The 285161-nt window shown below is 35.4% G+C and overlaps 12 protein-coding genes and 1 long non-coding RNA gene across 36 annotated transcripts; 4 read left to right on the top strand and 9 right to left on the bottom strand.

The window, feature by feature from the left end:
* Positions 1-48066: 48066 nt before the first annotated feature.
* LOC120342728 (type-1 angiotensin II receptor B-like) lies at positions 48067-54851 on the top strand. The gene is made up of 9 exons (XM_039411693.2): positions 48067-48283; positions 51099-51205; positions 51724-51858; positions 52352-52458; positions 52720-52798; positions 53388-53499; positions 53803-53911; positions 53996-54120; positions 54542-54851. The coding sequence occupies exons 1-9, from the start codon at positions 48092-48094 to the stop codon at positions 54590-54592; spliced, it is 1017 nt and encodes a 338-aa protein (XP_039267627.2). The 5' UTR covers positions 48067-48091; the 3' UTR covers positions 54593-54851.
* A 2252-nt stretch (positions 54852-57103) lies between these two features.
* LOC120342717 (uncharacterized) lies at positions 57104-69625 on the bottom strand. 2 transcript variants are annotated; one of them, XM_039411676.2, is made up of 21 exons: positions 69365-69625; positions 69041-69161; positions 67833-67909; positions 67664-67741; positions 67384-67509; positions 67201-67285; positions 66824-66925; positions 66676-66747; positions 66443-66466; positions 66219-66245; positions 65911-65925; positions 65721-65771; positions 65543-65599; positions 65292-65345; positions 64992-65036; positions 63507-63557; positions 63136-63247; positions 62665-62858; positions 62309-62416; positions 62014-62079; positions 57104-58423 (listed from the first exon to the last, which is right to left on the bottom strand). In XM_039411676.2, exons 1-20 carry the CDS (start codon positions 69374-69376, stop codon positions 62018-62020), a joined length of 1473 nt encoding a protein of 490 aa, XP_039267610.1. In that variant the 5' UTR covers positions 69377-69625; the 3' UTR covers positions 57104-58423; positions 62014-62017. The 2 variants fall into 2 exon arrangements, with proteins under 2 accessions (XP_039267610.1, XP_039267612.1); XM_039411678.2 differs by having other exon boundaries at positions 62677-62858.
* Positions 69626-73203: 3578 nt separating this feature from the next.
* Positions 73204-128571, bottom strand: LOC120341852 (SCO-spondin-like). Its single transcript, XM_039410411.2, has 78 exons — positions 128438-128571; positions 127460-127595; positions 127041-127200; positions 126561-126794; positions 125971-126079; positions 125246-125421; positions 124850-125074; positions 124577-124746; positions 124208-124376; positions 123642-123751; positions 123017-123252; positions 122485-122706; positions 122085-122214; positions 121882-121993; positions 121457-121629; positions 121122-121317; positions 120663-120872; positions 119811-119928; positions 119113-119335; positions 109300-109394; positions 108003-108114; positions 104920-105037; positions 104327-104533; positions 103776-103987; positions 103190-103360; positions 102821-102962; positions 102203-102405; positions 101905-102119; positions 101357-101546; positions 100700-100898; positions 100121-100354; positions 99648-99775; positions 99365-99498; positions 98675-98900; positions 97967-98069; positions 97617-97757; positions 96996-97187; positions 96302-96537; positions 95902-96152; positions 95541-95729; positions 94966-95119; positions 94667-94794; positions 93769-93996; positions 90947-91146; positions 90535-90718; positions 90184-90339; positions 89548-89786; positions 88996-89264; positions 87927-88177; positions 87548-87754; positions 87240-87333; positions 86987-87089; positions 86653-86836; positions 86121-86318; positions 85603-85827; positions 85054-85235; positions 84535-84701; positions 84284-84421; positions 83751-83884; positions 83279-83599; positions 82781-82950; positions 82212-82352; positions 81341-81475; positions 80547-80624; positions 79718-79827; positions 79194-79357; positions 78544-78654; positions 78006-78337; positions 77385-77570; positions 76589-76769; positions 76370-76512; positions 75677-75834; positions 75409-75529; positions 75211-75324; positions 74730-74834; positions 74457-74596; positions 74008-74158; positions 73204-73516 (listed from the first exon to the last, which is right to left on the bottom strand). The coding sequence occupies exons 1-78, from the start codon at positions 128488-128490 to the stop codon at positions 73488-73490; spliced, it is 13191 nt and encodes a 4396-aa protein (XP_039266345.2). The 5' UTR covers positions 128491-128571; the 3' UTR covers positions 73204-73487.
* Positions 128572-129281: 710 nt separating this feature from the next.
* On the bottom strand, positions 129282-132322 carry LOC120342678 (testis-specific serine/threonine-protein kinase 3-like). Its single transcript, XM_039411613.2, has 5 exons — positions 131735-132322; positions 131495-131652; positions 131115-131293; positions 130511-130608; positions 129282-129633 (listed from the first exon to the last, which is right to left on the bottom strand). Exons 1-5 carry the CDS (start codon positions 132142-132144, stop codon positions 129360-129362), a joined length of 1119 nt encoding a protein of 372 aa, XP_039267547.2. The 5' UTR covers positions 132145-132322; the 3' UTR covers positions 129282-129359.
* A 1237-nt stretch (positions 132323-133559) lies between these two features.
* On the bottom strand, positions 133560-145102 carry LOC120342940 (uncharacterized). 3 transcript variants are annotated; one of them, XM_039411995.2, is made up of 15 exons: positions 144866-145102; positions 143464-143496; positions 143144-143252; positions 142551-142763; positions 141572-141831; positions 141160-141248; positions 140383-140630; positions 139878-140063; positions 139113-139438; positions 138265-138493; positions 136872-137079; positions 136106-136223; positions 135581-135736; positions 134898-135077; positions 133560-134376 (listed from the first exon to the last, which is right to left on the bottom strand). In XM_039411995.2, exons 1-15 carry the CDS (start codon positions 144917-144919, stop codon positions 134254-134256), a joined length of 2532 nt encoding a protein of 843 aa, XP_039267929.2. In that variant the 5' UTR covers positions 144920-145102; the 3' UTR covers positions 133560-134253. The 3 variants fall into 3 exon arrangements, with proteins under 3 accessions (XP_039267929.2, XP_039267930.2, XP_039267931.2); XM_039411996.2 differs by lacking the exon at positions 144866-145102 and adding an exon at positions 144028-144184; XM_039411997.2 differs by lacking the exon at positions 144866-145102 and adding an exon at positions 143763-143871.
* Positions 145103-155328: 10226 nt separating this feature from the next.
* Positions 155329-156522, bottom strand: LOC144420817 (uncharacterized). Its single transcript, XM_078110477.1, has one exon. The coding sequence runs from the start codon at positions 156520-156522 to the stop codon at positions 155329-155331; it is 1194 nt and encodes a 397-aa protein (XP_077966603.1).
* Positions 156523-164232: 7710 nt separating this feature from the next.
* LOC120342572 (uncharacterized) lies at positions 164233-168156 on the bottom strand. 14 transcript variants are annotated; one of them, XM_078111130.1, is made up of 18 exons: positions 168028-168156; positions 167835-167854; positions 167322-167417; positions 167138-167233; positions 166955-167050; positions 166772-166867; positions 166589-166684; positions 166406-166501; positions 166223-166318; positions 166040-166135; positions 165857-165952; positions 165674-165769; positions 165491-165586; positions 165307-165402; positions 165123-165218; positions 164939-165034; positions 164657-164762; positions 164233-164355 (listed from the first exon to the last, which is right to left on the bottom strand). In XM_078111130.1, exons 1-17 carry the CDS (start codon positions 168087-168089, stop codon positions 164713-164715), a joined length of 1476 nt encoding a protein of 491 aa, XP_077967256.1. In that variant the 5' UTR covers positions 168090-168156; the 3' UTR covers positions 164233-164355; positions 164657-164712. The 14 variants fall into 14 exon arrangements, with proteins under 14 accessions (XP_077967256.1, XP_077967257.1, XP_077967258.1 ...); XM_078111131.1 differs by having other exon boundaries at positions 164661-164762; XM_078111132.1 differs by lacking the exon at positions 165123-165218.
* Positions 168157-190815: 22659 nt separating this feature from the next.
* Positions 190816-198808, top strand: LOC120342193 (nuclear pore complex protein Nup50-like). The gene is made up of 8 exons (XM_039410913.2): positions 190816-191088; positions 195665-195893; positions 196227-196351; positions 196570-196682; positions 197009-197336; positions 197419-197498; positions 197590-197824; positions 198387-198808. Exons 1-8 carry the CDS (start codon positions 190918-190920, stop codon positions 198495-198497), a joined length of 1392 nt encoding a protein of 463 aa, XP_039266847.2. The 5' UTR covers positions 190816-190917; the 3' UTR covers positions 198498-198808.
* Positions 192371-195230, bottom strand: LOC144421012 (uncharacterized). Its single transcript, XR_013474872.1, has 2 exons — positions 193622-195230; positions 192371-192830 (listed from the first exon to the last, which is right to left on the bottom strand). It is a non-coding gene; the product is annotated as an uncharacterized LOC144421012 (long non-coding RNA).
* A 4900-nt stretch (positions 198809-203708) lies between the features above and the next one.
* LOC120341745 (protein HIRA-like) lies at positions 203709-225621 on the bottom strand. 2 transcript variants are annotated; one of them, XM_039410304.2, is made up of 25 exons: positions 225098-225621; positions 223844-224023; positions 223273-223362; positions 223009-223110; positions 222229-222365; positions 221787-221906; positions 221167-221336; positions 214550-214729; positions 214198-214303; positions 213425-213589; positions 212758-212837; positions 212486-212597; positions 211535-211753; positions 211127-211206; positions 210856-210893; positions 210669-210779; positions 210359-210489; positions 209959-210057; positions 209335-209504; positions 208336-208500; positions 207465-207707; positions 205216-205326; positions 204634-204780; positions 204274-204409; positions 203709-203909 (listed from the first exon to the last, which is right to left on the bottom strand). In XM_039410304.2, exons 1-25 carry the CDS (start codon positions 225132-225134, stop codon positions 203772-203774), a joined length of 3267 nt encoding a protein of 1088 aa, XP_039266238.2. In that variant the 5' UTR covers positions 225135-225621; the 3' UTR covers positions 203709-203771. The 2 variants fall into 2 exon arrangements, with proteins under 2 accessions (XP_039266238.2, XP_039266239.2); XM_039410305.2 differs by lacking the exons at positions 223844-224023; positions 225098-225621 and having other exon boundaries at positions 222959-223110.
* A 153-nt stretch (positions 225622-225774) lies between these two features.
* LOC120341746 (glycerol-3-phosphate dehydrogenase, mitochondrial-like) lies at positions 225775-242692 on the top strand. Of its 3 annotated transcripts, none has more exons than XM_039410307.2 (14): positions 225775-226041; positions 227268-227430; positions 227606-227690; positions 228090-228227; positions 228563-228726; positions 235353-235659; positions 236676-236869; positions 237172-237306; positions 238057-238221; positions 238701-238846; positions 239279-239488; positions 240111-240269; positions 240921-241022; positions 241516-242692. In XM_039410307.2, exons 1-14 carry the CDS (start codon positions 225958-225960, stop codon positions 241642-241644), a joined length of 2181 nt encoding a protein of 726 aa, XP_039266241.2. In that variant the 5' UTR covers positions 225775-225957; the 3' UTR covers positions 241645-242692. The 3 variants fall into 3 exon arrangements, with proteins under 3 accessions (XP_039266241.2, XP_039266242.2, XP_039266240.2); XM_039410308.2 differs by having other exon boundaries at positions 225775-226053; positions 240126-240269; XM_039410306.2 differs by having other exon boundaries at positions 225775-226053.
* Positions 242693-258689: 15997 nt separating this feature from the next.
* LOC120341980 (uncharacterized) lies at positions 258690-268645 on the top strand. Of its 4 annotated transcripts, none has more exons than XM_039410602.2 (6): positions 258690-260222; positions 260982-261900; positions 262055-262554; positions 265517-265684; positions 265960-266089; positions 267097-268645. In XM_039410602.2, exons 2-6 carry the CDS (start codon positions 260985-260987, stop codon positions 267255-267257), a joined length of 1875 nt encoding a protein of 624 aa, XP_039266536.2. In that variant the 5' UTR covers positions 258690-260222; positions 260982-260984; the 3' UTR covers positions 267258-268645. The 4 variants fall into 4 exon arrangements, with proteins under 4 accessions (XP_039266536.2, XP_039266538.2, XP_039266537.2 ...); XM_039410604.2 differs by having other exon boundaries at positions 259764-260222; positions 261295-261900; XM_039410603.2 differs by having other exon boundaries at positions 259765-260222; positions 261201-261900.
* Positions 268646-271335: 2690 nt separating this feature from the next.
* Positions 271336-279058, bottom strand: LOC120342980 (protein Wnt-3a-like). 2 transcript variants are annotated; one of them, XM_039412040.2, is made up of 9 exons: positions 278941-279058; positions 275433-275570; positions 274204-274242; positions 273926-274090; positions 273304-273383; positions 273105-273221; positions 272202-272374; positions 271929-272125; positions 271336-271835 (listed from the first exon to the last, which is right to left on the bottom strand). In XM_039412040.2, exons 1-9 carry the CDS (start codon positions 278958-278960, stop codon positions 271553-271555), a joined length of 1212 nt encoding a protein of 403 aa, XP_039267974.2. In that variant the 5' UTR covers positions 278961-279058; the 3' UTR covers positions 271336-271552. The 2 variants fall into 2 exon arrangements, with proteins under 2 accessions (XP_039267974.2, XP_077967185.1); XM_078111059.1 differs by lacking the exon at positions 278941-279058 and adding an exon at positions 276148-276256.
* Positions 279059-285161: the final 6103 nt, after the last annotated feature.

Below are 285161 nucleotides of genomic sequence, written 5' to 3'. Positions count from 1 at the left end.
GTAATGGGTTTAAAACGCAAATGATCATTTTGTAAACCGTCTGAAAAGTTGATACCAGATGAGTCTATGACTTCGCTTGGAAAAGCAATGGCAAAATCAAACCCTAGAGTAGATAGAATTTTGAACAGATGGGGATGAACTGATATGCGAAATCACTCGCTAGATAATCTCTCTGAGTGTGATTAGCGTAGGCTACTTAGTTATTGACCTAGTGTAGTGATTTTCAATCTTTGTTCTCGTTGCCCACTTCCGTTGCACGAAATTTCTGTGTGTAATTTTTAATATGTTTGTGACCAACCTGAGAATGTTTCTGGGGCCCAGCAGTGTGCCATGACCCACTGGTTGAGAGCCAGTTGCCTAGTGTCTACAATACAGTATGCGACAAGGTGGATTACTTCGATATTAGTTTTTTGCATCTACCGTATGCTGCCTAGATTACTATAGTCAGACCATACACAAAATCAGGACGTTATTCGAACGATTTTTTAATAAATTCGTGTGCTAGAAAAAAATTGGGCGTTGCATGTTGTGTGTAATATGAGTAAATAAGCACATGTATATGTTTCATACTATTTAAGATACTTTAGACTTATACTTTAAAAGTTAAATGCCTACGTCAGCGGTTCTCAAACTTTTTGTTCGGGCGGCGCCAAATTATCAGAGTATAAAACTCACGGCACGCTTACACGAAAAAAATGCTGCTTTTAAATGAAACTCAATTTTGTGATCGTTAATGTGTACTGTATGCCTTTTACAGTTTGTAAACCCAAGGTAGGAAGACAAAAAGCTAACTTTTCTTCCTTATCTCTGCCTGATTTTTTTCTTTGAAATGCCTAAAAAATCACCCATGATCGCTAAACTCGGTTCAGCAGATAAATAAACTGCAGCCCACGAAATTGCAGCAAGTTATTTCTATCTCTATTGTTACGTAACAATAGAGGCAAGACCCCCCCACGCAACAGAAAGTAAACGACACAGAAAGATAAAATGAATTTATTAATTCATATGCACAGCATTTAAAATAGGAAACATCAAAGCATTCATAATAAATACAATATGTAAAGTATTCAATCATATTTTAGTTATGTTCGACACGATTCTGTTAATTTGCGCCGCTGTTCTACATCATCAGCGTTTAAGGCATCTGTTATAAAAAATTATTCTTCAGTAACGATGAGAAATATGTGTAGACTGGAGGTTCTGTGTTATTTATATACTTCCAATATTTGCAGTATATCATTGAATGCCTGAGTAATATCATAGGAGCTGATATGTTTGGTCAGCATAATTAACGCGAATTACGCTGTAGTCGATAGTACGAATGAGATTCGAACCCGCGCCCGTCGGCTCACACGCGCATGCGTCGGGTTAAATGATGAATATGAAGTTAAAAATCATATGTTATTGGACATGGTTAATGATTCGAAAAAGGATTGGGTCCAACTGTGTTGGCTGGGCTGTGCCGCCTTGCCTATTCACTGGCGCTATCCCACTACTGAGCGACGCGGGAACTTTTGGCTGCTCCCTTTCGGGCCTGGCCCGGTTCGTTCCTCCTTAGACAACCTGGTCATCCCGAGCTTCCAGGGGAGGACCATATTGACGCCGAACTTAGTGCGGACACCCGATCAACATAGGACAAGACAACACAGGGCTCCCAGCCTCAAGCCGTTCGCCAACCCTGGCCTCCAGGTAACTGGATTACAGACGCACGCCACAACGCCCAGCCGTTAGCAGTACGCTTGTCTGGCATATTTATTCATCGACCGATGCTCCGCCCATAACGCTCATGATCAGTCACGCGTAAACACTCTCGTATGAACAACGTCGACGACTCACTACACGAGTGATAGCGATGACGGGTGAATTGTAGAAGTGGTGAAAGCGTCAGTTGTGTTTTATCATTTATATAGAAACCGTGCTTCGATTTTAAAAACCTACCGTGTTTCGCGCTATTCCCTAGGTCTTATTTTATGGGTAGGGCTTATAATAAATGATTTTTTCAAATTCAGACTCATTTTCGAGGAAACCCGGTCTAAACTAAGTCATAAATATGTGCAACTTTTCACTTGCTTACTCGGATTTGAAAATTGAAATATCTAATGCCAATGAAAGTAGAAAATATTTAAACGATACATATCTGCAAGTAACATCAAATACAAAGTAAACCTGTGATATAACGACGACGGAATCTTAATGTAGTTCCCATTAAACTACCATGAAAATTAATTTCAATACAACACACTGCTGTAAGAACAAAATTATTCTCGTGTGGCGATAATGCGCAATGCAATAGGACCAATATAGCAACGCTTGAGTCTGAAGCTGTCATTAGTATTGAAGTTAAGGTGGTAATTACTGCAGTTTGCTCCGTGGCATTATGTAAATACAGTCATTTATCTCTGTAAATTATACTGTAGGTTATAAGCGAATGGTACTTATGATGAGGCTCTACAAGAAGCTTATAACGTGTTGGGCGGTGACACTTCGCGCTATTAACTTTCTTTTATGCATAACCTGAATTGAAGTTCTCAAAATCAGAAATCACTTCGATTTTATGACTAAATATTATGTACTTTTATCGATGAATATTTTGTCCTTTAAATAAGTAACCAGGTGCATTATGAACAAGTTTTTGAAAAATATATACAAAATTATTTACTTTCATCACAACAGTATATACTAAAAGAAGAAATAAGACAAGGTATTTGTTCAGTGAGCACAATGGATAATATCGTTCTGAATCTAACAAAAAGTATAGTGCAAATTTTTCTATGTATATGAATGACACAGATCACTCGTACGCAGAATCATCGGAAGAATTTAATTCCGTTGTGTTGCCAATACTCCATACATTCGTCTGCATTGTTGGGTTGTTGTTATACATATTTTTCTGTCCCATTCCCATCCCATAGCAATTATGCCTGTCCCATCCCATGGGATTCCCATTGGAATAAAATTCAATAAAAATTGTTAAATTTATGTTTAGCAACTACCAAATAAGACTACATGTACGAAGAGGCATGCAAAACAACAAGATTTACGTTGTTAACTTTATATTCATAACTATTACACATGTGTCCATCAGCCCCTTCACGAACTATATCTTTAATGCTGAATATGTTCTTCTCTTTATACCTATTAAAAGTGCTATGCTCAAATATATGAACACGAAGTCCATAACGAAATGTTTTACCAGCTTTTCCCCGAAAATCATACAGTTTTCGTGCCCAACGTGTCCCAAAGAAAATTTAAATGTGTGCTGTCCCGTCCCATGGGATTCCCATGGAAATCCCATTTCTATGGCATGGACAAGCCTGGTTATTGGGCAATGAACTTGTAATATATATAATGTATTTGAAGGTAAGTAAAATACAGGTATACAATATAAAAATGCAATTGTATTCTTTGTGGAATATTTGGGGTGTCTCCAAAATGTCGTGTCCCACTAGTCCTACGTGTCCACTTGCCCTACGTGTCCTACTTGTACTACGTGTCCCACGGGTTCCCCTTGTCCCACTTGTGCCACGTGTCCCGGGGAAGTGGGACACCAAGTGTTAAATACCTCGAAATTTTATTGTTACCACCCAGACGAAAGATCCACGTAGTTACGCAGCTGTTTCTAGGTCTAGTCAAGAAGTCTAGTATTCTTGAAATAAAATTAAATGTAATCGTTTGAATGTACACTTCCGTACAAAAGTATCGTAGTGCATTTTTTGAAATATTTGAGAATATTTAAATGTAGATACATGGTGTAATGGGTTTAAAACGTAAATGATCATTTTGTAAACCGTCTGAAAAGTTGATACCAGATGAGTCTATGACTTCGCTTGGAAAAGCAATGGCAAAATCAAACCCTAGAGTAGATAGAATTTTGAACAGATGGGGATGAACTGATATGCGAAATCACTCGCTAGATAATCTCTCTGAGTGTGATTAGCGTAGGCTACTTAGTTATTGACCTAGTGTAGTGATTTTCAATCTTTGTTCTCTCGTTGCCCACTTCCGTTGCACGAAATTTCTGTGTGTAATTTTTAATATGTTTGTGACCAACCTGAGAATGTTTCTGGGGCCCAGCAGTGTGCCATGACCCACTGGTTGAGAGCCAGTTGCCTAGTGTCTACAATACAGTATGCGACAAGGTGGATTACTTCGATATTAGTTTTTTGCATCTACCGTATGCTGCCTAGATTACTATAGTCAGACCATACACAAAATCAGGACGTTATTCGAACGATTTTTTAATAAATTCGTGTGCTAGAAAAAAATTGGGCGTTGCATGTTGTGTGTAATATGAGTAAATAAGCACATGTATATGTTTCATACTATTTAAGATACTTTAGACTTATACTTTAAAAGTTAAATGCCTACGTCAGCGGTTCTCAAACTTTTTGTTCGGGCGGCGCCAAATTATCAGAGTATAAAACTCACGGCACGCTTACACGAAAAAAATGCTGCTTTTAAATGAAACTCAATTTTGTGATCGTTAATGTGTACTGTATGCCTTTTACAGTTTGTAAACCCAAGGTAGGAAGACAAAAAGCTAACTTTTCTTCCTTATCTCTGCCTGATTTTTTTCTTTGAAATGCCTAAAAAATCACCCATGATCGCTAAACTCGGTTCAGCAGATAAATAAACTGCAGCCCACGAAATTGCAGCAAGTTATTTCTATCTCTATTGTTACGTAACAATAGAGGCAAGACCCCCCCACGCAACAGAAAGTAAACGACACAGAAAGATAAAATGAATTTATTAATTCATATGCACAGCATTTAAAATAGGAAACATCAAAGCATTCATAATAAATACAATATGTAAAGTATTCAATCATATTTTAGTTATGTTCGACACGATTCTGTTAATTTGCGCCGCTGTTCTACATCATCAGCGTTTAAGGCATCTGTTATAAAAAATTATTCTTCAGTAACGATGAGAAATATGTGTAGACTGGAGGTTCTGTGTTATTTATATACTTCCAATATTTGCAGTATATCATTGAATGCCTGAGTAATATCATAGGAGCTGATATGTTTGGTCAGCATAATTAACGCGAATTACGCTGTAGTCGATAGTACGAATGAGATTCGAACCCGCGCCCGTCGGCTCACACGCGCATGCGTCGGGTTAAATGATGAATATGAAGTTAAAAATCATATGTTATTGGACATGGTTAATGATTCGAAAAAGGATTGGGTCCAACTGTGTTGGCTGGGCTGTGCCGCCTTGCCTATTCACTGGCGCTATCCCACTACTGAGCGACGCGGGAACTTTTGGCTGCTCCCTTTCGGGCCTGGCCCGGTTCGTTCCTCCTTAGACAACCTGGTCATCCCGAGCTTCCAGGGGAGGACCATATTGACGCCGAACTTAGTGCGGACACCCGATCAACATAGGACAAGACAACACAGGGCTCCCAGCCTCAAGCCGTTCGCCAACCCTGGCCTCCAGGTAACTGGATTACAGACGCACGCCACAACGCCCAGCCGTTAGCAGTACGCTTGTCTGGCATATTTATTCATCGACCGATGCTCCGCCCATAACGCTCATGATCAGTCACGCGTAAACACTCTCGTATGAACAACGTCGACGACTCACTACACGAGTGATAGCGATGACGGGTGAATTGTAGAAGTGGTGAAAGCGTCAGTTGTGTTTTATCATTTATATAGAAACCGTGCTTCGATTTTAAAAACCTACCGTGTTTCGCGCTATTCCCTAGGTCTTATTTTATGGGTAGGGCTTATAATAAATGATTTTTTCAAATTCAGACTCATTTTCGAGGAAACCCGGTCTAAACTAAGTCATAAATATGTGCAACTTTTCACTTGCTTACTCGGATTTGAAAATTGAAATATCTAATGCCAATGAAAGTAGAAAATATTTAAACGATACATATCTGCAAGTAACATCAAATACAAAGTAAACCTGTGATATAACGACGACGGAATCTTAATGTAGTTCCCATTAAACTACCATGAAAATTAATTTCAATACAACACACTGCTGTAAGAACAAAATTATTCTCGTGTGGCGATAATGCGCAATGCAATAGGACCAATATAGCAACGCTTGAGTCTGAAGCTGTCATTAGTATTGAAGTTAAGGTGGTAATTACTGCAGTTTGCTCCGTGGCATTATGTAAATACAGTCATTTATCTCTGTAAATTATACTGTAGGTTATAAGCGAATGGTACTTATGATGAGGCTCTACAAGAAGCTTATAACGTGTTGGGCGGTGACACTTCGCGCTATTAACTTTCTTTTATGCATAACCTGAATTGAAGTTCTCAAAATCAGAAATCACTTCGATTTTATGACTAAATATTATGTACTTTTATCGATGAATATTTTGTCCTTTAAATAAGTAACCAGGTGCATTATGAACAAGTTTTTGAAAAATATATACAAAATTATTTACTTTCATCACAACAGTATATACTAAAAGAAGAAATAAGACAAGGTATTTGTTCAGTGAGCACAATGGATAATATCGTTCTGAATCTAACAAAAAGTATAGTGCAAATTTTTCTATGTATATGAATGACACAGATCACTCGTACGCAGAATCATCGGAAGAATTTAATTCCGTTGTGTTGCCAATACTCCATACATTCGTCTGCATTGTTGGGTTGTTGTTATACATATTTTTCTGTCCCATTCCCATCCCATAGCAATTATGCCTGTCCCATCCCATGGGATTCCCATTGGAATAAAATTCAATAAAAATTGTTAAATTTATGTTTAGCAACTACCAAATAAGACTACATGTACGAAGAGGCATGCAAAACAACAAGATTTACGTTGTTAACTTTATATTCATAACTATTACACATGTGTCCATCAGCCCCTTCACGAACTATATCTTTAATGCTGAATATGTTCTTCTCTTTATACCTATTAAAAGTGCTATGCTCAAATATATGAACACGAAGTCCATAACGAAATGTTTTACCAGCTTTTCCCCGAAAATCATACAGTTTTCGTGCCCAACGTGTCCCAAAGAAAATTTAAATGTGTGCTGTCCCGTCCCATGGGATTCCCATGGAAATCCCATTTCTATGGCATGGACAAGCCTGGTTATTGGGCAATGAACTTGTAATATATATAATGTATTTGAAGGTAAGTAAAATACAGGTATACAATATAAAAATGCAATTGTATTCTTTGTGGAATATTTGGGGTGTCTCCAAAATGTCGTGTCCCACTAGTCCTACGTGTCCACTTGCCCTACGTGTCCTACTTGTACTACGTGTCCCACGGGTTCCCCTTGTCCCACTTGTGCCACGTGTCCCGGGGAAGTGGGACACCAAGTGTTAAATACCTCGAAATTTTATTGTTACCACCCAGACGAAAGATCCACGTAGTTACGCAGCTGTTTCTAGGTCTAGTCAAGAAGTCTAGTATTCTTGAAATAAAATTAAATGTAATCGTTTGAATGTACACTTCCGTACAAAAGTATCGTAGTGCATTTTTTGAAATATTTGAGAATATTTAAATGTAGATACATGGTGTAATGGGTTTAAAACGCAAATGATCATTTTGTAAACCGTCTGAAAAGTTGATACCAGATGAGTCTATGACTTCGCTTGGAAAAGCAATGGCAAAATCAAACCCTAGAGTAGATAGAATTTTGAACAGATGGGGATGAACTGATATGCGAAATCACTCGCTAGATAATCTCTCTGAGTGTGATTAGCGTAGGCTACTTAGTTATTGACCTAGTGTAGTGATTTTCAATCTTTGTTCTCTCGTTGCCCACTTCCGTTGCACGAAATTTCTGTGTGTAATTTTTAATATGTTTGTGACCCACCTGAGAATGTTTCTGGGGCCCAGCAGTGTGCCATGACCCACTGGTTGAGAGCCAGTTGCCTAGTGTCTACAATACAGTATGCGACAAGGTGGATTACTTCGATATTAGTTTTTTGCATCTACCGTATGCTGCCTAGATTACTATAGTCAGACCATACACAAAATCAGGACGTTATTCGAACGATTTTTTAATAAATTCGTGTGCTAGAAAAAAATTGGGCGTTGCATGTTGTGTGTAATATGAGTAAATAAGCACATGTATATGTTTCATACTATTTAAGATACTTTAGACTTATACTTTAAAAGTTAAATGCCTACGTCAGCGGTTCTCAAACTTTTTGTTCGGGCGGCGCCAAATTATCAGAGTATAAAACTCACGGCACGCTTACACGAAAAAAATGCTGCTTTTAAATGAAACTCAATTTTGTGATCGTTAATGTGTACTGTATGCCTTTTACAGTTTGTAAACCCAAGGTAGGAAGACAAAAAGCTAACTTTTCTTCCTTATCTCTGCCTGATTTTTTTCTTTGAAATGCCTAAAAAATCACCCATGATCGCTAAACTCGGTTCAGCAGATAAATAAACTGCAGCCCACGAAATTGCAGCAAGTTATTTCTATCTCTATTGTTACGTAACAATAGAGGCAAGACCCACCCCCCCACGCAACAGAAAGTAAACGACACAGAAAGATAAAATGAATTTATTAATTCATATGCACAGCATTTAAAATAGGAAACATTAAAGCATTCATAATAAATACAATATGTAAAGTATTCAATCATATTTTAGTTATGTTCGACACGATTCTGTTAATTTGCGCCGCTGTTCTACATCATCAGCGTTTAAGGCATCTGTTATAAAAAATTATTCTTCAGTAACGATGAGAAATATGTGTAGACTGGAGGTTCTGTGTTATTTATATACTTCCAATATTTGCAGTATATCATTGAATGCCTGAGTAATATCATAGGAGCTGATATGTTTGGTCAGCATAATTAACGCGAATTACGCTGTAGTCGATAGTACGAATGAGATTCGAACCCGCGCCCGTCGGCTCACACGCGCATGCGTCGGGTTAAATGATGAATATGAAGTTAAAAATCATATGTTATTGGACATGGTTAATGATTCGAAAAAGGATTGGGTCCAACTGTGTTGGCTGGGCTGTGCCGCCTTGCCTATTCACTGGCGCTATCCCACTACCGAGCGACGCGGGAACTTTTGGCTGCTCCCTTTCGGGCCTGGCCCGGTTCGTTCCTCCTTAGACAACCTGGTCATCCCGAGCTTCCAGGGGAGGACCATATTGACGCCGAACTTAGTGCGGACACCCGATCAACATAGGACAAGACAACACAGGGCTCCCAGCCTCAAGCCGTTCGCCAACCCTGGCCTCCAGGTAACTGGATTACAGACGCACGCCACAACGCCCAGCCGTTAGCAGTACGCTTGTCTGGCATATTTATTCATCGACCGATGCTCCGCCCATAACGCTCATGATCAGTCACGCGTAAACACTCTCGTATGAACAACGTCGACGACTCACTACACGAGTGATAGCGATGACGGGTGAATTGTAGAAGTGGTGAAAGCGTCAGTTGTGTTTTATCATTTATATAGAAACCGTGCTTCGATTTTAAAAACCTACCGTGTTTCGCGCTATTCCCTAGGTCTTATTTTATGGGTAGGGCTTATAATAAATGATTTTTTCAAATTCAGACTCATTTTCGAGGAAACCCGGTCTAAACTAAGTCATAAATATGTGCAACTTTTCACTTGCTTACTCGGATTTGAAAATTGAAATATCTAATGCCAATGAAAGTAGAAAATATTTAAACGATACATATCTGCAAGTAACATCAAATACAAAGTAAACCTGTGATATAACGACGACGGAATCTTAATGTAGTTCCCATTAAACTACCATGGAAATTAATTTCAATACAACACACTGCTGTAAGAACAAAATTATTCTCGTGTGGCGATAATGCGCAATGCAATAGGACCAATATAGCAACGCTTGAGTCTGAAGCTGTCATTAGTATTGAAGTTAAGGTGGTAATTACTGCAGTTTGCTCCGTGGCATTATGTAAATACAGTCATTTATCTCTGTAAATTATACTGTAGGTTATAAGCGAATGGTACTTATGATGAGGCTCTACAAGAAGCTTATAACGTGTTGGGCGGTGACACTTCGCGCTATTAACTTTCTTTTATGCATAACCTGAATTGAAGTTCTCAAAATCAGAAATCACTTCGATTTTATGACTAAATATTATGTACTTTTATCGATGAATATTTTGTCCTTTAAATAAGTAACCAGGTGCATTATGAACAAGTTTTTGAAAAATATATACAAAATTATTTACTTTCATCACAACAGTATATACTAAAAGAAGAAATAAGACAAGGTATTTGTTCAGTGAGCACAATGGATAATATCGTTCTGAATCTAACAAAAAGTATAGTGCAAATTTTTCTATGTATATGAATGACACAGATCACTCGTACGCAGAATCATCGGAAGAATTTAATTCCGTTGTGTTGCCAATACTCCATACATTCGTCTGCATTGTTGGGTTGTTGTTATACATATTTTTCTGTCCCATTCCCATCCCATAGCAATTATGCCTGTCCCATCCCATGGGATTCCCATTGGAATAAAATTCAATAAAAATTGTTAAATTTATGTTTAGCAACTACCAAATAAGACTACATGTACGAAGAGGCATGCAAAACAACAAGATTTACGTTGTTAACTTTATATTCATAACTATTACACATGTGTCCATCAGCCCCTTCACGAACTATATCTTTAATGCTGAATATGTTCTTCTCTTTATACCTATTAAAAGTGCTATGCTCAAATATATGAACACGAAGTCCATAACGAAATGTTTTACCAGCTTTTCCCCGAAAATCATACAGTTTTCGTGCCCAACGTGTCCCAAAGAAAATTTAAATGTGTGCTGTCCCGTCCCATGGGATTCCCATGGAAATCCCATTTCTATGGCATGGACAAGCCTGGTTATTGGGCAATGAACTTGTAATATATATAATGTATTTGAAGGTAAGTAAAATACAGGTATACAATATAAAAATGCAATTGTATTCTTTGTGGAATATTTGGGGTGTCTCCAAAATGTCGTGTCCCACTAGTCCTACGTGTCCACTTGCCCTACGTGTCCTACTTGTACTACGTGTCCCACGGGTTCCCCTTGTCCCACTTGTGCCACGTGTCCCGGGGAAGTGGGACACCAAGTGTTAAATACCTCGAAATTTTATTGTTACCACCCAGACGAAAGATCCACGTAGTTACGCAGCTGTTTCTAGGTCTAGTCAAGAAGTCTAGTATTCTTGAAATAAAATTAAATGTAATCGTTTGAATGTACACTTCCGTACAAAAGTATCGTAGTGCATTTTTTGAAATATTTGAGAATATTTAAATGTAGATACATGGTGTAATGGGTTTAAAACGCAAATGATCATTTTGTAAACCGTCTGAAAAGTTGATACCAGATGAGTCTATGACTTCGCTTGGAAAAGCAATGGCAAAATCAAACCCTAGAGTAGATAGAATTTTGAACAGATGGGGATGAACTGATATGCGAAATCACTCGCTAGATAATCTCTCTGAGTGTGATTAGCGTAGGCTACTTAGTTATTGACCTAGTGTAGTGATTTTCAATCTTTGTTCTCTCGTTGCCCACTTCCGTTGCACGAAATTTCTGTGTGTAATTTTTAATATGTTTGTGACCAACCTGAGAATGTTTCTGGGGCCCAGCAGTGTGCCATGACCCACTGGTTGAGAGCCAGTTGCCTAGTGTCTACAATACAGTATGCGACAAGGTGGATTACTTCGATATTAGTTTTTTGCATCTACCGTATGCTGCCTAGATTACTATAGTCAGACCATACACAAAATCAGGACGTTATTCGAACGATTTTTTAATAAATTCGTGTGCTAGAAAAAAATTGGGCGTTGCATGTTGTGTGTAATATGAGTAAATAAGCACATGTATATGTTTCATACTATTTAAGATACTTTAGACTTATACTTTAAAAGTTAAATGCCTACGTCAGCGGTTCTCAAACTTTTTGTTCGGGCGGCGCCAAATTATCAGAGTATAAAACTCACGGCACGCTTACACGAAAAAAATGCTGCTTTTAAATGAAACTCAATTTTGTGATCGTTAATGTGTACTGTATGCCTTTTACAGTTTGTAAACCCAAGGTAGGAAGACAAAAAGCTAACTTTTCTTCCTTATCTCTGCCTGATTTTTTTCTTTGAAATGCCTAAAAAATCACCCATGATCGCTAAACTCGGTTCAGCAGATAAATAAACTGCAGCCCACGAAATTGCAGCAAGTTATTTCTATCTCTATTGTTACGTAACAATAGAGGCAAGACCCACCCCCCCACGCAACAGAAAGTAAACGACACAGAAAGATAAAATGAATTTATTAATTCATATGCACAGCATTTAAAATAGGAAACATTAAAGCATTCATAATAAATACAATATGTAAAGTATTCAATCATATTTTAGTTATGTTCGACACGATTCTGTTAATTTGCGCCGCTGTTCTACATCATCAGCGTTTAAGGCATCTGTTATAAAAAATTATTCTTCAGTAACGATGAGAAATATGTGTAGACTGGAGGTTCTGTGTTATTTATATACTTCCAATATTTGCAGTATATCATTGAATGCCTGAGTAATATCATAGGAGCTGATATGTTTGGTCAGCATAATTAACGCGAATTACGCTGTAGTCGATAGTACGAATGAGATTCGAACCCGCGCCCGTCGGCTCACACGCGCATGCGTCGGGTTAAATGATGAATATGAAGTTAAAAATCATATGTTATTGGACATGGTTAATGATTCGAAAAAGGATTGGGTCCAACTGTGTTGGCTGGGCTGTGCCGCCTTGCCTATTCACTGGCGCTATCCCACTACCGAGCGACGCGGGAACTTTTGGCTGCTCCCTTTCGGGCCTGGCCCGGTTCGTTCCTCCTTAGACAACCTGGTCATCCCGAGCTTCCAGGGGAGGACCATATTGACGCCGAACTTAGTGCGGACACCCGATCAACATAGGACAAGACAACACAGGGCTCCCAGCCTCAAGCCGTTCGCCAACCCTGGCCTCCAGGTAACTGGATTACAGACGCACGCCACAACGCCCAGCCGTTAGCAGTACGCTTGTCTGGCATATTTATTCATCGACCGATGCTCCGCCCATAACGCTCATGATCAGTCACGCGTAAACACTCTCGTATGAACAACGTCGACGACTCACTACACGAGTGATAGCGATGACGGGTGAATTGTAGAAGTGGTGAAAGCGTCAGTTGTGTTTTATCATTTATATAGAAACCGTGCTTCGATTTTAAAAACCTACCGTGTTTCGCGCTATTCCCTAGGTCTTATTTTATGGGTAGGGCTTATAATAAATGATTTTTTCAAATTCAGACTCATTTTCGAGGAAACCCGGTCTAAACTAAGTCATAAATATGTGCAACTTTTCACTTGCTTACTCGGATTTGAAAATTGAAATATCTAATGCCAATGAAAGTAGAAAATATTTAAACGATACATATCTGCAAGTAACATCAAATACAAAGTAAACCTGTGATATAACGACGACGGAATCTTAATGTAGTTCCCATTAAACTACCATGGAAATTAATTTCAATACAACACACTGCTGTAAGAACAAAATTATTCTCGTGTGGCGATAATGCGCAATGCAATAGGACCAATATAGCAACGCTTGAGTCTGAAGCTGTCATTAGTATTGAAGTTAAGGTGGTAATTACTGCAGTTTGCTCCGTGGCATTATGTAAATACAGTCATTTATCTCTGTAAATTATACTGTAGGTTATAAGCGAATGGTACTTATGATGAGGCTCTACAAGAAGCTTATAACGTGTTGGGCGGTGACACTTCGCGCTATTAACTTTCTTTTATGCATAACCTGAATTGAAGTTCTCAAAATCAGAAATCACTTCGATTTTATGACTAAATATTATGTACTTTTATCGATGAATATTTTGTCCTTTAAATAAGTAACCAGGTGCATTATGAACAAGTTTTTGAAAAATATATACAAAATTATTTACTTTCATCACAACAGTATATACTAAAAGAAGAAATAAGACAAGGTATTTGTTCAGTGAGCACAATGGATAATATCGTTCTGAATCTAACAAAAAGTATAGTGCAAATTTTTCTATGTATATGAATGACACAGATCACTCGTACGCAGAATCATCGGAAGAATTTAATTCCGTTGTGTTGCCAATACTCCATACATTCGTCTGCATTGTTGGGTTGTTGTTATACATATTTTTCTGTCCCATTCCCATCCCATAGCAATTATGCCTGTCCCATCCCATGGGATTCCCATTGGAATAAAATTCAATAAAAATTGTTAAATTTATGTTTAGCAACTACCAAATAAGACTACATGTACGAAGAGGCATGCAAAACAACAAGATTTACGTTGTTAACTTTATATTCATAACTATTACACATGTGTCCATCAGCCCCTTCACGAACTATATCTTTAATGCTGAATATGTTCTTCTCTTTATACCTATTAAAAGTGCTATGCTCAAATATATGAACACGAAGTCCATAACGAAATGTTTTACCAGCTTTTCCCCGAAAATCATACAGTTTTCGTGCCCAACGTGTCCCAAAGAAAATTTAAATGTGTGCTGTCCCGTCCCATGGGATTCCCATGGAAATCCCATTTCTATGGCATGGACAAGCCTGGTTATTGGGCAATGAACTTGTAATATATATAATGTATTTGAAGGTAAGTAAAATACAGGTATACAATATAAAAATGCAATTGTATTCTTTGTGGAATATTTGGGGTGTCTCCAAAATGTCGTGTCCCACTAGTCCTACGTGTCCACTTGCCCTACGTGTCCTACTTGTACTACGTGTCCCACGGGTTCCCCTTGTCCCACTTGTGCCACGTGTCCCGGGGAAGTGGGACACCAAGTGTTAAATACCTCGAAATTTTATTGTTACCACCCAGACGAAAGATCCACGTAGTTACGCAGCTGTTTCTAGGTCTAGTCAAGAAGTCTAGTATTCTTGAAATAAAATTAAATGTAATCGTTTGAATGTACACTTCCGTACAAAAGTATCGTAGTGCATTTTTTGAAATATTTGAGAATATTTAAATGTAGATACATGGTGTAATGGGTTTAAAACGCAAATGATCATTTTGTAAACCGTCTGAAAAGTTGATACCAGATGAGTCTATGACTTCGCTTGGAAAAGCAATGGCAAAATCAAACCCTAGAGTAGATAGAATTTTGAACAGATGGGGATGAACTGATATGCGAAATCACTCGCTAGATAATCTCTCTGAGTGTGATTAGCGTAGGCTACTTAGTTATTGACCTAGTGTAGTGATTTTCAATCTTTGTTCTCTCGTTGCCCACTTCCGTTGCACGAAATTTCTGTGTGTAATTTTTAATATGTTTGTGACCAACCTGAGAATGTTTCTGGGGCCCAGCAGTGTGCCATGACCCACTGGTTGAGAGCCAGTTGCCTAGTGTCTACAATACAGTATGCGACAAGGTGGATTACTTCGATATTAGTTTTTTGCATCTACCGTATGCTGCCTAGATTACTATAGTCAGACCATACACAAAATCAGGACGTTATTCGAACGATTTTTTAATAAATTCGTGTGCTAGAAAAAAATTGGGCGTTGCATGTTGTGTGTAATATGAGTAAATAAGCACATGTATATGTTTCATACTATTTAAGATACTTTAGACTTATACTTTAAAAGTTAAATGCCTACGTCAGCGGTTCTCAAACTTTTTGTTCGGGCGGCGCCAAATTATCAGAGTATAAAACTCACGGCACGCTTACACGAAAAAAATGCTGCTTTTAAATGAAACTCAATTTTGTGATCGTTAATGTGTACTGTATGCCTTTTACAGTTTGTAAACCCAAGGTAGGAAGACAAAAAGCTAACTTTTCTTCCTTATCTCTGCCTGATTTTTTTCTTTGAAATGCCTAAAAAATCACCCATGATCGCTAAACTCGGTTCAGCAGATAAATAAACTGCAGCCCACGAAATTGCAGCAAGTTATTTCTATCTCTATTGTTACGTAACAATAGAGGCAAGACCCCCCCACGCAACAGAAAGTAAACGACACAGAAAGATAAAATGAATTTATTAATTCATATGCACAGCATTTAAAATAGGAAACATCAAAGCATTCATAATAAATACAATATGTAAAGTATTCAATCATATTTTAGTTATGTTCGACACGATTCTGTTAATTTGCGCCGCTGTTCTACATCATCAGCGTTTAAGGCATCTGTTATAAAAAATTATTCTTCAGTAACGATGAGAAATATGTGTAGACTGGAGGTTCTGTGTTATTTATATACTTCCAATATTTGCAGTATATCATTGAATGCCTGAGTAATATCATAGGAGCTGATATGTTTGGTCAGCATAATTAACGCGAATTACGCTGTAGTCGATAGTACGAATGAGATTCGAACCCGCGCCCGTCGGCTCACACGCGCATGCGTCGGGTTAAATGATGAATATGAAGTTAAAAATCATATGTTATTGGACATGGTTAATGATTCGAAAAAGGATTGGGTCCAACTGTGTTGGCTGGGCTGTGCCGCCTTGCCTATTCACTGGCGCTATCCCACTACTGAGCGACGCGGGAACTTTTGGCTGCTCCCTTTCGGGCCTGGCCCGGTTCGTTCCTCCTTAGACAACCTGGTCATCCCGAGCTTCCAGGGGAGGACCATATTGACGCCGAACTTAGTGCGGACACCCGATCAACATAGGACAAGACAACACAGGGCTCCCAGCCTCAAGCCGTTCGCCAACCCTGGCCTCCAGGTAACTGGATTACAGACGCACGCCACAACGCCCAGCCGTTAGCAGTACGCTTGTCTGGCATATTTATTCATCGACCGATGCTCCGCCCATAACGCTCATGATCAGTCACGCGTAAACACTCTCGTATGAACAACGTCGACGACTCACTACACGAGTGATAGCGATGACGGGTGAATTGTAGAAGTGGTGAAAGCGTCAGTTGTGTTTTATCATTTATATAGAAACCGTGCTTCGATTTTAAAAACCTACCGTGTTTCGCGCTATTCCCTAGGTCTTATTTTATGGGTAGGGCTTATAATAAATGATTTTTTCAAATTCAGACTCATTTTCGAGGAAACCCGGTCTAAACTAAGTCATAAATATGTGCAACTTTTCACTTGCTTACTCGGATTTGAAAATTGAAATATCTAATGCCAATGAAAGTAGAAAATATTTAAACGATACATATCTGCAAGTAACATCAAATACAAAGTAAACCTGTGATATAACGACGACGGAATCTTAATGTAGTTCCCATTAAACTACCATGAAAATTAATTTCAATACAACACACTGCTGTAAGAACAAAATTATTCTCGTGTGGCGATAATGCGCAATGCAATAGGACCAATATAGCAACGCTTGAGTCTGAAGCTGTCATTAGTATTGAAGTTAAGGTGGTAATTACTGCAGTTTGCTCCGTGGCATTATGTAAATACAGTCATTTATCTCTGTAAATTATACTGTAGGTTATAAGCGAATGGTACTTATGATGAGGCTCTACAAGAAGCTTATAACGTGTTGGGCGGTGACACTTCGCGCTATTAACTTTCTTTTATGCATAACCTGAATTGAAGTTCTCAAAATCAGAAATCACTTCGATTTTATGACTAAATATTATGTACTTTTATCGATGAATATTTTGTCCTTTAAATAAGTAACCAGGTGCATTATGAACAAGTTTTTGAAAAATATATACAAAATTATTTACTTTCATCACAACAGTATATACTAAAAGAAGAAATAAGACAAGGTATTTGTTCAGTGAGCACAATGGATAATATCGTTCTGAATCTAACAAAAAGTATAGTGCAAATTTTTCTATGTATATGAATGACACAGATCACTCGTACGCAGAATCATCGGAAGAATTTAATTCCGTTGTGTTGCCAATACTCCATACATTCGTCTGCATTGTTGGGTTGTTGTTATACATATTTTTCTGTCCCATTCCCATCCCATAGCAATTATGCCTGTCCCATCCCATGGGATTCCCATTGGAATAAAATTCAATAAAAATTGTTAAATTTATGTTTAGCAACTACCAAATAAGACTACATGTACGAAGAGGCATGCAAAACAACAAGATTTACGTTGTTAACTTTATATTCATAACTATTACACATGTGTCCATCAGCCCCTTCACGAACTATATCTTTAATGCTGAATATGTTCTTCTCTTTATACCTATTAAAAGTGCTATGCTCAAATATATGAACACGAAGTCCATAACGAAATGTTTTACCAGCTTTTCCCCGAAAATCATACAGTTTTCGTGCCCAACGTGTCCCAAAGAAAATTTAAATGTGTGCTGTCCCGTCCCATGGGATTCCCATGGAAATCCCATTTCTATGGCATGGACAAGCCTGGTTATTGGGCAATGAACTTGTAATATATATAATGTATTTGAAGGTAAGTAAAATACAGGTATACAATATAAAAATGCAATTGTATTCTTTGTGGAATATTTGGGGTGTCTCCAAAATGTCGTGTCCCACTAGTCCTACGTGTCCACTTGCCCTACGTGTCCTACTTGTACTACGTGTCCCACGGGTTCCCCTTGTCCCACTTGTGCCACGTGTCCCGGGGAAGTGGGACACCAAGTGTTAAATACCTCGAAATTTTATTGTTACCACCCAGACGAAAGATCCACGTAGTTACGCAGCTGTTTCTAGGTCTAGTCAAGAAGTCTAGTATTCTTGAAATAAAATTAAATGTAATCGTTTGAATGTACACTTCCGTACAAAAGTATCGTAGTGCATTTTTTGAAATATTTGAGAATATTTAAATGTAGATACATGGTGTAATGGGTTTAAAACGCAAATGATCATTTTGTAAACCGTCTGAAAAGTTGATACCAGATGAGTCTATGACTTCGCTTGGAAAAGCAATGGCAAAATCAAACCCTAGAGTAGATAGAATTTTGAACAGATGGGGATGAACTGATATGCGAAATCACTCGCTAGATAATCTCTCTGAGTGTGATTAGCGTAGGCTACTTAGTTATTGACCTAGTGTAGTGATTTTCAATCTTTGTTCTCTCGTTGCCCACTTCCGTTGCACGAAATTTCTGTGTGTAATTTTTAATATGTTTGTGACCAACCTGAGAATGTTTCTGGGGCCCAGCAGTGTGCCATGACCCACTGGTTGAGAGCCAGTTGCCTAGTGTCTACAATACAGTATGCGACAAGGTGGATTACTTCGATATTAGTTTTTTGCATCTACCGTATGCTGCCTAGATTACTATAGTCAGACCATACACAAAATCAGGACGTTATTCGAACGATTTTTTAATAAATTCGTGTGCTAGAAAAAAATTGGGCGTTGCATGTTGTGTGTAATATGAGTAAATAAGCACATGTATATGTTTCATACTATTTAAGATATTTTAGACTTATACTTTAAAAGTTAAATGCCTACGTCAGCGGTTCTCAAACTTTTTGTTCGGGCGGCGCCAAATTATCAGAGTATAAAACTCACGGCACGCTTACACGAAAAAAATGCTGCTTTTAAATGAAACTCAATTTTGTGATCGTTAATGTGTACTGTATGCCTTTTACAGTTTGTAAACCCAAGGTAGGAAGACAAAAAGCTAACTTTTCTTCCTTATCTCTGCCTGATTTTTTTCTTTGAAATGCCTAAAAAATCACCCATGATCGCTAAACTCGGTTCAGCAGATAAATAAACTGCAGCCCACGAAATTGCAGCAAGTTATTTCTATCTCTATTGTTACGTAACAATAGAGGCAAGACCCCCCCACGCAACAGAAAGTAAACGACACAGAAAGATAAAATGAATTTATTAATTCATATGCACAGCATTTAAAATAGGAAACATCAAAGCATTCATAATAAATACAATATGTAAAGTATTCAATCATATTTTAGTTATGTTCGACACGATTCTGTTAATTTGCGCCGCTGTTCTACATCATCAGCGTTTAAGGCATCTGTTATAAAAAATTATTCTTCAGTAACGATGAGAAATATGTGTAGACTGGAGGTTCTGTGTTATTTATATACTTCCAATATTTGCAGTATATCATTGAATGCCTGAGTAATATCATAGGAGCTGATATGTTTGGTCAGCATAATTAACGCGAATTACGCTGTAGTCGATAGTACGAATGAGATTCGAACCCGCGCCCGTCGGCTCACACGCGCATGCGTCGGGTTAAATGATGAATATGAAGTTAAAAATCATATGTTATTGGACATGGTTAATGATTCGAAAAAGGATTGGGTCCAACTGTGTTGGCTGGGCTGTGCCGCCTTGCCTATTCACTGGCGCTATCCCACTACTGAGCGACGCGGGAACTTTTGGCTGCTCCCTTTCGGGCCTGGCCCGGTTCGTTCCTCCTTAGACAACCTGGTCATCCCGAGCTTCCAGGGGAGGACCATATTGACGCCGAACTTAGTGCGGACACCCGATCAACATAGGACAAGACAACACAGGGCTCCCAGCCTCAAGCCGTTCGCCAACCCTGGCCTCCAGGTAACTGGATTACAGACGCACGCCACAACGCCCAGCCGTTAGCAGTACGCTTGTCTGGCATATTTATTCATCGACCGATGCTCCGCCCATAACGCTCATGATCAGTCACGCGTAAACACTCTCGTATGAACAACGTCGACGACTCACTACACGAGTGATAGCGATGACGGGTGAATTGTAGAAGTGGTGAAAGCGTCAGTTGTGTTTTATCATTTATATAGAAACCGTGCTTCGATTTTAAAAACCTACCGTGTTTCGCGCTATTCCCTAGGTCTTATTTTATGGGTAGGGCTTATAATAAATGATTTTTTCAAATTCAGACTCATTTTCGAGGAAACCCGGTCTAAACTAAGTCATAAATATGTGCAACTTTTCACTTGCTTACTCGGATTTGAAAATTGAAATATCTAATGCCAATGAAAGTAGAAAATATTTAAACGATACATATCTGCAAGTAACATCAAATACAAAGTAAACCTGTGATATAACGACGACGGAATCTTAATGTAGTTCCCATTAAACTACCATGAAAATTAATTTCAATACAACACACTGCTGTAAGAACAAAATTATTCTCGTGTGGCGATAATGCGCAATGCAATAGGACCAATATAGCAACGCTTGAGTCTGAAGCTGTCATTAGTATTGAAGTTAAGGTGGTAATTACTGCAGTTTGCTCCGTGGCATTATGTAAATACAGTCATTTATCTCTGTAAATTATACTGTAGGTTATAAGCGAATGGTACTTATGATGAGGCTCTACAAGAAGCTTATAACGTGTTGGGCGGTGACACTTCGCGCTATTAACTTTCTTTTATGCATAACCTGAATTGAAGTTCTCAAAATCAGAAATCACTTCGATTTTATGACTAAATATTATGTACTTTTATCGATGAATATTTTGTCCTTTAAATAAGTAACCAGGTGCATTATGAACAAGTTTTTGAAAAATATATACAAAATTATTTACTTTCATCACAACAGTATATACTAAAAGAAGAAATAAGACAAGGTATTTGTTCAGTGAGCACAATGGATAATATCGTTCTGAATCTAACAAAAAGTATAGTGCAAATTTTTCTATGTATATGAATGACACAGATCACTCGTACGCAGAATCATCGGAAGAATTTAATTCCGTTGTGTTGCCAATACTCCATACATTCGTCTGCATTGTTGGGTTGTTGTTATACATATTTTTCTGTCCCATTCCCATCCCATAGCAATTATGCCTGTCCCATCCCATGGGATTCCCATTGGAATAAAATTCAATAAAAATTGTTAAATTTATGTTTAGCAACTACCAAATAAGACTACATGTACGAAGAGGAATGCAAAACAACAAAATTTACGTTGTTAACTTTATATTCATAACTATTACACATGTGTCCATCAGCCCCTTCACGAACTATATCTTTAATGCTGAATATGTTCTTCTCTTTATACCTATTAAAAGTGCTATGCTCAAATATATGAACACGAAGTCCATAACGAAATGTTTTACCAGCTTTTCCCCGAAAATCATACAGTTTTCGTGCCCAACGTGTCCCAAAGAAAATTTAAATGTGTGCTGTCCCGTCCCATGGGATTCCCATGGAAATCCCATTTCTATGGCATGGACAAGCCTGGTTATTGGGCAATGAACTTGTAATATATATAATGTATTTGAAGGTAAGTAAAATACAGGTATACAATATAAAAATGCAATTGTATTCTTTGTGGAATATTTGGGGTGTCTCCAAAATGTCGTGTCCCACTAGTCCTACGTGTCCACTTGCCCTACGTGTCCTACTTGTACTACGTGTCCCACGGGTTCCCCTTGTCCCACTTGTGCCACGTGTCCCGGGGAAGTGGGACACCAAGTGTTAAATACCTCGAAATTTTATTGTTACCACCCAGACGAAAGATCCACGTAGTTACGCAGCTGTTTCTAGGTCTAGTCAAGAAGTCTAGTATTCTTGAAATAAAATTAAATGTAATCGTTTGAATGTACACTTCCGTACAAAAGTATCGTAGTGCATTTTTTGAAATATTTGAGAATATTTAAATGTAGATACATGGTGTAATGGGTTTAAAACGCAAATGATCATTTTGTAAACCGTCTGAAAAGTTGATACCAGATGAGTCTATGACTTCGCTTGGAAAAGCAATGGCAAAATCAAACCCTAGAGTAGATAGAATTTTGAACAGATGGGGATGAACTGATATGCGAAATCACTCGCTAGATAATCTCTCTGAGTGTGATTAGCGTAGGCTACTTAGTTATTGACCTAGTGTAGTGATTTTCAATCTTTGTTCTCTCGTTGCCCACTTCCGTTGCACGAAATTTCTGTGTGTAATTTTTAATATGTTTGTGACCAACCTGAGAATGTTTCTGGGGCCCAGCAGTGTGCCATGACCCACTGGTTGAGAGCCAGTTGCCTAGTGTCTACAATACAGTATGCGACAAGGTGGATTACTTCGATATTAGTTTTTTGCATCTACCGTATGCTGCCTAGATTACTATAGTCAGACCATACACAAAATCAGGACGTTATTCGAACGATTTTTTAATAAATTCGTGTGCTAGAAAAAAATTGGGCGTTGCATGTTGTGTGTAATATGAGTAAATAAGCACATGTATATGTTTCATACTATTTAAGATACTTTAGACTTATACTTTAAAAGTTAAATGCCTACGTCAGCGGTTCTCAAACTTTTTGTTCGGGCGGCGCCAAATTATCAGAGTATAAAACTCACGGCACGCTTACACGAAAAAAATGCTGCTTTTAAATGAAACTCAATTTTGTGATCGTTAATGTGTACTGTATGCCTTTTACAGTTTGTAAACCCAAGGTAGGAAGACAAAAAGCTAACTTTTCTTCCTTATCTCTGCCTGATTTTTTTCTTTGAAATGCCTAAAAAATCACCCATGATCGCTAAACTCGGTTCAGCAGATAAATAAACTGCAGCCCACGAAATTGCAGCAAGTTATTTCTATCTCTATTGTTACGTAACAATAGAGGCAAGACCCCCCCACGCAACAGAAAGTAAACGACACAGAAAGATAAAATGAATTTATTAATTCATATGCACAGCATTTAAAATAGGAAACATTAAAGCATTCATAATAAATACAATATGTAAAGTATTCAATCATATTTTAGTTATGTTCGACACGATTCTGTTAATTTGCGCCGCTGTTCTACATCATCAGCGTTTAAGGCATCTGTTATAAAAAATTATTCTTCAGTAACGATGAGAAATATGTGTAGACTGGAGGTTCTGTGTTATTTATATACTTCCAATATTTGCAGTATATCATTGAATGCCTGAGTAATATCATAGGAGCTGATATGTTTGGTCAGCATAATTAACGCGAATTACGCTGTAGTCGATAGTACGAATGAGATTCGAACCCGCGCCCGTCGGCTCACACGCGCATGCGTCGGGTTAAATGATGAATATGAAGTTAAAAATCATATGTTATTGGACATGGTTAATGATTCGAAAAAGGATTGGGTCCAACTGTGTTGGCTGGGCTGTGCCGCCTTGCCTATTCACTGGCGCTATCCCACTACTGAGCGACGCGGGAACTTTTGGCTGCTCCCTTTCGGGCCTGGCCCGGCTCGTTCCTCCTTAGACAACCTGGTCATCCCGAGCTTCCAGGGGAGGACCATATTGACGCCGAACTTAGTGCGGACACCCGATCAACATAGGACAAGACAACACAGGGCTCCCAGCCTCTAGCCGTTCGCCAACCCTGGCCTCCAGGTAACTGGATTACAGACGCACGCCACAACGCCCAGCCGTTAGCAGTACGCTTGTCTGGCATATTTATTCATCGACCGATGCTCCGCCCATAACGCTCATGATCAGTCACGCGTAAACACTCTCGTATGAACAACGTCGACGACTCACTACACGAGTGATAGCGATGACGGGTGAATTGTAGAAGTGGTGAAAGCGTCAGTTGTGTTTTATCATTTATATAGAAACCGTGCTTCGATTTTAAAAACCTACCGTGTTTCGCGCTATTCCCTAGGTCTTATTTTATGGGTAGGGCTTATAATAAATGATTTTTTCAAATTCAGACTCATTTTCGAGGAAACCCGGTCTAAACTAAGTCATAAATATGTGCAACTTTTCACTTGCTTACTCGGATTTGAAAATTGAAATATCTAATGCCAATGAAAGTAGAAAATATTTAAACGATACATATCTGCAAGTAACATCAAATACAAAGTAAACCTGTGATATAACGACGACGGAATCTTAATGTAGTTCCCATTAAACTACCATGAAAATTAATTTCAATACAACACACTGCTGTAAGAACAAAATTATTCTCGTGTGGCGATAATGCGCAATGCAATAGGACCAATATAGCAACGCTTGAGTCTGAAGCTGTCATTAGTATTGAAGTTAAGGTGGTAATTACTGCAGTTTGCTCCGTGGCATTATGTAAATACAGTCATTTATCTCTGTAAATTATACTGTAGGTTATAAGCGAATGGTACTTATGATGAGGCTCTACAAGAAGCTTATAACGTGTTGGGCGGTGACACTTCGCGCTATTAACTTTCTTTTATGCATAACCTGAATTGAAGTTCTCAAAATCAGAAATCACTTCGATTTTATGACTAAATATTATGTACTTTTATCGATGAATATTTTGTCCTTTAAATAAGTAACCAGGTGCATTATGAACAAGTTTTTGAAAAATATATACAAAATTATTTACTTTCATCACAACAGTATATACTAAAAGAAGAAATAAGACAAGGTATTTGTTCAGTGAGCACAATGGATAATATCGTTCTGAATCTAACAAAAAGTATAGTGCAAATTTTTCTATGTATATGAATGACACAGATCACTCGTACGCAGAATCATCGGAAGAATTTAATTCCGTTGTGTTGCCAATACTCCATACATTCGTCTGCATTGTTGGGTTGTTGTTATACATATTTTTCTGTCCCATTCCCATCCCATAGCAATTATGCCTGTCCCATCCCATGGGATTCCCATTGGAATAAAATTCAATAAAAATTGTTAAATTTATGTTTAGCAACTACCAAATAAGACTACATGTACGAAGAGGCATGCAAAACAACAAGATTTACGTTGTTAACTTTATATTCATAACTATTACACATGTGTCCATCAGCCCCTTCACGAACTATATCTTTAATGCTGAATATGTTCTTCTCTTTATACCTATTAAAAGTGCTATGCTCAAATATATGAACACGAAGTCCATAACGAAATGTTTTACCAGCTTTTCCCCGAAAATCATACAGTTTTCGTGCCCAACGTGTCCCAAAGAAAATTTAAATGTGTGCTGTCCCGTCCCATGGGATTCCCATGGAAATCCCGTTTCTATGGCATGGACAAGCCTGGTTATTGGGCAATGAACTTGTAATATATATAATGTATTTGAAGGTAAGTAAAATACAGGTATACAATATAAAAATGCAATTGTATTCTTTGTGGAATATTTGGGGTGTCTCCAAAATGTCGTGTCCCACTAGTCCTACGTGTCCACTTGCCCTACGTGTCCTACTTGTACTACGTGTCCCACGGGTTCCCCTTGTCCCACTTGTGCCACGTGTCCCGGGGAAGTGGGACACCAAGTGTTAAATACCTCGAAATTTTATTGTTACCACCCAGACGAAAGATCCACGTAGTTACGCAGCTGTTTCTAGGTCTAGTCAAGAAGTCTAGTATTCTTGAAATAAAATTAAATGTAATCGTTTGAATGTACACTTCCGTACAAAAGTATCGTAGTGCATTTTTTGAAATATTTGAGAATATTTAAATGTAGATACATGGTGTAATGGGTTTAAAACGCAAATGATCATTTTGTAAACCGTCTGAAAAGTTGATACCAGATGAGTCTATGACTTCGCTTGGAAAAGCAATGGCAAAATCAAACCCTAGAGTAGATAGAATTTTGAACAGATGGGGATGAACTGATATGCGAAATCACTCGCTAGATAATCTCTCTGAGTGTGATTAGCGTAGGCTACTTAGTTATTGACCTAGTGTAGTGATTTTCAATCTTTGTTCTCTCGTTGCCCACTTCCGTTGCACGAAATTTCTGTGTGTAATTTTTAATATGTTTGTGACCCACCTGAGAATGTTTCTGGGGCCCAGCAGTGTGCCATGACCCACTGGTTGAGAGCCAGTTGCCTAGTGTCTACAATACAGTATGCGACAAGGTGGATTACTTCGATATTAGTTTTTTGCATCTACCGTATGCTGCCTAGATTACTATAGTCAGACCATACACAAAATCAGGACGTTATTCGAACGATTTTTTAATAAATTCGTGTGCTAGAAAAAAATTGGGCGTTGCATGTTGTGTGTAATATTAGTAAATAAGCACATGTATATGTTTCATACTATTTAAGATACTTTAGACTTATACTTTAAAAGTTAAATGCCTACGTCAGCGGTTCTCAAACTTTTTGTTCGGGCGGCGCCAAATTATCAGAGTATAAAACTCACGGCACGCTTACACGAAAAAAATGCTGCTTTTGAATGAAACTCAATTTTGTGATCGTTAATGTGTATTGTATGCCTTTTACAGTTTGTAAACCCAAGGTAGGAAGACAAAAAGCTAACTTTTCTTCCTTATCTCTGCCTGATTTTTTTCTTTGAAATGCCTAAAAAATCACCCATGATCGCTAAACTCGGTTCAGCAGATAAATAAACTGCAGCCCACGAAATTGCAGCAAGTTATTTCTATCTCTATTGTTACGTAACAATAGAGGCAAGACCCCCCCACGCAACAGAAAGTAAACGACACAGAAAGATAAAATGAATTTATTAATTCATATGCACAGCATTTAAAATAGGAAACATTAAAGCATTCATAATAAATACAATATGTAAAGTATTCAATCATATTTTAGTTATGTTCGACACGATTCTGTTAATTTGCGCCGCTGTTCTACATCATCAGCGTTTAAGGCATCTGTTATAAAAAATTATTCTTCAGTAACGATGAGAAATATGTGTAGACTGGAGGTTCTGTGTTATTTATATACTTCCAATATTTGCAGTATATCATTGAATGCCTGAGTAATATCATAGGAGCTGATATGTTTGGTCAGCATAATTAACGCGAATTACGCTGTAGTCGATAGTACGAATGAGATTCGAACCCGCGCCCGTCGGCTCACACGCGCATGCGTCGGGTTAGATGATGAATATGAAGTTAAAAATCATATGTTATTGGACATGGTTAATGATTCGAAAAAGGATTGGGTCCAACTGTGTTGGCTGGGCTGTGCCGCCTTGCCTATTCACTGGCACTATCAATCAATCAATCAATCAATCAATTTTATTGAATGATTTTTATGATTTACTATCCCACTACTGAGCGACGCGGGAACTTTTGGCTGCTCCCTTTCGGGCCTGGCCCGGTTCGTTCCTCCTTAGACAACCTGGTCATCCCGAGCTTCCAGGGGAGGACCATATTGACGCCGAACTTAGTGCGGACACCCGATCAACATAGGACAAGACAACACAGGGCTCCCAGCCTCAAGCCGTTCGCCAACCCTGGCCTCCAGGTAACTGGATTACAGACGCACGCCACAACGCCCAGCCGTTAGCAGTACGCTTGTCTGGCATATTTATTCATCGACCGATGCTCCGCCCATAACGCTCATGATCAGTCACGCGTAAACACTCTCGTATGAACAACGTCGACGACTCACTACACGAGTGATAGCGATGACGGGTGAATTGTAGAAGTGGTGAAAGCGTCAGTTGTGTTTTATCATTTATATAGAAACCGTGCTTCGATTTTAAAAACCTACCGTGTTTCGCGCTATTCCCTAGGTCTTATTTTATGGGTAGGGCTTATAATAAATGATTTTTTCAAATTCAGACTCATTTTCGAGGAAACCCGGTCTAAACTAAGTCATAAATATGTGCAACTTTTCACTTGCTTACTCGGATTTGAAAATTGAAATATCTAATGCCAATGAAAGTAGAAAATATTTAAACGATACATATCTGCAAGTAACATCAAATACAAAGTAAACCTGTGATATAACGACGACGGAATCTTAATGTAGTTCCCATTAAACTACCATGAAAATTAATTTCAATACAACACACTGCTGTAAGAACAAAATTATTCTCGTGTGGCGATAATGCGCAATGCAATAGGACCAATATAGCAACGCTTGAGTCTGAAGCTGTCATTAGTATTGAAGTTAAGGTGGTAATTACTGCAGTTTGCTCCGTGGCATTATGTAAATACAGTCATTTATCTCTGTAAATTATACTGTAGGTTATAAGCGAATGGTACTTATGATGAGGCTCTACAAGAAGCTTATAACGTGTTGGGCGGTGACACTTCGCGCTATTAACTTTCTTTTATGCATAACCTGCCTGGTTTCTCGATGTTAACAACTCCACAACTTGAATATGATTGAAATCTATTGCAGTCACGTGAAATACGAAATTGTGTGGTGATAAAAAACAAATGATTCCAGTACAGTATTGTAGAATGTAAAAGTCCGAACAAATTGATATAGCAATGTTGAGGTCCAATAATCAATTGATTACAACAATATTGAGGTCAAATGATCATCGTTGAGACGCAACGATTAACTGTTGAGGTCGAAATTACGAATGATCAATTGTTAAGGTGTTGAGGTCGAATGATCAATTGTTGAGGATTGCTAAAGTTTACGACCAACCCAACAGGCAGGTTAACTACATACCCAATTCTAAAATACGAAAACGATAGCAACGTTAAATTAATTATACAATACGAATCAAAACAAGTCATGTGTCCAAAAAACAAGCAAATAAATCCGTAAACTCCTAACGCGAAATAAATTGTAAACAGCCGACTGGCAATGATTCGAAATAATAAACAAACAAAAACGAGAGAAATAGAAAAGGCCGTAACAAACTCTGTTTACGCCGACATGTCTATTCCTGCCCACCAACAGATGGTGAAATCGCCTTGAAGGAAGCAGTTTCGTGAACGGTCATTCGACTAAGTGCAATGACCAATATATCTCGAGATAACCCCGGGTCAAATATATACAAAATAAAACAAAGAAACTTTGTCTGTAACATATACAAAGTAAACTCTTCCACACTCATATAGATCATATTACACCATTAGCAAATTTTCTTAATTACCATATCGTATAATGAAGCAAAGCAATATTGCATGGAGATTGTGGAAGAACACATTGCTTGGTTGACTAAGTTCTAATTGTGTTACAATAGGCCTCCTGTACCAGTAAATCTAGATTTATAAACTTCAGTGTATATTGTCAATGTTAGGTGAGTTTTAAACAATTAAAAAGCAAAAGTTACGGTAAAAATTAGTAGAAAACCTAAATGTTATTTTATATACAAAGTTACATTTTCAGTGCTTTTAGTGAGGTATGAAAATGTAGATATATGTAACCGTAGGGAGCCTTTAATTGCGTTCGCTCTACGTTCAACCATGTCGTTCGGAGGCTTAAACTCTTTTCTGAATAGTGATTATCTTACACAAAGCTGGAATAAAATCATAAATGACTAATCCTTGGAACATATTGTTAACCGGATCTTGCACACGAAAATTTAATTGACTTTTGTAATAAGGTTTTAAACGAGACTCGACGTGAGTGGCTCGGGTCTAAATTCTTAATCCTAATTGGCATTTGAGATTACACAAACCAACATGTCATGCAATTGATGAAAAAATGACATAGCTTTACCCGAAGTTTTTAAACAAACTTAGTGTAAACTAAACAAGTTCATTCATTTTGATTAAATTAGGCTGGTTTAAAATGCAAAATTTCATTTTATAAAGTAAAGTAAAACTAGTAATTCATTACAGATGTCACGAGTCATCTCAAATAAACAAATATTATGCCCTGGCGGCGATGACATGGTACTTACGGACCTCCAGCATTACGGACTACAGATTATCCTACACTAATCACAAGACAATGAATAATATTTCACTTATACCACAAAAACTGCATGATTTGCAATATGTTCGGAACAGTGTGTTCCCCAGCTTTTCATTTTAGGGGGGTGTTTCTAAATTTAGGGGAACCGGTTAGGGGATCTCCCAAAACAGTGGTCTTACTCCATAGTGACACCTCGTGTCCCATCACTAATTAATTAATAACTCGCTAATTTTACGACATAATTCATTCAAAATCAATAGGCTTCTGATCCGAGATATGATAAATGCATATGCAAAATTTGGAGCGGATTCATCCTCGCTTTCGTGAGATATCGCGTGTGTCTAACAGACAGACGACAGACAAACAAACAAACAAACAAACAGACAAATACCTATCAACATACTTACCAATCTTAAGATCGATAAGTAACAAGTAGTGTCCATCTCTATTGTTGCGTAACAATAAAGGCAGACACTACGTAACAGAAAGTAAACGACATAGATAGGTAAATTGAATTTATTGATTCATATACGAGCATAGCAATAAAAATAAGAAACAATAAAACATTTATAATAAATACAATATGTAGAATATTTAATCATATTTTAGTTATGTTTAACACGATTCTGTTAACCGCTGGCCTACGTCATCAGCGTTTAGGACATTTGGTATAAAGAAATTATTCTTCAGTAACAATGAGAAATATGTGTAGACTAGAGCAGTGGTCCTAAACCGCCGGTCCGCGGACCAGTGCCGGTCCGCGGCAAAATATATTATAAGCAAATTGCAAAGTACAAAGTATTGACGGCATGTCCATTAATTTTGTAATTTTTACTTATCGATCTTGATCGGTAAGTATGTTGATAGATATTTGTCTGTGTGTTAGATGCAATCGATATCTCACGAAAGCGAGGTTCAATCTGCTTCAAACTTTGCATGTGCATTCATCTTAGCTCGGATCAGAAGCCTATTGTTTTTGGATGGATTATGTCGTATAATTAGCGAGTTATTAATTAATTAGTGATGGGACACACGGTGTCACTATGGAGTAAGACCACTGTTTTGGGGGATCCCCTAACCTTCGATCGATAAGTCTTCGGTTTCCAACCGAATTCTAGTTTAACTCTTATTGAATCGTAGTACCGGTATTTGTCTAACAACCAAACTTAATTAGAGGTCCACTGTCCATTTAAGCCAGAGAATTCCGTGCGGCCCGCGAAGCATTCAGTGTATAGTTGGCTTGAAGTCATAAATCTTTAGACTGTACAGTGAAAACGGAAGCGTCAGTATTTATTACTGGCAACACTATTTCTAATACATCTATTTTAATGGATCATCATTGACATCTGTTTTTGTCAATACCTTTGACAATGAATCAAAATGACCATTGTCTTGGGCATAGTTACGCTAACGGAGAAGGGGTAACGCTATTTCGTGGAAATGTAATGTTTCGGCGCACAATACACGGGGTATTTGAAAGTAATAAAAAGCTTATACCTCCAGCCCAATGAATAAAACAATGGAAGATCTCGAAAAAATGTCCACGTTTTAAAAATCGGTTAATTGTCACAGAAGGGATTCATTCATATTTCCTGTTTTCGAAGGCTTGCGAAATGCGGATCTTTAGAAAGAGAAAAACACCACGTTCTGGATTGGTAAATTAGTAAATATCCAGTTGCGGATCGGTTTCGTAATGATAAGAAAGCTTTGAATTTCCGGCGCAATCTGCATTCCTAGCCCCCACCCTATGAAACCGTAACTGGATTATTTCTAATTTTCTTTTGAACGGAGGCGGTTGTTTTCTTTATGACGGGGGCTTTGTACAAAAGTTCCCGAAATACTTATCTGAAGCATTATTAACTAAAATTTTGCATATTAACCCCACACAAAATGTCATAAAGGAGAGTTCGATGAGACATAGATTAAATTACGCTTAAGCGCAAAGTCAAAATGAATTTGTGTGTTTAATATAACCTGAGGCTGCGTCGACAAAATAAGAACATTACTATGAAATATCACGACAATCCACATCCATAAAATAGTGTTTCAAACTGCCCGGATTTTATTTAGTTTTGATTCGTTTTTTTGCGTTGTTCCGAATCATACAAATTTGATCTGTTCTTACAGAACTGACTCCGCTCTATCGCAATGCTACCACTAAAGATTATCTCCAAGGTGTCAACGTTAGAGAAATCCCCAGATCTGCGATAAAATATCAAAGACTACAATTATTTTTTTTTGATTGTACAGTGATACCCCGGTAGTGGACTAAAAATGCTGCGGTATTCGAACGGGAATTCTGATCTTGAACACTCGAGCCGGGCGGAGCTCGCAGCCGAGTGAGATGACGCCACAAAAAACGTAATCGATACAGCTCATGACTGACAAACGAAAATCTTAGTATGCAGCTGAGACTTGCCAAATCATCTGTTCGTCCTCACATAAAGCGCTTAGTAAATGAAAAAAATCACAAAATTTGTTACTGAACAAAACATTCATTGAATGTTCCGTTTTATTTTATGCTGCAATATATCCGTATGAATGCAGTTGTTTGTTTTTGTTAATGAAAATTAACAGGTTGTGTGACTAAAAAATTGTGCGGGCCGCTTATTCAGCGGTGACTGATGAAATGTCCCGCGATAGCAAATAGGTTCGTCACCCCTGATTTGAGCCCTGAACGGCTGGATGTTCGTTAAATCTATGACCCCATAACGGCGGCTAACGTCGTAACCGAGGAGTTTGATAGCACATAGTACGGTACCTGATTGAGAACTTCGCAGTTCGCACGTTCCGTAATTTGACAGTAGGCCTATAATTTACCGAGGTTTGATAGTAGATTGGAGGCAAACAAACAACAAAGTAATATCCAGTATTATTAAGCAGTAAAAACCAAGTTGGTGGTGTTGACAGGACAGAGGAAGAGACTGCTACTTCAACTTTTTACAACATGCCCCGAAATGCTCTTGAAAACGAATATCCCGAGCTCAGTGACAGAGCCATTAAATTACTACTATTTTTTTGTACAATTTACCTTTGTGAGAAAAGCTTTTCAACATTAACTCTCGTCAAAACCAAACAGAGAAATCGTGTGTAAGTCAACGCTCCACTTCGCCTTGCAGAAACTTCATTAGAACAGCGTTTAACACGTATAATATCAAAAGACAGCAGCAAATTTCTCATTAAATTGGATTGTCTTCTTTTGCACCGCCTACTTTTGTCGTAATTGCATTCTTTCGATTATGTTTTGTATTCATGACATTTTTGGTTAATTTTGGAAGTCTGCCGGTTCACAAAATTTGTTTTGAAATTTTACCTGTCCGCGAACTGAAAAAGGTTGAGAACCACTGAACTAGAGGTTCTATTTATCAACTAATATTTGTACTAATACATATATCTATCATTGAAAGCTTAAATAATATAATAGAAGCTCATATGTTTAGCCAACATAATTAATACGAGGTACGCTGCAGTGGATATCACGAGTGAGATTCGAACCCGTGCTCGTTGGTTCACACGCGCAATCAGTATTAAATGATGTATATAAAGCTAAAAAAGCACATGTCCATTATCGTACATGGTAGATGCGCAAAAGGATTGGGTCCAACTGTGTTGGCTGGGCTGTGCCGCCTTACCTATTCACTGGCGCCATCCCAATACTGAGCGACGCGGGAACTTTTGGCTGCTCCCTTTCGGGCCTGGCCCGGTTCGTTCCTCCTTAGACAACCTGGTCATCCCGAGCTTCCAGGGGAGGACCATATTGACGCCGAACTTATTGCGGACACCCGATCAACATAGGACAAGACAACACGGGGCTCCCAGTCTCAAGCCGTTCGCCAACCCTGGCCTCCAAGAAAACCGGATTACAGACGCACGCCACAACGCCCAGCCGTTAGCTACACGCTTGTCTGGCATATTCATTCGTCGACCGATGCTCCGCCCATAACGGTCAAGATCACTCACGCGTGAACACTCTTGTATGAACAAACTCAATGTAGTTCCTATTAAACTACTCTACTGTACCATGAAAATTGATTTCAATACAACACACTGCGGTAAAGAACAGAATATTTATTGTGTGGCGATAATGCGGAATGCAATAGGCCCGATATAGCAAGGCTTGAGTCTAAAGCTGTCATTAGTATTGAAGTCAACGTGGTAATTACTGTAGTTTGATCCGTGACATTATGTAAATACAGTCATTTATCTCTGTAAATTATACAAAGCAAACTTTTCCACACTCAGATAGGTCATATTACACAACTAGCAAATCTTCTTAATAACCATATCGTACTGAAGCAAAGCAATAATGCATAGAGATTGTAGAAGAACGCAATGCTTGGTTGACCAAGTTCTATTTGTGTTACAATAGGCCCCCGGTACCAGTAAATCTAGATTTATAAACTTCAGTGTATATTGTCAATGTTAGGTGAATTTTAAACAATTAAAAAGCAAAAGTGACGGTGAAAATTAGTGGAAAACCTCAATGTTATATCATATACAAAGTGGCATTTTCAGTGCTTTCAGTGAGGTATGAAAATGTAGATATATGTAACCGTGGGGAGCCCTTAAAATTGCGTTCGCTCTACGTTCAACCATGTCGTTCGGAGGCTTAAACTCTCTTCCGAATATTGATTATCTTACACAAAGCTGGAATAAAATTATAAATGACTAATACTTGGAACATATTGTTAACCGGACCTTGCACTTGAAAATTTAATTGACTTTTGTAATGAGGTTTTAAACGAGACTCGACGTGAGTGGCTCGGGTCTAAATTCTAAATCTTAATTGGCATTTGAGATTACACAAACGAACATGTCATTGCAATTGATGAGATAAGGACATAGCTCACTCGAAGTTGTTAAACAAACAGAGTGCAAACTAAACGAGTCATTTATTTTGAATAAATTAGGCCTGTTCGAATTTAAAAATTCCATTTTATGAAGTAAAGTAAAACTAGCAATTCATTGCAGATGTCAAAAGTCATCTCTAATGACAAATATTAGGCTTTAACGGCGATGGCATGGCAATTACGGACCTCCAGCATGACGAACTACAGATTATCCTACACTAATCACAAGGCAAATAAATTATTTTTTACTTATAACGCCAAAACTGCATGATTTGCAATATGTTCGGAATGACTATAATGGCAATTTGTCTCAAGAGATTTGCGGATTGTTTCGAGTATCATATTTTGTGTGTTGATTCAGAATAAAATAGTTTTTCCCAGCCATTTTTTCGTGCGATAATAGGATATATATCTGAAAACACTCGAATTAGAATAAATTCGATACCGACTAATCTTTGCGACATTGGAGCGTCATATACCAGCTCGTAACATTATTTTATTCTATCTAATTTCCCAAGGTTTTTGGCTTTTATCGCTTGGATAAAATATACTTTGTTTGTGAGACTCGAATTTTTATGAGTCAACACTGCAGAAATCGAACAAAAATTAGTATGGACAGTTCATGACGTAGTACTGAAAACTTATTGGCGTTATTTTGCATCCATTGCGTTCTGTGTTCTCACTTTGTAAAAAATGTAAGTTCATTTGCCGTGGCATTTAGCAAACGCTGCAGTGGTTCAAACACATACCAATTTCTTCAAATAAAATCGTTGCATTGTAAACAATGACAATTAATTGAGCTAACTGAGAATAAAATGTGGCCTATCACTGCGTTGACCTATTGCTTTGACCAATTGTGAAATAATGCATACTAGGCTATTTCTTTTATCTTAAATCATCTAGCTTTTATACATTTTTGATTCTGTAATCAGTCTATGATTGCAATGCCGGTATATTGACTATATATTAAAATCTGTACTTCCGTAGTATGTGTACCAGGTTAGGGTTAGACAATAATATTATTCGGAATTTTCTTATTATAGTTCTATAACGAGTTCGAGGACTGTTTGTGTGGTGGGATTCAATTTTTTTGTCAGCCGGTTCCATCACAAAAGTCATATTTTTCACCCGGTTCTATTACAAAAAATCATTGACAGTAACCAGTAATGCTAACCGGTTCGCTGATCTCATAAAATTCCGTGAGACGGTTCTATAGAACCGGTGCGATCCGGCTGAATCCCACTTCTAAATATACCCCCTGCAAATGGGTTCAAGTTCTTTACATAACTTGATGTAAAATAGCCAAACAAAAATAGTTACCTCCATATTGATACACAAACTTCTAGAGCGCCATATTCACCAAGCATGTAACGAGTAGAAAACAATGCATCAAACTAACCCGTTCTGATTTCTCGAACTCACATATTTCCTCTAATTTGAAGCGTCTATTTCAGCCTAATAAATCATGTTTGAAGTTCATGCACCCCTGCTCCACAGGCAAACCAACGATATATGATGAATTTCGTTAAATCAAGTTTTTATTTATATTTATCATTTTCTGGTCTATGATATTTCACCAAGGGATCACAAGTTTTCTATCCTATGTAATTCATTTAGGCGGATAAGCGTTTCATCGCAAATTTCCATTGATTGATGCATCGTGCAGGGCGCAATCAATATATATATAGTTGGAGATCAAATTCGAACATGAAATATATCGATACCTCCAAACTTAGAACTACCACATAATATTTTTTTTTTCAGAATCATATCAAGTGAAATAATTTATTTAACTTTTTAACCTCACAAATATTTGTTTTGTTTTGCTAATAATTGTGATCTGAGTTTCGAATTTGGAAAGTAAAATGGATAAATACATATGAAAATTCTTTCAAATACATATTTATTTTTTGATCCCTATGAGTCATCGAATATTTAAATCTTAAAATGCTATTTGCTAAATGCAAAAATGCATTACTGGACTAAATGAAACATAAAAATGGAGATATTGATAATAGCGGCAACATTTATAAATTTGTTTTCAATAATACAACATTTGAATGGATAAAAAAAATTGGTTAATTGAATCGGTCAAGATTATGCAATGTGGATTGTTTTCAAATACTGATTCTTAGTCAAATCAACTTTGATTCAAATAGGGATCATTTCTCGTAGCAAATTTGCCCGTATTAGTAGAAGATTGGGAAGCTAGGTGATGCATAATTTATAAATACTTGTCATATTATCCTTCTCATCAAATAGGACAGAAATGACCCTTATCGTGAGATAAGTTTCACCGCAAATTTGTGAGATTGGTTTTTCTCTCTCTTTCTGCGATGAAATAATACAGTATGTTGGTGATGAGGCTACGTGATGCGAGGATCAGTGATGAATTGGAGTAATCGGACATGCTGGCTATCCGAGTACCTACAGAGTTCGCCCTTTCGTCCACAGTTATTTCCACTTTTGTGTTTCCGTGTTCGTACATTGACACCTCATTATGTATAATGAATTAGAATATTTTTTAGATGAATGCCAATTCAAATCGGAATATTGTTACTACGATAAAACTACGATAAAATTGTTATGTAACGCTGGCTCGAAAAAACTAAAAACAACTGTTTGGATTGCAAACTTCCGTGCCCCTTTTATTTTCATAATGATATTTCAAACAAGAGAACAATGCTCAAATATATGGACACGTACACAGAGCGAAGCAGTCCCTACTTTTGACGTAACCGGAACTCTCAAACTTCCGAGTTTCCAGTAGCAAGGATTTTCAGAATATGCCGTCACGCTTGATTCATGACATGCTCCCAAAACAATGTTACATAATAAAAAATAAAGAGAATTTTTGTTATAAAAATTTATGTTGCGCTCTTGAATCGTCGATAACATCTAGAAAATAGGTTCGGGTATTCGTACAATGCGTGATAATATCAATAAATATGTTTTATTCATGAGGATGCAAACCACACTATGCTTCTCCTTTGTCTATCATTAGCTGATTAGTATAAAAGAACATTAATCTGAAGAAAGCAGAAGAAGAAAGAAATTTGAAAACTACCAATTCGTGTTGTCCTGAAGCAATTTGAATCAATTCACGATATGAGCTAGCGCTTCCAATATAAAAGATTAAGGAATTTCATTTGAAAAATGTTTTCAGTGATTTTGTAGGACAGGTTGGAGTGGCTTTTTAACATAGGTTTCAAATCTTATCAGGAGATAAATTTTAAGTACAGCTGTATGAGCCGTATATTGTTTACAATTTCAAACTCTCTTTCGAACAATCGAGCATGTAACTCTTAACTATATACAGAGTACGTTAATAACACTATATATACTCTAGTTATTTTCATTTTCATTCTAGTTTCATTTTCTAATTCTCAGTTGAATTTATATTAAATCTATATAGTTGGCATTTATCGAGGAAACGAAAAATTTAATTTACCTAGAAAACATTTTATGTTATCAATGCCATTACAATGATTATAAGATTATAAACAAGTGACTTATATTCGACAAACAAAACTTAAGATTGAAAACTATTTAGTGACCTAGAAACTTGTGAACGTTGTCTGTTCTAAAAATATCCAAGCGAAAGGGAACTCAGTGCAGGGTGAAAAGTGTGTGATACTTTATCTGGTGCAAAATTCGAGGAAATACAATGTATTTAAATATTTCGACATGTAGTGTAAAGATCACTATATCGTGTACACTATCCCCCTGACAAGGGCAAACTACGGCCCGCGGGCCAAATACGGCAAAGTTTTGGCTCGAGGCTTATTGTCCTGGTGCAAAAACCTTGCCCACCCCGGCAGTATATACAGATAAGAGTAAGATGATGTTTATTTATTTGATCGTTTTAGATTGACCAAAATTGTGCCATAAATTTCAGCGGTCCTATAATTTGTAAATTTTAACTTCAACTGTATGACCTGTGAGCATATGAAAATTGAATATTTTCTAAAATAAATGCTTTAGGTACTGTCATATTCATAGAATTATATCAAACAGTATCCTGGCATTGAAGTTCTCAAAATCAACAAAATCAGAAATCACTTCGATTTTATGACTAAATATTATGTACTTTTATCGATGAATATTTTGTCCTTTAAATAAGTAACCAGGTGCATTATGAACAAGTTTTTGAAAAATATATACAAAATTATTTACTTTCATCTCAACAGTATATACTAAAAGAAGAAATAAGACAAGGTATTTGTTCAGTGACAATGGATAATATCGTTCTGAATCTAACAAAAAGTATAGTATACAAATATTTCTATGTATATGAATGACACAGATCACGCGTACGCAGAATCATCGGAAGAATTTAATTCCGTTGTGTTGCCAATACTCCATACATTCGTCTGCATTGTTGGGTTGTTGTTATACATATTTTTCTGTCCCATCCCATAGCAATTATGCCTGTCCCATCCCATGGGATTCCTATTGGAATAAAATTCAATAAAAATTGTTAAATTTATGTTTAGCAACTACTAAATAGGACTACGTGTACGGAGAAGCATGCAAAGCAACAAGATTTACGTTGTTAATTCTATATTCATAACTATTACACCTGTGTCCATCAGCCCCTTCGCGAACTATATTTTTAATGCTGAATATGTTCTTCTCTTTATAACTATTAAAAGTGCTATGCTCAAATATATGGACACAAAGTCCATAACGAAATGTTTTACCAGCTTTTCCCCGAAAATCGTACAGTTTTCGTGCCCCACGTGTCCCATGGGAAATTTGAATGTGTGCTGTCCCATCCCATGGGATTCCCATGGTAATCCCATTTCCATGGCATGGACAAGCCTGGTTATTGGGCAATGGACTTGTAATATATATAATGTATTTGAGGTAAGTAAAATACAGGTATACAATATAAAAATGCAATTGTATTCTTTGTGGAATATTTGGGGTGTCTCCAAAATGTCGTGTCCCACTAGTCCCACTTCTCTCACGTGTCCACTTGCCCTACGTGTCCTACTTGTACCACGTGTCCCACCTGTACCACGGGTTCCACTTCTACCACGTGCCCCACTTGTACCGCGTGTCCCAATTGTACCACACGTCCCGGGTAAATGGGACATCAAGTGTTATATACATTGAAATTTTATTGTTACACCACCAAGCTGAAAGATCCACGTAGTTACGCTACTGTTTCTAGGTCTAGTCAGGAAGTCTAGTAGTATTGAAAAAAGTTAAATGTAATCGTTTGAATGTTTACTTCCGTACAAAAGTATCGTAGTGCATTTTTTTTAAATGTTTGAGAAGATTTAAATGTAGATACATGGTGTAATGGGTTCAAAACGCAAATGCTCATTTTGTAAACCGTCTGCAAAGTTGATACCAGATGAGTCCATGACTCCGCTTGGAAAAGCAATGGCGAAATCAAACCCTAGAGTAAATCGAATTTTGAACAGATGGGGATGAACTGATATGCGAAATCACTCGCTAGATAATCTCCTTGCGTGCGATTAGCGTACTTAGCAATTAGCCTAGTGCAGTGGTTCTCAACCTTTATTCTCTCGTTGCCCACTTCCGTTGCACAAAATTTCTGTGTGTCATTTTTAATATGGTTGAGAGCCAGTTGCCTAGTGTCTACAATACAGTATATGACAAGGTGGATTACTTCGATATTAGTTATTTGCATCTACCGTATGCTGCCTAGATTACTATAGTCAGACCATACACAAAATCAATACGTTATTCGAACGATTTTTTAATAAATTCGTGTGCTAAAAAAAATTGGGCGTTGCATGTTGTGTGTAATATGAGTAAACAAGCACGTGTATTTGTTTTATACTATTTAAGATACTTTAGACTTATACTTTAGAGGTCAAATGCCTACGTCAGCGGTTCTCAAACTTTTTGTTCTGGCGGCGCCAATTTATCAGAGTAAAAAACTCACGGCACGCTTACACGAAAAAAATGTTGCTTTTAAATGAAACTCAATTTTGTGATCGTTAATGTGTACTGTATGCCTTTTACAGTTCGTAAACATGTAAACCCAAGGTCAACTTTTCTTCCTCATCTCTGCCTGATTTTTTTCTTTGAAATGCCTAAAAAATCACCCATGTTTGCTAAACTCGGTTCAGCTGATAAATAAACTGCAGCCCACAAAATTGCAGCAAGTTGTTTCTATCTTTATTGTTACGTAACAATGGAGGCAAGGCCCCCACGCAACAGAAAGTAAACGACATAGAAAGATAAAATGAACTTATTGATTCATATCTACAGCATTTAAAATAGGAAACATTAAAGCATTCATAATGAATACAATATGTAAAGTATTCAATCATATTTTAGTCATGTTCGACACGATTCTGTTAATTTGCGCCGCTGTTCTACATCATCAGCGTTTAAGGCATCTGTTATAAAAAATTATTCTTCAGTAACGATGAGAAATATGTGTAGACTGGAGGTTCTGTGTTATTTATATACTAATTCCGGTGCTCCCGAAGTATGCGAACCAAGATGGCGGACATCGGAACGTAACATGGGTAACAGGTTAGGGTTAGGCGGTAATTTTTTTCCTATTTTCCTTATTTTAGTCCTATTATCAGTTCGGAGACTAGCCAAGAGCCTCCCGTAGTATTTATACCTAAAATTATGGCCTAACCCTAACCTGTTACACATATTACATTCCGATGTCCGCCATCTTGGTTCGCATACTTCGGGAGCCCCCTAATTCCAATATTTGCAGTACAGTATATCATTGAATACCTGAGTAATATCATAGGAGCTGATATGTTTGGTCAGCATAATTAACGCGAGTTACGCTGTAGTCGATAGTACGAATGAGATTCGAACCCGCGCCCTTCGGCTCACACGCGCATGCGTCGGTTAATGATGAATATAAAGTTAAAAATCATATGTTATTTGGACATGGTTAATTCGCAAAAGGATTGGGTCCAACTGTGTTGGCTTGGCTGTGCCGCCTTGCCTATTCACTGGCGCTATCCCACTACTGAGCGACGCGGGAACTTTTGGCTGCTCCCTTTCGGGCCTGGCCCGGTTCGTTCCTCCTTAGACAACCTGGTCATCCCGAGCTTCCAGGGGAGGACCATATTGACGCCGAACTTAGTGCGGACACCCGATCAACATAGGACAAGACAACACAGGGCTCCCAGCCTCAAGCCGTTCGCCAACCCTGGCCTCCAAGTAACCGGATTACAGACGCACGCCACAACGCCCAGCCGTTAGCAGTACGCTTGTCTGGCATATTCATTCATCGACCGATGCTCCGCCCATAACGCTCATGATCAGTCACGCGTAAACACTCTCGTATGAACAACGTCGACGACTCACTACACGAGTGGTAGCGAAGACGCGTGAATTGTAGAAGTGGTGAAAGCGTCAGTTGTGTTTTATCATTTATATAGAAACCGTGCTTCGATTTTTAAAACCTACCGTGTTTCGCGCTATTCCCTAGGTCTTATTTTATGGGGAGGGTTTATATTACAATCATTTTTTCAAATTTAGACTCATTTTCGAGGAAACCCGGTAGTAGCATTATGACCTAAGTCATATGTGCAACTTTCTACTTGCTTATTCGAATTTGAATATTGAAATATCCATTACCAATCGTAGTCAAAAAATTGAAACGATACATAACTGCCAGTGACATCAATTACAAAGTGAAGTTGCAATACAACGACGACGGAAACTCAATGTAGTTCCCATTAAACGACTCGTAACAACTATACCATTAAGATTAATTTCAATACAACACACTGCGGTAAAGAACAGAAAATTATTATGTGGAGATAATGCGGCTGCAATATGTCCGATATGGCAACGCTTGAGTCTAAAGCTGTAATTAGTATTAAAGTCAAGGTGGTCCTTACTGTAGTTTGATCCGTGACATTATGTAAATACAGTCATTTATCTCTGTAAATTATACAAAGCAAACTCTTCCACACTCTCAGATAGATCATATTACACCATTAGCAATTTTTTTTAATAACCATATCGTAGCCTACTGCCTGCGTGGTTGACTAAGTTCTATTGGTGTTACAATAGGCCTCCTGTACCAGTAAATCTAGATTTTTAAACTTCAGTGTATATTGTCAACGTTAGGTGACTTTTCAACAATTGAAACGCCAGTGACTGTAAAAATTAGTGGAAAACCTAAATGTTATATTATATACAAAGTGACATTTTCAGTGCTTTCAGTGAGGTATGTGGAACCGTGTGGAGCCCTTAATTGCGTTCGCTCTACGTTCAACCATGTCGTTCGGAGGCTTATACTCTCTTCCGAATATTGATTATCTTACACAAAGCTGGAATAAAATCATAAATGACTAATCCTTGGAACATATTGTCAACCGGACCTTGCACACGAAAATTTAATTGACTTTTGTAATGAGGTTTTGAACGAGACTCGACGTGAGTGGCTCGGGCCTAAATTCTTAATCCTAATTGGCATTTGAGATTACACAAACGAACATGTCATTGCAAGTACTGAGAAAATGACATGGCCTTACTCGAAGTTGTTAAACAAACACAGTCAGTGTAAACTAAACGAGTCATTTATTTTGAATAAATTAGGCCGGTTCGAATTTCAAAATTCCATTTTATGAAGTAAAGTAGAACTAGCAATTCATTGCAGATGTCAAAAGTCATCTCTAATGACAAACATTAGGCTTTAACGGCGATGGCATGGCAATTACGGAACTTCGGCATTACGGGCTACAGATTATCACGATGCAATATAAATATAGTATGTGTCGCCCTACCACATGTAACGCACTGTAACTGCATGAATTGCAATATGTTCGGAATGACTATATTGGCATCTTGTTTCTTTATGCTATTTCAGAAGAAAATAGTTTTCTTTCCAGCCATTTCTTTAGTACGATAATAAAATATATATTTGAAAGCACTCAAATTAGAATAACATCGCTAAGTGGTAAAGCGTCATCTACCAGCTGGTAACACTAAAGGTGGGTTCATCACGAAACACTTTTTCTGGCGAATTTGATTCTATATAAATTTTCAAGATTTTTTGCTCTTATCGCTCACATAAAATGCACTTCGTTTGCGAGACTAGAATTTTTAAGAGTATGACGTAGTACTGAAGTAGTAACTCATCGGCGTGATTTTGCATCCATTGCGTTCTGTGTTCTCACTTTGAATAAAATGTAAGTTCCATTTGCCGTGGCTTTTAGCAAACGCTGCAGGGGTTCAAACACATACCAATTTCTTCGAATAAAATCGTTGCATTGCAAAAAATGACAGTGAATTGAGTTGACCGAGGATAAAGTGTGGCCTACTCGATCTCTGCGCTGACCTATTGCTTTAACCAGTTGTCGAGTGAAATAATGCATACTAGGTTATTTCTTTTATTTCAAATCATCTAGATTTTAATATTTTCTGATCAGTCTATGATTGCATCGCCGGTATATTGACTACTATATATATATTAAAATCTGTACTCCTGTAGTATGTGTACCAGGTTAGGGTTAGGCCATAATATTATTCCAAATTTTCTTATTATAGTTCTTTACCGAGTTCGGGGACTGTTTGTGTGAATATAACCCCTGCAAATGGGTTTCAGTACTCAACTTGATGTAAAATAGGCGAACAAAAATAGTTACCTCCATATTGGTACACACACTTCTGGAGCGCCATATTTACTAAGCATGTAACGAGTATAAAACAATGCATCAAATTTGTTCAACTAACCCGTTCTGATTTCTCGAACTCACATATTGCCTCTAATTTGAAGCGTCCATTTCAGCCTAATAAATCACGTTTGAAGTTCATGCAAACCCCTGCTCCACAGCCCAAACCAACAATATATGATGCAGTTCGTTAAATCAATTTTTTATTTATTTTTATCGTTTTCTGGTCTATGATATTTTACCAAGGGATCACAAGTTTTCTAGCCTATATAATTTATTTATGTGGATATGTGTTTCCTCGCGAATTTCTATTGTTTGACGCGTCGTGAAGGGTGCAATCAATATCTGAACATGGAATATTCCGGTACTCCCAAACCTAAAACTACCACATAATAGTTTTTTCAGAACTATAATAATTGAGATAACTTATTTAACTTTTCAACCTCACAAATGTTTGTGTTGGCTAAAAATTGTAATCTGATATTAGAATTTGGAAAGTAAATCGGGTAAATACATATGAAAAGTTTTATTTTCTGATCACTATGAGTCGTCTAATATTCAAATCTTAAAAACGCTATTTCGACTTTTATGTATTACCGGGCTAAATGAAACATAAATATTAATATATTTATGATAGCGGCAAAATTTATAAATTTGTGTCCAATTATGCAACATTTGAATGGATGAAAAAATTATTTAATTAAATCGGTCGAGATTATGCAACGTGGATTGTTTCCAAATACTTATTCTTGGTTAAATCAACTGTGATTTGAATGGGGATCATTTCTCGTAGCATATTGTCCGTGTTAGTAGAAGATTGGCAGATAAGTAATGCATAATTCATAAATACTTGTCATATCATCCTTCTCATCAAATGACGGAAATGACCCTTATCGTGTGATAAGTTTCAGCGCAAATTTGTGAGATAGGAGTTTTCTTCTATTGTTTTGCGATGAAATACTACAGTATGTTGGTGATGAGGCTAGGCGATGCGAGAATTAGCGATGATTTGGAAAAATTGGACATGCCGGCTGTCCGAGTACCAACTGAGTTCGCTCTTTCGTCCACATTTATTTTCACTTGTGTGTATCCGTGTTGGTACATTGACACCTCTTTATGTATACAGTATTGAAATGGAATATTTTTATATAAATGCCAATGCAAATGGGAATACTGTGCTGAATACGATTGAATTGTAATGTAACACTGGCCCGAAAGAACAAAACACGACTGTTCCGATAGCAAACTTTCGTGCCATTTTTTTTTTCAGAAGGATATTTTATATACCGCGATGTGGTGTTGCTGTTTTTCAGTGTCTTCTTAGGGAACGTGGGGGCTATTGAAATTAAAGTTACATGGAGTTTTTTACTAAAAATTCGTGGTTTAGCGCATCGATTTTGGATAAGTATATTCTAATTTTGACACTTTAAGAAATGTAGAAATTTCATTACTATGCTTGTTAGAATAAATCAATTTCTATGGAATTGGACGCGTATTTTATTGAATAATCGTATGTATGATTTAATTCTTCAATACAATCTGGTACGAATAAAAGAAATATCGATTGAGTTTAACTTAGAAAGACTCTGCTCACGATTGCATCTTCGTCACAAGCTTCAGTAAATACGGTAGAATATACGCCCAGCAGCATGTCAAATTATTAAATTAAAAAAGGTAAAAGAGGCATTTGAATCAATATTCTAAATTGAATATCTGTGATAAACTTTAATCCTCAAAATAAGGGGACTCAATGGTATTCTTCCCAGGAGATAAGAAGCTGTGCGGAGTTCGTCTTCGGTCCTTCCAAATCTAATCGATTCCATTGTATGCTTGTGCAGTTAAAAAAAAGTGAGCAATGTTTCATAATATGTTTCCAAAATAATGTTACATAATAAAAAAATGGAGATAGTTTTTTGTTATAAAAGTTTATGTTGGCGCTATGTAACATACTGTAATCGATAACATCTAGAAAATAGGTTCGGGTATTCGTCTAATGCGTAATGATATCAATAAATATGTTTTATTCATAAGAATGCAAACCACAGTATGCTTCTCATTTGGTTATCATCAGCTGATTATTATGAAAGAACACTAATCTGAAGAAAGCAAGGAAAGAAAAAAATTGAAAACTAGCAATTCGTGTTGCCCTGAAGCAATTTAAATCAATCCACGATATGGGCTAGCACTTCCTATGTAAAAGATTGAGGAACTTTATTTAAAAAATGTTTTCAGTGATTTTGTAGGACAGATTGGAGTCGCTTATCAACATAGGTTTCAAATAATAATACAGTCTTATCAGGAGATAGATTTTAAGTACAGCTGTATGGGCCGTATATTGTTTACAATTTCAAACTCTCTTTCGAACGATCGAGTCTTAACTATATGTAGAGTATCTTAACAACAATATATATACTCTAACTAGTTTAATTTATTGATTCTCAGTTGAATTTATATTGAATCTATATAGTTGGCATTTATCGAGGAAGCGGAAAATATAATTTACTTAGAAAACATTTTATGTCATCAGTGCCATTACAGTGGTTATCAACATCAGCACCAACCAGCGTGTTTTGGTCTGATACGGCCCAGATTCGACAAACAAAACATAAACTGAAAACCATTAGCGACTTGGAAACTTGTGAACGTTGTCTGTTCTAAAAATATTCAAGCCAAATGGAGGTCATTGCAGGGTGAAAAGTGTGTGGTATTTTATCTGGTGCAAATCTCGAGAAAATACAATGTCTTTAAGTGATATTTCGACATGTATTGTAAAGACCACTATACAGCGTACACTATAAACCGATAAGGGTACGATGATGTTTATTTATTAGATCGTTTTAGATTTGTTAAAAGTGTGCCATTATTTTTCAGCGGTCAAATAACTTGTAACTTTCAACTCCAACTGTAGGACCTGTGAATATATGAAAACTTGAATATTTCTAAAAGAAATTTCTAATACTGTCATATTTATAGAATTATTTCAAACAGTCGCATGGCATTGTACTTCATCATACTTTGTACATCAAAATCAACAAAATAACTTCGATTTCTATGACTAATTATTGCATACTTTTATCGATGAATATTTTGTCCTCTATAATATATAATACCAGGTGCATTATGAATGAAGTTTTGAAAAAAAATGTGAAAAATTATTTACTTTTATTTCAACAGTATATACTAAAAGAAATAAGGCATTTATTTGTTCAGTAAGCACAATGAATAATACTGTTCTGAATCTAACAAAAAGTTTTGGTGCGAACTCTTCTACTTCTATGAACGACACAGATCATGCGCACGCTGAATCATCTGAAGAATTCAATTCCGTCGTGTTGCCAATACTCTATACATTCGTCTGCATTGTTGGGTTGTTGGGCAATGGACTTGTAATTTATATAATGTATTTGAAGGTAAGTCAAATTAAGGTATACAATATAAAAATACAATTTTGTTTTTGTGGAATATTTGCATGATAACTGAGGCAATTCAGCTTCACATATTGAATAATAAATAACACACCAGAGAGAGAACTTCAGAAATGCCCTATTTATCTTCACCAGTATACATCAGGAAAATTGAAATCACATTCCAATTCAAGTCTGAAGCGTTGGTACAGAAAATCGATACACATTTACATAACCACATAAAGAGGATTAATTAATTTGATTAAATTTAATAAGATCGACATGCACATGTCCTGAAATTTATTTTAGATTTTTGCTATTTTTTGCTAAAATTTTGTTTGCTGTATTTAATTAGCAAACTCTCAAACCATTCGATAACAATAGTTTATATATACATATGAGTATATATGCAATCCAAAATTAGACAACCTGAACACAAAGGCACATCACCAACTGCAGAAAATAAAACTGGATAAAAAAAAGGCCGAAGACTGATTATTTAATTCAATATTATATATTTATTATATAAAAAGGGTGATAGCAGTAGTTAAATTCTCTGTTAGTTGATAACTCAATTTGGTGGGTGCGAAGACCCAGCGATTAATGCGTTGTTAGACTGTTTGTTTGAAAGGAAATTCTCTGCAGTGAGACTTTAGTTCGTAAACAATACATGAAGGAACAATTGAAATAACATCAATTCTAAGTTTTAAGATTACTGGTTATTGCTTTTGATTATTTTAGTCAGCCAGAATACAGATAAATATTTAAATCATTGTGGCACGGACAATTTCTTACTCGCACTTGACATGAAAAAACACAAGATCAATAATTGATAATTCAATTTTGTTTCAAATCCGGAGTCATACAAGCAATAAATTATAGTACTCGTTCTAGCAAACACATCCAAAATTTTTGTTATAGTGCCAATTTGAACGTGGGCCAGAGGGTTAACTGTCTATCCTTTGTCGCAATAGATGTACTTTGGATTTAGTTACCACATAATTGACTATATTGTTACCTCATGACACTTGACATTGAGAAAAGCAAGATCAATAATTGATAATTCAATTTTGTTTGCAAGCACATCCGAAATTCTTGTTATAGCGCTAATTTGAACGTGGGCTATAGAAGATTGACTATTTATATCCTGTCGCAGTAGATGTACTTTCAGTTTAGTTACCACATAATCGAATATATTAATATCCCATGGCAATCTAAAAATCTCGAATTTTGTAACTCATCAATTGAAATATTCGCGTTAGGATTCCTACTCGCTTATGTGTTGTTTTATTTTTCGGAGAAAACAGTATCGACCGTAGACACTTTCATATGATATAAATTAATGAGTAAATTAGCTCTAATTTTATTTAAATTATATACATATTTGTTCTTTTCGTACACCCTATTTCAGTTATTTAGTGGAGTCAAAGCATGCATGGGTATTGAACACATTGAATGTAAAAAGTCTATTATTCGGAGAATGTTTAGTCTGCGAAATACTGCTTCTCTCTCCTGAACGTTAAATAGCAGTTTAATCAAGAAGCGATGAAGTATTTTTATATTACAAAAAACTGTCAAATTTTGGGATAAAAAATGCGTTAATGGATTTGTTATTTAGAATATATAACGATTTGCTGTTAGTCACACGTACACTCTGACGCGATTACCTGAGGCTGACCCCAACCACAATAACAAGGCAATGAATATCGTTTTAAATATTGCATTTCAAGAAAGTGCTTAATAGCTTTTGTTATTAGAAGTTTGGTTTTTATCCAAGATTTGTTGAATGATATTCTATTTCACCGTTACATGACTCAAATCGATGTTGCCTGAAATATCATACCACCTTCTGATATATTATGTCAAGTGGTCGATGCTGACATCATCATAATTAATAAAAATAACGATCTTTGGCGAATCCAGAAAACAGGCTCCTAAGCTTTATTTCTTCGAAGTTAGCCTGTAACTCGAATAATCCAATTTATTGCACATATCTTCAATCATTAATTAAAAATGTTGAAAAAATTTTATATCTCTATTTCCACAGTCAAAATGAAACGAATGCGACAGTGCTGTAGATATATGGATGTTAGAAGTTAACCTATTACATGACGAACAAGTAGAGATCAGTGAATTAAAAACCACGTATAGTACTAGGGAATAATCAATTATCAATCAATGTCAAGTCAATGTCAATTTTTTAACACAATATAAAGTATTATACGAATGAACATTACAGCTAACAAAAGAAAACTAACTTTAATTGTGTGACAGGAATCGCAAGGGACCTCAAATGGTTTTCATGCTGCGATACTTATCAAAATTACGAAATAGAACAAAATATAATGTATATATATTCATGAATGTTTTATAATATTATTAAATCTCGTGTCCAAATTCCATAACTTGATATTAGGGACCTCTTTTTCTATATTTGATACCGTAAATAAACATAAATATAGTTTGAAGTAAAGTACTCAAACGTATCCTAATTGGCTCGATTAGTAGCAAAATTAGTGAAATTGAAATATAGACCGAATGCATCGCTTTTATCATCGTTTAGAATGGTAAAAATGAGGCATCCCAAATATTACTATTCTGAAGGAGTTTGTTTAAACAGGTAATCGGAGAAGCAAAATTATGCAAAGCCTTCGATGGAGAGCGCTATATTCTACAACATCAGTTACATTAAAATCTGTACATACAGAGAGACATACACAGAAAAACGAAAATAATATTTTGAGAAAAGATATCGATATCAGATTTTTATCAAAATAAAACAGTAGTTTTCAGAAATATTTGGACGCTTTTATTCTTTCAGAAACAGAGTAGAAACATCACGGACATCTATATTCTGAACTTGGCAATCGCAGATTTTATATTTGTTGCGATGATGCCTGTCTGGACTACAAGCGTTGCTTTAAAAAGGTTAGTAGTATATATATTAAAATCAAAACACGATTAGTTCTATCATCATCGTCGCGAAGAAGGATACCATGTACCCATAAAGATTATTTAACTATATAAAATAAACAATCGCTGATTGAACAAAAACATTTTTGAACAGTCTCATTTTCATTATATATATCACAAGATATCGAATTATTATTAAATATTCATGCATTGGTTCCTCGCTAGATTAAATCAATATAATTTGAGAAGGTGAGACCAAAAGATTATAACATCGTTCCCATGTACCTCCTATTCATATTTATGTTGAAAAAATGAAAACAATGTACTACAAATTTCCAGACACAACACATTTGTCTAATTTTTACGTACTGGTAAAACTAGTTATTTTCGCCAAAATGAATCTCAATTTTCCAAATTTTTAATAATGCCTACCCCGAAACAATATTTTATACTTGTTTAATTCGCATAATTACAATGCTATTGGTATGCCCAATACAAAATTCCTTTTGACATGACATCCCCTTTTATCACAGATGGATATTCGGTCAAGCGATATGCAAGTTGGCAAGCGGATGCACTTATTTTCATTTGTATGCGAGTGTATTCTTTCTCACAGCTATGTCAGTCGATCGATTTTTTGCAGTCGTCATGCACAATACTATCAAGAGGTATTCAATCATTAAATTTCATACACATTCGCGGTTTTTATTTCCACCAAGAAGTACTCAAACCTTTCAGAACCTTACAACATTAAAAATATACCATATTTCTTTAAAGCCACGCCTCAATCTGAAAATACACGATCTGGCCCGTCAAATACCGGTATGTTAATTTAAACTCTGATGAAATCCACTCTATGGTCGAATAAATTGGACAGCGGTAATTATCTTTGACAGTATTTTCGACCTATTACGTAAAACTAATGATCCGGAATTAAATTAAATTCAAGCTCCGGCTTGAAAAGATTCCGACAACATATCGATTAGAAAAATCCGACCATGCTACTATACAGCCAACGCTTCGAATATTAATTTGTGTAGACTGAAACCGCCGTGTAAATTACTTTAAGAGCAGAATTGTTATCTTCACAGCTATTATATTTTATAAAATTTATATAATTTCAAATATTTACATGAAAAAATTTTTTTTTTTTCTGTGCAGGACAAAATTCAATGCTACTGTTCTTGTTATTATCATTTGGATGGTATCAACAGGTCTCGGACTCCTACCTTTGTATTTCAGGAACGTTGTGGAGCACGAAACCGAAGGTTATGATTTACTCAACAATTTTCGTTCAATTGGATTGTATTTTTCTTTAAAGTAGAACCTCACTAATTGTACCAAAACTTAGTTACTTTTTAACCCGACCAGCAATTTTTATGCCATCTTCTTTCTATTAATCAAACTTTGACTTTTTTGGAAAAATGGTGGCAGGTCTTCAAATGAAAAAAACAACAACAACATTGTATTGATATATACATGACCTCTACTTGTTAAAATTTCTATCAATTACGATTATATATTTTCAGGCGTTCGGAAATGCGAATGGACTTTTGAATCAGAGAATAAATCTCATCATAACTGGTTCATTGTATATTTTGTGAGTAGGTTAGTTGGATACCTTTTTGCATGTTTTTACTACATATAATTACATATAATTCAAGACATTGAAAAGTGTGTCGAGCATCTTTTCCTTATACAAATCGATGCAATTTTTTGTGCAATATTTCATACTCTGTTTCGTTGCTGTACTATATTCATGCTCCAATATGTAGCTCAATAATTTGGATCACAAACTGCAACCTCTTTATTGCCTTGGCCAATTTGAGTGTCACAATTAAATTAGGCACGGCCTTAGAAGACACCGGTGAATTTTCGAATCAATTTCAAAGTATATATATATATATAAATAAAGTTATTTAACAAAAACTTCAAGGAAAATGTGAATTAGCTGTCATTTTATATAAGTCGTAGGCATTTTTCGTCGCTTCCATCTTGTACTAGAGCTAATTTTAGAAAGTTGAAAAAAATTTGCTTTTTTATAAAACTCCATGACGGTTAATTTGAAGTTGGCATACAAGGTACTACCGAACACCTTCGCATGCAAATGTGGGGCCCTTGGAATCATTGTCAAAATAAATCTGCCACTACAGCAATCAGTTCGTTTATCAAAGATTGGTGGTTTCATTCGTTTTAGATCATTTGTGGGATTTGTTATACCGACAATTATCATCGTCATCAGTTATTCTATGATAGCATTCTTTTTGCAAACAAGAGAAGCGAAGGGTAAACTGACAGCACAATGCCAGGTTGTTTTTTCATATATTCCTAAAGTAGATATTCAACTTACACGGGACTAATATCAAAGCATTGTTAAACACACAAAATGTAACCTGTTAGTAGCCAATCACAGGCCAAAACAAAGTGGAATCTTTTATAATTGAAATTCAAAGGAATAGTAAATAATTCAAATATTACATGAAACTTCGGAATCCGCATATAATTTATCTGTCTGAAAGAGTCGACAATAAAAATTAAAAGTAATAAAATTCAGGGTTTCCTGCACACTATTCCCCCCCATAGCTTTGATTAACGGCAAATTGTATATTTAGGATCGAGCAACACGAATGGTTCTGGTTGTGACTACCGTGTTTCTTGTTTGTTGGTTGCCGAATCAGTTTTCAAATTTCATCTATTTTATACAGAGCCTGAATTTAATACGTAAGTATCTAAATTATACGTATCAATCAATCATGATCACAAAAATACAAACCATGACATGCTGATTTGGCGTGTTTCTTCCAGGTGCACCGAACCCTCCGGATCTGATACATTACTACGTACATATGTTCACAACATGTTTGGCATGGATCCATAGTTGCATGAATCCAATTTTATATGCATTTATGAGAGAAGACATGAGATTAAAGGTATGTAAATCGCCAGGCTACGACGTGAAGTAATTTGATTAAAACCTGAAATCGACCGTTTAGATATTTTGAACAACGTTACCCTTCTAGTCTATTTCAATGTAAAGATGCGGTGCTTTAGAATAAAAACTAATTAATATCATCATTCAAAAAATAAACTAGAATTGAAGAATTAAACATCGATTTGTTCGGAAGAGAACTTGCATACACGATTTCTTAAGGTTTTCGTAATGTTTCCACATATCAAGCCGTGACGTTGGAGTGACCCGTTTCGTGTCGTATTCTGATGGGTTGTTAACAGGCATTTGTGTAAATTAGGGGACCGCGCATGCTAGATATACTTGCCACACTATACTACACAAGGCCCGACTTTGATTTCGTTTATTGTTAACAAAGTAAATATGTATCTGCTCTTTTTCAGTTAACAGAAATTATGAATAAAAGAAGGTGCTGTGGAGACACTCGACGCTGACCGCATTGAGACATAATTCCTGAAGCTCCTCGGATTTATGATCGACTCGGCACAACAGTATGATATTTATAACCTCGTGTGTACAAAGCGAATTCCGAAAATCTGTAGCCAATAGGAGTGGATAAAGTTTGAATTCTTTGTTTATATACGTTTGTGTGGGACTAGCAAGAGTTCTAGTTTGTATTGTCGGTTTGTTTTCAGTTGCATTATGAGACGAAATCTGCGAATATATTCTATTTCTCAGCGAGCAATTATGTATTTTTTTTCTATGATACTAGTTTTACACCCGTAGAATTAATTGGAGAAAGTTTGCCCTGTAGCATATATATATGTTAAAGTTGGAGCCGTTAGCTTGAAAAAGTGCAGGGGATGTAATAGTAACTAAAGAGAAGAGCTATTTTTCATAACATGAAGAAAAACACCAACATGTTACCGAAACGATCCATAGATACATTTTGTGTCTAATAATATAGTCATTTTGTCTTCGTGGAAAGGTCGTTTTAGATTAAATGTGGATAAGCACGCAGCATGCTTGCTGGACTTTGGGACAAGCGACGACTGACTGTGATCAGCTGAATCAAAAACTCGGTTCAGCGGCGATTACGCTTTACAACTCCTGCAATGAAAAGTTGTGGCCACCTAAAACTACGCCAGTCCTAGCAACACAACGGCAAACGATGATTAGGCATGAGCTTTGCCAAAATACCGGTTCCTCTTTCCGTATTGTTGGTAGCAGACCGCATTTGAGTTCAAACTGAGTATGACGTAAGATTTCGGTTTTATTTTAGTCACCAACAAGGTATAAATTGACTTCGACCTACAATTTTCAACAAGTGATCGGTGTCAGTAAGACTATATAGATATATATTAGTGAAAATGTGTTTAAATAATTCTCACAAGCGTGTGTAAATACGTAATGCATGTGCTTCAGTCCATTCAGCTCTAGCGCAATCATTAAACGACTGATTCAAAGGTATTCCCAATCTCCTTTCGTACCCAACCGTCTGCAAACAAGTGTATGACGCAAGCCTCAATTAGCGTCGTAGCTTAAATGCCGTAATAAAAAATTAGTTCAGAAATAGCTGTGATCAACTAGGCTAAACTTCTCTACCGGTACCGTACTGTTGAAAAACAGGTTGTTGAATGTTTTGAATCAAAATGATGACGTGAAACATATACCGCAGTTTATAGGCTTCAACTCGCGAAGCCACCTCTAAAATAAGCACCAAGAATTTGCAATGGTAGGGTATAAGAAATTTTTCTTCGGGGTCAAAGGTCCATCGAATATGATGTCTATAGGCACGGTACTAGTAGGTTACCGTACCGCATATTCCTTTCGGGGGATAGATTATGAAATATTTTGTTTTGCTCTACTTGTCCTGATCATATATTAAATGCATCAATCATTCTTACTGAGCTGAGTGACTTACGGGCCGCAATTGGCCCGCGAGTTTGAGACCCCTGCTGTCAACAAAGATGGAATAAGAATCGATATTCGACTCGGGTGTTAATCACTTGATCCTTACCAGAGAGTTCCCGCTATCACAGATTGAAAAATCTTGTGTCGTCAGAAAGCGGTGGGTATTTGACGAAGACTGCTTTGCGAGGATTTGTGTACATCCCTGTGTTACATACCGACATACAAATGATACCTGCGACCTCATATTAGCCCGGAACGTATTTTAGGAAGACTGCTTTGCGAGGATTTGTGTACATCCTTGTGATAGCCTACATACCGACATACAAATGATACCTGCGACCTCATATTAGTCCGGAACGTGGTAAAAAGACAATTGCTTTGCGAGGATTTGTGTACATCCTTGTGATAGCCTACATACCGACATACAAATGATACCTGCGACCTCATATTAGTCCGGAACGTGGTAAAAAGACAATTCTCTCTAAAATCTTCAGAAATCCAGTTACAAGTTGGAAAAAGAAACATCACAAACACTGAGGATGAACAAAAAGACCGCAACTAGGAGATGAATACTCCATTTCGTCGACTCCGCTGGCCAACTTTTGTGGGATTAAAGCGTTTGACTCTGTAGGTCACGTGTAGTCTACTAGATATCCAGACAGTGAAACGCCATTCGAATATCATTGTTAGCCATAGGGAACTAACAACACTGGACACTGCTACGCCGCAAGTGATATCATACATACGGTACTTACACTTTTCAAATAAACACCCACCGCTTCCACTGGTAACAACCCACAAGCGAGTACTAAATCACTACCTGAAAACCAGTATTAACCAGAGAACACAACTCTACGCTAACATTTAACGAGTGTAGTGTATTGTACCTGATCTGCAAGTTTAAATGAAAGAAATCCTGAACTGAAATCTGACAAAATCATCTAAATCACTTATTTCAAACAGACTGCAATGAACTGAACCTGATGACTACACAAAGCATTCTTCAAGCTACTTCTCTCAAAACTCTGAATGACCTGAAACATACAATAATGATCATGAAACAATCTGTCAAAACATCAAGATTCAGGAAATAAAATAATTCATGGTTTATTACAATCAAATGGCCTGGACACACTTTACTTGATCATGAAAAATTAAGATAAAAACCATTTCATTGAGAAATTTCATCCATTTTGCAAAAGTAATCGTGATCGATTCAAAATGTTGTAAAATAAAAAGAAACTTCATTTGACTTAGAAAATTTTATATGTTAGATAAGAATGCATCGGATCCGGAGACGTTTCTACACCATTTAGACCTGCTGAATACAAGGTTAGATTAAAAACAAAGGTGGCAGGACCAACCTGCCACCAACAAATCTCCCTCATTCTGGAGCCTGGGACTACATCTGTACTTGGCAGTGCGATAAATAAGATCAAGAATCACTTCTAGGCTACACTTTAAAATTAAAGTATTGATCCTAAGTTTCTATTCAATATACACATTGGACACTCCCAATTAATTGCGATAATGACTTTCATCGCGTATAACAGTGACTGTGCACATGGATTTTAAATTCTACCACAAAATAGCTTCAGCAGAAACTTGAATCAATTTCATCAGATTACAAATTAAATCGAAAAAACATTAAAATTTTAAAAAAGGACCAGAAACGCACATATCACCTCTCGGATGGTTACACTTCTACACACAACCAACTCAGAAGCTGCCTGCTATATTTGTGCAGTCGAACTGTAAGGAAGCCTTACAGAGTGAAAATTGAGTCTTGTTGTTAAACACTAAACTGAATTCACAATAAAAATTTTGAGAGGTCATAAACGAAATCACCTTTAGAGTGGCTACACATCTGCATCGACCAAGTCAGAAGCTGCCTGCCATATTTGTGTAGTTCCACTGTCTTACCATGTGATTAATGAAAGACCGGGCAAATTCTCCACTCAATGGGAAATTGAAAAAAAAACTTGTGTCTCCGTTTACTTAAAAATGCTGCCAGAGACAGGGACTACAAGATATCTTTCCTCCAGACTTTAAAAGCACAAAGGTAAACAATAACTTGCTGAGGTACCTTCGTTCGAGAAAACGAGATGCCGCTGCCTTTTGCATTTCTTCAATTTCTTTCGGACATAGTATAGTATAAAGTATTGCATGACATCTCGTCAATGGGTATTATATCCTTTCCAATGTAAAGAGTCTTTGCCTAAGGCATTTGGGAATGTTCTCAATAATCCATCTTTTTCTAAACTGTAGTTTGTTGCATTCAGGAAATTGGGTAAGTTCATGATTCTCACTGACACCTTCAATATTTACAACGGGGAAGAAGACCATAAAAAAATATTTACAAGTTGATTTGGAAATTCTCGCTGCTCTCACTCAAGTCTGCCTTCCTTTTTCTGTTAAATAAAATTTTAACAATGAAAGCTAGGAAAAAGGAAGGAACATTGTACGATTTGCCACCAGAAGATTTTCAGTGACGAAAAATCCTGAATTCTAACTGGTTGATTACATTGATGAGAACTATGCTAACAAATATAAAATTAACAATGAAGCTTTCAGATTTGGAGCAGCGATGCTAGACTATGTAGGCTACCCATAATGAATGCATCCATGTGGCATTATCGAAGCTGGCCTTAATTTAAATACATTATAAATATAGACGTTTTTCATTCCAATCAAGGGCTTTTTTTACTTGAAAAGTAATCCCCATTTTAGTGTTTCACAATACAGTTACACACAATATGGTACTTGGTAGGGATGCGACGAATCCAAAAAGGTTCGGCTCGGCCGAATCCCGAGTATTTGTGCTGGACTCGTGTCCGAGTCCCGAGTCCAATACTTTTACATAGCTACGAAACAAATACCTAAAAAGTGATGCTGTTGTTCTCGTATATTGGCCGTAAATTAAACATTCTGTATGAAAAGACTATGTAATTTAAAAACGTTGCACATAAACACAATTGCTTTCGACACAATCATTCTCTGAGCGACTAGTTTAAATTAGAATAAATAGGTCATATTTCCCGTCGAAAGAATACTTTGTTACGTAACTCTGATCGACCGCCGCGTCGACTGCTGAAGACGCCGCTCTCGTGTCCTGTCACGATAAATACGGGCCATAACCCACACGTTTGGAACAAATTTTTTATGGGAAATTTTTACTCATATGTTATCTTTTTTAGTCGGCGCTGATACAGACGCCCATCTCCATGATAATTGAGATACTAATAAAGAATTGCCAACTGTGGAAGCATCGAATAAATGTATCTTATAAATATATCGTAACAAAATCGCTAGCTATTATTCGTTTGAAAACCATCAATAGCGATTGTCGAATCCGCGGAATACAAGAATGTGTAATTGTTGATTTTGATTCAATAAGAGAGACGCAAAAGGCGAAATGTGTTATATGCTAAGTTACGGCTGTATGACACAATCATTTCCATTAATACAAATAACGGCGCTTTGAAAAGCAAAATCAAATTTATTAACATTTAGAAGTGAGAGTTACGAGTAAGAATTCACATACGACTCTCGCTAACAGACAGAAACGATAAATGTGAGAATTATTATGGTTTTCTTTCTGCGCCTATCGTTATCTTAACAATTCCCAATTTTGCATAAGCGCGCCAACACCTTTTCACATATAGAAACGTCAAACCAGATTAAGTGGGGCAGGTAAATTATATATTATATGGAAATATTGTTTCGACTAGGTAAAAATGCCATAACTCGAAACAGCACGCAATGGTAAATTTCCGGAGTTTTCATTTATTATCTAATATTAAAATAACACAGCCACGATAGGTATTGTAAAATGGGGACCGTAATTTACAAACTGTGATATGGAAGATCAAGTCCAGAAGAGGAGGCCAGAATAAAATTAATATATTTATGAATTCACTAATTAATAGTGAATCTTGGCCGATTTGTACTCGCACTTCTGCCTGAAATATAAAAACGAAACTTCGATGTCCGGCGTTGCGTGAGAACTGATAGTGAAAAAGGGTGCTTTAAAAATATAGTTTACCAACCATAATTAGGATGTCGGTCACCGAAACGACCGCGGTGACAAAAAAACAATTCACGATTGTGATAAAATTAGGGATAAGAAGTAAAGACGCCGCGTTGTTATCGAGTCTCCAGTCTTCTAGTAATTTTCTACTATCGATAAATTAAAAGAAATACGGTAGTCGAATTATTCGATCAGGAAAAATTCGATTTTGCCCGTCACTAATCGCGGTGTATGTAAATAATTATTGAATAGAAATAAAAAGTCGGCCCGATTAACATTCAATTACCACGAGTAATAGTTTCCAAATTTATGCACATTTAATCGATGCGACTTGCGAGATTGTTTTTGTACATATATACGATTGTAACGCCACTGACATCTGCGAGTTGTACTTTTCTCTTAAAAGAACCGTAATTTTCACTATTTTATCGTTTTATTTCTAACATTTGTTTCTCTCCGGAAATAGCTAGATCATTTATGGAACGATAAAAGGCGAACAGCGCGACATGGTTACCGCTGATCACGGATTAATCACTGTTAGAGGATTAGCAAGTATATGCTTGAAATAGGACATTCACTAAACGACTTTTGGCACTGGAAGGCAAGCTACACGCGAAACACTGGAATTTATTCAGCTGACTTTCGCTGACATTTTTTTGTTCTTACGGCGTCGTGAATTTGTAGTTTTGCCGCCTAGTTTTAATTTCACGTAGAGAAAATAGACTGGACAGTCTCGTCGCAAAACAGAACGAAAAAGTTGAATTTCTCGTCGAATCCACCACCAGTCTGCGCTTGACTATCGCGTGCCGTATGATATCCCGGACTCGGGTAAAATCATCAAAGACTCGGGCCGAATCCGAGTATCAAATTACGAGAGATTCGGCCACGAATCCGAGCACGAGTCCGAATCTTGTCGCATCCCTACTACTTGGTCGAATGAATATCAGATTTCGCTAATGCCGCACAGATATGGTGAAGAGTGAAATCTCTTTTGACAGGTGCATTTCCCCATGAAATTTGCATTCATATTAGCCAGTGAATCTGAGGTTGTTAGTAATAATTGATCCTATATGGCAAGTATTTCTACAAACTTGACATGTTTTATAAACTCGCTCCAATACAAATAAGTCTTTACAGTAAACTCAGTACAATAAAGTTAGCACTAATATTGGATACTCAAACTATGAGAAACGCAAGAATCTGAGCTGGCAGGAGCAAAAATATAACAAAGTTTAGAAGATGAGCTCGTGGGTGCTGCAATTTAGGAGGCCACTATCACTTACAGCATCTATCAGAGGTTGGTATGGCTACAACATATTGCAAAGAAATAAATATGTGGATACCCCCGCTACTACTACCAAAACCATTTGACCAAATCTGATATTAAAACGGGCCTAAATGAAGGACTGTACGCTGAGTACGAAAGTCCCTTTTTCTATCACAAATCTGGGCTTTGTAATTGCCACTTGCTGTCTGGCTTGATTATAACAAAATTTAAAATTGAGACATCAAGATTTTTCTTAAAAATACTAATAACCGAAACCATTGTTCAGGTATTATTTTTGATTTTGTTTAAATGTTAATTCATGTTAAACTTTACGAAGAATGTTGGCATACCTTAACTAATTATTTATTGGCAAAATCTAGCATATTCGAAAATGAAGCATTTGCCATTGCAAGGTCGAATTGAATGGGGAAGGGAATATTTCAATCTATTCGGAAATTGATATTCTCACATATTTGCCACATTTCTCATATTATTTCCATTTACAATCAAGTCTGTCAGCATAAGTGAAAGGGACTACCTTTTGTGTGCACCTTTCAAACTATTTTACTAAAGTATCGCAGAAAGGCTGGTGATATTATTCTCCGAAATTTGCATCGACTGCACACACTCTCATAACTCCTCCGCACTGCCATGCGTAATTCTTGCTTACATAAATAAACTGACATAATCTGCCTTATACTTACGAAACTAATAACGACTTGGTGCAGAGCTCGAACCATTTGCTGCGGTACTTGATGTCCCATATCCACCTAAAAAGGAATAATCAGTTGATTTCAAGCCCAAAATTGAATAGAATCCATGAGGTAAAAAGAATTGTCAAGCCAAATGCCAAAAATAGGATGGCACATAATTTTCAATCACAGGTTCAAGTACGGGAATGGTTTTTTTCTCACATTACCATTAATAAAATGTTGTTTTAATTAAACACCAGTTGGTAAGTATTTTTGGGTTATTCATTATGTCTACCTATTAACATACCTCCATAAGGTCCTGATGATCTGCTACTGTATGAACTGCTGCTTTTCACTGGTCCATAACTGCTGCTGCTTTGTGCATATGCCGCATAATCATAAGGACTACTTGAACCTGTAAATAAAAACATGTGAAAGACATCAGTATATGTATATGAACTAATTAATTCCATGCTACGAGGGCGAAGAAAATTGTTATAAATAAGTTCAATCTAACATATATCAGGCCTGCCCATCATTGAGTGAATGATAGATACTTGCCAACATCGATGATAAGCTATTATGGGGTCTATAAAACAATACAAAAAATATATAAATTTAATGAATGTGCTGTTACAAATATTCCAATAAATGATGACTGACCATGCAACTCACTTGGCGGCTCAGCTTTAGAACGAGAGTAGCTATCATAACCCACTGGTGGTTCAGCTTTAGCTCTGCTGTAACTATCATATGCCGAAGGAGGTGGAGCTGAAGTTGATGAACTGTAGGCAGAACTTGAGGGACGAGCATAGGGATCTCTCGACTCACGGCTATCACGAGGATCTCTGCTACTACTGTAAGTTATGAAACAAATTTTGTAATTAATTCAGCTCTCATTTTCCTGGTTTTGAAGTCTAGTAAACAATGCAAGAACATAGAAGTAATGACTAAGTAATTGAAAGAAGAGGCTTGAATGAATGACTGAGCAGTATTGTAGTACAGATATTAAAAAACCTAACAAACTAGTTGTCCTCAGAATTACCCATATGTCCACAGTTAGATTCAGTGACGAAATGCTTATTTTTCATCATAGGACAACCAAAATACATACTCGAATAGACTTATCTGTACCTTTCATAGGCTGATGGTTGAGAACTGCTGTAAGGACTACGTTCAGCATAAGCAGCAGATGATGAAGAACGTTCAGTAGATGATGATGGAGGAGGATAACGATCACGTTCACCTTTAGCGTAAAAAAGGAATGCAATAAAAAATACTGCTCGCACTAACCCTCACATTAATTAGTGGTTGTTCAGATAATTTAGTTTGGATAAGTTCAAAAAAACAATCGCACAGCATGATTCTCATGCAGAATAGGCCCAGTAATATTCAAAAATCCAAATAACTTGACAAATGATAGAAAACACAAAGCTACCAAGATATGCGTGTTTGGAACAAGACCTGATTATTCATAGCTGCAAAAAGAGCATTTTCATACTCACTTTCTCGGGGTGGATATGTATCGTATGATGGTGGTCTCTCACTGGAATATCCTGATGAAATAAATATAATGAAATTTGTTAGAAAGCTAATCCGAGAAAAAATTAGTAATAAAAAGACATCTATTGATCAAATAAAAAATGGTTAGATGGTCGATTCTGCGACAATGCATCAGTTCATGCAAATTATAGGATTCTAAAAATCCTTGTTGAAACTTCTAAATAGCCACTCACACAGGTAAATTTGGTAACCCTTGCCAACTAACTAATTCAATGCTTGTTTGGTGAACATTTCCAAAACAAATTACCTTTCTGCATAAAATACTCGAGAATCTCTCCTGAACTCCCGGAAAATGTGCAATCAATCCTAGATTTTACAACTGATCTTCCTGTACTATCCTGACTATTTCTCGGTGTGGAATCAGAACCATATCTTGACATGTAACCACTACTTTTGGAACTAGATTTTTCATCTTGATATTCAGGTGCTGAGGTGATAAAAGTTTACAAAATTGTTCAAACCATCCTATTCTAGCATGTCTAGTGGACGATACAGTAAATAACTAACAGTGCCGACATTAAAAAGTAAAAACTGTATGTCTCTATTCTCAACTATTCAAGTACTCAACATTTTTAAAAAAAATATAAATATTCAATTCTAAACTTTTCAAATATATAGCAAAAAAATGTTGGGGTTATAGTGTTGGTATAAAAACTGCCTTTATCACTTGATAAGATTTATAATATATTTTTCATATTTTCAGTTTATTTTATAATACCAGTGAAATATGACAATCCTGTGTTAATAACAAGTCTCACTCGATACCAAACAGTGAATGTGCAAAAAGAGACCACATTAAATTTGACAGGCCATTGTGTATGTACAAAATCCTAGTCTATATTTCCAAGTTCCTGCCTAAAATACTCCTTGCCTCTACCTGGCAATGCTAACAGCATAGGCGGACTTTCAGAATCTGAACGAGTAGCATTTGATCTTCTTTTGTATGATCTGACAAAACTCTTGTAAAATGTGGAACTGTAAACATCATTTGTGTTTCGTGAATATGATCTATCGAGGGATCTACTCCTGTATCGGTAATTATAGTCGTCGTAGTCATCACCTGAAATATCATTCCAAACTGGATGCTAATACTTGATATTATCCTTGGGTGATCGGTAACACTCACTTTACTAATACTGCTATGGGTTTGTAAAGATGTGCAGATCGAATAAATGCAAAACATCTTGATGCATAGGCGAGAGTGTGGCTGCTATAAATAGCTGTGTACCAAATATTGATGCTGACACTTTATTCACCTACTACATCACAATAACAGTTACTAAGAACATGCCAAAACTGATGCAAGTTAAAAATCATCATATCATTGATAGATATAAGTTATAACATCCTCTTTGATACTAATGAATGTAATGATATTGTCAACACGAATCTTAAACAGTTTTAAATATAATTCACGAGCAACATACCTTCTCTTCTGTAATAATCCACGCTTGATCGAGATGAGGAATATTCTAAAAAATAACAAAAAGGTCTTACAATTAAGGTTTTTCAATTATGTGTGTTAAAAAATGAAAACCCAGTCCTCTAAATTTGCGGTATGATATTGGGGTAATGTGGGTGACATGTAAACTGCATGTAAAAGAACCTATTACTGATAACACTCAGTTCGGCTAAGTAATACAATTGTTATATTCCAGAATTTGTCACACGCAAGCTACCATTGAGTTGCATTTTAACAACATGCATTTTGAGCTGATAAAAATTACCTCTGGGTGGGTAGTCTCTGCTGCTGCTGCTGCTGCTGTATTCACGGTAGCGATCTAGAAAAAAACAACAAATTGAAGACCTAAGACGACCAAGAAGCTCAAATACAATAATTAATTAATAGGATTGAAGAACAAAAGGAATTTGTACATGTATCACAAATATGACACGATATTGGGTAAATCTACAGAGCTACCGGTACTCATTTTACAGACCTAATTACAAGGGAATACAAATTTGTCCTTCAACTTACCATATTCACTGGGAGGTGGTGCATATCTATCAGGAGGTGGTCCGTATCTGTCATATTCTGGAATTAGAATGAGTATTAGTTAATGGCTATTGCATTGTGGAACGCTAGATGAAATTTCCCGAATTTCAAATATAAGAAAATAAATAGAAAAAATTCAATATAAACATATTAATCTTACCACGTGGTGGAGGATAACGATCATGACTACTTGGTGGATATCTATCGTAACCTATAAATTTAAATTTTTTTTATTAATCAACTAGAATATATACAACACTAATAATAAGTATAAGATGCCAATTTTCGCAATTCAAATTTTCAACAGAATAAAATGTCAGAGCAGAAATATGATTCAAGATACTACTCACCCGGTCTTTCATAAGCTAGAAAATAAATTACATGAATAAATAAGATTAAATATTACTGGAATATACAAAGCAAAAAACCTATTTTATGTTCGATTTCCCATAATCTCCCCCTAATAGAATGCCTTACAAGATAGTAATTCAATGCTTGGCATAATTACTAACTATACGAGACACATAAAAGCACACATATTTACAAGTAAGCAACAATGAAGAAACGGACGGCTTGGGCCACCTGTGGCACATTTATAAAAAAATCACCGTAAAAAAAATACAGGAATGGCCAAAATATTTAATAAGACATTTATTACCTGAATCATAGGCTCTGTCATAATACCCTAAAAATAGAAATACCGCAGGTGATGAAATTAATAATGAGAAAAATCAAAATTTCGTGGAAATGTAGTAACTTATTGCATATTTGGTAACTAAATCTAGATTGACTATCGTTCTAGTTATGTAGACACTATTAACACACAAGGTAGCTGGCCATGTCATAGGTTCTAAGATGTGAAAATAAACAAAATAGACTCACGAGGTGGAGGAGGTGATCTTTCTCCTGTGAATGAATACATGGTATAATCAGAACAATAATCAAAAAATAAATTACAACATAAATTCAATTATATTGGCTCCGTGATAAATATCTGCCTCTAAATGTTCCTTATTCAATGAGCTTCCCAATTTTAATTTATGTTAAAAAGCATAATGATCCATCATTTGCGACACATCACAACTTTAACAACTTATTTCAGTAGAACAACTTACTAGGTGGTCCATATCTGTCATAGTATTCCCTGTCCCGATATTCAGGTGGTGGGGGATAGCGATCACGTCCTTCTGTTAAATCATAGCATTAGTAAGTCTTAATAACATTCACAAGACATGACTAAAAGTTATTATTGAAAAGACAAACCTCTGCTTCTCTCTTGCTTTGCTTTCGACTTGTCTAATTCTGCTTTTGGTAATGCTTTTCTCACTTCACAGTTGTGGTTGTTAATTTTGTGAAATTTTTTACCTATGAATAAACCATGTAAAATAAAACATTGTTCGAAATCTTTATATTTTATATTAATTCATCTTTTCCATTTGAAACTTAAAAATTGCAATTTATTAAACATTTGAGTACATCAATAAGACACGTTAATTCTCAAATCCAAAATAGTAATGTATATTTTTGTGATCATTTTCATTCTTCTTCCTAGTGAAATGGCGTGCAGGAAAGTATTGATCAAGTTTACTGCCAAATGGTGCGAAGATATTTGGCACATTAATTACCATAATTAAACTTACCAACAATCTTATCAACAGCGTCATGATCTGCAAATGTGACGAATGCAAAACCCCTCTTATTTCCGCTGACTCTATCCATCATTACCTTTTGAAAAAAGAAAATTGTATATATATTCACACATCACACATTTTAGGTGCCTATCTCATAATTAGGTCTAATGAAATATTCCAATCAAAAAATACCTCAACAAGTTCGACAGGACCAAATTTGAGAAAATAATCCTTCAAATCTTCTTCGTTTGTGTCGTCTTTTATTCCACCAACAAATATTTTTTTGACTGTAGCATGAGCACCTGGTTTTTCAGAATCCTAAAAAAGATAATTCATAGCTTATAACAGAACTTCAATCAGAAGATGAAGAAAACAATTTTTATCAAAATGTACGTATGTAAGTCAAATGTATAAAAAAAATTTCGTGTATTCGTGTACATTTTTACTATTAATATATACAATTATTTTTTACTTCTTTAGAAACTGCTCTTTTGGGCGTAACTGTTCTTCCATCCAGTTTGTGAGGTCTTTTATCCATCGCACGATCAACCTGAACGGTTAAAAACACAAGATTAAAGTAACATAAATAAAAAAATTCATGGATTATTAGAATAAATTTATGCAAAAAAGATGATACAAACCATACAAATTTTTTTGAACGTGACGAATCCAAATCCTCTAGATTTTTTAGAAATGGCATCTTTCATTACAATGCAATCTGGGGAAGAATAAGTATGTAAGTTAGGCCACATATATACATTATACAATCTTAGATAAAGTTTTTGGTCGCCACAAGTAAACCAACATAGCAAGGTGTAGTATGCGAACCGAGATAGCGGACACTGAACTTAGTATGTGTACCAGGTTCGGTTGGGCCATAATTTTATTCAAATTTTCCTTATTTTAGTTGTATTACGAGTTCAGGGACTAGCCAAGTGACTAGAATGGTATTTGTACATGAAATTATGGCCTAACCCTAACCTGGTACACTTACAGTGTTCCGGTGTCCGCCATATTGGTTCGCATACTACATGAGTACCTATAGCAAACCTAAAAGTACTTCAAGTTGAGCCTTTTCAGAGAAATTTTCTTACAAAATATGTTATATCTAATTTGAGATTATCATTACCAGCTAGTTACAAAATAAAATGGGCACACCGTCAAGTTCTTGAAAAGAAAATTGATACCGTTACTTCAAACTTTTGCAATAAACTACAAGAAGATGGCACGGAAAAACTTACTATATCCAAGGGTTAAAATTATATGCCCATTCAGAGTCTGTATTTGCGATTAAACAAGATTTGCGGACTAACATTTCAGAGCTTTGATAATATAGACTGCATCAAGACTATAAATGCCATAGGCAGGTCTCATGAAAAAAAATCGTCACTCCATTTTGAATTATAGTGACTACAAAATCAGATATCAAAAGATATCAGAATAGTCCGATTGTGATGAAAATTCTGTGCTTATTAAGGCTCGAAACTCCGAAGATGTTTAAAAGTTATATTAGTCTACTTCAACTGCACAGCTCATTGCAGTCAACTTTTTTTTAAAGTAGTCTAACACAGTGACATATCAGCATATAGGTTCTCAGTTTGCGATTCAGATTATTTGTGTCGTTTTTTTATCGCTGTCATTTTTCAGTAATTTATGCTATAACTTCAATGATATTGGGGGAAATTTCGTCCAGATTTTGTGGAAAAGGTGGGTCTGTAGGTGACAAGTGTTGCATTGAGTTATCAAAATTACATTCATTTCAACATCCATATTCTGATATTCATATCACATGAATATCCTGTAAGCTATGCAAGTTAATGATCATGGTAGACCAATAGCAGCAGCTCACCAGTTATTTCACCAAACTGTGTAAAATATTCTCTTAAACTGTCATCTGTTGTGTCAAAATTCAATCCTCCAATGAACAGCTTTCTTTGCTGCTCGGGCTCTTCATACTCATTATCACCATTCTAAAATTATGAATATTTTTCAGAAATAAAACTACCAATGTGTTATAATGAAGCGACATACTGACATAATAACAACACACAACATAATTGAAAATTGTATGGCCGCCATTTTGAATGCAAAAATCGAAGAATCAGTTTTGTTTATTTTATCCAAATACATCCGCCATATAATTAACTAGGTGAATGAAATTACAAGTACATACCGTATCTGCCATGTTCAATCGTATTCTCTTTTCACTTTACGCTGCACAGAATTGATGGATTCAGTATAAAATAGGCGTTTGTCGAAGACTGTACAACCAGACCTGATATTTTAGCAGGACGCACTCCACGCTTTAAAAACTATCGTTATGACTTGTCAAACACCTTTAAAAATCAAAACCAGTTTCTTAGGCTATTCTACCTTAATGTATCTCAAGGTGGAAACAAAAAAGTATAATCTACACGACGCAAAAAAGAAATAATAAGCCCCGATACAAAAATCTCAAACGCCCTCACACAATGGCAGACAGGCTTGTCTGGCTAATCACGTGATCAATATCACAAGCGCGCCGGTTCTTTTTTCTTTTTGTGACCGCTTCGAATCAATGTGAAATATATCTCCATCTTGAACGAGAGGCCATATTTATAAGTCGGTAGGTAAAGGTATGCTCTTTGGTGTGCTACAGGAGTGGTGACTCCTCTACGGCCCATGGGTCGGCGCCACGAGCCACATCAGGAAAAATTCAATTACTTTACCAAAATTTTCAATTTTTACAAAATTGTCAATATTTGAACCACCGCACCTCTAATTACCCTACGTGGTTTCGCAGGTTCGAATCCATGCGGAATTCGAAGGGGATTGCTGGACTCCTCGCCGTCGTAGGGTGGTTCACGTAACCGCTGGTCGGTTACGGCTTCCTCCACCATCAAGTCCATGCTTCCGAAAACAAGTAACTAACTGATCCCATACCCGACATGAAATGGTAACCGGACGAGAGGCCGTGATTCGCCATATGGTTAAGCCGTCTTAACGGCTTTCATCTCCCCTGGGATAAATATGTAAACCTTATCCTTATTCTTAAAACCTTAAAATTAATATTCCCTGACTTCTGTTTGCATCAGATACAGAATATAACAATGGTTTTCGACCGGAGATCCGCAGTTCCCATTTAAATCCGAGTGTCTATTACAATATATGTATATACATTGTTTAAATATAATCAAATACCTATTAGGCCTGCCACTGTTATTGAATTCGAGTGTGAAAATCACACGCTACGCGGCGTATAATTGGGGTTGAACGCATTATTGACCATCCAGATTTTGGTCAATAGCCTATGCCTCAACGTTTTCGTTCTCAAAATAAGATGCCGATTCCACAAATTGCTTAGAATCAATGTGTGAGAAACTATTACAAATATGTGATCTGTTTTTGTTTTTTTAAGCTTGACATGTACCAAGTGATGGGGCATGGCTGGGCAAAATATGAAATTCGCACTTCCAACATAAGACTAATATTTTACACACAGGATTGCAACTTCTAGCACCATGGTCAAAAGCTTTCTGCTTTCCCAAACATACAAACAAACAAATTTCACATATCAGGAGCTACCCATACAAAGCGAAGTAGAAGAAATAAAACAACAGAAATGGCTTTTTTAGTACCAACTCCACATGCAAAGTGAGAGATATTGTTGTTTTGGCTCTGGAGCCTGAGGTTGCATGGATTTTAATATAATAACCGCGCTGGAATGAATATTCGCTGCGAATCAGAACAAAATAGTTGAACAACTTTGATTCGTAATTTTGTCCTTCATCAAAGAAAGATCAAAGATCAGTTTTCAACATTTATTGTTTTGTAAAGCCGACTTCTTTTTCCTGAATATGAATTTTCAAAAACTACTTCAGCAAGATTCCAACGCGATAAGGAATCGGCTGTTGGTGATGGTGACGTAGAACTTGAACAAAATCCACAACTTGAATTCACGTTGAATACCCAAGTGCGGTAATATGCCGTTTTGCTTGTATTTCATTCTAGTTCGTTGGTTGTTGCGCAGTTGATAAAGAGTAAAACAATAATTTAATGTAGAACAGAACTGTACATGTAAACGCTTTGTTTATCCTCGTCATCAAATGTAGTGTTTGCCTTTAATACATAAATAAAGCAAGCAAGCAAATTATACAAGTTAACTGGAAAGTCTATTGGAGTATATACAGAGAGAGATATGATGGCGCGGCCAGCTTCACTATTCCGATGTCCAAGAATGTCCGCAACTAGGGATTTGTTCAAAAAGAAATGTTTTAAAACAATTGTTTCAAATCAAGTTTTTTTGCCTGTTTTGTTCAAAATGGATGTGCTATGTTTTTTGTATTAAATAGGTTGAAGAAAAATGAATGAAAAAACTTGCCAAGCGCTTCTTATTTGCAATAAATCTCCCAAAACGTCACAAATATCGATAGAGGCTCATGCACACCTTCTCAAGCTGTGGTTCAGTGGTTTGCGCAGTAAGACGCAGCCGATAAGCCATTACGTGAACGACCCTGCTGCGATGAAACCACCTTGCGAAAATTGAAATGCGATCGAATAAATTTGTTTGTATAACTTTGAAAAACTCTATCACTTCAACCTACATGAATATGGTTCTTGAGCAGTCAGTGACACAAAATAATATAACAACCACGGATAAACGTAAGGTATTGACAGCATTGGGTTGGGCGTCTGATTCTGTGATCTGCTTTCTCACTTTTCTGGGTAATTTGATGAAATATTTAGTCGATGTACGATAATATTAAGTTAACATGCTACTACGTCTAACACCATTCGATCATCTAATCCAGGGGTCACCAAACCTTTTTGTTCGCGGGCCAGGTATGACTCAAACTGTGTTGAGACGGGCCGGACAAATATTTTTGTCAATGCAATACAATAAATTCCCAAATGTCGGGAAATCTATTCAATTTATTCAACAATATAAATTCTACATTTCTGACGTATATTAAATTCTATTTTCTTCGATATTGAATATTAAATTCTATATCGAAGAATATAGATCGAGAACATCATAGCATAACAAATAATTATACAAGATTTCCCGACAACTATCCTGAGGTTAGCTGTTGGCAAAACAATTTTTGTCATGATTATCAGCATGTAAGCAGTACAAAAGTTAACGTTCGACGTTCATTTTAGCACGAGAAACGTACATAGCAACAGTTTCGCCGAAAGCACGCACCACGAGTGTACGAGTGCATTCTTCGCAGAAAACGTTACGTACCGTTCGAGAATTTTAGCCTATTTTATCACAGCTATTTTCAGACAGTTTTTATTTACTGAAATTAAACTGCAACTTTTAAGAAGAAAAAATGATAATTGACTTATTCGATTCAATTTCGGAATCACGACCAAAAACTAACGAATAGCATTCAATATCGCGAAAACGTGGTATTGGTTGAAACCTGGACTAAAAACCTGCCCGAGTGACAATTGCGGTCTATTGTTACGTCACTTTTTGCATCTCGCTGATTGGCCAATGTAACGAAAGAAACAAGGAAATCGATGCTCGGGAATCATTCCTTGGAAAAAAAATTCGCCATTTTTTCGTGTTATTGCAGGGCAGATGAAAGGACGCCACGGGCCGGATCTGGCCCGCGGGCCGTAGTTTGGTGACCCCTGATCTAATCGGTCGTCGGCTTGCCGAATGCGTCATACGAGCAGTGAAGATATATATATAAGGATGAGGTTATCAAGCAGTTAGTTTATAGAATTTAAATATAATTACAAGAGAGCCATGCTCAAATATATGGACACGTAGCGCCATATAAATTTTGATGACGTCATAGCAAAAAATAAGAGTAATAGCCTTCTAGAGTAAAATTAGCCCAGTAATCGAAGAGAAAAGCGATTTCTTCAAAACGTGTCAAAGAACCTCATAACAACAAAACGATCGTTATGTCCACTAAACGTGTCAAATTATCTGTCATACACCCAAAAGTCGTTACCCAACTGGTCTGGTTATATTCTTCAGCTAGTTATTCGAGCTGCTAATAACAACGCAACACAACTATTTGCAACTAATAATATGTTGCGTTATGATTTATTGCAGTAAATAAAAAGGACAAACAAGTGCACGAGAACAAATATATGATATATACCACATATTGTACATAATTTCATCAATAATTTCATTCAATATCTGAATTAATCATATGCCCAGCCATTACTGCACCATATACAACAGAGTACATCACATATACACAAAAGTGAATCGTTCCAATAACAGTGCGGACCGCACAACAGATTAAGAATATTAGGATTTTGGCAAATCCATTCTTCGTAAAGTAATGTTATGGTTCCGCGCGTAACAGTCCAGTGCCTAAAAAATTGAAATTATGTTGAAAATCTGGATTTCAAGTTTGAATATTGTACGCTTTTTCCAATGAATTTATCTGAGATTTATTGTTTGTTCAAATGTACAATGTTTTTTGCATGACAAAAATAAATATTTGAATCTGAATCTAATATCAAACTGAATTCAGTAAAGACTTGATACTTGGATGAACTTGCGTAAAAAATAAAACCCAATATAAGGGCACAAATGGCTACCGCATTGTTCCAGGAATTACAAAAAGCAGAGAAATTTGAAAAGACATATATATTGGAACGTTGAAAAGTGGCTTTCTATCAACGTAAGAAATCTTTATGTACCAGGAATTTGAAATCGATTGATCCATTAGTTAGTTGCAAAGAAAAGCGATATTTTTGCGGCAAGAACAACAACTATTTTGCAAAATGATCTATACTAGGAAAAATTCTTGTTCAATAATGCAATATTTAATTTATCAGGTATAAAATTAGGGAAGTTACCTGAACATGTTGAACATTTGCAATCAGATATATTCGGCAAGTTGATTCTCGTGTTTTCGGCAGAGTCACAGTACAAGGTCAAGGCTATGAATGGTTCATTTTTGTCAATAACATGAGAGCAGCATTCGCATCTTGAATGAATAAATGGATCCTGTGGCATAGAAACTGCGGTCAATTCTAGTAACTCGAAAATAGTCATTAAAATTATGTAAAGAACTGTTAGACAAAGGAGAAATGAACCAGAGGCATCGATCACGAGTATTTATAAAACGCATACAGGATCATCTGCAGTAAACGTTAGGCCAAAAAATAAACATACGTTTTTGTCTTTTTTTTAAGCATACGTTCACAATGTAGAATCGAACCGGAATAGTAAAATTCAAGCGGGGTACCGCCCTCAAAAATCCACCAAAAGAATAAGTTCAAGAACATAAATATTGTATACTGACCATGGCAACAATATGAACGGCTGATCTACATGTACCAGAACAATATCTGAGATTGACATCAGCCGCAGTACAACCATTTATGGTTATGTTTCGTGTTTCTGTTTTCAACATACATCCTATGTCTTCACTGCCATCGATTTCTGGAGTGATCAAAATAAAATGAATGAACTTTTGCATTCGAATGAAACATACATATATTATATATACATATATTTCACGGAGACTTGTTCAGTAGCATATGGCATTGCTACAAATAAAATTTTGATTCCATACCTGTTTTGTTGACACACCGTGGACAACATTCGCCATCTACCTCAATTTCTACTTGGCCATTTCGGCAATTAATCTCTGGGCAATTTTCGATATTACAACCAGACTCTACAAAATAAATCACGATGTTCGATTAAATCAACATAAACAAATTAACTAGCATTTCCAAAAATGGTCGAATCTTCATCACAATTTATATATTTTAAAGTCTAATCAGAAACTTCCATCCATAACGCAACAACATGTTTCTCAAAACAAGTCGCATTTGGCTCTTTAATAATAGCAATTTGGAAAGTCAAACAGTTAGGATTCATTTTGTATGAAATTGTTATATATTTGTTTCCTGAGTGTATCAGACTAGCTAGATTTATCTACAGTGCTGCGATTGCCATCTATTTGTGCTAACGAGTATATGCATGCCACAAGACTTAATTACTTTTTTATTCGAAGTTTTGAATGAAGAATGTTCCTAATCCAGACTTACTTCTTGTGCAGGGTCCATAACTAATCTGACATTTTCGAACTTCCTCTGTAAAATTCCCTTCACCTTCACAAAATCCTGTCTTTATGCAGGTACGTAATCTCTTTTCAATGCCATCTGAAAAATATCAAAAAACAACACTCAATGAAACATATTGCACTGTGGTCAATAAGAAGCCAGGTAGACAGACAACAAACTTACTAGTGCCACACGTGGATGAGCACGAACTCCAAGATGACCAATCGCTCCAGCATATATCTTGACATGAAATTTCTCCTTCATTTGAACATTGACATGATAAACATTCACTTTCCTTCCATATCTATGAAAAAATATGTTTTTATGTGATAAGATAGGTAAGATAATTTCTTATTTTTATGATATATATATATCAAACGCTATAATAATGTATGATGACACAAAGACGCACGGGTGTTTAAATTTATTACTTTTTATTAGAAACTCTTACCTCTCCCACTTTTATACCGTTTTTGCAATGACATGGTGGCAGACTCCCACAAGGTTTTGTTTGCATATCTGTACCGCCTTGACATAAAGTCTCATCATCAGTGTTTTTCATGTTTAAATGAGATCGAAAACGAAAGTGTACTGAGGATGTAAACTCATCTAAAAAGTAAGATAGGTTAGGATTTACATATTCATCCCAGGGGAGAGGAAGGATAATAATACGGCGAAATCATATGGCGAACCACCGCCTCTTGTCCGGTTACCAGTCCATATCGGGTATGTTATATGCTACGTGCTCGTTTGCATAAAAAACATTTGTAAATAGGCTTATCGGGCGTTTCATTCCATAGAAAAGCGAGGCACACACACACTAGTTTAAAAAACGATCAACATTTTGATAGTGAGCCGGGCACAAACTTGTTACAGTCAGGTTATTCATTTAAGCAATAATTACATGTAATTAATTGATGTGCAAAGCAAACAAATGGTGGATCATGATATCAGATATATATCAGATATATATTCATATTCAAACTCACTGCAGTTGACTGTAAGAGAAAAAATGAAGTATGCGCACCAAGATGTCGCATAACCCGAACCCTAACCTGGTACACAACCTGAGTTCAGGTTGTGCACCATCTTGGTGCGCATACTTCAGGAGGTCCGAAAAAGTGCATGCACTATTTTTACTTACCTTTGCATGTAGTATTGCAAGCTGTCCACGGTGTCCATAGCGTCCAGTAACAGGAATTAAATTCTGGATCTCTCACACATTTCCCGTTTTCATCAATAGTCTTGTGACAGAGCACACGGCCATGTGTACAACTGCAGTTCGAACTAGAACAAAAATTGACAACAAATTTCCTTTGGTAACAAGACAGACACATTAATATTTGACAATTTTGAAACTCACTTGCACCCATCTAAACCAGTTTCTTCCCACTGCATCAAAGGTGGCCACAATCTCCCCTTGTCATCCATACATTCACACTCATCAGATGGAACACATCTTCCATCTCGTTGTAAATATCCACCGTTTTCACATACACAAGCATTCGTGCAAGATTTAAGGTCAGAGCAGAATTCTCCAGAGCCTGTAATAGTTATTTTATCATCCATAGGAGGTATCAAGACTATGTTTTCCACAAAATTATGACTTATTATTAACAATAGTTAATGTATTGAGCAAAGTGAAGCCAGGAATATATTATTAAAAGGATTATTTTATCCATGATTAACAAACCCTAGAATAGTATTTTTCATATTTATTCCAGGGGAAAGGGAAGTGATAAGGCGGCCTGTGATATGGCAAACCCTGGCCTTTCGTCCAGTTACCAGTGAGTGTGGCATATGGGAATTGTCAACCAGTAATTGTTGCAGATGAATGAACTTCCAGTTACTATCAGATATAGTCTCCATGCAATTGTCTTACAATAAATTCGTCTTCTCATATTCAACAGAAACTTCCTTTTTTAGTCGTTTTCATGTCATTACAGTTCCCAATTCGCTTCAGTTCAACTTTTCGTTTTCACAAATAATACCAAATTCATTGGTAGATAATTTGGCAAGTTGTAATCATGACATTGAACATGGTCAAAGGTCGTTTTCATTACTGGACCAATAATGCACTCCCAATTTATAACTGGCAAAAAAGGAACTTTTTGTTATTATTTTATTCACTTTAGTCTCAAGATACAGTACACACGTACCACTTGATAGTTCACTACAAGACACAGGTCTTCTTACAAGTTCATCATTTTTAACATTTGATTGGTCGGGATGTCTTGTTACATCACCACATAATTGTTGGCATGTCTTCCATTCCATTCTTTCAGGACATCGACCATTGACAGGACAGGGTGCTTCATGACAAGATTTTGACTGATTTGTTTCTCCTGAAGATTGAAGCAATGCAGATGTGAATGAAAGAAAAAAGAATTTTTAAACCAAAGTAAATACTAAAGCTTAGTCAAGTAATTGAAGCAAATGACAAGAGATCTTGTATGATGTATATATAAAGAATTCCATCATGGATACTATATTTGGTAAACCCAATATATGTAAATCCAATTCATTTGAATTAGCTTGAAACAAGGTCCTCATTGCTCACCCATTAGCAACCAATTAAGAAGAAAATGTATTGTGGATAGAGTAGTTCTAAGGATGATTAAAAGTGTCTTGTGCAAATTGCAGATCCACTGTTGTTTTGAGACTTTGTGATATTCCTACGGTAAAGTGATTTAAATAAGGTAAACTCTGCTAAACATTGATTAGTGTGGAAGCAATCTTTGGGTACCAGATACAAATAAAAAAAAGATTTAAATACTAACCTGTACATCCAATGTCCGTAGTACTAAATGCATCTATATTTGATGTATCTGAAGAATCTTCATCACCTGTATTTGTCATTACAACTTCACATTTTCTCTTCCTTACACATATACCACCTCCACAAGATACTGAGCAACCAGACCATGGTGACCATGCTGACCATTGCAAGCCAGGAAGAAAAACGGAAGGATTTTTATATCCCGGATGTCCTGGTTTGTTACATGGTCGTTTCGCCTTGCATGATTTTGATTCCAGCTCAATGCTTTCTGAGTGATTGGTAGTTGGCAAAATGTTAACGGAATTCTGATCAGCACAGGTTGATTTTAAAAATCTAGAAATAAGATGGCACTTTATAATATGGGAATATAATTTGAATTGTCATCTGGCAACACTATATTCAAATTTCTTTTCATTTTGTGAAATTGGGATAATTTTGTGCATTTTTTATTTAATGGTGGCAATATGTTATTGTCAATTACTTTCCCTCCACTTTAACAGCATATTTTGCTGTTTTAACAAAGATATAATATTACGTACTGTGTTGTAATGTTTGTACACAATCTTTCTCTTGTCTGAATTCCAGTTCCACATGTTCCATTACAATTGCTCCACTTTGACCAACTTGACCAATGAGGTGGACAGGGTTTTCTGGAATACAATGACATTTGCTGACTGACCATTCATAAAATAAAAGATAAAGAAAATAACCTCTCGCACAACAACCATGACTTGTACTGTGTAAAATTGCAAAAAATTCGAAAATAACAGGATTTTCATATTTATCCACAAGAGTGGGAAGTCAACAGGATAGCCTATTGCTATAGAACACCATGGTCTCTTGTCCGGTTACGAGCCCATCTTGGTTATGTGAATAGCTAACCAGTTATTTGATTCAGATTCATGGACTTGATGGTAGAAGAAGCCATAACAAAATAGTGCTTATATATATCACCTTATGGCAGTGAGGAGTCTAGAAATCCTCTCGCACATAATTATCCCCAACTAGGTTCGAATGCGATGGGAAGCGCATTCCCAACGATTGGCCCGATGTGCTAACTGCCCAGGCATCAAAAGTTTTAAAAATACTGAACACATATAATTCACAAATTCAATATCAAACACTATCAAAATGTCAGAAAATCCATGTAAAAGCCTGTTTTTTTTCTCTTAAAAATAAAGAAACAAACCCTGTGCATTGCTTCATTTGTTTTAATTCTGCTGGCAAACACCTTGCATTATCTCTACATATCCTGGTTCTAGTATGAGTACCCATCCCACATGATACACTGCATTCACTCCAACCTTGCCATGGTAGCAATGTACAACTTATGTTGCTTTTGCATGGCCTTTCCTATTAACACAAATCACAATTGTTGATTTTATTTTTACTGCGGTATAGGATGGTCAGATCAATATAAACATTCGGTGTTTTTGGTAGAGTTTTTGGAATAAGGTTGTTAGCAGGGAATCAAAAATGATTTATCAGAATATTTACAGATTTTTTGGAACACACAACTACACATCAAAAACAATCTGTGTAAAAAAACATGGTGCCATTCAGCTATTTTTAAGAGAATTGTTTCAAAGCAAATCATACGCCCAGACAAGTGTTTCTTTTCCATTACATCCAAACAGAGCTATTTTAAACTTTTTAAATTTGAGATAAATAAAACTATAGCAGTTCCTATTTAGACTATTTCAATTGATTTACCTGATCCATATCTCCTTCACATACAGTATTCGTGCTGTTAAAATCCAGATCATCTTGGTTGGCACCTAGACAAAGTCTTGCTCTCCATTGAGTACCTCCATTGCAAGACACTGTAATGTTAACATATTGGAAACTTAAAAATGCGGAAAACAGATATTGGCATACTTTTGTCATGCTTAGTCACGTACCTTATTACAAAGTTATTGGGAATTATTGTAAGCATTAGTAGTTACCGTATTTCTACATGTTTCGTACATACACAGTTTCAAGGCTAAATTTTATTTCCAATATTAGGGGGTGCATATTATAAATATTATTCAATATTTTGTGCTTTACTAGCTGATACTTTCCACACATATCAGTCTATTTCTAATAACTTCATATGGAAAAGTTCGTTTCAACTAAATCATTGGTAGAAGCACAAATAACTATTCTCCTCAGATAAGCCTTGATTTAACGGTATAAAAATTGATAATCATTGTCATAATCTCATTAACTTGAACAATACAATAACCAGTAAGTGTGAGAAGATAAAAATAGCATTGTACGTCGATGGTTAATTGCTATCTTTGGATAGACAGGTGTCATTTCTCTTGTTTCAGAAAATCTACAAAACTAAAGGCAACCCCCAAAGATGCAATTCTCCAGAATTCTGCAATAACTATGCCAAGAGTTAGGTGACATATTGTTGATATGAAAGCAGAACAGGAACAACATAAAATATTATAAATAAAAATCTTGGCTTATAATATTGTAATAATCATGACATAAATTGAAATAGGCACAACATTGCATTTCCTTCCTCAGACAACCAAAATGATATAATTACCTGAACAATCACTCCATTTTGACCATTCACTCCACTCTGGTTGCATTGGTAAAAGCTTGTGCTTGATACATTCCTGATCTAAGAAGGAAAATATTAGCCAACAGTAAAGTCTGTGATGTAAATAGTTGAAGTTTGTTTCATAGTCTAACATGGTAATACTATTGTTCAAAATATTGGTATGATGATCTTTACATGGTCATAAATGAAAAATAATTGGCATGTGTAAAATATCACATGGTCATTGGAATTGTATGAAATTCTACGATATCATCTGTCCCTTATATATTAATTGTAAATCATTTTATTATTCATTGCACAAAAGTGATTCACAGGAGCATATTTGACTGGTTGGTATTGCTCCCAAGTATGTTAGGTTTGCAGGTTGAAAGATCAGGTTGGAAATAGCCTAAAAATCTCATGTCGAATCTCTCACAGACATTGCAATAAAGTTTGCTGAGTAACGACAAACTAAACATATCTTGTTTCTTCAACAATATCAATGATATATCAGTGGTTGCTTGTCTACATCCTTGTTCAGAATAAAGTTTCTACATCTCATAAAAATAAACAATAAACAAAATAAGTAATCAAATTACAATGGTTCATCTTGTTTTTAACTTAAACTTTCTTATCAAATTGCATAATACAGAATATCAATCTTATTGGATGTATAAATTTATCATTGAAGTAGAAATCATATTGACAGTGTACAGCCTATACTCATTCTTACTTTTCTTGCAAATAAAAAATAACATGAAATAAATTAATGTGTGAAAATATATTACACTTATTACCTTTTTGATCGCATTGTATATAACCATTTTCTCTGCAGGAACAATTCCTACAATCAATCAAATTAGTTCTATTAATTCCAATGCTGTGTTGTTTCCAATTTTCAATGAAATTTTGTGAAGACATGTTTTTGTATTCTGAAAAATGAGAAACAAAACTTATTGGGGAAATTCAAAAAGTAATCTGTTTTCTTAAACAATGTTCTCTGTAAATAATGTTCTTTTTGAATGAATAGCGCACATTACCATCATATACAGTCACTCATTACTATGGTTATTCGGCACTCCAGAAGTACGTGTACCAATATGGAGTTAACTAATTTTGTTCACCTACTTTACATCAAGTTGTGTAAAGGGAAAGCCTATGGGTAGGGGGTATATTCACTTGACTAACACGAACAGTCCCCGAATTCATAATAGAATTTAATAAGGAAAATCGGGATGAGATTATGGCCCAAACCTAACCTAACATATACTACGAGAGTACCGATTATTCAACTCTAGTTGTAGATCAGTCTGCATTTACAGGTCAGCTCAGAAGTTTAGAACTGAAAAAGAACTTTGTCTCATTTGTTCAAATCAACAATTTTTTGATTCAGGCTGACTTTACACCTTATGTGTGCATGTTGTTTTGGTTTTATTATACAAATATGTCAATCTCATTTCTACTTTATAATTATCTAAGAAATATGAAACGTTTCATTTATTCGTTCTATTGCAGTCACCTCATTTGATGTAAAAGCAAACCTCTAACTTTATGATACAATAATCTTAATAATACAATGTTTATATCTTGCACTGTTCTAAAAATAACAATCAAAGGTCAATATAATTTTTACTAGTAAATTGTATTGTATACAAAAAATAATCCCACCTTTCAGATCCCTGGAATAGCATGGGCAGTGCATTTGTGAAACACATAAACTTCCAGTAGTATTAGCTGGGTCAAGTAGTAAGCCATGTGGACAAGCACATTGAGGAACGCAATCATTCCAACGTCGTTTTCTAGATCGATCTGAATTTATAAAGTATTCAATTTAATCTCCAAATACTATTATTGTATATTATATCAGAACAGTTATAATAACATCAGATGGGATAGACTCAAAGCATGAAGTATCTAGTCATGCTGAGGTGTTGGTATCGGCTATATTGGATATTTTGTCGATATCAGTAATTGTGTATACTTCTGATACATGACATCTGTTCTTCTAGTTGAAACATTGATCACTGTAAATACTGTTCGAGCCAAATATTTTAACCTGTCCATCATGCACACACAAGAATATTGTACATACATCGATGTTAATTACATATCATTAACATATCAGTATTTAAATACCGGCAATTAGAAATGATGGTATAATGGTATCTGTATTTGTGCCTTTTCATTGGTATAAGATCGGTATTGGTATATGCAAAATAAGCATGCACCTTGCATACCGTTAATTATGTCCATCTCATCTTCTTCCATATTACATTCTGCGATGTTTTTATTTAAACCAAGACAGGTATCAGGGCATTGCTTCTGTATGTCAGGTTGATCACCAGAACCACATGGAGATAATATGAGTCCAGGTGGACATTGGAATCCACATTCAAGCGGATCAAATCTGAAAAATAAATTCAATTCAAAATAAAGCCATATCATTTGCTGTAACGAGATTATTATTCTCCTGTTCATTTTAATATTGGGAATTGTTTTATATACAGGTAATGTCATAACATGACAAAAATATTAATTGACAGAATAGCAACGAATGGAAATACAATAAATAAAACTCATGAAGTGGATGGATTTTACTATAGATAAATAGACAACACAGGTTACCATCAGTGGGTTGGTACAACATGACCAAAAAACTTAGCAAGAGATTTCAGAATTGTACTTTTAAGGTACAATCAATATCCACAGAACATCTACTTGAAATACTCAGGTACCTGCATGGTTTAAACTGAAGCCATGGTCCTTCACAGTTTGACTCACAGGTCCTATTCCGAGAACTGAACAGAGATTGACATGTGCATGGAGTCCATTCACCCCAATCTGTCCATCCTAAACGTTTGACAGAATCTGGGCAGTGTGGGTAGATGTGACAGTTCTCATGCCCGATTTCTGTGGTTCCATCTAATGATAGTTTGAAATTTTCTCGATTCGGTGTTTGTTTCAAAACCTTGCATCGCAAGTTTGGATCTTCATTATTTGATGGAGCAGGGCATTCACACGACCGCATCCGTGTTCGATTCTGTGCCCCACAAGATCTAAAAACATAATTTTGTTTGTAAATTACAGAATATTCAAATTTATACAAATTCTGAACATCTCCTAAAACCTACTTTTACAAATTATAATGGAACAGAATATTGTCATTTTTCTAGATAGAAGTATATCTGTATATATATATATATATACCTGGTACAGGATGTCCAACGAGACCATGGGCACCATGATCCACTTATTATGCAATCAAATGTTTCTTCATCACATTCGATGATTCCACCAGTACATTTGCATTTTTGCTTGCAAATCAAACCTTTTACAAATTCCTTGAATAAAATAATAAAATATTGAAAAAAAAATGTAAATTAAAGTAAGCATGTTTTATTGAAAGTTATAAAGTACAAAAAACTTACATGTTATATTTCTTTGCTCAAAATAACCCAGACATATTTTGTTATATACCATACATGTAGTGGATAAAATTGTTAGGTCATTGTGGTCTATTTCAATTGATTTTACAACAGAATTAAAAATTGCTATCGGTTAACAATATATAAAACAACAAACTTGTGCTGAAATGCCATCGCTGATTCACTATAGGGTATACTACCATGTAGCGGGTATAATCTTGGATACATATAAGATACACATATATCACTTTTCAAGTATTTGTCATTATGTAAAAATATATAATCTAATTTTAAATAAATCAAAAAAATCATTACCTCGCCTGGTTTGTACTTTTTCCCACTACCCAGATCATAACATTGACATTGATCCTTAGAAATACATTCTGTTTGGTTGCTGTTAATCACAAAACCAGGTGGACAATAACATCCAGGTACACAGGTTTGTTTACAAAACTGAAAAACAATCGAACAAATAACAGAATACAGTTGGAAAAGTTTCAACAGAGGTTTTACAAATAAAATGTTTGGTTTGTGCGAATAAATTGTAATAATTCAACATGCTTCACCTGCAAGTCAGAACATGTTCTCGGACATACGGGTCCACATGCACTATATTTTGAACCTCTTATGAATTTGTTGCATTGATCAGGTTGTATTTGTTCATAGGAAGTATTACAGGCTGGAAGATGATTGCATTCTGCTATGTCTGTAGCACTACCAGCACAATATTCACCTAAAATATAGGATATAGTAATATTCCAGCATAAATATTGACAAACAAATGTTATGATATTGAAAAAAAATGTATGATTTGATATTTATGTGCATTCAATCGCGTTTCTTGTCACAGTTGTAAATTACCTGTGTGAAGAAGTCTGACCTCGGTCAAACGAAACGTTACAGAAATATATTTGTATAAGTGTGCAGCAAGACTCTTGAATAAAATAGATTAGTATTTATTGATAACTTTCTGCTTTCAAGATATATATGCATATATTTGCTTAAATGCAACTTTGTTCAATGACTTTTTATTTACTCCTAGGATTCTTCCTCTGGTAATTTTACAAGTTCGTGTATTAATATACCCTCTCCCATTGGTAATGGATCATCACATTTCCTGACTCTAGATCGGAAGGGAGTGCATGTATTACTGATACATGTACTTGAACATTGACTCCATGTTTGCCATTCTCCCCAAGATCCATCTCTTGAACATGGTGGAAGTGGGATGTCACATTTCTTTGTTTCCACCTCTTTCTCTTGACATCTAATGTATTGTATACATGAGTACAATTAGTTTTTTTACAGCAAGTGTAACTGTTTCAGCCAGAGTAATTTATTTGTCATTCTGCATTACCAATGCAACTTCTAGGGTAGGATAGATTTTTCATATTTATCACAAGGAGAGGAAAGCTGCTATTAAGGCTTAATCATATAATATATCATGGCCGTACCAGTTATTTGTTTCAGATGCCTTGAATCGATGGTGGAAGAGGTCACAACCGACTAGCAGTTACGTAAAACAAACTGCAATGGTAAGGAGTCCAGCAATCCTATCGCACATATTTATCCCCCACATGATTTAAACTGCAAATTCTGTGGATCCCAGGAGCAAGAATCGATAAAGCCATTACCTATTATTTAACATTGTACTGCATTTTCTATATCTATTCATCCATCCGCCATTCCCACAAGAAACACTGCATCCACCCCATTTTGTCCATTTTCTTTGGTTTGTTCTTGTTGTATTTTCTTCGTGTATATTGCAAGTGCCTATTTTACAATCTTCTATGTCCACTTCGACATCATTACATCCTTTCTTGAAGAAAACCAAGAGGGACGGATGAGCCAGTTTTGACCTAATTACAAAAATGATTATTTATTCAAAAGAAGTTGTTCCTTCAAACACTTGAATCATGGAAGGTCCAAAGGTTTGTAGGATTGAAATGTAAAACAAGCAACAAGTGCTTCTGTACAATAGAAATAACCAAAATCTGAGAAAGCAAATATGAAATGATTATAAATGTTCCTGGATGTTTCCAATCATTTCTATAATTAAGAGCAAAACTAGCAATAATTTGAAATGAGTGACATGGCATCTGTTCACAATAATAACAATTCGTGAAAGTATATTAGCCCATAATTTGCAGACCTGATTCTTCTCCTCTGTCCGAGGTCACAGCTTTGTGAACAAGCAGTCCACTGAGACCATGGTCCAGTCACCAATGTAGCATCATCGCATGCCTGTTCCTCCCCACTGCAGATCCCATCCCTACGACTTTTACAAGCAACTGTACCATTTGAACACATGCAAGATAAACAGTTGCCAACAGGGAAAGATTGATTGAATCTGAAAAATAAAACAATCGTAATGCCCTTGGGTTTTAACATTGTCTCTAACAATTTTTTGCACATTCCAGAAAAATACAGAAGTGTACAATAGTTCTCATGCTTTCAATTTATTTGAAAAAATAAATATAAAACTGACGCGGAAACCAGTAGTCAATAAATCAAAATATTTTGTCATATCTGAAATGTCCACTTCGTCATGTAGGCTATTTTAGGATATGTTCGCCTTTTGTTTATCTACACTTTATTCATATAAGTCTTGTGTATTTTGCAGTATAGAAGTACGAAGTAAATGATTTCTCGAATGCTAAAATAATAAAAATAAAGATAGCTACCGTCTAATTTGTCCCATAAAAAAGCAGTTGCATTTGTGCAAGGGAACACAGATTCCATCCTGCCATAGCAATCCTGTGTTACATTGGCAAGATTTTACCACCTCACCAACACAATTTGTTTTGTTGATATTGCCACATTGGTTCAATGAGTATAATTCAGAACTTAAGTCAAAACAGGTGGATGCTGAATCAAAAACAAGGCACAAGAGTTAAAAGTGGCAATTGAGAATGGGGCTTACAGCCCATCCAATGTATTGTAACATTCAGATATGTTCAGCACGAAACTCGATTTTCACATTCATGCGAGTAAAAAGTATACAATCTATAAGACAACCTTCAGAACATGTACTGTGATCTGTATCTGAGCATGTTTCTTTATACGATGAACCAGTTGGACATTTACTTTCTTTGCAGGGCGCCAATGCACAAGCTTGAATCTAGAAACAAGAGGCACAACCGCAAGGGCATTTTAAGCATTTTTGATATATCTACATACGTTTGTAGAATATATTCAATAAAGTATACTTGATCAAAGATTGTTATGCGATAATTTTTACAATGTCAAAGTATCATAATGTTTCTCTCACTTGTGTGGCAGGTCCATAATAATATTCAATATCTTGTTCTTGATTATTTTGCAAAACAGTCCTTTTACGAGTTTGCATCCCACCATTACACGATCTATAAAGTTAATAATTTAATCAGATGGGTATCTTAATGATATATCAGTACAGTTAAATATGTATTGTAATTAAAAACGCGTTAAGATAAATTTTGCTCTCAGTTGCATCCAATATACACTTATTTCATCTAGTATTTGTAACAATATTACACTTTCAAGCAGAAAACTTAAGTTTATAAACTATGTTTCTAATATATACCTAATGTAATGTACCTGTCACAAGGAGACCAATTTTGCCATTCTCCCCAATTTATTTTCAAACTGCAAATCGATTTCCCACATTTTTCTGCCTGAATGGCAGATCCGTTACATTGAGGCCTATTATTTGATTCTTTGTAAAAATAGCTTTCATATCCAAGGCATTGTCTTTTACGAGTCCGAACTCCAAATACTGGTTGAAATGAATGTCCAACCACAGATCTAAAATGAAAATGAAACGTTATTTGTGCTCCTGAATCAGTTTATTGTAGCTTGTCTAATATCAAATAAACACTAAAATTGATGATATAGAGTATAATTTTTAACTGAATACTTGAGAAACTTGAACCAAATGAAAAAAGTGAAGGATGAAAGAATATAGGCTACACAGTACCTTGTAATACATGATTTCGAACATTTGGACCATTCCGACCATGGAGTCCATTCATAAGCTTGTTTCTCAATATTTTCACATTCACCATCATTTTTCCTTAGTTCACAATGCAGTCTGCCATTTGCACAAGAGCAATTATGACATTCAATAACAATCCATGATCCATTCTCTATTGTCGTTATGTTGGTGTTGTTTCGGTAATAATCAGGTAGCGTACAATCACAGGATGTTTTTGGAACACATTGATTGTTCTGAGATATTTTGTGATTAAGAAAAAGAAGCTGATCAAGCCAAGAGCATAAAAAGGCATAAAAATCTGTACATAAAAAACATCAGTACTAAATAAATCAATTGTAGACATAAAGGAGATATTAACATTCAGGAGGGGATAGGTTTTACATATTTAACACGGGGGTAGGAAAGCTGTAAAGACAGCTTAATCATATGACGAAGCACAGCCACTGGTCCGGTATGGATATGGAATTAGTTAGCAAGTTATTTGTTTTCGAACGCATGGACTTGATGGTGGAGGACGCCGTAACCAACCAATGGTTACGTAAACCACCCTACATAGTGAGCAATCCTCTCGCACATAACCATCCCACATGGGATTCAAACCTGCGAACCCACGCAGAGTAATCACAGGTGCGGTGGCGAGAGTATTCCTAATGCTTAACACAATGCACTACACTGCCAAGCCTTCAATATATGCATGTTACCGGGACATTGCAGACACTCTAATAACTAAATGCAAACTGACACTATCAGAATATTTAAATAAATTATTGCAGCTGTAGAATACAACAACCTTTCGAATTGGTTAACTTCTAATGATTACTCTCAGCAGTAATGATAGAAACAAGAAAAAATTAGAACTATACAAGTCAACATGGGAAGTTAATAGCATAAAATGAATTTTGAATGGGTTCTTTTTAAGATGCTGTTGAATTTAACAATGAGGCTATCATAGTTTTATGAAGATTTGGGTCAAGTTAACCAAGTAAAAAATATCAGGATATGGATTACGCTGAAAAAACTTTGGGAAAAAGTTATGCTTCTTTCAATATACCTGAAGAAACAGTCCATCAGGGCATAAGCATGACCAAATACATTCACCATCTACTAAACATTCTGTTTTGTCTCCTTGTGAAGCCAAATTTGCACAAGTTTTCGGACATTGTTGACATTCCCAAACTGCATCTTTAGGGCAAGGATGCATTGGCATTCTCTTGGAGGATTCACATTTAGATGAGTTTGAAGTTCCATTTGATGTGCAAACTCTTTTTTCCTCCTGTCCCAAACTTCCACAATAAGCTACTGATGTCTTTTTATTTTCGACTAAATAAAAATTTAGTTACTGGTAAATGAAAAACATAAAATGATTTCAAACAAATACAAAAAAAAAAACGCGTGTTTATGTAACTTGAGACAGGTATGTCTGAAAAACATGATATAGACATTTAGCATTTAATGCAAATGCTGCTTCTTAATATTGGATATAAAAAAAATTTCTAGGATCTTTGGGATAATTAGAAAAACCCATATTATATCTAAGTTTTGTATATAACAGGATATTTAGTTCAGCATTCCATTCTAAAAAAATTTCCAATATACAATATACCTGTGCAATCTCGAGTTCTTGTTTGGGATCCAAGTTCACATTCTATTGCTGAACAATGGGTCCATGAGTTCCAAGCTGACCATACTGGACTACAAGGTCTCATGGCTGTCATTCGATCAGTTCTAAAACATCTTCTCAATTCAGTTGTTTTTCCAATGCATGGTTTGGCACCTTTACCAGAAGGTGGTGGGCTAGTGGGTGAACGAAATCGATATACTCTGCCTGATGTACCACAGGTCCTGATAAGTATAAATACAAGTTTAGGCATGGATTTTTATCATATTAAAAACATTTAAACTAATCATCCTGATCCAGTTCATGAGTATATATTATAAAGTATTGTATTTGATAAAAATAAATTAAAAGATACAAATGTATTATTTCTATTTATCTCGCATGGATATTTAATAAAAACAGATTCAACCAACAGGCGCTTCAAGCATCAAGTCTAAAATTAAATTGGCCATAGGTCTAATCGTCAAAATAGAAGAAAAAATAGGTACAATATCAGTGATGATGAAATAGCATCATAACTAATTATCACTTTCTTCTCTCCAATAACTGATTACCAAGATTTCTAAATGTGCAGATTACATTTTTTTCAAAGTAATAATTTGATATAACATGGTAACTCACTTATCACAGCTTGTCCATAACGACCAATCCGACCATCCACAATTAACAACACAATCTTGATTAGAACAAACTGCAACACCATTTTCACATTTACAAGGACATCCATTTACATGAAATTCATCCCATGGATTGTATTCAATTCCATTGTAAGAGCATCTAAATACCAAATTGCAAATTCAAGTACAAATTGAATGAACATCTACATCCGAAAGTAAGGTAATAAGTATGCTCATGATAACTATTATAATGAGAATCTGTTGAAGAACATGTGTATGAATACAAAAGATATTCAAAACATTATATATGGTTTACTAGTCAACTAGTTACACCGTGTTCATAATAAAACCTTACCTGCACTGAGAAGCTGACACACAAACTCCATCTTGCAGGAATTGGTTATTAGGACAATAACATCCTTCAGTGCAATTAGTTGAGCATTTAACATTATTGCTTCTATCAGAACATGTCTGTTCACAAGTATTTATTTCCTTACACGCAGGCTCCTTTACAAATACTTGACCACCAGTGCAAATTCCTGAGAAAAGAGATTAAAAATTTAATTGATTATCATATAGTCTTCTTACTAGTTTGAACAAGACAGCTAAGTCACAACAGATGACTAAATGAGACAATTTTATGTGAAAAATGTAGACCAATACAATTCAATAATTTCAATACCAAAATACCAGAGGGACTTTTTACCAAAATAAAAATCGTTCAAACGTATACAAGGTGTTGATTTAATAAATATAAGTCTCACTACCTGGATAACATGGTTTTCTCCCGCACAATAGAGATTCCATGTTTTCTCCATCGCAGTCTATCCCGCCGTTTCCAGGACTGGGATTATCGCAACTTCTAACTCTGAATCTCACGCCACCTCCGCATGTTTTGGAGCAGTCAGTCCATTCTTGCCAATTACTCCAATCACCGTTTATCTTGCACGCAGTAGTGAAGCAAGACCTGTCACAAAAGTGTTTATTTTATTTTGGTTATTTTGGTTTTAATTTGGTGTCCACTTGTATAAATGTCGCTCTTCTGGCAAAGTATCTTATCTATCCTAATCCAGAACATAAAATGAATCGAATCATACGAAGATCCTCGCCTCCAAATATACTCGATTGAGGGTAATGGTGGAGGATCTTCATATGATCTGACCTTGGGGGGAGGAGGAATTCATATGATTCAATGAATTTCCCCACAATTTATTATTACCCTAACTTGGGGCAGTATGAGAAGTGTATAAGTGGGATGGGTGTGGGACAAGTGAGGCAAAGTAGGGCAAGTGTGGGTAACCTCTTGATGTCCACACAACCTGCAAGGCCTATACTGCATGCAGGCATCGGCAACATTTTGTCTATTGCGGGCCAGAGGTAAGGGTTCCAAGTTTTGGCGGGCCGCACATATTTTTATAAAAGTAAAAACCGAACGAATGGCCGGATCTGACCCGTGGGCCATGGGCTGACGACCTCTGGCCTATAGACTTTATATTTAATAGCCTTGAGTTCTCATGTATACTTGCAAACTTGATTTAACCGAACCTGATTATAGAAGTGAAGTTTGGCAGGCCTGGCTGGCTTTGAGAAAAATGCCTCGGAAACCGAATGGTCTTTTTGTATAAATCGATTCATAGACAGTTTGACAGTCGATAGAAAAAAAACTATTGTGCATGGTGGCGGAACGTCAATCACAACTTTATGGTGCGAAAAAGGTTTCGTGTTAGTCAGACAACAATAAGATTATTCCTGGTTCCTGGCAGTTTTGAAACTGATTTTTTGAAGACTCAAGTCGAGACTCAAACTTTAGACGGTTCGCATGTAGCGATCATGATTCTATTAAGTGACAAATGCTAAAATTTTGTATGTCTGTGAACTGTAAGCGGCAAGCCCTGAGCATTTTGGGTATCAGCCCGATCTTTTTTGTTGCGAGTCGCTTGGCAGTAGGGTGTTTCAAATTTTCACCAATCCGAGGTTTAAGGTTTTATTTCGACTGTAATTTTTTATATATATGTGTTATTCTTAATGTTATTTAATTTATCTCATTTCAAGTAAACATTGGTCTTGTCATCCTAATATATTGATATTCACCCCCATAGAGAATTCAATCTAATTAAGAACTTGTATGTATCGGTTTCGACCGCTGAAAGAGTGTTTTAGATAGAACCCTGTCAACAACAATGACTAGCTGTTACATTTATTTAGATCACGTCAGATCGCACACACGTTGATTGTATAATTACTGTTTAATTATTAGTATTGTATTGATATTTATCGTACTAATTTGTTTGTTGACGTTTTTCAGTGAGTAAAATTAATGATGATGCAAAAAGATGTATCAATTGCATCTGGACGCGCAAAGTGCAGATTGAATATTTAGTGATTTCGGCATTTAAATGTCGTATCAAACTCGTTCGATGCTTACGCCTTATGTTAGCCCAGCATACATACAGCTGGAAAATTATTTTACATAGAAGACAATTTGACCCTTAGGGGTCTAAAGCGGAGTTCAGAATGGTAGACTAAACCAGAAGTCGGGTTCGGATAAAAATCTTTTTCTATTCATTTCAGTGGCGGTTGGTCGGATGTATCGTGTCACAAATCTCTTTGGATGCGAACATTGAAGTAAGTCTCTGATTTGTATTTTTCAATATATTTATTATCAGCTATTTATTTCATAAAGATTAGTCATTCGTTTGCTCTTTAGAGTGTCAAATCATTCTATGAAGTTCCTTTCTAAAGTCGATCTATCATAATTATAATTTGTACAGCGGTTTCAATCGCAACGAAAATACGCACTGGAAACATTTCAGGTGTATAGGGTACATTGATACATTTCTGGAATTAAACATTAGCACCGGCTGCTGATGACCCAAACCAAGCTGTTCAGAACATAAAAATTCCTACTCTATGGGACGATATGTTTTCATAGACGAAATCCCCATCCAATGGTACGGATAAGTGTTTGCCAATTTACCTGGACAAAGTCGGCAAGGATTAGGATCAATGTATGGGTGCTCACAGAGTGGAGTGAAATAAAAGTAGATATATATATTTCACTATGTGTGGTAGCCGGGCCACAACGGCGCTGTGAGTCTAATCTGGAACCGCGATTTGTAGCGGCCGTGCACATCGAAACGTATACAATAATTTGCTTCAAAAAATAAGCATTTTTGTGTATGTACAAAGTTAAATTCATTTCACGATGTATTTAATTGGAGTATTTCAATAAACAGTTCATGATACACACTATTTATATATTTGAATCACAATAGGGATTTATGATTGCGCGTTCTCGTGTTCTTAGATATCTGTTCTTCTAGTCTAGTTGAAATAATGTTTCCTGTAAATACTGTTCGCAGACAAATATGTAATCCCGCCCGTACACTGAAGAACATTGTATACAGTGGCGCATCGTGCTCAGCGATAGAAATACGCTCGCTCGCCACCACACCACTGATTTTCCTGCGTAGACTCGCAGGTTCGAATCCCGTGTGGGATAATTATGTGCGAAAGGATTGATGGAATCCTCGCCGCCGGCTTTCCTATCATATATCATCCTAAAAATATTGTATCAAAAATAATTTACTTGGTTTGTTTGAATGGTCCCAAACACTTTAATTTGTCTGCATTTCTATTACTTATTATTCCTCTTTGTCTTGTCTGTTTCCCGACACCACATGATTTGGAGCAAATCGACCATTCAGTCCACAGTTGGTACTCGCAATTGGTGTCATAGGAACCTATCGTTGTTATTCCACAATCTGATTCGTCCGAACCATCAATGCATTGGACAACTCCGTCGCATACATTTGACCTGAAATCGATGTAAAGATGAGTAATGAAAGTGTAGAACTATTAATAAACTGTAAATTGTACAATTTGTCTCCTGTGAAAAATATGGTCAAAATATACTTCGCAAAGCAAAAGACAGCAGACGGGTAACGGACGTTTTCCCGACCATCGACTTCTTTGTTTACTTTCGTAACACTGCCTACTCAGAAAAATATCAACGGTGACGTAAATTTAAAAAAATTTTCTGTTTAGATAATTTTTTCACTCGGACAGATCTGCAGGCATGGTTGTAAACATTGCCCGTTTTGGCAGTATTTTGCTAACTAATTTTCTGTGTTTAAATGGCAAGTAGTTAAATATGAACTTGTTAATCATTTTGAAATCGCCAACTAGCAAAAAATATTCAAGATAAAAATTAAAAATTTTGCTCGGGGCCAAGGATCGGGGAAACATACTATGTCACAGTAATTGCTCAAATCATTCTATTGTCACAACTTAACATGCACTTAGTAGAAAAAGTCGTTAAGGTGATTTTCTAATTGGAATTCATTTGTACCTATGCATCGCTTTCCTAGACGAAAGTTTGGCTAAAATACGTGACCATAATGACAAATTAACCAGTGATTCATCATATATATATATCTATACGAGAAAACATTAAACAAGAATTGATGTTGTAAATGATGTTGTACTTGCTAATACATGTCTTTGATTCCCTGCATTGAAACTTATCGAGTCCACACTTCATTGTTGTATCTGCGTTTGTATCATATATTCTCGTTGTTTCATACGACGAAGAAGTAAAGAAAACGTCCATTACCTAAAAATAGATTTCATTGTTTGACGAACTGAATAGGTTGTGGATTAAAAGTATGTATAGTACTAAGTAGGTAGTAATAAACGTAAATATTTCAACATAAAAACTTTGACATATTTAATTTTAGATACAAGACTAACATTTCAGAAATCGGAATTAATATGTTTATCTTACCTTGGAAGTTTGAGAAAACGATACTGTTGTTGATGGTAGTTCAGTAGCTCTAACTAATCTTAATTGGCAATAACAACAAGAATCGCCATCGTTTTCATCTGGCAAGATTAATGTACCATTATCTGGACAACCGTTAGCAGAATATTTGCAGAAACTGAACAAAAATTCATATTTCAGCAAACTTCACAAACAAAAGTTCAGTCAAGATGAACCATCAATAGTCACTCGGTGCATCCAACTAAAAATTAGCTGAAGACAGCCTGGTCTATCTATGGACTTAATAACTCGATATTATCATTTAATAGCAATACAAAAGATAAACTTAAAATCAAATGTTCAGCGACATCTTTTTTGTGATTGTCCCGCTAATATCATTTAAGAAATAATAATCAATGTGGAAAATAAATGTAGATCAAAATGAATGTTCAGTAACTTATGTAGTGATTAATTGGACAGCATTGAAAAAGGGTCGATTCTCGAATCTTCAAAATGCGACGTGTTTTCTGTATTAGCAATCGTCAAGGAAATATTAAAAAGTGGAATTAGTTCAAATATTTCACTTTAGGAAAACTCACTTTTGGCACTTTACTTCCTTTTCATAATTACAAGAACAGATTTTGCACAGCCCTTCTTTCCATTGTTCACCAACATTTTTTGTTTTATCTGATCCATTTATTTGAAACGTACAAACTTCACATGGTTCAGTAGGACATCTTCTTGATTTTCTTGTTTCTCCAGGACAATGGCGACGCTCTGATCCATACCTGAAATCGACAAAAAATGGACTGATTTGAGAGGTCATGTTAATAAAATGTGCAAATCCTTTTATTCAAAACTGTCAAAGCTCAGCATATATATTTTGTTAGAATAGTATTTACCATAAGTGAGACGTATAGCATTTTGGAAAAGAGAAATGTGATTTTCAGGAAAGTTTACCTTCCTGGTGTAGTCGGAGATCTGAATGACCATTGTACCCCATTAACGCCACATGGTCCAAAGCACGGTCCCCATTCTGACCAATTCGACCATCCACATTCATCTGGAGTAGTTTTGACGATAGAAATGGTTGTCTCTGTTGTTGGAATGCATGCTGGGTTCAGTTCGCAGTCACCGATATAATCCCCGCCTTTACAAGTGCATATCTCACAAGACGTTGTGTATTCCACTTGTTCGCCAGGTTGGAAGACCTAAATCCGATGAATGCGATTATATTACATCATCCTTAGTTCGAGATTTTGAAGTTTTAAAGATTGCTGTACTTCTTCCATAAAATCACAGGAGAATGTATGCCACATATCTACCGTAATTTGTGCAACTGCAATATGAAAAAGTATACCTCATTATTGTAATAGCAAGGGCATTCCGCCACAGGAACGCACTCTGTTGCCGTGTCGTCGGAATATACGTATCCATCCGGACAATAACAACCAGAAATGCATTTTCTTTCAATGTCAAAATTTTGTGAACAATTATGTTCAGTCATGTTGTGAATGTTCAATTGTTGGCATGTTACTGCACAAAGTCTTGATATTTGATCTTCGTCTCCGTCACAGTTGACGTACATTTTTGAGCCTAAATGTTTGAAAATAAATAGCAGTGTAATGTTGAAAATCACGCTTGAATTTTACAGAATTGTTCAATGAATTTCTAATGTAAATATCTCAAAAAATACAAAAAAAACGATTAAAAATTAGTTTAATGACCTTTTATATGAACTATCTAATAATTCTTCAAGCATATTCAGAAAAAAAAATGGTATCATTATTTTAAATAGATATTTCATTTTTGATCTTTAACTGACCAAAACTCTTGCTTAAGTCACATATTTACTCTAAGGAAAAAAATTGATTTTCAGCATTCATTCTCTGATTGCATAAAATGTAATCTCAGTTAATTTGTTATGTGGAAAACTTTTCATCTTCTGAAATAAATATTAGGTTTTGTTTAAAAGAAAAACTTTGCAACAATACTGGTTTACAATAAAATAAGTAATTGGAATAAGAATAAGGAAGAAAAGTTAAGATACCAACCGCCACAGTTATCTCCGAAGCATTTTTCCTCGTTGCAAGATCTTACTTGAGAATTTTCGAAAGATGTTATTGAATAGTTAATACAGTTTGTATGACTGCTATTACATTCTCTCATTCTCACACTGACTCCCCCTCCGCACGTTGAGCTACATTCAGACCATGTTGACCACGGAAGCAAATTCGACTGATTATCTAAAACAAATATAATATTGCTTACAGCTCCGATTTACAAGATTCTGATAATTCTTTGTTGGCCTAATTACGTAGACGTATCTGGAGCTCTTGTCGGTCAAGTATATATCCTATCGCCCTTCTCTTGCTATAATGTTACAATTCAGATTGCCGATAGTAGCAGTGGATATCTGTTCGGAGTCTTTTTTATTTTTTCAGTAAAATTTGTTTACCGTAAATTGTCAATAAAACTATCCTATTTCTGCGATCTTACGGATGCAGACAAAAATGACATTTTATGTCAAGGAATGTAATTTCAGTTTTATCCTTATAATATCAATTTGTTGAAAAATGTATTAGAAATATTCTACAAATATTATTGTACTTTATTATCTTTATTCAGCTTGAGTCAAACTAAGAATAAGTAACCTTTTTCTATTTTTATCAAACCTTCGCATGGTCGGACATAACAAGGTCTTGTATCATTTACTTTTCCTTTGCAGTCTTTTCGTAACGGATCTTCGGTATTTGTTATCTTGCAACTTCTGTTTCTTGTTTGTAAACCAGATCCACATGTTTTACTACAAAAGCCTTAGAAAATAAAAATTGCTAGTATCAAGTCTATTACTACAAAATAATGCTGCGGCTTAAGCATAATAACAATCTCCTCTTTTAACATGTGACTTACAATATTCCGTTTTTTCTTGCCACCATACGCAAAATAAGTTTATTTCTCACATCTTATTATCTAGTCATTTGAGGGCCGATGTATTCGTTTAGGTTACCAATTAATTACTTACCCCATGCTTGCCATTCTGACCACGCAGGACATCCAAATTCGTCTGAATATTGTGTTGTATCTGATGTGTTTGTATTGTAGCAGTCATTTACTCCGTCGCATACCTATATGGAAGCATTAATTTAAGTATAATAATACAAATATACTTCTAGCACCTGATAAATGGATGCTGTATTAATTTGAAAATATCTTGCGTGGACTTTTCTTCCATCTGAATCCTCTCGGGAAATGACCGAATAGATAAACAAAAAAAATGTGTGAAATGAAAAAAAAACTGAATGCGTGAATATCTTTCATTTTCAATTGTTCGTGATCTTGATTATTTATTAAAAAAAGCAATATGCACTTTTCCATATCACTAATGCCAATAATTCTACAAATCATTCTACAAATGCAAGTTCTATCGATCCCGTATATCGCCCTTGATCTCACAGGCCTATTGATCACAAACCAAAATTACTCTAACTAGGGTGCGTTATAACGTCATCACATTGTTTAAACTTTAACGATTCAAACAAAAAACATAACGTTCATGATACAGAACTAAAAAAACACTTATTCATCTTCAGTTGGAGAGTGTCACAGGATAAAAAAGTCTCATAAAAAATTCTGTATAATATTCATAAAAAAGCACTAAGTCAACCATGGTTGTGCAAAGTAACACCATAATTATACTCTTACTTTATAAAAACCGACTCATATAACTCACCCTATTAAATTCTAAACAAAATCCATTTGGGCATGTAAACTCAGGGCAAACATAACTTTCCATTGATGTAGTGGTCGGGTTAAGTACCGGAGTCGTCAAAGTTTTAATTGGAATTTGTGTTGATGAAACTGGACATCCTAGCTCATCTTCTCCATTAGAACAATGAAATACTCCATCGCAAACCATATTTCCGCTAATACAAGGGCCGTCGTCACATTGAAATCCACTAAAAGCAAATTTATTGAGTGCAATTTACAATTCTTGTTATTGGGTTCCAGTTATCATATTTTCCTTTAGATAAAAGTTTAACAAAACTGCAAGCCTAAAATTGTGAATGTTTAAAATGTAGAAATTGAGTGATATATATAACATTATGTCATTAGTTAATAAAATTTCGCATCAGATCAAATATTGTGACTTAATTTTGTACTATGATGATTTGTTGCACTCCAACCCAGAATTAATTATTACGATTTCGACAACAAAAGGATCAATATAAATCAGGATAGTGTGTGACCCATTTTAAAAAAATAGCAATGGAAATATTAACAAAAATCAAGATTGTCATCAATTCGTTAAAAAAAAAACAGTGACATCAACATTTTTGAATTATTAAATAATTGTGCATATTCACCAAAAAAAAACTCGCACCAACTCGAAGCTACATTATTAGAATACCCCGAAGCATACCTTGTACAGAGATTGATATTGACTTGTTCACAAGCTTGCTGACTTTCATCTGACAGGTCGATACAATGAACTTGTTGATCACATACAAGATGAAAAGGTAGACATCTAACTCCTTTGTCGCAGTCAAACATATTCTGGAAAAATGTGGTTGAAGTGTTAGACTCAACTATTATGACATCGAAGGCTAAAATTTAAGATTTAAATCCCATACCCACCACCTCTCACCCTAAGTGTAATGTAAAATCAAAAAGATTCCGTTAATAGTATTCCAAGATTCACGCACCTCTGTACATCCTTCCCAGCAGTAAATGGATTCATCTGATTGGTCAGGGCAATGTATCACGTGATCACATACTTCTTTCCATCGCACGCATGTTGATGTATCGTTGCTACAAGAAAACTCAGGACATGCTTCGACAAAAACCATTAAACAAATTGATACAATTATAAATTAATTATGACACTAGCAGAGTATGTTTCAAAAACTTCTAATGTTGATTATTGATAAAACATACAAATATATTTACTAATGTACATATAAATGTATTTCTTTTTGTTTCAACTATATACTTGGAATTATTAAATGTAGAAGCACTTGGTGGGGTATCAACGAAAATTACATGTTAACTCGTGATATGTTTTCTTGTGAATCACCCTCACCACCCACAAAAATGTTTACTTATACTATTTCGAAGAGCTCCCAAGATAAAAATATAATATTGGAAAAATTACGTACAAGGTAGATGATATAATTACCTTCAGTCGATGTAGCAGTTGTTGGTTCTAAATTGCAACCGATTTCGTCTAATCCACTTGGACAATTTACTACGCCATCACATTTCATATGATGAGGCAAACAAGTGCGTAATTCAGGACATAATAAACTACGATCTGGACAAGACAATTGTGTTGTGGATATTTTATATGCGGCTGTGTAAGTTGGTGTAGCTAAAGTAGTTGTGCTGTTGTAGCAGTTGTGTTCATCTTCTCCTGTTTTTTAGATTGTAATATTTTAGCATTATACATAGAGACTAGCAGATAATGCGGAGCTCCAGAAGCATGTGTATAGACGTAACTAATTTTGTTCGCCTACATTACACGAAGTTGTGTAAAGGGATGGAAGCCTATGGGCTATACTCACTTGACCAGCACAGACAGTCCCCGAACTAAAATCGGGAAAATCGGAATAAAATTATGGCCTAACCCCAACCTGGTACACATACCACGGGAGTACCGATAATGTAGCTTCAACCAGAAATGGTTCAACAAATATATTACGAAGTCTTCCAACATAAACTTCGCCCCAGTTCTATACCAACTTATATATTCACTCACCATCTGAACACTCATTGATTCCGTTACAAACATGAGTTCTTGATATGCAATTATTATCAGCACACGTAAAATGATTCAAAGTACAGACACAATCTATCTCATCACTATTATCTGTGCAATCTGGTACCCCATCACATAGTTGATATCGAGATATACATTCCGAATTTGAACATTCAAATTCCGTGATTTGAGAACATGTCTAAACGTTAAAGATTTAAAAGCTATCAATAGTTATGGATAGTACGTACAATCATTTAGCACAGATAGGGTTTATACAGAATTGGAAGTAAACGAATTATTTCAACATTGTAGTTAAAGTTCTATCAAATGCATTGTAAGGGATTATTTCACATCTTTGTTCTGAAGACTGTCTCATGTTCAATATTCACCATCTGATCGAGGCAGCGGGCTTTGATTCTATACATGACTATAGATTGCATTTTGGAAATTTGTCGTCTCTAGTCATTGCTGTCAAGCATTATTTGCATGGTTTCATCAAACAAACCGAGGAAACTGCGTTTCAAATTGTTGTCAAAATTTGATAAAATTTTTCAATATCATCTATTCTTTAATACCAACATGGACTGTGCCATAAAAGAATTATATATATATATTTGCAAAAGTGTGTACTTGATTAACGAACAATTTATTACTCACCTCTGCGCAATTAATTTCATCAGCGAAATCGCCAAATCCACAATTAAATTGTCCATCACACACAAACGATGAATGAATACATTTCCCATTATCGCATAAAAACTCGTGATCTTCGCACATAGATTTATTAAGAAATTGTTCACAATCTATTTCGTCCGAACCATCCAAACAATCGCTTGATCCGTCACACCTGAAAAGGACAAACGAAAAATTGTAGAAAAATTTCAATGATAGTTCTATTATAAATCACACTGTTTTATGTAACAAAGGGATGTTCTCTATCAAGCAAGCACCTAATATAAATAATTCGAAAGAATGAAACCATTCCCGAATGGTTCAATTTATGATAGGAAAGAATTTTAGCGATAGATAGAAAGAACTCTGATCATCATATGTCAGCTCAACGTTTACTCAGCGCTCGCTTAATACACCTTTTTTCATAATATTGTAACCATAGCATACCTATTCAGTCACAGAATGACAAGGCCCACATAAAACCAGAAATTTGAGTTTGTTTCAAACTAATCAATAATAAAATGATAGAATACCTAAATACAAACGCAATGCAAAAACCATCACCACAGCCAAATTCATTACTTTCACATTTCGAAACATTTTTGCTATGTTCACAAAGTTTTTCGTCTGATCCTCGACTGCAGTCAACTTCCATATCACATTTCCATTCTATAGGAATACATCTGTCATCTTCAGCACATTGAAAATGATCACCAGCACATGTCCTAGCTTCGGAACATGGTTTGCCCTATAATAAATGCGAGCAAAAAAAATATTGAGTTGCGAAAGTTAACATGATCATGGTTCTGCTTGCTTCGTTTCATGGTCTACCTCGCATTCCCATTTTCCACCTCTGCAAACGCATTCTTTACAATCGTCATACATTGTAGTGCCTGATGGAAATTCACCTCCGTTCATAGGGCAAGGACAGTCCATTGATGACACACAACTTCCATCATGAAGTACGGTTCCAATGGGACAGAAGCATCCTTCTACACAAGATAATGTTCCGCAGTGTGCTTCTGGCTCGGACCCTAAGTTGTGAGGTAAAAGACTTACCGGTAATCCGGTAAATGTATGAGCTCAAAACTAAGCCGGTAATGACATCAGAATAAAGAGAACAATCAATTTTCATAATCATATAGTAAGAATATACTGTCAATTTGATGGTGGCAAGTATGCTGCAAGAACATTTGCAACATCATGAGTCATATTTTATTAGAATGTTGAGAAACAGAATCTTAGTCAAATGACAAATCATATATAAATAGATTGTTATAGGACTTTTTGGAAAGGCGAACGGCATTTGGTTCCGTGAGCCATACCTTTGTTTGGAAACTATATTTTAGACCTACTTTAATAATATTCAAATGTCGAGTAGTCGAAAAAAAGCGACATTTCAAATTTAAATGCAAACCGGCATATAAAACTATAGTTATATCATATTACCAATTGTTCTGCAAGTTGACTGGCACACTGGACCACAAGCTTTATACTCCATTCCATTATCACATTGCATTGGGCATAATTTCTGAGATCTCCATCGTATATGAACTCCGTGTCTATTGCATTCTTCAGCGAATGCTGCGATCTGAAAAGCATCGGAAACATTAACAAAATAAGAAGTATAAACATGACTTTACGGTAATCTGTTCTACCATACTTATTTAAAAATATCGAAATTTCATATTTTCAATCGTCCGTTTATTCATCCATACATCTTACGAAATTGAAAATTTCATAATATTTATTCGAGATTGTAGATTGGTCAACTAGATTAGATGATACCTTAATATTAAAATGTCTGAAAATACTTACCGCAGTGCATAAGCATTCGCAATCTCCACCCGAATCACAAGCACAAGAATCTCTGACGCACCAGTCGTAATATGTTGAATGACCCACCACTATGCGACATGCTGCGAATAAGGAGCCTGTTGTTATAATACTGCAGGTCCGACGAGCCCAACCTTCTCTGTGGGGATTGGCCTGTATTGTATGTTTAAAAAAATGGTTATGAAAGCTATTCGCGCATTCAACAATTTTGCGGCATTCCATACATGCTAGAATAGACACAATGCAAGTATTCAATCATAACATAGGCGTTATTGAAGCAAAATTCAGGAAGTCAAACTGCCAACGGGCAGTGTATTTTCACCATCAAACGTGTGGCATTGCTCAAAAATCTTCCAGTTTTTACATAGGATGATATCGATTTTAATTCGTACCCCAATACATCATTATTTATATTATTACACTGATAATAACATGATTACCTGTTTCTGAATACAATTAGTTTCCTCGGTAACTAATAAACAAGGGTGAACTTATTTAAAAACGCCAAAGCAGTTAGAAAATACACTTTATATCCGTAATTGTTCAAGCTTATTATTTATTTGAATACCTTGCATGGATCAATCAAATCTTGGTCAGTCGCATCCCGCGTCTCTGGACATGATTGAGCGAGTCTCCAGGTGTCAGCAAACAACGAAACGGACGCCTCGACAGATCCGTGTCTTGTTGTATAATCATCGTCAGTTCTTAAGTTATAATTTCCACATAACCCTGAGGTTTTTCCACGGTATTCAGGATATACTTGAACATATACTCTGGTTCCTTTAATTGAGAAGTACGATACATGTCATTTGTATTACAAAACAAATATTTATATGGAGAATATATTCGAGGAACATACACGAACTTCTCGTCAGTGATATAATATGGTATACTTGCTCATACGCTGGTAAAGTGGCAATTATGCGAGTAATTATGAATAATTTGGGAATCTTGAATACCAATCACTTGTTATGACTAAACGTGATTGTCATTGCTATAACATATTAAAATATTCAATGAACTATGTTTTCCTGAATGCAGACCCAAACTGAAGTAGTCTTTGCAATTTCGAATTTATATTTTAGGGATTTCGGTATTAACTATATGCATTTAATGTACCTCCATCCCACAACACTGACAATCCAAGAACAGGTGCACTGACGACAACGAACAACCCAGCTTTATCTATGATAAGAACCGACGTTGTCGACTTCTGAAGTTTTGACATCGGTTTATCCGAGGCACCATATCTACGAGGAAAACGACGAACTCTGGCTCCATTCACAGTGATATCTTTCCCACGCAATAAGTGAACAACCATGTTTCCTGAATGGTTTTATAACATTTTTGTAACAGAAATCTTTGATATATTAATTTCCTATGACACCACAATTGAACTGCCGCGGGAGATGTTTTTTCTTATAAATAACGTGCATCGAGTATGGGTTAAAACTTCATAATGTGCAAAAGTTTCAACAGAAATAGAGTTTTGGGGTCAGGTTTGAGGTGGGCATTAGGATTTTATAAATATCCATTTCAAATCTTATCGAACGCAAAAGACTATCGATTAAGGTATTTCAAATCTAGTCCGATTCGCTCCAGAGCTCAAAATGAACATGTTTTCGAATCGGGTCCCAGAAAGTGGTTTCGACTCTTCTAGCAACTCTTCTACGAACACACGTCATTACCCATTACGAGAACAATTAACTTACCAATGCTGATATAAACTGATTTAGTACAAGTAACTCCTGTTGATCCGCATGGTATATTTTCTGCTTCAACGCTGAACAAACCATCTGAATCTTGAGCAAGAATGTAACTACATGCTCCCTGGAATTTATAATATTGATGATTACAACTGTTGTATTCAATATAAAATTTAAGTTTTGTGATTGGCACTATCAGTTAGACATACTACGCAAATTCACAATGTCTGGCAGTTGGATTTATTTGCCGACGGATTATTTACTACAATGAATATTTAGGTAAACACCAATCGGCCAGATATTTTTCATATCTGCTTCAGCCACAAAGAGCCAAATTTTTTTATAACAGAACTTTGTAATGAACTTCCCAATTCATGGATTACTAGTTGAGTATTAAAGTATATAACACGGTATATTTTGGCTATTGTCATCGCGCTGTTGTCTAGAAATTCGCCCTTTCTCAACTGATGTTTGCTTATAGTCGGTGTAGCCAGATTAATTTGCAAACTTATAAATGACAACCATGGGCAGAACAAAATTGACTTTTATTTTGCGAATTCTTTTCGAGGTTTATTTTGTTGGCCAACTTGTGAACTTGAGGACATGCTTATATGAATAATTATATGAAATATGTCCAACTCTAGGAAAAAATGCTGTCATCACAAAATTGTCATTAGATATGTTTATATATCGAAAACCTACTTAAAACAAGTATAAACAGCCTAATGAGGTTAGCAAATACAGAATTCCAATATTCGAAACAAGTGCAGATCACAAGAATAAGTAAAGCTTAGCAGCATTTTAGCGTAGTTAAATTTTATCAATCTTTTGCACGATGATTAAAATACGCGGATTTAAAAAAACCTTCACAGTTCTACCTCTAGTTTAAACAAGTCATAATGTTATAATGACGCATTCACTAATAAAATACAATTGTTAGTGGACAACTGCTGTGCGTAATTATTGGACGAAAATTACTCTTCATTTCAAGTGGGTTTACTTTTTTTAATATCAGTACAACATGTTAACTTATAATTCTAATGTTTGAGTGAACATTTCCTTCCAAATTCCAGAGGGAATAAAACTGGTAAACATAGAACATGAATAAATTCCATGTCCCCTTTATACACTGCAAAATATACCCATAGTTCACGTCAAGGCATCAGTCAGCTAGAGCAGGAAGAAAAATAACTATTACGGTCACATGACCAACAGCCTCTTGACTTTATATTAAGGTCATTTCATGTGAGTTAGTAATGTTAATCCTGTACCATGTATTGGGGGCTTATGCCATTTAGTTAAATTTTGCCAAAACTGATTCACATACATTTGAAATAGTTTCATCATTTTACTCCGGTTTGTGACACGACTCCAAAGCACGTGGACCGGACATTTAAGAAGTAACGTACTTGAAAGTTAGTAAGGCGTTTAGATCCTTTTCCAGGAATGTCAATAAAATAGCGTAAAGCTCATAATTAGAAAAACTATTGATTTATGGGCGTTCGAGTATAGATATTGATTGAAACTGGACTCCCGTGCTGGACATAAATTGACAGTATTAGGTTGGAATTTGAATATTCAACTAAAACGTGGGTATATATAGGATTTTGACAGTATTTAAAAAATATATTGAAATAATTCAGTATACAGTAATTGAAGTCATTTTTGACCAAAGCTTCATCTTGGAAGCTCAGGCAAACATGGTTACCAGGGATGTCAAGGTAATCGTGGATAAATGTTAATGATGCTTACCGGAATCAATTTTGAATTTCGATACTATTGGTAAAATCGAATCGATTAATCGTACTAGCACGTCAAGTCTTCAAAAATGCCAAAATAATAGCTTGCCACTCTTATTTGACAATGCGACATCACAAGCAATTTCTGGGCCCTGTCCAGCCTATATGCATACCGTATCCAAATGCTTAACTTCAGTTTAAATCGAGTAACGCGGTGGTCGGTATGCTCTGTAATGATGATTGGAAAACTATCCTATATATGGGAACATATATAGTATTTTAAATCACCTGATTTGAGGGAATTTAAGCATTGCAATATTTTAAACGTGTCTATATGAGTTTGTAATTCGGGAAGCACTGCATAATACTTTGAAAAAAAAAACGATACCGTCTTGTGGAATAGTATTGTACTGAATTAGTTCACTCACGATGTTATTTTCTCTTTTACGATTTGTCTTGATACATGACTGGCAAAAGATACTAAAATTAGATCATTTTATCAAGGTTATATTCAAAATATTGTATCTTATCGACAAGATTCTATTTTGGTGAAAACTAATTTTCTAATTCTGTTATGTTTATGGTATTTTAATACACTTTAATCTCCACTACCATTTTAATTAGTCTTTATGGTAAGATTTATATTTAGAGCAGACCTTATTCAGAAGGTGATATGAGTACGTTAACCAACGTTCATCAATTCTCTAGGGTCACGAATGAGAAACTCTTCGAAGTGAGTGGTTAATTTCGTAATATAATTGTAACAGAATGAACTATTTTTGTATGATATGAAGGTCTGTTCTCTGGGGACAAGATCACTCAGTTACCAGTAAACAGTTTTGGGTAAGAAGCAATTGGATTGTCTAATCAAGCATGGCTTCTTCAAGTGTGTTATTTGAAGCATGTGATTGGCTTAAACCAATTTGATTTTTGTGACGTCACAGTAAGATAGAACGTTCATTATGGGCTATTGATTGTTTTCATTGGATTTTTCTCCTTTTGTTTCATTTGCTTTGACCAGGCAATTACAACAAGTAATTAGCGAGAAAACGAATTTGTAATTGAATGAAGGGATTTAAAATCGATATCAAGTAGAAAAACAATTTGTCGGTGCGTGTTTATAGAGAAAAGTACCGGCAACCCATAATACAGAAAGTAAAACTTTGGCAGATAAGCTTTCGCGATGGACAGAAATTGGGGACTTTGCGATCACTATAAAAATAGCATCTAAATTTTTTTTAATATAATCTAGTTAGTATGGATATGGAGGGTATTAATATTTGTCATAGCTAAAGGTAAATTTCGCCTAATTTCATATAGTCAAGGTATATAGGAGTTAGATCGTCTCACCTCAAATGAGTAAGTTGCTCCATCGAATGTAACGTAATGAGGGTCTCCAGTTGCAACGCAAATACCTGCGCAAACCTTTTCGGTGCAAATCCAATGTTTCCCATCACAAGTGCTGTCATGAATTACCAGTTAGTAAATTATATTACGTTATGTGTTAAATTTTTTGCTTGTTTGAAATTTAGTATGACATTTTTCCAACAGTTTATAAACAGAGTTGTGTGTGACAGTTTTGTTGGTGTGAAATGGCGTGAAAAAGAACACACAGAGCATAGGAATTTTCGTATTTATCCCAGGTGAGAGAGCAGTAGGTAAGGTGTCTTTTGCTTGTTTGAAATTTAGTATGACATTTTTCCAACAGTTTATAAACAGAGTTGTGTGTGACAGTTTTGTTGGTGTGAAATGGCGTGAAAAAGAACACACAGAGCATAGGAATTTTCGTATTTATCCCAGGTGAGAGAGCAGTAGGTAAGGTGTCTTAATCCTATAGATTATAGAGCACTACGGTCTCTCGTTCGGTTTTCACTCCATGTTGGGTGAGGGGAAAAGTTAACCAGTTATTCGTTCCAGATACGTGGACCCCATTAGTTTGGCGCAAAATCCAGCTAACGATACGGAAATAATTTCATGTAAATACAGCATCTAACAAGCGACACTTCGCTTAAAAATTGACGTGAAGCTCCTTGAATAGCTTTCGCAGAGATGATCGCGTTTGGTCGTGTTAGATTGAAGATTAAATTGAGAATTTAGTCATAAATATTGCATAAAGTAATAATTGTTCAACCGTGACAGTGAAAGAAAAGTCAAAACAAGTTTGAATGATCGAAATTGTAGGTTGGATAGCGGAGAGGGAACAATTGTTTTGAAATATATATTGGTTTGTAGAACATTGTCAGATTGAGTTAATAAACAATAAGAAAAAGAATAGAAAGATTGTGAATACAATTCATAAGGAGAAGGTAATTAGCAACTGGTGTTCAAATATATGGCTTTACTAGTTACTATAGTGATTATGATCCACGATTCTTTCCAATTAGTTGGGTATAATTTTTAAAGCTGTGACGTGGGAAATTTAACAAACATCTTGATGATCTACCCACAAGTTCGATGTGATCAGCTTGGTGTTTTAGCATGGTTTTGGTAGTAGAAAAGATTATGTGTAGTTGGGATTAGTAAACAGATGATAGGTCGTTGTTCCTTATTGCGACGTTTTAAGAAATTTTCTCTTCCGTTGAAATGAACATAAAAATTCGTTTCATTCTACATTTAATACAAATAAAAAGTTCTGAATTTTGCTTACCATGTATTGCAATCGCGTTTGATAGTCGAATTACGTTGATAAGTCTGACCGTTATGTTTGCACGGACATTCAGTGGGATCTATGCAGTGTTCACCCTGGTTCAAATAAAAGATATAATTGAAAGATTGACGAAAAAAGATACCAGAATTCAACAGATTTACTTGTACTTATTTGATAGCAACTGCTCTTACATGAAGCGACATAAAGTAATGGACCATTTAAATTTAGAATGTGCTTATCTTGCCCTACACATATATTTGACATGGTGATTAAAATATTTCGCAAAAATGTTTTGTCTATGTCGAAACCAGAATTTTGTCTCATATTATCCAAGTTGATAAATATTGTGATATCAGAGTGAAGACACATTACGGAATTACTGTCTTACGGAAGGCTAAGTAATTAAAGTGAAATTGAACGAATTTTTTGAAAATACAAATATATTCAAGTTCACATGAATAGTATAGTTCAGATTTCCTTATTGAATTTCCGCAAACAAAACGTACCGTTTAACCCAAATCAAAAACTTTTTACATGCCCGACTCAGTGCCTGGCCACGGTTGAAAAAGGTGTTACAAATAAGGCCCGTTTCAAACTCTACACGGCTGGAAAATCAGGGACAAAAGATCAAAAGCTTTTTAACAAATACAGAATATACGTCATTCAGTATATCACATAGTCAGTCTATTGTGCACAAATAATCTCCTCGAGAATATGTGGATCAACGATCTCAGAATAAACATATTTTTTTTTTTCAAAAATTGAGCGTTCTGGTGAATGAGTTGTTTAGGAAATTTGCGAATGATTTGAATTTTAGATAGTAGTTGGAACCCAAATCCTTTATAATAATTGAATAGAAACCGACAGAATTCACAGATCTTTTTTCTCATCCGTCGTGCATTTACTTGGTATTGTATTGAATCATGTTAAAAGGGTTGATTTAACCAGATGTAGTAATAACCAGATGTCAAAGCGATCGATGCAAATGAGCTATTTGGGGATTGAGATACCTTGTAAATTTAATAATATAAAGGGGATGTAAAATGCGACAGTACAGTATACGACAGTCTTGTGTGTACTAATGTGGAGCCCAAAATTCAAATGCTGATTGAGACCATATATCCACACCCATTTACACAATAGGAGTATATGGGTAAAAAACGATAGTTGGGTAAAACGCGTGATAAAATTGCAGAAAGCAGTTTTACCATATTCACGCAATAAGAATATACTCAGCCATGAAATATGCCCATTTACTGAAAGTTTATTTACCCACGAGCCACGCTTGACAGAGTAGGCAGTTATCGGATTGCTTTAATGACAGCTGTGTAGTCGGAGAGTGATTAAAACCATTCGTTTAACGTGAGGAATGTGCTTGGTAAGTCTCTTTAGTAGTTTTCGATTGTAGTTTATTGCTTTTGTCGATTTTACAACCGACGTTAATTCTTCTCAAGGTGAGATTTCAGATATTGGTTCGAAAGAACTCCATTGCAGTCATTTCCAAGTCGTCTGGGAATTTGTCGTATATTTATGTTATACTATTTAAAGCCGTATCGAATTTAGGGATCTTGAATCTTGTCGTGTACCTTTCAGAACTGGTGCAAAAATAGGAATACACAGGTTTCGGAATGCGGTTAATTTTAAGGCAGGAGAGGGACTTATTTGGAATTTAGAAATTCTCAGGCCCAAATACGAATCTGACAATCATACAGTCAATACGAGATAAAGCTGAACCAAACGCAAGATATAATCTAGTAATTATCAGATTACTCGGAGGCCGAAAGGGCAAACTAATGTTTGCTATGGCAAAGTCGTCTGGTACGTTGAAAGTTAGAATTTTCAAAATATAGTATTTGGGTTTGAACACTCGCAAAATGCGTAGATTTTGATTTGGGTGCAGCAAACTTTATCTTCAAGACATTAATATTTATTTTCAATTTTTTCTGTGGTCAGTCTGGCGAAAATTACCACAAGAAGGCAAAATATTCATTCACTTGTGTTCTCATCTCCCATCGGCTCCATGGTTACCGGAAAGAATTCGTTTGCATTATTCGAAATCGCAAACACGCTCCCGCTGAGATAAATCATTGCCGAATGGACAACATAAATATCATATGTTTATTTGCCACCCTTTGGGCAAATAGAAAATTTCTTTGGTTTGAGTTTCCCATGCACTGAAGACATACTATCCTACCCACTCAAATAGTAGCCGCGCGTGAATCGGGAATCTAAAGCGCGAAAAGTATGCGTGGTCAGTGATTAACTTGATCGTTTAATTAACCAGCGAAACAAAAGTGAACGCGCAATCTTTGTGTGGAATTTCCGTATTAAAAGATCTCATTCGCTGCTTGAGTTTTTGTTTAGATATTTCATTGGGGTGATGTGATATCGCCAGTTCATTGCACACCTTGAAACACTATAGGACGAAGTATAAATGATAACGTTTCCAGTATTGAAGATAGGTGTGTGTAATAAAGATAATATTCTATGGTAATTCCCCAAAACATGGTGATAGAGGTAATGAAGGTAGTATTAAATAACAGCTTTAGAACACGTACAAAGTAGGTCGACGTGAACTGGTTTGCCCCGTAATAGTTGTGATTTATCGCAAGTTACTACTTCAGCTGTGGGACCGACGAGCATTAAATTTCTCAGCAATAAAATGAAACGACGCATTACGTAGATCATGACGTTCGTCGTGAAGTCGATGCCAATAAAAGGAAAAAACAAAACCTCGCATAGCCTACGGCTTGATAATGATTACTTGCTGAACCGCCCAAAAATTAGCACATATCGTTAGTTTGTAGTAACCGCTTTTTGGTAACTTCATGAAACAGATAACTTGATTGTATATGACTCTGGTCAAAAGTTTTCAGGACAAGCAGGAAAAGAAACTTAGAAAGACACTTGAGGGCTTGATTTCAGGGCATCCGATACGCTTAAATATCTATGCGAAAGGAAATAATCGTTTATGTGATCGTCAATCTGCCCGGGTTCGACATGAAATATTGATGGCTGCGGGTTAGGTGTAGTGATTTAATATTCATATTGCATATATATCTAAAACTTAGTTGTCCTGAATGCGAAAAGTTAAGTATTACAAACATCATTTATAATTATTCCGGTGATGTTGTAGTGTATAATTTATGGACTTTATTAAGGCTTGTTGCAGTTTAATTATACTCATTAAGTATTATGTATTATCGTCAAAGATAAGTTTTGTATACTATAAAATAAATCAAACAAAAAAGCGAAAGATTTATTGGATTGTAAGACAGTTCAAATATGATTTAGACATAATTTATTTGTCTAGTCCGATTTAAATGATTGAGGCTTTTAATTATTGGGAGTGTCTACTACGGTTTTGCTAATAACATAGCTAATGTAAATATTTCCATACTTGCTCAAGGAGATAGCTATTTTACGAGCTCAAGAGGGAGTAAAAAGAGCAACACACTAAACTAATAATATGCTACATATATTACATGTATTTATAGTAGAGCAAAAAAGTTTCCATGTTGAATTTCGAACCTTTTTAAGAAAAATATTTGCTCCAAATGCTCCATTCATATCTTGATTTTTATTAAAAATGAATCGTGACATTTTTAGATGAAAATGCCCAAAGAACGAGTAATCAAATGACGGCGTTATCCGATGACATAACTTGTACGTGGGAGGTGACTGATAATGTTCAAGGGTGTGGTTTAATGGTCCAACTATGCTAATGTTAGTGTTCATACAATGGGGTAATTTATCGAGTATGCCCAAGAGTTAGATTGGAGAAAATCAATGTTGAGATCCTTCTCGTCTAGTTGAACAATATTTGAATTCCTGTACAAATATCGTCAATTTCCAACATGTACAATTGACTGAATTGCCACCCACACTCAAATCAGCGCTGGTACAGAAGAAACCAGAACAATTCCTATGTCGTCATTATTCCGCTTGACTTGACATATATGCCCACGAACATTATTATACCCTTGAACTTCAACAATTGTTTAACTAAGGCATACATCAAATTAGAGGGAGTGCCAAGTTCACGCACAATGTTAACGCGGAACTTATTATTGCGAATTATTGTTTTCGAAAACCTGAACAAGAATCACGTCTCTTTCGGTTGAGAATATCCGTCTGTTTAACGACTAACTACTTGTTTGACAATATCTGATCGACTGACTGAGCATGTGAAACGTTCAGAACAATATTTATATATATAAGTGTCAGTAAGATTCGTGAACTATTTTTGAAAATTAATCTTGCCTTTTTTATTGTAAATAAGATAAGGGTTTATCCATTTTGATCCTAATCTCAACAACTTATCAAATTTAGATGAGATTAATACTCAATATTCATAGATACCCTTCTTATTTGTTTCTGACTACGGGACATGGTTTGGCCTAACTCGAAGCGTGTCAGCAAGGTGATTAGTATAAGCACTCAAGCCTAGCCTCAATTTTTTAGATTTAAAGTGTTAGAATTTAGCCAAACAGAAAGATGTTGTCTTTGAACGCGACAAAAATATAGTTGCAGAATTACATTATCTAACGATAATGGATTAAAGCCTGGTAATGATAGTAAGAGTCGATATTTGGGAATATTACAGGGAAGTATGCCTATAGCTATCCCATGCATGAAAAACACGATATATTGGCTTCCAACTTGAAATATGAAATGGTTGAAAAAATCAGGTAAAGTTTTCAGATAGAATACATAAATAATAGCAGTCAAGGGATAAAATAAAGTTTTACGATCGTAAAATACGGGCCACTAGACATTGATTAAATTGTCAACGCATCGTGCCCGGCAATAAAAACAGCATGACCGATAGCGTAAATTTTATGATCATAAACCCATCTGCCTACTCAACCGTATTGTGGTATTTAATTACGGAAATGTATCATGGTTCAATCATTTTGTCAGATTTAATTAAAGAGCTGCTATATATGACATAAAATAACCCTCGGGCTGAACATCAAACTATTGCCCAATAAATTTGTAAATCCTGCCTATATTTTGTCGGACTTACAGAAACAGCTTACAGTTTTTACACACTTGGTGAAGGATTGCTGTACCAAACGCGGCTTAAACAACGTTTGACATCAGTAATATTGAGTAAAGACATCCGCTATCTGAATGTTTATTTATTGTCAGTTTGGTCAAATGTCATTTTGACCCAAAAATACTTTTCTAGTCAGTGATAGGTACACAATTTTCCGGTAAGAATACTGTCACCACCTAACAGGCTTTTCCATTTGTTTATTGATAAAATTAAGTCTACGAATTCGGCAAAACAATACCACTCTATTCCAAACCATTTCATTGTGGTTTAAATTTTTTGTCAATCACAATAGAGTGGACGTAAATGTTATTTTTAGTAGTCACAACATTGAACGAAATCGCTGTGGAATGTTTGTTCAATCGGTCTCGACAAAAATTGCTTTACTCCCATAATATTTCAATTGTATAAAAACAGATTGTCACATTTATAAAGCATCTAAATTACTGATGCCAGTAGTTCAAATTTGATAACCTATTTCAGATAGGAATAAGATTTGTTCCGTTACGTTATACGAATGTTACGATTTTCGTTTCAGTTCAGCGTCGTTTCGATTTGGGGTGGATTTGAGAGGGTCGGTGCAGCGCGGATGTTGATTAGATATAAACAAGCTTTTGTATAAAGTATTGCATTTTCAGCAGCAAAACGATCGGGATGTTTGAGAAGTTGTCTAACAACTACAAAGTCAGAAATTTTATTGATGTGTATCCAAATAAATGCTACGAGCTCAAGTAACTTTCCTTGGAGTAATGGTGTATCCTAAATAGTATCTGCCACACAAATCAACCCGTTTTTGCAGCGCGTTCGCTGATTGGCCTATTTGCCGTGATCAGTGATATCAAACAACTACTTTCTCCAGGAACAACAGTTACACTAATTAGTTATAAGCTGGAAGTTATAGAAATGTAATCTGATGAAAATATTAATTATGGTAATATTTATAATTAATCACTAAGAATGTTCAACATTTCTAAGTTTATCCGGTTTACCCCATAAACAAGAGGATTAGGGATGTAGGCTTACAATGTTTTTCCGTGGGAACTATTAGGTATGGTAAAAGTATAGTTGAGGGTGCGAATATGACCTTCATTTTGCTACTTGTTGAACTACAGGGAACAGTTTAATAATAAACATTTCTAATCAAACTGTAACAAGATTATAATTGCTCGTATTTAACTTTGAAATATACTGCAGTTTTAAGCGAGTTAACTTAATTAGGATTGAAAAATTTAAGAGTTGTTAGAAACTGGCAAAGACAGAGCCTCTGTTTAGTTTTTTAGAAAGGTGTTGGCAAACGTATGTAATGTTCATAGCATGCTTTGTACGCTAGAATGATAGTAAAAGAAATGTTTTTCCTTGCAATTTGATTTTTAAATAAAAATGGTAACTTTATACCACAAAATTGAAACCAAATCATACGACGTCTTCAACGTTATTGTAATTTATCTAAATCGCGGGAGATGAATCAAATACAATTGCCGGAGGGAAGGATGAATATAGTAGAGATATATCGTGCAGAATAAGCTATTCAGTTATGTTGATATTGGCAACGTATCATAGAAAAGATGGTTCGTGTCTAGATAAAACTTCGCATTTGGTACCGGTACTGAATATGTAATCGGTGTTGTCTTAGGAGAAAGGCAGTTACGGGCAGTGGGTACAAATATCCAAAGAGCGCTTAAAGGAAAGGGATACGAAGACAGATCTTTTCGAAAAACATTTCATATATATAGAGCATTGCGGGCGACATAACAACATATATCATCAGATAATTTTTAAAGCGAGGTGTGGAAGAACAATATTTTTTAGGCTTCTCACTATCTATATTCTGTTTGTCATTTTGGCGACCTATCGCATAAACTGGTCTAACTACGCGTTTAAAATTCGGAGAGGATTATCTATCTATATCAATGCAAAGTCCCTATCGATCAAGTTTGAAGTAGCCTACTTCTAGAATGTTTCAAATTTGTCTCTAAGCACAGGCATATCATATTCCTAATGTACAAGGGGTGGAACGTAATATTTCATTACAATGAGATATTTCGACAACTTTTTATTTCTGTTAATATTCACGTTGACTCGGTTTATAAAGTACTAATTTAATCATATCTATTTATTTCATTTGGAAGGTTACAAGTTGAAATTTTTTAATACCAAGCCGGCTTTAAAGGTGACCCTATTAACATTCGTACGTGCGGTACCGGCATCGATGAACTAAACAAGAATTTATTTAAAACAACTCACGTCGTGTCACGTGAATTGAACAATGTTTTGACTGTCTCATTACATGTCGTTGTATAAAACTACGATGGCTAATACTAGTACCGTAGCTTAAAGTATATAGTGAATGTGAGCCCCGCCCAAGGTATCCGTGTAGAGTGCCACATATTGGAAGTTGGTCTACAATTCTGCGTCAAAGTGGTCAACTCATTTCTTAATAAGCAATCGATTTTATTCTACAGATTAGTATCATAATGAATTTTTTCAAAACTAAAAAATACTCCTTGGCCGGCAATGGAAAGAGTAAAAGCAAAGCTAAAAAAGACAAGAAAAAGACGGAAGGAGTTGTCGCTATTTCAGAAACAGAAAGGTATCAAGTAAACAGAGACGATGAAAGTCAACACAAAAACGGCAATGCTAAAAAAAAGAAAGCACAAGCACCAGCTGCTCCAGTAGTTGCAGGTGCTGCGGCCGCCGCAGCTGAGGTTCCAAAGCAAGAAGAACCGGCGGCAGAGCAGGTTTCCGAACAACCGGAGCCTGAAAAGGTACCAGAAACGAAAGAAACACTTGAAAATGTACAGGAAGAAGTGAAAACGGAAGAAACTGTTACGAGTGAAAAAGAAGACGAACAAAAAGAAGATATTAAAGAGGAAGTAGAAACAGAGGAAAAACTACCCGATGCCCCTCCCCCACCACAAGACAAACAAGAAAAAGAAGTGGCTAGTGTCGCAGAAAGCGATCATACAGATACTTCTGACAGTCAGGTAACAAAAGAACTAGAAGATATCGCTAATGAACAATCACAAGCAGACGCTACTCAGAGCGAAACAAAATCTTCTGATGAAGACAAAGAAGACCAAGTCACACAAGAAACGGAATCGGCAGAGGAGACAGCAAAAGAAACGGAAGTTGAAAGTGTATCAGAAGAAGCAACAGAATCACAAGATAAAGAAAAGAGCCAAGCGGATGACACACAAGAAAAGGACTCCAGTCAAACAGAGGAATCTGCTTCTCAGCCAGCAGAAGCTCAATCTGAACAAAAAGAAGAGACAGTCGAAACAAAACAACCAGACTTGAAAGAAGAAGCCTCACTTAAAATGTGAAAGTTTATTTTGAATGACCAAACATGAACGATTTTTTTCAAAATAACATATAAGAGTGTTTTCTAGTCGATTCAAGTCTAGATGGCTCCGAGGAAGGGACTCGATATTATGGGTAAAAAGGTTGACGTTATATACATGGAGCTCATGCATCCATAAATAAGATTTTATATTGTCCTTAATCAAATCTGAAATAGTGATACACAGAGTTTCTATTGAGTTATATTTTTACATTCGATGACAGCAATCTATCGTGTCAAGCCATATCTGTTGAAGTAATTCACAATATGTCAATCCTTACTGCCGTCCTTTTCAAGCTTGCCCTTTGACATTGCATTTTTTTTCTAAATATTTGGATTATAGAAGCTTTATCGACTGTTTTAATTGTATGATAAATGGTAGCAGATGCCAACATTTTTAGTTATTTGTTTTACTTTGTATATGCTATAAAGCACTATCTATCAGTATTTTCACAACGAAGAAGTAGGGATAAAATATATTGCTTTTCAAACATATTAATATCAAAGCAATATTAAATCTTTCTCCGTACTTATTCGAACTTATTGATATTTTGGCCCAAAATTTAGAAATCAAAATTTTAGATTAAATTTAGATTTTCCATAGTATCTCGTTTGATTCTTCGAATGATTCTTCGCGAGATACGTGAATTTTTTATTCTCATTGACGGTTAAGTAATGAAATTTAACATGAATGTACAGTTGAAACGTTTTATATATTCATTCGTTCAAACACTAATACAAAACTTTATCATCAAAAACAATGTATTTTTTATACCGAATATGGATACTTCACTGCTCATCTTTTTCAATGCAATCTGCGCCACGTAATACCATGGAACCCATGTGATCTATTCATGTTTGTAGGCACAGAATTTTATTCTTCCAACATATTTAAATGTTTCTACCATCTAGGTTCTAGATACAGTTATTGTTAACTGTGCTAGATATCATATATACAATACTATAGATATAGGCTATATACAACACTTCTATATTACTGCAAAACACAAGTTTCCGAATTGATAGTATACCTTACTCGAACTCAAGGAAAGGCTTAATTCCTGGGATTTAAGTATCACCCTCGATTATGATCACTGCGAGATCAAAAAAACTTTGTTAATCGTGCATCGGAACGTTGTAAATGCAACGACGTGTGTGTGTACACGAAATGGCCAATGTCGCATATCGATAGAGAGGAATTCATTTTAGTTGATGCTCCTCATAATTCCCCGCCCTCCCTGTTGCAAGAACGAAATGTAAAATATATCCCAATTTTTCGAACTTCAACCCTCCCAAATAAAAATTTCCCGTTTTCATTGCTGTTTTTATGAACAAGATTAAAACTTGATATATATATATATATATAAAATGTTTTCCCAATTTAATATTTTAAGCTATAATTAAAAATGTTCACCTCTAAAACCATCCCGTTTGGACACGTGCAACCCTGGAAGGAGACTTCACTGGCACATTCCATATTTCGTTCTGATCGCAGTACAATAGCGCCTCTAACGACATTGTCACATGTATCTTGATTGCAAAGTGACATCTGTCGACTGAATATCATGTTATTCGGACACTTCATTGTGGCGTCACAAGATTCAGAAGTACAATTCCATCTCCCGGCATTGCAGATACTGAATAATAAGGCTCGTAAAATATAAAATAATATCTATTCATTCATGGCATCAATTTAAAAATTATGTAAATTACATACTAAATATTTCTGCGCAACAGGATGCTAACAAAAATTCACTTCTAAATAAAGGTATCGCGACTAAGATGAACCAGCATTTATATGAAAAATGACCAAAGTGTCTGACTAATAAGTGATGAAAACAACCTATCCTGAGTTATCCAAATACAGTGAGAGGTTGATTTCATCTGATATTTGACAGACCAATGTAATGCCGTACTCTATAGTCTATGCGATTAGAAAAAATTATATTCTAGTAAGCTACAAGCCAGAATCCGAAAAACTCCGTAGGCTATAATTTGACTATGAAACGTCGATGGTCATTTTGAACCCTGCATCTTCATGCTTGAATATATATGCCTTCTTGTTCATGCAAATCAATAGAGATGTAATGGATTTCAAATAAAATCACAAACCATTCCGAGCATCCACTTTTTAAACGTTTTCCAATTGTATATACCAACCCTCCGTCACTGCATGAACATTGTGACTTTTTTACGCAGTTTTGAAACTTAAAGCCCAAAACTTGTTCTCCTAAAATGAATTGTCAATTACATGTCAAAAAAATTTAACAATCAAAGTTCAACACTTCAAATACTACCAAATTAATATATATTATACTTGTCATCAGATAAAGCCAGTGGTGGGATTCAGCTGGTTCAGTTCTATAGAACCATATCACGGAATTTTATGAGATCAGCGAACCCGTTACTGGTTACCCGCATTACTGGTTACTAACAATGTTCTGTTTGTAACGGAACCGGCTGAAAAATATAACTTTTGTGAGGGAACCGGCTGACGAAAAATTTGAATCCCACCACTGGATAAAGCTAACCACATATTTCAAATAATATAACAAACAAACATTCATAAAAAAATATTATGCAGTTGCTGATCAAAGATGAAAATATGTTGTGTTGCCAACAAATATTCGTAAACATCCCAAAATGTCATGTATGCGTTGCAGGTTTTGACAACAAGAAAATTTAGGACTGAACTTAGCCACAAGCATAATAAAGAATAGCCTTATTCGAAGAAACAACTTTGACGTATTCCACCGCCCTTACATATATACTAACAACATTTGGCGTATGAATAAGTTTAAGCGATCAGATATTTCCAGTATTGCTCGTTTCAATACAAGAAAACAACTTCGAGTATAGACAGGTCGGTAACTATTAACATAAATACAATTTTATTTGCCGAGTATAAACAAAACAATTTATAATATAATAGGGCGAAATTTGTTTAAAGCAATCGCTATTCACCTGAAATTACCGGAGCGGATTGCAGTGATTCAGAATACATTCCATCAGGACAAACACATCCCGGTAGACATGGCTGGGAATACGCAGATGTTTGGAATTTCCATGCTCTCGAAAAGCTATACGTTGGACAGGGATGTCGGACATCGTCACATGAAGACGAACAAAGTGGCTGACATTCATTGAAAACCATTCCCAGCGGACAAGTTGGGTCTAAAATGAAATATAAAGAGAAGAACGTAATTAAAAAGGTATGATAAAATGCATACAGCCTGGCTATTGCTAAAAATCTAGTTTTTATTGTACAAGAATATTTCATCGAAATATTATATTTCTGAAGATCTTTTATTAATCTATTGCGTCTTATGCTAAATTTGAGACGAAAGACACAAAAGGAGCTTATTGTTGCTTTCGTTACTCGTCCCTAATGTTGGCGCAACAAAATTTTCAATATCTACTTACTGCAATATTGAACGAGATCTTCATGCTGCCTCCAATCTATTTGTTGATTTGTGGTGTTATTGGACTCTCGGGCATTCGCACAAGCGCGGGCATAAGCACTGAAGACACGACAGACGTTAATAGTTGCATCACTGGTACATATATCATGCATACACATTTCGATGTACGGAGACGTGGTCACATATTGCAGGCAATTCTGTGAAGATTAAATAAATTGAAATAATTTCATTTAAATTGTTATTTTTTTTTCAAAATGTAATTATTAAATATGCATAAGCCGCGTAAGAAATATTAAAACTAAAGAAAATTTTTCAATGCGATACTTATTTACTCACATCGAATATTTCAGAAGAAAGAAGAGCACACAACTGCTGAGCTTGATTCCGGCGTTGGGCATAAATAGTACATGCATTTGGCAGTTTATCATCAATAAATGATTTCATATTGACAATACCAGTTGATGTAGAAACGGAACTGTCAAGCATTCTTTCCAGGCATCGCGACCCATCTAAAGCAGAGGAGAATAATATTGTAATTGTACCACAATTCCCAAATTGTAATAAATTTAGTAAACTCTAAATCCCTTTACTCTATGTATCTACGCAGGAAGGAAGGTTAATATCCACTATTTTGTGAATTTTTCAGAGCTAGTATAGGCTGTGCAAAGTGCACAAGTGTCTCTGCAAATGGTTTCATGCGTCAATAACTGCCCTGATCGGATATGCAAAATAGCTAAATAATAAACAAATATTAACAATACCTTCTTCTTGATAAGATCTTGTAAATTCCACAATATTCGGTTCAATGTCACCCTGTGGTGTCAACAAATCATCTTTGGAATTCCAATTATATGTTCCACACAATCCTATAACCTGAATGTAAAAACAAAACAAAATGCGTCTTATCTCACCAATCGTACTTTGCCAATCTGGGTTGTCATCGGTATATGCAATACAAACTTACCTTGTTTGAAAACATTGGATCCAAAACAAGTTCCAATTCCTCTGTGCTTGGTATCCAAATGATACTAACACCGTGTGTTCTTATCAACAAGGCCAATGATGTTGCCATACGCACAGAAAATTGGGAATCTCTACAAACAAAATGAAGAGAAAATATTAAATATATCTGTGACATTTATTGCAATGAACATCCATGTAGTAACATATTCAATCCTGTTTTAACTACAAAATAAGCAGGATCATGAACTTATTGACTTATTTGTTTTGTCAGTGATTCAACAAAAAACAATATATACTTACATTACAATTCAAACGTATTTCAATACATACAAGTCTTGAATAAATAACCAGATGCAGTCAATACAAAAAAGATAGCTCTAGTATGATATATATATACCTACCTATACGGCATCCTTGACTCGGTCCCATTTACTGTGATTTGCAAATTATTTTTGATGTTAAGTTGTGTGCCCCTCATGTCTATAAGCAGTGATGATATACTGAAAAGATTCTGATGCGCATTTGAAGCTGGAAGAATGTCGACGCTAACAGTAAGCTGTCCGGGTCGAAAACGATCGCGCAATAAAATCTGTCGTTTGCAAGGCCCTCTGAGAAGAGACAACCTGAACATAAAATATACACCAATGTTAAAGATACGAAGCGGACAAACCGTTAAAAACTACTTGTTATTGAGATTCGTATGATAGTTGACGGTGATATACAAAATGCATTACAGATTGCCACATATAACCAGTCATGCCATCACAAAACTACCCACAATTATTGTCAAATATTCATACCACATGCAGCATAATGATGGATAATTCTTAGCCAATACGGTGTCATTTTAGATATATCATGATAGTAAAACATCAAATAGGGTCATGGTTTTTATACAGTTAACGATATTACAAAAATGCTCAATTCTTTTACCTTGTTCCGTCGAATGTAACTACGTGACTAGCGCTTATGATGTTACAAGTCCCCTCACAACGATCTTCAGAACAATTCCATCTTCCTCTTGATTCACATTTACAGAGGTTACATTGTTTGGTGAAAGATTGTCCGATTTGATATTCTTTACCCCTGTGTTTGCAGGGACAAGTATTCGGATCTACACATTCTGTTTCACCGTTTGAAAGAATTCGCAAAACTCTTCCATTTTCGCACTGTAAACATGTGTTGGTTTCAGTACTGATTTAGAAATTTATATAAGTGAATTATCTACTCGCAAATTTTGAGTTGAAATCGACCTTTATACGACTGGGCTTCGAAAATTACCAAATTATTTGTTTGCAAAGGGGAGTCACTTTATTCCACAGAATTCTATATATATACAATAGTTTACCACCATTTCCAGAATTCGAAACTGTTAAAGACGAACTTCATTATTGCAGTATTTTTGTTATAACTGCTATAAAAAGCATTTATTGTTTTGCAGATCTAAAATCACGATTTCAAGACTCGTTAAAATTGCAGCCATTATAGCATAAATAAAATGATATTGAGCGTTTAACATCACACTTAAAATTATTATTAATTAAAGTAAAATGCAAACCTCGCAGCCAGGAAAACATGCCGAGTCAGTACATTGAGATTTTTTCTGTTTGTCACTAAAATTTTCACAAGTCAACGGACACGCAGAGACACATTGCTTGTAAATCATCCCTGAATATTGATATAAACAAAATTGGTAATGAAACGCATCAGAAATAGTAACACTATATTTGAACTGCCATATTCCGTATTACTTGAGTGCACAATAAATTATATAAATTAACTGATAAAAAAAATAAAAAAACATGATTTTCTAAGATTTTCAGTATATATATCAGACTGAATTTATAGATTTCTCTAATCCAATTTCAAACTACTCGTAGAAGATTTTTTTGGTTTTATTTCATCGAATAAAGGAACTGACACATTCCGTATAATCTATCATATATATCCCAAACTAAGACAGATTATGTTCAATTTAAAACAGCCGTATGTCCAACGTGGTTAATACGTGGGGTGAAAGGGTGGACATTGAATAATTTAGAAAAAGTAAATGGTTATGTAGAAATAAACAATTGCCCTATAGAAAATAGACCGATAAGTGAACAAAAACATAGATGAAATTACCATCAGGGCAACTGTCCTCACAATTGTATTCTTTCATCCATTGTCCAACATTGATCCCAGTGAAATGACACTTAAGTGCGTAAGCGGACATTGAGGAACATGTAATTTGTTTTTTCATTTCATTGTCTAACTCTGTATGTTGAACGAGGCAAACTGATGAGGTGCAAGCCTTTGAAATGCAATAAGCGGTAACAACTTAACAACAAAAATAAAACCTTGCTTATATAGTCTCCGCATATTTACATATATGTATATCACAAAATCCAATTCTTTTTTGATTTTTTAATTTCGAAATAAGAAAGTTATCAGGATAAATCAAACGGGTCTCAATCAATGGCGAGGTTACGTATTACCTAACTTCTAAAATACCTGTATATACTCAGTGGGGTCCGATTTGCCAATACAATCTGCGAATGGACCGTTCCTGGAAATGTCGCATCTCCTTTGCGCATTTTCCATAAGAAGAGGATCTGCATCGCAATTACCGGAAGCAATCGAAGTACATCGTAAATTTTTCATCTCATCCACGTTACGAATGCCTAAAAATATTCATCTATGAGGTGAAGTTTTATCATGGTGTTTTTCTGTAGAATCTGTAAACGATTAATCTACTATATATATTAGCAGACTTATTTTCCTCACCACTACTTCTCCATTCCATCAATGTTGAGCTGTGAAAATGGTTTCTAGTGTCACGACCTAATGGTTCGGCAAATTTCCACGATCCGCATAAGCCCGTTGTATCCGGAGTATTTTTATCAGGTATATCCAAGTAAATAAAAAGTGAGTTCTTTGCATCCCATCTGACAGAAAAACCCAACGAACTTTCAAAAAGAATACTCTGACCGATCCGTTTAATAATGACACCTGGCAAAAGACATGTTAAAATTTAAGAGACACAATATCATCATCATTCAATACACTTTATCAGAAAATTAAACCGAATAAAAAAGAATAATCAAAGGTAGAAAAATTTAATAAAACATTAAATACAGAAACACCTCACAGAAAAAACTGATGCATGGAAGCGGTACCCACCATTATGAACAATGGGTGCATTCAAGTTCAAGGTTTTTTCATTGATCTCGATGATGACTCGATTGAATATTACGTCACGATATGCAACGATGACCTCATGTTCAATGGTCATCCGGAACGCCAAAGAACAGTTTATGGATGATAAATCACAGTCATGACTTTGGACTTCGAGCGACCTTTAAAAATTAAAAAAACAAAAAAAAATTCATTCATGTGTAATTAGATATTCAAACCTTGAGTCATCAGGCTTCATTTTTCCATGATAAAATACTAAAAAATTACAGTAAGAAATACAGACCAAACTACTACTATTAGTGTGCCAGTTCTAAGATTAATTTCCTAGGGCCTAGGCTATCAATTGTCATAGTTAAGGGAACACCATCGGTGATTGTTTAGAAAGGCCAATAGTCAAAACAAAAAAATGTGCGTAGGTAAACGTTTTCCTAATTTAAATCGCTCGCGCTTTTCAAAACAAATTATTTTGCTACAAGGGATCTGGTGAATCAAAAGATGAAAAGTTAGAATATTAGGTATACAACTAAAAGAGACTGTTTTTCTGGAACAATCAAAAGTTTCTGACAAAGCTAGTGAACCAGAGATATCTTGGATTACTATAGTTCTTTGATATATTTATATTCTCATGCTTTCCAACTTTCTGGTACTTTCTATTTTTAATCATATCGATCTTTTTCAAATTAAAATATATTGGTTGTGATAAATCTTACCAACTTCCATCTTCTGATACTGCAATCTGATATGCACAATTGGTCGGAATTTGTAACACCTTCCCACTGAATAAACCCAAATGCCTCCCTCCAAATACTCCACATGAAGCTGTCGTAATATTTGCAAACAAAATTAGATAATCTGTATCAATTATTTGTTTCAGGTTTTTTCATCAAATCACATTGCAAGACTTATCGATCGAAACTGCGGTTTCGATTCGTGACTCTATGGTGACACCGCGTGTCCCATCACTAATTAATTAATAACTCGCTAATTATACAACATAATTCATCCAAAATTCATAGGCTTCTAGTCCGAGATATGATGAATGCACATGCAAAATTTGAAGCAGATTTGAGATATCGCGTTCATCTAACAGACAAACAAACAGAAAGACAGACAGACAGACAGACAAATATCTATCAACATACATACCGATAGATCGATAAGTAATAAGCATGGGAATCGATGAATTATTTTAATGGAAACATATTTGCCCTTTTATAAAAAAAGGTGAAATTTATGTCATGCTCTAAAAATGCAATATTTATTCGCAAATAAAATTTACTAAATTTATTCCATAAAATACCTTTTATATTTTGACTTTCGTCGACGTCGACGGATGTCATATCAACAAGTTGTACATCATTACATGTATGACAGACAGAAACGTTGGAAATTTCTGGAACTGTTCTCCAACTTTTTCCACCAATAATTGTGCAGCAATCCCCTACAGTTACAAACTTTTGTTCAACTGAAAGAGTCCTTTGGGATATTATTTGGCAGTTTATATCCTCATAGCAAATCCCAATGCCCATATGTCCTGTAAAACCAAGCTTACAATTTTAGAGAAAATATAAGCCTTACCGGCAAAATTTACTTGGTTTTAAATACTTTATTTCAACGTACGTTTTGTTGCGTAAGGCTGACTAGTAAACCTCAAAAAACTTGTATATTGTTATACACGAGAAACATAAATAATAGAAGTAAATGAAGTTGAGTAGAGTGAATTAATAAAACTATGAAAATACTCAATAAATAAAAATCAATGAAAAATAGTAAAACTAACTGTGTTCACAGGACGGTCCTGTCCATCCGGTACAACATTCAATATGACGTTCTGTTACATTTTTAACGATCTTGATGGGAGTTTTATAAATGAAACAATGTGCTTCGCTGGTATTGGTATAGAAATACGAAGCCACTCCATCCGAACCTCCATACACGTTCTGAGTAAAAAAATGAAAATTTAAATTCAAGTTAGTGAAGTGCGTCAATGGACGAAAAATGGTTACATCGCGACATGATGCAATATATTCTCGACTATTTTGAACATGTAGTGGAAACTTAAAAAGTATCAAATTTTTAATATTTTAAAAATGTATTTTATTCATAAATGATAACAATGCAGTTCATAAGACATATTCTCACAATACAATTCAAATTTATTCAACATAATATACAGATTTGAATTTAAAAATACTTCACCTTCATTTTCTGTTCATCATATTTCCATTTATCGTGAACATATTTGTACAAATCCAAACAGGGAACTGAGTTTTCTTCTCTTTTTCCGATCATGGTTTGAATTTGTTTCGTAACATTCCTTGAGCACCATCGTGAGCTGGAGAAAAATGACGTGTTGTATAATGAAATTTTGCGTAATGATATTATGTCTTCAAGAAATATTTTTTGCATAATAAATGACTAGCTCCTGTCACTAATCACTAAAACGCCACAGTGGCAGCTCTTCTTCCACTGTATTCCCATATTCTAATTTTGGAGAATAATAATGTGTCAAATAATATTAATAAGAATAATAATACATAAAAATGTATCGCCTATGTATTATGGCGGGGTAACTACTTGTTGCTCAAGGCCTTCCGCATGACTGCCTAACACCTAAACTGTTTGTCAGAACAGAGGCTAGCCTGAGTTACAAAAAACATTTCAGCCAAGTCTAAGCGTTGTCTAAACTGCCAAGCAAATTATTTCACAAAGGCACAAGGCACGACAGATATACGGTTAATTTATAAACAAAATTAGACATTTGGTTTTTGAATATTCGTTTTAAACGAATTTGAAAAATATATATTAACTAGATGCTTTGATTGCTTAAGTAGATTGCTTCGTAATATTGAAGATGCTTTGATTGCTTAAGTAGATTGCTTCGTAATATTGAATATAATATTTATCAAATAAAAGACAGATCATCGCAGCGTTCATTTAACAAACAGTTATGAATCTGGCTCTGATTTTATTAGAACTGTATATAATGCGTACAAGAGGCTATTGGCCCGAAAAAAACTTCTGCAAAAATTGTTGCGTAAATGAAGTTTTGAATTTAGAAATGGTTCAAAACTGTCCATATTATACTAAATTTTTCATCATTTTAAAGATGACAACTCTAGAAATGGTGGTTCGCCGTACGAGTAAAAGATGAATTAGAAACAAATATCATCTCACCTCGTCTGCTGAAAATATATCAGCAATACGACAGCTAACAAAACTCTTTGCATCTTGCAGAATCACCTTCCAACACACAAAATTAGAGTCAGCAAATTTTGCAATCTACCACGCATTTAATTTCAAGCAATATGGGCTTTCTACGATATTTCTTAGGTTAAATAGTCTGTCATCCTCAGGGGGTGATCATAAAACTCAATTAATGAACTAAATTGCATAACGCGATCCGAGGTCATTAGTTAAAAGATCGGAATTTAACCAAGCGATAAAATTAGGAATATGCATAATTAGAATAAGACAAACAAATTACGCGAGACAAACAATTACTTGCGTCGGGTCGTCTGGGGGTGAGAATCTTTCCCACGGTGACGAAGATATAACACATAATAAAAGAAACTTTAATTGTTGTTATGTTTGACGAAATTTTCGATATGACATCTTGATTCTGTTCTAATTTTGATAACAAACATCTAGTGTACTTGAATTTTTGGTTTCAAATTTAAAGCACACAATATATGTTAAGCTGCGCTTTCATTGGAGGAAGTATAGATTAAATTTTCACGGTATTTGGAATTACCAACTGTTTTACGTGAGATACCTGTTATATGGATTGTAGAGCATAATAATTTGTCCTTGTTATTATCTCCCATGCGTTGTTCTGTTCTGTGTTAGCTGCAAACACATTTGTGTGGGTAAAATTCATGCTTGTATTGTCATTTCTACCAAGGTAAACATTGTAAATAGTGTTACTTGTTAAATAATTGTAAATGTGGGCCGGAAAAGTTACTTCATTTCGCGTAGCGACATTGTGTGGCCCCTCAGTACGTTTATACAAGTAATCTCATTTAAAAACTGATATAATATAATATACAAAAAAAGCGTACGATATGGTGATGCATTATAAAATTAAAAAAAGGTATCTTCATTCATCATTTTTCTTATGTCGTTTGTGCCTTTCCTTTGTTGGGGAATAAGTACGATTGTGTTGTTTTGGACTTGATGGGCCAGTTCCGTGTCCATGTGTATTCTTGCAGCAGCGTTTTTCGGATATCTTCGATCCGGTTGATGGACGACGACCTTTGTCGCAACCGCATTCTGCCCGAATGCCGTGTGGTCTGGTAGTGGCGTATGAAGTCGTAGGACGGCCAGCGAAGAAGTCGTAGATATGCTGAGCAACGTTGCTACTTGTTGTTGGCCTGAAAAAGGTTGCGAAATAGCTAGATTTATCGAATAGTCGGAAAAACAAAAATACTTTGAAATAGTTAACCAGGAGAAAACGAGATGTGGAGTATGCACTCATAAGCTCAGAAGCCGAGAAGATCTGTCAACTCTCTGGCGCCCTCTGACAAACTTATCTCGAACGTGGTATTACAATTGAGTTGCAAGTTACAATTACAAGTGGAATCAGTAAGTATGACGGCTACGTTAGCATTTCTAACGAATTCTGATTTTGGTAAACAGTTTCAATTATGAACTTTGACAATTCGTAATATTTTTACGGGGCACTGCACAATATTTAATATATATATATAGATATATATGTTAAATATTTCTTTTCCTGCTTAGCGGCACATTAAAACATTGAACCGTGCTACTGCCAGCCCGCCAGTGCTGGAAGGCACACATTGGTCAAGATTAGTTGCTTGTAAACAATCAATAGAGGAACAAGAGAGCTACGCCCAAACATATGGACACGTCTGTTCGCAGTACTGTACGGTTTACCGTACCGTCAGATCACAGTCTACAAATATATTCACACCAAGCGAAGCAGTACAGTAGGACACAAAATGGCGTCCGATAGCCGCAGAACGTTTAATGACGTCATAGCAAACAAAAACAAATCTCACAGAGCTAACAGAAATATTTAAAATGAATAAAAGTAATAGCTTTCTGGGGAAAAATTTTATCTTCAACCACTGAAAATTTCAAAGCAATTGGTCCAGTATTCGAAAAGAAAAGCGTTTTTTTAATATTTCCACTAGGTGTGTTATTCTTTGTCAAACAACAAGAACAACATAATATTGAAACGATCGTTATGTCCACTACGTGTCCAAAAATAATAAAAAATATAACCTGGATCCGTTCAATGGACCAAAAAACGGATGAGCAAGAACATCGTCCATGTTTGCTCTTTTTGTTATATCCGGCTGAATCATTCTTTTAATGAGATGCTAGAATGTAATTTAAATTTATATGTAAGTTATATGTAATAAATATTGGGATTCGTGAATATACAAACAAAAAATTCCTAATCTCGTATTGCACATATATATATATATATATATAATATCACAACTCAATATTTCAACCTAGTGTTTAACGAAAAAAAACATTATGAGATTGAAATGAGCTGGGAAAAGATCATATTTAGGTGATATGCGGTAGAAAAATTTGAGATTCTAAGCATCACTGAAAAGTTCTGAGATATTAGAAACAACGAGACTATGAACTTGGCGCCATTTTGCGTATGTTGATATATTCAGGACAAATTTTCGCGCGGCGGCTTTGTATATATAATTGCAGTCAAGAATACCAAATGAAATTCAATCATAACTCTCTCACATAATTTGTTTGGACAATCGGACACAAATTACAATATAGCCTAGCCCTACAAGATACTTAGATAGTATGTATGTCAACATAGTATATATATATATATTATTAGTTGTTTTCTTACCTTCAACTCATCTGACAAAATGTCAGCAACTCGCGGTGGAAATCTTATTTGATTTTTTAACTGAACTTTCAACATTTTCCTTACATTTGAGTCATCAAAAGGCATATGACCACATGCCATGATGTAAAGTATAACTCCCATACTCCAAATATCATGCATTCGTGGATCATATGGATGTCCTATATATGTATTTATTGAAAATGAGAAACTAACAACTTCTAATATAGTTCCAACACTAGTTAAGTCAATATAAATGCAAAGCTTGAGATAAATATGCTTTACGATAAATTCGTCGGAGCCTGATGTTATATTCGGCGTTTTTGAATACACAAATTAATAATGAAGTTTATATTCACATATTCATTCGATATCCTAAATACCTCGGATAATCTCTGGTGCAGCGTAGGCTGCCGATCCACAGAATGTAGAGCTGAGAACTACATTACCAGCGTTGAATATCATTGACTTTGAGAATCCAAAATCAGTCAGCAAGAGTTTGTTTTCTTTATCCAGCAGCAAATTTTCGCATTTTAAATCTCTTCATGCAAAGATAAATTGTAACTAGTCAATGCGAATCAAATGAAATGAATAAACAAAGTCCTTTCACATTGTTTACAAACCTGTGGCATATATTCATGGAGTGGCAGTATTTAATCGCTTGTACCAGTTGCCAGAAATATTTTTTGATTTCCTCTTCCGGTAGTGCTCCCCGGCGCTGAACATACCGTAACATATCACCGTTGCGTGCAGCTTCCATGACTATATACACGAAGCCATCGCTCGCTTCTAGAATCTCGTATATTTTGACGATATTTTCATGTCGTAAATGTGGAAGTGCTTGTAATTCACGGGGCAGAAACTTTTCTACAAAGTCTTTGGGAGCCACTTGTTTATTTATGCACTTGATGGCGACATCATTGCCCAATCGAGTTGAATAAGCAAGTTTCACTTTCGAATACGCTCCTTCTCCTAGGGTACTCATGATTTTGTAACCCCGTTCTCGAAGGCGCCGTTCCCATACTTCTCCCATAACGTGACCAGGTTATATTTTGAAAATAATTTAGGTCTCTGAAACAAAGACATTTATCTAACCTAAAACCCGACAACTATACTCGGGTGACTAACTAGAATCTTTTACCCTAACAAACTAAAAACGAAACTGTTCAAGGCGATCATGACATCTCTGCCCTTCTCTTCAAAAAATAATGCTATTCAAGAATTGGATAAATTCTAGTATTTGGAGGCAAATATTCATGTTTTGATTATGACGTCATAGTATTCTCCACCGTTATTCAGCGAAATTCCCATGCTACATATTTCGGAAACCTCCATGGACGCCATAAATACAGCAAGCAAGCTTCACACACCATTGGCCAACACTGCCTAAAATACCCATTTAGCTTTTAGCAAATAGCAGCCAAGAAAACAATCGAAAATCCTTGCAGGATATTGCTATTGCACGTTTTACTTACACCGCCCTGACCTGTTTTTAAACAAGGTGGCCAGGACCGAATCATGCCTCTCAGAGGCTTTAAGCACTTAAGATTTTGGTGTTCTATAAAAGAAATAATAATGAAACTGGTGGAAACTGTGCCAGTGTTTCCCAAACTTTTTGAGCCGCGGACACCGGTTTTAGAATCTAATTTCTGACGGAACTCCATTCTATGCCGTAAAAATTCCTGCCTAACCAACGAGGAATGGTAATGTTTCATTTACATCACAATAACACGAACGATATTGTCGTAGCAATTTGTGATAAGCAAACTCGTAAGTCCGACTCGACGGCAAGTCTCGACCTGTATTTTGTCATCGAATTGGTAAAAGATGAAACGCTCCCTCAAACATGTAGGATTTTCTAATTGCCCTTTCTGACAGCAACGTTCCAACAAAAATATGCAATGGCTTTGGATCAGTCATTAAAGATTGATCAGACTCTTAATATCGTCGCGGACCCCATGTGCAGTCATCACGGACCCCCAGGGGTCCACTTACCCCAGTTTGGGAAACCCTGTTCTATGCTATCTGAAATTGAACGAGTAGCTGGTTTCAGTATTCATTGCTAATTGAGGGCCAAGTTACGTACAATTTGCAGGATTTTTTTTGTTTGTTTACGGAAAATGTTCTTATATACTATTTAGTATTACAAACACATTGATAGAGAGGTTTATATGATACTTAACAACTTTATTTCGACTGGGCCAATATTGAAGTTGGTATCGTCTGACGAAGTCGAATTGTTCCATTAAACACGGAGGCACCATTAGGTGGCCTTTCTGGCCTAGTCTTACCACAAGAAGCGCACGTCGTATTTTACCAAAGGTTCGCGTCGGTCTCCCATGCACAGCTGTAATTAGGAAAAACCACTCTTAGCAAAAGTTCACATAACTGGCACCTCAACGACCCATAAACCTTAAGCCCTTCTTCAGCCGTTATACACAACACACATTAACAACCAAAGTATTTTTATACAAGTCTATGGGATTCGATGGTTGAATATCCAAAAAAGATTAAATAAACGTAGCGACAATTGACTGTTTTAGTAATAACGCAAACGGAGTGCTCAAACGAATGACCAATGAAAACGCCCAGTCTTTTATCATTGGGAGATGATAAACTCCAGTTAACCTGCCTGAAAATAAATAAATAAAACAGAAACCACCATTGTCTGCTTACTTTCAAAATAGGCTCAATAATAAAGGGAGGGAATTTAAAAGAAAAATCATAATTTTACAAGAAAACATGTAATTGTTGAACAAAATAAAAAGAAAAACTTTGAAAACCAAATTGCAGTAATTATGAAAATTGCGATACCACCATAACTGGCAACTGCAGATGCTGTTATTTATCGTTTCTGGGATAGGTCGAACTAAACTAGATCAGTTTAGAATAGATGCTATTTTAAATTTAATTAAAAAAATTTATGACAAGATACGAACATCAATCACCATTCAGAATAGACATATTTAATTTTAAAATTAACTGAATGAAGCGTTAGTGACAAAATTATCATTATTGATTCCACTAATTTCCAATTGCTGAATTGATGCAAATACATGGCATATTTTATTCCGAATTTCCAGGCATTCATATTCTTGAGTGAAAGAGGTTATGTAAAATAAAAATAAATGAAATTCGTGTCTCATCCAGTGTGGCCTTGTGCTTGCAATTTCCACACATTTTGAAAAATTGTACTGAAGTCGACTATTTCCTTTTCCAAACTATGTTTTTCTCTCATAGCTTTACTTCGCAGGTTGACTTTACCCTGTGACAATAGCACATTGTATAGGATAAAACTACACCAATTTTTAGGAAACAAATTTTATGGCAAACAAGGCTCAATACAAGCAGCTGCTGATCTATGCGTTTGGAAATGTTGGACTCTTTCGTCTTCTGCATAGCTTACGCATTTTTTTACACTCTGGATGAAGGTCTATGAGCGAGGTTTACTTGAAATTGTTGAAAAAGGATGTCAGCAAATAGCTTCTAATACCAAACGGGATCAATGTCGAAAAAAAATTCTCAAAAGAATAAACAAGGATCAGTTTAAGATAGTAAGGCTGTAAATAGTAACTGTGAAGTTTTACTTGTAGAACACCCACAGTGCCCCTTCTATTATATCCTTCGTGCGTTGGTTAGCTTGACATCCTTTATAAAACCAGTGAAAACCTCACAAATATCGGAGCTTCTGTATATAAGAATCTAAAATTTTGTTTACGCATGCTAATATTTCTTAGCACAAAAATAGATGAAAAATCCACATAAAAAAAATATCAATTCACATACCATAACTGCATTTGTTAAACTTTTTGTCTGCATTTGCAGAGCAGCAACAACTTTTTTGACGCCATCTAATTTATCTTGATGTTTTGCAATATCTGAATCCCTTTGCTCATCATGTTCCCAATAAGAATGAACAGCAGTAACTATGCCAGACCATGCAGTTTTTGATTTGTTGTACTTAAACTGTGGAACGAAATCACATATTCTGTATCGCAAGTAACTATTGATTTTAATACATGGTATTCATATGTACAGTAAACCATAATGGCGAGGACGCTGAAATCGGAATAAAATTTGCATATTGTCTAGATGAGTAAACTAATTAAACAGATTAATCTATCGGGGAACCATGGATCAACCTATCATCAAACCCAGGTTTAAAAATATGAGGAATGCACATTTCTCTTATACATATATATGCATCGTTTAACCCTCCTAGCATGCAGTAAGTAAACAGTCCTCCATCCCTTATCATTCCACAGAAGATTAAAAGACTCCTCCTAGCAAATTTTTAGTAGTATTAATTAAAAAGCTGTTTCAAGTCTTGCTTAGTATTCACGGGCACCTCCACTACACATATAAATCTATACAAAGCTTATGGTTAGGATTTTTCTATTGGTCTATTTTGTCTTTCAGTTTCTGCTTGCGACTGTTCTTTAAACAAATTTAATAAAAAATACACATACGTTATTTTTGCATTTCGAACAAATCCACATTCCTTGCGGTACAGTGGATAATGGCGGTGTCGCACATGATAAATGATAAACTCTAGAACAAGTATCACACATAAGTACTTCCCCTGTTTTCCCACAAATTGCACATTGGTCTTCATGTTCATCACCCTGTAATATAAATTTTTTTTATGCATTTTTAGCAATCCAGAAATAGAATATTATTTCTTACCGTATAGATCATGAGCTTCAAAACTCAAGTATACTTTTAGCACAATATACTTCAAGTTCATAAAGATACTTAAATTAAGATAAGTCGGCCTTGCAAGATGCCTTGTCCGAAGATAAAACATGACATTAAGTGTCCTCAATCAGAATATTATAGGAAAATCAAATTGAATAAAAAAATATTTTCCTATCAAGAGATTTCCTATCCAGCGGAACCATCAATGAACTTTTACATTAAATTTCCCGCAGTAGGTGTAGATTGCCATGTAAGATGTAATATTTCAAACAAAAAAATTCAAATATAAAACATACACGACTTTCTGGTCTTTCTAGTTCTGTAGATTTAGACCTTACTCCAGACGTTGACTGTGGTCCAACAAATGGGGATGAATTAGGTAGTGGACGAGATGAATGGCGAGATAAATCTTGTCTAAAAATAGAATGCCGGGAATGTGAATATAGCACATTTGTAAAAGATGTACAGAAAAGATCCTTATTAACAATATAGATCTTTTGCATAAAATTCAATATAATTGGCGATTTCTTACAGCAATGGTCTGTATTTGACATTAGGAAAATTCTCACTATTACACCGCCCCATGACATTACAAAGGTCACCTATTCAAATCCTGTGGTAATGATTACACAAAATAGAATTTTGGGTCTTCGCTGTTAGAACGATAAATGAAACTATTCCTAAACCTTAATTTCAGTGTCTCCAAAATGTTGTGTCCCACTTGTCCATGTGTCCCACTTGTACCGTGTCCCTCTTCTCCGGGACAAGTGGGATACGTGGTACAAGTGGGACACGACATTTTGGAGACACCTCAATTTGATTCCATTTTCTGCCTTCGATTAAGTCTTTGTCTCACCAAGAATCCATATTATAATCAAATTATATCCTCAAATAATCTTGAATGAGAGGTTTTCATCATATCTACATTGAAGTTAATGGACCTTGGATTTTGACTTGACAAATAGTTCTCAATCCTGGATCATCTATGATAGTTCTATGATACAGATTAGTATTATTAGCTCTTCATACATTAATACCTATATATTGTTATGAAAAACCTACACTTCCATGTCTGCACTAGATATTCCAGCAGAAGTCACAGCTTCTGAGGCAGATGCCACAACATCTAAGATTCCTCTCAATTGCTTTATCTCCTCAACATGAGTAGGCATCAGAGGTGAGGTGGACGAGTTTGATCTGATATTTCTAGTTGAAGTAGATGCTTTTTGTGCTGCTAAGGTTGACGTGTTTTTGGAGCCTCGTGGTCGACCTATAGCGATGAATATGCTTAATAAGGAAAAGATTTTCCTCAAAAGGACTTAGTAATATGGACCGTTAAGAACATACAGAGACTCCATGAAAGGGTTGAACTCATATAGTATTGGATAATTCTTCCATCAGATTGAGATATATTTAGGGATGGGCAATATAGAATAATTCACTATTCTAAAATATTCTAGAATAGTTAAATCAATTCCAGAATACCGAATCCTATTCTATTTTTATACTCATTCAAATATTGGGAATTTCCACATTGCTGGATTGTAAATGTATTACCGGTACTATAAATGTATTATTTATTTGGAAATGTCCTGGACATTGGATTTTATTTGATACTAAACAGGCATATCCCAGGGCAATAAAATTTAGGAATATTACAATATATTTTGCCTTCAATTGTTCCAAATGTATGTAATCCCTAAATACTGATTGCTGAATTAAGACACGCTTCACACACTTAAATTGTAAGCGGTTAAATACAAAAATAGATATGAACGGCGTTGAATCATTTTTATTATTATTAATGTTAGTCTGCCGAGCATACTAGAACTGACCCGCTGAGAATTAATTAGATGCACGACCAGCGTCTGGCCGTTGCAACCTATTTTGCGAGAAAACGCAAGTATAATTAAACGAGAGAGATTTCCACGCGAGAGAAAACGCTCGAATTTAATTAATAAATCAGAAACAGGAAATACAAAATTGACGCATGGCGCCGAAGAGGCGGAAACCGAAGCCTGTTATCGGATCCTTGTGGATTCGAATCCTCCGGATTCGGTATTCTATATTGCCCATCCCCAGATATATTCAATGTTAGTAACTATGAAACAGAACTTATTCAGGTGAGATATTATGACCCCGAGCTCTGCATCCATTTTGCGTATAAAATTAAGTATTCTATATCAAGTATATTAATATCCAAATGATAATTTAGTCTAGAAATTAGCCTACCAATTTTGACTCGTTTTTAATCTGTTTTGCAGCAGGATAATGTAATATATCAATGAGATACCGAAAATGAATAGAAAAATAATATTTACTGAATCTTACTCCAAAACCTAAATAATCTTAGCAACATAATATTATGACTTGGGATTCCTATGCTATGAGTCACCTTTGGCAAAAATTAACTCATTAGAACAAACAAAATAGCACAGAAAAAAACATATTCTACCTCTCGGCCGTTTGACGATCACATCAGGTGCAGTTATGCATTCCAAAGCACTCGCCATAACATCGGGACAATGTCTTTTTGGTTCATGATCATTACTTATATACATTCCACCACTATAAATTGGATTCGCAGCAACCCTTCGTTTTCGGAATCTGCGACGTCTTACTTGATTCGCTTGTGATTTTGGAATTAAATCAATATTACGAAGATACTGTAACTTTTCTTTAGCCTGCAATAAAAAAAAACACAATGTAGTACATTCCATACATGTTAATTGATCTCAATAAAAATATTTTCACACCTAAGGTGAATGAATTCGATAAAAATGTGCATCTCATACCCATTGAACTGATGCCCAAAAATATTTATGAAACAGTATATTAGACCTAATGCCATTTTAAACTATGTTTTTAAATAATCTATAAAACGTTTATATAAGCAGCTAATCACATATTTAAATTTGGCTGAATGTCTTTATAATAACAGGAATTTCAACGAAGGTATTTTCTATTTTATAATGTCGCAAAAAAAAAAAAACAGTTTTAATATATAGGGTGACCTAACCCAGGTCAATTGGAATACTAGAATGAACATAACTTTGGTGCAATGCGTCTTAAATACCCGAAACTTTTGGGTACAATCCTACACAAACAGAACATCTGATGTTTCAGTGTTAAATTTGTGGATTCTGCCTTTTTTGGTTAATACTGTATTATGATATCTCACTTGACATGTGAAACATAGATAGTTTGTGCCAAATCACTAGAAAGAATCAGTCATTCTGAATACTTGTTTAGTGACTTGCTAAAAGCTCACAATGTGGCCTAATTTTGAACAACAACATTCACCTCTTCATCCACAGGTGTATCACTACGTTTAATAGAATCTGTGCTTTCATCCAAGCTTGATTGCCTTATATTTGAAATAGAAGAAATCTTGGTGACAGGCACAGGTATAAAAGGACTATCGTTCGTTGCCAATTTTATCGACCGTTTTTCCATGACTGAGCCTTGTGTACCAGTTACAGTATCTTGTGTTTTGATCGGGAAAAAACTGTTTCCAGGTACAGGTGGTACAAGTCTAGCTAAAGTAACCATTCCACTTGTGGTTGCAACTGGTTTTGATGTCAACACTGCTTTTAAAGCACTATTTCTTGGTTTATCTTGATGCCCGACTGAAACATGAAGGAACAACAATTAAAATAAAAAAACTACATTTAACTACCGATATTAATATTTAGCTGGTGCCAATGAACTTGAAATTCACACATTCAAATTGAATCCAAAATTTCAAAACTAGTATTAGTATCAGTGTTCATTTTCGATATTGGTGAAGACTCATTTTCTGCAGAGAATATCCTCACATAAACTAACAAGACTAGCTGAGATTTAAAATACATCCTGAATACGGAATCGAATTGAATTGTTTTTCTTGATCGAATATAATATTTCAAAATTTCCATATATGTTGTGAAATCCAGATCCAACTTGTAACCAGAAGACAAGCGCAGAAAAAGCAAAGCAAAAATAAAATGACTGGATTGATTTCAAATACGTCAAATACGTTTTGTTTAGCGAAGATAATTTCTTGTTCCTTTTTTATCAAATGTAAACCTTGTGCAGATGGGTGTCCTTGAGTAGATTCTTGGTGAGTTTTTGACAAAATCTGTGCTTTTCCATCTAAAATCCTGAACTTTTGAAATGATCCAACACCGTTATTTATGTTTGGATAACTTTTTCTTGGAACATAACTTGGTTTGTGAATGGCAGGAGTTCTACTTGATAAATCTTGCCAAGTGACTGCAAAAATAGGGTTGAAAAAGTGAATTTATAATTATATGTAGATAAACAGTACAAAACAAAGATTCAGAAAACATATTTAGAATAATTGCTAATTGGAGAGAAATGTATAAATTGAGATTACACTTCACAATTGAAAAATTTAAATTATAATATCTGATAAATTAAAAAAATTTGCTTCTAATCAGATAATTTTATATTTTGTTCAAGTTATCGTAATTCTTTGGATGCAATAAAACCAGTTTTAATAATGCCATTGATAAAACTACAGTACAGTTTGATAGAAGAGTTGTCCACGGGGAAGTAAAACTGGACATACCCGAGGTAGGTGTAGGCACAGTTGAACGATGCCCTACTCTTTGTACAAGAACTTGTTGTAATGGAGCTCCTGTCTTGTTAATCATACTATCACTGGGCATGATGATCGTTGGAAATCCCGCTTTCTGAGTTACCGGTACTTTAGCAGCTATGTTGCCTTGGTTTGTTGGCACCATCAATTGTGGACCTCGAGTAATTACTGTTCCTTGCGGATTAACTGGTATAGGATGGCAACCTTTAGGCAGCAACCTGAAAATTAAAATCGATTTTTGCTCAACAGAAACTTATTTATAACAATCAGGCCATGTGGGATTTGGGGAAAATTAAAATAAATAGAGATAATAGCTAACTTCTTCCATCTTCAAGTATTGAAAATTTGAAATCTGCTCGTTCATTAGTTGTAGAGAAATACGATTATTTCCCAACAATTTGGCACCACAATGTTTCCAAAAACCTTGATTATCCCACTGGAGTATCCAAGCAAGCAAAATGTTTATCTCAGTTTTGGGGAAACTACTGTATACTGATATCTCGGCCACGAGGATGAATAGACATGTGGTTAAATAAACTCCTCTATGAGCACTCTTACCACTTTGAATTGCGAGCCCGAGGCATAAAACATATAACTATCCTCATTCAACAATGAGGAAATAGGTACATGACAACATACAAACTATTATATCAGATAAACTTACTAATGACAAAAGTGGAAAGGAGTCACCGTGTACTGACAATGCAACATTATCAGACAAAAACACCTAAAAATTCCCAATTCTACCTGAACAATGATTTTGGCTGGTTATTCATAGGAGTCTTCTGTGGCATAATAATGACCGGATTTGATCCAGGGCTTTGAACAACAGGCACCTGAAATAAAAGGCACATACAAAAAATCGAGAATCATATTAACATACAGGGCCCCAAGGAAAAGACCTCTGGTCATTGAAAAATATTGTAGATAGAACATCACTTTTGCGCAAAGCGTCCTAGATTACTGAAATATTTGGATACAACCAGTGAACCACACACAAACAGAAGTTTAAGTGTTGATTAAATATTCTTCATTTGGTAAAAGTAATTAAGAAATTTATTGGTTCTGTTTTTGGGGTAATCCTGTATGAAAATATTACAATTCAACAATATGAGGCATTATTTCATACAAAAATGTTATTAATACTGAAATACCGTACTTTTATTTGCACTTGCTTTGTAGGCACCAATCTCCCGATTGCATCCGCCATTACTTTAGTATTTTTCACAGTGGCTGCCTGCGTTCCAGAACTTTTCCAACTACCAGGAAGCGTGACAACGCCTCCAGAAGATACAAGAGATGACAGTGATATAGGAATTGGAGCAGGAACAGTGGCTTTGATTGCTGGTTTGTTCACTGAAATTTGGCTTGGTGTTGTAACAACCAATACAGCTGACTGAGGAACAAATGGTTTGTCAACTGAAAAAATGAAAAAGAATGAAGGAAATCTTCATATTATCATAAATCATACAACTAAATTAACTAGGTATGATAATGATATGGAAGTATTCTGAAACATGTATAGATAATTGGCAATTTCTGATGCAACAATAAAATTCTTGAAATATAGATATTCAGTAATATTTTCATCACAATATTGAATGACAAGCTATTTGAAAATGCAATAAGAGCAAATTGAAAGTTTTGTTGAATATTTTAATCCGAAATATCAGAAATCAAACTAATAGCTTCAGCCATTAATAAAAAGTCAAAACTTATTGCCCTTGGGACATAATATTAGTCATAGTCAAAGTTTTTTAAATTAATGAACCATCTATGTTTAAATAAGATAAGTTGAGAGTTCACAAAAACTAATTTGGGTCCAAGTAAGGTAAGCAAAAAAAATTCCTTTGAAAATATATGCACAATTTTTGACTATATAAACAATTAATCCTAATTCTGTATCTATGATACAATTCAAAAAAGGGAAATTAGTATAAAAATAATACTTGTGAGTTGTGAGTAACAAAGCTGACCAAAGACAATTTATGCTTTGCACAAAAAAAGGTCACAATTATTGTCAGTTTACATTATTTTCTTACAAGATTTGCTCAAAAGTTTGACCAAATATCTCAATTAATAAAGTAACCTCAAGATTTTGAAATGAATTGAGAAGACATAAGTTGATAATACAATACCTGCATTCAATGATTTTCCTGGCAATTTGCTGAGATTTACTGGCCTATTACTATTTCCAATATAGGATGGACCAGAAATTGTTTGATTGTTTGATGTGTACACTGGCTGAGAACCATTCTTAATTGTAATTAAAGTATATGATTGCTTTGACTTGATATTTGATGCATTCTCTGTTTTGAGTGGAGACGTGTGTGAAGAAGAAGCTTCCGTTTCTAAAATGAAAGAATCAACAGTCAGAACTTGGAGGCATTGAAAATTATTTCTGAACATGGGATCTAAAAGTGATTCTGATGGCCAGAAGTTCAGAACCAATTCCTTTATCAAAATGATAGGATAGAATTTACAGATTTATCCCAGGGGAGAGGAAAACCGATAAGACGGTTCAATCATATGGCGCACCATGGCCTCTCGTCTGGTTACCAGTCCATGTCGGGAATGGGATTAGTTAGCCAGTTATTTGTTTTCGGAAGAACGGATAAAAGATATTAATATATACCAATGATATGAATGGAGAAACACAGTTGTAAGTTAACTTTGCATATAAAGGTAGGTATGTAAATATTACAAACAGCTTTATATCACTTCCTCATACCACTAGTAGATGGTGATGATCTTGAAGCTGAGGCAATTTTTTTCTGCTGGGAACCAAGTTCAGCAATATGCTTCTGCACTGCTTTAAGCTTCAATCTTATAGCTTGATCCTGTAAATGGAAAACAGAGGTTATTATTTCAATTTAGTGCATGTTATGTGCATTAATAAACGTAGGTCTACATCATAACAATTTTTTACCCCTTATCACATAAATCAGCATGCGTATTGCTGACAAAATAACAAAATTAATATTTCATTGAATCAAAATCAAATTCCCCAAGTCGAAGAATATTAAAACTGCTGGAAATATATAAACATACCGCTGGATTCTTCTTCAGCATTTGCATCAGAGCCTGCAAAAAAGAATATTACAATAATAGCATATTCAGATGACATACAGCTAAGTTCCTCTCCCCTGGAATAATTATTTGAATCATGTCCTATCCTATTTATGTCTCTTACTTTGACCACTTTTGCCAATACTAAAAGAATGAGTCTTTGCAGCTTTAAGCAATCTTGCATACACTTGGTTTCACACTGACGACCCAACAATATATATGTTTGTTTCTGTGTTTTGACATGTTTATTAAAATTTAACTAATCAATGGTTTTTAATTACCTGGCTATTGTTTGTAGGCTTACTACTGTGTCCTTTATATACCTCTATATTTAGCTATTATTAAATAAGCTTTTGCATTTCAAGTTGGCAAAATGATAAAACTCTAAAAAATGAATCATTTTATAATTTATCCTCCCTAGTCTGTCAGTGAAGAGAGATGCTATCATAATGACATATTGCAGTAATGGTTCACTTCACCCATTACTGCATTACAACAATATGTCTTATTAATGATGTCTAACAATTAAATATCAAATATACACACCCCAGTTAAGATCCATCAAACATAAAGTATCAGACAATATCATATTTTATTATTTAAATCATCTGTTTGCAATGCAGAAGAAACTTTTCCTTCAAGCTATTGCAGTATTGAGATACCGCACGCTGTGCTTGAGAACAGGGGAACCCCCAAAGCAAAGTTTACGCATTACGTGCGCAAGACCTAGACGCCGATGATCGCAGTAGGGCATAGTGATAGTTGAAAATTACTTTTTGGTTAACAGATAGAACGATAAAAGCAATGATAAATGCAATTGAACATCAGCAATGTCATATACTTAAATTAACGTTCATGACGAGCAAAAGAGTCATATTGGACTTTTGGTAGTAATACGCGAGTTAACTAACCTTCAACTGATTCCTAATTGATGCGTAAATTTTATTTTGGCGATGGAGGATATTCATAATTAATTGCCTATTATTCGCCCGCTTATCCTCCGATTAAAATCACTATTTTTTATAAAGTGGTATGGGGTCAAGGGTCGAGAAAAGAAAAGCGACAAGCAAAAAGAGTTAAGCACATTGCCCAAAGTCTACTGGCGTCAAATTGCGCATCTAAATGTGGTGAATTAACGTTAATTGAAAACAATTCCGAGGTAGGTTATATGTGATTCAAATTTTTACACAGGTAGGTAAAAATTACCAATTAAAATTCCAAAAAACTATAAGTAATACACCCGTACTTTATCGCTATGAACTATTCAACCAGATCAATATTTACCCAATGCTGCCGTCACTAAAATAGACTACGACGTAGCTGTGCCCGTGGTCAAAATAAATTTATTAGTTATTATTTTTGATATGAGTAAATATGATACTACCTGATGGTGTATAATATCGCTCTTCAGTTCTTCTTGGAGCCTTTTAAGATCCATACTTACAAATCCAACAGAATAAATGAAGCAGATATTTGTCAGTGTTATAACGACAAAGTACTATACACGCCTCGCAGTTTATCTGCTTTTCTCTTTTTTTGCGCACTGAAGCAGAGAGGGAAATGAGTGCGATGGTTCGATATTTATCCGCGAGGCTTGCAAGTTAGAATAAAATATGACAGACATATATGACATTGTACAAAATATTACTTATACAAATTTGATTCTAAAAAAACAAATATGTCCTCTGTGTTGAACATGATATAGTATTCTTTAAAAAACAAAGTTCTGGTTCTGGTGGAAGACTACTAAATCAAGTATGTTATCCGCCCATCGCATATTTTTTCTCTGGCTATACTGATTGTCTTATAGGGATAGCCTTGCTTGCATTCGATCGCGCTTTAATATCACTCTTGTAGACTGAATGTTGAGTATTCTAAACACTGCGTTTAATACACGTCAGCACAATACCTCAAATAAAGTCTTCAATTTTTATAAAGTGTCCATTCAATTTATGCGATCGCAATCCACACAGCAAATATGTATACTAAATTAAGGCACTATGCTTCTCATAGTACTGTACAGATAATTCATAAGTTTTATTACTTTAAGGGAAATGTGATTGCGTCCGAAAATATATAAACCAATAAATTTTGTACAACTAATGTCAAGCATATGTATACGGTATTTCGTAAAATATTAAGCTTCCTCATTTAATCTCGATTTTGAAAAACACCTTGGTGTTGCTTCACTGGTGGTACGATTGTACACCAGGGATATCACCTGTGTGTAAACTACTGCCTGTGTATGATACTGTTCGAAAGATCGATAGGCATAAATATTACAGGTGAAAGAATTTCCCTATATCCTGCACTACATTCCGGCCAGGATTTATCAAAACTAGTGTCATCAAACATTGTTTCAGTTGTCATCCGGCATACTGTTATCTGGTATCACGTGCATACTGTACTTTTATGATTTCAGTAAAACTGAATGCGAGATGATTTAACGCGATATATCTCAAACAACTCAGTTCACGAGACAGAAAGTGTATTCGTGTTACAATCATGTTCGACAGCCCATGAACTAAATTGCAAACAATATTTTGATAAACTCATATTTAATCTGACTCAAAGAAAGCGGTGACACTAACGGTACGTAAATAGTTTTATACTCGTATTTAAAACTATTCAGGTTTTTAAATAAAGTTATGAAAGCTTTTTGTCATCTACTCAATTCGTCTAGATTTTAGTATCGAGTCATGATCTACAATTAAAATTTCACTGTTCGATTAACTTAAACATAAATATGAATTGAGTCCACTTGAATATGTACAAATTACAATCTTACCATATAAGATGCAACTGTTCATATATATATATTTTCGAAATAACCTCATTTATACCATCTGAACTATACACTGTTGTTCTTAATTGGGAATGGCTTCCACTTTATATCATTTAGCCTACCTAGCGTTTTTGGACTGCGCTATTAGAACAAAATTGTATTATTGAGTAATCCCATTACTCGCGATACAGTACTACTGCCAACGACAATTCTCGGCTCGTGACAGACCTCGATGGATAGCTACTCGCAAAAATATTTTAGTCTTTAGTTTATTGATATTGAAAATATCGGACTTTAATAAAACAGAGCCAATATCATTAATGGTCCCACTGGGTACGCCTCGCTGATTCTATAGTTGAGTTGAAGTAAATAAAATCGTGTTGGATATCCCGATACCAATTAATTAAAAAAACGGGCATGAAATTAGACTTAGTCTCAATATTAAAACCACCTACCTTCTACCAACCATAGTTATTATTATTATTATTAATATGATCGAGATATTCGAGAGAGTCCCGGTTCAAAATGTGTCAGGCGTTTACAAAGATTATATGTAGTTCAAAAATTATTGATATAATATTCCTACTTCGGATTATAGACTTTTAATTAATAACTTCATTTAGTAGGTATGTATCTTGTAAACTCGATGTCATATGCACATGAGAAACGAACCCATCTCTGCCAGAACTCATGAGTACACAGACGTTGGGCTCAAAGTTGTTGTGTGTAGGCTACAGTATTGATTTTAACAAAAATAAAGAAATAGCATATAGTAAAAACTACGCGTTGTGCTTTCATTACGATGTAACTGTTGATTGGAAATAAATAAGCGCTCACAATAACTTCCCATCGTTGAAAACAAAGAAAAGACAGGACATTGAAGCTTCTATGCGAGTGGTTCCCAATCTTTTTAATATTGTTATCTCTAAATTGTACCAAAAGCTCAATTACCCCTTTCATAAAAATAATATTTCCAGCGAACAAATTATCAAATTTATATCAACAATAACTTAAATACAGCGAAGGATTATTATTATGTCCCTACTAACCGCGCGACAGTTGCGAACACTACACGCCCAGCTTTTCCGCAGACTAGTGAAAAGTACGGGAATTACAAAAAAAAATTGACAAATCAATGAATGTCTGAATTGCGAACTGTTTGGAAACTACTGTTCCACAACATTCATTAGTCTGGCACAGAGAAAGGACCAAGCTATATCTGTATAGGGAAATTTAGAACCTAATAGTGTGCATCAGGAGCCAGTGCTCAGCATTCAGGAATATCTGACCAACAACGGCAATAAGATATTCGCCATTCTTTATCTAAATTTTGTCAGCCAAACCCAGAGCTTCTCGATAGAATGAAAACATTTTGAAAGAAATCCTTAAATCACAGCAGATCACATTCATTCTAGGTTAGGGTTGCCATGTGCCATATTTTTCCCTGACATGTCCGGGATTTTAGTGGTCAAATTTTCGTCAGGGAGAAATGTTGAAAAGTGCTTAAATATCAGGGATTTTCGAATACAGTGAATTCCTGCTACAAATCCTCAAGTTTTCAGATATTGCTCGTTCACGAATTCCTATTTTTTCAGAGATATGCCACATTCTAGCATTTTGCGTCACGGATTGCGTCGCATTCAGATAATTGTGATGTCACATATATATATATATATATATATGATCTGAATTGTCAGCATTCTGTAATCGGTATTTTGGTTGCACTTTACCTGAACTTTATTTCATGCTAGGGTTTAGTCACTAGTGCTAAAGATTACGCAACAATTTTTTATTCTATTATCACGATAAAGCGACGACAGCCTGTGCCTTGCATACATCGTAAATTTATACTATAATACTGTGCAGTATACAAGTATTGGTTGCAAAATTGGCCAAAGTGGCTCATTAAAATTTTGTCAGGGACTTTGTCTTTCCAGATATGGTAACACTATTTTAGCCGCATCAGAATTTCGAATCGAAGCAATTAAAAAAAACGGCTTGATTCTATTTTTAAAAAGATGAAAATTTAGATAACACGCGACAATTGCACGATGTAGCGACGAGTTTCATCAAATGTGTTTCATCAAACGAGTTTCGACCTCAAATGTGTGTTTCCCTACGATTACAGCGTTTCCCAGTCGTAACACACCGGATATTTCATATGGATCACACTTTAGAGCAGTGTTTCCCAACCCGAGTCCGCGGTCTCAAATGAGCCCGCGAAGCGTTTGAATGAGTCCACAACGAGCCAGAAATTCACTGCGGGCCGCAAACGTCTTTGCGAAAGTTAATTATCGGCCAAGTTACGATTTACGTTAAAATTCACATAAAACATAAAAAGCAAGTTTATTCACATATCATAAATCAAGTCAATCATTACTTGTTACTGCGTATGGCTGGGCATATATTCGAATATTCAACTATTAGAATAGCAATTCACTATATTCGAAAATTTGGTAACAAGTGACGCGACAGGTCAAAACGATTGGGTTTCACAACTCACTTGCGAATTTCCGACGGAAACCCGAGCACATGCGTGGTGTTTCTCGCGAGTTCGAACGAGAAATAATTTTTTTTTAGTTGGTCCCAATGGTGGCAACCCAAATTTTCTAAATTAAGAAGCGGCAATACAAAAAAACTGAAAATAAAACGTAGAACACCATAACTTTTGTTTTATGATTGTACGCGACCGATTAAAAACGTTTCTTTAGACATTGCAAATGGCAAAATTTCGGGTGATACTGTAGTATATGTGCCAGGGCATATTCCCTTAGGCCTCCACATTGGTACGTACAGTACTGGAGCGCCGTAAGTGTTGTACGAACAGCTCAGATTTGTTGAATTCACAAAAATACGAATCAAAACAAAATATAATCGGGCACATCACGCATTTTTGTGTCCACGGATTGTCATGATATTTTCTGATTAGTATTGCTTTTATTTCTTCAACACAAAAGCAGAATAAAATGATCACCATTAAATTAATAATAAAGCATGACGGTATTTTTGATTTTCAAATATACTTTAAATATATTTTTAATAAGTACTAAATCAAGTTGTACTTTATAGCAGAATAGTAGGATTTTTCTAACGACGATAACAAATTTGCAAGATCTCTAAAAATATGTATCAAAACTAAATATAATCGGGCAATATGTTAGTAGATTGCTGTGGCATTTCAAAGAAGTAATGCTATCATCTTGTCGTAAGTCGACGCAACCGCGAGTTACCATGAACACAATTAAAATAGAAAGACAATTTAAGTTCTCGTCGTTGTCATGGATTGAATATAGTTCGACAGAAAAGGCCATTATACACTAAAAAAATCGACTCTTTTAACGGACGCGTAATTGCGGCGAAAATTCCGATTTTGAAATTCGTTCAAATTACGTTGTGTTTGGTTTTATAGCTTTTTCACACAGAGTACTGTTGCAATAAACGCACCTTGAGTCCGCAAAGGTTTTCGCCGGTGAGAAATTAGTCCGCGACCAAAAAAGGTTGGGTCACACTTTTTTAGAGGAACCAATGGTTTCTTTCAATTTTTTTTAGACTATTTAAGATGCTAAGAAGTTTCACAAATATGACATTATAAAAACGTTTCTTTCAATTACCTATGTAATTTCAATATAATAACAACATTATTCCTCATTTAAAACATAGGTCTGCGATTCTTCCCTCGGTATCATTTTTTTTCTTAAAATCACGGCGCAAGTGGTACTAACGCATATTTCACCGGCGTCTATCATTTGGATGAATTTTGGAGGCCAATTTTAGTAGAAACGATCACTATACATCCGGTATTGTTTGCGAACATAAATTTGGGAAATAAGTAAATATAAATGAGTGACAAACCTCTAAGTATCCTTTAAGTGTAACCTATGTAACCACTATGTAAAAAAATAAGTATTTGATTGAAAAAAAATTCTCTAATATATATATTAGGTCAGGGTGGTCCAAGGTTGTCGGCCTTGCGGGCCACACTATTAATTTTGTATTGTTCGCGGGCCACAATAGTGCCATGAATAGGTAAACAGTATACAAACAAACACTTTTACTCCACAGTGACACCGTGTGTCCCATCACTAATTAATTAATAACTCGCTATTTATACGACATAATCCATCCAAAATCAATAGGCTTCTGATCCGAGCTATGATGAATGCATATGCAAAATTTGGAGCGGATTCATCCTCGCTTACGTGAGATATCGCGTGTATCTAACAGACAAACAAACTAATAGCAACATACTTAAGATCGATAAGTAACAATACTTCGACTTACAGAATGTTGGCTGCAATGCTGAGCTAGCGGAAGTTTAGTATCTTAAAGTCGGTTCCGAAGATGCAATAGTTGTCAGTATTTTCCGCCATTTTTTGTCAAAAAAAAAGTTATAACGATATGACTACTGTTTTTTTATAAAAGATGTAATTGAGCTTTTGGTGATTCGGTTTAGGACCGATACAATCTTGATAAATATTTTTTGCAAATATTTTTTGTTGTAGAACTAACTTCAGCAGGAACTTTTTTTAAAATATAACGTCCCACGTTCGCTTGTTATGACAATATTTTTTTTAAATTCGTACAAATATATTATCAGTTTCTACACGCTTGTAATCGCAAAATCCAAATGTCCGTGCATTTTTGGAGGCATCAAATAATTACAAACTTTACCGCAATCACATATTGAAATCATTTATTTTTAGACATCTACCAATTTTGTAATCTTAAATTTCTAGGTGTAATGAAAAAGATTCTTTAAACGTCTTCGGCATATGCTTCGATCCATTGTTTGGTCCGACTTGATTTTTTCTGCTCTCGAATAAATTGGGCGCTGTTAGTATCCATCATTGCAAATACGCCTCCTGAAAAAAGGCTATCATTCTTGAGAGAAAGGAATTTTAGGCTGATAGAATGGATAAAAGACGAAAGGTAATTTATTCTGAATGAATAAAACAAAGTTTGCATGTGCCAATAACATTTTAAGCTTACCAGTGTGAATAAAAAGAATCCGCTTCCCATTGAATCGTTTCGGAGTGTTCTTTAATTCGTCTATTAGACCTTTAATTGCTTTTCCAACATTTACAGGGTCACTATATATACCCGTTGTTTTGGCAATTTTCAGATAGTAGGCTAAAAAAAGCCACATCGCCTAATATTTCATTTTGTAAACCAACCTTGGAACAAACCAATTTCTTCTTTTGTGGAATTTTTGTCAATGTTTTGCTCCATCATTTCTTCCCACGCTCGTATATACCCGAATACGCCTAGCTCGTTGTCGCCACCAGGTGGTATACAACATGTTTCTTTGCCGGTCGTTTTTCTGATAAAAAATGTTACATGGCTTAAAATCAAAAATGATGATGCCATTTTAAATTAAAAAATAATACTTGCCGAATATGATTTATAAGTATATTTTGTTTCTCAGAAACTTGTACGTCTTTGAAAGATGTCCATGACAAAAGATATATACCTATTCGGGCTGGCAAATTCCATTACCAGAAAGTTGCCACTTGGAACTGTTGTTGTGCAGTTCTACAATGATTTGCAAGGTTTGGTGAAATGATGCAGTAATGGTGAAACGAATGCACTAATTAAACAAGAAAGCTACGCCCAAATATATGGACACGTCTGTTCGCGGTACAGTACGGTTTACCGTACCGTCAGATCACAGTCTACTAATATATTCACACCAAGCGAAGCAGTACAGTCGGACACCAAATGGCGTCCGAGATGCAGGGCAGTCGGACTCAAAATAGCGTCCGATTTCCGCAGAACGTTTTGAATTTTATCTGTAACCACTGAAATTTTTAGAGCAATTGGTCCAGTAATGAAAGAGAAAAGCGACTTTTTAGATTTTCTACTAGGTGTCCAAAAAGTGTCAAAGAACAACAACAACAACATAATATTGAAACGATCGCTGTGTCCACTACGTGTCCAATAAAACAGTGGGATGTACCTGCGAACAATCTTTCAACGTGGCAATTTTGCAAATAAGAAGACCTTTGCATCAAATTTGAAATCGAATATCGATAGATATTGAAGCATTCAAATGCAAGTTATTTTACCAAATCTATCTTTGTTGGAAGCAAGACCAAAATCGTATATCAAATTTAATACTAAAATAATGGCAGAAAATAGGTACTGTATGTGATATATATATATATTTGCTGAATTAGGGCGCTTTTAAACTATATAAACACTCTTAATCTCATGAAATTAAGTCGAACCTCATCCATATCCCTCAGTATCAAGTGACAATTCATCCCGACTTGTTTGGCAGCTCACTTCTTGCGTGGTTTGATTGCGTAAATCCATTTGTAACCACGCTCGTACAACCATTTGCTTTGGCATCAGTTAACAGAAATTCTAATTTTATAGCCTAGATAATAGTGGAAGTTAATACAGATTGTCAATTATATATGTCATTGTTGAACAGCGAATGGCAACATCTTGTTTCCACTAAGTAAACATCCCGTCAAATCGTCTCGTTTAACGAACAATTGAAAATCTTCCGGAATATCTTCGATTTTTCATTCGTGAATAGGGTGTAATGAATGAGAAATATAGTACCTTGATATAAGGCTTTATTCAACTTAAATTTAAAGCACTCTTAGAATGAATCTAAAATAATATAACACAAGCAAATGTTATTAAACAAGAAAACAAATACGTATCGAATTGCAGATGCTAACAGTAAGCGGCTCAATAGTTAAATGAATAAAGTTAAAAGAATTAACACACTACAACTAGAGCACAGCAATGATTGGTGTCCGATTCAAAACGCCACAGCAATCATCGCTTGACTGCAGCTGTATAAACAAATAGATACATTGAGTTGCATTTCCAAGTTATCACATTCACCGCCACTTTAGAGATTTAGTCTGTCTACGGTTCGGCGTTCCCTGGTTGATCTCCTTAGAACTGGAGGCGATGGAGATCTAGAGACAATATTATTTTCAACAATATCTTCTTGCGTTTGAGTTTTATTGTTTCCTTGATTGATAGATGGAGACATAGGTTGAATCGAAGACTCCGTCTCTAACGTGCAATGGTGTTTCATGGTTGATATTGTCTGTCCCTTGCCTATTCATCGAAATTTCGTAACCGACAGGGGCCAGATGTTTTGAGGCCACAGTTGTTTCTCTGCCATCTGGAAATCGAACATGAGCATATTGTGGATTTGCTTCCAGAAGCTCGACTTCATCTACTAAAGGTTCGGTTTTCGACTTCCTGACATATCTTTTCAAAAGCACTGGTCCCGGCGTTGACATCCAGGATGGAATAGAACATCCAGACGTAGATCTTCTGGAGAATTTGAAAACTCGCTCATGAGGAGTCTCATTGGTGGCTGTACACAATAACGACCGTATGGAATGCAAAACATCAGGCAAAACCTCATGCCACAATTGAACAGGAAGACGTTTCGATTTCAGCGCCAACTTCACCCCATTCCATATCGTGCCATTAAAACGTTCAACCTGTCCATTTCCTGCAGGATTATATGGTGTAGTGCGACTTGTTGCAATACCTTTGTCATTGAGAAAAGAGCGAAGTTCTCGACTCATGAAAGCAGAACCTCTGTCTGAATGTATAAAAGCAGGCATTCCAAATGTAGTGAATAGTTGCGTGAGACATTTAATGACACTTGCTAAGGAAACATCTGGACATGGGAATGCAAACGGAAATCTCGAAAATTCATCGACTACGCACAGAAAGTATCGATTATTATTGTTTGACGGTAGAGGTCCTTTAAAGTCTATATTGAGACGTTCAAATGCCTGTGTAGCTTTGATAAGGTGCCCGGTGTCAGGTTTATGAAATCGCGGCTTGCATTCACAACAAACAGGACATGTTGAAATAACTTTTCGAATGTCATCCATCGAATATGGCAAATTCCTGACTCGAATAAAGTGAGACATTCTCGTAATTCCTGGGTGACACAGAGCGTCATGAAGTTTATACAAAAGATGATTATCGGGATCTTGTACAGTTGCGCACGATATTCTTGAAAGTGCATCAGAGGGAATATTTTCTTGCCCAGGACGATAACGAATGTCAAAACTATAGCAGCAGAGTTCGAGTCGCCATCGCATGATTTTATCATTTTTAATCTTTGTTCTGTGATTTCGATTGAACATAAATGATACGGATCTCTGATCTGTTATAAGAGTGAAATGTTTACAAGTGAGATAGTGACGCCAATGACGAACAGCCTCAATGATGGCCTTTGCTTCCTTCTCTATTGAAGGGTGTTTGAGTTCTGGACCTTGTAGCATGCGAGAGAAAAAAGCCACTGGTCTCCCACCTTGGTTTAGGGTTGCAGCCAATGCTACATCAGAGGCATCTGTTTCTACCTCAAAAGGTAAAGTTTCATCCACAGCTATAACGACAGCAGATTCTACGAGTCGCTTCAATTCGTGAAACGCATGAATTGCCTGGTCGTCGAGAGGGAAAGTTTTTCGAAGATGCTAGTGGTCTGATAGTATCAGAAAACTTTGGTATTCACTTTGAGTAGTACGAGAAAAACCCAAGACAACGCTTTAAAGCGGAAACTGAGGTAGAATCGGCAAACGCCGCAAAGGTTCTAGTCTCCCAGGATCCGGACGTATTTGGCCTTCCTCAATCTCGTAACCTAACATCTGAAGTTTTCTGGTCGAAAATATGCTTTTGTTTTCGTTCAATTTTAGATTTCGTCGTTTAGCGGCTTATAGAAACTTCTGCAAGTTGATATCATGGTCTTGTTGAGTATGCCCACAAATGGTAATGTTATCGAGATACGCGAAAACACCGGTCAGGTTTTCTTCCTTTACCAGGTTCATCATTGCCCTCTGGAAGCAGGCCACACCATTTGTGACTCCAAACGGTAAACGAGTGAACTGGAACAGAGCACCCGCAGCTTCGAAAGCAGTATATTTCTGGTCTTCCTTTTCAAGTGGAACCTGATGGTATGCACTTTTTAAATCCACTGTGCTATACACACGATAATGAGCAATTTCGTTGATTATATCGCTCATATTAGGTAAAGGAAACGCGTCTAACTGAGTAAATTTATTGATGGTCTGTTAATAATCGATTACAAACCTTCGTTTCCGATTTTCACCCTTTACGACGACAACTTGAGCTCTCCACGGAGATCTGCTAGGCGTTACAATTCCTTCCTGTAACAAACGGTTGACCTCCATTTCAATAAACTTTCTATCATCTTTGGAATACCAACGAGACTTTGTAGCAATAGGATGGCAGTCAGCAGTCAGATTTTTTAATGGTTCTGGTGGCAAACTTTTGAAAGTTGAAAAGCCACATACAGACATTGGAGGTCGATCGCCGCCGTAATTATAAGTTACACTTTGATGTTGTCCTTGAAAGTCTATTCCAAGTAAAATGTCACAACATAGATCATCCATTACTCTCAATATGAATTTTTGATAGTGTCGGCCCTGATATTCAATATCAGCTGCTGTGCAACCTTTTATAGGCATGGAACACGCCAGAGAAGCCATTGCTACCTTGTCCATAACTGTGTCTCTTTTGATTGGGAGGTTACACCTTTCTATGAGACGAGGGTGTATGAAACTCTGACTACTGCAACTATCAAAAAGTGCGCGTACTTTGTGTCCTTCAATATGAATCACAGACGACGACCCTCTCAATGATTTTGGGGTATTGTCAAAAGCCATTCCTAATATATACGAGTTAGAACATGCAGTGACTTCGTCAGGATTTTTTGGGTTGAAAACGGTTCCTCTGTAGACTTTTATGAAATGTCCCTTTTTATGACACTTGAAACAAAACACATTTCGGGCTGGACATTTTGAACGAGGATGTTTCTTTCCGCCACAGAAAAAGCACGCGGAATTTGCAGTAGCATATATTTTCTCGATATCACACGATGTCTCATCGTTTTGAGTTTCACTGTTTTGAGCAGCCGCAGACACAGTAGAAGGGTCGGATACTCGATAAGCTTCAGCATTCTTAATTGCTACTTCTAAGCTTCTGGCTTGATCGTATGTCGTATTAAGATCAAGGTGTTTGTTTTCCAACAAACGCTGTCGTATCCATGTGGAGTTTAAACCCCGGATAAAAGCGTCTCGGACATATGCATCTCGGTTTTGAACAGCAGATACAGCTTTGAAATTACAATGTTTGCTTAACGATTTCAATGCTTGCATGTATTCGTCTACATTTTCAGATGCTTGTTGGTTCCTGGTTGCCAGAACATGCCGAGAATAAACTTCATTGAAAGGTTTGACAAACATTGTTTTCAGAATCTCAATCGCAGTATCGTACGATTCTGCCTCCTCAATGTTTGGAATATACGAGGAGATATGAAATTCACCAGTACACCAAGTTTATCAAGGCCTTCAGACGGCAAGGCGTTTAGAAAATTATCGAAAGTCTTCTTCCAGTGTAGCCACTCACAGGATGCTTCCCTAGAGTTAGGATCTACCTCCAGTCTCTCTGGTCTCAGAACCTTGTCCATGCTTGTACCAGAATACTCTTGTGAAATGATTTAAGTTGAATAAATTGTAATGAATGAGAAATATAGTACCTTGATATAAGGCTTTATTCAACTTAAATTTAAAGCACTCTTAGAATGAATCTAAAATAATATAACACAAGCAAATGTTATTAAACAAGAAAACAAATACGTATCGAATTGCAGATGCTAACAGTAAGCGGCTCAATAGTTAAATGAATAAAGTTAAAAGAATTAACACACTACAACTAGAGCAATGATTGGTGTCTGATTCAAAACGCCACAGCAATCATCGCTTGACTGCAGCTGTATAAACAAATAGATACATTGAGTTGCATTTCCAAGTTATCACATAGGGTTTGGTGTCATTGCAATCTGTAGGGGAAAAAACAGACCACATTTTTTTTCAAAATCGAAATCGATCTTCGCGTTACTTACTATCGGTCAATTTTGCAATTCTACACTAACCATCTCATTAATAATATATTTTCATCTCTCGAACGGGAACACGTAAAAGTTTGGTCGATACAAAGAAACATTGCTAAGACTTGTCGCTTGTTGCGATAAATCATAATCAGGATATAGGGTAAATGACCTTTTCACTGAATTCACATTCGCTACAGTCGAGACTACCGGTCAAATGTTATGCGGTTCCTGAGTGATTTACAACACAACTTCAATAAATCTTCCGAGTTGTGCTACCACTACTAATATTAGATTAACAAAATCGCAAATTTATAAAAATAGATTTTATATGCGCAAATGACCATTTGTATATAAAAGTATGGCGTGACTTGTAAATGTAATAGAAAATGCAAATTTTTGTATTCGACAGTCAACTAATAAAATATTACTAATCTGATCAATCTTTTGTAATATTTCCGATGAGATCCATTTTTTCAGGAAAGTGCATTTCCAGGTAAATATCAACAAAATAATTGACTTAACGCTCGGGGAGTCAAACACTACAAATTTCTGAACCCAAAACAAGAAATTAAAGGACTTGAAAGAGAAGCTTGAATTGTTATATTGGGAAAAGATTGAATTTAAGCGGCATATTTATACGGGCGGCCAATTGCAGTTTATATTCAAGTTGCGTAAAGTTGGGTACAGAAATTTATTATATGATTTAAAGGGAGGGGGCTATGTTTTTGGATCAAGGGCTAAAGATTTCGCCCACCTAGACTGGCGGGCCATGTAAGTCTGACGTAAAAAGTTACATTTTATGAACAATATTCACAGTGGTACAAAAGAAAAGGTGGAAAACAATAAGCCTCGCGCCCAAACTAATTTAAATCGCAATCTCAACAAATTCCTTGATGTATTTTGAGCTAAAACATCAAAACTTGGTTTTAGTTTGATTGTGCCAGTATCAGGCGGGCCAGATTGGATTACCCAACGTGCCGGCCTGAGTGCCGTAGTTTACCCATGTAAGAATTCTAACGCCTACCGGAATCCTGAAGTTTGGCAACACTCTTAGTTTTCTACACTATTCTGGAGGGACATATTCTTCTATTCTGTTGTATACCCATTTATTTTGTCTGAAATAATGCTTTTTAGTTCACTGCGATGACTTGTCAAAAGACTTCTCGAATTCCTTCAACGCACACATTCACGATTGAATGCGTATTCGCTCGCTCGAAAAACTTGTTTGACAACTCAACACACCGATCTCGATCGCAGTTGTGTTTACGTCCTAACCACATTGTTTTTATTCTGAACAAGATTGTATGAAAAGCTTCGATAATATATATATATATTTTAGAGAAAAGTTAGTGATTTGAAATCTTTTGTACCAAGCCTCCGCCAAAAACAAAGCAAAACCGCCACTGCGCACAATAAAAATAAGTAGGGTTTATCCCGTTAGGGTTAGGAATGAAGATTGCGCTGAAAATCCCAATTTTCAATTTTTCATTATTTTAAAACGTGGAGGGGGGAGGGGGTCTTGAATCTCTCATTAGTGGCGAGGACTTTGAACAAAAAGATTTGAACCAAAATTACTCTTTAACTCGTTCAATTTCTAATTTAAAAAAAATAATCACCCCTGAAGGGATTTACTCAGACCACTTTGGCATGCTTGTGGTGTGGAATCAAAAGAACTCAAATTGCCGCTAGCAAGATTTACCGACATACTGGTTCCTGATGACTTACCGCTTACGATTTTCAGGGAATTGATAATAAAATATTTCAGTTTGTCCTCCGTGGAAACACATTTAAGGATATATATGTTAGGACAGGTTGGTCCAAAGTTGCGGGGTTGAAGGGCCGCAAAAACTTTTGAGGAGGTCTCGCGGGCCGCAGTCGGTGAAAACCCAGGAGTGATCAAAACATCGCGAGTTCACTCACTTTGAATATATATATTTAAGAATGAGAGTCCATCATTTGAATGAGTGAGTTTTCCAAGAAAACTATATGAAGACTTTAGTTACGGTATTTCAAAATTGCTTCCCAAGAAATGTCGTGGTATTTTCGGTATATTTTATCGTGTTTGGTTTCGTAATGTCGCTCATAGTTATATTTTTTTCATGGCGGATAGTACTTGAAAACACACCAGACACCGTGGTTTAATGTTTTTGTGGGCAAGGAAATACGTTTACTTCGGTCAATACCTCGCTGTTTACTTCGATCACCTTCTCTCAACACTCATTGTATGATGCATTGTTATATTGAAAAAATTATTACTTGTAGCGTGAGCAGGCCTAGCGCTACCGTCAAAAAACCACAGCCAAGTCCGTCTAAGTTGGGAACTCACACCCAAATAAAAAAAAAAACTGGATCGCGCGGCCGGCGCTAAGTCAGCTCTGCGGTTCGTCACTGCTGTCACACGACCACGACTTGAAAATAGAAGAGTGTTTTGGTTAAAATAAAGGCACAAACAGTCTCTTCAAATAAAGAGTTACTTGACGCGAGCTCATCTCACCGGCTTGGTCCAGTCTGCACAAGACCATTCATTCTCCTTTTACCGATCACAGGACGTCATTTCCATATACGGTAAGCACTGTCTTGTATGCTATGTATATAGCAGGAGGTGGCTTCTGTCATTATAGGTAATAATCCCTGACTTACAAAAAGATATTCACAAATGCATGCACCATCACCTGTTGAAATGCAATGAATAGAAATTCGTAAACTTAGATTCGTTGATATTTTGAATAAAAATCATTTCAACTTCATTCAAGACTTATGAGTTCCATGACAAATTCACGAGATGCCATAGAACTAAAATATTTTAGTTTTGCTGAAGACTTCACAACCAACGATGAAACTATCTCTGGGAGCTATAAACAAATAGTCTCTATTGGAATATTCTTTTGCTACGCCTGATATTGCCTCAACATGCCATGCCGCAAAGCAAGTTCATTGGGAGGAACCACTGCGTCATTTTACCTATATATATTAGATTAAAATTCTCTCCTTCAATCCAATTTTCAACATGGTCTCCGAAAAATACTGATTGAAATAAGTTTCAATCGAAATACATCGACCCAATCAATGATTCTTGATCTATCTTCTTGATCGCAGCCGCTCAACATTCTATCCTTTATAGCAGTGGTTCTCAAACTAGGGTTTGAGAGCCGCATGCGGCTCTCAACAACCTTTGCTCCGGCTCTTGTTAATGCTTTAAAAATTAATTACTTTCAAAGAAAATTTTTCATTGAAATTTAATCATTGACTTGAAATTAAAATGCGGAAGTCTATCAGTCAGTCGAATGGGATTCCCCGTGTTTATTTGCGTAGCGTTGACTGAACTACAAGATGCAACAGTAAGTGTTTTCGCGGCTACTCGGACACTTTTCACTTGGAAAGATTTTAGACATGGCTGTAATCATTGGCTTCCTTTTGTGGATTTTCAGTTTTTGTCGCATTCCCGAATGTTATGTATAAATCAAATAACTCAATGACTGTTTTAGTATTTAGTATACTCTTGCGTTTACATCAGCGACAGCTGTTGAATACATTAAGGGCTGATTCCAAAACCAAATTAATTTTATTCTGAGTTTTATCCTCTGCCTTCGATTTGATCTTCCCTATCACCGCATGTAAATTAACCGTACCTGTTTAAAGTGAACGGTAACCGAGATGCAGATATTTATTAAAATGATAATTAGGTTTCTGGTGCTTGTCTATGGTGTTCGTGTTATTTTAGTATTAGATAGATAAACCTGGCAAATTTACGATTGCGTGAATCCTGAATGTTGATTTAAAATAGCGATTGAATAATTTGGCAATAAAGGCATTCCTAGGGCTTTCTCCCTAATAGAGGGTCAGACGCTAATTACTACTAATTTCTTCAAGTTTTAACGTTTTTGTTTCAACAAAACAACGCCCCGATGGTTATTATAGCTAAAATACTTACTGAGTAATGCTTAATTTTTTTTACGTAATTTGCAAATTCAGCACTTCACTTTGATGTGTTTGATTATGTCATGCCTTAAGGCTTAATTATTACTGCCCAAATGCTTCAAAATTTAACAATTGTAATTATTTTCGATGATAATACCGCAACAATTCTGTGAATGAGTCAGTGTGCATTGTTACAACGAAATTCACGATTGATTTTACATTCTACTCTTGGCTCAACGGCCATGCATGGTCTAGTGAAATGTTTACATATTCGAAACCTTACTTGGCCAAGGATGGGAGGGATCACTAAAGAGCTGATACAAAGTGATTTAAATGGAGTAGGACATGACATTTCTTATATGGTCACAACTTAATGAGCGTTTTTCATACAAGTAACTCATACCAGCTTTTGGAAAAACTTTTGGTCATTTTTAAATCCATGCATAAATAACTAGAGTTTTTTAACGACCTAAAATCGCCTTTTTCACAATGAAACGCCGAAAAGTCATTTTAACATTTACTTTTAATCAACTTTATGTTCGGTAATGTAAGAAATGGCAAATGACATGTCACCAAGCATGCGGAGTTTAAAATCTGGTTAATTTATTTTAAATACCTAATCTGGTTTGACGTTTTTAAATTTACGGAACGGACGGTAAGTTTTTCTTTGCAAAATATGGAATTGAAACGACACGTTAAGTGTAAAGATAGCATATAGCACCATAACCCAGAGACAACGGCTTTTCAAATTTGTCGTTTTTTTCCTGATAGCGACCGCCATTGGGAAATCTCGCACAATTCACGATTGAGTTGGAGACGCGTGAGTTCGGTGTCCAAGCAGAACGACGCAGGTCATGTGGTACCGGATATTCGAATAGTAAAATGCCATTCGAATATTTTATTGTTTGAATATTCTGCCCAGCCCTAGTTGTTACGTGTGCTGTTGTTACGATGTCTTGGTATTTTAAATACGCACTTAAGGTTTGTTGCTATTTTACCTTGCGTTGTTTGTGCGCGGCTCTTCATAACTTTGAGGTTTGAAATGCGGCTCTGGGATTAAAAAAGATTGAGAACCACTGCTTTATATTATAAACGAACAGCGGAGCAAAGTTTATACCAAAAACAAATCGCTAGTTTCTTGGTGCTCGGCGGAGTGCGATAAAGCTAAGTTAGGATAATAAGAGCAATATACTTAGTAATGAAAACAACATGGAATTGCAACAATTTAATCGAATTTGCGATGTGCAGAGTAAAATGTAAACTGTAAAGAGACAATCCTAAGAGCCAATAAAAATAGATAGAATATTGTAATTCTTTGAACAAGCAAAGTAGTCTATCAAAAGTTTGCAGGGGCGTAGCCAGGAATGACGCAGATGAAATTTATACGAGTCAATTTTTTTGAGGTCGGTATTCAACATGGTTGTTTGTGATAACTACTGCCAGGAATTTATTATGTGCAAGTTAAACTTCGAAAGGAAAACACATTCAATTCTATTCCAATCAAAGGTAACTTTTCTATGAAATAGTTAAAGTTGACTATGTCATCAAAAATGAATACGACTCCTGGTAAAGATGGAATATGGTACGATATATAATCCAACGTTTTCCGGATATTTCTAAAATAAAACTTTTGTCCCTTATTCCAAGTCATTGGCTGCCTTCTACTATAATGCTAATACTCAAATTCAATAACTGGCTACGTAGTCTAATTCTTATAGACCCGTGGGCTTAGCCGGTTACAATTGACATGTTATGTTTGCACGATGAAGTGCATAAAGCAATCAATAACAATAGTCAATAGGCATATCATAGCCGTTCTCTCAGATATATCTAACGCGCTCACTATATGGTATAACGTGCTGGAATCTCGAAATTACAATCACTCAGAATTCGAGGACGTATGTGCATAAATTCAATACTCCGAAAAATAACTTTTCAGGGTCGCATCGGACCGACTTTATCCTGAACATTTTAACACGAAATGGAATAATGCAACTTGCCAGGTAGTGTGATTAGTACCATCTCATTTTCATCAATGATTAACGACTTGCAAACGAACATAACATCATCAGTGTAACTTTGTCCTTTTCGATGTATCCTGGCAAATACATGTATCACACAGGGGAAGGGACTAAAATATCAGATATCTGGCCATCGTGGGGCATTTTGTTAGTCACCACTGAGTAGGCGGAACAAATTGACGATTTGGAAACTCTAAACTGCATATCAAGATTTTCGTTGGCAGTCTCGAGCTGAATCGATCGGGGGGCGTCATCTCACTCGGCCCCGAGATCCGCTCGGCTCGGGTGTTCTAGATTCGAATACCGCAACATTTTTGACTGGAATGTTTTAGTCGACTTCCGAAGTATCACTGTACAATCAATTTATATTGTACTACTAAATCGTATTATGTGATATTTTTTTTTATCTAGGGATTTTTCTAACGTTGATTAACATTTGGGTGGTATCATTGTGATAATGTGGAATAGGTGTTGCAAGAACACATCAAATTTGTATTCAAATTCGTAACATCGCAAAAATACGAATCAAAACTAAATGTAATCGGGTTGTTTGAAACACCTTTTATGGCCGTGATATTTTGTAGTAATGTTCTTATTTTGTCGGGGTAGTAGGTTACATTGAACACACAATTAAATTAATAAAGCAAGACATTATAAATAGACTCGGATTAGTCGTCGATTGTATACTTTACGCAACTGCAAAATCATCATCCGACAAAAAATACATAACAGAAAAAACATTATCCTTGGAAAAAGTGTGCTTTTTTACTAGTGGCCTGCCTATTTGCTGCGACAGTTTCATAGAAATTCACGGAGTTCTTCCGATATACACCGAATAAACTGAATCGCCTGAATGCTTCGCGGGCCGCACGAAATTTTATTGGCAGGTCACATGCGGCCCGCGGGCCGCAGGTTTGTCAACTATGTACTAAAGGAAAGAAATAAATGGTAGCTATGGCGACGCCGTCTGGTGTTAGTTAGGGTAATCGGACAAGCAAAAATATAAATATCTGTCAAAAGGTGAGACTCCACTGATCCAATTATTAAAAAAATCTCTCGCGTGTTTTAATCAGTTTTATTCCCTCTTTCTTTTTATACGTGAACGAAATTTAAATAAAAGGTCAATGCATTAAGGTCTTTTATTCTGAATAATAAGGTTTAACAAGAAAAAATAATCAAATCAAAATTCGTTGTCTGAATCCGTCATTATCGAGCCGTCATCTGTATTGTCAGGAAGAAGAGCGAACCTGGAAACAAAAAAAAATAATAAATATTTTTTTATACATTAGGAAGTATCGAGGTAGCAAAGCATGATAAGTTAATTTATATATATATATATTAAATGTCGGAATGATACGAAAGCTGATGCATGTTTAAATATTGAAACAAATGAAATTCGCAAACAAATATACTTTATCTATTCTTGTACGTAAATTGAGTAATTATTGAAATGTTTTAATTGATTTTTGCGGCAGTATGAATTTAGTTAGATTTGGCCTGGATTTAGTGAATGCAGTGCAATATCATGAAAATCATAATTTTATATACCTACGTCCTACAGGATCAACGATTCCAACGCATCTACCAGGTCCAATATGTACCCTTTAGTGATCGTTGTCATCAAATGATTGAGATGCTTCTTCAGATTTGTCACCTGTACAATTACAACAATTGTTACAAAGCTTGAAATTCAAAATAATTCTCATCTGTTGTCTTAAATTTATTCAGAAATTGCAAAGCGTATCGAAGTAACAGAATAAATTTGCTGAATACATAAGTAATGCAATCTAATTATTCAACCAATAAAATTAAGATCCTATTTATAATTACCTGTGTCCTTGTTTCCCAACATTCCCCAAGCAAAAAAGGCGGGCCATATTCTCTCTTTATCTTCGGCCGAACGAAATGCCTTCTCGGACTGGTCACCTAGTAATATTACAAAAATATCGTAAAAAGCCGATATTTCAACATTTTGACCGAGATGTCACCTGAAGTAGATCCTGTTTATAATTACCTGTGCCCTTGTCTCCCAACATTCCCCAAGCAAAAAAGGCGGGCCATATTCTCTCTTTATCTTCGGCCGAACGTAATGCCTTCTCGGACTGGTCACCTAGCAATATTACAAAAATATCGTAATAAGCCGATATTTCAACATTTTGACCGAGATGTCACCTGAAGTAGATCCTGTTTATAATTACCTGTGTCCTTGTCTCCCAACGTTCCCCAAGCAAAAAAGGCGGGCCATATTCTCTCTTTATCTTCGGCCGAACGCAATGCCTTCTCGGACTGGTCACCTAGTAATATTACAAAAATATCGTAATAAGCCGATATTTCAACATTTTGACCGAGATGTCACCTGAAGTAGATCCTGTTTATAATTACCTGTGTCCTTGTCTCCCAACATTCCCCAAGCAAAAAAGGCGGGCCATATTCTCTCTTTATCTTCTGCCGAACGCAATGCCTTCTCGGACTGGTCACCTAGCAATATTACAAAAATATGGTAATAAGCCGATATTTCAACATTTTGACCGAGATGTCACCTGAAGTAGATCCTATTTATAATACCTGTGTCCTTGTCTCCCAAGCTTCCCCAAACAAAAGAGGCGGGCCATAGTTTCTCTTTATCTTCGGCCGAACGCAATGCCTTCTCAGACTGCTCACCTGTTAATATTACAAAAATATCGTAAAAAGCCGATATTTCAACATTTTGACCGAGATGTCACCTGAAGTAGATCCTATTTATAATACCTGTGTCCTTGTCTCCCAAGCTTCCCCAAACAAAAGAGGCGGGCCATAGTCTCTCTTTATCTTCGGCCGAACGCAATGCCTTCTCAGACTGCTCACCTGTTAATATTACAAAAATATGGTAATAAGCCGATATTTCAACATTTTGACCGAGATGTCACCTGAAGTAGATCCTATTTATAATACCTGTGTCCTTGTCTCCCAAGCTTCCCCAAACAAAAGAGGCGGGCCATAGTCTCTCTTTATCTTCGGCCGAACGCAATGCCTTCTCAGACTGCTCACCTGTTAATATTACAAAAATATGGTAATAGGCCGATATTTCAACATTTTGACCGAGATGTCACCTGAAGTAGATCCTATTTATAATACCTGTGTCCTTGTCTCCCAAGCTTCCCCAAACAAAAGAGGCGGGCCATAGTCTCTCTTTATCTTCGGCCGAACGCAATGCCTTCTCAGACTGCTCATCTGTTAATATTACAAAAATATGGTAATAAGCCGATATTTCAACATTTTGACCGAGATGTCACCTGAAGTAGATCCTATTTATAATACCTGTGTCCTTGTCTCCCAAGCTTCCCCAAACAAAAGAGGCGGGCCATAGTCTCTCTTTATCTTCGGCCGAACGCAATGCCTTCTCAGACTGCTCACCTGTTAATATTACAAAAATATGGTAATAAGCCGATATTTCAACATTTTGACCGAGATGTCACCTGAAGTAGATCCTATTTATAATACCTGTGTCCTTGTCTCCCAAGCTTCCCCAAACAAAAGAGGCGGGCCATAGTCTCTCTTTATCTTCGGCCGAACGCAATGCCTTCTCAGACTGCTCACCTGTTAATATTACAAAAATATGGTAATAAGCCGATATTTCAACATTTTGACCGAGATGTCACCTGAAGTAGATCCTATTTATAATACCTGTGTCCTTGTCTCCCAAGCTTCCCCAAACAAAAGAGGCGGGCCATAGTCTCTCTTTATCTTCGGCCGAACGCAATGCCTTCTCAGACTGCTCACCTGTTAATATTACAAAAATATGGTAATAAGCCGATATTTCAACATTTTGACCGAGATGTCACCTGAAGTAGATCCTATTTATAATACCTGTGTCCTTGTCTCCCAAGCTTCCCCAAACAAAAGAGGCGGGCCATAGTCTCTCTTTATCTTCGGCCGAACGCAATGCCTTCTCAGACTGCTCACCTGTTAATATTACAAAAATATGGTAATAAGCCGATATTTCAACATTTTGACCGAGATGTCACCTGAAGTAGATCCTATTTATAATACCTGTGTCCTTGTCTCCCAAGCTTCCCCAAACAAAAGAGGCGGGCCATAGTCTTTCTTTATCTTCGGCCGAACGCAATGCCTTCTCAGACTGCTCACCTGTTAATATTACAAAAATATCGTAAAAAGCCGATATTTCAACATTTTGACCGAGATGTCACCTGAAGTAGATCCTGTTTATAATTACCTGTGTCCTTGTCTCCCAACGTTCCCCAAGCAAAAAAGGCGGGCCATATTCTCTCTTTATCTTCGGCCGAACGCAATGCCTTCTCGGACTGGTCACCTGTTAATATTACAAAAATATCGTAAAGAGCCGATATTTCAACATTTTGCCAGTTTTACCACTTACTTATAAAGAAGAAATAAGTTTTACATAAAATACTCGACTGTAATCAGACAAAACTAAATATCTTAGTTAGTTACGATGTTTCAAATTTTTGAGCCTGAGAACACCGAAAAACTGTAATTTGATCGATGCTTTTTCAGTAAAATATGAGAAATATGAATCCAAAAATTTTTACAAAATTGAAAGTATCGGGCAAAGTGAGTCACATGTTCAATTATACTTCAACAATTTAATGAGTTTCGTAACGAAAACTAAACTGAATTTTTGAACATTTTGCAGGAAATGAAGAAATTGTTGTTGAAGTTTAGAACCTATTCGACATAATTATTTACAGCTAGAAATTCATCAACTTACGATTCTCGACAGACTTTGCGCTGCGGAAAATGAATGATTATTGCATTAGTTATTAGTTACAAAAATCCGGTTGAAAGACATTGGTAGGATTTGAAGGTTTATTTCATTTCAAAATTAAAATGAATCAGAATGTTTAAAAAGTGACGACATTCGATGATGCAATGAAGCAATGAAGCAATCAATGTCAACTAACCTGATCAATCCCAAACTGCATACCATCATGGCCAGGATAAATACAGCAATCTTTGCCGCCATTTTTCTTCAGTTTGAAGTTGTCTTGTTTGGTAGATGGAAATCGACTGTGTAGGCTGTCCACACCCGTCGCATTTTATACATTTCTCTTTCCTGTCTGTAAGCAGATGTTTCGTTGATGATGATTACAGATGTTTTTATTATTCCATGAAACATTTTTCTGGTGACATCCGGATAAATGAATACCTATTACTACTTACCATGAATTGGATCCAGCTGTAGCTGGGATAAGATATTCGATTTATATTATTCTAATAGAAAAAATTTATAAACAAAAAATAATTTAAACAAACGTACATAAGTTATTCTGATTGGCATAACAAATCTAATGCAATCTAAACGTTTTCAGAATTTTTATGAATCTAACAAACATTTTTAATGGATACAAAGATTTAATTAGTAGCTTATTCCTTTTTCTGTGCAAATTTTATCAATGTTTTAATATGCAGCAGATGTATTTATTGTCTTACCTAATTGAATAATTTGAAATATTTCGACGAAAACTCGTGCCAATAATATATTGGTAACACCTGGTCTATTCATAAAACTTACTAGAGTTTGAAACAACTCATTCGTGATTTAACTGTGACCAAACAACTGGATGATATGACTTAGTTTTCTGTTAAAACATCTGTCTGTTATAGAAATATAGTTTATATAAAAAAAAATTCCCCAATTTGCTCAGAAATTTTGCAACGCCATATTGGGGTTTTCAATTAGATTCACTAATATATCTTAATATGAATAAAACTGGCGATTCATATTAATTTCCGCTTCAATTCATTAGTAATATCTTCCATGAAAAATTGAGTTTGGTAGCAGTTAATCTGAAATTTTATTGCACAATAAATTATAGTTTTCATTTCATTTATTTTCAATGGAAATTACGTGAGTCACGTGAAGCAATAGTGGCAATCCTTTGACATACGAATACTCTGACATGTTAATATTTGATACAGAGAATGTTTCTATGTTATACAACTGATATCTACTTATGCTAAAAATTTGTACTGTATCATGATTTGTTTCATACTGTCAAACAACGAGTTAAGTTTGACCTGTAGAAGGGTTAATGTACAGGATTGCCTTCTGGAAAGCATACCGTAATTTTTCAAAAAGCCCTTTCAAATCAATTGTCTGTAGAACAGTTATTCCCAACCTTTTGTTGAATAAAATGCCCTTGCGGACCAACAAAATATTTAATGAGTTGAACATAAAATAATATATGCACAGTAAATGCAATGCCGGACACTCACTGTGCGTCTATGATTAAAAGGCATACAGAAAAAATTTTACATGAAGAAATCAGGTCCATGCCAAATCCTATACAGCCACAATTAACACTAGCGAGAATTTTGATTCTGTTTTGTTTTCAATATAAAAAGCAAACGGGGCATCAGAGAAGTTTTTGCAACACATATCTCCGCAGTGAGTCTAGTCGATGTTTTGAAAATTCAACTTGGTTGCTATGAATGCTGTGCTTTGAGTGAAAGTGTCCAGCAAGTTCAAGGGTTTTATGGCGTCATTGGAGAGAACTTAGGAACTAACTAAAAACACCGGCGCCTTGGAACCAGGCACAAAATTCCGCTGTGTATAAATGAAAAGGTGTCTGCACCCCGTGCTTTTGTTGCGTGTCTCGTGATCTCCTGCAGGCACACATCAAGTTCATATCTCACTGGATGCCAAAGTAAGCCTTGGAAAATTATACTGTTATTGACTGTTTTCTTACGGCTTCAGGTATGAACAGAAAAATATTAATATTCATTGAACATAAAAAGTACGAAGAACAAAAAAACACCCGTGTCGATTTTAGGTTTCTGACACTTGGGAGATTTAACAATGCGCTTTCGCGACGAATCGGAACCGGAAAAGTGAAAGAATTTTCTGAATTTTTATGAAGCTAACAATCAATTTTGATGGATACAAATATTTAATGAGTAGCTCATTCATATTTCTGTGCAAATTTTATTGGTGTAGTGTTATGCAGCAGTTATATATATTTATCGTGTTACCTAATTGAATAATTTGAAATATTTCGACGAAAACTCTTTAACCCATAAAACATATCGAAGAATAATTAAAGGTGAGATTTGTGATGGTATTTTGCATCACTTCAACCAGTGCAGCAAATTTCTACCATTGAACTAACTTCTGCTATTGCTATTGGTTTTTGAATAAGTAATCCCATTCTGTAAGTGGGTGCTGAAAAAGTTCCAATTTTGCGACCATCGGCTTTCGGTGGTTGTGGGATAACAGTTATTAACCTGACAATGTTGCACGTGAAAGCAGAAAATCTCGGCGCAAGATTCATGTTTGCGTTTGAAACGCTCCAAATGCTGAGGTTTGTATGAATAATAAATTTGAACTAAAGTACCTAAGCGGCGCATTTTGACCAATTCCGATTCAGTGTCCGTAAACCCAATTGTATCAGGAATTTGAATGTTTGATGATGTGCACACCAGAGATCACACCCAACTGCTGACTTTTACATAGACTTCTGTTAGTTTATTACTGATTTAAGGAACAGTGGGCGAAAAGTGCAGCCTGAAACCTCAAAAATAAAATCCAAACTGAATGTCCAAACTGAGTCACGTATATATACTAAGTTTTAGACAATCAATCAAATTTATATTTCTTGCTAACTTAAAAAAATTAAATGATGCAATAACATAAGCCTGTGGGAACGAGCTATTAATTATTCCTACAGTCGGACCATAAACGTAACACACAAAACATTTATCCTCACGAATAATAAGCAACCACCACGCTCAAAGTATACGTGACCAACTTACAGACATTTGTGCCCATGGACATTTGCACCAACGGATATTCGATTTCATAACAATTTGCACCACGGGTATTTTAACTTGTGAATATATATTGAGGTTTCATATAAAATTTATTTAATTTGGTCATGCCTAAATGAAACGTTGAAACGTAGATTTGGTAACAAACAAGCGACTGGAAAATTAGACGCTTGTACTCAGTTATGGACTGGAACCCCAACGTGTCTCCCTTTTATGCTAAAAGCTTTTCCCAAACTTTTTCCTTTTAAGAAATTATATTCTAGCCCAGTGGTTCTTAAACTGATGAGCGCGCCCCTCTGGGCGAGAGGTCACATCACAAGTTAAAATCGAAAATTTCACGCTTCTCCTGAAACGGGATAATAGAATTTTCTGTCCCGTAATATTCATTCTATCTATGACAACTACAAGAATTCAAAATGTCTCTCTATTATACTTCATTTGTGTTTATGGTAAGTCGCAGTCTCGGAGACGTATGGCAAAATAAACTCATTACCGATCTAAAATACCAGGCCAATCCGCGGACATAATAATGTGAGATCAACTGGCCGATTATACGTGATTTTGATATATATATATCGCGCTTCGTTATCGTCGCTAGAAAGATCTGATATAAAATCCTAGAAAGAATATTTAATTTAGTACTGTGAAAATAAATATAGGGTATATTACAAAATCAAAAATACATATTCATCGCCGGAAAGAGTCAGTCGTCAAGATTACGCCACTCTTTGAACAAGAGCCGACTTTTTCAACGGATATTCAATGGTTTTTCTGTTGAATAAAATATGCAATCCATGATCGATATACATATTCAAAAAGATTGCTTTATTTATTTAATTATGATAAACTAAATCTGCGATTACGTCGATAAAATAAAAGTACTACTATTACAGATACCATGGCTATCCGCGGACATAAAAATGTGTATATGCCCCATTCCATTTTGTTTTGTTCGTATTCTTGCAAATTAGACTAATATGAGCTGTCCCTGAATTTCTTACTCCGCTCCATAGCAATGCGAATTTCGATTAATTTTAAGATCACCCCTCGAGAAAATCCCACAAAGTAAAATTCGTTTCAAGTCGGTAGTTTTAGAAAACTACAGGTGTGGCGCAGGCTCAAGGACTTTATTGGATTTGCAATGTCTAAGAAAGTGCTTTTAATCTGTTGCCGTTCATTCCAAAACAAAACTCATGGTATTTTCCGTTATAGTTCTGGTATTTTATATTGCTGCTTTTTCCATCAAGAAATTTTTGGGTGCGGATTCACTTCTTTATTCTACCTTGAATGATTAAATAATAAAACCAATTCGTTTTCCTCACAGGTGTCATGGTTCCATGCGAAAACAGAAAAAGTAATTATCATCGTCTTCGCGGCACAAAATATTTGTTGGAGGAAATTTCTGATTTAGGCAGATAAACACCGAAATAAAGATTTTACGGCTTAAATATCATACCACGCTGGCAAAAGAAATCGCAAACATCAGCAGCAACTTTATTTTTCAGCGTTCAAGGGCCGGCCGAGAGAAAAGTCCACATGCATAATTACTAATAACAATTGAACGGCTTTTTTATGCTGCAGATGTATACAAATTCATTTGCACTTCTCCATTGTGTAGACTATATTTTTGACCTGGTGGTTGTCCAAAGTTATTGGTAGTGAATTTTAGAGACGTTAGGCAAGCCAAGAAGTCTGTAATAATTTTTGCATTGCTCAATAGTAAAGTAAACGATTGAAATTTTACATTAATTAACGCGCAAAGAGAATACGTTTATTGCGTGTTTAGTTTTACTTAAAACATCAGTTGACTTTACCAGGTATTGCAAACTGAGCGGAAAAAGGAGAATGTATTATGACCAGTATTTGAGTATGACTTTATACATACGACAGTACAAGCAAATTGTACTCCGATGCGTTTTATGTCTAAATAATCTGAGCAATGACGCTATGATACCAGCACTCTCACAGCGCCATCTTATTATAAAGCAACCTGCCAATTACAAAATCATTTTTTTAAAGCAAAAAAGGGGGAGGGGGGCGCAGAGTCTGTAAATTTTTTTGAAGGGGGTGCGGCTCAAAAAGTTTGAGAACCACTGTCTAGCCTTTTTTTGGCCTGGTTGAAAGTACAAATATAGTCTTGTAATAAACGTGATTATATTATGGAAAAGAAAGTATGTTTGGGACATACTCGTAGTCTGCCCTTCCCCATGGGTAATTTTCGCTAAATATCATTCCAGATGACGCACACAATAAATATGTCTTTGATGTCACACGATTCTTCTCAAAAGATCATTTAATCTTTCTTAGTAACTTATGATCAAATGTTTTTGTGTGCTTATTAACTCTATTATCCTCAAAGACTGGAGCTCTTTTATTTATATTAGATAAGGAACAGTTAATATGTTAGGATAATCAAACCTTATTACACATTATCAGTTGTTAGGCTATAGTAGATAAGTGTCAGATTCTCTTCATCATTATACGAAGGTGATTTTAATACCATTTTCTGTGACTCGAAACTTGCTATTTTATCACAAAGACTTTCTCATGCAGCATTTGCCCATTGGAAGTTTTGTTAACGCCCTTTCTTCGCGAATCGAAACTGATCTAAATTCTCAGAAAATTGCGAATGCTTTTTTGGATCTCAATAGCCTAAATTGTGTCCACCTGTATTTGTTCCACCGTGGTATTTGTGGGTATCATCCCACAATTAGTAATCATAGATCTTAACAAAAAAGTAAATTTTAAATGTCCAGCCACGTCTTTATCTGTGCTCGATCACTACGAAGAAAACAAGGACGTCACTGTCAACTGTCAAAGTTTTTGGGAAAATGTGGAGATTGATATGCTTATTCCTGGATTTTATGCGAAGGATAAATCAAGTTTTTAAACATTCCCAATTTGCCTAAATGGGCGCCATTCAGCGGAAACACACTAGAACAGGGGTGGAAATATTGAATACAGAGAGTATCGAAAGTTTTCAAAGAAAAATGGCTTAGTGGAGAACGATTACAAGGACATAACGGAAAAGAAACTTTTAGAACTTTTACATAGCTACTCGTCAAAAGACGTATTCGAAATAAATAAACATTTACTTGGAAATGTACCAAAGGGCGGTAAGCTGGACATAATTTTAGCCATACCAGATAGAATTGCCAACGCTCGCGAAGACTTTAAAAAAGTGTTGCGCGTGGTAACAAACTAAAAGTTTCAATGTTTTTACCACACGATGGAATGCTATGTAAGCCAACTCAAGAAAACATGAAAGCTGCCGAAGATAAATGTCTTTCCATTTCAATGTCTTGGAGTTTTGAAACAAGTGCACAAAAATAAACAATATATATACTGAAGGCACGCACCCTGTCAGTGGTAAATCTCTTCATATGTGTTTATATGACAGATTGCACGAAAAAAATGTAACAGCCCCTTTCGGGGGAAATTTTTAATACATATGATTCCAGATGATGCAGGATTAGAATTCGGCTGGTTGTCATACGACTCTTCTTAAAAATCTTTTGATCTTTTATGATAACTTGTAATCAAATATTTTTGTCCCCTAATTAACCTAATATCTTCAGAGGCTAGAGCTGTGGTGATTTACATTAGATAAGGAACAATTAATATGTTAGGATGATCAAACGTTAATAAACCTTATCAGTTGTTATATTTGTTATATTAGATAAGTGCTAGCAGATACTTATAGGTTTGAGGCTAATTCAGTAATGATCGGCTCCAGATAAGTTTAATCAATCGTATGATAATTGTCATTTTAATCAGTATCAAAATGTAATATATAAACATCGATCATTCTATAGAAAGTCATTCATTGGAAAAACAAGACAATATCAAGAACTATACGAAATGATTTCTTATCGCCATCCTTACCAAGCTCTCTCAAATGCTCAATGGACGCCATTTGTTCGCTTCAATTACGCAGGCGTTTCAGATTTAGAAGAAATTACAACAAGAAAAAGAAAATTTTCCTCGGATGATGTTTCAGATTCAATGAAAGTTACCGTTGTAAATCAGAAGAGCAAAATCTGCCACTCATCAATTTACTGCAAACCAGTCGCAAAGTTCAACAACCACCGAAACAAGAAGAAGCATACCCTATTCACAATTGACGCAATACTGGGACATTCGACCGAAAGCCCAAGCAAAAAAAGAAAACTTCAAAATACTCAGCCAACAATAAGAGAAGACGATTCACTTGATTCGGGATTTTCGTCATTTGAAGATGTCGACAAATTGAATATTACTAGAACGGATGAAAATGGCAGTGAAATTTATGGCAGTGATCCCAATAAATCACGACCAGAATCGAGCCACAGTCAGTCTGCTCTATCTCAATCACCTCGACCCAAAATAAGAAGCAACGGATATATACCACCTACAAAATGCTACAGTCATATGTATAAGTATACCAATGATTCATACTATTTCCATCCAGGATTAAGCAAAGTTGTGCAGCAAAATTAGATGTATATATCATAAACTACCGTCAATTTCGTATGTACCTATTGAGACAAAACGTTCAGTTGGCAAAGATATTAAGCCAAATGTGTGTTTTTATTCATCAACTCCTAAACCTCAGAAATTAAAGTCAAAACGAGCAAGGACCGTGTTTACTCAAAAACAACTGGAGCATTTGGAAAATGAGTTCAACAGCCAGCAATACATAGTTGGTATTGAAAGACGGGCGCTTGCCAATAAGCTCAGACTCACAGACGCGCAAGTAAAAATCTGGTTCCAAAACAGAAGAATCAAGTACAGAAATGACAACAAGCGTCAACTTAAAGAAGAAACCAACAAACTAGATGTTCTCAAACGTGAAGCAATAAGATAATCATAAGATTACTTATATATACGTCATAAAATTAAAGTTCCGCCGTTTCTTATTCCATTTATGTACAGATTTTTTGTCAAAAGTTTTCAATATATAATAATTCAATAAATCATCATTACTTTATTATAATTGTATTTTGTGTTTGTATTCCGCGGAACTTCATGGAACCCTTTTCTATTTTGCGCTTTCATGAACTTAGTAGATTTCTCTCATTCCACTCCTCAATATCATTTTCATGCACGGGATCTTTACATACATAGACTGATAAGAATATACATATATATACCGCCAACCAAATACAGCATACATATACTGTCAAAGTCATATGCATGTGCATACAATTCAATATACAAATACAGCCATTTGGGTGGATGTACAAACAAAGCCAACTCATTTCATAAACATGCACTGTATGTGTATGCTGCAGATGCGGTTGCCTCCACAATGAACATACATATGCACATTGCGATATATACATGAAAAATCTGCAGTCCTATGCGGATGGACAGATATATGGAAAACATAATACTCCAAAACAGCCCATACGACGAGTTCGTTAAAAACGCTTGCGAAAATTCCGGAACGGCCAATATCTAAAATAGGAAAATATGAGTAGACGTAATGGTCATAACAACACCATTGAAAATCTGTCTTCGGTGAACTAGTCCCACGGCCATCGGCGATAGGCTTGGTAACGTGCCACACATATACTGCCAAGTTATATGCATATAGAGCTAAATGATGCTGATATCACAATAATTTATTACATTTATTTTACACTTATTATAAGTAACTTCCATCAAAAGCCGTTTTGGAGTTCCTGAAAGTTATGTTTAAAACCCTAATCTTAACGCACTCATTATATCAATATGACTTCCAAGCTTGCGACTTGTAGATGCAAGCGCATCAGTACATAATTTACAGCAAGTAAATGAATATGAAATGGATTGGCGGTGTTTTTACATCACTGTATATGTATATTGAGTTGAATATAAGACATATGACATTGGTTGTACATTATATAAATGTCTTCATATGTATATTAAATTGATAGTATATATATATGCATATGTCCAGTGGTAGAATTCAAATATTTTGTCAGCCGGTTCCATCACAAAAGTCATATTTTTCGGCCGGTTCTGTTACATGTTTTTTTTGATAATGCTAACCGGTTCGCTGATCTCATAAACTTCTTTGAGACGGTTTTATAGAACCGGTGCGAACCGGTTGAATCCCACCACCGCATATGACATTGGCTGATTGTGTGCATCACTTGAGTGGATGTATAAGTATATGGCGTACTCCATATGAGCATATTGCATTGGCTGTATATGTACATCACCAAAATGACTGTATTTGTATATTAATTGGCTGTAGGCATATATATATATGCATATTTAGTTGGCGCTATATGTATATTTTTGATTATAGGCCTATTAGATAAGTGTTATCAAAGTATTATATATTATTGAAAATAAATCACTTATCTCTTAAATTTTTCATCTAATCCGCGACGATCGTTTTTTTTTTTCAACTTTCTCAAATCTATTTGCCCTTCTGCATCGCTTACTTACCAATACTATCTACAAATTTCTCCACCTGACACAAACTTAAATTCTCCTAATTGAGGCATCAATTACACCAACATGTGTTTAATCCAGATTGCGTTAAAATCTAAAAGTTCGTTGTCAAAATAAGAAGGATTAACATTGGAAATTTTAGTACGACTGGTCCACCATAGCGAAAAATACGTTGAAAGTAAAATACAAAATTAATGAAATATACAACTTGTGGACTGGTTCAATACCAATGAATTGTAACATATATATTTTTTAAGTCCTTATGTTCCAAGATCTTAAACATTTGGTGTGATTCAGGCAGCATTCGGTGACTGCATTTTACTTGCCATGTGTGCGTAAAGTTCCATTGATCTCGATTGAAAAAGAAATATAATATTTGCTTTTATATCAAACATCATGCCTTCCTATGTAGTCTGGTATGCGGCTACCTTCGATCTGTCGTCTTAGCAAGCTCTAGACTAATTCCGATTTGCTATTTTGTGTTTCACGTAAAGCTCATGGACCGTCTAAAATGTTTCTGTAAAACTTTGTTTTATCACCATAATTCTACGGTATCAAAGTTTCAGTATCTGTTAGCATTTCAGTGGTCGCCTGAAAGAGATGAGTCTGCTTCACTTCTGAGTAAGAACGAAAGGCCCAGCTTTAATATTCGATTTCGATACGATATATTATATACGATACATGACACGCATGTAATATACTTAATGTGCTTAACCGTATTCGGGTTACAATTTTTAGAACATTCTTCCATTTACTACTTCTTCTGCCCCTGTATATATGTAATCTATACCCGTGTAATCTATACATGGAGGCTTGGCCAGTTAAAGTTAGCGTTGTGATGATCAGGTGACAAGATTTTTGCGATTCCAAACCACAACTATCTCATGAAATAGCCAAAGCAGAAGATATAGGCATATCAGATAATATACGAATAGGTGGCATCGTTATCAGAAACTTTCCCCGGGCAACAGAAACGTATGCAGTATGGGATCAGATGTGCGTATGTGCAAATTTTCAAGGTGGAAATATCTATGAGTGCAAATGTTGGTGGGTGCAAAAGTATACAGGTGCGATTTACGTGAGTAAATAAATTTACATGGGTGCAAATGTGCCGTCACCTGATAAACTTTTCGCGAGTTCGCCCTTATTATTTACCTGAGTCAATTTCATCATTTTATTGTAGCCGGAATGGCATTGAACATTAATCTTATTCCTTATGCTTATAGTGTTGAATAAGACGGGCTATATAGCAGCTAACAATTGTCCATTGAAGTTTCGGATAAACTAATAACATACACTAATATTGACATACATACAACAATAAAGTAGCAAATATCGTGTTAACATCGCAGAAAGACGGAATATTGTATTATGTTATTTGCCGTGACACTGTCCTGTACACTTGTTTTTATGATGACAAATGCCCTCCATAATGTATTTTCTGCGTGTGATAGTTGTGAAAAGGAGGAGAGAGAATTTATTTTTTCGTCAAACCATATGCATGATCTGCATGTTATCATATTTGTAGTGCAGCTTTTCTTCAGTCGTTGTTTGCATAATGTGTCTTCTGTGTGATAGTTGCAACTTGCAATATAGATAATTTCGTCAATATTTTTTCGTCAAACCAGAAAACACATAATAAATAAATAAGAATAAAATACGAGAATTAAAAGTTTTCGATGACCATTCGAAATATGTATGGAAGTCGGATTTTCACTATTGAAAAGAATAACCACTTTCCTTTCAAAGTCTGAAAGCTCTTTCTTGCCTTCCTCCACAATATGGGTTTCAAAATAGAAATCGAATAAAACCTGACCAGTATGGATGTTTCCTTCACCCCTGGAAGATTCTCCCTATATTCACGTTGTTATTGCCAAATATTCAAAGAGTGTTTTCAATTAAAACGTAGGGTGGCGGCGCCAGAATATGTGGGCGACATTCTATATTCTTTTAAACACGAAAACGATATTCGAAGGTCGCTATATTAATATTAAATTCGAATTCGAGATCCCTGCCTATAAGTTTTCTAATTGAACACCGAGAATACTAGAGTCAGTGCACAATGCATCTGAATCAATTATTGCATATGGATCCCAAACATCAATTTCTTATTATGTGATATGTCTCTTTTTCAATCTGAAATGGTGTGTACTGTGAATTAAAGTCGAAACGAGCAAGAACCGTGTTCACTCAAAAACAACTTGAGCACAAAATAATCAAATTCACGCTTGGTGGTAGAAAGTATAAAACTGCCGGGGCGCGTAGTTCTTGATAAAAGCCCAATAGGCGCCAATCTATTACGTCATAATACATAATGTAAATGGCATGGCGCATTGGTATGACTGGTACAGAATGCAGACATTTAGGACTTGTGGGTGTTGATACAAAGTATCAAGACGCAAAGACACTAAATGACACTTATTCATCCGCCCTCTCGATCGACGGCAAACACAAAATTATCAAGCACACGAAATCGGAACAATGTCTAGATCTCAAAAAAAGATGTCATTAAATACCAAATCAAAATTGTTTTATGCAATTCACGAATCAACAAGATTTGTCAGGTTTTCGTTATATAATGGTGAATATACCTATTATTCCAAATTTGGTAGAATTATCCTCACGGCCAATATTCACGAAGGTAACCTGGATTGTAGATGATGCAAAAAAATCACTCGTGTGTTTGTATGTGGTATTTAGTTCAAAATCACTTTTTTTTTTGAAGGTTTTAGATAACCTAATCGAAGACAATCATAAAACCGTTGGTGTTCTGCACCATCACAATTTTTAAAATACTATCCACCTTTCGATACACAAATTCTAAAAAAACTGTGCCAGTATTAATAAAAACGTATATATATCATATTTGGTCAGACATCGTACATCCAGAAAGATATATCTTACAAAGTATATCCAGTCGAAACAAAATGCTTTTATTGTGATTTGGATTTACAAAACACGATTTTAATCACTAAACATGCAATAATATTTGAAATGACTGAACTTCTTTGTGATATATCGACTTATTACAAAGAATGTCCAAAATGCATAGTATGTTACCGCTACCAAGAATTTACAGATGGATTACATGATTTTAATATCATTTCTTGTGACTCGGAAATTTGCTATTTTATCAAAGACTTTCTCATGCAGCATTTGCCCATTGGAAATTTTGTGAACGCCCTTTCTTCGCGAATCAAAACTGATCTAAATTCTCAGAAAATTGCGAATGCTTTTTTGAATTTCGATAGCCTGAATAGTGCCCACCTGTTTTGTTCCACCGTGGTATTTGTGGGTATCATCCCAAAATTAGTAATCATAGATCTTAACAAAAAAGTAAATTTTAAATGTCCAGTCACGTCTTTATCTGTGCTCGATCACTACGACGAAAACAAGGCCGTCACTGTCAAAGTTTTTGGGAAAATGTGGAGATTGATATGCTTATTCCTGGATTTTATCCGAGGGATATACCACGTTTTCAAATTATTCCTAATTTGCTTGAATGGGCGCCATTCATTGGAAAACACACTAGAACAGGGGTGGAAATATTGAATTCAGAGCATCGGAAGTTTTCAAAGAAAAATGGCTTAATGGAGAACGATTACAAGGACATAACGGGAAAAAAAGCTTTTGGAACTTTTACATGGCTACTCGTCAAAAGACGTCTTCGAAATAGATAAACATCTACTTGGAAATGTCCCAAAGGGCGGTAAGCTGGACATAATTTTAGCCAAACCAGATAGAATTGCCAACGCTCGCGAAGACTTTAAAAAAGTTTTGCGCGTGGTAACAAACTAAAAGTTTCTATGTATTTACCACACGATGGAATGCTATGTAAGCCAACTCAAGAAAACATAAAAGCTGCTGAAGATAAATGTCTTTCCACTTCAATGTCTTGGAGTTTTGAAACAAGTGCACAAAAATAAACAATATATATACTGAAGGCTCGCACCCTGTCAGTGGTAAATCTCTTCATATGTGTTTATATGACAGATTGCACGAAAAAAAATGTACCAGCCCTTTTCGGGGGAAATTTTTAATACATATGATTCCAGATGATGCAGGATTAGAATTCGACTGGTTGTCATACGACTCTTCTTAAAAATCTTTTGATCTTTTATGATAACTTGTAATCAAATATTTTTGTCCCCTAATTAACCTAATATCTTCAGAGGCTAGAGCTGTGGTGATTTACATTAGATAAGGAACAATTAATATGTTAGGATGATCAAACGTTAATAAACCTTATCAGTTGTTATATTTGTTATATTAGATAAGTGCTAGCAGATACTTATAGATTTGAGGCTAATTCAGTAATGATCGGCTCCAGATAAGTTTAATCAATCGTATGATAATTGTCATTTTATTCAGTATCAAAATGTAATATATAAACATCGATCATTCTATAGAAAGTCATTCATTGGAAAAACAAGACAATATCAAGAACTATACGAAATGATTTCTTATCGCCATCCTTACCAAGCTCTCTCAAATGCTCAATGGACGCCATTTCTTCGCTTCAATTACGCAGGCGTTTCAGATTTAGAAGAAATTACCACAAGAAAAAGAAAATTTTCTTCGGATGATGTTTCAGATTCAATGAAAGTTACCGTTGTAAATCAGAAGAGCAAAATCTGCCACTCATCAATTTACTGCAAACCAGTCGCAAAGTTCAACAACCACCGAAACAAGAAGAAGCATACCCTATTCACAATTGACGCAATACTGGGACATTCGACCGAAAGCCCAAGCAAAAAAAGAAAACTTCAAAATACTCCGCCAACAATAAGAGAAGACGATTCACTTGATTCGGGATTTTCGTCATTTGAAGATGTCGACGAATTGAATATTACTAGAACGGATGGAAATGGCAGTGAAATTTATGGCAGTGATCCCAATAAATCACGACCAGAATCGAGCCACAGTCAGTCTGCTCTATCTCAATCACCTCGACCCAAAATAAGAAGCAACGGATATATACCACCTACAAAATGCTACAGTCATATGTATAAGTATACCAATGATTCATACTATTTCCATCCAGGATTAAGCAAAGTTGTGCAGCAAAATTGGATGTATCATAAACTACCGTCAATTTCGTATGTACCTATTGAGACAAAACGTTCAGTCGGCAAAGATATTAAGCCAAATGTGTGTTTTTATTCATCAAATCCTAAACCTCAGAAATTAAAGTCAAAACGAGCAAGGACCGTGTTTACTCAAAAACAACTGGAGCATTTGGAAAATGAGTTCAACAGCCAGCAATACATAGTTGGTATTGAAAGACGGGCGCTTGCCAATAAGCTCAGACTCACAGACGCGCAAGTAAAAATCTGGTTCCAAAACAGAAGAATCAAGTACAGAAATGACAACAAGCGTCAACTTAAAGAAGAAAACAACAAACTAGATGTTCTCAAACGTGAAGCAATAAGATAATCATAAGATTACTTATATATACGTCATAAAATTAAAGTTCCGCCGTTTCTTATTCCATTTTTGTACAGATTTTTTGTCAAAAGTTTTCAATATATAATAATTCAACGAGAATATCGGTTGGAAACCGAAGACTTATCGATCGATAGTTAGGGGTTCCCCCAAAGCAGAAACTGCAGTTTCGATTCATCCGCTCTTGTAACTTGCGCACTGCGCATCGCACACACACACTCGGCGGGTTTCAAAATTCTCTCGCTTTACAAAAATCTAGATCACTATATCAATAATTGATTGATAACTCGCTAATTATACGACATAATTCGCCCAAAATCAATAGGCTTCTGGTCCAAGATAAGATGAATGCACATGCAAAATCTGGAGCAGATTCAATCTCGCTTTCGTGAGATATCGCATGCATCTAACAGACACACACACAGACAGACAGACATACAGACAAATACCTATCAATATACTTACCGATCTTAAGATCGATAAGTAATAATTCAATAAATCATCATTACTTTATTATAATTGTATTTTGTGTTTGTATTCCGCGGAACTTCCTGGAACCCTTTCCAAGTTTGCGCTTTCATGAACTTAGTAGATTTCTCTCATTCCACTCCTCAATATCATTTTCATGCACGGGAACTTTACATACATAGACAGATAAGAATATACATATATATACCGCCAACCAAATACAGCATACATATACTGTCAAAGTCATATGCATGTGCATACAATTCAATATACAAATACAGCCATTTGGGTGAATGTACAAACAAAGCCAACTCATTTCATAAACATGCACTGTATGTGTATGCTGCAGATGCGGTTGCCTCCACAATGAACATACATATGCACATTGCGATATATACATGAAAAATCTGCAGTCCTATGCGGATGGACAGATATATGGAAAACATAATACTCCAAAACAGCCCATACGACGAGTTCGTTAAAAACGCTTGCGAAAATTCCGGAACGGCCAATATCTAAAATAGGAAAATATGAGTAGACGTAATGGTCATAACAACACCATTGAAAATCTGTCTTCGGTGAACTAGTCCCACGGCCATCGGCGATAGGCTTGGTAACGTGCCACACATATACTTAGGCTTACCATACGTCCCGGTTTAGCCGGGACAGTCCCGGCTTTGACGAGCTGTCCCGGCGTCCCGGCCAGTTGACTCAAATGTCCCGGTTTGTCAGCACGACTGTCGTGGGTAAAAAATTCATATTCATTATTATTACTATTTTTTTTCAACGGTGGCAGTCCATTTACCACTGTTTGCGGCACACTTCGCTAGTTCAGAGAGAGAGAGAAATTGCTCTATTATTATGTCACAATCGGTATATGTTTTACTATCACACTGCTATTCATGGCCAAAGTTTTGACTGCACCTCTAAATTAATTTTTCTTTAGCCTAAATTTGCGTTAACTTGTAAATATACACAGTTAGAATTTCTGATGTCCGCTGTCTGATAAGCGGATTCGCTGATTTTGCACGCTTAGCCAGAAATAAATGAGAGTCGGTGATTTTTAATTGCATTGCTCCGCTGTTCTCCTCTGAACCTAATGACGATTTACTTTAAACCAGTTTCGTATCAGTAACCTTCGATGCATCAAACAGAAAAAATTTAAAGCTTGTTCCAGTTGTGGTTCGTTATTTTTTACCTGATGTTGGTGTGAAGATAAAACTATTAGAATTCAAATCTTTACCCAGGGAAACCGCCAAAACTTTTACTGAATACTTGCTCTCTGTTCTCGGAAAAGTTGTTGGATTCTGGGCGGATAACTGCAGCACCAACTTTGGAGGCGTAAAAGACGAAAAACAAATAATGCTTTTTTTTCAAACTAAAAGAAATATAACCGGTATAGATTGTGCGGCTCATGTAGTTCAACACTGCACTGCGATGCCCTTTCCAACATGCAGTAGATACTTTGCCTGTTTGTGTTGTTGTCAGAATGTATGATTATTTTTACATTCACACTGTCCGAGTAACAGAGCAGAAACCATTCTGCGATTTTGTTGATATTGAATATCAACGGCTATTACAGCATGGCAACACTCGGTTTCTCCCTTTATTACCTGCTTTGCAAAGGATTACGGAAATGTTTGAAAGCTTGATAAGTTATTCAAATTCTCAAGAAGGATGTCCTACTCTTATGCTTAAATGTTCCAACGTACGAACTTCACTTGAAATTTGTCCTTTGCAAGCTCACCTACTTCAGCAAAATTATTTTAATTTTGGAAAAAGATAATAGTAATGCCTTAGATCAGGGGTCGGCAACCTACGGCCCCCGGGCCGGATCCGGCCCGCAGAGTATTATAATCCGGCTCGTGACGCTTCACTGAATTATAGTAACAAAACAGCCGTTTTGACGATTATATTTTTTGAACTACCTTACAAGTATATAATTCACAATTACTCGTTTAATGAGCCTTTAATTTAATTATAATTAGACAAATGGCAACAAAACGCAGAAAAGTTGATGCTAAGTGCAAATTCAATGACGCTGAAAATATTCAAATGGAATTTTTTGAGATGCAATGAAGAAAAAAATCTATATTCTATTCGAGCCTTTTGAAAATATGTGCGGCCCTCCAATGACTCGCAACCCTTAATTTTGGCCCGCGATCGACAAAAGGTTGCCGATCCCTGTCGTAGATGTCAAAGGTGAAGCTAAATTTGAAAGAAAAAGGGTAAAGTCTGTTAATTCCGTCGCAATCGCTTGTACTTCTGAAATCCTTGGAACGCTCTAGCGAAATCGACGTAATGTTTGCGATTTTTACGAGAAATGTCTATCGTAGCTGCATGAGGAAGCCTACAATGCTGTCAGGCCAAACATATGGACAAATTTGAAGGGTGAAATAAACTGGACTGAAGTGATTGGTCTTCAAAATTGATAAATGATATATATGTTTGGTTGGCTAGTCAGATTTTGAATAGCGATGCACTTTTCGACAAATACCGATGAAGAGATATTTATCTGAGCATGGTTCAAATGCAATTTGGCTTACTTTGCCGGTTGAAATTAAGTGGACAGAGATGTTTAACGTTTTTTCTAACAGAAATATTAGCATTTCGAATTTGCAGAAACTCGTAGATTTTGTTTGCCGGAACATCGGCATCTGTTGAACGGATTTTCTCCATAGTTAAATTTTTTTGATCCGAAAGCAGGTTCAGAATGCCAGAAGAATATATAAAAGCACTCGTGACATGCAAATTTAATGGTGATGTCTCTTGTTATCAGTTTTATGAAAAAATCAGAACATGAATTTTTGAGAAGGGTTCCCTCTGCGGACAATACTTTTGGTCTAAATAAATAATACTCGTACAAACTATTTTTTTGTGTTTTTCCTAATTCAATGATCAGTAGAGATTTACAGCCGTATATACCCTTAATGACATGGTAGACGTTTCAATATTACAAAGACTGGCAATCGACCGAATGTTTGCCAAATCGCACCGTCCCGGTTTTTTGTTTCAGATTTATGGTAAGCCTACATATACTGCCAAGTTATATGCATATAAAGCTAAATGATGCTGATATCACAATAATTTATTACATTTATTTTACACTTATTATAAGTAACTTCCATCAAAAGCCGTTTTGGAGTTCCTGAAAGTTATGTTTAAAACCCTAATCTTAACGCACTCATTATATCAATATGACTTCCAAGCTTGCGACATGTAGATGCAAGCGCACCAGTACATAATATACAGCAAGTAAATGAATATGAAATGGATTGGCGGTGTTTTTACGTCACTGTATATGTATATTGAGTTGAATATAAGACATATGACATTGGTTGTACATTATATAAATGTCTTCATATGTATATTAAATTGATAGTATATATATGCATATGTCCAGTGGTGGAATTCAAATATTTTGTCAGCCGGTTCCATCGCAAAAGTCATATTTACATGTTTTTTTTAATAATGCTAACCGGTTCGCTGATCTCATAAACTTCTTTGAGACGGTTTTATAGAACCGGTGCGAACCGGTTGAATCCCACCACCGCATATGACATTGACTGATTGTGTGCATCACTTGAGTGGATGTTAGATAAGTGTTATCAAAGTATTATATATTATTGAAAATAAATCACTTATCTCTTAAATTTTTCAAACTAATCCGCGACGATCGTTTTTTTTTTCAACTTTTTCAAATCTATTTGCCCTTCCGCATCGCTTACTTACCAATACTATCTCCAAATTTCTTCACCTGACACAAACTTAAATTCTCCTAATTGAGGCATCAATTACACCAACATGTGTTTAATCCAGATTGCGTTAAAATCTAAAAGTTCGTTGTCAAAATAAGAAGGATTAACATTGGAAATTTTAGTACGACTGGTCCACCATAGCGAAAAATACGTTGAAAGTAAAATACAAAATTAATGAAATATACAACTTGTGGACTGGTTCAATACCAATGAATTGTAACATATATATTTTTTAAGTCCTTATGTTCCAAGATCTTAAACATTTGGTGTGATTCAGGCAGCATTCGGTGACTGCATTTTACTTGCCATGTGTGCGTAAAGTTCCATTGATCTCGATTGGAAAAGAAATATAATATTTGCTTTTATATAAAACATCATGCCTTCCCATGTAGTCTGGTATGCGGCTACCTTCGATCTGTTGTCTTAGCAAGTTCTAGACTAATTCCGATTTGCTATTTTGTGTTTCACGTAAAGCTCATGGACCGTCTAAAATGTTTCTGTAAAACTTTGTTTTATCACCATAATTCTACGGTATCAAAGTTTCAGTATCTGTTAGCATTTCAGTGGTCGCCTGAAAGAGATGAGTCTGCTTCACTTCTGAGTAAGAACGAAAGGCCCAGCTTTAATGTTCGATTTCGATACGATATATTATATACGATACATGACACGCATGTAATATACTTAATGTGCTTAACCGTATTCGGGTTACAATTTTTAGAACATTCTTCCATTTACTACTTCTGCTCCTGTATACATGTAATCTATACCCGTGTAATCTATACATGGAGGCTTGGCCAGTTAAAGTTAGCGTTGTGATGATCAGGTGACAAGATTTTTGCGATTCCAAACCACAACTATCTCATGAAATAGCCAAAGCAGAAGATATAGGCATATCAGATAATATACGAATAGGTGGCATCGTTATCAGAAACTTTCCCCGGGCAACAGAACCGTATGCAGTATGGGATCAGATGTGCGTATGTGCCAATTTTCAAGGTGGAAATATCTATGAGTGCAAATTTTGGTGGGTACAAAAGTATACAGGTGCGATTTACGTGAGTAAATAAATTTACATGGGTGCAAATGTGCCGTCACCTGATATACTTTTCGAGAGTTCGCCCTTATTATTTACCTGAGTCAATTTCATCATTTTATTGAAGCCGGAATGGCATTGAATATTAATCTTATCCCTTATGCTTATAGTGTTGAATAAGACGGGCTTTATAGCAGCTAACAATTGTTCATTGAAGTTTCGGATAAACTAATAACATACAATAATATTGACATACATACAACAATAAAGTAGCAAATATCGTGTTAACATCGCAGAAAGACGGAATATTGTATTATGTTATTTGCCGTGACACTGTCCTGTACACTTGTTTTTATGATGACAAATACCCTCCATAATGTGTTTTCTGCGTGTGATAGTTGCGAAAAGGAGGAGAGAGAATTTATTTTTAATTTATAGATAATTTCGTCAATATTTTTTCGTCAAACCAGAAAGCACATAATAAATAAGAATAAAATACGAGAATTAAAAGTTTTCGATGACCATTCGAAATATGTATGAAAGTCGGATTTTCACTATTGAAAAGAATAACCACTTTCCTTTCAAAGTCTGAAAGCTCTTTCCTGCCTTCCTCCACAATATGGGTTTCAAAATAGAAATCGAATAAAACCTGACCAGTATGGATGTTTCCTTCACCCCTGGAAGATTCTCCCTATATTCACGTTGTTATTGCCAAATATTCAGCTCTGATTTTGCGAGTGGTTTGGAGAGTTGGCGCTCACAAACTCGCTCACATGTTCAAATCTATCATTTCTATTCAAACATAACAAACTTATTGCTGATTTGTAATTGTTACGGAAATAAACAAGAAATGATGCTCGGGGTAACATTCATCAACCTGAAATAAATAAAAACGTATCGAAAAAGAAACGAGAATATCGGTCAGAGACCGAAGACTTATCGATCGAAAGTTAGGGTACCCCCAAAACAGCGCTCTTACTTCATAGTGACGCCTTGCGTCCCATCACTAATTAATTAATAACTCGCAAATTATACGACATAATTCATCCAAAATCAATAGGCTTCTGGTACGACATATGATGAATGCACATGCAAAATCTGGTGCAGATTCAATCTCGCTTTTGTGAGATATCGCGTGCATCTAACAGACAGACATACAGACAAACAAATACCTATCAACATACTTACCTATTAAAATCGATACGTAATGAGTTAGCACGCATTTTATTCGTAATCTCATCTGACCTTCAAATTTCCTGCTTTTCTAGCGACCACCCTGGCAGGGGTCGGCAACCTTTTGTCGCGCGCTCGCTATTTTCAGAAAGTTGAAAAAACGAACGAATGATACTTTTCACGATAAAAAATGAAATCAAGAAGGAATACATTTCTCGAATTGAATATAGATTGATTTCATCATTGCATTGCATCCGAAAAAATTTCATTCGAATATTTTCAGCGCCATTGAACCCTTTGCACTTAGCATCAACTTTGCGTTTTGTTGCCATTCGTCTATAAGCTCATTAAACGAGGTTTTGTGGAATATATACTTGTTAGGGTATAATATAATTTAGTTTAGCCTACACGTGTCTCACAATAAATTCTGTTACGTAAAAAATATAACCGTCATAACAGCCGTTTTGTTACTTAAATTCAGTGAAGCGTCGAGGGCTGGATTATTATTACTCCACGGGCCGGATCTGTTTTGAAATTTGAAGCAAAATTTAGTAAACTAGTGTTTACTTGGGCAGTACAATTGTTAGGTTGCAATCATACGCACATCCCAGTTAAGTCATAGATAACGTTACACACCAGGGAAGTCATAGATAAAACATCCACCATGTAAATGTAAGCGGTACCATGCGTAAAAATTAAGCGTGCAATATTATGAAATGTCTAATCATGGTTTGGCAAGGAAGAAAACTGTGAATATATTTTTACAATACTGTATATTATAATACGATATTCTACACAATTTAGAGATGTAGGTTTTAAAATTTTGATAAAAATGAAAATATTGGTAGATTAAAGAGTATACGGTTGGACATGTACATGGCACAAATATTTTCAAACTGGGGAGAACCAGGTATAAATACACTCTTATACATGACATATCCACACCAGTATCCATTTGAAAATAGATTTGCCTTCATAATTAATATTTGGATATGATTTGTTTCATGAACTCAGATTTAAATTTTTTATAAGAGAAGGTTTTGAAAATGTCAGGAATATCATTTCAAATTTTGAGCCCAATGATTCTGATTAAATATTGAGCTAAATTTGAGTTTATTCGAGGATTGAAAAACGCTCCTTTGGAAGCAGAACGAATGCCATGTGAATGCACAGAACCACAGTCGGTAAAAATACGAATTGAAGGCTTTAGTTTATTGCTAACATTACAAAGATATAGTTTTGTTGAAAAATTAAATTTTTCATTTATCACAATACAAATTTTCTTCAATCAATGCCGATTTTTTTCTATTTATATTTAAATTTATTATTACAATAAACGCGTCCCGAAGTTATTTTGTGGCAAGAATTTTGAAGAATCATTCCTCAACCACGCATTCACAGGTAGTGTTACTTTTAATTTAAACTATATATTTACTTTATCCTACTCTAATATTTACAAATAGGCCTAACGTTATATGAAACTAAGACTTACAAAATATAAAATGAATTTATTCTTTTATTGTCCCGATAGTGATTTCGAACTTTTTTAGATGCCTCGATATTCTCGTGGCATATGCCTCCACTAGAAGCCAGATGTGCCTCATATATGTGCCTTATTGAAGATACAGTATTTCGTTCCTCAGCAGGGTTATTTTGGTCACTTGCACGTTACTTGCTCAATTCTGCGATTCGTGAATGAGTGAACTAGGTCTAGCGCCACGATGTCGAAGCGTGTCGCTGATAAATACTTAACAGACCAAAATTGGGACAAGGAAGATGAGGTTGATGATGACGATAACTCTGGAACATTCAAGACAGCGGATAATGATGTTTTGCAAACCCGTGTTATTCGAAAAGCAAAGCGTAGGATTGTTGGTAGCAGTCAACAATCGGTGAGTGTTGCAAATAACAGAATAATTACTAAATGGTGTTGTGTTGTATAGTTATGCTAAACCAGGATAACATAATAATTCAGTAGACTAATTTTATCATTTTACTCTATTATAGCCTAGTTTAAGGGTGGAGATCAAAAACCTCACTTAACTTAAACTTGGATTAAGACTAATCTCGGGTTAGTTAAACTCGGTTTAACTTCGATAGTTAACCGGTGATCAAAAACCTAGTTTAGCGGTTACTTAACTAATCGTGGTTTAAGTCCGACGCCACGAGGCATTTCATTAAAACGTCGTGGCATGTTGCTCTTTGACCCCGTATTCCCATGGCGATGACAACGCGAACCCAATTTTGTTGTAATTTGCTGTCTTTGCAAAGTCGGTTTTTGATGTATTTCGTTGATATTGCCGAAGCAAAACAATCTGGGCGGTAGAACTACGAAGAGCTGACGCGCATCACACGAAATATCGAAATAATAACACTTTATCATAAATAGAATTCTTCCCACTACTGGTACAGTCTACAACTACAACAGGGTCGGCTAACCATTTTGGTCTAAGGGCCACATGTAATTCATTAATAATTGCGCGGGCCAATTGACATGTTAGTTATGATCTAGTTTTGCTACACTACTACAGGTTAATAATAAAAAAATACCCTCACATCGATTTTTCACAATTATTAGAACAATAAAACTGTTGTTTTCCAAACATTGACGGGTCATCATCAGTGGTTATTCCCGAAAGTTTAGCCAAAGACAAGACGCTTAATCATTTTTATCACAGCTGTCGAACAAATCAATGCTTCTAGTCAAACCCTTAACAGGGGCAATGGCTGCGGTCTCCACGGTAATTTTATATCATCATTAACTACCCGCAAAAAGATAGCAAGTCACCAACTGAGCAGTAAACTTAATGTCAGCGCTTCCTCAAGCGCCAAGGAATACAATAAAAAATATCCCGCTTTTGCGATTAAAATTCTCGCGATAGAATTCCCAAGCTCTTCAACAAGACGAGTTATGGTCTGTCTTGACAGGCTATTTTTGCAAACACCTAGAAATGCTTCTACATATGGCCCGATGGCCACGAGTTGGACGACCCTGGTCTACAACACCAATTGAATCTAACATTTTCTCCTAAACCTCAGCGTAACAACAAACAGACTTCAATTATAGAACCCACATCCTACTTAGAGTGAAAACAGACGAAATGAACACACTTCAGCTGAAAACCTATCCCTGGCAAGTTCTGGGCCACAGGCTTCTACATATTTAACATAATATTATTTTGAAAATTTGTATTGCAAAAATAACTAATATTCATTTGTTCAAATGACTGCTAAAATGTACTGACATTCAAGAAATGGAAAAAGTATAGAATCAATTCGGAAGAGGTGCTAAATTTTATCCTGGCTCTACAGCTTTGAGACAGATGCACACAGACACAGGTGCAATCATAGTTGTTGCTTTCGTTGCTATTTAAAAGTTTTATTTATTTCTTCTGCGAAAGACTCGCCAAGTGACGAAAAATCGACATAATTACTTTTGCTTCAAATGTTTTAGCATGCAAGAATAATTTGTTTGTTAAGCTTAAGTTAACCGGGTTCCACATATTTGTTGGACACAAAGGCGGGTTCCACATATTTGTTGGACACGAAGTCGTAAAATAAAGCACTGCTGCAATCTTGACTTGACAACACTTTTACTATAATCCTATCCATAACAGTTGTTTGTCTTCATGACCTGAACAGTATAAATGAAAATACAGGGTTAAAGATAGTATATTGATGAAGTGCGCTAGATATTAAAGAACCAAATTCGACCTAGGCAATGACTAAAACCGAATAATTTGTATTCGAATTTGTACAGATTTTTTTGTATTCTGAAATGATATTTTTGAATTACATAAAATCCAATGTATATTTAATTATATGAATTTGGAAAAGTAAAACAGTAGAGTATTTTTAGTTTTCAGATATTAAATGAAGGCTCTTTTGTCTTCGATTGTGATTGCATGTCGAACAACTTTGCTCTACTCTAAAATCATGTGACACTAGTTTTGCCTGCATGTAACAAGAAATGACTAATGGGAATGATTTTGAAAAGTTTGTCACATCTCGGTTACTTGAACATATCTGGGACAATACCAATAAGAAATTTACCTTGATGAAAGTATCCTCACAGGTTCCATTACATTTGAACCCACGTACATTTGAACCCATGACAATTGCACCTGTATGCTATTGCACCTATGGAATTTTTTTTGTTTCACGGATAGTTAAACCCATACTAACCCTAACCCATGGGTTTTAGCACCCGCATATAGATTGAACCCGTGGATAGACGCATGGGTTCAAATGTACATGGGTTCAAATGTACGGTCACCATCCTCACATTATACGAATAATACAGATTATACACACAAACTAAAAATAATTTTCATTTAACAGCTGATACTAAAGAAGCTGATACGAACGTGAATTTAGGACAGTTTACATACAAATAATATGACATTTAAATAGTGACAAACTCACAAATTTGCTCTACCAATAGAGCTGATGAAATTGATCATCATCATGGCACTCAGACAGTTTACTTGATTTGAAACAGCTGTAGAAATAAATGAAAAATCAGAAAACAATGTTACATTAAAGAAATGTTATGATAGCATGAACCTTTGCATTCATGATAAGTTATTGGCAATATATAGTTATCAATATACTCATTTCTGCAATCTAGCATTTGGTGAAATTCATGGTCACGGTACTTCAATATTCTAGTTTCATTTTATATAGCAAGAGTCAGAATCATTAATACCATAAATATCGTACATCTGTGCAAACAGCATACCAATAACATGCAATATGATTTTACATTGGTGTACATCAAAATATCCAGTCAACCTTCTGCTATCTACTTCGGGAACTTGCAGACTTGTGAATTAGCCGATGACAAGATACATACACCGGGGCACAGTGCAGTAGTGATACATGGATATCGTAGGTAAATCTTAGTTCTGCTCATACACAAAATATAATTAAAAGGAATCTTTTGGGCACTGGTAGATCTAAATATCTGAAAATATATCATTTTTGTTAAAACATTTTGAAGTTTATATTACTGTATTAGGACTAGGAGTATCTGTTCGACGGTACCACTGCGCAACTGCTTATCAACGAAACTGTACTAAAATACTGGGCCCTATGTCTGTTTATGACAAGAACCCATATAGCAATAGGCTACTGGTATAACTGTAGTCTACAATCTAAGTTAAAATAAATCTTCACAAAAACTGCTAAGAAAATTAAAAAACGCAAATAGCCTACAGAAATGTATCAATACGCTGGGTATGTATTTACCTTACTAGATTTATTATAGTATAGCCCCATTCCACGTTGTAAATAATTTTGTTCGGGCGTAGTACGGTAGGTACTAGGTACAGCACAGGTACCACCGCGAATGCTACATATCGCAGCCTCGTGGTACAGGTATACAATTATTTATTCGTCGTGACGCTTGTACAGAGCTCCCTGCTACTCCTTTTGTCGCCCCAGAATACAATATAGATTGTACGGTAAGCGATAACATCCAACACGACAAACGCCGCAATCCAAATGCACTGGACAAACCGAGTTAAACCACCTCCAGACCAGGTTTAAAAAATCGCCGATTTTAAGTCGAGATTTACGTCACAGAAAGTTAAACCACCTTTTTGATCCGGACCTAAACCGCCGATCCAAAGTTAAACTCTGATTCGAGGTTAAACTACCTTTTTGATCTCCACCCTAAGTATTGTTAAGCTTATTTCGACTTCATAATCAAGACGGCAAGATGACTTCATAATCAGACAATAAAATAATTTATAAAAACTTAGTCTCTAACTGTATAAATAAAAATTGATTACAGGTGAGCATGCAAACTGACAAAAACTAAAGTAAGGTTTATCGCAATGGGTCAAAACAAAAAAATTTGGCGACACTTGAGGGCCAGACCATCGAACAACCTATTAGTTTCTAGCAACTTGAAGTTGAGCTAACATTAGCAAAAAAAAGATTTCCGTGCTACTTTGGTATGCGATCTTAGTAGTGTGATTTTAGTTAGGGTTAGAAATCGAATTCGATGAGAATATCTTAATGAGATAAAACGCATGCCGAAGTGCCACCACAATTATTGCCACTTTGGTATACGATTGAGATCACATTAAGCAAGTGAGATGATATATCAAAGTGGCATCGAGATTACTTTTTGTATGGATAATTTTTCAAATTCCTATAAATAAAGCTTCCTAAAATAATAATAATGGATAATAAAGTCTTTAACGTGCCAAACATGTTCGACGGGCTGGATATTGCACTCCTCTGATTTAAAGCATACACTGATAGTCTTATACAGTATTTAAATTTGGAAGTGGTCCGTGGTCACCTAAAAGTGTTTAATTATTTCACGCATACATAATTATTATATCTCTCTCTATTTTATCGATTTCTTTTTAATATGTTTTATAGTCAGGTAGAGCATAGATTTTACTATATTCTTATTATGTCTGAATAAGATTTGTCAAATTGGATTTATTTCAGACAGCCTCGGCATTTTCTGGTTTTGGTGGATTGAAAGCCCCAACAAATAGTACCAAACCTTCGTTCGGTGGTTTCAATCTACCAACTTCTGGAAATGGAAGCAATGTTTCTCAAATGAAACCGTTTTCAATGTTTCAATCTACTGGATCCAGTGGATCAGCTGCAACTCAGCCAACTATTCAATCTTCATCAGGGGATAAATCATCTACTAGGACGTTAGAATCCAAAAGTAAATATTTTTTTTACTGAATATTCAGCACCCAAACTGTGAACAAGGCTATAAACCAGCATTCACAAGTCACAACCATGTAGAAGCTACTGTTTCATGAGGATTATGATATTTAGTTTGGTATACTGTCTGACTTTACTTAATATATTACACTTTAGATGTGCACTTGGAGTTTAAACTCGAAATCTTCAGCCTGTGACTTCAAACATATCTGGGCTAGCACGATTTGAAACTAATTCTTATTCAAAGGTCCCAAGTTTAATGCCTTTTTAATATTTTTCAGTGGTATTATAACAATGTTTTCATTTTATCTGAGCTTAATTTTGACTTTAGCCGCGGATAGTACAACTTCAAAAACTATTGAAATAAAGTCGAGTGATGATGATACAACACAAAACTCAAGAGAATACAACAGGCAGCTCAGTGCTTTGAATCGAAGTGTTAGTGAATGGATAAAGGTATCCTATCAATCGCAAAATATATTTTGTTAGGAGCAATTTTTATTTGAATGCTAGAATAGAAAATTTAGTTGTACAATTTAGTCAGTAACGAATCAATGTCTATTTTATAAAATTTTGTTGATCTGATCCATTATGAGCCACTCAGTTCCAATTGATTCATAAATGTGAAAATAGTTTGTTTCGAGAAGTTTTTGGTAACCTATTATTAATTTCAGAATCATGTGGAAAAGAATCCATTGTGCGATCTCACTCCTATTTTTCTGGATTATAAAAAATATTTATCTGAAATAGATGACAAGTATGGACATTCAGACAATGAAGGTTCATCGTAAGTAATGTACCCTTTATGGCTTATGCTATTCTTTGCTGAATTAATAAGAAATGCTTTACGGTTTTAAGTATGTTACATTAAATTTCGAACATTGTTTATAAATTACAGCAAAAACAAATTGGTAAAAGTTTTTGTGATCTCGGTCTGTTCAATAGTTAAAATCTCATAAAATTTCTTGCCATTATTTGGAGATGGACTTAATCGATTGAAAAAATAGTTCAATGCACTATTATTCCACATTTATTTAATACAATCACATTGATTATGTCTTTTGTACGAAAAATACCCTGCAGTAATTATTGATTGAACTATATTTCTTCCAGGCAAAATTCATTCCAAGTATCAGATTCACAAGAGACAGTTTCTCTAAAGTCTTCTCAAAATTCTTCTCTAACTTCAAGCGTTTCTGACAAACCAAAGTTTTCTCTGACTGGGTTTGGTAGCAAAACAGAAGAGCCAAAACCAATTGAAATTAACTCTAAAACTGATGCTCCAGTCAGTAAACCATTATTCTCGGGATTTCAAACTTCCACAACAACTTCTTCACCTTTCAAAGGATTTAATGTTTCAAAAACAACTGCATTTCCGGGATTTTCATTTAGTTCATCCATGGTCGGTTCAGGAGGCTCAACCAAGCAAGCGTCCGGGCAGGTAAATTCTGTTTGAGATCTAGTCAGTGTTTTTAGAATAAAATTGTTCTTATGGATGAGAGATATGTTGATTGTTTTTACAGGGTAAAGACGAAGAGGAATATGTTCCACCAAAACCCGAAAGTAATGTTGTTGCGGATCCAGAAGCTTTCTACTCTATCAGGTGCAGTTTTCGAAATGTTGTTGGGGGGCCTTATAGGGATAACAGCCTATCATAGAGTTAAATGAAGAAGTATTCCAATTCATTCCTACAGGTGCAAACTTTACTATAAAAAGGAAGGTGCTTATGCTGACAAGGGTGTTGGACAACTTTATCTAAAGCCATCTGGAGACAAAACACAATTAGTCATCAGAGCTGATACTGCAATAAGTCAGATCTTGCTTAACATTCACCTTATTCCTGCAATTCCAGTTAAAAAGCAAGGAAAAAATAATGTATTGATAATGTGTATTCCTAATCCTCCAATTAATGAAAAAGAAAAGGACAAGGTGAGCTTTAAATTTTCTTATAAGAAAAAATAATTTTGCCTAGAGCATTCTGTCTTGTACTACATTTCAGGTATCTCCTAATGCAATATCTTCGGTAAACTAAATGCCATGACTGACTGGAAAAAATGGTTTGAATAATTGGTTAATAAGCTGATAAACTCGAACAGTATTTTTCAAAAGACTGAAAGAGTATTGCAAACATTCATGATCTTGCTTCGAATATAATATATTTCTCTCGAAATGACCATGCCATCCCCTTGGTTAGATCATCTTACACCAATTGCTATGCATGAACCAGATAAGAGTATTTCAGACAGACACTGAATATTTGTCAAGGGTATATATTTCAGAGAGGATACAACTTTTTTGCTAAGCTAGATTACTGAAATTTTTGAGCACAATCATACACAAACAGAAGTTCAAGTTTGAATGAATTTCCTGCATTTTTGTAGGAGTACTTAAGGAATTTATGGATTCCCTGTACCTACCCTGTAGTTTGCTCTTTTTTTAGTACAGCGATATCTGTGACCAGGAGATTATAAAGTATTCTGCTTCATTGTAGGTTGTGGCTTTCCTGATTCGAGTAAAAACAAGTGAAGATGCTGATAAGCTTATTGAGATTATGGAAGAAAAGAAGCGAGAAGCCACGGATAAAGCTGATGCGGATAGGTGATGTACCAAAGGTATACACAAAAGCACTGCCAAAGGATATTGTAGTATATTACCCTGTTTTTTATACAAATTCATTACACGTACCTACCTTTGCCGGTGTAGAAGTTGTTTGACTTTTCATTTTGCTACCTATCACATCATTGTAATGTAAGAAGAGATTTCACATAGAATCTGAAATTGCAATGGAGCGAACTGCTTTAATATGGCTTTTGGTGACGAATGGAAATGTTCATTCTTGGAAAGGTTTTGGCATGATTTTTGCATTTTAGAGGAATATTTAAAATAAATCAACTGTTTCTGCGTATATTAAAAGTTTTTTAAGCAATGGGGAATCGTGAGAATACAATATATGCGAGCTTCACAATTGTTTGTTAGCAGTCGCAACAGGAAATATTTATCACTTCATACATGTGGAAAACTCGACACGCTTGCATAAAATGAATATTACCAATGGCGTCCAGCAATCACGTGGCCCGTGTTTCAAATTGTCAATGAGGAATGTTAATATTGTTTTTCCCGATGTGGTTTGAATCGCAAATAAAAAGACGGGTGAAGTAAAAACTGAAAGTTCCCCGTGGCATAATCGAACGCAGTGTCATCAAATTCAAGATCTATCAGTAGTTTAATTTCTCACTGCGCTGAACATACCTGCTGTACATGCGAGAATGTTGAAATGAAAAATTAGAAACGGTATTCCAGACGAACCATCCAAAACGGGCAGTTTTTTTTTTGGCGAAAAATATGTATCCTGTAATGAACTCGCCCAAATGATTCAACATAAACTCGCGAATACCGTTAATTTATAACTTAGAATAGATAATTGATTGAGCATGCATTAGTTTATGTCATCACGATCCCGAATAAATTCGTGGCAATAATTTTAATAGGGCTCGTATGAAATCGACAATGGATAAAAGGGCACATTGTGGGTGAATTTAATTATATAAGTATATTTTGACTCCATAAAAGACTATAAAATAATTAATAAAAACAAAATGAATAGAACTGATTACAGATTCAAGAACGCGAACAAAACTCTAAGTAAGGTTTAAAACGTACAGTTTTCAGATTGAAAGGTGTTGTCAAAAGAAGTGTTACCCGAAAGTATCAAGTTAATTAAAACACGCACACACACACATACAATCACGCAGACAAAATAAATTTGGGAGATAGAAAAAAATAGAAACAGACATTTGCAACCCTGTACATTTGCACCCACGTCAAATATCTGTGGGTGCAGATGTACATGGGTGCAAATGTACACGGATGCAATTGTTCATGGGGGCAAAAGTAGACGCTCCCGAGGTACGCGCACCAAGTTGGCGCACAACCTGAACCCCAACCTGGTACACATATCATGTTCAGGTTGTGCGGCATCTTGGTGCACATACTTCTGGAGGTCCCAAAATATGCAGGTCCAATTGATCTTGGTGGTAGAATTATCTAATATATATGTTCGAATACTGTTGTATTATTTCCCCTGAATTATAGGGGAGAATGCCCCTATCTACGTGCCCTTACCCCCGTACTACTAATAGACGTACGTTAGCGGAGTAAGCCCCAACTGACTCCTTCAGCAGAGCAGTGGTGGGATTCAGCCGATCTATAGAACCGACTCAAGGAATTTTATGAGATCAGCGAACCGGTTAGCTTCAATGATTATCGTCAATGTTATGTTTGTAACAGAACCGGCTGAAAAATTCGTCTTTTGTGATGGAACCGGCTGACAAAAAAATTTGAACCACACAACTGCTTCAGAGGTCAATAAGCACACAATAGATTGTTATGCCAATGTTCGTATATTGTGAAGTTTCAAGATCGAATTGAATTCAAACATATATATTGAAATATACGCTTGAGTCTTATCAGTTACAAGGTTGAAATCCAAATCAGTAATATTGCGCAAAACATGAAAAACACGTTATTCTCAACTCTCGAATGGAGGTCGCAACGCGTCACAGATTGGTCGATACGAAGAACGCTCGATACAAAGAAGCATGAGGAGCAAAGCCTTGCTACGATAAATCACCATCAGGGAGATTGATAAAATGACGTATTTCAACTGAATTCAATATGCTATTAATACAAAGGTGTTAAAATAACACTAAAATGCATAGTTAAATTCCACATTCGCTACACACCGGTTTTATCTTAGTCAGAGAAATTGTAACAATATTGTCGGTAAGTAGGGTTTTGTTTTTTATCAATTCTCAAAAAAACATCGTGTTTTAAAACAAGGGCTTGTTTTAAATCAAATTTTTTCTGTATTTTTTATTGAAATATCCCTTGCATCGCCGCGAAACTACACCAAAACGTTGCATTCTGGCAGCTGCACACGCAGCCGGAATTATAATTTCGAAAATGTAAGTAACATTTTTTATTTTGACTTTTACCGCTATTGCGTACATTTATCGCCACTTTATATCTCCACCAAAGTCATAAGATTTTACCCGGAATGTTTAGCCGAGATATCAGAAAGACGTTTTGAGTAAGAAAAATCAGGAAAATTAGCTCACGAGCCTACTACAAAAGCAATTCGATCAAGTGCAGCCCTTCGGCAAAACGAGTGGGTTGCGATAATGCAGAATATGCTTATATTGGCGGTAATCTACTAATATGAACGATGAGACACCCTAACCTAGCCTACGTTAATTGACAATTGTAATAGTCCTCTGATGCATAGACGCCACAACTAATCTGCTATGAAGCCATAATATGGATTTCGAGGTCATGTATTGACATTTTTCTCACAAAATGAAGTCATTGTTACGGTTAATACTGTTCGGGTAATTTATGCTTAGCATACTTTGTTTTTTACGGTTGAAGTGAGTTTTTCAAGGTCCTCCAAACTCATTCATTCGATCGCATTTCAATTTTCGCAAGATGTTTTTATCGCAGCAGGGTCGTTCACGTAATGGCTCATCGGTTGCGTCTTACTGCGCCAACCACTGAACTACAGCTTGAGAAGGTGTGCATGAGCCATTATCGAGATTTGTGGCGTTTTGAAGGATTTATTGCAAATAATAAGCTTGGCAAGTTTTTACATCCATTTTTCTTCAACCTATTTAATACAAAAAAATCAAATAGTACAGCCATTTTGAACAAAACAGGCAAAAAAACTTGATTTGTTTTAAAACAATTCTTTTTGAACAAATCCCTATCGGTAAACACATTCCGAAATCCGGTGAAAATCTGAAGTTGTCCTGGTAATCTTGAATTTCTCTGAGGCAGGTTGACCTGCTCAAGAGCGTATTTTCTGATTCGATTTGACTCACAAACCATAAAAGATCCATAGTTACATACCACATTCGCTACTTTTCTGGTGCATAAGATCCATATTAGTAAGTTTATTAGGTCACTTGTCGCTCGTTATTGCACGGCCAGCACGCATCCTAAATGCAATCTAACTCGTAGAATCTTTTCTCAAATCTCATCTGACATGAAAATCGAAAAGTATGGGGTTTGGCTTGCAGGTAAGCTACTCATGGAAGGTAGGTTGTCAGATCAAGACCAATCTCAAGTTTATTCCTACTCCACAATCAGCAAAACAGACGGTACAATTGATAAAAAGTCAAGCTGATTAGCGTGAATGTACAGTAAAATTCTCAAAACAACTATAAACAGGGAATTATCATAGACGCTGGTAACACTATCACTCTATCGCATTCACTTCTTCCCGGCCAGCACAAATTTTCCCTTCCATATCCTGGAGACTAGTGTGCGCCAGGAGTCCATATATCAATCACCCCAATCATTCCTCGAATCTTTTAAATTGTTTTATCTATGTCGGGTATGGGATTAGTTAGTCAGTTATTTGTTTTCGGAAGCATGAAACCGTAACCGACCAGCGGTTACGTGAACCACCCTGCGACGATTCCAGCAATCCTCTCTCACATAACCATCCCTGCATGGGATTCGAACCCACGCAGAGGTGCGGTGGCGAGCGTATTCCTAACGCTTAGCACAATGAGCCCAACCGCCGCGTCTTCCCCATATTTTTTTAATTTCTGGCAGATTAACGAAGAACGCATGCCAGTTAGAGATAAGCTGGCAGCTTGACTGATGAAACCAGTAGCTCGTGTATTTCACTGAAGTTTACTAAATATAAACTAGATGTAAAATTTCTGTCAACGGTTATGCAGCAGCGGAAGTTTCACTTACATGGCATATGGAAAGTAAACAAAAATTTAGTCGGACTGATATTTTTTTGAAAGTAACTTGATACTGGTTTGAAAAGTTTAATATTATTCATATTGCTTAAATAAAGTAGATAAGTCCAAGTTTGTTTTACTGTGTTTTCAGTTTTAATCATTTCTTCAAGGATCTTCTAATATAGCTTTAAAAAAACGTCAGTAGTATGTTGTCAAAAATTTCGGTTGGCACGCCATAAGAGCAGCGCTACTCAACTGGCGGACCGCGGTCCGAATCCGGACCTTTCGAGTATTGGATTTGGACCGCACCTAATTATTATTTTTTGGATCATTAGCCCCACTTTTTGAATTTCCTATTATAAAATGACTTTCATAGTTTTGAATATATACGAAAAGAACTATAACACCATAATGAACAATTTTAATTTGCTACTAATCATTAGTCGGTCAAGGAAGTGCTCGTTTGAGGACGCCGAAATATCATTTCTGGAAAGACCGGACCCAAATAATTTTGAAGTTTTGTTTGCGGACCTTCGATAAAAATAGTTGAGTAGCCCTGCCATAGAGTATCGATATTGAATTCAGTAGATTTTGGCACACAAACCGAAAAAGATTGCCCACCTCTGCCCTAGGGTTACCATTATAAAAAAAACTGAAATATTATTTATATGTATTAAATGTGCCAACAAAAAAAAACTGCAGAAATCATTACGGATTCAGAAGATATATCCAGTTTCTGCTATATAATAGTTCAGACAAACCTCTCGTTGACACCCAGTGTCCTGCCCATAGATCTCATCTTGCACAACGAGACACTTTCTAATGAAGTGTTTCTTCATTTTTCACTATCCCTAAGGGACCATACCAAAAATACGCTGACTCGAACATAACTCATGAAGCTATGAAAGACCAATGACCTGCCTCAACTACAGTGGTGAAGTTTACCAAAAAAGATCGAATCGAACACTAGTCAATGGAGGAGCAAGGAGAAAGCATGACGATCGATCGTAACGATTTTTTCGCAGTCTAGCAAGCTGTGATCCCATAAAAAAGTCACGGTCTCATATTTGTATGATTTTTGGCAACTATGATTGAATATCAAATATTAAAAAAATAGAACAACATTATCCAAGCAAAATGCTTCCAGGTGCATTACAAACATCTAATTGGTCTTGATATTCTGTATAAAGTCTCTGAAAGTTTAAATTAGAACCGATGATTGGCAGAATCTCATCTCGTAGCAATGTTCTCTTGAACAATCCCTGAAAAAATCACATACAATGAATGAGTTCAAGCTAATAGCCATAATGGCAATGAAATATAGTTGACGATAAGTAATGCTATTCAATCAGTTGTTGAACACTTGGACTACGAATTATCGTAAATTGTATTACAAGAGCTATGAACAAACCAAAATGAGAAAAAAAATCGAGGCTGTTGATTACAAGTTTAGATGGTACACTCTGAGCTAAGTTAAATATATATAGGCCTATATATAAAACTTGGGCAAATGGCCGTAAGCATATGACAAGGATTTATAGCTAAATTGTACATCTCGTAACACCTTAACTAATATTCAATTTGAGTTCAGAGTTGATTCTTTAAAGCAGTAAAATTCTATTATACCAATACAAAGGGTTTCCATGTTGATGACGATGTTGTAGGTGACTCCATGATTTCATTGGATTTCAGATGAGTAGGACCTAACATATCATCACAAATCTCTCGCAATCTCACATCCAGGCCTTCATTAACTAAATATCTGAAAAAAAAAAAAACAGAACTAAAAATTATACAGGATTCTTCCAAGGCTTGAAAGCCACAAAAATTGTGTTATGCTATCATAAGTATTCTATCTGGGATAACTAAATCAGAAACTACGGATAACTACACCTTTTAAATTATTCTTCAATGAATCTCTAAAAACAAGACAATATTGCTTAAACATTAGGCAATTACAAAAAACTTTTTACACAATGTTACCACCTTATATAAGATAGCATCCAATGACTGTACTCCTCCACTGAGTTGAGAGCGATGCATGTTTCTACTCTACTTTCCAAAAAGACTGCAGTTGCACACCGTTGTAAATTTGTGTTTGAATGAAACATCCTCAAGGCACAGGCACCAACACTGAAGAAAAAATAAAATGGAAAAATGAAAATTATAAAGTTGAAATGACTTGCAGAAACAAATAGCTTTGATAATAATTTTGACTTTATGATAACTTATTTATATTCAACAATTTTCTATTCACCAATGATTTTATGGAAAAACAATAATTGATGTATTAGTAGTTTTATACAACGTATTTAAATACTTTTTGTTCCGAATAAGGCTCTAGAGAGGCAGCCACTTCTAGGTAAGAAACTACCAAAGTTTGAAAGGGCCGAAATGTATCTGGTTCATCATCTGCTACCCAATTAAATACACCCTGAGTGAGGTGGTGGGCATGGGGTTTAAACCTAAGATTTTAACTTGCGATGCCATCGTAGTTCAACGCATTAAGTTAAGTTCAACGCATTTACCACTAAGCCAAAGTGACCACCAGCAACCCTGTAATATTACCCAGTAGCTTTCTTTTGGAGTGAATCCAGTATTCCGCCTTTCAAACTTGATGTATCTGATTTATAATCAGCACAGTGTTCAATTGATTCATCTATGGAATTAACCAAAATCCTGGATTGAAAATAAAAAGATTGATTGGATGTGTTATTTACTGCCAATAAAACAGTATTGTCAAAGCAATTTTTTTGGCTAAAATCACAGTTGTCTGCGGGAATGTCCAAAACGAATCGGATATTCGAATTGCATTACATTTGATATGAGAAATTCTTGAATTTAGGAATGATTTAGAATAATTATACTAAGCCGTCAGACAAGCAGATTAAAACGTACAATATCTAAACTAGGGCCCGACCGATATATCGGCCGGCCGATATATCGGCCTTGTTTTTCACAAATTTTGAACTATCGGTATCGGCTAATTTTACCGATAGTTATCGGCTAATCACGTGACTGCCAAAGTGTCAAAATTGCGCCGGGAAAGCAGTTTTATCGCTTGTTTAATTCGAGAGCGGTTCTGCGTGAAACTCTTTTTCTTCACTATTTCTATTTCTCTCTTATCAAAAGCGGTTTCACGGACGATTGGGACACGGGATTTCACACTTTGCAAGCAAGTTTGCAGCGTGGTGGCTTACAAATCGAAGCGATAGAACACGTGAACGGCTTATTTGTGTCAAATAATATACGCTAGATTAAATAGAGAATTTTCGCGTAGTTTACACGGCGCTTGATTTCCCTTGCGCTTTAGTTGTTGAAGGTTGCCGGGAAAGCAGTTTTATCGCTTGTTTAATTCGAGAGCGGTTCTGCGTGAAACTCTTTTTCTTCACTATTTCTATTTCTCTCTTATCAAGAGCGGTTTCACGGACGATTGCGACACGGGATTTCACACTTTGCAAGCAAGTTTGCAGCGTGGTGGCTTACAAATCGAAGCGATAGAACACGTGAACGGCTTGTTTGTGTCAAATAATATACGCTAGATTAAATAGAGAATTTTCGCGTAGTTTACACGGCGCTTGATTTCCCTTGCGCTTTAGTTGTTGAAGGTTGCCGGGAAAGCAGTTTTATCGCTTGTTTAATTCGAGAGCGGTTCTGCGTGAAACTCTTTTTCTTCACTATTTCTATTTCTCTCTTATCAAGAGCGGTTTCACGGACGATTGCGACACGGGATTTCACACTTTGCAAGCAAGTTTGCAGCGTGGTGGCTTACAAATCGAAGCAATAGAACACGTGAACGGCTTATTTGTGTCAAATAATATACGCTAGATAGAGAATTTTCGCGTAGTTTACACGGCGCTTGATTTCCCTTGCGCTTTAGTCGTTGAAGGTATTATTTAACTTCTTGTATTGGTATGTTATAGATGGCTGGTTCTAGCGGTAAGAGCAAAGTATGGGAATACTTTGTATGCCACAGTGATGGTGTACTTTGTAAAATATGCTCATCATTGTTAAGTCAAGGTTCCGCCGATTCCAAAAAGAAAAACACCAGTAATTTGTGGAGTCATCTCAGATCGAAACACAAGAGCAAGTATGATGAGATTTCGCAGACGCAGTTAACGCGAAAAAGGCCAGCTGAAGCTTCCCAGTTTAATCGGCAACCTTCATGGGAACACATAATGGATAAATTTAATAAATGGCATGGAAATGACGCAAGAACGAAATCACTTGATAAAATAATAATGGAGATGATAGCCACTGACAACAGGCCATTTGCAATAGTGCAAGATGATGGATTCCGCAGGCTAATAGAAACCATTGAACCTCGCTACGCTCTAAAGACTGAGAAGTATTTCAGAACAGAAATGCTGCCACAAATATATGTGAAGAAACATCGTTATCGGCTTATCGGCCTAGTTTTGGAAAACTAGCAGTATCGGTATCGGTTCAAAAAGGCAGTATCGGTCGGGCCCTAATCTAAACTGATAACAAACACCACAGAAAAAACAATGACTTTTATATTCCTTTGCAGTATAAAAAATTGACAAGAAGTATTTTACTGGAAGTTACAATGAAGAATCATCAGAAATAAGCTACTACAGTGGTATTATATCAGAAGGAACCAGAGAACTCTGAGAAACTAGAAAAAAGTTATGTTTGATTCTGTATGACCAAATGCCGAACTAACATATAAAAACTTAGTTTAAAACTTGGGTTAAAAAACATGCGGCCAATTTTAGCAACCATATTAGAATTCTATCTAAAGTTCGCAATATGCGACCTATGAACGATATCAAAATACATACAATATTTCTTACCATGATAACATATTTCTGGAGAATGTATAAGATTTTCTATTTGAGAAAGTCAGTAATGGCAGTCCTGAATCTGTTAATTCACATTCGTGCAATGGATTTTTCTCATCTTTTTTTCGCTGCTGGTCATTCGTATGAACAACTTCATCAAACAAATCTGTATTTGTTTCTTCGGCGTCACCAGTGTTTGGCAGTAAATGAGCAAATGATTGATTTGATATAAGACACGATTCACATTTTGTATCCCTGAAAGAATAAGAATAATATTGCTGACTGCTGAGACTATTACATATAACTGACTTTTGAAACTTTCCAGTCTATAGTTCAACTGCACAAACATACAATAGGTACAAAATACCTGTCACATTGACAGATGATATCATGATTCTTCCATCATCCATTCATTTGGAATTATCAACTCCCAAGCTAATCCGGTTCCTGAACTAATTTGGTTAACTACACATGGTATCACCATGATATGGAATATGATTAGGGGTATTCTATCAAATCTCTGGTATTGTACTGACTAGTTTTTTAAAATAAGCACTGAAAAACCACTATATCAGCACAATACAATAATACAATACATGAAAAAATCTCGTCCTAATTGGTCATAGAACTGAGGCTTGGAGGTACCTGTGCCGTGGCACCTTTAATTACCCTGTGTGGGTTCGATCTTGTGTGAAGTTCCAATCTTGCGGGGCATAATTAGGTGTGAGAGTATTGTTGAACTCCTTGCCACCGTGGGGCCTGACATGGACTGGTAACCGGACGTGACTCCATTGTATGCCATATCAATAAGTCGTCCTACGAAAATCTTATTCCATCATTTACTGTCTGACTGTTAAACATAAATTTGTTTTATGCTACATACCAAACACTAACAGAGGCGTCACAGCATACAATCATTACATTCCATCCATTGCATGTAACAGAGTATGGTTTTCCTTTAACACAAACAGTAGGTAGAAGTTGTCTTCCTGATAACATTGAAAGCAGCCTCACTGTTTGGTCCTTGCATGCAATGCAAACAATATTCCTGAGAAAATTGAAAACATAATTATGGATGATCCTGTTCGGATACTTGTGTGCAAGAGGATTGCTGGACTCCCAACCGTCGTAGGGTGGTTCACGTAACTACTGGTCGGTTACGGCTTCCTTCACCATCAAGTCCAATCATCTGAAAACAGAGTAACTAATCTCATACCCAACATGAACTGGTAACCGGATGAGATGCAGTGGTTCGACATATGATTAAGTTTTGTCGATTTTCCTCTCCCACGAATAAATATGTGAACCCTATGCTATCCTACCAATACCAGCAATTATAAGAAAACTGAGAATAAATTTGGGCGCGGTGGCTTAGTTTTGAAAGCATTGGATAGACAAAACTATGACATATATTAAAATCTTGGGTTCAAAACCCATGCCCGAAACTTCACCCAGTGTGTAATGAATTGGGTAGGCAATCCCGAACCCTAAAGATTCCTGATCTTCCAAAGCTAGTAGCCTCATACCTTGCGGTGGCTACTTGTGTAGAGCCTAGTTCAAAGTGGAAGGCAGATAAATGCAGCAAAGAAAATTACCAATGCTAACAAATAAATTTTTCCCAAATACAGTGAAACAAGTATGAGTATAAATCGAGAAAGATCAAGAATTCGTAATATTTGTGTGAAAATGTCATTCTATTAAATATTATGCTCCTAATTTCTACCACAAGAGTTCTCATTTCGACCACAGAAACACAATAATCTGTCCTCCAATTATGAACTCAAATAGATAAGGTATTCCTGATACTAATCTGCAAACCCATTGCTGGCTGTTTGGGAGGCATTGAAGAAAATATTATCATATAATTTATATTAATCAGTACCTATTTCCGTCCATGACAACGCCAGGTGCTGATATAACAGACTCCCATTCTGCCGTTGAACCCTTGGTACATACTATCTTATGCATTGCAAATGAGTTCTTCTGACTTTGTTGCATTGCTAATGAATCATTGTGTAACTTCAATTCAAATGTTTCATCAGCATTGGAAATCTGACAAGAAATGTTTATTAAACGCAAATTTTTCTCATTTTTCGGTTTTCGGGTATGAAAATCACATCCTATCAATCTATTCCAGTCACCAATCTTTAAAAAACAGGCACTAGAAACTGAGTCCAGATAATTAAAGATAAAAACTTGGATAAGTGAAGATAACAGAATGCACCAAATACAACAGCAATTCTCAGCAGTCAGTTCTGTGTAACATATTTCGAAGACAATATAAAGTGTCTCAAAAATGTTGTACCCCACCTGTCCCGCATTTGTGCCACTTGCCCTATTTGTACCACACTTATGTGTATGGGGTCAGACAAGCAGGGCACATGGGACAATCGATACAAAGCGGACGAGAGACACACAAGAATGGGGCAAGTGATACAAGCCGGGGACATGAAATTCAATTAAATGAGCTATATTCATAAACAATCAGTTAACCTTAGTTTCTTACCTTAATTGACAGAGTCTTGACAACTTTTTTTGGAGTTAATTTATCCACAGAGACAGGCATTTGCACAGGTGGTAGAGGTAATAATCTACTCATCAGCGACTGAATGAAAATAAGATTTATGAATAAAAAATTTTGCAGCAAACAAATACATTTTTAACAGAAAATATCATATTAATATGACACTCCTATTCTTTCCCTCTATTCATAACAGTGGCCATTTTGTGCTTTTGAACTTATATTTTAAATCCATTGTGGCTTATTGTCCATTTATTTTACTTAATTCTCGCACCCTTCAGAATGTACATTATCATGCATGCCAGAGCAAAATTCAGACCTCACTAGTGTGCCAAAAAAAGTTTAAAAACCACTGCTCTACAACACTAGATAATAAAACTCCCACCTGTTGTGCAGGTGTTTGATTTCTTGATTGTGAAGGAGTAACAATGTTGTCTTTTTTAACTCTCTTTGGTTGTTTTGGTGAAGCATGAGGAATAGGTGTTGAATCATTAGCCTTGCGCTTCATGTTAAGCCCTAAAAAAGGAGATCCAAGTTCTTCATAGTATATCATATAAACAGATGTTAGGATTGGTACTTTGAATAAAATAGCTTTTTCTTCCATATAATACAGGTGTTACAAAAACTAATGCTGGAATATGATCGATTGAGTGCAGCCAGAATGTAACCTGTTATTCAATACATATTTCACCAACCTGGAGGTCTTCCAACCTTTTTTTGTTGAGTTGAAACTGCTGCAATGACAGAAGTAACAGAATCATTGACATCCTTGTTTGTAGTTGCATTCTTCTCGGTCAATTTTTTGTCTGACAAAATTAGTTGTACTAATGTTAATATAGTGATAAATCCTCAATCTGGAATTAAAAAAGAGTAAAAACGCACCTGATTTGCTTTTCACTGGAATTTTTTGAGCAGATAATCTAAAAACAACAAGTGAGAAAAGAATAAAAATGATTTATAAAACTATGTTAAATTTTAAAAAGCTTTTGCTAGATTTTACTTCACAGTCACCATTATGACTATTTTTCAAAAGTGTAGAATGATTAACAATATATTTGTTAAATCGACTTATAAGTATTTCCTATCTTTTCGTAATCATAGGTAAATGAGGTAGAAATTGACAAAAATTAGTAAAAGTAAAGTGAAGTCCTACTTGTCAGATGGTTCAGCAGCAGATTGTGGTATGCTGGGTTTGGTCTTTTCAGTAATTCTGTGATCCAATACTACTTTCTTCTGTTAAAAAATAAAATTTAAATTTAATATAAACTGAAGGACTTACCGGTATAAAGTCAGTCTGTAAAAAATTTACATTCAGTATTATTACATAATTATTTACATCACAATTGAACTTATTGCACTTATTATTACAGTTGGCACATAAACAAAACAAGCTTTGGAACAATTTTGACTATTTGATATTATGTCATCATCAAATTGTAATAGTTATATATTTGATGAAATTGTTGAGATAATTTGTCTTATTGGTAATGGTAGGCTAGTGTAATTGAATAATATTTCTGTGAATTAACCGAAAATAAGTAAAAAAAATTAAATGCACTACCTGTTCAACAAGTTGGATGCTTTTATCTATAAGAATTTCCTTGTCTTTCTTGAATGGCAATGTCTTCACTTCACCATTTACATGTGATGGAGTGTTGTCATTATCTTTTTGTTTTTCTTTGCTTGCACTACCAACTTTGATAACATGATCAGACTGACTAGATGATGATTTTCCTGGGGTTGTTTGTTGCATACCGGGACTGGATTTTTCTGAATCGCTCTATTGAGTAAGTAAAAAATCTTGAAAACATATCCTATGGACTCGAAGATGGCCTAAATCAGGTGTATAAACTGCTGCCCGCGGGCCAAATACGGCCCACAAGGAGAACTTATGTAGCCAATGGTGAAGTGCCAATTCTGAATGGTGTGCGGTCCGCGGAACGAGTTTTTAATTTAGTTTAATCTAGTACGTGCGAGTAATTTAAATCCTGTTGTGTTGCAAAGCTTATACCAGGGTCCAATTTATTATCTATGGCAATTACAATGTCCTAACAGCTACCTTGTTCAAAGCAAACAACGCATGTCATAAGATCAATAAACAAAATATTTTTGTCTGCAACTACTAGAAAGCGTATGTTAAATAAAGGTGCGGCCCACGATTTCACCCAGTTATTTGTATATGTCTCTAGTATTAAAGGTTGCATACCCTTGACTCAAATGGGTACCTATTCTAACTAGCTAGGCGAATGAAAAATTAATAACATGTTGTAGACATCACACCAAATTACGTTCTCCCAAAGCCCACCCCATTTTCCAAGGTGTGATCAATCGATTAAACAAATGCTGGTATAAAAAAAAACTCTTTCGAAAAAGATAATATATCATATCAGCTTACAAAAGTATTACTTGGGACAAGATGTAAAACACCCAATAAAAACGATTAAACAAATATTATGATTTATGAGTACCGGTATATAATTCAGTAAATTATGGAAAAACTGTAACAAAATACCCTTCTTTTCTCTGGTGTAGTTGTGCGACTATGCTTCAGTGGTGATTTGCTTAAATTTGAAGACAAGTTTGTTGAAGATCCAAATGCACTGCCAAATGGTCTTGGAATCCCACTGTAGTAAAATTTTGTAAACAATCATAGAAGGTAATGGATCAAAGCAATGAAAAATAAAGAAACTTATACTACTTATTTGAACACCTTTTGCTCTGAACAAGGCTCTGCACAAGAAGCCACTGCTAGGTAACGAGCTGCTACAGACTGGAAAGTCTTACCCTAAATCTTCCTGGGGAGCAACGAATACAGGCGTGATTCTTCTTTTCCCTGCCTGTGTTCGAACTTCAACTTGCTTCGTCTAAACAGTTATTGAAAAAAGGGTATTTTGATAGTAACTCTATTATTATTAGGAGATTATTTTCACTTACCAATAAAATTTCTTCAAATATGTATTCAATGCGAACGCATAATTTTTGCACAGCTTGAAAATGTTGTTGGGCCTACATATTTAGTATTTATACATATAGGATAGGATTTCCATATTTATTCCAGGAGAGAAGATAGCTGATAATCGTAAGGCGAACCATGCCTCTTGTTCAGTTACCAGTCTGGGTTGGGTATGGAAATACTAACCAGTTATTTGTTTCAGATGCCTGAACTTGATGATGTAGCAAGCCATAACTCACCAGCGGTCACATGACCCTCCCCCCTACAACAAAGAGAAGTCTGGTGATATTCTCTCACATAATTAGCCTTCACAGGAGTCGAACACACATACTCTCGCAAGTCAGGGTAACCAGAGGTGCGATAGAAAGCGTATTCCAAACACTTAGCACAATGCGCTAAATGCGGAGCCCTATGATAACTTACCTACCACAGTACAGTATAAAATATTTTGATTTCATTCTTTTCCTACTTGGACAATCAATAGGAGTGTCAACTCACAGGATACTTCGTAGGTGTTTTTGGATCTTGTTGAGGTTTCTTGAAAGCGGCATCATCCTCTGCTTTCTTCTGCTGCTGAAGAGCAAGCATAGCTGGATTCTCAATAACCAGAGGTTGTGACATAATTGACATCGATTTCCCATACGTTTTCTTGTGCAAATTATTCTGTAAAACGAAATTAATTGTTACACAAAGACTCTAAAACAGCGATTCCCAACCAGGGGCCACAGAGTAGTTGGGGGAAAAGGCACCATGCTAGCCCCAAAACTGATTTTACTTTTCCCTTTACAAGAACCCCCCCTCTTCCAAGTTTCATTGTTTGAGAAGGTTATTTCACTTTTTTGTGCAGAATTGTACGAACATAATAGGATTTGGAATCCACCAATCAAAATAACACTATAACTACTACTCCGAAAGGAAGCTGCAAGCCATAAAAGGTTGGGACTCACTGCTCTAAGACTTGGATGGGATAGCCCAGTGGCTAACATGTTATTCCCATTTATGCTAAATTAAATATCTCAGGATCACACTCTACTCATCTTCTCACTCCAGAGTGTAATAAATTGGATAAGCTGTCTGAATGTGGAAACAAATAGGATTTTCATACTTCCAAAAATATACTAGCTCATCAATATCATGGTTTCTAGTCTGTTGCCTTATTCAGAGCAGAGCTGCAACCAGCGTACAAAACCATGCAAGGTTTTTGGCAAACTAACAAATATTAAAATATCTTGGTGATGCAAAACTTTAACACTTAAAAACAACAGACTTACCATCTCTTCCCTAGTGAGAGCTTCACCTATTTCTTGTGGTTTGAATTGCAAATACGCAACAGATCCATCCCAAGAACAACAAAGTAAACTGTTCCCATCAAAGGACCTGGACAAAATGGATACATGGCTTTTTTATAAATGCTTTTGTAAAAATAATAGAATAGTATGGAAATGAAAAGTTTTATGGTTCCTTGTGCGAGGAATGTTGATAAGACATTACTATTCCAACTAGTTGATTGTTCGACAATCGACTTGAAATGGGGGTTGAAACTGTAATTGACAAGCAAAGCGCCTTAAATAACTGAAATAAAATACCACAGTAATACAATCTACAAATACAAAATAAACTCACCAAGTAACATCCATAACAGAATCATTGAATAGATCATTGACGACAATTAATGGTCGTTGGAGTGATGTTAACCACACAGATAATGATCTGTCTCTGCTGCCTATTGCACAGCAAGTATATGGTAGCCTTGGTTCACCCGCTGCTTTGTCAGGATGGCGTCGAAACATACAACCATTAAATCTTAACAAAGTAAGAATATAAAGTACTCTAATAAATTTGTAGAAATAACAGCTAGGTTGATGGAGAATGACGAGTAACGAATTCAAGCAATGCACCATTGATTTAATTTGTGTCTCAGATAATTTCAAAACATTACAGAATATCAAAGCACTGCCTAAAAAAATCCTCATTTTCCCATGTTTAGAACTTGACATAAGAATAGTGTCCAGCAGTGTTCACTATTAGCGCACTTTTTTGCGAAAATTGCGAAGCACTTTCGCAACTTTTTTTAGGGACCGCGAAATAGCACTTTTTTCCGATTTTGAAGAGAAATAGCACTTTTTTTCGATTTTGAATGGAATAAAAATTCAAAGTTGACAAATGTTTTTGTGTGCGTATTAAGTTGACAATTAAGTAACATACTAGTACTTTCGTAACTCAATTCTGCATATCATAACGATATTTACCGGAATTCTAACCTATGTGGTGAAGACATGGAAGATAAAGCTTTTGCATTAATGGCAAAATTCTTGTTTATAATATGATTATTATACAAGCACACCGATTCCGCTTCGACCGCGAAAACGCTCGGCGGCGTCTTTGAAACCAGATGTCCGAATGCAAGGCAGTGCGTTTCTCTAAACGAGAGTGGTCATGTGACTATCAATGACATCGATGAATTGTGACCAAATTACACGATTTTCTAGTACTGGTTTGACAGGTCTGTGTTCTCTTCTTAGTGAATTTACTGCCATTCAGAAATTTCTGATACTCGACACCACATTGTTTAGTAATGGAATGTAAACTTGGGCCATTGTTTGGTAAATTAGAAGAAACATTTAGCAGCATCTCACAGATTTGCAAAATCGCCAAATTGACAAAATACATACGTCGTATTAACATTTAACATCCATTTTATTGTAACCACGAATGTTAAAAGAAAATGGCGTTTCGCGGAATTTTGCGATATTCAGTATTAGCTAGTCTAGTCATTCACGATAAATCAAACTCAGACCAGGGTCAAAAATCAATCTTAACTATTTCCTCATTAATATGCGAGTAGGGGTGGGCAAAATCGAATATTTTTTCGAATTGAATATTTTTAACGAATGAGGAATATTTTTTATGCACAGCAGGAGTCTGGAACGTCGGTCGAAAAATTAGCAAGGAAGCCTTTTCTACTGGTTAATTTCGTTATAATAGCTAATTGTTTTTGTCACCGCAATCGTTTTGGCGACTATATCCTGGGTTTGGCAATCCAGGCTTACGCGTGCGTTCACATCGGCAACAGCTGTTAAGGGCATCAACGACAAATTTCAAAACTAAAATAAACATTTGCGTAGACTTGATATTACCTATCAACGTTTGTAAATTTACTGTCCCAATTTAAAGCGAATGGTATTATTATTATCGATGCCGGAATGCAAATATTTAATACGATAATTAACTTTTATAATTTTTTTATGGTGTCTGTATTAATTTACAGATAAACCTCGCAAATCTGAGATTGTGCCAATCCTGAATGTTGATTCAAAATTGAGATTAAATAATTCGGCAATAAAGGCATTTCTGCGTGGCCATAAGACGAGATGACTTTAATAAACAGCACTTCTTTAAGGATATTTTACATATGCGACTAATGCTAAAAACATTGGGCTCGAGTGCTCTGGTGCCTAATCAGGCGCTAATTGCAACTAATTCAACTCAAGTTTCAACGACTTTTTTCGTCTTCACGATATGTTATCTTTTTTTATTCGGTATTGATAATGATAAATAAAAAATGTGTAATTGTTGATTGCAATTCCGGAAAACGAACGAATTTAACCTCGGTTAACCGCGCATTGGAAAGCAAAACACAATTTATTAACATTACTTTACAATGAGTCACGGGTAAGAATTAACCAGACGGCTATCGCTAACATGTAGAAACAATAAATTTGAAACGATTTTGTATAAAGCGTGTCAACATCGTTTTTGTAAATTTAGAAACGTCGATAAGTAAGACAAGTAAATAATGTATTTTATGGAACTTTCATGAGATATTGGTGAGAAATATTATTTTGACCATGTCGAAATGCCATTATTGCCGATTTATTCACGTGTTTAGTTACTATCAGTGTTTTAACCCAAAGCTGAGTTACGTAAATACTTAACACTGAGTACTCAAGAGATAACCAATTTGCGGAATTTTTCAATTATTATTTCATACGAAAGTAACACAGACACGATCTAAAATTAAAAGCATAGAAATGTCAACTATCTGCTTCACAAATATCGCATCCCGGGGTCAGTAATAATATTATTGTTCGCTTAAACTCGGGACGGTAATTTACGAACTGATACAAATCCTACACAGAAGATAAAAATCAGAACAAAATCAATTTTCGTTGTGAATGCGCTCATTAATAGTTGTCTTTAAAATCTTCGCCGATGTGAATTCACAATTCTATCCGAAATATAAAAACCAAACTACGATGTCCGCCGTTACGTGAGAATTAATATTTGCTAGTGAATAAAAACATGCTTTAATATAGTTTAACAACACGATCGCAGCGACAAAAAATTTACTGCAGCCTTCGATTATGACAAAGTTATGAAATAATCATTGAATGACAATAAAAATTTAACTTCATTAACAATAATTTTCAAGTAATAGTTTCACATTTTCATGATTTTGATCGTCGCTACATGCGAGCGTGTTTTTGTACATATAAACCATGATGACACTACTGACATCTGCGAGTTATAGATCTCTCCAAATTTAATTTTCGCGATTTTTAATGTTTCATTTCTAGATGCGGATGCCCGCTGACTACGGATAAATGGTCGATGTTTAAAAATAGGACTTCGGACCGTTGGGCAAAGAAAGGCGGGCTACACGTAACTGCGAAATTTCGCCGTGAACGACCTTACATTTTAGTTATAAACGCATTACGTCGTCGCGAATTGCAGTTTTGGTGTAATGTTTTAACTTCCCCCTAATCTCCCGTTAAAAAAAAATCTGGCTGTGCCCCTGCCCGGTGATAATTCTAGCTAAAATGTTACAATTTTATTTACAGAATTTGCAAATTCACCATTTTGATAATCACGCCCTAATTATTGGTGCAAAAATACTCGAAATATCACGAATTTAATCATTTCCGATGTTCCTAGGCGCAATTCATGACGGCGACAGTGTGCGTTGTTACATCGAAATTCACGATTGATTTTACGTTATACTCTTGTTCACGATTTCAACACTCCACCCGCCATGCATGGCTGAGTGAGAGGTTCACATTTTCGAAACATTACTTGGCCAAGGATGGGAGGGATCACTAACGAGCTAATTGAAAGCACATTAAAAGGATTATGAATTGTCATTTTTTTCTGGTTATAGCCTGTACATGTTATACCATGTGTGGGCTCTCGGAACGTCAATTTACCTTTTAATTTTCGACAATCAATTGTATGTGCGGCTCCTACATGAAACGGCTAATTCATGCTGCCAATATACGGAGTTTGAAATCTGGGATATTTATTTCGAATAGTCTATTTATTTTGACTCTTCTAAAATTAGGAAGCTTTGTTGGTGCCTTTTTTGGCGCAAAGTATGAAATTGAAACGATACGAATATTTTGCCCAGTCCTATAGGCGAGGTTATGATATTAAGGCAGAGAATATTTGTAAGCATATCACTGAATGGAAATATTTTGCACCAAGACTGTTTGCAGAAGTTGATTTATCGAATACACGGAAAGTATTTATTTATCATCTCACTTGCGAACATCGGGGTTTGGGCGGAATTATACGATTATGTTGTTGTTCTTGAATAATAACTTTTTCGATGAATGTTTATTTTACTTTTGTGTATTAATTATGATATGTTGAGTTTTCGTTTATTTCAAATTCGAAATTGTCCGGAATACTCGAACAGGTGTAATAAGTGTTGATAGTATAGTGTAATCGAGTAACCAACTTAGAAGTCTTTAGAGATGTCTAATGAACTTGATGTTTTACGGGTGTCGTAACCCCCGTTTTTTTTTATTAAATTTGATTGTTCTACCTTCCGCTTATAAAACAACATCGTTATACGGTCATCTAAGGTAACTCTCGCGACCAGATCTTTTTGTTCTGTATGGCATCACCTTAGCGCCATTTATTACCGACTGAATTTTAATTGTGATTTATGATAAGTTATTTTCTGTTAGTTGGCGCTGATAACGTGGCTAATTTCTTTATAAACATTTTTAATATGTTTAAATTTAAAATTTTTTTTAAATATGTTCCTTACGTCTCTGCTATAATTGACAAGCGATAGCACAAGATTCAGCAACAAATGATAAGCAAAGCTATTTTATAATCATGGGTTGCTTAATAAAGATTTGCTAATTATGGCAGGATATAAAGAACATGGCCTGAAATATATAATTAACAGAACGATGTTTATTTTTCAGTCGACGAAAACCCTTAATAATAACGATTGCCGAAATCGCGAAAAAAATGAATACGGATTTTCGATTGTGATCAGATGACTGAGAGGGCACATGTTTTTTTCTCTGTTCAAAGCAGATATAAAACGAATACCATGTTGCCGAAAAGCGGTTACGTGTTATCTTTAGTTAGCCAATCAAAATAGTGGTAATGGTATATACAAGAGGTTTCTAAACTTTACAAACTCGGAGCGCAATTAATATTAAAATTACAAGTAATGGTGCATGGAAAAACGAATTTGATTTTATTGAAATTGAAACGCACACACATAAGAGTTTTACATTTCATGCACAACTAACCGATGCTACATGTGAGATTTGTGCACATGAACGATTATATATCGCGATTATTTATGTGAGAATGCGTACTTCTCTTTCAACTTTAATTTCCAGGATTTCGGCGTTCACGTGGTCGACTAAAAAAGATTTATCAAAAGGATTGGTATTTCGTGTCACACTCAAAATTATTTGGGTTTATTTTTTACATTCATGTTTTTTTCAAGAATCACCCTGTTGTATTTCCTGTACCTTCGCAAAGGAAAACTCTTTGGTGTCATCATTACTATTAGTGTAATTGAAAGTGGCGTTGAGATGCGAATATTTCATACTAGGTCTGCAGCATTAGAGACAGCGTTATTTATAAATGCTGGAAGTACATGGCATTTCTAAAAAAAATTGCAAATATATAATGTTTTCTACCCGATTTGAACTAACTGGCACGCAAACCAATGCAAGTCGATATTTGGAAATTACACGTCTTAGGGTAATCCGTGAGACAGTATAATATAAATTAGGCCAAGCTAGCTCATGAATGGGATTTCAAAGTGATCTTGCATAATATTTCGGAAAAAAAATCTTCGATAGAAAGTAGGTCACTCTATCTATAAAAACAGCGGTACTTTCATGGTGATCTTGCGTTATTTCCCAAAGAAAAACTCCCGTTAACCAATCTCTTAAAAGGGAAGAGGGCGGACTACTTTCAAGCATATTCTTTCGGACGAGGAAGCGTGTTATACTAAAGCGATATTGGTGATGGGGATGTCATTTTGCCCGGGTTTTGTACAAATGATCCCCCTCCCTAGCTATGGCCGGTAGTAACTAATATCTGCTTGTATCAATCGGTGTCTGTTAGATGGTAGAAACAAGTTTGCAAGGCTAGTCTGTTCAGGCGGGAGTGCGCTTCGTTACTGACGCTGGTGGTTGATTGCACGAAACTTTTATTCCCGACAAGTGTGCTTATCAGGTGTCCTTTGATGAATTCGCTTGATTTTAACAAGAGTTTAAACGAAACTTGTTAACGGAAAGACTTCAATTCACAATATTAACGGAAGGAGCGCTTTTTCGAGTATCTATGCTGTTTGAAATGAGTTTAAACGAAAGCTAGGGCACCTAACTAGTTAAAATCAGAAAAAGCACTTTCGCACTTTTTTTTTCGACTGCGAAGCACTTTCGCACTCATAATTTCCTTAGAGTTAACACTGGTGTCCAGACCAGAGTAGAGCTGGTTACACCAGACCTTCAGCCTTGGGATCATGGTATGATCACTTATATGCGCAAAACAAATATGAAGTATCGTTGCAAATCAAATGTGCATATAATTTAACTAACTTCTCCCTGTCATAATTAAATGTTAATAAAATCAAAATATTTCCGGTGATTTGCAGCATTGCAGGCAGAAAATGCAGAAATTAGTTTGAAAAATTTCTAATCTCTGCAATATACTAAATAAAAATGTCAATTTATATAGTCATGGCTATGAATTGTTTTCAGTATACTGGCCATGAAAAATCATTAAAACCTTTTCAATTCATCATAATGGAATTCTGAATTATTCATATTTCAAATCAGATGATGTTGTAGATTTCACTTTTCTAATTGTCCTAGCTTTATCCTGCTTCATAAGTAGGCTATATAACAATTTTTAACACTTCTTATCTATTATTGTCATTACAATTCTGTAAAGAATTATGATGAAACAATGCTCCCTACCTGGTACATGTAATTGCTTTCCTATGACCAACAAAATCCATGTTAGTTTTCCATCCTGATCTTTCGATAATTTGTGCAGTTGGTCCTGCATTATTCATTGCATGAGCTGATACCAAGTAACCACCATCAGGAGACCAATCCAAACGTAAAACATGGGTTGTTTCGCCACACTGGAAAAAAATTTGTTGCAATTAATTATTGTGACTCCGAGCATCTTTTATCTGAAATAGGCTCTAGCAGAATAACCCCTGTCCCCTGATATATAGAGTGAAAAGATTTCAAAAATTGAATTCCAATTTGACATAACTATCCTATTTATTAGACCCTGAATAAGGCGATGAAAGAGAGAGTGCTTCACTCATTCACTCCTTTTTTAATAGTAATTGTTCATTGGGTACTCCAAAATTGAAATAAAACTTGCGCTATCAATTAATTTTCTGTGCGACGAACTACCCACTGATGGATTCGTATGAATATGATACAAGGATGCCGTAGCAAGAGCAACAATGAAGACACCTATTCTAAGTGATTCCAGTGGTTACCATTTGTTAGATAAATTTATTTGTGATAATGTGCAGCAGGGATCTTGAATAACTCTCATAACTGCTCTCTAAAATTACCTCCACAAAAGGTTTTGTAACAGTATGCTCAAGCTTCCAGTCCAAAGTTTTCCAAATCTTTACACTTTTATCAGCGGATTGAGACGCAAGGTATGTCCCTACTGGATCCCAAGTCACACCCTGACATAAAAAAAATACCAAGAATTAAAGCAAGTCAGCAGTTTCAGGACTTTGACGGGGCAAATAAATATTATGATTTGTGAATGATGTGATTGGTTATGTGTACCTGTGGAGGTTATGCTTGAGAAAAAAGCATACAAGTCAAAGTGAGGGCTGCAGATGGCTTGCAACTCAATGTTTGATTAATTGTCTGGAAAGAATATAAAAACACAGCAAATGTAAAATGAGGGAAGCAGCTATTTTCACAGTGCCATTATATAAAACTATGATCAACTAAAAAAGAATTGAATATCAATATCCTAGATTGCGCCAACTTGCATACCTTTACCAAACTGGTGTGTCCTCTCAGGACTGTTGTAATTTCAGGAAATTTCAAAGCATTCCATACAACTACAGTATTGTCTATACTGCAAGATGCTAACCATTGATCAGTGGGTGACCAAGCCAAATGCAGGATATCTGAAACAAAACAATATCAGGTACATCAATCAATTTAAATCTCACCATGGCACCAGGCATTGAATGTTTGAAACTCAAGTTAAACTAGACACAACATTTTCTTTGATTAGGGCTACCAAAAATGGAGATTTCGAATAAAAATCATAGTATTAGGAGCGAATATTGAATTAAGCAATTTTCGTCGAAGATATTGATATAGTTGAAAAATGGTTACATCACATTTGAACCCACGTACATTTGAACCCGTAATTTGAACCCACAACAATTCTACCTACATACTATTGCACCTATGGAAATTTTTTTTTATGTATATTTGAACCCATACTAACCCTAACCCAAGGATTTTAGCACCTTCATATAGATTGAACCCGCGGACATATAAATTAAAATGTATGTGGGTTCAACTGTACGGTCACCTTGAAAAGTATCCTATTTTGGCATAGGGCTTTCTTGAATTGTTCTTTTCAATAATGAATTTGGATAATGGATTTTTATTGTTAAAATATATGTACAGAATATTTCTAAATTATTCTGATATCTCTTAATATTTTTATTGTGTTGCAAAATCGGCAGGTTATTGGATTTCAAATTACCATATACCAGCCTGAGCTGAATAAGACAATACTTGATGGAGCTTCTGTACCTCCTGTGTGTCTCTTTAAAGTATGAACAACTCTCCATCTTTCTCCTTTTAATCCGCTAGATTGGTTTTCTGATGACCCAAACATGATAGGTCCTCCATAACCTAGTATATATAAATAATTAAAATATGTAGGCTACATAACTACAGCATGTCACAGTCAATGCTTCTGATTTAGTAATTCTTTTAGGAAAAACTTGATGGAGAGTTAGCATAAAGGTAAGAATGCATTTACAATAACAAAAGTAAAAAAACACAGTGAGATACCTGCAAATTGCCATATCATAATTATTCTATCATCTCCTCCTGATGCAAGATATCTTCCATTGCATGACCATCGGACACAGTTCACACATGCTGAAAAAAGAATGAAATTCATCCTTACAACACAACAACATAACGACAATACTATGATGGATGAGGTTGCTTATGACTGCACAATTTATTAATTGTCTGAGCAATTTGTGACAAGAAAACCCGTAGGCCTGACTCTACCGCCAGCAAGGGTTGACCTGAATTTTGTCATCATATTGATTCATAAAGCTTTAATTGCCTTTTCTGACAGCAATTCGTCCACAACGATGAACCAAAAATATTCAATTGGCTTTTTGATTGAAATCAATCATTAATAAAGGTCGATCAGACCCCCCCCCCCCCCACCAAATTGGCCCAGTAGTCCGCAGATCCCAGTTTGGGAAACCCTGCATCAATAGCCTATATAAAATCATTAGTCTTTTTGTTCCAGCTTTCAGCTAATAATTAGAAATTTAAACCGTACGACTGAATTTTAGTTGAAATATTAACATATGAAAAATGTAAGTTAAAAGCAACAAATTACCTAAATGATTATCCATAACACATAAAACTTTAGGAACATTTTCATCATGCTCATCTTTGGCATTTACCACAGGCGATGTGTTCCAAACAATAATTTTTCCACTGCTTCCTCCATCTCCCTGTCCTCCTGTCGCAAATCGAGATCCATCAGGATGCAAATCAACCGAAAATATTGGGTTTCCTGGACAACAAAACGAAATATTGTGTAAGTTGTGTAAAAAAAGGGGGTTTGGTTCTTAGCATCATGACCTGATGAATACATTAAAGCCAATATCAATCTACTAGTTAAACCAGTAAGTGGTTATACAATTTTTACAACTCTGACAATAGGAGAAAAAAAGTCTCAGAAAAACTGAAAAAGAAAAAAAAAGGCTAACCCGATCAATGCATAGATACTGGGCTCTATTAGTATTCAAAAACTTGCCAGATGAAGGGTGAAAGGAGAATGGTAGAAAGTAGACGAACAAGATTCCGAAAAATGAACTTTTACTTCCAGGAACCTATCCACTTATTTTTATTGTTTTCATCGTTTTTATAGGACAAAATGGCCAATTTAGAAATCATCAGATTAAGTTTTTGAGCCGCAAGCAGCACTTAAATTGGGATGGCTGTTTTAAATTCATCAATGACACTTTTTATCAAAAACGTTTTCGTATCTCAATCATTTTTTATTTGCCGATGTGACCTCTAACTTAGAAATCAACATTTGCTGCAGTCTAAAATGAATTACTTTAATAACATAAGTCAATAGACAGGTAAGCCCATGTGGATGGTCAAAACACTACAAGGGATGAAAAATTGCAAGCCATATTAAAACAATATATCGAAAAGCTGGTTTTTGTGAGTATAGTACGGTACCTTTAAATTGTTATATAAAAAAGTTCGTATCATAGACAATACGGACGGAGACCACTGAATTGACGAAACTACAACACCTTAATTAGAATGAGATGATTCCATTTTGGTGATACAAGCTATGCCTACAGGCCTATGGATACATATGAAAATGTCTTGTAGCTGTGTTGCTAATACCATAATCAAGCAATTCTATCATCTGAATTTTCAGTTCTTACTTTTCGTGAATCATATTACCCTATTATATTTTAAAAAGCCTTTACAGCTTCACATGTATACTAATTTCCATTTGAGTTTCACATGTGCAGAAGTGAGACTTCATTTCTGCGTTGAAAAAATTAATTCTATAACTGCATAAACGGTGAATTCGATAACAAATGTATATGTCTAAGTTACATACCATCATGTGACACCCATGTTGGTTTTAAGAGTTTCATTCTGCAAAATTATTGACGTCTACATCAAATTGAACCTTAGAACAGAAGTTCAACAAAACCGCCTGCAATGATCCGATAATTGTCTGTGTTACGCTCCAGTCATGTATATACAAGTAAATAAAAAACAGCCGTCGGGCGCGCTGTTTATGCGAGGTTACTCAGATAGTCACTTTGGCTCAGACTGCAGACGGGATCGCAATGTAGCCATAACTCGTTTCAGATTTTCCCTGTTTTTAGAATGAAAGCGACGAGTTTCTTACTCGTGCATTACCGGTATATTATTTATCCCTTTTGTCAGTTTGCCATTCGGGAATCGTGTGAATGTTTCATGGATATTTCTGTATACAGGGCACGGTATTGAAGCAGTTAAATGTACGGTAAATTCGTTTTGTTTTGAACTATAATCTTCGGCCTTGGAAACATGAAGACACCATTTTTAGATTTTAGGGTTTTGCATTGCAGTTGCGCATTAGTATATATGTCAGTATGTAGGTCGCGCTCACTGTTCAGGTATCAGATTATTACACAATTTACATGTAATTCAAGGTACCGTACTAGTACAGTACTGTAGTACTAGATTCAACATATAGGCCTATTAGTACCGGTTTTACAATTTATTTCGGCATACTATCCATTTTCCAGTTTGTTTGCATTCGGCGGGGTATCGGCCGGAATAAATAATTTGTTAAGACTGCAAGTGTGATTTTGTTAGCGTAAAAAGAATTAAGCACAGACTAAATGACAGCAAGCTGATTGGTGATATATTACAATAAGTCAATGAAATTGCAAAGTGTTTTGAGTAACTAGAATATCTGGATCAAGCATGGGAAGTAGGACAAAAGTTGCACTTGGGGTTGGAGCCTTTGGTGTAGCTGTTTATGAGTATTATACTTGGAATGCCCATAGGGTAAGAAAAAAGGTGGGATTGCAGGTATTTGGCCAACTGCATGAAGACCTCATTTTTATTTTCTCATATTATTCTTATATTAATTTTACTTATTATGATTGTTGGTGTTTGTATATGTTTCTGTGTATTTTACATATCTCTTCAATTATGGATTGGTGAATGCTTCTCAAAGATCTTCTGTTCTATCATATTCTGGTATGTGATCCTACTATTCAGACTATCTGTCTGTCTACTTACTGACTTATCTGTTCTTATCTAATCCAACTATAAAATGAAGAAACTAAAATCTTTATCGTAGTCATGTAGTCTACTAATATTGTAAAAATGAATCTATAATTTATTACATTTATAGTTAGTCAGCGAGATTAAAAAAATATGACATTTTAAAAAATTTATACCAATGTAGTGATGTCTTATGGGAAAAAGTTATTTCGGTAATTTATTATTTGGTGATAATTTAATATTTGAAAGCACTCTCATCTTTATGTTGTTTTGTCATATTGTATATATCAAATTTCCATGTTGATATATCAGTTGAACATGGATATGGATGTATTGTAATTTAAGTTGTCAGTATGTGCAGAAGTGGGTGTGAAATGTTATTTATGGTCCTTTTAGTCTTTGATTGTTCATTGATTTATATTTGTAACTCTGTCTATTTTGAGGTCTGCTTCCTTTTTGTATGTTGTATGTTTGTAATGAAAATTTTGGTAGTTCACCAATTTGTTAATTTATGTTGCTTGGTTGAATATATGTGTTGTACATATAAATGTAAAGTTTGCAAACTATAATATAATTATACTATTCAATGTAGAATATTTATGTCGAATATTTCTCATTACTTGATCTGAAATCGCTCGAAAAAATTTGAGTGCCTGATGATGTGTTACAGAATGCTTCATCTAAGATATAAAATGTCCATATAAAAATATGCAGGATGTATTGAACATATTTTTAAGCCTGTGTGATCTAATAGTCTTTGACGGAGATCTTGCTTTGTTTCATGTGGTCTTATATTGTTGTATTATTGGTATTTGTGAATGTACCTGAAAACAAATTTTATACATTGTAATAGTCGGTTTTTGTATTTACATAAATAACACTGCAATAGCATGCAATTTGTCATCAGCGACAAAATGTCTAATGAATTATAGATTGTGTTCTAGATTGCGAATTTTTTTTACTTTTTCATACACCCAATATCAAAGGTATTTTTGTTTTTCAAGTTTTTTCAAGCTGAAAGCAAGATTGCACCAGAATGGACAACTAATCCTCTACCATCAAGAGCGGCTCAATTAAAAGCATTGGAATGTACCAAGGAATTTGATGTTCTTGTCATTGGAGGTGGTGCAACTGGGTGTGGTGTTGCATTGGACTCTGTTTCCAGAGGTAATACTCATAATCAATGCATGTAAGCAGTCTGATAATAAAAAACTTGAAATTGAACTCTTGATAAAATCAAATGTATTACAAAATTTTCTCATTGTATGGTATGCAATGTCCATATCCAATTACAGTAATCTGAACGTTTTTAAAGTCACTTTATATCTATTTCATGTTTTAGGATTGACAACTGCCCTTGTCGACAAATATGATTTCAGTTCTGGAACGAGCAGCAGAAGCACAAAATTGTTACATGGTGGTGTCAGGTAAAATGTATTTCAAATATATTTCGACATTTACAGTTGTATTCTGATATTGTGTTGACATTTCAAACGTCATTAATAAATGTTACCTGTTTGTTAGCTTCTACAATACAAATTTTTTTTCTGGAAATGTTCAAAGTGTTTTAGATTCTTTGTATTGCATAATTTTTTTTCATTACTCCCTTTATCATTATACTATTCAGACATAATAAAAGTAAGTTTTCAAGTAATAAATATTAATTAAGATAAGCATATGAATGGAGTTTCTTAGTTTTGTTGATGCAATACAAAACTTCAGTAAATTTTATTGCAAGTGTTCAACTAGTTCTGGCCAAAGACTTATACTCCATATATTTGCTATGAGATGAGAGAATAAACAGAATTATTTTCAATACTTTTCAGGTACTTGCAGAAAGCAATCATGGGACTTGACATGGATCAATATAGGCTGGTGAAGGAAGCATTGCACGAAAGAGGAAATCTACTTCAGATTGCACCTCATCTTTCCGGACCTTTACCCATTATGTTACCTGTGTACAAGTATGCTTTTGGTTTATATAATATCCTACTTTTCATCAGCGCAATGTAATTTTGTCCAAAATCTTATTGGTTGAGTCTTATTCGCATAATATGAAAAATTGAAACAATTTGACATGAGACAGATTTGAAATTTCTTTTCCAGGGCACAATATACAATCCATACAATTCAAATCGAAATCTGGATTATGTTCATGTTACATGAATATTTTGTTTTCTGAGTAGCCTACATTTTAAGAGCAAAGTGAATTTTTCCATTTAATATCTTTTTCTGTTAATCTTTTATTTTTATAAATGTCGAGAACAATTTATACCGTAGTGTTATTCTCAATTTTCAGGTATTGGCAAGTTCCATATTACTGGCTTGGTATCAAAATGTACGATATTGTCGCTGGCAAAGAATGTTTACAATCAAGTTATGTTTTGAGTAAAGAAAAATCTCTTGAAAGGTTTCCAATGTTAAAAAAGGAGAAATTGAAAGCTTCCATAGTGTATTATGATGGTGAGTGTCTATGAATAATAATCAGTGCTGTGTTTAGTTGTAATCAGTATGTTTATTCATTTTTAAGAACATGACATATTAACGTAGAATTGTAATAATGAGCGATATAATGAAACAGTGTTAACTCTAAGGAAATTATGAGTGCGAAAGTGCTTCGCAGTCGAAAAAAAAAGTGCGAAAGTGCTTTTTCTGATTTTAACTAGTTAGGTGCCCTAGCTTTCGTTTAAACTCATTTCAAACAGCATAGATACTCGAAAAAGCGCTCCTTCCGTTAATATTGTGAATTGAAGTCTTTCCGTTAACAAGTTTCGTTTAAACTCTTGTTAAAATCAAGCGAATTCATCAAAGGACACCTGATAAGCACACTTGTCGGGAATAAAAGTTTCGTGCAATCAACCACCAGCGTCAGTAACGAAGCGCACTCCCGCCTGAACAGACTAGCCTTGCAAACTTGTTTCTACCATCTAACAGACACCGATTGATACAAGCAGATATTAGTTACTACCGGCCATAGCTAGGGAGGGGGATCATTTGTACAAAACCCGGGCAAAATGACATCCCCATCACCAATATCGCTTTAGTATAACACGCTTCCTCGTCCGAAAGAATATGCTTGAAAGTAGTCCGCCCTCTTCCCTTTTAAGAGATTGGTTAACGGGAGTTTTTCTTTGGGAAATAACGCAAGATCACCATGAAAGTACCGCTGTTTTTATAGATAGAGTGACCTACTTTCTATCGAAGATTTTTTTTCCGAAATATTATGCAAGATCACTTTGAAATCCCATTCATGAGCTAGCTTGGCCTAATTTATATTATACTGTCTCACGGATTACCCTAAGACGTGTAATTTCCAAATATCGACTTGCATTGGTTTGCGTGCCAGTTAGTTCAAATCGGGTAGAAAACATTATATATTTGCAATTTTTTTTAGAAATGCCATGTACTTCCAGCATTTATAAATAACGCTGTCTCTAATGCTGCAGACCTAGTATGAAATATTCGCATCTCAACGCCACTTTCAATTACACTAATAGTAATGATGACACCAAAGAGTTTTCCTTTGCGAAGGTACAGGAAATACAACAGGGTGATTCTTGAAAAAAACATGAATGTAAAAAATAAACCCAAATAATTTTGAGTGTGACACGAAATACCAATCCTTTTGATAAATCTTTTTTAGTCGACCACGTGAACGCCGAAATCCTGGAAATTAAAGTTGAAAGAGAAGTACGCATTCTCACATAAATAATCGCGATATATAATCGTTCATGTGCACAAATCTCACATGTAGCATCGGTTAGTTGTGCATGAAATGTAAAACTCTTATGTGTGTGCGTTTCAATTTCAATAAAATCAAATTCGTTTTTCCATGCACCATTACTTGTAATTTTAATATTAATTGCGCTCCGAGTTTGTAAAGTTTAGAAACCTCTTGTATATACCATTACCACTATTTTGATTGGCTAACTAAAGATAACACGTAACCGCTTTTCGGCAACATGGTATTCGTTTTATATCTGCTTTGAACAGAGAAAAAAACATGTGCCCTCTCAGTCATCTGATCACAATCGAAAATCCGTATTCATTTTTTTCGCGATTTCGGCAATCGTTATTATTAAGGGTTTTCGTCGACTGAAAAATAAACATCGTTCTGTTAATTATATATTTCAGGCCATGTTCTTTATATCCTGCCATAATTAGCAAATCTTTATTAAGCAACCCATGATTATAAAATAGCTTTGCTTATCATTTGTTGCTGAATCTTGTGCTATCGCTTGTCAATTATAGCAGAGACGTAAGGAACATATTTAAAAAAAATTTTAAATTTAAACATATTAAAAATGTTTATAAAGAAATTAGCCACGTTATCAGCGCCAACTAACAGAAAATAACTTATCATAAATCACAATTAAAATTCAGTCGGTAATAAATGGCGCTAAGGTGATGCCATACAGAACAAAAAGATCTGGTCGCGAGAGTTACCTTAGATGACCGTATAACGATGTTGTTTTATAAGCGGAAGGTAGAACAATCAAATTTAATAAAAAAAAACGGGGGTTACGACACCCGTAAAACATCAAGTTCATTAGACATCTCTAAAGACTTCTAAGTTGGTTACTCGATTACACTATACTATCAACACTTATTACACCTGTTCGAGTATTCCGGACAATTTCGAATTTGAAATAAACGAAAACTCAACATATCATAATTAATACACAAAAGTAAAATAAACATTCATCGAAAAAGTTATTATTCAAGAACAACAACATAATCGTATAATTCCGCCCAAACCCCGATGTTCGCAAGTGAGATGATAAATAAATACTTTCCGTGTATTCGATAAATCAACTTCTGCAAACAGTCTTGGTGCAAAATATTTCCATTCAGTGATATGCTTACAAATATTCTCTGCCTTAATATCATAACCTCGCCTATAGGACTGGGCAAAATATTCGTATCGTTTCAATTTCATACTTTGCGCCAAAAAAGGCACCAACAAAGCTTCCTAATTTTAGAAGAGTCAAAATAAATAGACTATTCGAAATAAATATCCCAGATTTCAAACTCCGTATATTGGCAGCATGAATTAGCCGTTTCATGTAGGAGCCGCACATACAATTGATTGTCGAAAATTAAAAGGTAAATTGACGTTCCGAGAGCCCACACATGGTATAACATGTACAGGCTATAACCAGAAAAAAATGACAATTCATAATCCTTTTAATGTGCTTTCAATTAGCTCGTTAGTGATCCCTCCCATCCTTGGCCAAGTAATGTTTCGAAAATGTGAACCTCTCACTCAGCCATGCATGGCGGGTGGAGTGTTGAAATCGTGAACAAGAGTATAACGTAAAATCAATCGTGAATTTCGATGTAACAACGCACACTGTCGCCGTCATGAATTGCGCCTAGGAACATCGGAAATGATTAAATTCGTGATATTTCGAGTATTTTTGCACCAATAATTAGGGCGTGATTATCAAAATGGTGAATTTGCAAATTCCGTAAATAAAATTGTAACATTTTAGCTAGAATTATCACCGGGCAGGGGCACAGCCAGATTTTTTTTTAACGGGAGATTAGGGGGAAGTTAAAACATTACACCAAAACTGCAATTCGCGACGACGTAATGCGTTTATAACTAAAATGTAAGGTCGTTCACGGCGAAATTTCGCAGTTACGTGTAGCCCGCCTTTCTTTGCCCAACGGTCCGAAGTCCTATTTTTAAACATCGACCATTTATCCGTAGTCAGCGGGCATCCGCATCTAGAAATGAAACATTAAAAATCGCGAAAATTAAATTTGGAGAGATCTATAACTCGCAGATGTCAGTAGTGTCATCATGGTTTATATGTACAAAAACACGCTCGCATGTAGCGACGATCAAAATCATGAAAATGTGAAACTATTACTTGAAAATTATTGTTAATGAAGTTAAATTTTTATTGTCATTCAATGATTATTTCATAACTTTGTCATAATCGAAGGCTGCAGTAAATTTTTTGTCGCTGCGATCGTGTTGTTAAACTATATTAAAGCATGTTTTTATTCACTAGCAAATATTAATTCTCACGTAACGGCGGACATCGTAGTTTGGTTTTTATATTTCGGATAGAATTGTGAATTCACATCGGCGAAGATTTTAAAGACAACTATTAATGAGCGCATTCACAACGAAAATTGATTTTGTTCTGATTTTTATCTTCTGTGTAGGATTTGTATCAGTTCGTAAATTACCGTCCCGAGTTTAAGCGAACAATAATATTATTACTGACCCCGGGATGCGATATTTGTGAAGCAGATAGTTGACATTTCTATGCTTTTAATTTTAGATCGTGTCTGTGTTACTTTCGTATGAAATAATAATTGAAAAATTCCGCAAATTGGTTATCTCTTGAGTACTCAGTGTTAAGTATTTACGTAACTCAGCTTTGGGTTAAAACACTGATAGTAACTAAACACGTGAATAAATCGGCAATAATGGCATTTCGACATGGTCAAAATAATATTTCTCACCAATATCTCATGAAAGTTCCATAAAATACATTATTTACTTGTCTTACTTATCGACGTTTCTAAATTTACAAAAACGATGTTGACACGCTTTATACAAAATCGTTTCAAATTTATTGTTTCTACATGTTAGCGATAGCCGTCTGGTTAATTCTTACCCGTGACTCATTGTAAAGTAATGTTAATAAATTGTGTTTTGCTTTCCAATGCGCGGTTAACCGAGGTTAAATTCGTTCGTTTTCCGGAATTGCAATCAACAATTACACATTTTTTATTTATCATTATCAATACCGAATAAAAAAAGATAACATATCGTGAAGACGAAAAAAGTCGTTGAAACTTGAGTTGAATTAGTTGCAATTAGCGCCTGATTAGGCACCAGAGCACTCGAGCCCAATGTTTTTAGCATTAGTCGCATATGTAAAATATCCTTAAAGAAGTGCTGTTTATTAAAGTCATCTCGTCTTATGGCCACGCAGAAATGCCTTTATTGCCGAATTATTTAATCTCAATTTTGAATCAACATTCAGGATTGGCACAATCTCAGATTTGCGAGGTTTATCTGTAAATTAATACAGACACCATAAAAAAATTATAAAAGTTAATTATCGTATTAAATATTTGCATTCCGGCATCGATAATAATAATACCATTCGCTTTAAATTGGGACAGTAAATTTACAAACGTTGATAGGTAATATCAAGTCTACGCAAATGTTTATTTTAGTTTTGAAATTTGTCGTTGATGCCCTTAACAGCTGTTGCCGATGTGAACGCACGCGTAAGCCTGGATTGCCAAACCCAGGATATAGTCGCCAAAACGATTGCGGTGACAAAAACAATTAGCTATTATAACGAAATTAACCAGTAGAAAAGGCTTCCTTGCTAATTTTTCGACCGACGTTCCAGACTCCTGCTGTGCATAAAAAATATTCCTCATTCGTTAAAAATATTCAATTCGAAAAAATATTCGATTTTGCCCACCCCTACTCGCATATTAATGAGGAAATAGTTAAGATTGATTTTTGACCCTGGTCTGAGTTTGATTTATCGTGAATGACTAGACTAGCTAATACTGAATATCGCAAAATTCCGCGAAACGCCATTTGCTTTTAACATTCGTGGTTACAATAAAATGGATGTTAAATGTTAATACGACGTATGTATTTTGTCAATTTGGCGATTTTGCAAATCTGTGAGATGCTGCTAAATGTTTCTTCTAATTTACCAAACAATGGCCCAAGTTTACATTCCATTACTAAACAATGTGGTGTCGAGTATCAGAAATTTCTGAATGGCAGTAAATTCACTAAGAAGAGAACACAGACCTGTCAAACCAGTACTAGAAAATCGTGTAATTTGGTCACAATTCATCGATGTCATTGATAGTCACATGACCACTCTCGTTTAGAGAAACGCACTGCCTTGCATTCGGACATCTGGTTTCAAAGACGCCGCCGAGCGTTTTCGCGGTCGAAGCGGAATCGGTGTGCTTGTATAATAATCATATTATAAACAAGAATTTTGCCATTAATGCAAAAGCTTTATCTTCCATGTCTTCACCACATAGGTTAGAATTCCGGTAAATATCGTTATGATATGCAGAATTGAGTTACGAAAGTACTAGTATGTTACTTAATTGTCAACTTAATACGCACACAAAAACATTTGTCAACTTTGAATTTTTATTCCATTCAAAATCGAAAAAAAGTGCTATTTCTCTTCAAAATCGGAAAAAAGTGCTATTTCGCGGTCCCTAAAAAAAGTTGCGAAAGTGCTTCGCAATTTTCGCAAAAAAGTGCGCTAATAGTGAACACTGTAATGAAATAACAATCTCAACCTATTTTATCATGCAATATGCTTGTTATTCGAATATATGGTCAGCTCGAGCAGTATTGCCTTCCACATACCAGGGTGAGCAGCATGTGGGATTAAATTGAAGTAGCTAGAAGATGGATGATACTTTGGAACTCTAATCCAATGCATAGTGTGTGATGTCCAAAACTTATTTTATTTTTGATTGTATTAGGCATATTTTTTTTTAATTCAAACTATCTGATAGTATATTACTATTAAATGAAATTTGACATGTACCTGTATGATATACCGGTATTATGACACGACACGATGTGATGAATTTCTAGCATAGGTTATTGTGATATCATTATTTATATCCTGTCATGCTTTTCACAAATGTTAGAAATGCATGGCTCATCCTATCATGTTCATCATTACATGCTTTTATCAATAACCAATCAATTTACAAATGATTCAACATTTTTGCAAAGATATTTATGAAAATGAATCATTGAATCAATCACCACGACAGTTGCAAAGCTTGTATTTTGCCACTCTAAAATTAGTGTGCATTCAGCCGTCTTATCGGCTTTCCTCTTCCCAGGGATAAATATGTCAATCCTATTCCATATGTAAAGTACCATGAAGCAAAATTAAATATTTTTATGGTTCTAATAATGCACAGTTATCACGATTATTTGTAAAAAATAGGTCTGCAGTGTTGAGATAATCATATATGGATATGGACATACCGGTAAGCGATAATATAATTAATATTCCCTCAAGTGATAGCCATGAACATCAATCTTTCAGGTCAACACAATGATGCTAGGATGAATTTAGCAATAGGATTGACAGCTGCTCGACAAGGTGCTGCCATTGCCAATCATGTCGAAGTCTTAAAATTGTTAAAGAGAAAGGACAAAGATGGCAATGAAGTTTGTTGTGGTGCTACAGTACGAAATAACATGAACGGAAATGTTTTTGACATTCGCGCTAAATGTGTGGTAAATGCCACCGGTCCTTTCACTGATAATATTCGAACTATGGACGATGCTGAAATTCCTAAAATTTGTCAACCAAGTGCTGGTGTTCATATCATTCTCCCTGATTATTACAGGTGGGTTATTGGAATTGTACATGAGAAAAAAAAAGCGTTTTTCTCTATGTACTGTAAATTTTATTTGCCGTCATAGAACTCAAGTGTTCAAATTTTTGATTTGATTATCAGATAACATGGTAAGGGGGGAGCGATAATAGAACTCCTTTATTTCTTGATTGATTTTATGAAAAGAGAGTAAATTATTTAATTTTGTTGACACTTGGAAATTTTGCACGTCGAATGTAAGTCTGTCTCCATCTCCGAGAGGTCATTTTGAACATATTCTGGGGAGGATATAATGTTTGTCCTTCTTAGATTCCGGAAACATTTGGGTACAATTAATCAATCATACACAAACAAAAGTTTAAGTGGAAACAAAATTCAAAATGCAACCCCATTTTTATTTCAAGTAATTAAAAAATTAATGGGTTCCTGTTTTTAGGGTCACCCATTATAATGTTTAATGTGATTATTACTTTTTACAAAGATGTTGTTGTTGTCACATAAGTGCTCTGTGCTGTGTTTATATTTTACTTTGCAGTTAAGTTGTTAAAGAAATTGTCTTGTTAGGACGAGATATTTATTCCAGGGAAACGTAAAGGCTGATAAAATAACTTAATCATACGAAAAACCACGACATGGTTATTTCCACTTACCAGACCATGTCATATGGGAATAGCTGAGCGGTTGTTTGTTCTAGATGCATAGCAATGCCAAGTATGTTTGCAACACTCAGCAGTCAGCACAATGTACCAACCACCAACCTGTTGTCAATATTACCTCATACCTGTATGCTGTATGCACTTGGTATCAATTGGCATTGATATCAATGCCAATTGATGCTTTTTCATACATACAAGTTTTTCAGGATCACAATGTCTCTACCAAAATCGTTGTACTGCACCATCATGATACTTCCATATGAGATATCTCATAAAGTAAATTTCCTTATAGTTCATCTTTAATATTAATCTATTTCGTTGAATCTCTATTTTAAACAAATATTGAAGCTTTACTATTTTCAACCTTTACAGTCCTGATACAATGGGTTTGTTAGATCCATCTACCTCTGATGGCCGAGTTATTTTCTTCTTGCCGTGGGAAGGATACACAATTGCAGGAACAACGGACAGTCCTACTGACATCACACCACACCCTGAACCCAGGGAAGCTGATATTCAGTTTATATTGAATGAAGTTAAAAATTATCTCAGTCCTGATGTTCGAGGTACAATGTTTGATTAAATGTATTTCACTTTACAATAGAAGTTCTTACATGCTCTAAATTGTTTGGTTTTTGGCCAGGAAATAATTCTCTTATTGACTTAGAAAGCTGTTCGTCAGACCCAAGGGTGACTCCAGGACACTGAAACCCTTTTATCATACATTAATAATATACAGGGTGTGACCCAAACAAAACAGAATCCTTAATTTTTTAATCACTTGTACAAAAATGAAGAACATTGATTCAACACTTGAACTTCTGTTTGTTTTTGATTGAACTTGAAATTTTCCACGATTTTTTTACAGTTCGCAGAGGTGATGTGTTGTCTGCTTGGAGTGGAATACGACCACTTGTCGTAGATCCAAGTTCCAAAAATACACAATCGATTTCAAGAAATCATGTTGTTCATGTCAGCCCAAGCAAACTTGTTACTATTGCAGGTTTGTATTCTTTCATGTTTTCTTTAGATTTCAGATCAGAGATTTCCTCTTTCAATTGTGTTTTGAAGATAGCCTAAACCAGGCCTACTCAACTATTTTTACCAAGGATTCGTATACAAAACTTAAATTTCTGTGGTCCGGTCTTTCCAGAAATTATAGTTCGAAAAAATATTTGTTAATCAAGATAGCGCTATTCACACTGTTTATAATCGTATTTAATAAAAGGAAACCTTCACATAGCCAAAGTGGGGCCAATGATCCAAAATGAAGAATTGGGTGCGATCCAAATCAAATAGTCCAGATTTGGACCGCAGTCCGCCAGTTGAGTAGCCCTGGCCTAAACCATTGCGAGGCCTTGGTTGATTTTTGTCCTAAATTCTGAGTTTAGCATGATAGCATTGATATTGTAGATAAGCCGAAGTCTTATTTTCAAACCTAAAGACTTGTACTCTCTGGGCCAAAGTGGAAATTTCAAATTTTTTAGAGAGTCTAGACTCTGGAGTTGGACCTGGAAATTCAGATTTTGAATGGTGATAATCGAAGTCAAACTTTTCATGGAAAACTGAAAAGCATTTAGTTGAGGGGCATTCTTTACAAAAAATTTAAGTATGACTTGCACATTCCAAATTTTTTTATGTTTTATTTGGTTTTCTCGTAGTCGGAACCAAATAGCTCAGAGTCTCCACGCCCCTGATCTAATCTACTATGCAGTATACTATACATGTATATTATATTAAAATATGTTTGTAGGAGGCAAATGGACTACATACCGGTCCATGGCATATGATGCAGTGGAAGCTGCTGTTAAACACTGTGATTTGAAACCTGCTCGTCCATCTGGTACCGATGGCATGATACTAGATGGTGGTCATAACTGGACAGCAAATTCTTATATAAAGCTTGCACAGGATTATGGTATGATTGTATTCACATTATTTACAAGCCAAGTAACAAGTACCAATTAGGAATGTCCATGATATTTCAGTTTTGAATATCCCAAAATACAGATTGATAAATAGAACGAATTTTGGTACTCCTGTTGTATGTGTACCGGTTTAGGGTTGGGCGATAATTTTATCTGATTCTTCTTATTTTATTTCTATAGCGAGTTTGGGTACTGTTTGTGTTAGCCAAGTGAATGTACCCCGGTCCATAGGCTTTCCCCCCTTTACACAACTTGATGTAAAGTAGGCGAACAAAATCAGTTACCTTCATATTGGTACACATACTTGGGAGCGCCCAAATTTTGCTCAAGAGCAATTGTTGTGAATACTTATTTCATTGTTAAAATGACATTTGTTATATATTAAAAATTTGTTCACCGGGATTATTCTAAACACACTTTTTCGATTAGCATGATTTTTAAAAGTTACACCCTTGGCCTTCTTTTTAAGGTCTTGAAACTGACGTTGCTAAGCATTTATCGACAACATATGGATCAAGAGCCGTAGCAATAGCTAGAATGGCAATGGTTACAGGAAGAAGATGGCCGATTGTAGGAAAGAGATTAGTGGAAGATCTTCCGTACATTGAAGCTGAGGTATGATGCAATTAGTAACGATATTTTTAAATAAGTAGGATAGGATTTTCATCTTTATCATCGGGAGAGGAAAGCCTATAAGACAGTTTGATCATATGGAACCACAGCCTCTCGCCCAGTAACCAGTCCATGTCTGATATGGAAATAGTTAGCCAGTTATTTATTTCAGATGCATGGAGTTGATGGTGGAGGAAGCCATGAGTGGCCAGCGACTACGTGAACCACCGGTCCAGCAATCTACTTGCATGTAATTATTCCCACAGAATTCAAACCTGCGGACATGCGCAGGGTAATCAAAAGAGCGATAGCAAATGTAATCCTAACAGTTGGCATGATGCGACGTCAGTCAATCCAGAGTAAATTTATAATACTGGTATTCAATTCAAAAGTTCAATGTGAATTCATTTTTGTAACGATTGCTTCCATTTGTAGATTAGTTATGGAATTGAGGAATATGCATGCACTGCTGTTGACTTTCTTGCAAGGAGAACAAGGATTGCATTCCTGAACACACAAGCTGCTGAGGAAGCTCTACCTACTATATTGAATGTTATGAAGAAAGAATTGAAATGGTCGAAAGAGAGAGTGGAAAAAGAAAGACAGGATGCTTTAGAATTTATTTATCATGAGATGGGAAAGAAGGTACAAGATGTTTCACTGTTTTCGTTATGCATGCAAATAGATGAAATCTCTCACATTTTGTTTTTTCATGATGGATGCAATCATGGCAGTCATCTTTTGGTTTATAATTTTCTAATTTATTACAAAATTTTTATTTATTCAAAATTGTATAGTCATCTACTGGTAAGCTAAGGTAAGGTAAGTGCTGCCTTTAGGGAATTGCCAATAATACAAATACCTTTTTATATCAATATGTTTAAACTAAATTTTAATAACAATTCTTTTTAGAATACTACTTTATATACAAACTAATTGGTTTTTGCTGTCACTGGGATGATATCTGAAAATAACTTTATAAAATATTCAAGTATAGTCGTATATAGTCGTCCACAACGTTGGGAAAGAGAAATTTGAAACCCAAATTCAGTAGTTTGTATTTGTTATTAGAAGTCACCAAGAGTGATTTATTCAGAAAGAGAGAAATTTACTCATGTGATTTGAAGCCTACTTCATCGTCTCATCTCATTTTCGTCATCATATGAATGGATATTTCACTCATCTTGACGTCATTCATTCATCATCAGTAAAACATTTAACAAAAAAAAATATTTGACTAACATACCTTTTTTCGATTCCAAAATAGATCAACTTTTTTCAGACACGAGAAAGTGCTCTGGAACATAGTCAAGGCGTTCATCTGTCACCCATCGATCTCGACAGATATAAGAAACGATTCAATTTGTTCGATAAAGAACGTAAAGGGTTTATCACAAGACATGATTTGAAAAGTGTTCTGGATCAGGTACGAATGACCACATCAAGATATTATTAAATTCCTATGAATGAAGTTAAGAACAAGATAGTATCACAAAAATTTTTTTTTAGAAATACAGATAATGGAATAACTGTATTACTTTGAAATTTGGCTCTTTAACTCTGAAATATTTGGATATATATCACGATTTTATTGCAGAATAAATGATATTCGAAATCGAAATAAATCTGAAGGTAGATGGACATCTGTAACCAAAACAGACATAATTATTTTCTATAAGTTGCTATCTTTAAAGTCAATAAAAGAGTAAATACTACAGTGTTTCCCCGAAAATAAGACCTACCCTGAAAATAAGACCTATCCTGAATTTTACAAAGGGTTTTAATATACGCCCTCCCCTTAAAATAAGACCTAGTCAAGATTATTTTAAATGATTGGTAGTCTATGTTTTGCAGTTATTTTGAATAAAAACGTGTTAATTATAAGTAAATGGTTTTCAACTTTTGTATATTTGAAAATCTCGTAATTCTTTACTTTGTAATTTTATTTTCATTAAATCAAAATATAAGACATCCCCCGAAAATAAGCCCTAGTGTTATTTTTCGGAGGAAAAGATCCAGTCTCATTTTTGGCGAAACACGGTAGGTGTCATTTATCTTCTTTACATTTACATTTCAGGAATTTGAGGAAGGACAAATTAAAGATGATGATTTGAGTGATATGTTGAATGAGGTAGATCTGAATAAGAATGGTAAAGTCGAATTGGATGAGTTTTTAGAGGTTAGTAACCAGTGACCACACTTAGCTTAAAATTCAGAATATGAGGGATATTACTTTGATTGGACTACCTATTTCCCAATTAAGGTAGTTTGAGTTATTTTCATCACTCACTAATTTATTTTGGGCCTAACTAACACTCGAGCCCTCAGGCAGTGAATATGGGATATTAATATGGTTTGGGCAAGAACTGACAAAAAGTGGTGCCATTTTGGTATGCGATCTCATTTACTTAATGTGGTATGCGTTTAATCTCATAGAAACATCCTCATACAAATCAGTTCCTAACCCTAACTAAACTAAAAGCACCAAGATAACACAACCGCTGTGATCGCATGCCAAAGTAGAACCCAAAAAGATTTTTATATAGTTGGTTTTGTCACCAGTCAATTTCTTTTTCAACTACTTTTCTATTATTTGTGTCATTTTTCTAATTTCTAATTTTCACAAAAACACTATATTAATTTTATTATATCTGTCTTTTTTGATATATTAGTTGATGAGCAGCATGCGTGAAGGAAAGGTGATTGGAAATCGACTCGCCACATTTATGAGACAAGGTGAACTTCGAAAAATCAAAGAAAGGGAAGACATTGCTGTATCCAGAAGTGGAGGAGGAGTTTAAATCTATGATAATCAATTTTTTTTTCTCACAGAAAATTCATCTTCAATCGAAGTGCACATTTTTTTTGCAATGCTGTGATTTTTTTTTCTCAAATATATAAAACTTATAGTCAGCACAATGTACTTTATATATGCGGCACATTCCATAAATACTTTACCAAGCATGGGCGTGTGTACCTTTCGGCCTAGCCATGTATAGCCATGCATGGTTAAAAATAATACTATCTACATCTGTGTGCGTCACTTGTAACTGATAGCTATTAGTTAATATCTTGATTGTAGCCTTGTATCAATAATCATATAAAAATATTTATGGGAACTATATTAAAAAAATATTTTTTGTATAATTTGATAATTTAAAGTCACTGCGATTTACTAAAACATATTTGCAGTTTTTTTTTTCTATTTTTGTATTATTGTCCCATAAGTGGGACCTGGTGTGGTTGTGTATTCTTGATTTTTACATGCCACAATTATTCACTTATTGCTGGACCCTACTTGATGTGATTATTTGAGCTTATAAGGCATATGTTGCCAAATGTTACACACCATGGTATAAATTGAACATGAAATATTGCTGGGTACTAGACAACCCCATTAACTCATGGTTTTCTCCGACACAATGTTTCGTTACATAAGCATAAGGTACCACGCGGTCTACCTCACCATTCAGTAACTTGCCGTAAATCGGTTTATTTATATAATGCTAAGCTTTATACATGATGCACGCCTTCTTGAATAAATGCTGTTCAAGTCTGAATAAACTTTGTTATTTTTTTTTGCCTGTTAGCGGTCTGACTATCAATTTTTGCGAACTCAATATAATTTGTCGCAAAACACAATTCCATGTCTTTTGTTTTTCCGTTTATATAATTGTAATTTCACAAACCTGACTACGGTCAAGCAATATCAATGAACACTGCCATTCAAATGAAATAACGATGGAAGAAGCATTGTGCGGATGCGTTTGTGCATCCACTTATTAATCCAACTTTTTCTGTAATTTATTTGCATTTGGGATATGCTGAAATAAAGTACGCTCACGCTTACATGGCCTTAGTAGTTTCTTTCATTCAAGTTACGACTTTTATAAGTAGGACTGGTAATGGTTAACCGATTTAGGTGGTTACGGTTTATTTTAACCGTTAACTGACTTCGGAGATACAAATCATGTTTTTAATGTACATTTTCTTCAAAAATGATTAGTATATCACAAATTTATCTCACTGTATTAGTAAGGACCCAATAAATGTGAAAAATTATTAAAGTACCGATATTGCTGATTATGAAATTTAACAATTATAATTCTGAATCAGTTCCGGGAAAAATATATTGTTCCCGATTTTATTGCAACAGCGTATATTCAATATCGCCCAACAAGTGCGTAGTTAATGCTGTTTTTCTTTATGATGTCTCGAAGTAGAATTTGTACATCGAACACTGAAAATTGGTCTCATAAATAGCATATATATAATATAGTAATCGGGTTTTCCCAAAATACTTATATTTCCGAAGCACGCTGCATCTCTATTGCAGCAGGACGATCTGGATTCTGGAATAATTTCGAGCGATATCGGGGTAAGATCACGCGAAATTGTATTGAAACCATTGTGACGTAACAAGCTAAAGTTATAACTTATTGCGTCTGACGTCACTCTGCAGTTAACCGGTTAATCTCACCCAGTTAAAGGGTTTTTCCTGAAATTCCCAGCCCTATTTAAAAGAAAAACTGGCGCTCCGAACCAATAGCTTCTTGTGACCGGTTTGTAGTTTATTACACGAGAGGAGAGGATGAAGCTGGCACGATGTAAGTTAAAAGTGGTTGGCGAAGGCAACAACCGACAATGTCGGCAACTATTTATTCAGGTTCGATGATGTACGCTTAGTGTGAACAAGAGCTCGAACTTGACGAATATACCCTGTATTTCATACACATTGAAAAATGTTATCAACTGAAAACATTGCTGTTGGAGGGGGAAACTGAGAGTCCATATAGAAATCGGAAATTTATCTCGTTTTTTGAGCGCAATTGCATTTATGTGTTATATCCACTGTGTATATATATATAATGTGATGTTTTTATTAATAAAAAAAACTTATATAATTTTAGCATCTAGTTACGGAAAACTACCCAAGTTACTTGTGTCTGTGATGTTCTTGGGGTTACAGTTTTAACAAGAGAGCTATGCTCAAATATATGGACACGTAGCGCCACCCAATGGCAATAATTTTGATGACGTCATAGCGAAAAAAAAAGTAATAGCCTTCTGGAGAAAAATTTTATCTTCAACCACTGAAAATTTCAAAGCAATTGGTCCAGTATTCGAAGAGAAAAGCGACTTTTTAAAAACGTGTCAAAGAACAACAACAAGGACAACAAGAACAACAACAACATAATATTGAAACGATCGTTATGTCCACTACGTGTCCAATTACATTTATTGTTACGTAAATGGTAGTCACATAATGTCTATCGAGATAAATCTGAAAAAAAAAACTTTTGCACTTCGCTAAATATCCGGAATTTAGTATTCTCCGAGTCTGATTTCCAATGCTAAAGAATTAATGCCAGGTCTCTCCTAATTCACCAAATAAGAGGATTTAATGAAATAGGATGTTACGATAAATATGATACTGTCATCCCAAATAAAATGTCGCGTTACCTAGGGGAAGATTAGGAAACTTTTTTCTTTTGCATATTTTGAGCCCTATGCTATAACCTGCATATTCATTTGCCACAACAGGACTAATAGAGAGAGGGGAGGAGGAGAAATTTCTAATTCTGGCCAAAGGCAAAATATATATTTACTTTTTTGAATCTGAATCACTCTGAAAAATATTTTTGATAGTAGAATAGATTCCATACTGGGCTGTGGGTAAAAAGATACCTTAATATTACACAAAACACGCATTTATAGACCCTAATGGATCAAACACTGTCAAATTGTGCCAAGTGGAGCATGTCCCACGGAACCCCGGTCCATTGTTCCCCCATTGCAAAGAATAATTTCAGACAGACAAAAAAATAATTTCAGACAGTCCCACGTCGAGATTCGGAAAACACTCGCCAACGTTTTGAATACAAAGTCAGAGTCATAGTCAATTTTATTTTTTCCAACCAGCAAAAAAATAACATACAAAATCAAAAAATAAACAAAATTTAACACACATTTTTATTGGGTTAGGGAAGCCGCGGGGAACCAAATTTGGTTATCGAGCAGTGACACCCAAGATTCTCCATCTAATTTAATTTGGAAGCTCGGAAGTTAAGTTTTAAGAATAAAAACATCGAAATCATCGAAAAACATCGAAATGCGGACCTGATTCCGGATTTAGTAAGAGTGTGAGAGCTGATTTCCCACAGTGGCCCACCTTCCCCTACACATAGTTGATTTTGGCTTTTCCGACAAGTGATATCTATTATAGAGCTACATACTCTACTCCTATATCAGTGTTTATTCGTAACTCTTATTACAGTAATTTTCGCACCTTTTCTTGACGGAAACCTTGTCATTCGCTAGCGCAAGTATATAATGTGTATAAAAGCATACAGATACAGAGATAATACCATTACTATATAAAGCACGAACACGATTTTCTTGAATTTGTCCAGACGACCAACAACGACCTCTGCGTGCATATGAATATGTTCAAAAGGGATTTACATTTCTGATGTATCACCTAGTATTCTTCTGTTGCCGCTAGGCTGCGCTATGGAGTAGAATTTTGTATTGTAAATGACATTTCATTACACGCGAAAGCGTGATAAAAATTCCCCGGCCATCGTGTCAACCCATTTGAAGTACAGTTTTCCGTTACTTTAGCATTCTTTTTGTCTTATATATAGCGTCTGTATTCTTTGAATATACATGTGTAGAAATACCCATATTCTATTCCATGCATTAGGAAGATTGAAGGAAATACCGTCGAATGCATTTCCGCATATATATATATATATATATATCGAAATTCGTGTTTCATACAGAAAAGAACGAGTCGGCAATCAGGGAAAATCAGGTAAAATGGTATTTTCAATTGGTTTAATTTCTATTATAAAATAATTCCTATCTTGTGATAACGAGAGTGATAATCTTGGTAATTTTATCCATTTTTATGAAATGTTTTTTACAGTAATTTACCTGGTTTAAGCGCTCAGCATTGAACAAAATGGCGCATAAAAGAGTGTACGTAATTCTTCGTATCCAAATTAATATCCGGAAGTCATTAATCAAAAATGGATTGATTCAGAGAAATGTTTTTTTTTATTAATTAATGGTACAAAATGGCGAATTGATAGAGTGGGTTATTCCACCTACAGTCTTCTGAGGGATATTTTGTATTTGTGTTATTATTGTGCCTTATTACATAACGGTAGTTCTGTGCTAAACCAGAACAGAAAGTTCTTGGCAAACTTGAGATAAAATTGCCTCGTGATTGATACAAAAAAGGTGAAATTTCCTAGTGGTGTTAGTTGTTTTATTATATGTACAGTATATCTCTAGCAAGCGTATTACTTGATTAGTTTAGGCACTGATCCATCGACTTAGTAACTTTCTATTACGTTATGAAGGTGGACAAAGTGCAGTTATATTTATAGTAACTGAATTCCATAGTCAAAACCTAATTTCTCATATTTTCAACAATGGCATACTTCAAGCTAACATTTAAAAGTCAAACGTAGGTAGCGTTTCTAAAAAAATCATATTTTCCGAAGTTTACTCATTAGTTAAAGGTTGCGGTGCCATATTCTGTATATAAGCATGTGCATTTGTTGTCGTTTTGGGAATTATATTGTGAAACTATATCGCTTATTACGCGCGTATATAAGATAATATATTCTAATTCTCCAATTATATATATATATTTCTTTAGCAAATGAGAGTAGGTAATAACGCGAAGCTTTTCTAATCTCAAAACAATGATATTGAAACCTACTCAATTCTGCGACGGTATGGACTGAATAATATACTTAGATATGATTCCATTTTCTAGAAAGTTTTGCATAGTTATGAATTCAATGTTGGTGAATTCCCTTAAGAGTAAAACTATCTCAATAAACCTTACAACGGGCCTTACATTTCGTAGCCTGAATGAATAGCTAGTTTTCAAATGTTCGATATCCAATAGTTTACTACCAAAATTACGCAGCTTAGTTTAAAATGTAAAATTACTCATATTGTTCTAAATAAAAGTCGTTGAATATTCATTGTATTTGCAGAAACGTGCCCTTGGCGTGAGTTTTTCATGTCAAATGATGTTCCAGATAGAAAATGTTTGAAAACAAAAAATCTTCCATTTTGTAACAATAATTATCCCTTCCCCCGCCAAGTCATTAGCAAATTCATGAATCTAAATTCTTTTTTCATGTGCAATACTGTTTACTGATATTTTGCAAGCAATAAATATTGCTTGTGCTTACGTAAAGTAAAATATTCATCGTGTCGACTTTCATGTTGAAGCCGCGAACAGAAATAAATCGCAAACGTGAAGTTTTTTGTACCTATTTAATTCTTTCAATTTTAGTTTAGATGCAGTTACGACAAAGCCAAGTTTTAAATTATTTAAAAAATAAATTGTAAAAGATAATACCAAAAGCTATTAATAGCAAAATAGCAATTCATCAAAACCAAAAATATTACCGTTTCGTGACTTATTATTAAATCTTGGATTGTAATTCTCTAATTGAAAAGGAAAACACCCGACCAATTAATTGGATGCAGTTACTTGTTCCTTCAATTACAATATATGCAGTCATAAACATAAAATTAGCTATGATTTGAATGATGATTTTGCCTAGTGCGCGAAATTTGAAAGTCAGTGTGGGCGTGAGAATGCAAGTTATAATTTTTAAGATTGCTGAGGGAATATTTGAATTAGTATTTGCAGTTGATTTTGGTCATATTTTGATTTGGAGATGAATTTAAATATTGCATTGTAGCAAACAACAACCAATAACAATTTATAATGTATTGATTTTTGTATGCGTGTATGAAACCAATAGATGATGATTACGAAAGCAAAACTCCACACGATAAGCCTTGTTCGTTTATTTAAAATTTTATATACCATTATCAATCGCAGAGATATGGAATTCGAGTCGGGCAATTAAGGCCGTAGATACGATGTATATAAACATGTTTGTCTTAACCTTTTTGCAGTGGAAGAATCCGGAAGTGAATCTCATAGTCACGTGATTAAAATGTTATTATTCCGGAAGTGTTTTTCTCGCTGAATTCTGAGCAGAGATCGAAGTTCATTGTGAAACGGAAAATATACGTCGTTTCTACGTCACTATATGCGAAAATAAATAATTTTGCGTGACGTAGCAAGTAGAATCGAAGTTTCAAGTGCGCAATACGATTGGCGTAATCGGAAACATACAATATATTTTCATCCCGTGTCATCGATTGCCTCGTTGAGCTTTCCGGCATTGGAGTTGAGTACCTATCGCGCAGGTTTGGGGCAATTCTCTACTAAAATAAATATACTCCGTTTTATTTTTTCTCTCCAACTTTCACTGAAAGCACACCGAAAACCTCAAAATGACGTAACCGGAATTCAATGTTACGTCAGACGTCCGCCCGCCCATTTATTTTCCTACCAGACACGACTCACCACAGGCGAGAACAAAATTATTTACGTCTTCACGTACACCAATTATGCTCGCAACATACCAATACTTTTCCCCAAATATTTGTTAATGAAGCTAAACATAGGCCCACTAATTGGAGAAAAGGGAACAACTCTTCCGTAATAGATAGTATCAAACAGCGACTTATGCTAATTAACTCACCAAAGAAGATAACGCATATTTTTGAAACAAAAGCGGCTTATTGTGTTTTATAACTAAATAGTCATGTCTATTATTACATCAACTTCGTCAATAACCTAATTGTTATGACAACGGGTGTTTGAATCACATATTACATTTTTATCTCATCAATAAAGTTTTACGATCCTTCTACATTGAATGTCATACGGCAAGGGTTTTACGGTATATATTTTGACAAGAACGCGTGTACAATTGGCTTACATCCATGATTCATTTGTCTTTGGTAGTATACAGGCCTATAGATATTTATATTTCATCTCCAAGTCTCTACCAAAATAGGTGCTTTTTTATTTAATATTTCAATATTTATTTGTATATTGGTTGACAAAAATAATAAACTCTCTCTCTCCCTCTATCTATGCGGACATAGGTGACTCGTTTGTCTTATCATTTTCTTCGATGTCACTTCTGCACACTTATCCCATATCATAGTTCTGATTTCAAAGATGTTTAGAAAATGGAAACATTTAAAGTTTGTGCCGGTGCCTGATGCTAATGACAATGTATATTAATTGAGTTTTTGATATTGCATAATCTGTATTTTTGTTGAGTGAAAATGATAGTTTATTTTATTATCTTTTACCAACAGTTTCGAAACTAAATCAAATATATAAAGGGAACTTTTTAATATTCCGATTTATATCCACCTTTTATTTAATAATAGCGGACGAATTGAATTTACTAGGCTTATTTAGTATACTTTATGAACGCAAAAATGTCAGTGTTGTCGTGCTTGCGTGTTGCAACATTTAGAATCCAAATTATAAATATAGAAATATGATACATTGGCAAAGACAAATAAGTTGATGTCAACTCTTCCAGAACTTTAATCAATCTTGACCAAACACGAATTTAGTTCAATCGGGTATAGATATCGATAGCAATTGGGAAAGCTGTTGACACTATGATGAATTTGCGCCAGAAATCTGAGATGCCGGCCAAATGAGGGCGTTTGGGGTTTATTTCAGTAATATCAAACATTGTCGCGGTCTAGGGAAATCGAAATTGTTTATTGTGTACCTAGAATTGTAACATTTCTTAGAAATGCAGCCGGCTGACATATTACTGGCATTTTGAGTTATGTATTCATAATTTATTAAACATGACAAGTGTATCAAACTATTGATTTTTTGGAGGTGGACAACTGAGAGTTTTGTACGTGTTCTATATCTAATGATACCTGTATATAAAAGGGCAACAGAAAAATAAAAATTTAATGGTTATTATATCACTCATTTGTAAAGGTATTAATTACATTTGTTACATGAATACACAGCTTGTTTTTGTGGTATACCTTTTGAGTGTAGGGTTGTGTATTTGAATGATACACAACGAGATTTTTTTAACATTGAATGATTTCATGAATAAGTTTATTACGATAAACATCGTACGTCGTCAGTAGTCAATTCTTGTTGCAGGACAAGAAGAATAGAGCCTGGAAATGAGTTTATTATGTACTTGATTTAATGTTTAATAAACTTGCCACAATGAACATAGACACATTTTGGCCACGACGTTTTGAATACAATTTCCAGTAAATTTATTTTCTTCTGTTCAAATCATAATTTTAAAAATTCATATTTCGACTCGTATAGTAATAAATGTATGGCGATAGAAAGTGCGATTACAATAATTGTATCTATTTTATAAATACTAAATTGCTTATCGTCAAAATGCGTTTTAAAATAGTATATGGCTCAAGCATTTTCGGTTCTATGGACGATTTTATGGTTCCACTGACGTTGTGGATTATTTTATATAAAACCAGCTGCCAAGTACAACTATATAAGGATCAATTTTTCTATAAGTAACTCGAACTCGGAGCGTGATGAAGTAAAAGGTTCTTCCCGTCAGAAATTTTTGTTTAGATAAAATACTCAAGAGCCAACAGTGACACGTGTTCCATTGATTTGATCAAATGCCAATTTGAATAAACGTTCAAATAAACATGTTTGTTTATATGGGCAAGAACTCTGTTTCTCCGTTTTGTATCCTTGGTTTACATACTGATTGATTTTTCGTTATTTAGTCATCTATTTTAGAACACAATGGCGATTAGTTCTGTGTCTTCAATATTATGAAAGCAAAGATCATGCACCGCCTTTTCTTCTATGAATCCTTTGAATAATATTTAAGAACATTGCTTGAAGACGGAGTTTTTGTTGAATAGAACAATATTGTCGATAACAGTCTTTTTGTATTGATTGAATTCGTTTATTAGTGTTACCGATTTCTCTAGTGAGAGAGAGATAAATACTGAGAGCAATAGAGAATAGTAATCTGAAATGAGAAAGGATACTATATATATGCATACATTTATTTATATATTCTCTTTTGTATGCAATTTATCGAGTTTCTCCTTATTTATTCATGGTATGACAATTTCATCGTGGTAAGCGGGTGTATTGGTAATTTTAGCATATAAGGTAAATATATTATGACGTTTCATGAAAAGAATTATCTTCTCCATACACCCTAATTATGGAGTTTGAAAGCTTTTCATTATAAATAATTCTCTGACGTCAAACTCGTCAATATTTACGTTCTATGCATCGTATTATAGATGTGGTTAATGAACACCCCATGCACAACCACGGTATTTATAGATTACCATTACCGAAACATCATCAGAACACAATGGTTTCGAAAAAATATTTGCGTGTCAGGATTTACCGCAAGCAGCACGCTTTAGCTTCTTAAGATTTCAATAATCAGACGTGTTACACCAGCCCACAGACGAACTGGTCGAGTTCAAAAATAATCCTTCGACAGTACGTCATACTTTAGGTTTTGTACCTCATTAATCGACACAAAAAATGATTCAAATATTTTAGAGCTGTGTGATAAACAATTTACATTTCTCAGTACTGCTGAAGTCAAATATATAAACGGCAATAGAGGAAAAATATCGAATTATTGCTTGTTACCGGTTTTCCAGATTATGGATTTTTTGGATAAAAGGGAGTATAACTTGTTGAACTACTAAAATAAACGAAAATAAAGCGTTTACATAATTTTATGATATAAATGAATAAACATTTTTCGTTAGTTCTTGATTCACTGTGATTTGATGCCAATATCATTAAGACTTTATCACGAAATATTCTACGTGAGTTTGATATTCAACACATTAAGTAATGTATTTTATTGATAAGCAGAAAATGCGACTTAAACCTCTAAAAAAACTATAAAAAGAAATTCAGTTTAATTTTCAACACGAGGTGAATGGCAGTTCATGACGATAGATTAGGAAATATTTTAGTGACGTCACAACCGGTATTCAATGCCCACTTTTATGACTAGATATCTCGTGACAGCTCGCGTGTTGAAGGAATTACTATAAGTTTTGACAAATCAAATTTATTAATTGGACGCTCCAGAATAACATGTCCTTATAAGGTATGATAAGCTAAAAATAACTTCAAGACGATGATAAAGCAACAAAATAAATTCAGACAGACTTTTTTCAATTAGTTACACGACTTTATGTAGATACCGGCAAACAAGCTTGTACCGTAGACGAATGGAGTTCAAAAAGCGAAGTTTATGCATATTAGTTACTTGGTAGATGTCATACCGGTAAATAATTTTGTTAATAACGTTTGATAGATTAACTGACACGCTGAGTTTCGAAACTTGAAATGTTCGAGACATTAGGTTTTTCCGTGTCAGGTCAAAGACCTGTTACCCATAACCTGAAGGTACAAAGTTCAGTAACCGAAGGTAATATTTACAATATTCCAGTAGGAGCGCTCGAGAGCTTCGATTATCAAAATCCTGGACGTCGTGAATCTGTACCGACCGAGACAATGCGAATTGATGTTTTTTTGTGCGTTAACGTCACTATTTTCTCTTGTTTGATGAATAGGATGCTACCCTGGCATCTCTCAATCAGATTCACCAAGATGTTAATCGGGAACTGAGTTAGATTGATTCAAATGAATACCGAACAGTTAATTCCAATAAGCGATCGTAGAAATGTGAAATATTATTGAAATCAAAAGTCGATCCTCGAAACCATCATACCAGATGTTTATTAAACTGATATGAAAAAAAACATAAATATATATATTCGAGACTGAATTCTTACACAAATATTTTATTACAAAATCGAAATTTACCAATGAAATAAATGTGGCAGGAATAAATATTTGTTTGTGTACTATCAGAATCAGAATTCATCTTATTAAACGCAGCATAAAGCCAATTGGTTGGGACCCAAGGCCCAAGAAGTTATATTTTGACATCTTTACCTATTTTTTAATGAGAAATGACCCATACATTTAAGCGGAAATCCTGGAGTTTTCGGTTTCGATGACCTTGTCACAAAACGCACGCAATCAATAGTCTAAAACTTTGTGCACGAGGACGTGACGTAAAAATACGCATATACCTTGATTGAGGCGCCACGTCCACCAATTCATAGGTTCATCGAGGTCGTAGTATTTATTTGGTTCCAATTTGACAGCGGCGTGACGTTTGGTTGTCATTAGTAAAAGAAATATATTTTTCACAAACCCTGTTTGAGCAACGTTTCAGTAGATTGTATTATAATGCGGGTCGATTGAGTTCAGTTTTTAGGGTTTAACATTGAACACCACATACATTTATCAATGATCGATATATAATTGCCCAAAGTGACGTAACACCAAATGACCAACAAGTATGATCCACGTGACTATTGATAAATTGAAATGAGGCATGTCCCGTATTTATACAGATGATATTTTATTTACTAAAAGGTCATCAACTTTGTTAAAAACTAGAAAAAATTATCTTGGCAACCATTTCCAATTTATCCTGTTTCGTTAACCTCGGCTGGACGAATGACAAATGGATATTTCAAGTATTCAGCTTACATGTACCATCTTTTACGTCAAACAACGAACAATAAAAGAAATAGTGAAACGTTTTTTTCAATATTTCTAGGAAATTTTTTTACTTTATTTTCAATTTTGCTTTCAATATTCAAAACGATTTGGAATGCTATATGTTTTATTAAAGGCGGGCGAGACAAAACTGCTCGTTCTTGGGGGACTGACTCTAATTAGGGTTGTGTTTTACGTAGGTAGACCATGGGCTATGATTATTTCTGCTGTTCATTGAATATCGGCCAAAAAGGCTGCATTTTTTTGTCAAATTTAGGTTTCGATGCATCCATCCTATCGTAGACCATATTAGGAATATTTTGAAACCCACTTCGTTAAAAATTCAATGCAGAGCATTCAAACATTTTGTTTATTTCTTTTCAAATAAACATTAAATTAAAAAAGAGTTATAACTGCACAATCAAACATGACCAAGTAGTGGATATAAGTCTATGTGGATATGTTGGTCTAGAGCAGTGGTTCTCAATCTTTTTTCTTTCGTTGCCCATTTTCGTTGCACAAAAATTCTGTGGCTCATTAAGTATATTTTATGCAAGAGAAAAACTACAAAACAAAAAAAAACTATGTCGCAAAGATGGACACTTTCATTTTATTAGTTAGAATGAAAATTACCCCCCAGTAGCAAAATGCAGCATCATCATTTATTGCTGCTACAATCAAAATTTAACTATAGTGACACAAATGAAACTGTTGCTGCCAATGTTTAAGGCGAAAGTAATCATTTCCATGTTGAGTCAAAATTCGTAAAATTTGGACGCTTCCGTCTGGAATTTGACGATAGGCTTAATTAATTAAGCTTGGCTCGAATTCTGATCTGTCATAGTCATGGGCAAAAATTACGCACGCTATGCCGAACCGAAAAAATAATGTACGTTACAACCTCAGAGAAAATTAAATCGTCACTTGAATAACTGTGACATACCATCCCGGTGGTGGAGGCAGGCGACTATTAATTTATTTTTATTACTAAACACCGTAATATATCAGTACTTACATCTGTGTATAAGAAGTATATTTAGAAGTCTAGTACAAAGATTCAACAATAAAGATTGAAATATTTTTGTATAGCTATATTGTGTTTCATATACACACTGTTGTTTCTCGGATAATATTATACAAATTCAAATTGAAAGTGCTTTTGCAATAAATTTGGAATAAGCGTTTTACAATTCTTTGCAAACAATTGTATTGCGCACTTCTATCAGGTGTATATATCACAAAAAATAATATTTATGCTACAGACTAAATTATTTTCTTATGCCATAGCAACCTTATAATGTGCTTTACAACAAAGATCTGAAGAGTTGATGTAGTGACGTACATTTTCTTCCGCTTCATCTGCCAGAAATTGTCATGAATGTGCAATATTTTACAATTTTAATGATGAGTGTAGAGATTTTTTTTGTTTGTTTACAACTTGATTCGTTGTCTAGCAACCATACTTGAAATTACGTCATCTGTTTCGAATCCCACGTCATTTTTTCGAAATTATGCGACGATGCGAGATTTTCGGCATCGCAATGTATATTTACAAATCAAACACGAAAAATGCTATTCAAATATCGGTTTCTGATTTCAATTCATTCGTTGTGTATTAGATATTTTAGTGTCGCTGTATCTATTGAATTAGTGCGTAAGTCGATAGCGTGAAATTTTTAAATCTTTGCGTGAGTTACGCCAATTCTAATTCTAGCACTGTCATGATACGTTATTACGTACAGATACGCTTAGCGGTCCATGGCTTTCGTGATCGAACGTGTTCTATATTTCCCTTTCTTGAAATTAACGAGGACTACCACAGTATTCGATCGATCGTCTTGCTCAGATAAAGTTAAACAAATACGAATGAATTTGACGCACTGCGTCAGGTTACGTCATTTAATACTGAATTATGCGTATATGCCAAAAGTCCCGGAAAGATATCGCTCCGTTTAATATGCGTTGCGTAAAATTAATTGTTTGGAAAGAGCGTAAAGGAAGACGTACCGAGATTGAAGTAGTACAGACGTAATATTTATAACCCAGGTTTCGGTATACCTTAACAGACATAAATAGACTTTTTACTTGGAAATGTAAAAAACAATGAAACCGAAAAAACATAACACAAAACTGAAAAACATGACATAAACCCCATGATTTTCTGCATTTTCTGCTTCCCGGTGTAGTAACTATAGTTTCTAAATATATCGTTATATTTTAAGAAAGCAAATGGTCACTGTAGAAATGACAGAAAATGTTTGTTCCAAAAAGTCAAGTTGGGGTTTCGAATCTGGCTGCATAAACTATATATTGTGATTATGACGCAATAGTGATATTTATACTATATCAAACATCTTAGTAGTTCTTGAATTAAATACTGCTTTATATTATTCCAAGAAATATGTGGTCGGAGGGTGTTTTATTGTCCACGTTATATTTAACATACTTGTAATAAGTAAGCGTACACGCTGCGCTGTTTATCGCTTTTCATCCCGAGCAATTGCAAATGTCAAATAATTTGTTCTAGAAATTTGTCCTGGCTATATTTGGATTTGATTATCTAAGTTGAACTGTGCTGAGCACTTCAACGGGAATTTTCTCAATATCTCTATTAGACTTGATTATTTCTAGCTCATCTGCCAAAATATTACAAACCGAAATTGAAAATATTGAATCTAGAAAGTTCTGTTTTTTTCGTGGTTCAATTCGGACTCCTTAGACAACATCAAACTCATGACTACTACACAGTGTTACTGCTTATAATATATTACTTGCAATTGCTTCTAGATGTTCATGGGATCAATTCTTCCATCATTTCATACAATAAGTGTTGTGTTGTTAGAATTGACCGACCACAAATTATACCAAAATGATACATTGTCACGCAAATGCAAATTACCTTTTGAAATTATCATATTAGGTTCGAATTTATGTACTAGTTTGATGTCAAAAAAATTACTTTTTTTGTGATGTGTTTTGGCGGTGCAATCAGACAAAATTGGTATAAGAATGAATCACTTGAACGTAAAAAAAACACTTTTTAACGAGAAATTGCTTTCCATCTATGAAAACGCAACTTTTTATCGCAGCATTGTTACTTTGCATGCTTATGGTTAGCAGGTACAAACTTCGTGAAATCATATCCTCCCAAAGCTCCGAAATCTTGGTTTTCCAATGATACATAGCAGTTCCGTATCCGGATCAGTAATGAGCTTGGCTCGGAGGAATAGTGTTAAAGCATCTCATGAACTGTTCAAATTAGTCATGTATGTTTTTGTTATGCATACGGAATGTGTTATCTCGCTATATATTTACCGTTGTTTGTTGTGTGAAAGAAAGGATTTCATATATTTCAATATTGATAAATTATCGTTACTAGTAATTTCGAGGAGTATATATCTTAAAAATGGAGGTACGACATTCAGAAGTTTTAATCCACGTATAACTATATATATATATTATTAATTATGACGGTATACTTTGAAGGGAATAGTATATCAAATTTTAAATGTATGGTTCAACCCTAAGCAGATGATATAACGATAGTGGATATATTCTAGATGAAACAGTGTGCTAATATCCTTTTATGAATCCCAGATTTAAACGATTACTTTGCATGGTTACAAATCAACTATACTTGCTCCAAATATAGGCATGTACATACAAAACTTAACAAATCCAAATACTGAAGCAGCGCCAATAGGGTGGCTGGCTGTGTGCAAATCATTATCACATTTGAACGATTAAAATTGAGGTTGCGTAGTTTATTTTCGTCGATTTGTTTTCGTCACTTTGGTTTGAAAGTACCATTATGTTGTAATACGATATTATAATTTTAGTACATGTATTTGATAAATCAAACGTGCAAAACTATTCTTGCTCAAAAATTCTCCATTTAGCATAAAACAACAATATCGCAGCTAACGAAACCCCATAACATAGTTAAATTTGTCTTTATTACCTCAGCCACGTGGTTTTCCAAGAAAACGCTGCCGAAATTTGTTTCTAATGTTTGTAAGAAATGCCACAAGTTCGCCGAAAACCGCCGCCCGTACGCGACGTAAAAAGAACGATTCACTTGGTAGGCAAATTCTCCTGCAGGTGCCACACATATGCCTTTCGGAAACCTATTTCGGGGTTGCGTGCTAAAAACAGCGTGCCAAAACAATGCTTTATTACCCGTTCTCGCCATTAACCTTTTTTGCACACAGTCAACGCGGAAATCGCAAATTCGTCGGAACCGACGAGAGCATAACAGCGAAAGAGGGTCAATACGTTTATTTTTGAGGTTCCATTTTTGGAAACTATGCGTTAAATTTAGACGCTTAGCCAGCGTGACGACGTCTCGTTTTACGTCGGCGTGACGTTAAATAATCAATTGTTGTTCTCCTTTTGTAAATTCTGACGCACGCAAACGTACGTTCTCACTCTCTCGAATTTCACGAACTATTCTCTCGTTTTGCAACTCTTGTTTGTTACGCAAGGTTATCCATTGAGTCGCGCTCTATTTTTGAGTCGTGGGTAAATTTTTGCAAAACCAAAGGGCGTTGGAGAGAAATACGCCTTTTCCACAAGTATGCATCGATGTTTAAAAAGTATCAGAATTATCAAGTACATTTCTCTCTCGGTTAGTAATCCTGTCAAAGCGGCATTAGAGTTTGGTGGTAAATTATGGAATTTTAAATAGCGCGCAGTGGGCGTAAACTATAAAAATCACAATGTTGTGATTGCTTTATTGTAGGCGACCAATATAAATCTAAAATCGATACACGCGAGGGTCAATTTTACCACAATAGCTCACAAATAATTGCATTGTTTGGGTAGAATTTCGATCTCTATTATTAGCAAAGTCACATTTTTAACAGAACACAAATAATGCTCAGTGGTGGAGATAAAGTTATTTTTAGCATCAATTAAAAATCAACTTTTCCATTAATTATAAATTTTTCTAGCTGCCTCGTTGACAGAATTCTTACTGGTTGTTAAATAAAGAGAAATATTATTTTTCTGTCATATCTCCAAATATCCCGTTTCTTAAATATTGTAACGAATATTATTAACAAAAAGTTCTTAATTTATCTGGTGGATACAGGGAAGGCTTAATCTGAAGTTCTGATCGATTTGCACTTTGACAACAATCTGAGGAAAACACCTTAGAAACTAGTTGAAAATGTCATTTCAAAATCCCATGAACTGCCACCAATAAGCTTGAACAAATGAATGTATGCATAATAAGGAATAGAATAATGTTTGTACTATTCGTTATCACCCTAAAAAGATTATGCGTGCCTAATTACACACCTTGCAATTGTCGTGTGCTCAGACTCCATTGACATTTCCGTATAGTTTTTCAATTTAATGTATGATATTATTATAGAATAGATACCCCTTCAAAGTACGAACAGTAGCACACGCATCACCCGAGTTGTCGGAGGAAAACAACCATACTATCCTGTTACGACCTCTCCCAAGTTCAATATCAGCGTATACATTTTTCGAACAACAATAAACCTAGGAATATTTATGATGCACTTTTAGTAAACAAACGACAGGTAAAGGAAGTTCAACTAATGAGCAAAACACTAGGCCACTGCATAGAAAATGCTAGAAATTACGAAACAGAGTCACGCTATTCCACTGGGAAATAAATAACTAAATTAAAGTTTGAGGTAGTTTATTCGTTTAGCACATGTATGCACTTTGAACACGCCATGGTTGTGTTAGTACTGTCTCACATACATGTACAATTATATGATGAAAATATCATAAACGTGGAAATGAATGATATTTGAAAAAGTTCACAAGTGTTTTAAAATAATCGTTGCGTCGGCGATATGTTTCAGATAGCATTTTAAATGGAGAAAATGTTGCAGTATTGTTAGGAAACAGAATTAAATATACATGAAGCACTAAAAATATCAATACCGACATAATTATATTTCGCTCTTTGGGAGATGAAACCGATATTGTTCACTGTTCGTTGTTCTAATGTATGAGCAAGTATTGTAATACATTGTAAATAACTTTTAAAATGACGTGAAATTACTCAAAACGTCAGTTTTCAAGATAGCTATATTTAACCTTGTACTTTGGAGGGGAAAATAGGATAATTTACCGAAAATTGCGTACATTATTTATTTAGTAAAGAGCGTCAAACTTCACGCTGTTTCAATTATCTTAACTTAAATGCCACGACAAGGATTCGGTTTCGACACAGGTAACAATTTAAGCTCATTTTCGATTACTATTTTTCTCCATAGATCTGAAATATCATCTACATGCAAATATGACGTAATATTGTGCATGCAAAGTATGACTCAACCAGCCTTTCGAATATGTTTTTGAATGGAGCTTACTCGCAACGCCTCGCATGCCTTAATTTACTTCTCTCTTTATTATGTTCTTTGAAATAGTGGTATCGGGAGTGAAGACGTTTTTACGTGCTGTCATCAATCTTCTCGTAGCAAAATGGATCTTACGTAGCGACGTCGACCTCACGCATAAATAGAATTGACTACACGCATCGGAATGTCTCTTACCGCTGCGTAAGAACATTTTACTTGCGTTGACGTCGACGTAGTCACGCCGCTGACTATGAATTGTACTAAATATTACGTAAAGTTATTTTTTCTCAGATTCCGAGAGAACTGAAAATTGACGTTGATATAAAAACGGGGCCCTCTCTCGAATGGATCAGACATATCGAGATAGCCTGCGGCGATGTTTAAGGTTTAGCCTACGGGATACACTCGGATAAAATATAGTAGGATATTTGATTATAAAATTGTTTTTGGATATCTGCAAATCGTGATTTCAAGAAAAAGATCATCGTTACAAACTGTATCAAAGGACTATCACCCGACTATCACATTAACAAAGGTGAGTATGTTATATGTAGAAACTTGAATCATATTTCAAATATTGTCTTGCTGCAATACTCATGCCAACGCAAAATCTTTGTAATGTATATTTTCGACGCATTTAAAAAAAAAACTGGGTTTCTTCGCACTGCCTTAAGAGTGTTGCTTGAGAAACTTAAATTCGGCTATTAACAGCTATTTAATGCATCGCGAAGAAACATACATAGAATTTCGCCATTTGGAACCAACCGGGTTTAACAACAATTTTTTTATTTTATAACTGTAATTTCAAATGGATGTTACATTGAACATAGAGAAGATTTTAAGTTGGGAACAAATGTAATAGCTTCAAAACAAAAAATTATATTAATTGGAAGTCTGATGTTACGGCTGACGCACAAAATGAAATTTAAATAGAGAACCGGAAGTGACTCATACATCTCAATTTCCTCGACAATTTTTGTCAATTTTATTTTTTCTAAGAGTGGTTACAAATACCATAGTATGCTTGGAAAATTTTCAGTTAATAACGAACGTTAATTTTACAATAAATATCGCATGGTATCATCCAAAAATATCTATTGTCCATCCATTCTTCCTCTTCGAGTGTTATCGATTCGATCACACGGAATTTCAGCTTAAGCATGCCACAATTACTAACGCATCTCATTTATGCATGTAGTCATTATTTGGACCAATTTTTATGGGCCCCTTATGTCTTTTAACTTTAACTTTACATCGCTCTTATTTTGTTTTCATTTCATTTTTTTCGCGATAGGACATGTGCTCAAGCGCCGTTATGATGCAGCAGCAGTCGGCACTTACCAGTCCCGTTGTGGCGAATTTTGTTGCTGATGCAGAACCGTCCAATTCTTTGTTGCACTGCGTTTACCCGGTTTCATCTCATCATGTCTTTGCCACGCCCAATGCGAGTTGCGCTTTGAGCGAAACCGTCACTGGGACATACAGTAATGTGGCTATCGACTCTTTTCCAAAGGCTCAACTATCAATCGACCCGATCGTACCTGACTACTGGGAAACAGCCCCATCAACGACATCAGAAGATTTACTGGAGTCACTTTATTACACAGAATCACCACCCTGCACGGCGTATTCAATGGATATGACATTTCCACACTCATCACGATCAAGTATAAGATCACAAACTTCTGTAGACTCGTCACCAACGGCTTTGCCAAGTTCAAACGAAGCACCGGTTACCGCTTGCACCGTGTATAATCAACATTTCGTCGACGAACCTTCAGTTGAACACGAGTTTCCCGGATATAATGTGGGTAACGATAATCCAGTAACATTGGCAAGTCTTATTGAACCTCATGCCAATGTATCATCCGAAATTGTGCATTGGCAAGGAAACCAAACGCCCCCAAGTAGGGGGGACGCACAAGAACAAGGTTCGCCTGTGTGGACGGACGGAATGCAACGCCGGGCCAGTCTGCCACAAATATCGGGCACAAATTATCCAAGTCCCGACGAGCCCCTAGAACAGCGCAGTGGGAGTGTGCCATGGAGACGAGAGAGTGGCGTTCATGTTAAGGATACAGAAAACAACCCACACAGTCTAAGCTGGGATGGAGTTACTTGGAGTAATTCACTAAACGATCCGGCAAACAAAAGTTTTCAACACCCAGCCTTCAGCGAACTAGGACATATGCGAGCAATGGACTACAATCGAGGTATGTTTCTCAATTTATAAAACAAAAGTAGATCAAATCTAATTAAAAAATAAAGATAATTTATTAAATCTCATAGCACCGAGACCTATCAACGTAATTTATTAAATCTCATAGAACCGACACCTATGAACGTATATGCTTTTCTCCTTTCCAGGTAATTTCGACTTCGCAGACACTGCTGATGTGCGCCCACAAATGGATAGAGTTGGCTGTACATTTTATCCGAAGGACAGCGCTGTAACAACCTCATACACAAGTGACTCCTCCATACCACAAACGTCGTATTTAACTAATACCCACGCAGCGGACCCTAATCAACCCATAGATATTTACAGTGGTAGATTTTCGTTGTCACACAGCAATGCTTTTCAAGCGTACAGGACTACAAATGAACAAGGACTACCACCACAAATGTATAGTGATAATATGTTTGCAAGCTCCCCAAGGACAGCGCAACAGCATCAATTTCAGCACCAAATATCGCCTACAGGAGTCCCAAGTGCTGGTAATTTTATAACTGAAACATTACCAATAAAGAACGAGGGATACCAAGCTACATATTGGGGACACTCCCATCATAGTTCCGCGTCTGTTCAAGGATTTCTTCAGCAACCCCAACTCTCCGTGATGAGCAGCCATCTGGCTTCTAATCAGGTAAGCATCTTTGAACTTTCTATTTAAATAATTCGATAGATTTATAACGTAGACGACTATGTCTGTTTTTCGTTCAAATTTAACCGCGACTACGTAATGACCAGGAACTTCGCGTCATTCGAAGCAACACTCGTAAAACTTGCCAATCGAGAAAATATTTATGTCTCGCATGAGCGCCGGTACTCTGCCGGAGGCATAATTCCATTTTATTCGGATTTCTGAAAGTTTTAGCTAACCGTTTTGTTATCAGCAGTTGCAGGCGTAACAGTTATGGATTTGCTTAATTTAACCGGCATTTTTAGTTTTAGTAAGTTTGTCGCAACGCACAAGCGGAGTGGATGTTACGACACGCATAGCAAGAGCAATTTGGTTAATATCAAACGGTCGGTCTAGTGGAAACCAAATTATTGCATTGTTAGATTTGTTTGGTTTAAATTGTAAATTTGCAGAAAATTTGAATACTTTGCTGATAATTCACATTTCGGACATGCGGCAATGCATTGTTCAAACGATAATAAATCGCCCACGGTTAAGTTCTTTATCGCATCGTGCGATCATCGCATTGATGACGAGGTTTCAGATGTTCAAAGGCTAAATGAGAGGAAAACAGTAAAAAGTTGTTCGCGCGAAGTAAAATGAGACTGAAGCGGTCTTGGATATTATACACGCTAAGGAGAGGTCACTGACTGATACGATTTTGTGAACAATGTTAGAAGAAGAGCAGAATAAGATTACAAAAATGCGATAAAATTTGTAGGTAACTAAAAAGAAAAGTGTAGTTGTAAATTGGTTATTTTTGAGTATATTATTAAAATATATAATATTTTATTATATCTTTTCACCTTAGAAAAGTTTAAAAAAATGTTTATATAGAATAGCATACACTGTCGGAACGAGAGAATATACAAAAGGACACGCTGTTAGCTTGAGATGAGCCAACTCCAGTTCTCAAGGCAATACAGCAATCCATCAGTTCCGATATGTTTAAACAACGACTATTCAGAAAATCCCATCTCTTCAGATTTAGAACAAATCGACATTATTTCGTACCATAACAGTGACACACACGGGGTTTCCACAATATCGACTGATATTCTTCCAGACCACGGAATGGATATGGCGGACATGGGATTGCATGATTCATTTTTTGAAAGGCAAACGATCACACACACTGATGCTCCCGGCATCGATTTTGCAGATAAAAAAGGATCTGTCACTACAATTCGGTCTGTTTCTAATTCAGACGGCAAGAGCATGATATTCGTATCCGACTTTGGGAATAGCGCACCTGAGCATCATTATAACAGACGGTGGCATCGACATGCAAGAGATGTCAGTTTAGCAGCTCCAGGATCTCTGCCTTACTGGCATTTAGCAAAATCTAATCCATCTTCCTCGGCCACACCCCCATCACAATTTTTGAAATACCACGGCCCAGACTCTGTTAACTCAGGTCACGTCGATTTTTCAACGCTGGATGATTCTCATTCGCGCGGCATTGTTGGTAACAAACAATTTCATCAGTTTTCGGCATTTTCACCTCAGATACACAATTCGCCTGATAAAAGAACGCCATCACCACCTGAGGACCTCACTGCAGCATCACATTGTCATTTCACACGACCGTATGATCACAAAACTATGCTTGATAACCTGGAATCTTCAACATTTATTGACCAAACGGAAACTAATGTTTCCTCGTCACCATTTGAATCGATAGATAATATCAACCATTTCTTTCCCGATGAAGTAAGACAGCCACGGCCTTCTGTTATATCTAATTCTATCAAAGGCAACTTCACCCGGAACTCAATATCGACGTCCAAAGCAGAGTCAATTAAGTCATTGGATTTGACCACAAATTCGCCTGTACGAGCTAGTGCGTACGTAGACAATGACTTTGTTCATCACAGACAGGCTTCTGAATATACTTCCAAACATAATTCCGAAATGCCATTTGTCAAAGTCGAATACGGTGCCTTAGATTTCAGCATGAATAGAGTGGGGAAGCGAAGTAATTCGGAGCAATTAGCACGTAACACTAATTCACTGTATACCAGCAATTCTTCAACAATCCACTCCCATCAGGATTTTGAAAATTCCTTGTCATCGCAGACAAGTAGTATCGATCTTACTACATATCCACGACTAATCAACACTCAGAGTGTGAACAGTCAAAACAGCTACAAGTCTCAGAGAAAAAACGTTGCAATGTGCTCATCAACGTCTAGTAATAATGGCAAGTCGCTCAAAGACATTTTTGTACGGCTCAATGGGGCTGACTCTGGTGGGTATCATCAGCCTTTAGAAACTTACATCGAGCAGATTTCAACTCCAGCAACGAATCCGATTGTGATGGGCAACATGTTTGTATCCTTGTCTAACCAACGTAGATCATCATTACCTGGTACAGAAGAACTTATGTTAGATTCGCCGAGGTCAAACCCGAGTCGGTTTTCAGACGGATCTACGACTCCAACATTTTTGCCATCACCCGCATCCCACTCCGCAGATTGTCACAGAAAACAGGCTTATTTCAAGACCGTCAAGGACGGTTCGCATGGCGCGGATATCGATACAGACAAGGGAATGGACAACATATCATTAGACAACTCCTACGAGTCAATGAAAAATTTTTTCAGCAACACAAAGACTTTAACTATCGAGCAGATGTACAAGCAGGCGACAGGAGATTTTAGTGGTTTAACACAGGTGTGATAAAGGAGTTGACTTAGTTGCATAGCTTTGACGTAAAAGACTTGAAAGTCTCGCGGAATGAAGTAATCGGTACTATTGTTGGGTATTCCCGCATCCGCGACTGGAATAATAGCTTTGACTCCAGGCAATTGAGTCACACTTTTGGCATGCAACTTATCATGTAACTTTTTGTCGTCATAGGTAAAACCCGGTAATGTAAATATTATCTTTGCTAACTTTACCAAAGTTTATTCTTGTTTTTCAGAATTTTTCTTCAAGAAGAACGACTTCACCTCAATCGAGTTCAAGCAGCATAAACACTCTGCGCAACTACGGAGGCTTCGGAGAAGGAAGTTGTGCAGTATGTGGAGACAAAGCTCGTTGGCAACACTACGGAGTACTTGCATGCGAAGGCTGCAAAGGATTCTTCAAGGTATATAGTTTACAACGTAATTTGTCATTGGTATTCACACAAAATCAAATATAAATATTTGATTTATTAATTAATAAAATCGTTTTAAACACTATCCATTAATTATTTTCAAACAGATTACTGAAGGTGTGAATTATCTAATATATAAACAACATACCTACTTTCATTCAGTAATTAGCAGCACACTCTTAGTAAAATCCGTATCACATTTAAACCAAGTGATTTCATGCTAATTGATTGATAATTAATTACCGGTTATTATTTTGTTCAAACAGCGTTCAGTTCAGAAAAACGCCCAATATGTTTGCCTGGGAAATAAAAATTGTCCCATTGACAAAAAGACAAGGACACATTGCCCGTATTGTCGATATCAGAAATGTATTGCTGTTGGCATGATAAAAAATGGTGAGTTTCGATTGTTTTAATGAATTCTTAGAACTTACAACACAATTTTTTCATACGCCATTTTGTTTTAAATTTGCGACGCCATCGCAACAAAGTTCTGGAATTGAATATCAGATATGTATGTTTTGATAAAGTGGTCTGGGAAGAAAAGTTGTTTTGAAATTGGAGGATTCTTTTTTGAATTCACAATTCCTATAATTGGACGTTAAAATTGCCAAAAATGATTTTAGTATTGAAAACAGGCCGAACCAAAATCTTCAAGCCTAAATTACCCGAGCACTATTATATATATCCGATTATCTGATTACAATCCACAATAAACATCACAAAAACGAAAATGCTATATATCAATGTTTTGCTCTTCAATAGCTCAATTTTTTATAGCTCAATTCCTTTATTTATACTGGTTATTAATGTGAGATAATACTAGATTAGACAATTACCCATCTATCTGCTTCGCCATTTTCTTTTTATTCGATTCCCATACCATAAATAGCATTAACTGCTTTATTCACGTAATATAATTTCCTAATCTCAATGTTGCGTGGAGATGTAGTATTTAAATTAAATATGTTCCATGAACATGATAGCTCATGATTTTAGACGTTGGCGACTGTCATAAAACATAAATATTCAACAATTTTAATTACTTCCACGTCAGTAACGACTCGTCTGTGCTTACCTTTATACTGACTTCTCCTAATCACCTATATGCCTTTGTTGTTCTCGTGATCATCTCCCTGACAGTGTTTGGAGGTGTTTACAGTCAAACGTGTCCCGACGTGTCCGGTTTATTATTCCAATTCCGTTGTTCGTAAAGTGAAAATGGACGCTCTTGTCACACATCAAGCCATTGCGATAACGTTATTGTGTCGGTAATTAATTTAGTGAATTATACTACTTCAGTCCAATGCTTTGAAAAAAGTAGAAAAGTACGTTACTCTCGAACAAAGTGCATCTTTCGCCTGGTAATAGCACGAACTAAATGTTGGATGATTATTTTACAGTTGTGCGCACTGATGGTACCAGAAGCAGAAGAGGGTCTAACAAATCAAGACTGGCAGCGCGGACACAAACGGCACTAAAGAATACCGCTACTACAATCGAGCAGTCTCAAGGAAGTTCTAGCAACAACGCACTTGGGCAGTACTTTACATCTAAACCATAAACTTCGGCAATGAACTAGAATTTCTTTAATGGTCCAAGCAACTGGGCCCGAAGACAGACTGAAGTCATGAAATATTCTGCCGAAAAAAAAACAATACAATTACTGGAGAAGAAACTCTCGTAGAAATCATCACCAATACACATACACACGTTTTGATGATATTCGAGTCGGCCAAATGCTTGCAGGCATACGTTTGGTGGATTATGTAGTTTGGCTGGCGTGGGTCACCTTATTGAGAAAATAATTTTATTTTTGCTATTCATTCAAACACTTCTATTTTCAATTTGCTTACGAAAAACACGTTAAAGATGTTCTCAATATATGACAAACTAACTAAATTTTGTCTGGATTTGGAGATTCACTGTGCTACTAAAATAAAGTACAATTATATTTAATTATCAACAAATTTTTCTACAAAAAAATACTTATGAAACTATTGCGCTCTGTTACAAATTGACTTAGGGAGTATTACATTTTCGCCGTTCCCAGGTTATTGGGAAATCATTAAAAACTATAGCTTTGTTTTTTAATTATAAATAAGATGCATATTTTAGTAATATAAATAAATGATCGGAATAGGAGATTCGGATTGAATTCTTGCGAAACTCCATTCAGTTATAAGAATCATCTAGAGATCCATACACAAAAATTTTGTATTATGCTCGTTAGAAATTTTCTTATATTTAAATCTGTTTTTGCATTATTATTCTTCAGTTGAAAACGTTATAACAATATGCCAATGTGGGATGATCGTTATTTTACATACTGTATACATTTTGCCGAGAGAAACTCGGTTTAGAACATATCATGAGTATTCATGATTGTACCTATTTAATCATTTGCTCTCAAGATAATTTTTCTCACGTTCTTATTGGATTATATAAGCTACCAATGGAAAAGTAGTATTATCATTTTTGGAATTTTGGATTTAAGATTAACTTTATTGTCTTTTGATTGCCCTAATACATTGATGTCACAAGTTTCACTACTTATATATGTGTTTGCTTTAAATTGATTTTCCTGGTGTACCAGGCATAATTTATCATTATCAGGCATATTTCTGTATGCTTTTATAAAGTCAAAAATATATCTGGTAATATAGGTACATAGTTTTAAAGTTTTAAAGGGCAATCTTACAAACAAACCACAACCCAGCGAAGAAATCAGATTGATGATAGTCCATTTTAGCAGGGAATATACGTATTTCTCGTTAGTCGTTTGACTGAAAAATGTGCATAGACCATACACTTTTCATTTACTGCCAACCGTTAGTGACTTTCTTGTATTTCTATTGCAGACTAGTATTAGACCGAACTCGTGAATCTATTACCTTTTTGTTCCAAATGGAAACGTTTGTAAACGTTTTGAAATAAAATTTGCAAAATAAATATTGTTTTTTTTTATGATGTATTTTGACTCCCACAGTTGACATAACCGCAAATGGTTTTAGAGTTTAGTCCAGCATCGGAAATAATCGTCTTCTGCTTGTCGCATGGAAATAGATGCCATTTACAGTGACGGGTTGATTTCAATGTAAGCTCCTACAGTGAGACATGGAATACCAGAAATATTCAGCCAGGTGTCACAAAGGACAATATTGTCAAATCAAGAAAGTCAACCAGTGAAAACCGAAAATTATTATGGGAACAGTTGAGAAGGCTATAAGACAAATATTTGAAATAAACCAAAATGATTTGACGGAAGACATTTAAATACCCAGTTTGGGTGTAGATGGTACGCAAGTTATAACATTTATGTTCAAAGAAGTATCATTTGGAATAAGGTGGGAATTTTACGATATATCGTAATACTTTGTGCAAACTACCTATTCAAAATACAGAATTTTAAAAACGTATACTTCATACGAAATCTCACATAAAATTTTGGAAAAATAATACAATATTCAATGGCATGAATATAAATGATTTTGTTCTTTTTGGCTACTGTTATTTACCATGTATCTGATCAGATATATACCAGCTAAAAAAAACAGATTTGGACTTCATTTATGATCGTTATATTTCCAAATTAAAAATAGAGTAAAACGTTGTGATTATAGCTCGCTGTTATACTAAGAGGTTTTTCATTAAAAATTTATGACATAAATATACGTTGATGATTTCCGTTCGACCGGTTGGGTGAAATGGTGAACAATATGTCTAAAATTGATTCTGATAAGATCTGGCAAATAAAATTATTATTAGAAAAAAATTAAATAATCTCCCTTCCGTGTGTTCAATTACTTTGTCGTAGCGCACATCGCGACATGCAACCATTTTTGTCTCTTTACTGACACCCTGGGGTTGCTATGTTGTCGGCTATATTTTAACCACAGAAGAAAATGGTATAACTTAGTGACAAAATTATACCATTTTCATATAGTCTTTGATCACATTATACTTATAAAACTTCAACTGAAAGCAAAACTTCATTTTTTTTGTTTATATTTGCTTGAAGTAACGCACATCCGACATTCAACCAACATTTTGCCTCTTCACTGACGCCTTGCGGTCGTTAAAACGGCAAAAAATCAACTAAGGTTACAAGATACTCAATGGTGCAAACTTTGATTGAATATATACAGCCTACAATCTTCCTTTCCGCTATAAAAATATAAATTTTGACTCATTCATTAAAAGGGTTTTAGAACTTTGCTCAGTGATTTGTCAAGTACAGCTAAAATAGTTGCCCGAGCTCTGTTTTAGAAGTATTGTCCCAATTACTCTTATTTGAATCTCCAAAAAGTTTAATTTCGATATAACTGCCTCCCTCCGAGTTTAAAGAAAAAAATAAAATTTCATGCGCGGCATCGAATGACGATATCCACATTGTAAAGTACAGTTTATGATGCGTCTGTGTTGTTACTGAGAGTAAATTACTTTTTCTCACTCTACTTTTTACCATCTTCTATCCTCTATTCTCATGACAATGACAATGAATATTTATACGTTATTGGGCACGGAATGAATCTATAGATCGTTTTGTTTCAATAATATTATTAATATAATGCTGTTAATGTTTTTCTTTTTCTTGTTGGTAAAAAATTCTCTTCAACTACTTCAATCAAAAATAAAACTTGCTCACCTTGTGGCGGTTCCGCGTTCGGGATCGTGGCAGTCATTTAAAGTTGGGAAGATAAGATTGCCGGTGCTACAAAAGATTAAATAACGTTACTGCTTCGTTTTGGCTTTCGTGTCTATATATTTGAGCATTGCTCTCTTGTTATGTGAACAGAAGCGCGACTGCCCGACTGAATCAAAGATAAGGCTTCTAATGAACGGAAATTCTTGCCAAGCCTGTGGGCTACAGAGGATTGCTTGCGATCATATGGTGAATGCAATTACCTTCAGGATTCACAGCATTAAAGCCTGCAGACCTAAATACGTTAAAAAATTATTTATCAACAAATTTTGTAGGAATAAAATTACAAAGTCTGGCAACTGATATATATACCTATATACGGCACTAAGATTGAGATTCCAAACTTTTTAAGGCACGCGTTCGGTAAAGTATCATTATTAGTGTGTTATTATTTAGAATAAATTTTAGTTTCCATTTGGTGATTGTTGTAGAGTATGTTCGTATTGGCTTCGATTATGGGACCTGTATTAGTAATTATTAGCTTGGAACAGCTCTAGCGTTCTATTACTTCTGTGCGTTGTTACATTTCTCTCTTTTTAATAGTCAGACGCATGCATAGTTAGGGTGGCATGCGTCATCTTACAGTTTTTATTGGAAGAACAGAATGGCATCTATAACTTGCAATCTGAGAACTGAGACCTTTTGATAATTTAAAGCAGGGGTCGGCAACTTTTTGTCGCTCGCGGGCCGAAATTAGCAATCCGAGAACTAAGACCTTTTGATAATTTATTTTAAAGCAATGGAGTCTGTGTTAGGATGCGTTTTCCGGTTTGCGAATTTAGTAGTCTACCGTTAAAGTCGTAGTGGTCCCGGTCCGCTGCTCTGCTCTAATATAAAATTTAAAACTATTTTGATGCTAATCATTTCCTTACAAAAATATCAATACAGAATCATAACCATGTTTAATTAACCTCTTGTCCAGCTATATCTAAAACACTTCCATAAAGTATTGTTTATTGAAGTATATATGAATAAAATCGAAGTTATAAACAAAACTAAAATAAATACAGACTGATACTAATATAGATATGCCGACTCGACACGGAACAATATAAAAATATGAAATGAACTTTTTTCAGAAATTTTAAGCATTTGTTTTTTTAGCGTCTATGGCGAAAACATTTCCTTGTATTATAAGCAAGTGTTGTTTTTCATCATTTGCATGTGTGTTCTTCGTATTCATTCATGCACTCTTTGCATGTCACATGACAGCACCAATGAAATACGCAGTTACACCTTTCTTTTCGCACAATCGTCTTGGACTCATATCCCCTCTCGCAGCACAGTAAATCGCAGCCTTCGATGCCGGCCGATGTGGCATTACACCGACGGTTTTTTGTACCAAGTATGCCACGTCTTCGATTTGGCTCACAATAATCGAGCGAACTCTGATAATAAATTAAGTCGCCTGATCCTGGCGGTTGAAATGAAGAGAATCTACAAACAAAGACACAGTTTAAAGTATATTCAAACAAACGCCGACAACTTATATTCAGAACCTTGCATCGGAAATTATCAAATACTTCTTACTTTGGGTTTAAAACTTCAACTCTCCCAGTAACTTCTTTATGTGTTTCCATCACCATTTCTGAAGCTGCATCATATTTTTCTTTTAAAATATTCCCAACCCTACGAAAAGATGGGGTTGACCACCAACATGTCTGAAGATCACAACTTCCAGATAGTCCGTGGCATTTGCATTTTACCCACATATTGTTCTTTATGGCCTAAATTAAATGTTTGTAACTGATTCTATTATATTTTTAAAAGAATAAAGTAATGTTTATTTGTCGTTTCACCCACTTGTCGTCCAGCTTCATTATTATGTTTATTCATCAATGAGCGGGCCGACGTCACCCGAACTTGGGCGTCCACAAAGTCTTGAGAAATTTTGATTCCATAGTCTATGTGATCATTGCAACCTCCCCACCTCCAATTTCGATTTTCGAGTTGTCGTTCGAGTTCGACTGGCAAGTCTGTAACATATTAAAGCGGCATTTTATGACGCGCGATATCACTGTACCGTATATAACATAAAATATTCAATTTTCACTCTGGAGGTGGATTCTCGAGAGAATATTCCTAATTGTATGTGGGCAGAGTTCCTAAAAATTGCCCCATACGGTTCTCTGGTAATCGCGAGCAAACATCGTTACTAGATGATGACATGACTGCGCATTAATTTTAGTTGCGATTTGTTTAATTCTTTGACTGCAATACATTTATTCTTTTTCATTCGTTTTATTATTATTATTAAACTTGGTATATATCTTTAACTAGGCATTTTTATAAAAAAAACAAAAAAAAACAGGGGGCCACTGGCGATGAAAGTTTTTGTAAGGAAACCACGAATCGTGAAAGTTTGAGAACCACTCATGTGAGGAATCACGTCCTCTAGCCCTGTTCCTACATCAGTTTGTGTCCGAGGATAACGTGGATAAAGGCTACATTTACAAGTCGTTACAGTTGACCACATTCCTATCGTTAGGTTTCCGATTTTTCTTTATTTTACATGCTCACCATCTTCCACCAAATTATAATCCTTAAAGTTTAATCGGTGGTACGATGCCGGCTTTTGTTAACGTTTATACAATTTGCAAACCATCGTCGAATATGAAGGTGAATTTATCATATTTTCTGATATTACTGTATTACAGAAAAATGAAAAAATTACTCCTATTTTGATTTAAATATGAAAATACTTACTTTGGGTTGTTGGATTACACCCACATAAACTTAATCTTCCCGCTGAACAAGCTTTTGTCACTGCGTAAGCTATACCGGCTGTTGTTATAGCATGCACAAATGCAGCTTCCCTTGAAGCTATTGAGAAATGAAAAATGAAGTTTTTACATAATATCTATTGAATTAAAAAAATATATAGCATGAATGCGATGTTATATACCTGTTTCCAGAACACTTCCGAATATACTTTTCCTTTTAAATACTTTCGCAGAATTTAACGTGATTGTGCTACAATTCCATCTGTGAACATTTTGTATTTTTGTATTCTATTTATCATGTAAAATCTGTATTTTATGGTTGTCATGTAACAGACATAAACGAGGGCATTTGAGAAAAAGAAACAAAAAAAGATTCGGCAGCAGTAATAAAATACCCTCTTGAATTTTGCATTTTCTCAACCTTTTTCTGTAAATTTGGGTTCTGAATTTTTGCAATTGCAATTTTTAATATTCAATTAAATAATTAATAATACTATATTTATTATATAAAATTTTTAGAACGCCAGAGCGATATGTCCGGCACAGATCAAATTGATAAATGCTGCTACAAAATCAACGAGAACAATTATTTCAAACAATATAAAATCAATAACTGGAATAGCGAATATCTGGATAGTCTAAAATAGTACTAGCATTTTCCAAACAGTTGTATTCTTAAAACCTATTCTATAATCGAAGACACATATTCTGCATTTTAGGCAATACCACACCCATCCATAACAATCTAGTAAAATTAGTTGCTACATAGAGAAAATTTAATCAAATCAATGTAAAATATATTACCTTCGCCCCTTGAACTGATATTTACATTCGTTTATTCCAAATTTTGTTCCTTCGGCAATACTTTGCATAAGCTCTTTATAATTTCGACAAAATCGAAGTTGTCTCGGTACAAGTCCAGGTATTTTAGAGCATGATAACGTCGACTGAACTGGGCCTGATAGCGTCCTTAAAATATGAAGCCTATATTTCGTAAAGCCACTTTCACTAAGTTGAATAATATAAATATAAACTTATGAAAGCGATTAATTGTCAAGAAGAAAACTTTCAAAATATCTTACCGATTTCGAGTTTGTGGAGGTAAAAGCTGAACAACATTCCTGCGAAAACACAATGATATAATAATGTTCACAAATCTCTTATGACAACATAATAATTTTGAATACAAATGTCAAGTGCTATTGTGGAACGTTTTCAACATAAAAGACTTGCTGTTCCAATCTTCGGATCACTGGCATCACCATTTTGTGCATTGTCGCTCTCTTTTAAGTTGTATGACGTAAGTTAAAACGTGCAAATATTCATATTTTTTTGTAAGTTGGATCAAATCCAAATTTTGACATAAAAATGAACTCATTAATAAGAAATATTTTCCCTCTGTCACCTTAGGTCACTTGTCATAGAAGACTACAAATTTTTGTTTGACTGATTTTGTATTTTATGAAATCGTCCATTGTCGAAACTTTGATTTGACATTCTAATTCTATGAACAAAAATTGAACAGTTGGACACGAATACAACCGTATTCTTTCTGTACACAAAATTCTTCTATAGGATTTGGAAATAATTACATCGCCATTGTCTGTTTCTAATTTTTATCTCTCAAATTACGGGGTTTCAAATTTTTAGCAAAGTATAATCGTGGATAATCTGTTACTATGTAAGTTATCGTGACAAAGTCTGGTTTCTATGTTGCACACGAAATATTCAGTTTGTCATGGCAATGTGAGACCGGAAATTTTCAATTATTTTAATAACTTTTGCATTTCACGACAATTTAAATCATTGAAAACATGCCAACGGAATTATTTATTATAATGCATAAAAAATATATTATGGCATTTTAAACCTCTATATTGACCTCGTCTCAAAACATTTACATATTTTTATGGTGAATGACCGTGACTTGCGTAAAGTCCATGCAGTAAATAGAATATTTATTTATTTTCTTTATAAAATTTGTGTATTTTCGCAAATTTGTGGCATGGAAAATAAATTCTTTATTATATTTTGCAGACCCTGTTTCCGTCGCCAAATAAAAACTGTAACCCAGTTTACCTTGAACGCTTAGTATATAAAAAAAATAATCCGTCGTCGTCAACTTGACCAAAAACCATTGTAGTTTATGACTCACTGCCTTTTCCCTAAAATTTTCTTGTTGAATACAATATGGTATAACTATTTTTTTTAATTTGAATATTATGTTAATATTTAATTCATGAATGAACACTGACTTTTGTATAAGTTTAGCTTCATCATAGCTTACGTTAATATGTATCGTCATACCTACCACCAACGAGGAGTTCCTCTTCTTCCGCAGTCTACAAACATCGCTATGCAGAGAAATAAAATAACCCAATACGTTAACACGAACGTCACGTGATAACGCTGACAAACTTCACGATTCGGTGACATTGATGCAGTATACCTGAATTAAAAATATTACTCGAATAAAAATATATATCGGATCAATTCATATGTAAAAATTAAACCAACTAGCAACGGAGTTTCAACACAAGCACAAATGTGGCAATATGAATACAATGAAAAATGTGTTCATGGCATAAATTAAAAATAATCAAAATACAGAAACTACAATCATTTTATTGCATTCGTAAATTTGTACCAAATTTTCAAAGGAATACATAACGAGATTTTCAGCAAAAAACACTCGAAACGAGTAAAATGTAAAACCAAACTTGAATGATACGACCAACGGGTGAAATGATACGGGTAATACAACCAACCAAAAAAAATGCGAGATAATAACGAAGTTATATAATGAAGGGTGGTTCACGTAACCGCTGGTCGGTTATGTCTTCCGCCACCATGAAGTCCATGCTTCCGAAAACAAAATAACTGGCTAACTAATCCCATACCCGACATGGACTGGTAACCGGACAAGAGGCCGTGGTTCGCCATATGATTAGGTCGTCTTATAGGCTTCCCCCTCCTCCCCCCGGGATAAATATGTAAAACCTAACCTATCTTTTTTCATAACTTACACATTGAAATCTCACTTCAGCGTCTGCAGCTTATTTCCCCAAAATTAATGATTGTTAAATAGTAATATACATCACACATTCTAACCTTCTGTTGTTAAAGTTGAAAAGAAACAGAACGAGTTAGAAGCAGTTATATACATTTCAAAATTAGTAGGAATATAGTAGACAACTAAATTAAAACTTCAAAAACTAAAAAAAAAATGAAACAAATCTCAATCTTCCTTTCCTGTTTAATTACGTGAAATGGAGTTTATAGTCACGATTTTAGAGGGTGTACATAGAAAAACATTTTTCAAGTTTGGTGAATATTGCCATAAACCGAAAAACAAAAGTACAGACTATTCTAGGTTATCAATTGTTTGAACTTTCCAAAAATTTGCTTATTTTGTATGATCCAATCCTCAAATTCAGACGGCATCATAACTTAACTAGTTTTTCTTTTTCTATATTTCAAACACTCGTAAACACGCATGCGTTCCTACTGTCTGTAACGGCAGATAGAAAGAGTTTAAAATTTGATAGCAATTATTGCAATTACCTCGGTATCTTTCTTCGCGCGATCTTAAGATGTGGGAAGTCGATTTATTTGTATATCTAGAACCTCTCAAATATTATTTATTCGTTTACAGCCCGTTCAGCTATGGGCTAAAAATAATTCCAGAGCGTTCCATCGGAGCATTTGGCACAATTATCGGTCAGGCTGGTCGCGCTTTGATATCCTGCCTTAAAAATAATCTATATTTCCCAGTCTAAACAAATTACCCAACCTGTTATAATCATGCATATTTCGAGGCTATTATAAACGTTACACCTTCGGGGTGTACAAATCATACTTTCCAAATAATTTTGAGCGCTAAGATGTGGCAAAGTATAGGCTTAGAAAAGGTTATGGTTTAACCGAGTGAAATAACAAGAAAAAAAACCTAGAGTTAAATTGAAATGTTTAGAAGCGAAAATTTAACGACCCGTGCAATTATATGAACATTACTTTTGGAGGCGTCAGTTCCACGTCAGGAACGTGGCCTAGCCCGACGCGGTCACGTAAGATATACTTTATATTGTCGCTAATTGACACCTTTTAATTTATTAGCGGGATTGTGAGCGTCTTCTGCCGCCATTTTTCGTCGTTTAACTAATTAAGTAATAGAAAGTATCGCTTCGTCCGAACTTTTGTTTTAAAGTTGCCGTTTCATTCTTAGAAAAAATTATTGCTCAAAACATCCAATGTTGTAATTTACTATGGCAAAATATGTCTTTAGAGAGACGAGACACTGACTGGTAAGTCGTTCTATTACTAACAATAAAAAATATAGTCACATATTTGAGGATCACTATTTCCGAGCTGGAGCTGTCCGAATGTCTACCACCAATTGTTTCCCTGTATCAGTTGACTAGAAAATTCAGCCGGCAACATGTATATTGATGACGGAGACGCAACGAGAAACGAAGCCATACATATACGAAGTTACGCGAAATCTAAACACATCCTCAATTTACCACACCTTTGTCTTTCTGAGAACATTTCAAATTTTTACTTCCAAATTTCGTGGAAACCGTATGCGGCATTTCAAACTACCTGGATTACTGCCTAACTATATTTTCTCAAAGATTAGAAATGCATAATAACAGTCTATTACTGTCATAAGCATACAATTAATAAGTTTAATATTGGTCATGTCTGGAATATTTCATTTAATTACAAGTTATTTCAGCGTCTCAGCACGCGCGTACACTTGACTATGAGAAAGTTGGATATTTCACAGAATATTCCGCACACGAATCAGAATACGTTGAGCAGTACATAGTCAATGTAAGTTACGTCTCCTGTCAGCAATAAATGATGACAGTATTCCAAAAATGAAACTAATTTATATCTACGGATAGCAATTTCCAACCAGACATTTTAAGTCATAATGCGGTAAAATAATTACTACCGCCCTTTTTCATCGAGAACACATCCAGTCGCCTTGTGGCTTGTCGGAAATAAGCATCGACAAATCGGAAACTAGTTTTTACTATATCAGGTTAATTCATATTCGAAATAGGGTACTCCCGTAGTGTGTGTACCAGGTTAGGGTTAGGCCATAATTTTATTCCAATTTTCCTTATTTTAGTTCTATTACGAGTTCGGGGACTGCCTGTGTTAGTCAAGTGAATATACCCCTGTCCAAAGGCTTCAGTCCCTTTACACAACTTGTAGGCGAGTAGGCGAACAAAATCAGTTTCCTCAATATTGATACACACACTTCTGGAGCACCCAAAATAGAGCAAGCCCGACTGGTTACGCAATTGAGCTTATTTTGGCAAAATCTGCATTTTTGACTTCCCCTCCAAATATTGAGACGGGTGCTATCTTAAAAACGGGTTTAATCTTTTTTATAATAAAATAAAAGTTCGTTAATATTAACAAAAACTAACGCAAAACACTTGCTTTTCTTCATTTACGTGAATGTACATTAAGCAATCATCCATTATTACTTTTATCTCACCAATGTTGATCCTTCAACAACAAATATGAATACACGACTGTATAAGCTTTTCTTACACTGGTTTACTGATGGCAGTAATACACTGACCGTCAAAATTCAACGGAGTTGCAGCGTATATGTATACTCTTTATTTTTAGAATCTATCTACTAAAGGCCAACGGCTTGGAGAAAAGCGCCCCTCGGCGCCACTCGTAGAAAACACTGCCCCGGTTGGGTCATATAGTCACCCTGGTTCAACATACCTAAAAGCAACATCCTGTTGCAACAGTAAATCACATTATATTATAATGTACGGTAAAAGTACCTAGGAATGCAGATCGGCATCACCGTGATATTACTGGGCGACACAATACCTACAATTTTTCACAATTTATTCCTTGATTCTTCACTCCATCCATATATAGACAGAATCATTGCTTTTATCCCCAGAACAAATGCGAGTTTTCAAAATATTCATTTTAATATAAAAGTCTATAGTCATAAAAATACTTCTTCTATAGTATTTACTATTCTTAGAAACCATTTCAGTAAGAAAACAATACCAATGTAGCAAAGATAGTAAGGGTAAAATGTGGGAAAGTTGTGATTCGTCACAAAAAGTCATCTCGAAATTGTCTTCAACTTTCCTATCTTGAACGTAAACACCATGAAATATTACTGAATGTGCCATACAAATACGATTCACCCAGAACTTCTAGGGATATAACACTATATTGTTTTTAGTCTTGTTATGTAGTTCGGATCGATGCATCATCCTTATAATTGCATCAGACTATGACTTGTTGTCGCCATGCTGGTAATTTCGTTACAATTGAACTTAAAATGGCTAAAATTGATCTATCATAATAGATATTTTGACTGATAATAAATTATCGTCTTTTCATGGACACTTCTAGCAAATCAGTATATTGATATTCTCAGTAGTAGTTAAATTAGATTTTAATTTGATTTACAATGAAAGTAAATGTTAACATATATGCTACTTTTTAATAGTATCGCAGATGAATTGAAACCCAAATTATAACACTCGGTGGTTGGATTGGTCCATGGTTTAAACTTGGTCGGTTGGGAAGAAATAATTTCTACATACGCAGGAATATTTCTTTTGGCGATCAAAAAACACGTTTGCTTCAGACAACAAATCATAACTGACGACAATTATGATGATTTAATAAAGAGTTGGTTTATCTTGCCTTTGATCTTGAAAAGCGTCTAGACTGTCGTTCAAAATAACGCCTGAAAATAATTTTTGTCGCTTCAAATTGTCGCATAAACAATTCATTCTAATAAAAAAAATAACATTATAAAATCATTTTTGTTCTAAATGTTTTCGAGTTCAGCGTGGTTTCAATTAACATTTCATCAAAAGAAGTGTGAATTTGACAAATGTATTGAGGCATATGGCGTTTGAATATTTCCACTTGAATCCTCACTATACCATCGGACATTAAGTAAGCTATACCCATGAGTTTGAAAGGACCGATTCACACCTTTTATTTTTAATGGATATCAACTAAAATAATGAGGGATTGCCAATATCCAGGCTTGTTCACGGTAATAGGATTCCCATGAGAATCTCATGGGAAACGTCACATGGGATGGGGTGGGACAACACACATTTGTATTTCCCATGGGACACGTGGGACACGAAAACCGTATGATTTTTAAGGAAATGATGGTAAAACATTTCGTTATGGACTTTGTGTCCATATATTTGAGAATAGCTCTCTTGTTAGTTAAAAAGAGCAAAATATAATCAGCATTAACAATATATATACTTCGTGAAGGGGCTCATGGACACATGTATAATAGTTATGAATTTAAAGTTCACAAAGTCAGTAAATTTTGTTGTTTCGCATGTCTCTTCTTACATGTAGTCCTATTTAGTGGACGCTAAACCTAAATTTAACAATTTATATTGAATTGTATTCGATGGGATGGGACAGGCATAATTGCTATGGGATGGGATGAGAATGGGACAGAAAAATATGTCCCATGGACAAGCCTGCCAATATCGGTCTATGCGAAGGAATCTAAAATATCTGAAGTTGTGACTGTACATTGATATAATGTCCTTGTAAAATTATAAAAAAGTATTGGATGAATGAAAGTTCTTTCTGGTCATGCACTGACATTCTTTCGACTCTCCATGCGCTATTGTAATATACGCTATTGTGAGTCACTAGTGGGCGTGATTGTTTAAAACCTAATTTTTGAAAGTTTTGATAAAACAATCTAACTCAAAAGAGACATTTTAAACTCAAACTTTACCTTTTTTTCAATTTGGGTGTTTGTTTGGGTGAAACAGGAGAAGATGTAATAATTAAGCACCATTTCCGATTTCACGTGATTTTGTAAGGAGAAAGGACTGCTAGCCAATATCTAATCAACGACGACCTTCCCTGAATACATATGTGTCTTGCAGACATGGACGAAGTAGAGGAGAAACATTGAAAGTTTGAACTTCTTTCGATTTTACTGAGTATCAGTGCACGTGTCATATTATACAATTAGTAAAAAATATTACATTTCATAAAGTATCAAACATATTTTTGAAGAAAATAATGCTCTATGTTACCTAAATGGCAGAGGAAAAATTATATATATACTTTCATTATTTCGGTCCGGAAGGTTTTTCCCGGTTGCGGCGTTGGTAGGAGTCAAGATGACGCGCAGCCGGAGTTAAAGAGAATATACCTTATTCATTAAAAACTCATCCTACGCGCAAAAATAAAAGCGATGTAAAAATTTTTTTTTTAATATTAGCTCTTATGGGAAATGTGATCACCAGAGCAGAAATTTGCATTTTTTTGGATATTCTAGATATGTTTCATCGTATACGTGTGTAGTTTTGGGGATAGAATATTTTTTACATTATATTTGATATTTTTATCATGATAAACATGGTCAAGATTTTTGATAATCGTTCAATAAAATTTTAATGAGCGCGGTGTTTCCGATGACGTCATTCTCACTAGACCATGAGATTCTGCCAACTCGCTGTGCTCTGTGGAAACTGCTTGTGATAACAGAATACTGAAATACCGGGACCACAACTGGCGTTCAACGAAAGACCTATTTTGGTTTTTATTGGATGTTATATATTTCATGAATTCCATGTAACTATGTACATTTCTGGTACACCTTTCAAAATCCAATGGCCTAACTCAGTTCATATGTTGACACCATGTACCTATCCCAAAATTGGTGATGTTCAGGACTGGATTTAGACCATGAGAGGCCCCTTCATATTTTTGAGCTCATAATTTCTCTCTAAACAACACCCCTTGTCATTGCTTAAAATTTAAAAATATGAGTGCATTTGTTTTTGCTTTCAATTTCTTTGATCAAACAACCGCTACAGCCATACTTCAACATAGAAACTTCCAGCAGAATGCGCATAATAATAATTTCGGTTAAATGACTAAGGTCTAATTGAGGGGTGTGTCGTGGGCGTTCCCGTTAATTCGCAGAGAAAGTGTCCACGAGGCGTATCCAGTTGACAATTTCAAAGAATGGCATTCCGGATTTCTTTCAATATAATATAAATTACCTTGGGAGGCATCAGAGAAATCGAAGTCAATTATATTACACACGTCCTTGCCCTCTCTGAGGATTTGCGATGAGAACAACAATCGATTTGTCTAAGCGTGTTCGAAAAGAAGATAGAAATTTCTGCCGTCTATGTGTATAAAATTTTATTCGTACTGTTAATGATGAATTATGATTTATACGTTTAAATATTTCTAATATAACTTGACTAATCGTAACATGTGTAATATGGCTAAATACGTATAGCAACCTGATAGAGATGCAAATACTAAATGAATAATGTAAATCGTAACTTTAGGACAGAAGCAGAAGATATAGTTAGTTATAGTTAGTCAGCAGTCACGTTTTGCTGGGATTGTGATAGTTGACGATATAAACAAGACTCCAGCTAAGATTAAGATTATGTCCTTCTGGCACATAAATTGGGTATGTTTATGCTTCAGAAGTTTAACGTAAGTTGAATTTTTACCCTGCAGTATTTGGTACAGATAATTTCCAATTCAATTTTGTGGTTGGTATCGTTAGCAACGATGGACTAGTATTTCGGGTTTCCAAACAAATAATTTTGCTTGAGATGCTAGTAAGTATACTTAACCAAAAGAAGAATAACAGCTTGTTCTTTCTGTAAATTACTTTGAAAAATAAGCAATCAACTTGCAATTACTATAAGGCATATTAGGTAATTTCTTCCTTTTCTCACTATTTATTTTTGGTGAAAGTGGGAAATTCGAATAAAATAAACCTCATTCATAGTTTACCGAAGATAAAAGACGAAAAGTCGGAATCAGCATTGCGTCTATCGCTATCGTTGCGTATGCCAAATATTACGCTTCATTTATTAAATCGACTAAATGTAGTGAACTGGGGTCAATTCAATTGTATGTTCACTGGCGGAATAGGGGAGCGTATTCATTGAGCCGAAAAGATATGTCAGCGAAAGGACGGGTAGCGTGAAGACATATATATTCATTACGCTTATATAAAATGTCTGGAAAAATGACTCATGGCATCTAACCGACATCTGGTAAGAACGATTAGAATCGATTGAGATATTTCTATTTTGATTTTTATCGGATACAGGTCACATATACATACAACATACATACATATGCAGATATACATTTGTTATTATACAAGTAGGAGGTCATGGCTACCAATATACCCATCATGCCGTATAAATTTGGAAATGAAATAATGATCTTTGTCGGCATCACTATAAAATAATTTTGATCTTTGTGTTTATGAATAGATTCAATTCATAATAGCAAGAGTTCGACTTTGAAGGCAGAGTAGCCAGTAATGCTACATTGGGTTCTATTTGTGACAAAATGCATCTTTCCTTAATTATAAAGGTGAAATATTAACATCAATTTTATTAATTTATAACAATGCGGGTTATATTAATGACTTTAGATAGTAGAGGACCAGATGAATACTCCAAATTTCGGATTTTAAACTATTTAAATTAGTCAGAATTTATATCTGAAGGAGTAATAAGAGAGTTTTGGAGCATTTTATCGGATATAACATCAAATATAAAAATAATCAATATAGGGCGTCCATAAAGTCTTAAATTTTTAAAATTGCAAAGGGAATTTTATATTGTTTTGGCTCTCACACATGTATTAAATGAAATAATAATACTTAAACAACTATAGAATAAAAAACGACAAACCTGGTTAAGATATATTGAGAACTGACTTCATAACAAAATTGAAACTGTAAAGGGACTTTATGGACACCCTGTATTACAATTGGTGGCCAACATTGGGATTGGAGCAAGCAACACAGAGGCTTGTTGATAAATTTTTCCTCATTGAAATCTTCAGTTAACTAATATGAGGTAACTATTATGATAGCTCGTAGTCTCGCAATAGAATTACAAGATGATTACGATGTGAATAGAAATTATGGATCACGTCAACTTGTCAATATTTTGACCGGGGTACTGATACGCAAGATGTATCTAACGAATTCCCGAGAGCATATTTGGACATAGGAGAACTGGACATATCTTATGCTAATTTAACAGTCAAAAATAAGAATTTTTTGAAACGAACCACAAAAAATCCACAAATATTTATGTTGCTCACGAAATGTGATGATTTAAAATCAATGTAATTGTAAAGCATGAATTTACAAATAAAGAAATATTTACCACATAAAATAAATTTTAAATCAACGGCAGATAGATATTTGAGTGAGAAGAACAATCCTTTCCTAAACACTGTAAAACAAAATATTTATCATTCTGAAAGCTTTCAACCGAACCTAAACTACGATTTGTGGAAATATTTGTAGAATATCAACTAATATTGAACCATGGGCCATATTCTATGAGAAACATAGAACTCCGAACTTTTTGAGAATCGAGTGCACAAATTGGATATTCCTAACCGAGCAAGCGACAGATATGACTAAAATAATCAATAGAACAGGTTGGAATAGTGCTCATGTTAAAAATTGATACGAAAGATTTCTTCAGGTATGTATGTATTATATTCAGATATAAAATTTATTGTGAAAAAGTACATACTTCTGCAATGAAGATTTATCATTCATCCAGAAACAGCTATAATTATGTTACAAATTTTTATCGGAGAGAAACAATTTTCCTGAGAATCGATTAAATTTGTTTATTCACTAAGTTACTTAGTCTACTTCATCGCGGAAAAATTTATAAAAAAAGAAGATGATGAAATTACAATATGCGCAATTAAAAATATCCATAAAAATTCGCGAATTGATTACTCTTCGTTAATTTAGTTCTAATAAAACCGATATAATCGATTGTAAAATCGTATTTATAGACATTAGGTGATATATGGGTTTCTATGCTTTGATTATAATCCCACACGCTAGCAAGCATAATCATGTTTTCCAAAAAAATATCACAAAATGAGAGAACGCACACAGAAGAGCTTCGTCTTTAAAATTGGCAAGGAATAAGCGCACCGCATATAATTTTTTCAC

Source organism: Styela clava, chromosome 3, assembly GCF_964204865.1.
Source record: "Styela clava chromosome 3, kaStyClav1.hap1.2, whole genome shotgun sequence".
Lineage (NCBI taxonomy): Eukaryota > Metazoa > Chordata > Ascidiacea > Stolidobranchia > Styelidae > Styela > Styela clava.
This window is presented reverse-complemented; position numbering and strand designations above follow the sequence as displayed.

What these genes read in the sequence shown, in the direction of transcription:
- LOC120341745 (XM_039410304.2), bottom strand. Translation starts at nt 225,134, where the DNA reads ATGAAACTCTTAAAACCAACATGGGTGTCACATGATG. An exon ending in GCTGCTGAACCATCTGACAA is followed by an intron (nt 210,894 to 211,126) that starts GTAGGACTTCAC and finishes TGTTGTTTTTAG; the next exon opens with ATTATCTGCTCAAAAAATTC. An exon ending in TCCAGAAATATGTTATCATG is followed by an intron (nt 205,327 to 207,464) that starts GTAAGAAATATT and finishes TTTTCAATCCAG; the next exon opens with GATTTTGGTTAATTCCATAG.
- LOC120341746 (XM_039410306.2), top strand. Translation starts at nt 225,958, where the DNA reads ATGGGAAGTAGGACAAAAGTTGCACTTGGGGTTGGAGCCTTTGGTGTA. An exon ending in TTGTTACATGGTGGTGTCAG is followed by an intron (nt 227,691 to 228,089) that starts GTAAAATGTATT and finishes AATACTTTTCAG; the next exon opens with GTACTTGCAGAAAGCAATCA. An exon ending in AATTGGATGAGTTTTTAGAG is followed by an intron (nt 241,023 to 241,515) that starts GTTAGTAACCAG and finishes TTGATATATTAG; the next exon opens with TTGATGAGCAGCATGCGTGA.
- LOC120342193 (XM_039410913.2), top strand. Translation starts at nt 190,918, where the DNA reads ATGTCGAAGCGTGTCGCTGATAAATACTTAACAGACCAAAATTGGGAC. An exon ending in TAGGACGTTAGAATCCAAAA is followed by an intron (nt 195,894 to 196,226) that starts GTAAATATTTTT and finishes TTTTGACTTTAG; the next exon opens with CCGCGGATAGTACAACTTCA. An exon ending in GTGTTAGTGAATGGATAAAG is followed by an intron (nt 196,352 to 196,569) that starts GTATCCTATCAA and finishes TATTAATTTCAG; the next exon opens with AATCATGTGGAAAAGAATCC.
- LOC120342572 (XM_078111130.1), bottom strand. Translation starts at nt 168,089, where the DNA reads ATGGCGGCAAAGATTGCTGTATTTATCCTGGCCATGATGGTATGCAGT. An exon ending in CTTGGGAGACAAGGACACAG is followed by an intron (nt 167,051 to 167,137) that starts GTATTATAAATA and finishes TAATATTAACAG; the next exon opens with GTGAGCAGTCTGAGAAGGCA. An exon ending in GTTGGGAGACAAGGACACAG is followed by an intron (nt 165,403 to 165,490) that starts GTAATTATAAAC and finishes TAATATTACTAG; the next exon opens with GTGACCAGTCCGAGAAGGCA.
- LOC120341980 (XM_039410601.2), top strand. Translation starts at nt 263,485, where the DNA reads ATGAGCCAACTCCAGTTCTCAAGGCAATACAGCAATCCATCAGTTCCG. An exon ending in GCTGCAAAGGATTCTTCAAG is followed by an intron (nt 265,685 to 265,959) that starts GTATATAGTTTA and finishes TTGTTCAAACAG; the next exon opens with CGTTCAGTTCAGAAAAACGC. An exon ending in TGTTGGCATGATAAAAAATG is followed by an intron (nt 266,090 to 267,096) that starts GTGAGTTTCGAT and finishes ATTATTTTACAG; the next exon opens with TTGTGCGCACTGATGGTACC.
- LOC120342940 (XM_039411995.2), bottom strand. Translation starts at nt 144,919, where the DNA reads ATGGATCTTAAAAGGCTCCAAGAAGAACTGAAGAGCGATATTATACAC. An exon ending in AGGAAAATCATTGAATGCAG is followed by an intron (nt 141,832 to 142,550) that starts GTATTGTATTAT and finishes TCATTTTTTCAG; the next exon opens with TTGACAAACCATTTGTTCCT. An exon ending in GTTCGAAATGCAAAAATAAC is followed by an intron (nt 135,078 to 135,580) that starts GTATGTGTATTT and finishes TTCGTTCCACAG; the next exon opens with TTTAAGTACAACAAATCAAA.
- LOC144420817 (XM_078110477.1), bottom strand. Translation starts at nt 156,522, where the DNA reads ATGTTTGTCAAACCTTTCAATGAAGTTTATTCTCGGCATGTTCTGGCA.
- LOC120342728 (XM_039411693.2), top strand. Translation starts at nt 48,092, where the DNA reads ATGAATAATACTGTTCTGAATCTAACAAAAAGTTTTGGTGCGAACTCT. An exon ending in ACAAGCGTTGCTTTAAAAAG is followed by an intron (nt 51,206 to 51,723) that starts GTTAGTAGTATA and finishes CTTTTATCACAG; the next exon opens with ATGGATATTCGGTCAAGCGA. An exon ending in ATGCACAATACTATCAAGAG is followed by an intron (nt 51,859 to 52,351) that starts GTATTCAATCAT and finishes TTTTCTGTGCAG; the next exon opens with GACAAAATTCAATGCTACTG.
- LOC120342717 (XM_039411676.2), bottom strand. An exon ending in CAGAGACTACCCACCCAGAG is followed by an intron (nt 65,037 to 65,291) that starts GTAATTTTTATC and finishes GTTATTTTTTAG; the next exon opens with AATATTCCTCATCTCGATCA. An exon ending in GGATTATTACAGAAGAGAAG is followed by an intron (nt 63,558 to 64,991) that starts GTATGTTGCTCG and finishes TTATTTCATCAG; the next exon opens with GATATTCCAGTGAGAGACCA.
- LOC120341852 (XM_039410411.2), bottom strand. Translation starts at nt 128,490, where the DNA reads ATGCAAAGAGTTTTGTTAGCTGTCGTATTGCTGATATATTTTCAGCAG. An exon ending in GTGTCAGCTTCTCAGTGCAG is followed by an intron (nt 90,340 to 90,534) that starts GTAAGGTTTTAT and finishes TTTGGTATTTAG; the next exon opens with ATGCTCTTACAATGGAATTG. An exon ending in CTTCAGTTTAAACCATGCAG is followed by an intron (nt 82,951 to 83,278) that starts GTACCTGAGTAT and finishes TTTATTTTTCAG; the next exon opens with ATTTGATCCGCTTGAATGTG.
- LOC120342678 (XM_039411613.2), bottom strand. Translation starts at nt 132,144, where the DNA reads ATGGGAGAAGTATGGGAACGGCGCCTTCGAGAACGGGGTTACAAAATC. An exon ending in TGCACCAGAGATTATCCGAG is followed by an intron (nt 131,294 to 131,494) that starts GTATTTAGGATA and finishes ATACATATATAG; the next exon opens with GACATCCATATGATCCACGA. An exon ending in TTTTGTCAGATGAGTTGAAG is followed by an intron (nt 130,609 to 131,114) that starts GTAAGAAAACAA and finishes ATTACATTCTAG; the next exon opens with CATCTCATTAAAAGAATGAT.
- LOC120342980 (XM_039412040.2), bottom strand. Translation starts at nt 278,960, where the DNA reads ATGCCGATCTGCATTCCTAG. An exon ending in ATGCCGATCTGCATTCCTAG is followed by an intron (nt 275,571 to 278,940) that starts GTACTTTTACCG and finishes TTTTTAATTCAG; the next exon opens with GTATACTGCATCAATGTCAC. An exon ending in AGAGGAACTCCTCGTTGGTG is followed by an intron (nt 274,243 to 275,432) that starts GTAGGTATGACG and finishes GTGTTTTCGCAG; the next exon opens with GAATGTTGTTCAGCTTTTAC.